General features: G+C 54.3%; 7 protein-coding genes across 14 annotated transcripts; 4 read left to right on the top strand and 3 right to left on the bottom strand.

The window, feature by feature from the left end:
* Positions 1 to 12371: 12371 nt before the first annotated feature.
* On the bottom strand, positions 12372 to 27143 carry LOC111148996 (iduronidase, alpha-L-). Its single transcript, XM_022505864.1, has 14 exons — positions 26967 to 27143; positions 26051 to 26191; positions 15931 to 16016; positions 15676 to 15783; positions 15298 to 15393; positions 15003 to 15205; positions 14716 to 14895; positions 14402 to 14618; positions 13843 to 14055; positions 13640 to 13761; positions 13434 to 13559; positions 13285 to 13361; positions 12784 to 12884; positions 12372 to 12631 (listed from the first exon to the last, which is right to left on the bottom strand). Exons 1-14 carry the CDS (start codon positions 27119 to 27121, stop codon positions 12525 to 12527), a joined length of 1932 nt encoding a protein of 643 aa, XP_022361572.1. The 5' UTR covers positions 27122 to 27143; the 3' UTR covers positions 12372 to 12524.
* Positions 22468 to 25267, top strand: LOC111148995 (solute carrier family 26 member 1). Its single transcript, XM_022505863.1, has 2 exons — positions 22468 to 23058; positions 23738 to 25267. The coding sequence occupies exons 1-2, from the start codon at positions 22468 to 22470 to the stop codon at positions 25265 to 25267; spliced, it is 2121 nt and encodes a 706-aa protein (XP_022361571.1).
* A 9592-nt stretch (positions 27144 to 36735) lies between the features above and the next one.
* On the top strand, positions 36736 to 48701 carry LOC111149289 (diacylglycerol kinase theta). Its single transcript, XM_022506272.1, has 23 exons — positions 36736 to 37027; positions 39666 to 39745; positions 40360 to 40459; positions 40843 to 40928; positions 41037 to 41162; positions 41616 to 41769; positions 41851 to 41922; positions 42044 to 42144; positions 42227 to 42465; positions 42560 to 42650; positions 42743 to 42797; positions 42923 to 42984; positions 43350 to 43500; positions 43865 to 43903; positions 44475 to 44590; positions 45886 to 46037; positions 46212 to 46360; positions 46451 to 46629; positions 46965 to 47065; positions 47262 to 47408; positions 47503 to 47614; positions 47694 to 47846; positions 48035 to 48701. Exons 1-23 carry the CDS (start codon positions 36736 to 36738, stop codon positions 48134 to 48136), a joined length of 2859 nt encoding a protein of 952 aa, XP_022361980.1. The 3' UTR covers positions 48137 to 48701.
* A 72-nt stretch (positions 48702 to 48773) lies between these two features.
* Positions 48774 to 72832, bottom strand: LOC111149290 (transmembrane protein 175). 5 transcript variants are annotated; one of them, XM_022506274.1, is made up of 11 exons: positions 72628 to 72832; positions 61000 to 61160; positions 60696 to 60734; positions 58687 to 58781; positions 56891 to 56942; positions 56520 to 56555; positions 55797 to 55880; positions 55213 to 55377; positions 51771 to 51849; positions 51511 to 51690; positions 48774 to 50256 (listed from the first exon to the last, which is right to left on the bottom strand). In XM_022506274.1, exons 2-11 carry the CDS (start codon positions 61150 to 61152, stop codon positions 49499 to 49501), a joined length of 1641 nt encoding a protein of 546 aa, XP_022361982.1. In that variant the 5' UTR covers positions 61153 to 61160; positions 72628 to 72832; the 3' UTR covers positions 48774 to 49498. The 5 variants fall into 5 exon arrangements, with proteins under 5 accessions (XP_022361982.1, XP_022361981.1, XP_022361983.1 ...); XM_022506273.1 differs by having other exon boundaries at positions 60663 to 60734; XM_022506277.1 differs by having other exon boundaries at positions 49495 to 50227; positions 51511 to 51646.
* Positions 72833 to 73001: 169 nt separating this feature from the next.
* LOC111148815 (cyclin G associated kinase) lies at positions 73002 to 128525 on the top strand. Of its 4 annotated transcripts, XM_022505633.1 has the most exons (28): positions 73002 to 73235; positions 84685 to 84746; positions 85446 to 85505; positions 86400 to 86514; positions 89944 to 90086; positions 93137 to 93262; positions 96840 to 96929; positions 98360 to 98495; positions 98816 to 98928; positions 100694 to 100784; positions 102606 to 102729; positions 109569 to 109618; positions 110145 to 110293; positions 110837 to 110959; positions 111839 to 111972; positions 114592 to 114786; positions 115213 to 115330; positions 115673 to 115752; positions 118713 to 118906; positions 119625 to 119771; positions 119959 to 120429; positions 120828 to 121001; positions 121497 to 121607; positions 122767 to 122883; positions 126278 to 126505; positions 126986 to 127134; positions 127716 to 127892; positions 127992 to 128525. In XM_022505633.1, the coding sequence occupies exons 1-28, from the start codon at positions 73091 to 73093 to the stop codon at positions 128091 to 128093; spliced, it is 3924 nt and encodes a 1307-aa protein (XP_022361341.1). In that variant the 5' UTR covers positions 73002 to 73090; the 3' UTR covers positions 128094 to 128525. The 4 variants fall into 4 exon arrangements, with proteins under 4 accessions (XP_022361341.1, XP_022361342.1, XP_022361343.1 ...); XM_022505634.1 differs by lacking the exons at positions 84685 to 84746; positions 85446 to 85505; positions 86400 to 86514; XM_022505635.1 differs by lacking the exons at positions 126986 to 127134; positions 127716 to 127892; positions 127992 to 128525 and having other exon boundaries at positions 125241 to 126331.
* A 13044-nt stretch (positions 128526 to 141569) lies between these two features.
* LOC111149187 (complexin 1) lies at positions 141570 to 175375 on the top strand. Its single transcript, XM_022506132.1, has 4 exons — positions 141570 to 141669; positions 143047 to 143152; positions 167594 to 167769; positions 174163 to 175375. Exons 2-4 carry the CDS (start codon positions 143122 to 143124, stop codon positions 174358 to 174360), a joined length of 405 nt encoding a protein of 134 aa, XP_022361840.1. The 5' UTR covers positions 141570 to 141669; positions 143047 to 143121; the 3' UTR covers positions 174361 to 175375.
* An 18856-nt stretch (positions 175376 to 194231) lies between these two features.
* Positions 194232 to 246485, bottom strand: LOC111148941 (polycomb group ring finger 3). The gene is made up of 11 exons (XM_022505770.1): positions 246419 to 246485; positions 230295 to 230335; positions 229806 to 229958; positions 225281 to 225398; positions 223821 to 223917; positions 220530 to 220585; positions 211639 to 211749; positions 210767 to 210855; positions 205300 to 205437; positions 198509 to 198589; positions 194232 to 198127 (listed from the first exon to the last, which is right to left on the bottom strand). The coding sequence occupies exons 4-11, from the start codon at positions 225387 to 225389 to the stop codon at positions 198080 to 198082; spliced, it is 729 nt and encodes a 242-aa protein (XP_022361478.1). The 5' UTR covers positions 225390 to 225398; positions 229806 to 229958; positions 230295 to 230335; positions 246419 to 246485; the 3' UTR covers positions 194232 to 198079.
* Between the last annotated feature and the right edge of the window lie 8193 nt (positions 246486 to 254678).

The following is a 254678-nucleotide window of genomic DNA, read 5'->3' on the forward strand; positions in this document are numbered from 1 at the left end:
CTGCCCCCAGCCCTGTGCCAGGTTCTGTCAGTGGGGCAGAGATGTGGGGTTCTGCCAGCAGGACAAGGCCCACATCCCCACATCTACTAAGGCATCTTAGTAGAATGTGTCCTGACTGAGAAATGCGCCAGGTGACGGAAAGTGCGGCAGGAATAGAAACCAGCTGATGTGCAGGCTTCTGCTCCAGCTGAAGGAAAAGGGACCAGGTTCACATGCTCTTGCCTGAAGCAGGAAAAAGAAAAAGGGGGGCAACAATAAATATATATGAAAAACAGCACTCAAAACACAGAAAATTACACAGCAAAGGACAGTGATCCTTGAGCGAAGGGAAACAAATGGCCATCCCTACTCCCTGCCTGGAGACAGTCTCCAGGGCCGGTGGAGGCAGTGGGGATCCAGGCAGACCTCAGGGTTCTCCCTCGGGTTAGGGGTAGAGCAGGGAGTCCCATGAGGGCAAGGTGGCCAGAGTTCACAGGGCAGAATCCTGGAGAGGAGGTAGACAGGGGACCCCAGGGATCTACAGGGGTGTCAGCTGGTTACAAGCTGCTACCCCCAACTTAGGGGAAGAGCCACCCAGAAAGGTTAGCCCAGAGAGGGTGGGAACAGTGCCTGCATTGGACAGCCAGGTTTGAGAACCCCTAAGTTAAGGGGCATCGGTTAGAGTAGAAAGAAGAGTTTTGCCTCAGTAGCAGGGAAAAATCAACTTTAGGCTACATGTAGTTCCAGTCCAGCCCAACACAGCTTAAGAACAAGACCCAAGAAGGGAGGGAAAAATGAAACAAGACGAAACCAGAGAGGGAGACAGAACCATAAGAGACTCTTAATCTCAGGAAACAAACTGAGGGCTGTTGAAGGGGAGAGGGTGGGAGGGATGGGATAGCTGGGGGATGGATATTGGGGAGGGTATGTGCTATGGTGAGCCATGTGAGTTGTGTAAGACTGATGAATCACAGACCTGGAGCCCTGAAACAAATAATACATTATATGTTAATTAAAAAAAAAAAAGAACAAGACCCAAAAGGGTCACACAAGTTCCAAGTAACTTAACTACATCCCAGAAAGAAATTATAAGGATGTTTACAGAAATGGAAAGCCATCCAGCCCCCCCAAAATGTAGAATACAAATGTTTTACAACCAAAAATCATTAGGCATGAAGAAAGGCCGTAAATTATAACTAGTATGGGAGGGGATAAATCAAAATTAACTCAGATGTGACAAAGGTGAGAGTTAGTAGGCACACCTACTGTGACTACACTCCTGTGTTCAAGATGCTAGAGGAAAGACTGAATATGTTAAGTAGAGACATGGAAGATTTTTTAAAGCCTCAAATGAGCTTCTAGGAATGAAATTTAAAACATCTGAGATAAAGAATTACATTGAATGTGATTGATAGAATATTGCACAAGAAAAAATTGTGAACTTGAAGTCATAGCAATAAAGACTATCCAAATGAAACACAGAGACAAAAATGACAGAAAAGAAAATGAACAGTGTTAGTGAGCCATTGGACAATCCCACACGGTAAATTATAGGTGGATTGGAGTCCCCAGAGGATAGGACATGGAGGTGAGAAAGAAAAGTATCTTAAGAAAATGGCCAGAATTTTTATAAATGTAATAAAAACCATAAACCCATAATTGCCAAAAGTTCAACAAAACTTAAGCACAAGAAGCATGAAGAAAACTACACTAAAGCATGTACATTATTCTCAAAATGCTGAAGAACAGTGATAAAGAGAATAGCTTAAAAGTATCTAAGAGATGGGGCGTCTGGGTGGCTCAGTCGTTCAACCATCCAATTCTTGGTTTCGCTTGGGTCCTGACGTCAGGGTTGTGGGATCGAGCCCCATGTCAGGCTCTGTGCTCAGTGGGGAGTCTGCTTGGGATTCTCTCTCCATCTTTCTCTGCCCCTCTTCCTATACTCTCTCTCTCAAATCCATAAATCTCAAAAAAAAAAAAAAAAAAAAAAAGTATCCCGGGGAAAAATTTGTACACAGGAGCAAAGGAAAGGATGTTCTGTTGACGTCCTGTTGGATGAAAACAATGCATGCCAGACAGTGGAGCAATCTCTTTACAATACTGAGAAAAGAAAACCTGCCAACCTGCATTCTTTATGAGTAAAAATGTCATTTGGAGACAAAGATAAAATTAGAAATTTTTCAGACATAAGGAGATTGAAGAATTAATCATGAGCAAATCTATATTATAAGAAATGTTAAAGGGCATCCTCTGGGCACCCGATGGAAACCTGAAACCACACACACATACACACACACACTCATACATACATACAAATCAGAAAGTCGGGGAGAATAAAGGGCAGAGAAACAGTAGCTGCATGAATAACAATAAGAGATGTTTTTCTTATTATTTAAATCTCTTTAAAAGACAATCAGCCATTTATTTTTAAAAATTTTTTAGGGTCCGCACCCAATGTGGGGCTTGAACTCACAACCCTGAGAGCCTGCCAACCAGGAGCCCTGACAATCAGCTATTTTTTTTTTATTTTTTTTAAGATTTTATTTATTTATTCATTCGTCTGAGAGAGAGGCATAGCGAGAGAGGGAACACAAGCAGGGGGAGTGAGAGGGAGAAGCAGGCTTCCCGCTGAGCAAGCAGCCCGATGTGGGGCTCGATCCCAGGACGCTGGGATCAAGACCTGAGCTGAAGGGAGATGCTTAACAACTGAGCCACCCAGGTGCCCCGACAATCAGCTATTTAAAACAAAAAATAACAACAGTGTATTGTGGGGGCTCATATCATATGAAAAAGTAAGAAGTATGACCATAAGAGCACAAAGACTGGGAGGGGAAAGTGTCAATGCAGTGTGGCAGGGCTCTTTTACTACATAAAGATGGCATCATATTACTGGACAGGAGACATTGCCTATATAAATCTGAAAGAAATGCCTAAAATTGCCTAAGAATGGGGCACCTGAGTGGCTCAGTGGGTTGGCTTCTGCCTTTGGCTCAGGTCATGATCTCGGAGTCCTGGGGTCAAGCCCTATATCAGGATTTCTGCTCATCGGGGAGCCTGCTTCCCCCTCTCTCTGCCTACCTCTCTGCCTACTTGTGATCTCTCTCTCTGTGTCAAATAAAAAAAATAAAAAATAAAAAATCTTTAAAATCGCCTAAGAAAGCATTACACCTAGTAAGGCAACAAAGCAGACAGATGGGATAATTATTATAAAAAAAGAAAGAAACCAGAAAAAGAGGAGAAATAACAGACCAGGCAAATAAAAAATAAATAGCTTGATGGTAGAGTAAGTCCAACCACATCCATAATCACACTAAACATAAAGAGTGTAAATATCCCAGTTAAAAAGCAGAGGTTGTTGGGACTCCTGGGAGGCTCAGTCCATGAAACGTCAGCCTTTAACTCAGGTCAGGGACCCAGGATCCTGGGATCGAGCCCCTCATCGGGCTCCCTGCTCAGTGGGGAGCCTACTTCTCCCTCTCCCTCTCCCTGCTGCTCTGCTTATTTGTGCCCTCTCTGTATCTCTCTGTCAAAGAAATAAATATAAATATAAAATAAATATATAAAACATATATAATATAAAAATATATAACACGAATATTATTATAATATAAAATATATTATATATACAATATAAATATATAATATATAATATAAATATTAAAAATTAATTAATTAAAATTAATTTAATTTATAGTTTAATTAATTTAATAAAAATTAAATTAGTTAAAAATTTAAAAAAAATTTTTTTAAAAGAACAGAAAAAAAAGAAAGAAGACTGCCAACTAACTTGGCCTAAATAAATAACATATTTATAGAAGAGTCTTTCATCTTCTGGGCCCAAGTCTCAACATATGCAAAATAATTCAAGTCATCAAAAACAACGTTCTCTGACCATATTACAATTATATTAGAGATTGTTAACAGAAAACTATCTGGAAAATTCTCAAATACTTGCAAACTAAATAATCTACTTCTCAATGTTCCATGATTGAAGAAAAAAAAAACAAAAAGAAAATTAAAAATTATTTTGAACTAAATGGAAGTGAAAAGACAACATGTAAAAAAAAAAACAAAACCAATAACAATCTTTATTTGGAATACAGTTAAAGCAGTCCTTAGAGAAACTGGCAGCACTAAACACCTATTTAAGAAAAGACAGGCCTCAAACCAATGATCTTAGCTTCCAGGTAAAGAAGCTAGAAAGGATGAGAACCAATGAAACCCAAAGTAGACAGAGAAGAAAAATAATAATGGGTACATTAGAAATCACTGAAATTAAAAAAAAAAAAAAAAAACAGAAAAAAATAATGACCCCAAACCTGTTTCTTTAAGATCGATCTGGAATCAAAGAGGGATTGATTAGTGGAATGAGCAAGGCCACACAACTACAAATTTTACACATGTGAAAATATTAATAGGAAATGTTATGAATAATTTTAATGCCAACAAATCTGACACATTAGATGAAATGTACAAATTCACTGGAAATTACAAACTGCCAGAGCACACTCAGAGAGAGATAGAGAGCCTGAATATGCCTATTAAATTATGTGAACTTTTCATTAAAAACCTTTCCACAAAGAGAACATCATCCCCAGAGGACTTCACTGAGAATTCTACAAAACATTTAGTTGGGGGCACCTGGCTGGCTCAGTCGGTGAAGCGTGTGACTCTTAATCTCAGGGTGGTGAGTTCGAGCCCCACACTGGGTGTAGAGATGACTAAAAAAACATTTAGGGAGGAAATAAATCCCATTCTTCACAAATACTACCAGAAAAGGGAAGAGAAGGGAATGTCTCCCAACTCATTCCATGAAGCCAGCAACAATATAAACAATATAAAAACAATATAAATATATATCATGATCAACTAGAGTTTATCCCAGGGATGCAAGGGTTGGTTTAACATTTGAAAATCAATTAATGTAACTTACCATATATTTTTAATATTATATTTACTTATTTATTTGAGAGAGAGAGAGAGCTCGGGGGAAGGGAAAGAGGAAGAGAGAGAGAGAACCCGAAACACAGAGCCCGATGTTGGGGCTCAATCTCATAACCCCGAGATCACAACCTGAGTTGAAACCAAGTGTTGGATTCTTAAACCAACGGAGCCAGCCAGGTGTCTCTGTAACTTAATGTATTAACAGAAAGAAAAATCGTAGAGATTATCTCAACAGAGGCAGAAAAAGCATTGGACAGAACCCAACACCTATTCCTGGTTTTAAAAAAGTCTCAGCAAACTAGGCATAGAAAAGGCTTCTCCAAGCTGACGAGCCTTATGGGTGACATCATACTTAATGGCTAAAGACTGAGACTAAAGCTTCCCCTAAAACCGGGACTGGGCATTGGGTTTGCTCTTTTCACTGCGATCCAACATTATGCTGGAGTGAAGACTGGAAAGAAAGAAGTAAAATGGTCTTGATTGTAGATGACACAATCATCTATGTAGAAAATCTATGTGATCTGTAAAAGCAAAGCCACTAGAACTAATCGTCTTAGCGAGCTCAGCGAGATGCGAGGTCAACGTGGAGAAGAGGGTCACGTGAGTGTGTACAGCAAACAGGGCTCTCGTACACTGCCAGTGTGTACAACTGCCTTGGAAAATAGTTTAGCAAGTTTTTTCAGAGTGAAGCACACATTGAATCTGGTCTTATGATACGGTCTTCCGCCGCTAGGTATTTACCCACCAGAAAAGAAGGCACGTGTCCACACAGATCTTTGTGCACAAATGTTCATGGCAGCTTTATTTGTAAGAGCCCCAAACTGGAAACTACCCAAATGTCTGACAAGTGAGTGGGTCACCAGACAGATCCGCATCCATACAATGCGTTAGCGACAGACACTCACAATAACACAGACGAATCTCCAAATAGACTAAGTGAAAGAAACACGAAAAGTCATAAGATTGCACATTCTGTGATGGCATCTGTGTAACATTCTAGAAAAGCCAGGGGAGCTGTAGTGACAGAAAGCAGATCTGGGGCTGCTGGGGGCAGGGCGGGGTCCCGGGACAGGCGAGCTGTGGTGACTTCTGGGGGTCATTGATGTGCGTGATCTAGATTGTGCCACGGATGTAAACATGTCAAAACTCGTCAAGTTGTATCCTTTAAATAGTGCAGGTTATTGCACTCAATAAAGGTATTATTTTTAAAAAGACAAATGGGATTGATGTGTCAGAAAGACAGAGGGGGCCTTAATGGAGGGTCCGGGGAGGTGCTGAGACAACAGGTGTCCAGGCACACAGACCCTCCCTCGGTGTCTGTTGAGTGAGTGCTGTCTGTTGAGTGAGTGCATGAACACCTGAGTTGGGGTTGTAGATCGATTTGGATTTTTCATGCACAAACCTTTTTGGTTGCACTTTCCCTCCTGTGACCTGTCATTTCAACTTGAGATCCTCATGGGATCTTTTCCTTAAAAGAGCACAGGGCTGGCCTTGTCCCTGGATCTGCTCTAGAACCACGATCTGGAGGGATCTGGACCCACTTCTTCCTGCCTTTGAGGGACACTTGGGGTGACTCTTGGCCCCTGTGACTCTCCGCCACAGACACAGTAGGGTGGGCAGCCCCACGTGCAGCCCTCTGAGAGGTGAGCTCAGAAGAGCAGCCCCCAGGGTAAGCCTTGGCCCCTTCCTAGGGTCAGCTGTCCGCACAGGTGCTGTCCTGCGGTCTGGCTCTGTGGCCGGATCTCACGAGTGGGGCAAGTTCTGCAGGGGCTGACCAGCACTCTGAGACTGAGCCTCGATCCCTGAATCTCTGAGGGGATCCCTGCCTGAGGCCCAGCCATCCTGACCAGGGCTGATCGTGGACGAGTGTCCCTGATGGAGAAGCCCACTCACCACTGTCACTGGCCCAGGGTGGTCCCGGTTGGGGTTCTCTGTAGCTCTCCCCAAATGCAGCGGCCTGGAGTGGGGGGCAGGCACTGGACACGGGGCTGGCATCCACAGCCTCCTCCCACATGGTGTCTGCTACACAAGCCCTCCCCCAGAGGAACCGCCACTCCACAGGCTGGCCCCAGGGCCCCAGGAGGAGGGGCTCGGCCACGTGTGGAGGGCAGTGGGGGCTCCGGGCCCTCCTGCTGCTGAGTTGGGGTGTCTGCAGCTCACCCTGGCTTGGGCAGGGAGGGGCCGCTTACAGCATCCTATGGGCAGCCCATCTCTGCTGCCACCCCCGTGGAGACCCTTGACCAGGAGGGTGCAGGAAGATTTTTGGCCTGGTATCGGGACGCTTGGGCTGCACTCCAGAGGGCTGAGCAGGTGGTGTTGCCCTGCACGGTGATTCAAAGTGTTGGCAGGGAGAGGGGCTTGCACGATCCCCGGCAGTGGCACCCAGGGCCTCTCTCAGTCTGGGAAGGGTCTGCGTTCATGAAGTTCCATCATGCGAAGGGCTGAACTCAATCCACGTCCCCCACTGCCCCAGCGGACCCGGTGCCCACTCCAGGCTGTGGGCAAGGGCACCAGGCCCAGGATGGCCTTCATCAGTAGCACACACCCCCCCAATCCTGCTGGGGCCCTGAATAGGGCCCGACTCCTTCCCTCCCTTCTCTAGCCCCCCACTATCCCTCCCTCACCAGGCCCATGGCCATCCCCTCCCCATTCTGGAGGCCAGGTCATGCCCAGGTGTTTGGTGGCACCTGGCTTCTCTGACTTTGGATTCCACTTGGGTTTGGTCTATGCACGATCTGGAAGGAGTCCAAGGCAAGGCCAGAGGTCTATGGGGCATCCCTCTCTTCCTCCCTCACATCTGTGAAGGGTACCACCCGTGCCTGCTGGCCTGGTCCCAGCAGGCACCTCCCTTGGGCTCTCTGGTCCCTGACCCCCTCTGTGACTATCCTGCATCAAAGCCGAGCTGGAGCATGTGTGTCCTCCCTGCGAGGGCCCTGACTGGTGGGGCCAACAGCACCCATGGTGGCCCCAGGACACAGACCTTCCACAAGGGCTCCTGGCATCAGGTGACTCCAATCTGACCCTGTGGATGGGAAATGGCGTTACTGGGATTCAAATTCCCCAGGGGGCGGTGCAGCAGTGGGTGGAGTGCAGGTGGCTGCAGGGGCTGGTTGCTATGGCAACAGTGGAGCCTGTATTGACTGGAGACCTCTCCCTCTCCGGAGAAAGGGAGAAAGGAAAGTGAGTTGAGGGCCCATGGGGCCGGGGTCTCTCTGGCCACAGGGCGGGCACACAGTCCCACAAAAAGCTGGAGCAGCTGAAGTGTTCATGTGCTAAAAAAATGGCCACTCTCAAGAAGAGGGACATCCTGACACCTGAGAAGGCCTCGGGCAGGATGAGCAGGAGACCAAGGCCACCGGGTCCTCTAGCTGGGGCCGTCACACCCCCCGTGTGACCACGTCTGTGCCTGGGCCACCCCTCTGCCTCCAGAACCCAACAGAGGTTGGACCCTGATATAGCTTCCAGGAAGAGGGAGCATGCCTCAGTCCCTGCGTGGTGTGGGCCACGAAGCTGCTGGGCTGGGCAGCCTGAGCCCCCAAGGGGCCTGACTCTGAGCTGTAGCTACTTCTCAACACACCGAGGGACCTGCACGCTCCTGGGACCCGCAGCAGCCTGAGGCTCCTGGAAATGCCCTTCTGGCCTGGACTGGCTCATGACTCAGAGTGAAGTTTCAAGAACACACAGGTGACACACACATGGGTGTTTCCGAAGTGGGGGGCCCTCAGGGCTCTTCTGCAAACAGGAGGGCATGGTGGCCTGTTCTCGACACAACCCATCACCGCAAGCCTTCGGGGCCTCATGTCCAGGCCCAGAGCCTTTGATGGAGGAGAGAGGTTGCGTCCCCTGAAAAAAAAAACTCAGAATCCAGTTACTGTTAGTGTCCCCAAGTATGTAAGGGGGCCCTGTGGCCATTTTCAGGAGATTGCCCTCCAACCTCTGGGATTACTGGACGGCCCTGAACCAATGCTAATGCTTGGAAACCATCAGTCGCCCCCAGGGGCTTGGAGAGGTCTGACAGAGCCTGTGAGCCAAGGGCTTTGCAGACCCCTCCTGCCAGAGTTTCTGTAGTCCCCCGAAAGCAGGGAGTGGGGTGACGTGTCCCACATTGGTTCCCTGTACAGGGAGGGCCAGCACGGAAGTCCCTGGGCCCAAACCACCATGTTTCCAGGGAAGCCTCAGAGACCTGTTCCCGTATCAGACTCCGGGAAGCTGCCAGGAGCAGACTCAGGGTCCTTCTGTGCTGTCAGCAGGACAGGTGGTCACCTTGCCCGCTCTGGCCACGGCTGACACAGCTGACAGTATGTTTCCTGCACAAAACCACACAGTGTGTCTCCTGACATGCAGCTGACCTGACAAACGCCTCCTTCTCTACCCTCACTGAAGAGCAGAATCTGGAGCAGTGGCCTTCACATGACAGGGATGTCAGCATACTCCCACCGTTTGCCCTGATGGCACCCCCTTCTCCCAGGCTTAGTAGGGTCCCGGGGCTCTTGTTTCCTTGAGGACATTACGCTGACTGGACTGGGTGTGTGCGAGTTGATGAGTGCCTGGGGTGCCTTAGTCCAGCCCATGTTGACCACAGGCCGGAAGATAAGCTGTCAAAGGCCAGGAGCTTCCAGGGAAGTTCTTGGGATCTGATGGAAACATTGGGATGTCCTGTAAAGTAACATCATGCCACCCGGGAGGATGGCCGGTCGGGCCCATGGTGCCTGACGCAGCTGCAGCAGAGATGCCTCTGGGACGTACCAACAGGAGGAACATCTCTGACCCAGACTCCTAGCCTCCCAGAGTAGGGCTATTTCCTCCTCCATCCAAATCCCTCATCCACTCAACAACGGCTCTGGGCTGGCCGCTGAGCTCTTGATAAGCTCTAAGCTGACCGACCCACGTGCCCAGCGAGAAGCATGTACGTGCAGTGTTCTGCCCTCAAGAGTGAATACTGGGGAAGGGGTCCAGCTCCCCTCTCCCCCAACCAACCCTGGCTTCACAAGGACGCTGGCTGCTAAGAAACGAGAAGCATGCAGACACGGCTTGGGGCAAATGTGTACATAGACCAGTGTCTCTCAGTGGCCCAAGCTGAGGGGACACCAAGCCCAAGCGTGGTTCTACCAAAGGTAGTATCCAGGAAGGTGACCAGGTGGCCCAACTCCCGAAGACCGGGACTGGAAGCTTGAGGCTAAGGTGTGCGGAGAAGCACAGAATGAGAGTGCTATCCCACAGAAACACCTCCTTGGACGTGTGGGGCATCCCTTACATCTGAGACCAGTAAACAGGCCTCCCTGCCATCCTGGTGACAACTCCCGGAGACCAGGTACAGAGAGGCCGGCAGCAGGGGCAGAGGCTGTGTGTGGGCCAATCACATGGACACCCCAGCTCCCAGAAAGCCCAGCCACAAATCAGCAAAGACCAAAGCTAAGCCGTCCACATGGTCAGAGAACGGGGACGCACCAGCAATCTGGTGACAAGCTGATGACGTGGACATCACAAGCATGGCGGAGACGGTGCCTTAGCTCCTGGGGGTCTAGGGCTACAGCACAGATGCGTCTCTGTCGTCCTGACTCCCTGCTGACCATCCCAGAGCCACACTCGCCTCCAGAGGGGTACCCGTCCTCCCACCAGGACAACAGCTGTGCACCTGTGCCAGGAATTCGTGGCCGAGGGGCAAACGGGGCGGGAGCTGCAGCTTTGCCAAATGCCAGAACACACTGGGCAGAGAGGGGAGCAGCCTCACGGCCTGAAGGACCTCTGCTCAGCGGGTTGGAAGGTCTTGGCATCCATGGAAAGACTTAGTCCACCACGGAACCCAGGCCCCCTCCCGGAAGCTGAAACAGCCCCTTCCACCGTCAGAGTCCCAACGACCACAGAACCAGCAGGTAGGGAAGAGGCTGCTTTACTGCTGGAATGATGGATCCCCATCACCATGGAGAAATGGAGTCCGTATTAGGAGCTGAACTGTAACCCCCCCAACCCCGCAAATTCTTGTGTTGAAGTTCTAACTTCTAGTGCCTCCGCACAGGATTGTATTTGGAGAAGGAGCTTTTAAGGCGAGGAAAATGAGGTCCTGAGAGTGGGCAGTACTCCCGCAGGACTGGCATCCCCAGGAAAGGGCAACAGGACATAGAAGGTGGGGAGAAGGCCGTCGTGGGTGAGCCTGAGCCCGGGAGAGAGGCCTTGGAAGGATCCAACTGAGCCCACGCCTTGATCGCAGACTTCTGGCCTCTGGGCCTCAGAGAGAACACACTTCTGTAGCTGGAGCTTTGGGGTCGGTGGTTTGCTCTACTTTGTTATGACAGCCCGAGCTGGCTGAGACAGGGCTGCGTGACAGGGCAGGAGGAACACACCTGGAAGCGAGGGACCCACCCGGCACCCCCTCTGCCCCCTGTAAACTAATGGCGGCCTGCAGGGAACATAAGGGCTGGGCCCCCTGGCACTGAGCTCCATGGTACCCACACCGGCAAAGAGGAAAAGGAACAGGAGCTGACTATGGGGTTCAGATGAAGAGTGATCAAGGTGACTTCTCCCACCCGCAATAAGGCACTTGGTGAGACCTGGCAGTCCTTGAGTTTTTCACGTGGATGGGCAGCTGGCAGGTTGGGGGAAGCCAGGGAGGGTGAGCAGGCCTGGTCTTCCATCTGCCCTTTCAGACTCACATCGCCTCCCCCTGACCAAAGCCCAGGTAAGCCCCAGAGGGCAGTAGAGGAGGAGAGTGGGATCAGGGCCTCCACACCTCAACTCTTGCTCACAGGGCACCCCAGATTGCTGCACCCCTGGGCTAAAGGTCTCTGCTCCTCACCAGGTGGCCTCTCCATACCTCTCTGTGTGGACCGGTGAGTGCTCCTTCACCTGCTCTGTGGCCCTGGGGTGGGAGGTAGGAGGCGGAGGGATCCTGGGTCCTGCACTTCCCCGTGCAGCATCCCTGCCCACTGTCACATCTCTGTGAACAGCCCCCAGTGTTCTTCATCTCAACATGCCATCTGTCTCCTTCTGGGCTCAGATGTGGAACCAGGATGGCCCCAGGAGCAGGCACAGCTTGCAGCTAACATTGTGGGCCTTTTTTCCTGCTGGCCGTGGTTGGGGCCCGACAACCTGGAAGCCCCACCCCACCTCCCACCAGGTGGAGTGCAGGGGTCAGCCTGCCTGGGCCTCAAGGAGTGGGTCCTCATCTGGGCTCCAAGCTGACCCCGGCCGGCCCCCTCTCGCTCAGCAGAATGGGCACGGGACAGCAATGGAGCCCACTGCACCCAGCAATGAGGCCAAAGGCCCCAGGGAAACAGGAGAGCCATCCTAATGGCAGCTGGACCTCAGTCTCCACGTGCCCGGCCAGCGCCCTGTCCTAGCTCCCTCGGTGGGAGAACACTCTGAAGAGGAGGGACTTGGGGAAGGCCCTGCTCTAGCCAGGTTCCAAGTCTACCCTGGGCCCGGCCACAAAGGGTAACCCCAAGACTGACCAGTGGAAAGGCACTTTAAGTGGATGAGCAAAAGGACAGGAGAGGACAGATACAGCCGATGGATGGGCCACTGGTGGTCCAACCCATCTCAGTTCCTGGCCCCCCCAGGCTGCCGGGTCAGCACAGGTTCACAGTCACCGGGTGGGGAGGGCTTCATAGGGCAGGGACCTCCACGTAGCGCACAGGGTTTGAGAAAGGGCCTGGTCGGGCCCAGTAGTCCACGGCTCGAACCCGGTAGAAGCCAGAGGTGATGGCGGCGTCTGAGGGCGCAAACACATCCGTGTGCTCTTGAGTGATAGCCCCCAGGACCCGCCCCAAACTCCCAGAGCTCCCTGGAGCCCACCCCACGGGACACTGTGCCAAGGCCCAGAAGTGGGGCAGCTAAGGCCAGGGCACAGGGCCGCAGGCACACCTGGGCTGAACACGAAGAGGTTGAAGGTCGACGGCTTGCTGCTGACAGGGGCGTACACCTCACCATCCGTGGAGAACTGGATCTCATAGGTCCACAGGCACCTGAGGGGACCAGTCAGGACCAGGGCTGGTGTCCCAGTGCAGTGGAGTATAGGGCAGACTCACAGCCCCTTCTCTGACCCCTCCCCGGGTCCCTGGCCCTCCTCCTGCAATGAGGACAGGCCACACTTGATGAAGAGAGGGAACTGGAGCCCAGATGCCACCTGCCAATGTTCCCTGCAGGGCCCCCACCCCAATCAAGCAGGGTGGGATGTCTTGGCCATTTCTGCGGCTGTGAAAACAGCGGGAGCAGTGGTATGACAGGCAGAGGTGGGGATGAGTTGGAGAACCAGAGTGGAGTGACCACGTGGGCACTGCAGCCTCAAGAAACTGGGCATAGACAGGGACAAGCAGCTCCTACAGGGTGGGGATTAGGGGAGTGGGAGTGAGTGCACTCACGCACTTGGAGCCCACGCGCTCATCCGACCAGACCAAAAGCACCTGCCCACTGGTCAAAGGCAGAGCACGGAGCCGGGTCACCTGCAGGGAGAGAGGCTCCGTGACTGGGGGGTTGGAGGGGCTTGCGCGGCGGGGCAGGAAGCGGCTACTTGCCTGGCCTGGTGGCTTCTCGGGGCGCGCGCACACGTGCACCAGCAGGAGCGAGGGCAGCTGGAGCTCCCGGCGAAGGGTCAGGCGGCCGCTGGCAGGGAAGAGTTGTGGCGCCACAGCCACCGGGTCCTGGGGACAGGAACTGGTGGTACTCTGGGCCTTGGGATCGCAACAGCCGCCCTGCCCCATCCTCCAACCTGCCCGCGGACCTCAGCTGCGCGCATGCGCCGGAACTCCTCTGTGGAGGGGAAGACCGGCTGGCCCAGACGCTGCCATTCGCCATGTGGGCTGCAGAGCTCGTTGTCCAAGTACAGCGTGACGTAGACAAGCCCTGCGGAGCCAGATGCTGGAGCCACGCCCCACCGGGCCCGCCCACCAGGGCCACGCCCCCTCCCCGAGGACCTCAGCTCACCTGGGCCGGGGGGCACCCCACTCAGGCGCAGGGTCAAGGCGACGCTGCGGTTGGCGTGGGTGCGCGTGTCGTCACTCGCGTAGACCAGCACCGTGGCGCGCCAGGCGTCAAGGGGGCCACTGGGGCTGTGGGCACTGGCTAGCACGCCCACCGTGTGGTTGCTGTCCAGCACGGTCCCGGCTTGCGACACCTCAGCCCAGAGCTGCTCGCGGTCTACAGGGCCGGGGTGGGGTGGTCGCTAGGCAGAAGTCGCGGCCTCCCAGGGCTGCCCTCCAGGGCCTGGCTTCCCACCATTCATTGCTCGCCAGTAAGGGTCCAGCACCAGGAGGGCCACAGTGACCCACTAAACTGGGGAAGCGGGGTGGCGAGGGGCAGGAAACTCTCCCATCCTCCCCCATCCCCAGCAGGGCACATACATCCGTGCTTCCCCTGCCTGAGGGCCTTTGCACAAGCCACTAGGGCCCTACGGAGGCCTGGGTCCTGGCCCCACCCAGGGTGCCCCCGGTGGCCTCCACTGTCCCCAGTCTGGGCTGGCGCCGGGTAAGGGAAGGGACGATACCCAGTAGGGCCAGCAGCGCCATGGCGGTGAGCACCGGCTTGCGCAGGAGCTGCACGTGCGGCGGCCGCGTGTTGTTGACCTGGAAGCGCGCAGTGAGCGTGCGCTGCGTGAAGTAGTGCGGGTGGTAACTCAAGAAGGCGTTGTCGTTGCTCAAGAGCTCATAGTGCATGGCCGAGCTGGTGTTGGCCAGCAGCAGGTTCTGGTGCTGCGCGATGACCTGCGGGCGTCCAGGTGGCAGCGCTCTTCCAGGCGCCCAAACCCCGGTTCCCCCGAAGGAACGCGGCCCAGGGGGTAGGTCCTGGGGGCTGACCTACCTTCACCACCATGGCCGCGTAGGTCACGTCCGCCCTCCAAGGCTGCGGCAGGGACCAGCCCACCAGCGGGTCTGCTTCATCGTTGTAAATGGGGGTGTCGGCAAACTTGGGGAAGAGCTGTTTTATCTGTTGCACCGTGGCCTTCTCCTGCTCCAGGATGTAGATGGAACTGCCCGCGCCCTGCGGCAATCAGCCTCAGGACCACTGGGCTGAAGACCAGGTGGGGCTTCAGCTGGCCGGGGTCCCCGGGGTCCCCCGCTAGCGGACGGGTGGGGACGGTACTGTACCTTTTTGTGGAGGGAGATGTAGTCCAGCCGCACGCCCGACTCACCCGTGAAGAAGTTGGTGCCGTTGTGACAGTGCCCCAGGAGGCCCCAGCAGAGCGGGGATCGGGGCCAGGGGTGGAAGGAGTCCCCGGGGCCTCCGAGGCGCAGAGCCGGGCTGGCAGCCCGCAGACCCTCGGAGCAGGCGTCGTAGTAGTTCAGGAAGCCTGAGCCGGAGGGAACTCGAGTCCATCCCCTGGTGCCTGAGGGGCTGCTCCCGCCCCTTCTCCACTTACAGGACCTCAGAGCCACCACCCACCTTGCATGGTCATGGACACGTTGTCAAAGTCATGGTGGTCTGGCTCATTCCATGTCTCGAAATTCCACTTGGAAACATGTGAGAGTCCATACCGATCTGCAGAGTGTCCCCACTGTCACACATGCTCCCCCCTGCCCTGCGTGGGGAATGCCAAGCCTATCCCAACTCACAGTAAGTCTGCCTATGGCTGGACACTTGGCTATAACAAGGCTATCCAAACCCATATGAGCCCACTCCACCCTGCCTGGCCTCCTTTCCCATCAGGAGACCCTGGCTCAGGGCTCATGAGAGAGAAGACCAAGGAGGTGGCCCAGGTGGTATGGGAGAGCCTGCCCAGGAACGCCCACCCTGTCCCTCCACGGCCTGTGCCCTGCCCACCAATGTATCTCCTGGCCAAAAGAGAGACCAGCTCCTTCCACTCAAACACCTGCTCCTTGTCCTCGAAGTTGGTGAAGCGTTTGGAGGGGCTGCCCATCAGCTCAAAGCCTGCAACACAGAAGGTGGCTGTCCGGCCAGGGGCCCCAGCTGCCCGCACAGAGGCCAGTCCTCCGCATATAACGAGCGAGGACTCAGAGGGGTCAGGTCATGGGGAGGGGACAGGACTAGAGTGCCGAGGGCGGGGCTGCTGCTTACCTGGGAGGAGATGGTTCTCCCTGAGGAGATCCAGGTACCGATCCAGATGGGTGAAGTTGTAGCTCAGACCTTGCCCAGCTGATACCCTGTGGAAGGACAGTGAATGTCAGGCCAGAGGACAGTGGGCCCCGGGCTGAAACTGTCGCCACATTTAAGCATGTAGAGAGCCTGCAAGGTGACACACAGGTCTCAGATCCAGACTCCTCAGTCAGTCCCACCCCTTGGAAAACACCAATGATGGCAGCCTAGCAGTCATTCACAGCCTAGTATGAACCAGTGTGCCTGTACTGGAAGCCTACCCCCAAGCCTTCAGGAGCTCAGAACAGCTTTTGGCTCAGGTGTGGCATGGGGCAGGCAGGCCTTTTGGGAAGGGTACAATAGAATGGAGTAGGGGAAAACAAGTCACCCTACAGACAGCTGACTATGGAGTGGGGAGCCATGAAACAGGGCAGGACCTGGGGGACGCCACACCCTGCTTCTTGGCATCTCCTGGAAGCCAGGGCTCCAGATTTGTCTCAAGAGTATTCCTCTTCCCTCCCACACTCAGAAAAGGGAGAAGGGCAGCCTCCCCACCCTACTTCATTCATCCCAGACTGTGGCCCAAATTCTTCCAGGTTCACATTCTGGGAGGAGACAGAAATCATCAGGCAACTATTTGAATCTTCAAGAGCACATCAGATATACCCCGAAGGGGAAGGGCCAGGGAGCAAAGGATCAGGCAGGGAGGGCCTCTCTGAGGTCACGTCTAAGACCTACCAAGTAGTGAGACAAAGCGAGCAATGAGAATGCTGGGGGAACAGCCAGGGCAGCATGTGCAATGGCCCTGAGGTTGGAGCAAACTCGTAGTGATCGAACAGCAGAAAACATGGCGTGGACCTGGGGCACAATAGGGTGCAGGCTGTGACAGGGTCACAGAAGATCTTGTTCCCAAGGTGAGGATGGGCCCCTGACTCAGAGTGAAATGGGGAGCCCTGTCAGAGATCCAGGGAGAAAAGTGCCATGGCTTTGTTTTGAAAACTTTTTTTTTTTTAAGATTTTATTTATTTATTTATTTGACAGACAGAGATCACAAGTAGGCAGAGAAGCAGGCAGAGAGAGAGGGGGAAGCAGGCTCCCTGCTGAGCAGAGAGCCCGATGCGGGGCTCAATCCCAGGACCCTGAGATCATGACCTGAGCTGAAGGCAGAGGGTTTAACCCGCTGAGCCACTCAGGCGCCCCTGAAAACTTTTTTTCAACAGTTTTAGGTTTATAGCAAAACTGAGAGGAGGCAGAGAGACTTCCCATTTTCCCTCTGCTTGCACGTGGGCTCAGCCTTCCCCGTGAGCCATGTCCGCACCGGAGTGGGATATCCCTTATGATGGACCAGCCTCCACGGACACACCACCATCACCCAGAGTCCACAGATGACATCGGGATGCTCCCCTGGGGGGCACGTTCTGTGGGTCTGGATGAGGGCATCAGGACAGGCGCCCACCACCACAGTATCACCTAGAGTTGCTTCCCAGCCCCCACATGACCCGTGCTCCCCGTTTGCCTCCTCCTCCCAGCCCCTGACAACCGCAGATCTACCAACTGGCCCCATAGTTTTCCCTTTTGCCATGATGTCTGGAAAGGTCCCCGGAGAGCAGTGCAGCACCAGTACTGGGTGGTGGCCACACAGCAGCAGAAAGGAGCTGGAGCAGATGGGCTTACAAGGTAGAAGGGACAACCTGCGGGTGGGTGGAGTGGGTCTCACACAGCCCCTCACACTTCGCCTGAGCAGCTCGGCCAGTAGGGGTACGGGTGGTCTCTGAGGGTGAACCTGGCATTGGGGGCTGAGGGAGGAAACTGGTGGCCTTGCAGTCAGGCACAGGCAAGGCGCCAGGGCGGAAGGAGTCGTGCAGGGGTACGTGGCCCAGGCTGAGGGGCACTGCCTCGGGAGGAGCATAGGCAGGTGGTCCGGCAGGCCTCTCAGGGCTCCCCCTGAGAACATGCCTGGTCCCTTCACGGTCTGTCCCAGGAAAGAAGGTGGCTGGGGGTGGGAGGGCCTGCAGTGCGCCCTCTTGTGGCCATTGGGGAGGAGAAGGGTGAGGTCACCTCAGAAAACAGGCCCTGAACAGCCTTCGTCTGTCGACCTCTCCATCCCACACCACAGTCTGGCCCACAGTCATCTCCCTGGGCACAGTGAGGACAAGGATAAGTCAACACCTCTCCGCTACGTCCTTCTCTCCCCCACGCCTCGCTTTGTACAGGGTCAAGGCTGAGCCTGGGCCGGGCCTTCAAAGCCCACACCGGGACCAGGGCAAGCCACCACACATGTGGGCCTCCTGCTCCTCCCAGGCCCGGTACTCTGCTTTCCCTGGCTGGCCCTTCTGTGCAGGGCTGCGTCCTCCCATTCCTGAGGCCCAGCAGGACAAGCCTGTGGGCAGTGGGGCTCACCTCCCTCACCTGTTCCCCTCCCATCCAAAGGTCACGACTGGCAGCAAAGAAAACTAACAAGCACTGGGTAAAAATTAAATGTGCATAGCAGACGGTTCCAAAGTCCCACTGCTGTGGGGGGTGGGTGGGCAGAGGTGATGGAGTGACCAAAGGGAAAGTTAGGACATGTGCAGGGGCTCCAGGCACATGGAGCCTCCCTCTAGCCCCTGGAGGCAATGACCCCAGCCTGCACACACTGGGCGCCCAGCAGGTCTCAGACATGTGCTGCCATGTGTGGTGTCCTGGGCCAATGAGGTACCACGGGGGAGCCCCAACACAGAGGCATCTGCAGTCTGTCACCCTGGGTGGGTAGGAGCGTACCCTGGCCCAGCCAGCCCTCACAGCTAAGGATACCCAGGGCCAAAAAGCCCACCTCAGAGTGACCCCCAGCCAAGGAATCCCAGGGAGCAGTCCTTGGGCTCCACCGTGGGTGTCTGGGTCCCCCCTCTGCCTGGCCCCTTCAGAGTGAGGAGCTGAGACCTCAGTCAGGGAGGGGGCTGAGCGGTGAGGTGAAGTGCACACAGGCCTGGGTCTCCACCGACCAGCCTGCATTCTGCGGCCCGGGTCCGCACCTGGACGGGAGGCCTCGGGCTCCTGGCACGTGGGCCACGGCTGCCGCAGCCACACAAAGGGCTCATTCACGCGCCCCGGCGGAGGTCGGGCTGCACCGAGCGCGCACGCACACACACACACACACACACACACACACACACACCCGCAAACCACTGCGCGGGCCTGAGTGCCTGCGCCAGAGGACAGCGCGGCGACCCGCCCGGTGAGTGCTCGGGTGACAGCGGACCGGCCGCGGCCGCGCGTGCTATACGGTGGGGGTCGCGCACGGAGAGGACGTGGGCGAAGACGTGGGGCGCGGGCTCCCGGAGCAGGAGGGCGGGGCCGCGCGCGCTCAGAACGGGAGTGATGCAGGGGCGCGCGGCGGGCTGATGGACCCGCCCCCTGAGGGAGCCCGCAGCCTGTCTGAGCGTGGGGCTAGGAGGGTGTCTTAGGGCCGGCTGGCGGGAGAGGCCGGTGCTCTCCATCTTCCCAGCCAGCACCGGGGGAAACGCGGGTCTGGTCCTCAGGGCCCTGGAAGCAAAACGCGCCGCAGACCCAGCCCCTTTGCACTCAGGGTCGGGATCAATGTCTTCCTTTCCAAATAAGTGTACTTGACAATTTAAAACCGAGATTTAAAGACAAATACTAAGGAAATAACCATGTGGCTTAGGGCTGGGCAGACACCCCCAGAGGGGGGTTCCAGGAGGGCGAACCCCAAGGCCCCTGTCCGGGGGAAGTCTGCAGCTCCGTGGGCCGGTGGAGTGAGGGGGTGTGGGCCTCAGGAGCCCCTCTGACAAGCAAGCGCCCAGGACTAGGTACCTGTGTGCGGGGCCAGACCACAGGCGCCCATCACCAGCCTCAATGCAGAGAAGCCAGGAAGGGCATGTCGGGGGCAGGGGCAGGAGGAGGGGGTCCTGCAAACCTCTAAAAGATCAGATGTGACCTCGACTGCTACTCCTTCACCTGATTTAGACACCCAGCTCCAGCAGAATGTGAGCCCAATCCCTGCCAGCGGGGGGCAAGGCTGGCTCCCTGCTGCAGCTGACAGGGTGGAGGCTCTGGGTGGGCCCACTGCCCACTGAGCCCCTCCCGGAAGCAGCTTCGCCTGCCCTGCATCTCACCCCTGGTGCTTTCCCACCCAGAGCTTCCAGAAACCCTGACCATCCCCTTCCTAACTCAGGAAGGGCCCCTTCCCATGCTAGGTCCCCACCCCGAGGAACCCCTCTCCTCCAGCAGCACCCAGGCCCCCTCGCCCAGCACGCACACGCTAACCATGGCTGCCACTGCTCTGGGCACCAAGGAGTCCTTTGGGTCACACAACCCCAAGGAGTTCTCTCACTGCCCCCCTGCCAGTACTGGGGCAGGAGATAAGGTAGATGCCCCCTCAGAGCTACCCTCCCCTCTGAACCCCAAGGTGTGCCTGATGACCCCAGGGAGGGGCCTGAGGCTCTCCTGCTCTGGGCAAAGCAGGAGGTTTGCAGGACCCCCTCCTCCTGCCCCTGCTCCCCACCAGAGGTCACGTGGGTCCTGGGCTGGACGTTGGGGGGGAGACCCTAGGTGTGTCCTGGGGGGACGGGAGAGCACTAGGGGCTATGGGGCCAGGGCAGCCCCGTGGGATGGGCCCCTTTGCACACATAATCCTTCAAGATCCTGGCGATGGAATTTCACCTCAGTTATTTGGTATAAAGGTGGGGGACCTGAGATCGCAACAGTCCTCTTATGGTTTCTGGAGCACGAGGGTAACCATCTAAAGCCATCACGTGCCTTCCCCCCAGCCCCAGCCCATGCCGGGCACCTGTCAGTCATGCAGGTGCTCAGACCACCCCACCCCCTCCCAGCAAGAGGGCACCCCTCCTGGGTAGCGTATCTTGGTGCCTGCTGGCCCTCCAGCAATCTACATGTGTGCATGCACAAAAACCTCACACCCGCCTTCCACACAAGGACATGGAACAGAGGCTGAAGATACAGCTGCCCAGGGCCACCCTGGCCAGCGCACTGGCTTGGACTAGATCTGTCCCTCCTTACAACAGGAAGGGTGACCAGGGACAGGATGAAGAGCTCGCCCCTCCCCCAGGGTCCCTCCCCCTCCTCGCCTACCCCTGGGTAGTTGTGGCGACGACGACAGTAAAAGGCCCCAGAGCGGAAGGGTCCCTTGCGGCCTGTGTCCCGGGGGACTTCTGCCTCCCCCAAGGACCCCAGCATCCAAGCACCCTGCCCCAGCCACTAGGCACCCTCGCCCACCCTGTCTCGCACCTGGGGCAGCGCGGGGAGGCTGGGAGCTTATCAGGAGGCCCCGAACAATTGTTTGTGAACCTCTGATTACAGTGCAAGTCCCTGGATCAGCCGACAGGTAACACCAGTCTGGGGGAAACCCATGACTCAGCAAATTTTGGGGGTAAATAATTTAACTGCAAACCCAGCTGCCCAGGCAGTCAGATGGTCACCACGGAGCACTGCCCCTGGCGGGCACCACATCTGCCACGGCTGGGCTCCTGGCTCCAGCTCTGCACTCGAACCCTGTTGCCCACCCCCCACCCCCCCACACTGGCCAACAGAAGCCAGAGGGCTCTGGAGGCCTAGCCGGCCGGCTCACTCCAGCCCCAGAGGACCCACAGGCCAGCTGCCTCGCTACCCTCCAGTCCCCCAAGCCTGTGAGGGGCTCCTCAGGTAAGACCATCCAGCGCCCTGCTGCGGGACTGTGAAATCCCTGAGGCGACCAAAGAAGCCAGCTCCCTGGGGGAAGGGAAGTGCGGGACCGGTTGCAGGTCTCCTTTGTGGACCCGCAGGCACAAGGCAGATACCACTGAAGCAGTCCCCTCCAACACACCCAGACTCTGGGGCCGTATGCTGAGGTCTTCCCAGGAAGGAAACCCACTCAGCGTCCCTCTGGAGTTCAGGGGGCTCTGACTGCCCGCACCTCCTGCCATACGGTCCTCCACACTCCGGGGAGATGCCAGGCCCTGTGTTGTGGGCCAGGGGTGGGAAGGCAAGAGCAGGCCGGGCCCTGGAAGGCCCACTGTCCTTGGGACACAAGGGACAGTCCCACACTTTTGTTCACGGTGCACCTGTGTGGTCTGAAGAGTATTATCACACCCTGGGCAAGGAGACCCCACAATTCTGGGGGATGAGGCAGAGGACAGAGACCAGTCACCCCAACCTCCCTACCCCCTGGCCCCCACTGAGATCACCCTCCCAAAGCCATCCCAGGAGTTCTGGCACAGAGACTGGGGTGGCCAGCGCTGCTGGCCCAGCACAGATTAGGGGTCCCAGGATCTCCAAGGTTCAACAGGGCCTTGGGAGGTCTCCCTCCTCCGAGCCCATGGTACAGAGGTGATGGAAGGGCTGCCAAAGGGGACCATGGTGGTTTGGATGGGTGACAGAGGGGCCACTGCCTGCCCGGGGAAGTGGACAGGGAACAGGGGAGCTGGGTTTGGCCACGCATAGGTCTGGGGCTCTGTGCTGCCCTCTGACCCCAGCAGTGACACACGCGTCCGTTGCAGGTTCCCCTGAGGAGTGTGGCGGGCCAGGATGGAAGTGTCTGCTGAGGGCGCGCCGCAGGGCACGGGACCGGTGCTGGTGCGCCGGCGGTCCCCAGGGTCCCTGGGGCTGCATGAGATGCTCAAAGCCAGGCTGTGGCACAGCTGCACGTGCAGCACACAGAGGGCCTGGACGCTGGTGCAGGACCTGCTCCCCGCCACCCACTGGCTGCGCCAGTACCGCCCGCGGGAGGCCCTGGTGGGTGATGTTATGTCCGGGCTGGTCATTGGCATCATCCTGGTGCCCCAGGCCATCGCCTACTCGCTGTTGGCAGGGCTACAGCCCATCTACAGCCTGTACACGTCCTTCTTCGCGAACCTCATCTATTTCCTCATGGGCACCTCGCACCACGTCTCCGTGGGCATCTTCAGCTTGCTCTGCCTCATGGTGGGCCAGGTGGTGGACCGCGAGCTCCTGCTGGCTGGCTTCGGGCCTGCCCAGGAGGGGCCCGGGCCTGGGGACAACAGCAGCACCATCAACGCCTCGGCTGCTGTGGCGGGGCTCAGGCCGCAGGACTGTGACCAGGACTGCTACGCCATCCGCGTCGCCACTGCCCTTACGCTGGTGGCCGGCATCTACCAGGTGAGGGGCTGCCAGGGTGGGGGTTCTGCAGAGCGAGGTGCAAGCCCCTCGGGTGCTTACCACCCACTCAGAGGGCCAAGCCCAGGGCAGTGTAGGGTCGGGGCCTCGGAGGACGGTGGGTTTAACCAGCAAGGACAGGACAGAGCCAGCAGAGGTGGGCACGGGATGGCACCCCAGGATGGGGGCACCCAAGGCTCTGAGGATGCCCAGGAATAGGGACCCTGTCCAGCGAGCTGTGGCCTAGACAGGAAGGGTCGGCTTGAGCTGCGGACTGGCCTGACTGGCTCACATAGCCCCCTGGGTTTCCTGTCCCTGGTAGGACCCCGAGGGACTGCCTCTCTTCCCGCAGCTTCCCCATGTCCTCGGCTCTCCTGGACCAGGCCTGTCCTGTCCACCCCCAATGTCACACCCTGCCAGGGGCCCCAGGTCTCCCGGGATGGGGGCAGTGCCCCGCGTGGGACAGGGGAAAGGAGCTGCTTGCCGCTGCCCGGAGCCCGCACACAGAAGAGGACCGGCAATGAGCACACGAGGCTGCGTGTGCTCCTCCAGCGTCTGCTGTGCTTGTGTGCACACGCACGTGCAGGGAACTCCACACACAGTCCGCTCGGGAGACAGGCAGCGGCGGTGAAGGGGTGAGGGGTTCTGGGCTTCCACCACACTCACCCCACCCTGTCCGCAGGTGCTCCTGGGCATGCTCCGGCTAGGCTTCGTGTCCGCCTACCTGTCTCAGCCGCTGCTTGATGGCTTTGCCATGGGGGCCTCGGTGACGATCCTGACCTCCCAGCTGAAGCACCTGCTAGGCGTGCGGATCCCACGGCACCAAGGGCCGGGCATGGTGGTCAGCACGTGGCTGAGCCTGGTACGCGGTGCTGGGCAGGCCAACCTGTGCGATGTGGTCACCAGTGCCACATGCCTGGCCGTGCTGCTGGCCGGCAAGGAGCTCTCTGAGCGCTGCCAGCGCCGCCTGAAGGTGCCCCTGCCCACGGAGCTAGTGGTCATCGTGGCGGCCACGATGGTGTCCCATTTTGGGCAGCTCCATGAACGCTTTGGCTCCAGCGTGGCTGGCGACATCCCCACGGGCTTCGTGGCCCCCCGGGTGCCAGACCTGGGGCTGATGTGGCGCGTGGTGCTGGACGCAGTGCCACTGGCCCTCGTGGGCTCCGCCTTCTCCATCTCTCTGGCGGAGATGTTTGCCCGGAGCCATGGCTACTCTGTGAGGGCCAACCAGGAGCTGCTGGCCGTGGGCTGCTGCAACGTGCTGCCAGCCTTCTTCCACTGCTACGTCACCAGCGCCGCGCTGTCCAAGACCCTGGTGAAGACGGCCACTGGCTGCCGCACGCAGCTGTCCAGCGTGGTCAGTGCCGCCGTGGTGCTGCTGGTGCTGCTGGCGCTGGCGCCGCTCTTCCGGGACCTGCAGCGGTGCGTGCTGGCCTGTGTCATCGTTGTCAGCCTGCGTGGCGCCTTGCGCAAGGTCAGGGACGTCCCGCAGCTGTGGCGGCTCAGCCCAGCCGACGCACTGGTCTGGGTGGCCACCGCGGCCACCTGTGCGCTGGTCACCGTCGAGGTGGGGCTGCTGGCGGGCATCCTCCTGTCCCTGCTCAGCCTGGCTGGCCGTACCCAGCGCCCGCGCGCTGCCCTGCTCGCTCAGATTGGGGACTCTGGCTTCTACGAGGACACGGCGGAGTTCGAGGGCCTGGTCCCCGAGCCTGGGGTGCGGATATTCCGCTTTGCAGGGCCGCTCTACTACGCTAACAAGGACTTCTTTCTGCGGTCCCTCTCCAGCCTCACGGGGCTGGACGCAGGGCGTGCAGCCACCAGGAAGAAGGAGCGGGGCCTGGAGGCCAGGGTCAGTGAGGGAGACCCTGTCGAGGGCATGGACCTGGGCCCAGGGACCAGCACGGCGGCCCTGGTGTCCACGGCAGCCGGCTTCCATGCCGTGGTCATCGACTGTGCACCCCTGCTCTTCCTGGATGCAGCCGGTGTGGCCACGCTACGGGACCTACGCCGAGACTATGCAGCCCTGGGAGTCACGCTGCTCCTGGCCTGCTGCAGCCCCTTGGTGCGGGACACCCTGAGGAGAGGCAGCTTCCTTGGGGAGGACCAGGGTGACCTGACTGAGGACGGGCAGCTCTTCCACAGCGTGCATAGTGCCGTGCAGAGGGCCCGAGCCCGCCACAGGGTGCCAGCAGCCACGGACACCGCCCTCTAGCAGAGCCTCCATTCTGCCCCAGGAGCCCTCAGCAGATACGCGCATACCATTGGTCACTGACATCAGTTCCCACAACTCCTCCAAGACCGATGCTGTGCCCCTCTGCCCTGCAGGGAACACACAGAGGCCCCTGACACTTAAACATCCAAGAGTGACTCCCTAGAAACAAACCACCCCAGTGCCACCCCGGGCCACAGGCTGAGCATATGTGGTCCTGCAGGGTCGATTTGACGCTGGATGTCACCGTCTTATTTGAACAAGGTCCCCGAGGCAATCATGACGCCTCCAAGGTGCCAACAGGATACTGGTCCCTTGCCCCGCCCAGTCCCAGTCCCACTGGGTAAGAGGTGGCAGCTCTGGCCAGGGGCAAGACGGTCCCTATATCTCTCGAAGTCTTCCAAACACACACCCAAGTGTTCCTTACGTCCCACGCCTTGGCTGGGCGGAGCCTTGAAGGGCCAAAGGAGAGGGGGTGTGACCAACACAACTTCAGCCCAGCCCCTGGGCATTCTTCCTGCAAAGCCTGACCAGCCAGCACACTGCACGAGGTCTGTGGGTGCATGGGCGCTGGGCCAGCCACAAAGCTGGTGCAGTGGGACACCCACCTGCCCCCAAGCCTCTAAGTGATGTCCTGCAGGCTGCCAGCTGTGCCCAACCCAGGGGCCGCCCAGCGCCCACCACAGCCCCCAGACTGCACGGCCCGCACACCCGGACAGAGTCTTCCTCTTGGCCTCAGTCTTCACCTCCATAAAGGGGGCTCTGCCAGCTGCCCCCATCACTCACCGGGCTGTGATGAGCTCCAGCAGCCAGTGGGTCCGGACCTGCTCAATGCCACCATGAGGGACAGCACCCACATAGGCCAGGTTAAGCTGCTGGTCCCAGCTGAGGTCATACTGGTCAGCCTGGCTGTGAGGCAGTGGGGGGCTGGGGACAGAAAAAGGGGGATGTGGCATGAGTCCCATGGACAGGCCCAGGCTTGCCCAGGACACCCGTCTCCAGCAGCTGGACAGAAAGTGCCTACCAGTGAATGTTACTGTCCCTGATGTAATAAAATGACCCCTCACACCAGGAATGTCAGGAAGTCTCATGTTTATGGAAAGCAGGGGCTCCCTGAGGGGAGAGGACCACATCCCAGTACCCTGCTCCTTCCCCTTCAGCCAGGTGCTCTCAGCCAGAAGCAGGCCACAGAGGGGGTGGGAGCCACAAGGAGGTGGGAGACAGGGGCAGTCTGAGACACAGGGGGGTGAGAGACAGATCTCCTGGTAGGGATGTGTGACGTCACTGTGGCTGCCCCCTCAGGAGGGTCCTGGTCTGCTGCCTCTCCTGCGCTTGGCCTGCCCCAGGTGGCCGGCAGGCAAACTCAGGGCCCGTCCAGAGGCCTCTGGCACCCACTCAGAAAACCCTTCTTGGCACCCAAAACACTGCCTGGAGCCCGCGGACAGAGAAAACTCCGGATCTGACTGACGGGGGTCCCTGAGGGTAAGGAGTAAACCAGCCAGCGACGGGTTACGACCCAGGCAGCCGTCCTCCCAGTCCTCCCATCAGAGCGCCTAAGGTGGGCCCTGGGCGCGAGAGGGGAAGGGTCTCTCCAATGCAACCAGGGGGACCCAGAGCGTGTCCCGGGTTCAGGAGGAGCGCGCGGCGGGATGGAGGCGAGATGGGCCTCTCGGGCCTCAGTTTCCTCGCACGGAGCGCTCACCAGAAGCCGGTGCTCCTCCAGAAGGGCCGCAGGGGCCGCAGAGCGCGGGCCGCGTCCACAAGCACGAGGTGCGGGGCCTCTGCCAGGGCCCGGGGCGTGGCCAGCAGCGCGGCCAGCAGCGTGAGCAGCGGGGTGCGGGAGCGCGGTGCCCACATGGTCGGGTGGGCGCGGGGGCGCGGGGGCGCACAGTCGCCGCAGGTCCGGCGGGTCGTCTGTGTTCCAGGAGCCGAGGGCTGCGCGGCGCCGACCCGTTCCACCTCCGGGTCGCACGCCACGTGACTGCCGTGACTGCCGCGCCGGGTTCTCGGAACCCGGGCGGGACTGGCCTGGCGAGGGGCGGGGCCGGCGAGGGGGCGGGGATTGGGGGTGGTCCCCGCTGGGCTCTAGCCTGCGGGTCGTGGGTCGCGGCCCTTTCCCAGCAGTGGGGCCACCTCTGCTGAAGTGCGGCTGTGCGCCGACGCGTCCCGCAGGAGTGCTGCGCTGTCCCGGGGCCTGAGCGAGCTCTTTTCTGGTTCGCGCTTCAGAGGGTCGCCCCGGAGACCAGCCGGGAAGTAGCCGAATGCGCGGGTCAGGCGGCCACTTGATGGCTCTGACCTGCGATGGCTGGATGGTGTGCACAGGTGGTCAGACGGGGGCACGTTCGGAAGATGAGCGCTAGGACCTCCAGTGGATGGGATGCAGGGGGTGGGAGAGTCAAAGGAGAGCCCGTGCAGGGTGGACTTGGCTCGGGGAAGGGACAAGGAGCAGGTGCGGTCAGTGCGCAGGCCGGCTGGGAGAAACCGAGTGGACCTTGCTGACAGCTGGGTGGCCCGGCCTGGCTGTGCTCATCCTTACACTCCACGTGCAGGCGCTCGCGTGGCGGAGCACCGTGGCTTCCACAGTTGGACGTGTCCCCACACTGTGACTGGCTCCGGCCGCCCTCCTGTGGGAAGCCCCAGAACCCCTCCCTGGAGGCCGCCGACCGACCAGCCCCTCAGGTTGGCGACAGAGCAGTGTCTGCAGAGGTAAGAGCGTGGGGCTGGCTAGCACTACTGGAAGATCCCAGCCATGGATCTGGGGGGCCTGAAAGCCACAGGGAAGGCACAAAGACCGCTGCCCAGGCACATGGCTGTGAAAGGCTGAAGCCAAAGGCCAAGGAAGCATTTTCAGAGCTCACTGACTTTTCAACAGAAGCAACAGAAACCAGTACACAGTGAGAGGAATGCTTCAAAGTCCTGGAAACACACAACAGGGGAGCTAGAATTCTGAACCCAGCAAGAAGTTTACTTCAAAAGAAAAGGTCAGATAAAGACTTTGTGGAGAAATGGACTCTGGAGACACTGGTCGCCACTGGCCCTCACCTGAGGAGATGGTAACTGGGGCCCTTGAAGCAGAATGACCCCCACAGCCCAGAGCTTCAGGAACAGTGTGTTGTATATAAACCTAATGAAGAGTGCTTTCTAAAACCAGAACAGAATGTCTTCTGGGACTTAAATACCCCAGGGAATTGAAAGGCATGACAATAGCACAGAAGTTGTGAGCAGAATAATTGCAGTGTGATTGGCTGGCCCACAGCCAGACCCTGGGCCTCATCCCAGGACCTCTGAGTGTGACCTTTCATGGTGAAGGGACTTGCAGGTGAGATTAAGTGAAGGATCTTGAGATGGGGAGATAATCCTGGATGATCCCAGCGGGGCCTGTATCTCGTCACTGCATCCTTGTAGGGGGAGGCAGAGGGAGACTTGACAGGGGAGTGGCTGCATAAAGACCTCAGAAGAGAGGTGTACTGTGTACTCAGGCTTTGTTCAGACCAGGTACAGTAAGACACACACACAGGGAGATGATTGCAATGAACGAAGAAGTTCATATTCAGGATACGAGGAGACAGAAGGCTGGGCACTTGGGCCATGGCCACACAGGAACACCAGGAGTGGGGAGAGATCAGCAGAGAGCCTCGTGGGAAGTTTGCATCACACAGAGGCTGAACACATCTCCCCTTCAGGACAGGGAAGGACAGAGAAATCTTTTCAGGTTGGTGTAGGTGAGAGTTGGGCTAAGGGCCCTTAATTAGGGGAGCTTAAGGCCTGGGGCAAGATAAACACTCATCTTGGGGTCCATTCATTGAAATGGGATATGATGAGGAATTGTTTAACAGGATCATTATGTCCCGCAGTGAAACGGGTTCTGTGGAACCTCTCAGAAACATGGCGGTTTCAAGTGACGTGTGTCTTGGTTACGGTGTTGGTAATGTTTCTAACTCCAAAAGGTAAGGATGTCTTGGTCACAACTCGTACTGTGGTCTTCGTGTATCTGGACGCATGTGTGATTTCAAGTTACATTTTTGGCATCTGTGAGTCAAGAGAGTCCCAGTGTTCTCTACTCTGAAGGGGACAGTTCTTACGCAGTGGTCTGACAGTGTGTCATCAGTGTGAAGATGGGCCATTGTTGCCCAGAGCACCCACTGCTCAGGCACCTGTATGAAGTTGGCTAAAGTGCTGGCCTTGGGTCCTGTCCATGTTCAGGGATGTCCTGGCAGTAGGACTCCAGTGGGGTTGGTCACACATGGTGGCTGGTGGTGATGTTTACATGGCCTGCCTGCTCCTGAGCCTCCAAGTCCCAAGGGGCTCCCAGGCAGCCAGCAGCCTGGGGAGGAATGTGTTGCTAGTGGGACCCAATAGGACTCCAAGCTGTTGGACCTCTGTGTCCTAATGAGTGTGTCCTAGGAATCCCCTTGGAGGAGGGCACCATGTTGGAGAGAGGTGGCTGCGTCAGGATCTTGTATGGGGGTTGGTGCTGTGGTGCAGCTCTGGGCAGCCGGGAGGGCTGCACTGTGTCCCCTCAGGTGTGGAAGTAGCCGCTGCAGATAGGCTGTCGAAACAAGCCAGAATCGGACATTTCAGCCCATCAGTACGAGCAAATGTTTACTGGTTGGGTGGGTACAATCCGAATGGTGTTGGGTACTAGGTGTGCGGCCCCTGATGGGCAGGACCACATCATGGAGGGGGCGGGGGAGGGGTTCTGGTAATCCACCACTAGTTGCTCCTAATTTTTCCAGGTGAAAGAACACACAAGATCAGGCCTGTATCTTCTCTCCTCTTTTTCTTTTTTTTTTTTTTTCTTTCTGGTTTTAGGGTTTTCACTCCTGCCTCTGGCTGATAGGAGGAAACTAGGAGGGAAGGGCCTGCAGGAGCCTCCCTGGGATGGCTCCAACCCAGCAGCATCCCTTTCCCTTGTTTCTTCTCTTAGGGCAAGATCTTCTTTTTTCCCTCTTAAACAAAATCAGGACTGTATCTTCTCCCCTCTTTTTTTTTCCCCCTCCCCTGCCTGTATTTGCTTATTTTCTTCCTTCCTGATGCTCTGGCATCTGGAGCCGTGGTCCAGGAGAAAGTGCTTCTCCAAGGGCTACACGGTTCCTAGAGAGAGCCCACACCCCCAAGCCACCCTTCATTTCTCTCACATGCCAAGCCAATACCCCCTTTCCCCAGATCATGCCAAGGCCAGATATTGGACAACTAGGGATGGCCACTATAGCCCAGGCCTGCCAAAATTATTCAAACTGCCCGATCCTAAACTTACTCCTTGTGCCTGCTGCTCACCCTTTCCTTCCTATGAAAACCCCAATAAAGGCTCTGGGCTACATTCCCTTTGCTCCCCTTCTGCCTTCTGACTCCAACTGGTGCTTCCTCTTGTGCCCCTGCGTGGTATGGGGTACCTGATTCTCTTGAGAAATGTAAGTAATAAATTATTCTTCCAAAGGCAGGTGTTTGCATTACCTTAGCCTATCTGATTAAAACAAATCCCAGGGATGGGGGCCCTGGGTGGCTCAGTCGGTGAAGCGTCTACCTTGGCCTCAGGTCATGAACTCCGGGTCCCGGAACTGAATCCCGTGTCAGGGTCCCTGCTCGGTGGGGAGTCTGCTTCTCCCTCTGCCCCAACTCATGCTCACTCCCTCAAATAAACAAAATCTTTTTTTTAATAAGATTTTATTTATTTATTTGACAAAGAGAGAGAGATCACAAGCAGGCAGAGAGGCAGGCAGAGAGAGAAGAAGGGAAGCAGGCTCCCTGTTGAGCAGAGAGCCTGATGTGGGGCTCGATCCCAGGACCCTGAGACCATGACCTGAGCCGAAGGCAGAGGCTTAACCCACTGAGCCACCCAGGCACCCCCAAATAAGCAAAATCTTTTTTTTTTTTTTAAATCCTGGGTACACAGTTTAGAGTAGAGATGCTGTGCTTTGATGGTGGAAGAAGGGGTCATGAGCACCAGACTGCAAAGAACACAGCTCCAGAAGGTAGAGAAAGCCAGCAGGAGGCCTCTAAAGGGAGCGTGTCCTGCCCACACCTTGAGCACATGGAAGGCCTTCTGCTCTTGGATCAGGGCTGTTGAGCCCAGTGGAGAAGAGACCCTATGGCCCTGGCCAAAGATGGACACGGATTCCTTAGTCATATGATCAGATGGCTTTGTCAACTTTGCTAAAGGAAGATGCTAGGACCACAGCAGTTCCCACACTGCCTCGGGCTCCCTCTGTCACACTTCCCCTCTTCTGGGTGGTTCTGGGGAGGTGGGGAAGCCTTTTCTGGATCTGCCCAAGGGGAATCTGAGTGGTGGAAACATCGGCTTGGGTTTACTGGACTGTATGCACATTGTTCCTGGTCACTTCTTTGCGAACTTTATGCCAGACACCCTGGCACAGAGGACAGCTTCCAGGAACAGCCGTGGCAACTAACCAAAAGGAGTGAATCACATGAACTTTTGGAACAGGATTAAACATTCTGCCGATTTAACAGGAAATGCTGACATCAGCAAGATAATGGAGAACCCTGAGAGCCAATGTGACAAGGACATGACGTAAGAAGGTTCATGAGATCCGTAAGGGCATTTGAGATTAGTCATAGCACGAGAATATGAAGTGCCCCAGACTTTCCAGCTTATAAACGAAATGAATTTGTCAAAGTTCTCTCCAAATCTGACAGCAGTCTTAGCTAGATAGGAGTTATGAGTAATGAGTGCCCAAGTGAGGACTTTGGTGACCTAGCAGCCATGAAGGGGGTTGAAGCCATGAAAGGTTGTTTTTAATCAACCTTGTTAGAGACGCTAAGTTCTTCTTCTCTTTTCTCCCTGGAAAACAATATTGAAAAATTGTTATAAGAAGAGACAATAAGGGGCATTGGGTGGCTCAGTGGGTTAAAGCCTCTGCCTTCAGCTCGGGTCATGGTCTCAGGATCCTGGGATCGAGCCCCACATCAGGCTCTCTGCTCATCAGGGAGCCTGCTTCCTCCTCTCTCTCTGCCTGCTTCTCTGCCTACTTGTGATCTCCGTCTGTCAAATAAATAAATAAAATCTTTAAAAAAAAAAAAAGAGAAGAGACAATAAAAACATGTAGATGAAAAATTTATTCTAGTGGCGTACCATGCAGCTATGAATAAAAATTATGGTATTTTCTGGAATTTGTGGTGTTTCTGGTATTGGTCAGTTTTTAAGAATATTATGATTTCCTTTCTCCTTTTGAATACATTTGTATCTAATTCTATGATGACTTGCATTCTTTCTTAAAGAGAGAGGCTGTGGGTTGCCAAGATGGGATGCTGCATCACCCACACTGCCAAGATAGGCCTGGCGGCTTCGGGAGATGGAACTGTGAACCCAGCAGCATCTCTGTGGCCTCAGGGCCTACAGGCTCTTGAACAGGACTCAAAGGCCCTCCCTAGCAAGGAAAGGCTGATCAGTTGGATGAGATGAAGGCTTAAGAAGGCCTGTTCACCCAGAGCCACAGGAGAGTGACAGGACTGTGCTGGTGTGGAGGAGGCAGTGCTGACCCAGGAAACTTCAGTATTCACAGATCCTGGAATCGCGAATTCATCTGCTCGCTAAACCCTTTGTAAGCCCACAGTGTCCATGGTCATTCGGGGATGTGGCCAGAGCAGCGAGGATAGAGCGGGACCTGACGTCCCTGGTGGAGACAGGAGGAGGCAGCGCCCTACCTTCTCGGTTCGGCTCGTCCTGGAAACCAGTGTCCTGTCTGTTGTCTGTCTAGTACCCCATGTCCTGCATTTTCGTGCTTTTGGTAGTGACTCCGTGGCTGAAAATGCGCCCCCCAACCCCCACGTGGTGCTGGAGTCCCACCCAGGGCTCTACATGCCAGAGGCTGCGATGGGCCCATGGAGGAAACCGTGGTGGGACGGGTTTTGTTCAGGCTTGAGGCATGGCGATGCTGGCCACTGGTTCCTTGATGAGCCAACAGCAGAGTCAGTAAGGGGACTTCAGACAGAAGCCACATGACACACGGTTCTGTTGTGACCAGTGGCTTCCAGGAAGCTGACCCTGTCTTCCCCCTCAGGAGCCCGGGCTGTGTATTCATGGCTCCAGAGTGCAGCAGCCATGGACGGTGAGAATGGACTGTTGTTGACAAATCAATCATCTCTAGAGCTTGAAAACTACAAATCAATAAAGACAAGATGCTCACTAGAAAAATGATGGAGTCACAAACAAACGCAGCCTTACGAGCTGAGCTGCGGGTGGCAGGTGGATCTGCGATAACGGTCTGGTGACTGCCTTGCCCCCAAGGGACAGAAGTGGAAACCACACCACAGCCTCCCAGAAAGGCTGCAACTCTGAGACCATTAGCTGTCACACGAATGCACGGAGAGAAATTTCCTACGTTGCCAGTGGACATACACATTTTTATTTTTGTGTGTGGGTCTATTTTTCTTTGGGATTATCTTCTAGAGGTGGTCACAGCATGTCCTATGGCCCAGCAAGGTTTCTCCAGTGGACGTGTGCACACACAGACCAGAGCTCCTGGAAGCGTGTTTCCTAACAACCGAAGTCTGGCTCCAGCACACAAGCATGTCCACAGCAGAGAGAAGCCGTGGTGCGGCTGCTAATGTGCACTGAGCGTGCTCCAGGAGCAAAGGGACCCACCCACGGCACTCAGAGCAGAGCGCGGGCGTCAGAGGCCCCCAGCAAACAATGCCCAGCTGGACGGTTTCCGTGCGAGTCTGCCAGGCTCCCTGTAACCGAGTACCACGAGCCGAGGGACTTGGACAACAGGCGAGGATTCTGTCACTAATTCATGTATTGAAACTCTACCCCTGTGGATGGCGTTTGGAGGTAGGGCCTTTGGGGGTCAAGAGCACGGGATGGGGTTAGTGCCCTTGTGAAAAGGGACACCAGATAGCTTGTTCTCTCTGTCTCTCTGCTGCCGTGTGAGGAGCCAAGCGAGAAGGCCCATCTGCAAATGAAGATGAGTCCCCCACCAGAACGTGACTGAGAGCCACCCTGACCTCAGACTTGCAGCCTCCAGAACTTTGAGAAGTACACATTGTTCAAGGCCCCCAGCCTGTGGCTGGCTTGTGTTGTGTTGGGGCGCCTGAGCTTACTGAGACTTCGAGGGGAGAGAAGGGGAGGGTACGGCCTGTAGACCCAAAGCTTTCTGTGGGAGCATGGGCATGAAGTGGGCCACCCAGATCCTCGAGCAGCGCCATGCTCCAGGCACAGATGTTTTCAGCCATCAGCTAGAAGCTGCTAGCTATTCTGGTAGGGGTCCCAAGAAGTTCGTGGAAGGTTTGACAGCAGTGTGTCTGCCATTTCCGTTGGCACACTGCATCAGAGAGCAGAGTTAGGTTTCTGCAGAAATGGACATGCGGTAACCCTTCTCCAGGTGTTTCCCCTGCTCCCCACTTTCTCACACATGGAGAGATATGTCCGTGGTCCTGTTTCCTAAGAAGTCAGCTATAGTTTGTATGGTGCCAAGTGGTCTTCCATAGAAACCTGCCCCTTCTCAGGCACCATGGCTAAATTATAACCCTCCCAGGGCCAGGAGGCACATTGGTCCTGGGGCCTGGTCCTCACCTGTGACTTGTGGCCTGGCTGAGGGCAGGTTCAGGTAGCTGGGTGGGTTGAAGCCAGAATGAGGGTGCTGAGAAGACAAGGAGAAAGGAGTGGCCCCAGGGCCTTTGCACTCTCTCTGTTTCCCCATGCTTGAATGTTTTCCTGCTGCCCACAGCCCAGCTCCTCCTGGGCACTCAGGCCTGGCTCCCTCCATCCATGCCTGGTACTAAGACATTAAGTGGCTTGCTTCTTTATTTTTCAGTTTGTTGTCTGTCAACCCCAGAACTCAGCTCCAGGAGGGCAGACATGCCAGCCCAATCAATGCTCTGGGTGCGCAGTGAGTGGTTTCCAGACAATGAAGAACCGTCCTGGGAATGAGGGTGAGAGTCCTCCCGCCTTCTCAGGACCCTGTCTCCCGCAGAGACAGCTTGTCTCTCTCCCTCTGCTGTCCACACCTGGAATCCCCCTCAGCAAAACAAGGCACTGCAACTGTCTCTCACTCCACAGGCCCTCCCAGCAGGCCCAACACACTTCCAGGGCATTGCCTTCCTGGCCTTTTGGTCATCGCCCCCCACCCCCACTCTGGACATTATTCTCCCCTGGTTGCATCCCCCACCCGGTTTTTCTCCTCTGGGACCCTGGGACTCTACCCTTCTCCACCCCTGCAGGAGCCAACCTCTCCCTGCAGCCCTGCTTTTCGCTTCTGGGTCCCCCAAGAACACTCTTGGCCCATGATGCCCATTTTGGCCACATGCATGGCAATTTGCGCTCAGGCCTACAGAAGGAGGGACCCTGGAGTGATTTCTGGCAGGCAACGGGGTCAGGGTGACCTTTGTGAGCACGTCCCCCACACGTCCCCAGCACCACCTGGACAAAACAAAGCTGTGTGCGCTGTGGTTGTCCCTTCCTGAAGCCAGACATCTCTGCAGGGCTGGCTGGCAGAACTCACTGCCTTCCCCAGGAATGGGTGGTGGTGGGTTTTCCTAGCGGGGGGGGGGGGGGGGGGGGGGGGGGGGGGGGGGGGGGGGGTGTCGAGGAGTGGGGGAGCGACGTTGGACAGGCCAGGCCCTGATGGGAACACTAGGCCATGACCTGGAGGGAGGGATGCTGGCCCCTCTAGCTTCCCAAGAGAGAGCTGATGGGAGGGAGCACCATCAGTTAACAGGTGGGGCAGCAACGTTGGCGTGGGGAGGGGGAAATGCAGGCCCTGGCTACTGCTGAGCAAGACCCTCATGACGTCCCCATCTGTGGTGAGGACAGGGGCCGGGCCTGAGGGTACTCGGGGTAAGGCAGGGCCCACGCTTGCGAAAACACAGAGCACCCGGCTGTCACACACGACTGGTTGGGGCATGCAGGGGAGGCGGGCCTTGGTTCCCGACCCCACCCTCGGCCCCTGGGATGTGCCCTGCGTTCGCAGGGCCTCCCAGTGCAACCGCGAACCACCCGTGGGATCCAGTGTCGCGTGGGAGGTGTCTGTCTGCGCAGGCGCGGGTCTGGGCGCCGCAGGTGCAAACGCCCGGTGCCAGAGTCGTCGGGAGGCTGCGTGCGGGGAACCCGGTCCCGATTCCGGGCGCAGTCTGTCGGCCGAAGGCCAGGCCCATCCCCCTGCCCTCCAGGCCTCCCCAAGCTGTCCCTCACTAGGCCGCGGCTCAGACCCCGGGTCCGCAGGCACGCCCGCAGGTTTTCCACCTCCGGTAGGTCCCACCCCAGGCCCCGCCCCGTCGCCCCAGGCCCCGCCCCGCCGCCCCAGGCCCCGCCCCAGAAGGCCCACCGCCCCAGCCAAGGCCCCGCCCCCCAGCTCCAAGGCCCCCGCCCCTGAGCATGCGCCTGCGCAGTGGCGGCGGGCGCAGTCGGAAGCCCGGCGCAGACGGCGGGGTCGGTGGGGAGGCGGCACCCCCCTCTCACCCGCTGCGCGGACCCGGCTCTCGCCAGCCGCTGCGGTCGGGCCGCCCGGGCAGGGATGGCGGCGGCGGCCGAGCCCCGGGCCCGTGCCTGGCTTGGCGGTAGCTCGCCGCGCCCGGGCAGCCCGGCCTCCAGCCCCGAGCTAGGCGGCAGAGGCCGTGCGCGCCCGGGACCGGGGCCGGGGCCGGGGCCGGGGCCGGGGTCGGGGTCTGGCCCGGAGCGGGCGGGCGCCAGGACCCCAGACCCCGCCGCGTCTGGCCACAGCTTCCGGAAGGTGACGCTCACTAAGCCCACCTTCTGCCACCTCTGCTCCGACTTCATCTGGGGGTTGGCCGGCTTCCTCTGCGACGGTGAGCGCCTGCGACCCCATCACAGACCCCAGCCCTTGGCCCAGAATGGGCTCCTCCCCTCTGACCTCTGCATTCCCAGCAGTGGGCTCCTCAGGACAGAGCCGCTTGCCCCCCGGGGCAGGAGTGTGCTGTCCTCAGACCCTCTCCGGGGAGGCGATAAGCACTGGCTCTTTCAGGGGGTTGGGGGTACCAGGTGTCTTCCCCCAGGACTGTGGGCCTCAGGAAAAAACTGCTCCCTGGGCTCCTTCAGTGGGCTTGGGATTCAGTGAGGGAAGAGTACTGTGGGCGTTGTGGAGCAGGTGTAGTGACTGGGGGATGAGTTCAGGGTCCCCTAAGCAGGTGGGACTCCTCACTTACTCTAGGCTCCTCACTCCCCGTAGCTGGGGCAGCAAGGAGGCAGCACTGTGGTCAGGCAGGGCTGGTCGGGGCCGCTGGTAGGATCCTGTGCCCTAGTGCTGGGCCTTTTCTTGCCCTGCGTGCACACTGCTACCCACAAGGGCCAAGTGCGGCATGCCCCAACAGGGCTGGCACCTAGCTGCCAAGCTGGCTGCCTGGGCCAGGAGGCCCTTCCTCCGCTGGCTCATTGGACATCGAGGGCACAAGCTTCACAGGTCTGCTTTCTTGTAATCCTGCTTCCTCTGTCAGGACAGGTGGGTAGGCCCTGAGGACCACAGCTGCGCAGGCATGTGGGGACCCTTTGCTCCACTGATGGAGACAGGCTTTTGGCTCTGGGGATAGAGGGACCACTTAGACCAAAGTTTACAGAGAAGGCTTAACCAGGTCTGGATGGAGGAGGCTGGGTCTCTCAGGCGGGATGCCTTCTGCCCAAGAAAATGACATGGTTGAGCTGACTCCCTAGTGCAGCACCAGGTGGTCTGGGCAGCTGGCATGGGGCAAGTCACCCCTAGATCTTCAGAAACACTGCACTGTCTTATCTTGTCCCATGCCAACTGGCTCACCTGAGGGAGGAGCAGTGCTTGTGCAGGCTGAGTCAGCTTTAGGTCTGAGGCTAGACGCAGGACCTCTGCACAGGTGAGAGGTGAGAGATGGTAAGTGCAGGACTCCAGGTCTGAGGTTGAACCCAGGACTCCTGCACAGGTGAGGGGTGGTGAAGGCAGGGCTCCAAGTCTAAGGCTAGACTCCAGGTCCTCCTCAGTGCTATGACCTCCTGCAGGTGGGGCTCTGGGTCTAAAGGGCAAAGCAGCTCATGGAAAGGGGCTGGGCTTGGGGGATGATGTGGAGGCCATCCCTGGGCAGCTGTGTGGACGTGCTCCCCACCTCTGGAGAAGGGGCTCGTAATCTTGGCCGGCAGAGGGGCCTGACAAGGGTGTGGGAGGAAGAGCCTCCTTCCCTGCCAGGGAGTACCCAGGATGTGGGATGTGGGGTGATCAGGCACTATCTCCGTGGGCCAGAGGAGCTGGGCGCCACCTGCCTGCAGCTGCTGCCTTCCGGGACAGAGCTAGTCTGGGTGCCTTGGAGGGGAAGCTAGCCAGAGTGCTCACCCTTCCTCTGTGCCTCCCCACTTACTCCATCTGACCCCAGCCTACTGTAGTTTTTTCGAAAGCAAGGCTTCAGGGCTGTCCTTGTTAGCCTGTGGAGGACCTATCTGTATCCTCCTCCTAGGGACGGGTGGGTAGGGCTTCAGTGGGTAGGATGGGGCTGCCTCAAGGCCCCTTGCTCATACTTTTTACCAAGCGCTATGTTGGAGAGTGAGTCCTTCTGCTACCTGCCCACTTCCCAGCCTCCAGCTGCCTTGTCCAACCCATCCCACCCCAGAGGGGCCCAGCCCAGGTCCCCTGCCCCTCCCTAGGCCTCTTGCACCCCTCCCCCCAATCTTGTCTCTGGGCCTCAGTGTGGCTGGACTCTCCAGGCCTCCCTTCTTAGAGGCCTGCATCCCAGGATAGGAGGCCCTTGGAAACACAGCCTATGTCAGAGTACTCACTGTCTTTAGAACCTCTGGGCTGTCTATCCCTCTGGGTGGGGGCAGGTGCGGCCATCCCTGGGCTGGCCACCCCCTACGCTGCCAGCCTCGTGAGGTCCTGGACCATCACAGACTGGCTCTGGTCTCAACAGGCACACAGCACATGAGAGGGGTGGTCAGAGGGTCTTCAGAGTTGTGGGGGAGAGGGGGAAGGATGTTCTTGGTGCTGCTGGTCTGGGGGGAGATGTCCACTTACCTGCCTGCACCTCAGGGCCAACAGATAGGAGTGGGCCCCCTTGTGCAAGGGGCAGGGGCCACTCTCAATACCCTGGGACACAGCAGCATCCCCACTCTGGGCTTTCTGCGGATGAGAGGTGGGGTGACGCAGTGGATCAGGGTGTCCATGTGGGGGGATGCTGTGGCCATGTCCTCCCTCTGCCCCCACGATAGTGGGGATGGCAGGAGTCACTTTCCCCATCACTCACTGCTGGGTCGGAGTGGGGCGGGGGATGCAGGGATTCACCCCACACTGACTCCCCCTCAGCTCTGGCAGAGTGGGCCCACTGTGAGAGGTGCACTGCCCCCGCAGAATGTGGGCAGCTGGCCGTGGCCCCTGGTGCTCATTCTGGCCACGGCCTCCCTTCTGCATGCCAAAGCCTGGGGTCTCCTGATGCTTGGGTCGGACAGGGGCCAACTCATGCTGCTCTCATTCCGTAGTCTGCAACTTCATGTCCCACGAGAAGTGCCTGAAGCACGTGAAGACACCCTGTACGGGTGTGGCGCCCAGCCTGGTCCGAGTGCGTATGGTGGGATGGGGCGGGGGGTGGGGTGGGGGGGGCTTGGGGGAGCGAGCTCTCATGGCAGGTGTTGGGCTGAGTCAGCCTGTCTGGGTGGATGGTGCAGGAGTGCTCCTATGTGCTGCCTTGGGTCTCCAGGATGCTGACCATGTCCCAAGTCCCTGTGTGTGAGCCCCTCCCAGGACAGTAGCCAGGCCTCACCTCCTGCTGATTTTGATCCCTCCTCCTCTGGGGTCCCTGACATCCAGCACTCCTGCTCTTGCCTATTGGTGGGCCTCTGCCCATGAGTGTTTCGTCCAGCTTGCCCCGGATGTATCACGGGGGCAGGGAAGAGGCCTGGAGGAAGCAGCCAGCGCCCAGGCTTCCTGGACCCGCACAGCTGAATCAGGCCCTGGGAAGAACCAGCAGGGGGCTCCCTGCAGGAGGGGCAGCCCAGCCTGGGGGACTCGGAGGAGAGTGGGCAGTTCCAGCAGGGCCCCCAGGGACACAGAGGGGCAGGGGAGGATTTGGGGGACACTGCAGGGCTCTCTGGGCTGCAGAGGACGAGGCCTGCTGGCGCTGGCTGGGTGCTATCAGGTGGGCCCCAGGCTGAGGGGGAGCTCTGCTCCCTGCAGGTCCCTGTGGCCCACTGCTTCGGCCCGCGGGGCTTCTACAAGCGCAAGTTCTGCGCCGTGTGCCGCAAGGCCCTGGAGGCCCCCGCGCTCCGCTGTGAAGGTACTGCCCAGCCCGCCTGGCCGCCCCGCGGTCTGCGCCCTCACCAGGGTCCTGGTCTCTGCTGCCCAGGGGGCCCACACCCTGCTGTGGCCAGGCGGCTGGGCAGGAGGTGGGGTGGTGCCCTGGGCGCCCATGAGGGGGGATGTATTTGTGGACTCTCAAGCTGCCCTCATGGGGAAGCAGGTGCAGGGGGCCAGAAGACGGGGAGCAATGGGTAGCCGGCTCCTGTCCCCTGAGGGGAGGGGCCCCTACTGTGCGCTCGAGGAAGGGTCCAGGAAGTGTGGCTGGGATGTGCAGGGAACCGGCCTTGGCAGCGCTGCCCAAGAGAAGGGGGCAGGGCTGTGGGGAGAGGCGAGAGGCCCTTAACCCTGCCCGCCCCCCAGTGTGTGAGCTGCACGTTCACCCCGACTGTGTGCCCTTCGCCTGCAGCGACTGCCGCCAGTGCCACTGGGATGGGCACCGGGACCACGTGAGTGCACAGGGCCAGAGGCCTGAGCCTTGAGGGTGGGCGGGGGGCGGGGAGGGGAGAGGTGGTGTTGCTGGGGGCTGGCTGAGCCAGGATGGGCCCCCTCCACAGGACACGCACCACCACCACTGGCGGGAGGGGAACCTGCCCTCTGGTGCGCGCTGTGAGGTCTGCAGGAAGACATGCGGCTCCTCGGATGTGCTGGCGGGCCTGCGCTGCGAGTGGTGTGGCGTGCAGGTGGGGCTTTGCGCTTTGCCAGCAGGTGGGAGGGTTGTGCAGGTGGGGCTTTGTGGGGGAGGGGGTGCGGCATGCAGGTGGGGCTTTGCAAGGTGGGGGTGTCCTGAGGGGCGGAATGGGATGGTGGAGTTCCTGGTGGGCAGGGAGGGGATGGGCAGTTCCTGGGGGTGGGGTGTCATAGTCCTGGGGGGTGGGGCAGAATGGATATATTATCCCTTTGGAAAGTAGGTTGGAGGTCCCGAGAGCAGGTGCCGCGCGTCCTTCCGTGCTCACCCGTCTGCATCGCAGTGTGTCGGGGCTGGGGAAGGTCCCCATTGTACAGAGTCAGGGATCCTTCTGGTCTGAGGGTAGCGCCACCCGCCTGTGCGCCCCGCCATGGCCTGGTCAGGGGCCATCAGCCCAGCGTGGGCCCCTGCAGAGTGGCTGACAGCCCGCCCATGCTCCCATCTGCAGGCCCACTCGGTCTGCTCCGCGGTGCTTGCCCCGGAGTGCACGTTTGGGCGCTTGCGCACCTTGGTCCTCCCGCCCGTGTGCGTGCGCCTGCTGTCCCGAAACTTCAGTAAGATGCACTGTTTCCGCATCTCTGAGAGCGCGGCCCCAGAGCAAGGTGAGTGAGGGGCTGTGCTGGGGCTGGGTGTGTGGGCTGGGGGTTGGCTTGGGTAGGAGGTCAGCTGTGCCCCTCCGGCAGGTGAGGGGGACGATGGTGTGGATGGAAGCGCCCCCGCTGGGCTGGGCAGAGAGGTGCTGGCCCCGGAGTCCAGTGAGTGCCTCCTAGCCATTGTGGCCCGCAACCTGGTCCCCTCATCCCTCACCCTATCCCCTGTCCTGTCCCCAGCCCAGACCCCACTCCGTGGACCCACATTCACTTCTCTCTGGCCCAGGCAAACAGACCCTGAAGATCTTTGATGGCAACGATACTCTGCAGAGAAACCACTTTCGTGTTATCTCTGTCCCCCGCCAGGCCAGGAGTCAGGAGATGCTGGTAAGAGGGAGCTTCTGCAGGGCGCCTTCCTGGGGAGCTTTGTGGCTGGTGTCTACATCTGCCCTCCTCCGCCCCACTGCAGGAGGCAGCACTTCGGGCTTACTATGTCATGGAGGACCCTTGCGACTTCGAGCTGCAGGCCCTCCCCGCATCTGTCCCCACCATGGACATGGGGACCCGGGGCAGGACCTGGGCTGGAGGGAGTGCAGAGGAGGAGGGCAGCAGAGGCCCCGGATCCCGAGAGGCCGCCCCCGAGGCCTGGATCCTCCGTGCTCTGCCCCACACCCAGGAAGACCTGAAGATCTACCCTGCCTGGCTCAAGTGAGACCCAGGCCCCAGGCCCAGGGTCTGCCGGCGGGAGCTGGGGGTAGGGGTGGGGGCATGTTACCTGAGCTCCTGAGATTGTTCCCTGCAGGGTGGGTGTGGCCTACGTGTCCATCCGTGTGACCCCACGGAGCACAGCCCGGACCGTGGTGCTGGAGGCTCTCCTGCTGCTCGGCCGTCAGGTGTGTATGCCACTGTGGTCCTGGCTGGCCTGGTGGAAGACCTGGAGGAGCTGGAGCTCCAGGCCTGACGCTGTGACCTCCGCCCCCCACAGGCTGAGGGTCCAGAGAGCTTCCAGCTGGAGGAGGTACTCATGGGCAGCAGGCAAGGTGAGCGGTAGCCTGTGGTCGAGGGTCCCGATCTGCCCCGGGGTGCCCTGAGGTCTTTGGGGCAGCTGCCTGCAGATGTGGGAGTGGCACCTGGTGCCCACGGGCCTTGCCTGTCATTCTTGCAGTCCAGCGGACGGTACTGGAGGATGAGGAGCCCTTGCTCGCCCGGCTTCGTGACATCCGGCAGGTCATTTGGTGTGAATGCTGGTCCCCACAGAGTCACCAGCCTTTGGCCATGGCTGCTGCCTCCCAGCGAGGGAGCCTGTCCCCAGGACCCTATGTGCCAGTGCCAGCCCTCCTGGGCCTGGCGGGTCTGTCTGCTTGCTCATGTCACTGTTCTCTCGAAGGTGGCGTTTTGAGTCCCAGACCCCACTCCCTGGGGCTCCCTGAGGAGAGTTGAGGGGCTTGTCCCAAGGGAGGAAGCCTGTGTTTCCTTTTCTGTCTCGTCTCAGTGTGGTTCAGTCTGGGAAGTCTTTCTAGACGGAGGGTGGAGGGGCCAGGAACCGTGGTGCCCTCCCTGAGTGCTCTGCTCCGGGTCCTACCTCCCCACAGACGTCCCTGCGACAGATGACCCAGACGCGGTTCTATGTGGCTGAGAGCAGAGCTGTGGCCCCCCGTGTCTCCCTGTATGTTGCTGGCCTGCCTTTCGGGCTGTCTGCCCAGGAGTATGGCAGCCTGCTGGATGAGGCTGTGGCCACCAAAGGTGTGACTGCCTGGGCTGACCGGGGAGCAGTGGGAGGAGGGGACGGGTTCTGAGAGCAGAACGTGGGGGCTGGTTCTCCTCTGCTCCTCCCCCGCCACACGGTATCTGAGCCTTTGCCAGGCTGGTTCCCACTCGTTGGGTCTCTTTTCTCGCCTCCAGGGCCCACAGTGCTCACCTCCTCCAAGGGACTTCTGAGACCCCAGAGGTCCAGCCTCTGCCTTTTGCTCTGAGTTGGGGAGGGACATGCTGGGGGAGCTCCTGGGTTGTGGGAACCACCTGCAAACAGGAGCAGCAGGGTTGGCCTCCAAGGCTGGGCAGGGCCTGGGGACCGCGCACCTCCCCTGACCGCAGCCTATCTTCGCAGCTGGCCTGGTGTCCGTGAGTCACGTCTACTCCTCCCAAGGTGAGCCGCTGCTGTAGGGCATGGTCAGATTGGGCTCTGGAGTTAGGTGGAAAGGCTTGCCCTTCTTACCTCCGTATTCAGTGTTTCCATTTTGTTTAGGACCTGACCTTTTTCTGGGGGAACCCTGTGGGAGGGACCCATTTGTGGTTTTTTCCCCTGGCTCCCAGCTATCATGCTTTTGCTAAAATGTGATTGAGTTGCAGAGGACTTTTCTCAAAAACCTGTTCTGCCCTTGGGTTTGCATCTTTCTTTTCTTGGGAGACTGCAAATCTGCCCAGAAGCGGGAGGCTATTCCCATGAGCCCCAAATGCCTTCTGGGGCTCCCCAGCAATCAGTATCCTCCATTCTTGTGGGGGTGTTCCTCCCAGGCCCTGGGGTGAGGGTGTGCTCTGCCACGCTGCCCTCTTTTGTCCATCTCTGTGTCCTGTCTCTGAGCTTGGTCACCCTCAAAGGCTCCACGGGGCTGGTGGTCCTGCATCACATGGCTGCCATTGGATGGCCAGACCCAGGGTCCCTTCTGGCAGCAGGATGAGGGAGGCCACAGTCTGAGCTCACAGTCCCCGTGCTGCAGGTGCCGTGGTGCTGGACGTGGCCTGCTTCGCGGAGGCCGAGCGGCTCTACATGCTGGTCAGGGACACAGCTGTGCACGGCCGGCCGCTCACTGCCCTGGTGCTCCCAGACGTGCTGGTGAGTGGGTGCCATCAGGGACACTGGTTTGTCTAACACACGGTTCATAGCCTGGGAGGATTCTGAGATCTGGGGGCAACAGGTCTGTACCATGGCTGACGGGCGGAGGACTGCAAGCTGCAGTTCCCATCCTGCCATGGCTGCCTCCTAGGGGCTGTGTGTATGCACACATCCTGGGAGGCCCTTGCCTTTTCGAGGGTCACTGGGACCCCTGCTTGGGAGGCCTGGGCCACCTCTGGCCCAGAGGTGGGGCTCCCTGACTTTGGACCACATCTGGAAGAGTGAAGTGGGATAAGCCCAGGCCCGGGGTGGACACTATGTGGTTTGGGGCAGGGTGAGGGGCTGGAGCCCCAGGTACTACCCTACGCTCTGTGCCTTTGCCAGAGTGTGGTCTTCACCCCTGCTGGCCCCCAAGGTTTCCCCTGAGGTGTTGGTGGCTGCTCCAGCCCTGACCCCGGAGCCCTGTCTGGGTGCAGCAGAATTAAGAGTAGGTGAGGTCACTGTTGGGGACTGGGGGGTAGGTGAGGTCACTGTTGGGGACTGGGGGGGCATCTCCTGGGCCTTGCTGCCCTCTCCCACCTGAGCCAGGCGTCACCGTGCTGTCTGATGAGGATGCAGCCCCTGCAGGTTGGGGTCCCTGATAGGCAGAGCCTGGTGGGCGGTGCCAATGTGTACTTTCTCCTGGTAGCTCCCTGCTGTGGGGTGAGCGGGTGTGGGAGGACTGCAGGCAGCTCTGCCCCACGAGTCACACATCACCCTGAGTGTGTCCTTGGCTTTGAGGTGTTGCTGAGTCATGCCTGTTACCCAGCATCTCCCACCAATGGATGCTGGTACCCCACACCACCCTCACTATTGCTGGGACCTCAGCCTCCTACCTGCTGTCTCTGGGCCCCACGTTTTGGGGGTTGTTCATTGGGAGATGAACTTCTGCCTATGGGAGGCAGGGGCCCCTCTGTGAGCCTGGCTGCTCCTGCTGGCTGTGCTGGGGGTGGGCAGGGTCCCGGAGAGCTGCAGGAGGGGCATGTGGACTCCCACGTGGGTGTCCAGCCTCAGCTGTGTGGATCAGGCAGTTGGCACAGTCTGGCCACAAGGGTCTTGGTGGGTGGTGGCGTGGCCTGTATGCTCAGAGCTCCAGGCCGGCCAGCCTCATCTCCTCCTGGGGCACATATGTGCCTTCCTCGGGCGGGGGACTAGGTGGGCTCAGGTTATGTGGGCTCAGGGTTGGAGCACTTGTCATTGCCCCCATGGGGTGGCCTTGAGAACCTGCACTAACCCAGCACCCCCCCATCTGTCAGCACACGAAGCTGCCCCCAGACTCCTGTCCCCTCCTTGTGTTTGTGAACCCCAAGAGTGGAGGCCTCAAGGGCCGTGACCTGCTCTGTAGTTTCCGGAAGCTGCTGAACCCTCACCAGGTCTTTGAACTGACCAACGGGGGGCCTCTTCCTGGGTGAGTGTGGGGGTTCCCGCCACGCTGCTCACAGCCTCACGAGCCTTTGGAGGGGTGCTTGCACACGGCTGTGGAGAGGCCTGAGGGAACGGAACCATCCAGGCTGTTCTGCGTTGGCTTGGGTGCTCCTGTCGGCCTGCGTGCACCAAGTGCTTCCTGTTTGCCTCTTGCCAGGTTCCACGTGTTCTCTCAGGTGCCCTGCTTCCGGGTGCTGGTGTGTGGTGGGGACGGCACTGTGGGCTGGGTGCTCGCCGCCCTGGAGGAGATGCGGCACCGTCTGGCGTGCCCGGAGCCTTCCGTGGCCATCCTGCCGCTCGGCACAGGTGGGGTCGGCCAGCAGATCGGGGGACAGGCCTGGGAGGGTGGGAGGGGGGTGGGTGTAGAGAGTCCGTCTTCTCTTGTCCCCATCCCAGGGAATGACCTCGGCCGGGTCCTCCGCTGGGGGGCGGGCTATAGTGGGGAGGACCCATTCTCCGTGCTGGTGTCAGTGGATGAGGCTGATGCCGTGCTCATGGACCGCTGGACCATTCTGCTGGATGCTCACGAGGCTGGCGCTGCAGAGGACAGCATGGCAGACGTTGAGCCCCCCAAGGTACCAGGGTGGCACCTGTCGGGCCCCCCACAGGCAACTCTCTGCTTCTGTCCAGGGTTTCATGTGGATCCCAGCCACCACCTCGTGTAGGCACCAGGGCCACCCCATTTACGGGGAAGCTGAGGCATGGTCAGCAGCGGCTTGCTGGGGACATCCCGGGCTGGCTGGCTCAGATGGTTGCCTCCCCTGAGTGCACATCAATCAGAGGATGGAAGCAGCTGTGACAACAGCGGAGGGTTGGATTGGAGACGAGGAGGCTGGACCCAGCTTAGGGGAGGTGGGGAGCACGTGGTGAAAACTGACCAGGGTCATGGGAGAATGTATCTTATCTCCAGATTGTGCAGATGAGTAACTACTGCGGGATAGGCATTGATGCAGAGCTGAGCCTGGACTTCCACCAGGCACGGGAGGAGGAGCCTGGCAAGTTCACAAGCAGGTGCCAGAACATCAAGGATGGGGGTTGGGACTGCTGTAGATCACAGGGCTGCCCCCTGGTGACAGCGTACTTCCTGGGATTCACCAGCAGGTCTTGGTGGATAGGGCTGGAACCTGGGGCTGTGGAGCTGTGGAGGGGGGTGTCATAGGTAGGGCAAGGGCTCCACCTTGACTGTAGGCATACACCTCCTCCGCAGGTTCCACAATAAAGGCGTGTACGTGCGGGTTGGGCTGCAGAAGATCAGCCACTCCCGTGGCTTACACAAGGAGATCCGGCTGCAGGTGGAGCAGCAGGAAGTGGAGTTGCCAAGCATTGAGGGTCTCATCTTCATCAACATCCCCAGGTGCCAGTGGGTGGGGCTCCAAGGGCTCCTCTGGTGGGGCTTGAGGCCCTCGTCCAGCCTGTCCACTCACCTGTGCGCCCCTCCCTCGGTACAGCTGGGGCTCGGGGGCCGATCTATGGGGCTCCGACAGTGACTCAAGGTTCGAGAAGCCACGCATGGATGATGGGCTGCTAGAGGTGGTGGGGGTGACGGGCGTCATGCATATGGTGAGTGTGGACAGCCGGGGCGGGCCCTGGCGTGGGACCGTAGCCCGCTGAGCCCCACCGGCCTTCTCTCCACTATCAGGGCCAGGTCCAGGGCGGGCTGCGCTCCGGCATCCGCATTGCCCAGGGCTCCTACTTCCGCGTCACCCTTCTCAAGGCCACGCCCGTGCAAGTGGATGGTGAGCCCTGGGTCCAGGCTCCTGGGCACATGATCATCTCGGCTGTGGGCCCCAAGGTACCACATGCAGTGAGCTGGGCGGGCCCTGAGGGCTGGCTGGGCGGTGCACCGTTACTCCCCAGTGGACCCCTGGGTACAGGGAGGGGAGGGGCCCGCAGGCTGAAACCCACCCCCTTTCTGTAAAGTGGGCTGAGACCGTGCCTGCAGTATCTTCCAGCACTTTGACCTGACCTGTTGTGGGACAGGTCCACATGCTCAGGAAAACCAAGCAGAAACCCAGGAAGGCGGGAACCCCGAAGGATGCCCGAGCAGACGGGGTGCCCATCCCTGAAGGGGACTCCAAATAGAGGGACCCTGCAGCAGCTTGCCTGTCCAGCAGCAGCAGGCACCAGCCAGTGGTGGATGGACTTGCCTATGGCTTTGACTGGGGGCATCTCCTCCTCACCCCTATGCACCTGGAAGCTGCGTGGGGTAGCAGCTGTTTCCCCCCCGGCCTCCGATCCAGTGACAGGCTGGGTGCGGGGCTTTGGCTGGCCAGTCGTCCCGCCCCCTGGGGTCCAGGCCACCATCCTGGGTGGAAGGCATTTCTCATGTTGCATCCCCCCACCATCTGTGAGCCCACTGAGCTGGGCAGCACCGAATCTTGGGCCATCCCCCCGGATGTTCCTAACAGAGTGGGCCCAGTACAGACCCCGAATGCCCCAACCACCAGGGCCTGCGGCCTATCTTCCCACTGAGGGCTGGGTGGAGACACCTGCCACTTGTCTTGGGGAAGCTGCCTTCTTTCCCGGCCCTGCCACTGTGGAGGAGCTGCTTGGGCTGCATGTGGGGGGCGGAGGGCCCTGAGGCCCGTGGGCTTGGTTGACATCCTGGAGATGCAGCAGGAGGGAAGCTGGGCCCTCATGGGCTGGGGCAGAGTATGCAGAAGGGACCAAAAGCAAACCTGCGGCGGGGAGGCCCAGAGGAAGTTTACAAAGTGTGACATTGGGGAGGAGCCAGCTTTAATCACCTGTTTGTCAACGATCAACATGCCCTTCCCAGCGCCGTCCAGCTGACCGGGTGCCTGGGCCTCCCCTACCCTGGGTCCAGACAAGCCCCAGGATCAGTCTGGGGAGGCTCCAGGGGCCCCAAAGAAAGGCCCAGGAATCCTGTTTCTCCACTCATCCTGGCTGTTTGCTGCCAGCACCATGTGACCGAGCTCTGCCCACTAGCCCCATGTCCCCCGAGCTTCTGCCAAATCCGCACAAATGTACTGTAGTGGCCATTTGTGGTGGGACATCCCTATCATGTGCCTCCAGCACACACACGTGTGTCTGCCTTGACGTCCCTGGTGGCATCACTTGTGTCCGCTTTGCAGGCCTCGGCTCTCGTTCTGGTCTGTAGTCGTCTGTCCTTTGTATTTAAGTGCGTCTGTGCGCCCAGAGGAGTGGTGTGGGCTTGCACCCAGGCCCTTGTGTACCTTGTCACTACCTGAATGTAAGCATAATTTATATCCAGGACAATACAGTGTGGCCATTGCTGTGCTGCTGCCGTGTCCTTTGTACCTGGGGACCCACGCCCCACTCAGGGCTGGCACAATGGGCTCCCAGCAAGAGCGCGAGCACCCCGGTGGTTTAGCTTCACAAAGAGCAAGAATGTGGGCCTAGGACAGAGACCGGGACACAAGCTCCTGTCGCACTGTCTGCAGAAGCAGAAATCTACCGAAGGCTCTAGAGAAGAAGGTTGAAGATACAAACCAAAAGCAGGCTGAGTGCAGGTGGGGGCAGCCAGGCCCCAGGAGCTAGCAGGCAGCAGGGAGGAGCGGGGCGTGTGCGTCCTCCTCGGCCTGGGTTGCTGGCTGAGTGAGGCCCCGCATGGCACACAGAAGGGCCAGGCCCAGGCGGACGAGGAGGCGCAGCAGCAGGAAGGCGAAGGGCACAGCGATCTGCATGAGGTGGAAGATGGCCGTGCTGAACCGGCTGAGGAAGCAGGTGGACGCGAAGGCCAGCAGGCTGGCACAGGGGTACAGCGCAAGCTTGGCAAACATGAACGCATGCTCCCGGCCCCCGAAGCGGGCCGAGGGCTGCAGCGTCTCCCCCTCGTGCAGCAGGGCCGTGGTCCAGATGGCGAACTGGAAGATGCTGGCAAGGAAGATGATGGCGCAGCTGACGCGCACGCTCTCCAGCTCGTCGTGCGGCTGTCGCGCGAAGGCTGAGGTCTGCTGGTAGGCCAGCGGGAGGCCGCCCACGAAGGCCAGTGACAGTGTGTTGAGCAGCCCCATGGACTGCGTGGCCTTGCGGATGTGCAGGAAGAGCGAGTGGTGGGCAAACCAGAGCAGGCCCACCGTGGCGAAGGAGCCGAAGTAGGCCAGGAAGTGCGGCCCGTACACGCTCAGTGCTGCCACCAGGCTCCCATGGAACTTCTCCTTCACGTCCCTGGGGTCCGGCACGTTGTCCTCGCTGAGGGCGGCCAACACACAGCATTGGTCCTGGCCCCGCCGTGGGCAGTCAGGTTGGGGCTGCGGCTCCCAGCCTGAGCCCACAGCCCCCTGGCCTCCACGGGGCTCCCATGGAGCCCTGTCCATACCCCGGCACCTGCTGGGCCACTTGGGTGGTGGTCCCCCTGATCTGGGGGCGGGGGCAGCCTCTGTGGTTCTCAGATCACTGGGCTGAGTGCTGCTGGAAGGAGCAACTCTAAGGCACATCTCAGATTCTCCCCCTTGTGGGCGGCCCCAACTGTGTGGCCCCAAGAACTGTCCTATTCCCAGGCTGGGGGGCAAGCACCCGGAGATGCCTCTACACTCACAATGGGGGGCTGCACATGTGTCTGGGGGGTGGAGCTGCAGGAGTCTGAAGGTGGGGGCTGTGGCTCTGGGGGCAGAATGGGGGCCTGTCCTCCTCTGCTCCTCGCAGCTGCTCACCAGGGAACTGGGGCTGGCTGGGCCTCACCGGTGGAAGCAAAGCCACACCATCCTGCAACCTTGGGTCAAGGCTCAGGGGTAGACACCAATGAGCACTTGGACCCCAATTTTAAAAATTCACAAATTACAGTAGGAACAAGCTATCAAGAGACTTAGGAGAACTAATACTTTAGGCCTTCAGATATAAAATGTAAAATCAAGATGGTGTAACCTATCCAACAAAATAAGAATGTTTTGAAATAGGACCAAAGGAACAAGAGGCTCTAAAAAAGAATGGAAAATAAGAAAAAAAAAGCAGATGAAACACTTAAAAATGCATTAACTGAGAACTTTGACAGAGGGAAACAGTAGATTAGATGGGGCAAAAGAGCACCCAGTGAAGGCAAAACGGAGCAGGAGGGAGGACGCAGGAGATGGGAGGTGGGAAGCCCTGGAAGGGGGAGCCCTGGGGGAGGGACCTAGGGGAGACAGGGATTGGGGGAGCTGGCAGGGGGATGAGGAGTTGGGGGGAGACTTGGGTGGGGAATGGGGGGAAGAGGGGAGGGTTGGTCTGGGGGCGAGGCCTAAAGGAGAAGAAAAGCATAGGCTGGGGAAGCCCAACCACACCCATCGACCCAGCCTGGGGAAGGGAGAAGCGACAGGAGGAGTCCTGTGTGTCCCCCACCCTTAGCACAGCAGAGCCTGAACTCTCCGGAGCTCGGTCCAGGGTGGGACTCCTCCTCAAGCGGAGGGCTAGCATCAGGAGACCTCAGCCCCTGCCTCTGTGGGGTTGGATGATGACAGACAGGCCATGGACCCCCTCCCTCAGGGCTGGGTCCTTACCAGATGTCCAGAATGAGGAGTGTGGCGACGATGGCGTAGACCCCATCACTGAAGGCCTCCACCCGCTCCTTGCTGAGAGGTTCGTGCAGGTCAAAAGTGAAGAACTCCACGCTGTGAGCTGGGGGCTCCTGGGGGCCTGTGGGTGTGCCAGGAAGGAGGAGCTGGCCAGGGGAGGAGACTCTGCAGGGACACCTGGCCGTTATGGCTGCCTGGGCCCTTCCCATGCTCACAGGCCTTGGGGAGCAGTGCCGAGCACCTACCCACAAGCCTGCCCTTGCACCAGCTGGAGACCTTGCTGACGTAGGGGAGGAAGATGACCATCGCCATCAGCAGGTACGACTGCGTGAGACACACCACACGGCAGACACCATCCGCCCCAAAGGGATGGCAGCACGAGCAACAGAAGAAAACACAAATGAATTCTATCTCATCAAGCTGGAAAACTTTTGTGCATCAGAGTACTTCCAGAAGAAGGAAAAGGTAGCTCCCAGAATGTGGGAAAGTACCAGCAGACCGCACCACTGACGAGGGTCTGGCACCTGGGGCAGGTGGAGAGCTCAGGCTCCAGAGCAAAGGCACGAACCCCCAACCCCAGGTGGGCAGAGGAGCTGAGTGGACAGCTCTCCGAAGGACCTGTGCAGTGGCCGAGCCGCAAAGAGCAGGATGCTGAGTGTCACCAGGGATCAGGGTAATGCGGGTCAGAACCACGGGTGACCCTGCATCACAGCCCACAGGACAGCTGCTCTTGGAGGAGCAGACACTGACAAGCTATGGCAAGGTCGTGGGCCGAGGGAGACCTGTGCACCGTGGTGGAGACAGGGAGGCACCCGAGTCCATGGACTGATCAACAGGTAAGCAAGCTGGGTCCTTCCCGTGAACTTCCAGTGAGAGGGTGGGTATCTGACACCTGCTACCACAGGAACAAACTGGAAAACATTTTTCTGAGAAAAGCCAGATGTAAAAGCCTCATGTTTTATGATTCCATTTAACATGAATTACCCAGAATTGGCAAAGCTCTAGAGACAGGGGGGTTCTGGGGGAGCAGGGCATGGTGGGGGGTGCAGACTGCTCAGGGGTGCTGGGTTTCTGTTGTGGCCATGGGAGCAGTCTAGAAGTAGATGGAGTGGTGGCTGTGGGCTGGGGCCCCTGGACTGGGCAGGTGGCAGTGGACGCGGGAGTATGAAGTTTACGTTGTATGTCCGCCATGTTACTCCAGGAAGGGTGCAGGGCCGGGTCGAGGTGGCCCAGCAAATCCAGTCCTGGGCCCTGGCAGCAGGAGTCCTTCAGGCCCCATACCACCCAGCCGGCAGCCCTGCAGGGAAGGCCTTTCTCCTGCCGCCCCTGCCCCATCCCATGCCTGCCCTCAATGAGGGGCTCCCACCCCCTCTGTCCTGCACACCCGGTTCTTCAAGGTCACCTGACATGGGGAGACGATGATGCACATGCTGCCATCAGGGAGACTGTGGGACACTTCAGATGCACCCTACCTCTGTCTCTAACCCGGTTTCCACACTCCAAGAGACCACATCCCACGCGGAATTCAACAGAGACCCTGCGGGCGGCTGGGAGGCAGGAGGGAGGTGCCATCCACTGCAGGATCGGGGGAGGAACGGGAGTCTGGTGGGGGTGGGGGAACATGACACAAGAGGCACTACACAGATGCTGGCAGGCAAGGCCCTGGGCCCTGCGGGTGTCCTCATCAGAGGAAGGCAGTCCATAGGGAGGACAGGATGACCTAGACCAGGGTGGTGAGAAGGGGCTGGACCTCAGAGGTGGACCCAGCAAGGCATCTGGCTGAGGGAATGCCTGTGAGGATGGAGGCCACGGGGTTGCCAAGGAGGCTCCAAGGGACCTGCCCAGGGGTCAGGAAGCTTGGACATGCTGTCTCCCAGGCGGTGGTGGGCTCCAGGCAAGGAGGTGAGGGGGTGGGTGCAAGGGGTCAGAGCCGCATTGCAGGGAAGGAGGGAGGAAGGCTGATGGACAGGTGAGTGGGGCTGGACAGAGCGCTGACTACTCTGTCACTGAGGGTCAGGGCCTGAGTGACCCCATCCTCTTGAGGCCCCTGAACCTACTGACCACTTGGGCCCTCTCAGCCCTCCCCTCCCCCAGTCTGGTGGCTCAGGTGTCCCCTCCCCCACTGCTGTCATCCCACCAGGGTGTGGTCACTGTCCAGTTCCCCATAGCCCCAGTGCCGTGGCACCTGCTATCCCCCAGGACACACCGGACAACTACCCACGCACCCAGCCTACCCTGGCCCTCTGTTCAGCTCACCCAGGCCACCCACCGCAGACCCCAGCTGTCCCTTCCATCCTCCAAGCAGTGACCCTTGGCGTTCCTCAAGCGCTGACCTTGTCTAACCGATGCCTGCTGTGGGCTACCCTGAGTGCACAGCCTGGAGAGACTGTCCCACCTGGAGCCAGGACATGTATGTGGCCTCAGACCATATGCCCCTTACTCCTGGCCCCCTTCTGGCCCTGCCCTGTGCACTGGGAGCTACCGTGCTAGAGGCCACAGCCAAGGATGCCCTGCATGACCCCAAGCACCCCTGCAACATCCCTCCCGCCAGCGCCCCTGCACCTCCAACATGTTCAGGACAGAAGAAACCAAGCAGCAGCCCGAGCCTGCCTTCCACCTGGTGTGCCATCCTACGCCTTACCCTGCTCTGCCTGCCTGGGCCTGACCTCTGATACCTCAGCCACTCAGCCCCCAGCACGCAGCTCCATCCTCGAGGAAATGATGCTCAGCCTTGCCAGCCTATCTGTTTCAAACTTGGAATCTCCTGGGATGTTTACTAGACATTTAAAACATCATCAACCATTTGTTCCCAGGTATGATGCTCTGGGCCCAACGCTTCCCTGTACTTGGTGAGGGCTCGGATCCAAGCAGGAGCCATGCCTACAGCCCCCGAAACCCACTGGGACGGCTGCTGGTTTGTACTTCTCTGCATTCCCAGATGGCAAGAGTGTTCTAGAACATTCCTATTCCATTAGCTAAGGGCTAAAAGGGCACTAGCCGACCTTGACTTCTACGACCTGGCTGACACAGCTCCAAGTTCTGGCATCCCTGCACAGAGGCAGCACAGACTGAGTCAGGGCTATCTGCAGGAGGCATCCTGACCTCTGACCTCAGCTGGGTGTTCCTGAGAGCTGGCCATTCCCCGGGCAGGGGGGGCTTCCTCCCCTCCTTCCTGCGCTCTCTCTGGGCGGCCCACACCCTCCACGTGGGTCTTTAGGACCTTTCTGCAAGTGCTCCCTACTGCGCCTCTTGCTTGCTGTGACAGCAAGGCTGCTGGGACCCCTCCACCCAGAGGCCCTCTAGTGCTGGCTGCATGGTGGCTTCACATGGACCCCTTACTCGCCCAGAGAACAAGCACAGCCCAGACTCTGGGCATCCGTCTCTCTCTCTCTTCTCGTCCTAAGGATTCGCCCACTTGGGGAAAACGTGGGTGGTCACGGCCCACTGGCTGCCCCCACTGGACGGCGTGTCTCTTCACGCAGGCCTGGCTCTGTGGCGCCTGTTTGCCTGCACAGCAGGTCCCGGTGGGGAGAGTTTCCCTCCAGCTGTGCTCCCTGGCACCCTGGATGCGAGGCCGTGTGCCGGTGATCCCCGAGACCTTTGCACGGCTGTACCCCCCCCAGCCCACCCTCCTGGGGGCATCTCCTCCATAAGACAGTCACCCCACCCCCTGCTCCCCTCACTCACCAAGGGGTAAAAGAACAAGGAGAAGCCGGCGGCCACGAAGCACAGCGCTGGGCCCCTAAGGACGATGCCCAGGATATGCTGCCTGTAGAGGGCCCTGTGGGCGGAGCTCTCTATCTGGGGGTTCAGGAGGTGGGGGAAGTGGAACGCATACACAACGATCAGCGCCTGTGGGAGAGGAAGGCTGCAGGGCATAGGCAGAGGCCTCTGGCCAGTAATCCCCAGCCACCCACATCCACGGACAGAGCCGCATGGGTGTGAGGCTCAGCACGCAATGACCTAGGGATGCAGAGGGGACAGGAGCCTCTGCTCTGCTCCCAGGGCCACATGGGGGTCCCAGAGAGTCTCGCCCCACCAGGCACCGCAGGGCTCTGACCCTCTGTAGCCAGCACAGGAAGCCCAGGCTCTAGCAATCTCTGGATCTTCTGCCGCAACATGGCAGAGGGCCCGGGCGGTCACCCTACAGCATGCCCCACAAGCATGACCCTTGCTATGGCTGACACGCCACATCCACACGTGTGGAAGACGTGTGTACCAGGATGACAAGCGTGTGTGTGTGTGGAGGAGGCAGGCTGGGGGGGTCCTACCTGCACGGCCCCGATGGTGATCACACACATACAGAACAAGAAGATGCCCAGAGGCACCTCAGGGAAGGTCACCATTAAGGAAAACTGCAGACAAAAACACAAGACAAGAAACAACCAGGTTCGGCAGGTCCCCGCCACCCCACGAGTCCCCTGCTCCCGGCCAGGTGCACACACTGGGCTCAGACCCGGAGGGTGTCCCTTGCAACCACAGCCAATTCCACAGAATGCTTCCAGCCTTTCAAGTTGAAACATCATCAAATTCATGAAGAATTCTCTGTGACACACAGCCCTGCACACCCAGACCACAGTTCTATCAGAACTGAGAGTCGGGGCAGGTGGGAAGGAGCTGCCGGGGAGGGGCCCAGGACGGCCCATGGCAGAGGGATGCAGGCCAGGCAGGAGCCGGGAGTGCCGCTGAGCACGGATGGGATGCCCCTCGTCGGGCCCTTAAGAGGCCAAGCTGGCATCTCTGCCATTGCAGGCCCCTTCTGGGGAGGCTTTCCCCTCCTTCGACCAGCCTTGGAACCCGAGGTATGCCCACCCCCAAAGCAGCGGAGACTGCTGTCAGCTCCCTTGGGGCTTTTCTCTTCTTCGTAGCACGGCACTTGGGCCCTAGACCACCCCGCCAGTCTGAGTGTTTCCGAGGCGGAGGCATCCTGGGTCTTGAGTCCTCTTGCCCAGGGGAGGGCAGGCTGGCCCCAGGGAGGAAATGCAGGTACTCACAGTGAACGGTAGGAAGGTGATGGTCATCATGCAGGCCTAGAAAGGAGGAGGAAGGGCAGGAGGGGAAGACAGGCAGGTGGCTCCAGGCCCTGCTGCCCAGGGCAACCTTTGGCAGTGCCCCACCTGCAGGCTGTCATAGTCTACCTCCTAGACTCCCAGGAAGCTCACACCCTCGCCACCCGACAAGGAGGGGAGGGGCCTCATCTTCTCAGGGGCATCCCCAGGGAGGACATGTGAGGAGCCCAGGAGTGGGTGCTGGTGGATTCCAGGCTCTGTACCCCAGAGGCACCAGAAAGGTCAAGACCCTGCTTGCCTTCCTTAGAGGACAGGCCTACAAACATAATCGTTTCTCAAGAAATGAAAGGACTCACCAGGTTGAGCAAAGCAAGCGTGTCGTCTGTTTTCCCAACAACCTGGAACAGTCTAAACCGTGTAAGAAAATGAGGAAGGCATGCTGTCAGTAAAGGGGCTCTTAACAGCATCTACACGGGGCCCAGCATTTGCTGATTAAAGTATCAGTAAAAGATGTCATTTTGGGGGGAGGGGCAGAGGGAGAGAAAGAATCTCAAGCAGTCTCCTTGTCCAGGACGGAGCGCGACGAGGGGCTCAATCTCAGGACCCTGAGACTGTGACCTGAGCCCAACTCAAGAGCTAGGTGTTTAACGGACTGAGCCCCCCAGGCGCCCCACATATGTCATCTTTAACCAAATTTGGAATACTACCTACTGTACAAACTTTGGAAGACACTGAAAATACAAACAGGAGACCCTAAGTCCCTAGAAACTGCACTGCTCCCATTCGCATGGACTCTTGTAACTTGGGGCGTGTGGTTTCCAAGAGAGCCAAGAGAGGTGGGTGTGCAGAAGCCACAGAGGGAGCTGTGGAAGGAGGGTGTGCCCTCGGGAGGCACCCCAAGGGCTCTGGGACATCCCCTGGCAACCCTGGGAGACTGGAACCCTGAGGAGGACAAGTCAAACCCCCAGGAAACTTGTTCTTCAGGTCTTGTGTCCGAAGACCATTCTTAAAAAAGGAAGTCCTTCTGGGGTTGCCATACACTAAGCACGCTGAAACACCCTATCGAACAGGGAGGTGGCTGGATATGAAGGCAGGAAGGTGAGACAGAAAACTAAACACAGGGCCAGGGACTACGAGCGACTGAGGAACTCCCCCAGCCCCTCCATGGAGACCCCTCAGGACTCTGAACCCTCTGAGGACAGGACCTTCTCCTGGGCAGGGCTCAGTGGGCCTCAGTACCCCCATCCCCACCCAGATCCAGTCAGGGGCCAAAAGGAGCTCGAGGGGGCCAGTACTCAGGGCTACATCCCCTTGGGACAGCAGCCCCACTGGCGACCCATGGCGCACAGCCGTGAGGGCCCCAGGTGGGATCTGTGCCGCTCTGGGTACTGCAGCCCCAAGTGTGGCCGTGGATGACTCAGCACACACACGAGGTGCTGCGTGGCTCTGTCCATGCCATTGGAGTGACAGGGGCTCAGGTACATCAGGTGCTGGCAGGGCCACCAGCAGTACCAGGCAGAGGGTGGCTGTGGCCCTCCTCACTCTCTACGGACAAGCGAGGTGGGAGAGAAAAGCCCTCCCCTAAGCCCTTACGGAGGGCCACTTGTCCCTGCCAGAAACGGTCCTCTTGCTGAAAATAAGTTTGTAATGTACGCGGCCAAGACACCGTCAATGCGAGCGCCCGTGTCTGAGGGGCACCCGGTTTCCCTGTGCGCCCGGCACCCCCACCTGTAAGTGTTGCTTCTGCGGGGGCAGAGAGCTGAGGGCATCAGTGCACATCCTGCCCCAACGCTCTTCTGAGAGCCTGCCTGCCCGCCACCCCGCCTGGGGCTCCGGGCTCCCCTGCAGCTCTGGTAGATCCCCAGGAACCTCTCCTCCCGGAGAGAAAGCTCTGGCTTGAGAGTGGGCCTAAGTCCCTAGAAGCCGCTCTGCTCACAACGCAGCCTCCTACTCCTTGCCCAGAGTCCCATGTGGCATGACATGCCCTCGCCCTGCCCTATCTCGAGGCCTGGCATCTGCACCCGTGAGAACGGGTGACCCTGTGTCACGGGACTGCGGGGAGGCAGAGGACTGCAGCCATGGGGTACACACACCGAGTGAGCCGCAACATGTGGACCTCAGCCTGGAAAAAGCCCCCAGCCTCGTTCCGTACCTTGTGTGTGCCGCCCAGGCCACAGTCACGATGAGAAACGTCATCAGATAAACAGCAATCCTGGTTGCCAGAAGTTTCTGTATACTTTTGTCAAACTGGTGGAACAGAAGAGCGTCACCGTCAGAAACTGCTTCGCTCCATGGCTGCTGGTGGCCCCGTCCGGGGTTCTTGGCTCAGCTTGGAGCCCAGCCCCTCCCTGAGGCTCCTCCTCAGGGCAGCCTCCCCAGCTCCCTGCCCCTTGCCCCAAAACACTGACGCCCCAAGTCCCATAGGTGTGTGTTCAGGGATCTCGTGTGCAGCTTCCCGCTGAAACGCCGGCTCCTGAGGCACAGACCCCCTCGTCCAGAGCAGGGAGCCCATTGAGCTGCCAGGCACCTGAATGTGACGGAGCTCCGAAGCCCGGTGAGGTTGTGGCGGTGCCTCCCCTAGGTGGGAAGGCACTCGGACAGACAAAGCTTGGACTTTATCAGCAAAACTCCAAGTGGATAACTGATTGCTTTACCACTTTCATTGGTTCTTTACCCGCAACCGGTGGGTGTGTCACCCAACACGCCAGTACTGCACTGAGGACTCAGAGTTTCTGAATTCCTAGATTTTCTGGGCCTTGACTAGTCTTTCCCTTCAAGTTGGGAGGAGCGCCCACTGGCTGACACCTTCCAGCACTGTCCTCTCTGAAGGCATCCCCAGATCGCTGCACAACTTTCTGGCTCAGAGCTTCTCCATGCACCCGCCAACACATACAAAATTTCACAACAAGCAACAAGTACTGCTCTCCAAACGAGTGGCCCCAGCTGCAGACAAGTGGGGCTCACTGCAAACTCCTTCCTGTGTCACCTCCTGGCATCTCCGGTCACACATCCACGCCCATCCTTTTTCTTTGTTAAAACATTTTATTTATTTTAGAGGTAGAGCATGTGTGGAATGGGGAAGGGCAGAAGAGGGAGAATCTGTAGCCAACTCCCCACTGGGTGCAGAGCCCAACGTGGGGCTCGAGCTGACCATCCGGGAGATCAGAACCTGAGCTGAAACCAAGAGTCAGACGTCCAACCAACTGAGCCCCCCAGGTGCCCCTCACCCATACCCCATTCTGACCTGGCCCAGGCCCAAGCCCTCCCCAGAGAAGATTCTGGCGCAGACACAGCTAGGCAAGCAGCAGGGCCCCAGTGGGTACCAGGCCTCCTCTGAGGAGGGTGGCTAAGAGCAGAGCAGCACCAGGCCTGCCACACTCCTGTGGCCACTCCCCGGCGACACCGGCATTGTTACCGAATTCTCTTCAAAACCCCACCAGAGGTACAGCCCTCTTGGCAGAGATGCAGAAGGCAAATTCTGAGCAGCTCCCGTGATTCCCAGTGTGTCCAGGCTGAGCATGCTCGCTGGGGCTGAAGGCCTGACGGCAGCTGTGCCAGTGGGCCCTGCAGACCCAGCCCCTCGCACCCTCACTCCTCTGGGCCCCAACTACACCCCTGTTCAGAGGGGCTGGGCGAGGCACGCTCACACAGGCATGCCCGGGGACTTTCAAGAGTCTTCTGAGGTCATGTTCAGCTTTTGAGGTGCCTAGTATCATGACTTAACTTAGAAAACAGAAATATTCTGTCAATACAAATGGAAACTCTGCTTTAGAAAAGTTTCCCACTCACTTCCATGACAAAACCCACATGTCCCTGTGCACCAAGGAGGCTCCTGCCCCGCAGCTGCAAGCTGCCCTCAGCCCCTCAACACCCACCGTGACGGACACTCTGCGGGCACCAGGAACCGGCTTCCAGACCCACAGCCGGATGGGCTTCTGCACTGTCTGTCCTCAGCCCACCCTGAAGGCTCACTTTCAGAGCACTGCCCCTATCTGCAGGCCAGGACTGCAGCCGACAAGGGTGGCCGAGAGAGCAGAAGACAACCTTGCCCCAGTGCTCCCAGCCAGGCACAGCCCGGGGGGGCCTAAAATTGGGCTCGTGGATGGAGTGAGTCTCTGGAACCCTCACCCGGGATACTGCAGACTGTGGTTCCCCAAGTACCTGTTCTGGGGAGATCTCCGTGTGGGTCACAGGCAGGATCTATGAGAGCAAAGACACAAAAAGAACGAGGGACATTTCTTGGGCTGTGCAGACCACTCCTTGGATGTCAGGGTGTGTCGGGGACTCGGGCCAGTGCTGGACTGCTCTCCCCACCCATCCAGCTGCTTGGGTGGCCAGGGGACCCTAGGACATTGCTGAGACAGGGCAGGGTCTATGCTGGGCCAAGGTCTACCAGAAGGCCTCTCGAGAGGGGGTGGCCGGGGTCCCAAGGTGAGGGGGGGGGGCGTCTGGGAGGCCCACAGACCATTACAGTGGCGATGATGGACAGGAGAGCATCACTGAAGCTGAGCATGCGGTGTGAGTGCTGGATCCCGTCAGCAGCGTCCTCGTCCCTTGCGCCCGTGGGGGCATCTCCCTGTATCCGGAGGGCTGGTTCTGGGGTCTGGGGCCCGGACATGGTGGGGCCTGGGAAGAAGCACAGGTCTGAGCAGGCCCGAGTGCTAATGAGGCCCACCCCTCCTGGCTTCAGCTGCGACAAAGGGCGGGTTGGTGCCTGAGAGCAGGACGCCCTTCCCGACCAGGCCTTAGTGGTGGCTGGGAGGACCTACTGTGGTACTGGTCCTCTCTCAGAAGGCCCCTGTACTCCCAGCCTCAAGAAGAGCACTGTCACCTGGGAGTCACGCTCAGTGCCTGCCTCTCCTCTAGAAATGGGAGAAATGAGAGAAAGCGCATAGACACAAGGTAGGCACTCCACACACTGTGTCACTAGCCTGAAACCCCTGACCCCAACACCAGACCCTGCGCTGTTAGACACTTTCATCCTAACCGTGGGATGTTCTTGCATCCAAGTACAAGGGGGGCCTCCATTTCTAGGTGCAACCTCAGGCGTGCAGACACGGAAATAGAGACCCATGGGATGTGCACTGGTGTAGTTTATTTTAACAGATGTCAAAAACGCTCTATTATTAAACACTCAATGAATTGTTAGAAAGTGCTAACAACTGAATGTTTGTGTCCCCCAAACACCTCCGCAGAAGCCCTAACCTCAGTGGGATGGCATGAGGAGAGGGACCACAGGCGGGGGTGAGGAGAGGGCAGAGAGGAGAAAGGAGAGGCCCTGAGTGAGGCCATCGCAAGAAGGTCTGCGGGCCACCACAGCGTGCTCAGACTTCAGCCTCCAGAACCGGGAGACCTAGCAGGCTGTCGCCGAAGGCTGGGCCCGTGGGGTCTTGTGAGGGCGGCCCCGCTACTGAGACAGGAATTGAAGATAAAAGAAACAGATGTGGGCATGTATAAAACTCAGAAACACAATGTCAAGAGAAATAAATCATGTTGCAAAGAAAATACACATACAATTATACCACTTATATACATGTTTAAAACACAGTGACCATCTGTCCTCCCGTGATTATACAAACGTGCACAGTAAGGATATGGGACCAAGCGAGGCCGGCACTCACCAACTTCATGATGGCAACATGATGACCTCGGCAGGGTGGGGTGGGAGCTGTGGTGGGAAGGGGACTTTAGCTTTCAGATGTATCCAGAACTTCTCACTTTGTTCACTTTTTTTTTTAAGATTTTATTTATGTATTTGACAGACAGAAATCACAAGTAGGCAGAGAGACAGGCAGAGAGAGGGGGAAGCAGACTCCCTGCTGAGCAGAGAGCCCAATGTGGGGCTCGATCCCAGGACCCCAATATCATGACCTGAGCCGAAGGCAGAGGCTTAACCCACTGAGCCACCCAGGTGCCCCTCAACTTTGTTCACTTTTTAAAGCTTACATAATGATCACTCCTCCTGGTGTTCAGGTCTATAAATGTTTGACACATGCACACAGGTGTGTAACCATGACCACAGTCACAATGTGGTTCAGAAGTCCCTGAGCACACCGTCTGTGCTCAAGCCTTCCACTACCCCAAATCCTGGCCACCATTCATGTTTTCTGTTACCATGAAGAATGTCCCATAAATGGGTTCATAACCCACGAGCGCTTCTGAGTCTGGCTTCTTTCAGTCAGCATGACACGCCCAAGAGTCACCTGTGTTTTGGGAGTAGCAATAATAAATTTTTTACTGCCATGTACTTAATTCTACTGTATGGATGGACCCCTTTGTTCATCCACTCACTACCTGGAAAACGTGGCTTGTTTCTAGTTCTTGGTGGTTTTAAATAAAGCCACTATACATATCTGCTCACAAGTATTTGTGGAAACATGTTTTTATTTCCCTTGGGTAAATACCTCAGAATGCATCTGCTGGGCAAATGCATGTTTCACTTTGCGAGAAACCGCCAAACCACTCACCCAAGGAGCTGTGCCGCTGTGTTCCTGCTGGCAGTGTCTGGAAACTACAGCTGCTCCTCATCCTCCCCAGCACTTGGTTTGATAGGATTTTTAAAGTTACCTTTTAATTGTAGCTATGCTAATAGATGTGGAGTGTATCCTGTGTAGCATTTCCCTACTGACTGGGTATTTTCATGTGCCTTTTGTCTGTGTACCTTTCGTAGCAAAGTGTCTGTTAGAATCTTTTGGTTTATTCTGGGGGGAGTTCTTTGTGTCATTATTGAGTTTTGAGATTTCTTTATATATTCTGGTTAGAAGTCCTTTGTTAGGGATGTAATTTGCAAATATTTGCTTGCAGTCTGTGGCTTGTCTTTCATTCTCTTAACAGTGGAGGAGCACAGAAGGGTTAAATTTTGATGTAGTTCAACTCAACTTTTCTCTTTTTTTAAAAGATTTTATTTATTTGTCAGAGAGAGAGAGAGCACACAAGCAGGGGGAGCAGCAAGCAGAGGAAAAGGGAGAAGCAGACTCCCCGCTGACCAGGGAGCCTGATGCAGGACTCCATCCCAGGACCCCGGGATCGTGACCTGAGCCAAAGGCAGACGCTTCACCAACTGAGCCACCCTGGAGTCCCTCAACTTTTCTTTCACAGACCATTTTTTTGGTGTCATATCTAACAAGGCTTTGCTTAACTCAAGATGACAAAGATTTCCTGTTTTCTCCTAGAAGTTTTAAAGTTTTAGGTTTTACTTTCAGTGGATGATAGATTTCTATCTATTTTGTAATTTTTATAAATTACTTAGTATTATTATATAATTTTTATATAACATGCAAGGTGTATTTGAGCTTTCTTTTTTTGTAGATGGACGTTTGATTATTCCAATACCACCTGCTGAAAGACTATCCTTTCTCCACTCAACTGCCTTTACATTTGGGTCAAAACTTGCCACATCTGTGTAGGTCTATCTTGGGAGCATCTATTCTGTCCAGTAGGTTATTACGTACCTATCCCTTTGCCGGTATCAGTCTTGATTATAGCTTCATAGTAAGTCTTGGTATCTGACAGACCAAGTCCTCCAACTTTGTTCTTTTTCAAAATTGTTCTGAGTATTCTAGTTCTTTTGCCTTTCCCTCACATGCTTCTGCTTACAGGGGCCCCTTTCCTCAGTTCTTCTAGGCAGAAAGAGGGGGGTTTCTCTTAAGGGTTTTTGCTGTCTGTGCAACTCACAGCACAGCCCCACAGTGGATACCTGGCCTATGGTCAAAGCTGTGGGAAAAAGAGATTTTAAAAAATGGAAAACACAAACATATGTGGGTCACTACTCCAAGTTTCAACTACCCTTCCCAATCTATTGGCTTTGCATTGTTTTCAGTATTTTATCCCGAGCTTTTACCTGTCATCAGCAAGAGAGAAAGGTGGCTTATGCCATGATGGCCAGCACTGAACTCTAACACTTTATTTCTCAAAAGGGAGAGACTAGGGGAAAGGGGGTGAGCAAGGAGGGTGAAAAATTTCATACCAAAAAATAAGACAAAAAGTTACATGTGTTTTTTAGGCACTGACTAATTTTGGGAAACATTATCTGCTATATATATATATTTTTTTAAGATTTTGTTTATTTATTTGTCAGAGAGAGAGAGAGAGCAAGCACAGGCAGACAGAGTGGCAGGCAGAGGCAGAGGGAGAAGCAGGCTCCCTGTATCTGCTATATTTTTTTAGATTTTTTTTTTTGTTTAAACTTTCTCAAATATTATTTTTAAATAATCAGAACATGTTAAATATAGACACAAAAATCCTCAATAAAATGTTAACAAATGGAATCCAGCAATGTATAAAAAGGGCTGTATACCATGACCAAGTGGGATTTATTCCAAGAATACAAGGTTGGTTTAAAATAAAAAATTAGTGACTGTAATATACCACACCAAAGGAACAAAAAAAACAAAACTACACAATCATCTCGACAGATGCAGAAAAAGCATCTGACAAAATCCAGTACTTCTCCATGATAAAAACATTCAACAAATTAGGAATGGAAGTCAGCTCTGTCAATCTGATAGATGGTATGCACAAAAATCTCACAGCTAACATCACACTCAGTCGTGAAAGACAGACCACCTCCCCACCCCTGCCCCAGATCAGCAACACCATTCAACACCATACTGTTAAGGTTATACCCAAAGCACTCAGGCAAGAAAATAAAATATAAGGCATATATATTGGAAAAGAAGTGAAACTATCTCTGTTTGCAGGGGGTGTGATTTTACACAAAGACAATCCTAAGGAATCCACACAAGAAAACTATTACATCTAATAAATGAGTTCACTAAGGCTGCAGGAAACGAGATCAATATAGAAAAATCAACTGCATTTGTATACACTCGCGAACACCAATCTGAGAAAAACTTCTGAAAACCATCACATTTATAAGAACATTAAAAATATTAACAAATTAACAAAGGAAGTGCAAAACATTGTTGAAAGAGATTGAAAAAGACTGATGTAAATGGAAAGACATCCAATGGAAGGACTTAATATCATTATAATGGCAATACTTCCCAAACTGACTGACAGACTGAATGCAATCTCTAGCAAAATTCCAACTGCCTTCTATGCAGAATAAGCTGACCCTAAAATTCATATGGAATTTAAGGAACCTTTGACTATTTACAGAATACCCAAAACAATCTTGAAAAAGAAGAATAAAGCTGGACAACTACCACTTCTTTATTTCAAAACTTACTATAAAGCTTTGGTAATCAAAAGTGCAGTGCCAGCACAGGCCATATGGATCAACAGAGGAGAACTGAGAATTCAGAAACAGACCACTATATTCATGGTCAACTAGTTTCTGATAAGACTGCCAAAACCACTCAACGGGGAAAGAACAGTCTTTTCCACAAATAGTGATGAGACAACTGGATATTCACATGTAAAAGAATGAATGTGGGGGTGCCTGGGTGGCTCAGTGGGTTAAAGCCTCTGCCTTTGGCTCGGGTCATGATCCCAGGGTCCTGGGATGGAGCCCTGCATCAGGCTCTCTGCTCAGCCGCGAGCCTGCTTCCCTTCCTCTCTCTCTGCCTGCCTCTCTGCCTACTTGTGATCTCTGTCTGTCAAGTAAATAATAAATAAAATCTTAAAAAAAAAAAAGAATGAATTTGGATCCTACCTCATACCATATACAGAAATTAATTAAAAATGGATCAAAGACCTAAATGTAAGAGCTAAAGCACCGGGAGGAAATCTTCATGGCCTTGCATATGGCAAAGGACTCTTAAATATGACACCAAAAGCACAAATAATAACAAAAACAGGAACTGGAGTTCATAAAAATTTGAATTTTTTTTGCCTCAAAGGACATTATTAATAAACTGAAAAAAATGATCCACAGAATGAGAGAAAATATTTGCATATCATATATGAGAAAAGTTTAGCATCCAAAATATATGAAGAGCCCTTACAGTTCAACGGTAAAAAGACAACCCAATTCAAAAATAGGCAAAGGATATGAATATACATTTCTTCGAAGAAGATGTATTATTAGCCAACACGCACATGAAAAGATGCACATCATCACTAGATTACATTAGAGAAAAGTAAATCAAAGTGATAAGATAATCATCCTCCAGGACAGCTATAATAAGAATAATGAAAAATATTGGGGCACCTGGATGGCTTAGCGGGTTAAGCCTCTGCCTTCAGCCCAGGTCTTGATCTCAGGTTCCTGGGATTGAGCCCTGCATCAGGCTTTCTGCTCAGCAGGGAGCCTGTTTCCCCCTCTCTCCCTGCCTGCCTCTCTGCCTACTAGTGATCTCTGTCGAATAAATTAAATCTTTTTTAAAAATTATAGGCTATTTTAAAATAAATTTATGTATTTTTAAAAAAATATTTATTTATTTGACCAAGAGATAGAGAGCACAAGTAGGCAGAGTGGCAGAGAGAGGGAGAGGGAGAGGGAGAAGCAGGCTCTCCACTGAGCAGGGAGCCTGATGCAGGACTCGATCCCAGGACACTGGGATCATGACCTGAGCTGAAGGCAGCCATTTAACCGACTGAGCCACCCAGGTGTCCCAATTTATGTGCTTTTAGTAGGCCCCCATACCCAATGTGGAGCTTGAACTCACAACCCGGAGATCAAGAGTCTTAGACTCTACTGACTGAGGCACCCAGGCACCCCTCATGGGCTATTTTTTAAAGCAGTTTTAGGAGGGAAACTGAGCAAAAGTAGAGTTTCCATATATCTTTTCAGCACTCCCCCTCCAATTTCCCATTAACATCTCACATTAGTGGTGCAATTGATGAGCCATACTGATAACATCATTAAGTCCATAGTTTACATTAGAGTTCTACAGGTTCTGACAAATACAAAGGTTCTGACAAATACATGACTTGTATCCACCATTACACTATCATCCAGAAATTTAACTGCCCTAAAAATCCAGTGTTCCCCCTATTTACCCCACCCTCCCCCAGAAACCCCTGGCAACCATTCATCTTTTTACCATCCCCAGAGTTTGTCCTTTTCCAGAATGTCATGTAATTGGAATCATACAGTATGTGGCCTTTTCAGACTGACTTCTTTCACTAAGTAATATACATTCAAGGTTCTTCCACGTCTTTTCATGGCTTGGCAGCTCATTTCTTTTTACTGCTAATAATCCATTTTATAGATGTACCAGTTTATCCATTCCAAGGTACTCTGAAGTACATTTTGATTAAATCCAGGTTAACTGTTTCTTTTATTGGTTGTGCTTTAGTGTCATAACAAAATATGTCACTTTTCCTAAGTTTTATGGTTTCAGGTTTCACATTTAGATTTATAATTTTTTGGTATATAATACAAGGTATGAATCAACATTTTTAAACATAAGGATATCCAATTTTTCCAGCATCATTTTTTGAAAAGACTACCTATCTTTTCAATTACTTTTATTCCTTTGTCAAAAATCAACTGAACTTGTATGTACTTGTGAGCCAATTTCTGACTATTCTGCTGCAGATTTACTTATGTACCTCTAATCAGTACCATACTACTTTGATTACTGTGGTTTTATAATTAGCACTGTGGTCAATTAGGCAAAGTAAGTCATATAACCTGCCCTTGTTCAAACTCATTTGGAGGATTCTACTTCCTCTGCAGTTCCAAATTAATTTTAGAATCAGTGTGTCCATTTTTACAAAAAGTCTGCTTGGATTTTGCCAGGAACTGCACTGGATCTATAGATCAACTTGAGAAGAATCAGTCTGACTGAATCTCCCAATTTATGAATATGGTGTATTCTCTCCATTTATAAATGTCTTTAATTTCTCCCAGCTACATTTTTTAGTTTTCAGTGTATAAATCTTGCATATCTTTTTTCAGATTTATCCCAAGCACTTAATATTTTTTGATGCTGTTGTAAATGGCATCTCCCCTTCATTTCAACTTCTACTATCTCGCTGGTTATCGAGAAATAATGGGACTTATTTTTTGCATATGGATCTCATACTCTTCAATCTTGCTCAATTCACTTATTAGTACTAGTAGGTCTTTCTGCAGATCCCATTTGTGTGTGTGTTGTGGTTTTTTGTTTTTTACATAGAGCAGTGAGTGTCAACTGAGGGTGGTAATGTCCCTTGAGGGATATTTGGCAATATCTGAAGAGATTTCTGGTTGTGACAAATGACATATGTTAATAGTATCCTGGGGATAGAGGTACAGGTACTGCTTAACATCCAACAACACACTAGACGACAATGCCACCCCTTTAGTTCAATAAGGAATTATCTGGCCCCAAATATCAATGGTACCAAGACTGGGAAAGTAATATAAAGAATTATGTCATCTTCATAAACAATTTTACTTGTTATTTTCAATCTGGGAGATTTTTTTTCTTGCCCCATTACACACTGGCTAGAATTTCTTCAACAATGATGAGCAGAAGAGGTAAGATCTGACAACTCTGGCTTGTTACTGATCCAGTTTTTTATCATTCTATATGTCAGCTATAGCCTTTTCATAAATGCCCTTATTATTTTATTTATTTTTTTAAAAATTTATTTTTTACTTGAGAGAAAGAGAGAAATGAGAGAGAGAGAGAAAGTGTGTGTGAGAGGGAAGAAGTCAGAGGGAGAAACAGACTCCCCACTGAGCAGGGAGCCCAATGTGGAACTCGATTCCGAGACTCCAGGATCATGACCTGAGCCAAAGACAGTTGCCCAACCAACTGAGCCCCCAGGCGCCCCAAATTATTTTATTTACTTTTAGAGGGAGAGAGAGAGAATGAGCATGCACATGGCAGGGAGGGGCAAAGGGAGAGGGAGAGAATCTCAAGCAGGCTCCATGCTCAGTGCAGAGCCAGATATGGCCCGACTTTATGACCCTGAGATCATAAACCTGAATCTGAGATCACCCTGAACTGAAATCAAGAGTTGGATAACTGAGCCCCCAGGAGTGCCATAAATGCCCTTAATATGCTGGTGAAGCTTCATTTCATTCCCAGTTTGTTGGCAGTTATTTTTATTTTTTTTTAATTAGGAATGGATGTTGGGTCTCATCATGTTTTTTCTGTCTAGTAAGATGATCCATTTGGTTTTCTTTTTCACTCTGTTAATAGTGTAAATTACAATGACCAATCTTCAAATGCAAAGCCAACTTTGGATTCCTGGGATAAACCTCATTTTGTCATATTGTACTGTCCTTTCTGTGGTGTTGGATTTAACTTGCTAAAACATGTTTTAAAAAATTTTTTTGTATCTATGTCCACGAGAGATATTAGTCTTTTTCTCTTCTTGTAATGTCTTTGTCAAATTTCAGTGTCAGAATTGTGTTGTCCTTATAGAATGGGCTGTGTTGGTTAATACCTCCTTCCTTCAATTTTCAGTTTATGCAGAATTAAAATATTTCTAGTTTTTAACTATAAATTCAATGCTTTAAGAGATATGAAGCTATTCAAGTTATCTATTGTTTTTTCCTTGAGTGACAGAGCCATGGTAGTGTCTTCCAAGGAATTTGTTCCTTTAGTCTAAGCTGCTGAATTTGTTGGCATAAAATGTTCATGTTCTCTGATTATCCTTTTAGCACTGACATCATCACTCTTATTCATGATGTTATTAATTTGTCTTTCTTTTTTTTTTCTCCTGGTTCAATATGGCCAGGGATTTCTGTATTTTACTGGTCTTCTCAAAGAATCAGCTTTTGTTGTCACAGATTTTGTTTTTGTTTTCTATTTCATTGGTTTCCACTCTGACACTTATTATTTCCCTTTTTGTACTCACTTTGGGTTTCATCTGCTCTTGTTTTTCTTGTTTCTTAAGATGAATGACTGAAATTACTGGTTTGAAACTATCTTCTAGTATTGTTTTGGCTACATTCCACAAATTTTAAAATGTTCCATGTTTATTTTCATTCACTTCAAAATTTAATTTTCCTTCTGACTTCTCCTTTGGCCCATTGGTAATTTACAAGTGAGTCATTCAGTTTCCAAGTATTTAAATTTTCCAGATACCTATCACTGATTTTTAACTTAATTGCATTGTGGTCAGAGAACATATATTTGTTTCATAGCCCAGAATATGATCCATCTTGGTAAATGTTCTTTACATACTTGAAAACGTGTATTTTGCTGGTATTGGGTAAAGTGTTCCATAAATGTCCACTAGGTCAAGCTGGTTGATGGTATCATTCAATTAGATCCTTGGTGAACTTCTCCGTGCTTGTTCTATCATATACTGTGAAAGGGTTATTGAAATCTCCAACTACAATCTACAACACCCATTTATAATTGGGTTTTGATTTTTAAAAAATCTGGTTTTGCTTCATGTATTTTAAAGCTTTATTATTAGGTGCAAAACTAGAATTGTTACAACTTTTGATGAATGTACTGTTTCATCCTTAGGAAATGACCCTCTTAATTTCTGGCAATATTCTTTGCTGTGGAATCTACAGAGGAAGAGGCTTTCAGATGAAGACCGTAAATTCAGTTTTAAACATGTATACAAATGAGATGTCTAACAGAGGTCTAAGAGTTTGGAAGAGAAGTGTGGTGTGGAGATTGAGCTAACATGGTCTCTGCCGTGCCAGGATATAAATATTTATGAAATAAAAACGTGAGTAAACTCTGGTCTCTAAAGTAATTACACTATTTAAAACTCTTTCTACCTGATCTTAGGTCATACGAGGATAAACTCATGGCCTCCAAATTCAAAGGAACCTGCAAACTCTACCATGCTTTCTACTGAATTATGCATTAAGTTTTTTACATCAGCTATTTTGTATCTTTTCCACACTGCTTAAACCTTAGCTTTCTTACCCCCCTTCTTGTTTTCAGTAGATGTTTTGTTTCACTCATTCATAGTGAAAATAGAAGGTTTTAGAGAATTCCTTCCCTTTCATTCCAATAAACACACAAGGTTACCTGCAACTGCAACCTATCTTCCCTCCCTCCCTTTGGTATGAAAAGTGTTTGCTTTGCGCCCAAAGTGAATGTTACTCTCACTATGCTCTGGATGTCATTCCCCTCCTATCTTCCGGGGACTTTTAGTCACTGTTCCTCTTTCTGCTGTAACCACAAACTTTCTCTCTGCACGGACTCCCTCCCATCAGCTTCAAGCTGCTCAAAAACTTCCTATCTTGAAGTATCTCAACCCCACACCACCCTTCTAGCTCCCACACTTCCTTCTCCATAGCCAAACCTCTCGAGTCACTGCCAACTCTTCATTTCTTTATGCTTCTTCTCCCCTAACCACTCCAATGAGACTAGTCTTGAACGGTCACAAGACAATCTCCTTGTTGCTAAACCCAAGGTACATCTTTTCTTTCTTCCTCTACTTCACTCTTACAGAGCTTCTTGCCTCTGGGAGTGGGGAGCATCGCTCCCTGGCTAGGGCCACGATGCTCCCTTGGTTTTCTCCCTGTGTCCCTAGGCCGCTCCTTCTCCACACGCTTGTCTAACACCATTTAGAATGTTCTAACAGCCTTCTGTCTGTTTCTGTCTTTTCTCTTCAGCTTGAGACAGTCAGCTGCCGTGCACATGCTGAGGACGTCAAAGACCAATCTGTAGCTTGGCCTCTTTCCTGAGCCCCTATCCTCACCGACCCCAGATGAGGGCACTGCTTGGAGACACCACGACCCGGGGAGCATCCAGCGGCCGCGCTTGCTGGCGCCGGCCGAGTCGGGACACTGCTAAGCACGCTTTCTTGCCCCCGAAAAAGGCAGCGGGGTGGGGGCAGGGGCATTGTGCCTTAACTCCGAGGTACCCGTGAAAGGCCGTCCTAAACTAGCACGGTGCGAACGAGGCTACTGTTACCGTAAGGACAGTAACACACGTTTGTCCAAAAGCTCTTTAATAACGTGAAATTCCAGGCGAACTAGGGCGCTGGTTGGGGCTTTCAGACCCGGTTTCAGTCTGAGGACGAATCCGGGGGATGCTGGCGCGAACCAGGCTGACCGCGTCGCTGCGCAGAGGGGGACCCGCATCTCGCTGAGGCGCACCTGCCGGGCAGCGGGGACGCCCGTGATTCTGGGGCCGATGCGGCCAGTCTGACTTTTCTACACAAGCTGGAAACCTGGGGTTCCTTTAACTTAACTTAAGCTTTTCAGGCCTTTGGTAGGAACCAACTCGCCAGGAGCACAAGCCCTTCCCGCGGCGCGCCCGGCGCTACCGACCTTACTCAACAAGTCGCGGGGATGTCCCTGGCTGGGCGGCCGCACGGCACGCTCCTCCAGAGCGGCTCCCCGCGCCGCTCCCGCAGGTCCGAGCACCCTGACAAGTGGCCTCCGCAGACACGGCCGCGCGGGGAGCGGCTAGACGCTGGGCCCGAAGCCCCACCGCTTGCCCAGACGTCCACGCTCGGACCCGCGGGGCACCAGCAGCTCGGCGGCCGGAAGCTCGTCACGAGGCCGGCGGCGCCGCGCAGGCGCAATCCGCGACCGGGAGTCCGCGCACGCGCACCCTCCTGGCGCGGCGGAACTGAGGCGCGGCGTTTTCCCAGCTGCGGCGCGCCCCCGCGGCTACGTCACGGCGTCGGGGCGGAAGATGGTGCAGCTCGGGGCCGGCGGTTACTGAGCGAACCCGGACGCTGCTGGACCCTGAGCTCCCCGCTCCCGCGCCCGCTGCGGGGCCGCGGCCATGTCGCTGCTGCAGTCTGCGCTGGATTTCCTGGCAGGCCCGGGCTCTTTGGGCGGCGCTGCCGGCCGCGACCAGACGGACTTCGTGGGGCAGACGGTGGAGCTGGGCGAGCTGCGGCTGCGGGTGCGGCGGGTCCTGGCCGAGGGTGAGGCCCGGGCCGGGGGCGCGGGGGCCATCGCGGAGCGGCCAGGCGCGGGGCCGACCGGGAGGGGGCGGGGTCGGACCCGGCCAGGTGCGGGGCCGGACCCGGCCAGGTGCGGGGCGGCCCCGCTGGGCGGGGGTGGGGGAGGGTCGCCGCGGCGGGCGAAGGTGAGGCCGACCCGGCGTGACTGCCGTGGGTGAGTGAGGCGGGGTGCGGGGCTGGGCACTTCCTTGCGGGAGGTGTGGTAGTCGTGGCAGGTGCGGGGCCGACCTGTGGCCGGAGGAGAGGCAGTGGCGGTGGTGGGGAGGAGGTGGTGGGCAGGTGAGAGGCCACGGCGGGGCTGGAAGGAAGGGGACCCATAAGGCTGAGCAGTGCGCTGGGCGGGGGTGAGTCATGGCCCTTGTGGGGCTGGCGGGACAGCAGTGCGTCTCCGGACATCGCGCTGACTGTCCTCAGTTCTCAGGGTCCGGAGCGCGGGTGCGTGCGCCCCTTGGGGAGGGTGGTTGTCCTTGGACTTTGGGGTAGACCGTGCTGTGACCTATAGCCCAGCTTCCAACTGTCGCCACCTGTTTCCCTTGCTCTGATCTTTGTGATTTAGGTTAGGGCATGCCAACAGTCGTGACCTGTGCACAGCCTTGCAGGTTGGACTCGCCAGTCATGGAGGAATTTCCTGGTCATTTTTAGTCATCTTTGTTTCTGCGTGCTGTCTCCAGCTTCCTGATGTCCTTTCTCTTCCTCACACAGAGTTTATTGCCATCGTCGGTGTGATCCGTTCTCTCCTCTGGATTTTCCTTACATTTTGTCGGTGGCGCCCACAGGGGTATGTCACATTTTGCTAGCTTGATGCTTACTGGCTGAACACAGTTGGCTCTGAGGCTGGTGCTGGAGCAGAACGGTATTTCCCTGAGTTAGCATCGGGCGCTGGAGTGGTGCAAGGTGGGACCACAGACCTGTCTGGGGTAGCTCTCAGGACTACAGGCGTAGGCTGTCACGATCCCCAACCTACTGCCATGTCTGCTCAGTCTGAGGCAGGAAACTAGCGGACCCTTCTGATGTCCTAATTCCTAAAGGCCTGAAGGGATGTTCTGGCTGCAGCATTACCATATGCTTTTTCTCCACTTGGGTAAAAAACGAACAGATTTTGGATGTGATTTGGTAGGAAAACCTCAGGCTTTTCTTGCAGAGGTGGGGGCCAGAATCTCTGCTAACATTAACAAGTGTGGTATCTGTTACAATGAGAGTTCCCTCGGATCAGTTCCTTTATTCTGAAAATACCAGGCAACTATCTTGGTTTTTTAAGAGATTCATAGGGCACAGTAGGTGATTTTTGCCTTCCGGAATTTAAAATTAGACACACTCCAATGACAGAAGGACAGTGCAGTACTGGGGGGATCCTTGGGGCAGGACAGGCAGTGTCCAGGGTTCCAGCAGGCCAAAATGAGGTCAGAGCATTCAGAATGCTCCTATCAGGGCAGGGGCGGGGCCAGGCTGGAGGACGGGAATTAAAGATGGGAGGTGGGTCCTGTGGAGCAGGAAGCTTACCAGTCACTTAAAACCCAGGATGAAGAATGAGGAAATGGGACTAGCTGATAGGGTTGTGCAATAGAACCCACTCCCTTTGCTATCTAGGCACGTCAGGAGATAAAAATACCCAGCACGGTCTTGGTCTTTAGAAACATAACAGGAACCTCATAGCTTGAAAGCTTGTGAACCCTCTTCCTGAACTGAAATGGTTAGAAAGCCATATGAAGTGTCAGGAAAAACAGCAGCTCTGGAACCTAGGCTGGGGGAATTCATGCTGTGTTGTATAAATGTGGGGAAGGTTCCAAACCCTAAACTCTGGGGTGGAGAGAGATGTTGACAACTTCACAGTTTTCCAGGTTTTGGAAAGATAATAGGCATCCTGTATATCCTATGATATTCCTACAAGAGTTGGGAAAGTCTTTAATAATCGAATAAACCATATATCCATAATTAAATGAGTATCCTCTCTGTGGGATAATTAAGACTTTAAATAGCCCCACCTTATTTCATGTCGGGTGTTGCCCCAGATGAATTGAGGATGGATCACATTTTGCTGTGAGAGGGCTTAGGAAAAAACACGTTGTTTTCATAGCTTTTTGGAATTTGCATTTGTACCATGAAGTGGTTTGTGGGGCAGAACTGTGGAGCCAAATAGCTTCCTAATCTTTTGAAAATTGGTTTAAGTGTTCATTTAAAAAAAAAGTCAGGTTACTGGGAGTAACCCCAATGTCAGAGGGGCTGAGTCCAAGCAGATTCCAGAATACACTCTTTAAGTTCTCTTGTTTTGGATTTTGCACATTCTTGCTTGTTTCCTACTGTCCAGAGAGGTGACAGAGGTGATCGCTCTGCCAGGATGGGTTTTTCCCTGTGAGGTGAGTCCACCTCTCCAATGACTGTCTGACTTTGGCTGCACTGCTAACGATGTGGACGAGGTGGTATGGGGGCAGCTCTTCAGAAAAAGAAACAAGTCCACAGAGCTGTCCCGTAACGTGTGTGTAACTAGTTGTGTGTGTTTGTGGGGACACCATGTGCCATGTGTATTATCAATGGCCTTGGATGAATGTGGGTCCCTTGTGTTCTGTCTGGGGCCTGTACTGGCCTGAGAAGCTGTGAGGGCATGCGCCACACTAACTCCGGGCTGGCTGTTGTCCTAACCCTCCACCCCTCTGCCTCCTGGTCCCTGCTTTTAGAGGGCTTCTGCCTTGTCTGTGTTAAGTGTCGGGATTGGGGAGGGCACAGGGGTTATTTGGTACAGGCTGGCAGTTGCTAGGTTGTACGATAGGACTCTTGGCTAGAGGTTTCAGAAACCACTGGGGTTGGTGTGACGGAAGGAGAGGGTTGGAGGTTGAGTCAGGACATCCTCTACGGGGATACACAGCGTAGCATGTTTAAAGCTGATTTGAAAAGATGGGGCGATCATCGCTCACTGACATTCTAGCACACGGCTCTTCCAACTCAGGAAGTGTGCCTGAACCCTGAGGCCTGTGGGTGATCTTGTTCAAGTGTCTTTTCCCTCAACTGCTGTGGCTGCTTCACCCAGGGAGGGGTGCTGAGTGGATCTTTTCTGCAGACACCCTAGAGCACAGATAACCAAGGTCTTTGCAGGAAGCACCTGCGCCTTGGGCAACTGGTTCTAGTATTCATACTGGTATGGTTCAGTCTTGTGTCGGGTTAATTGCTCTCTCAATTCTCCTAACCCCATTCTCTTCACTCGCACCTTGGCGACTGTACCATCAGCCCCTTAACTTGTCGTAACTAACACCTAGTGTGGAACAGTCATGGTCACCAGCACAACATTTATGGAGTTGTCTGGCGGGCGGAGTCCCTGGTGCTTCCTGTGGTCTGTCGTCCGTAAGGACCATCAGCAGCTTGCCAGGGCCACCAGCCAGGGAGCAGAGGAGTTGGGACTGGTGGTGCGTCTTCGGTCACCCATATGGTGGCACAGGTCCGCCTGTGGAGTGTGTCCTGCAGGGAGAAGTGTCCAGAGGATGTCACAGTGGAAGAAGCAGGTGGCAGTGCACCTGTTGGGGAGCCACCGGAGGTGGGCGTTGCTGGGGGGCAAGATGGGAGCTGCGTGCCAGGGTTCCCGCGCCTTTTTGGTCTGTGCCTCAGGTGACTGCAGGTGCAGGTGGTATGCAGGTGCCCGGAGTGGGACATCATGGCGAGGTCACCATGGTGGGGAGATTATTGTGGGAGGAAGTCACCCTGTGGGGAGGTCACTGTTGTGGGGCAGGGGAAAGGCTGCCCTCTGTCTTTCCATTGGCCCGGTCTGTTCCTCTCTGTGGCCTCCTGCTGTTGCAAGGGCACATATCCCTGAAAGGTCTGTGGAGATCATGTGAGGATAGGAGGTGGAGGTAACGCGGTGCCTGTTCCTAAGAAACACTGTCGATTGATAACATAAAGTAAGATCTCCCGGATTGCTCCTTGTGCTGCTGAGCCACATTTCTTGGTGCTCACTGTCCCCTGCCCCGCCCCCGTGACCTTGTGTAGAGCCCTACCAGACCCCACTGTCCCCACACCATCCTCGCTGCAATGGGCAAACACTGTGTGGGCTTGTGTTGATTTGTGTTTCTCTGACTCATGAATTTGAGCATTTTCCGTGCTTATTAGCTTATTCAGACCACTGTTTAGAATCATGCATGGATGTCCTGTGCCTGTTTTTCTTTTAAGTAAAAACAATTTAAAGTGAGTTATTGGCATACAGTAAAATGTACAGAGTTTAGATGCTCTGATAAGGGTTTATGCCATGTAGCCAACCAGTCGTCGAGCTAGAGAACTGTTGAGTGACCCTACAAACCCTCCCGTGGCTCCCAGCCCCCTTCCCCACCACCAGCCGCCCCAGCTAGGAGTTTCCCTCTCCCAGAGTATCCTGCACACAGCCCCGCACCCCAAGTGCTCTGTCCGGTTCTGAAGTTTGTTCCCTCCCTTGTAGTGGCTTGTCTGTCCACTCGCTTGTTGGTGGACACTTGGTGTTTCCAGTTTGGACCATGATGAGTAAAGCTGCCAAGAACATTCTTCCACAGTATTTTTTGTTGCCATGTGTTTTGACTCAGGTAAAATACCCAGGAGTGGTATTTTGGGGTCTGGGTTGGATACAGGTCTCTTTGTGTGCAGCAGGCGGCACTGGTTTGCACTCCCGGCAGCCGCGCAAGGGCTCCTGTCCTCGGCTGGCACCTGCATCAGTATTGCCTGTCATCCTGATTCTCTCTGCTCTTGTGTGTGCATGGGGGTCGCTCTCTGGCGTGGGATTTCCACGTGCCTGATGATACTATGCGGGACGCTGTTTCTCCTGCTTATGAGACGGTTATGTGTCTTGTTTTAGTGTGCAAAATGCCCTTTCGAGTCTTCTGTTGTGAATTGGGCTGGAGTTGTGGGAGTTTCTTATCGCAGATACAAGTCATGTATTTTTATATGATATGCACAAATGCAGGTATGTGAGGAGGAGGAAGAAAGCCGTAGATGGGGTCACTGCTGTCCCCAGCCAGGCTGCCCTGGGGAGTGGGAGGCCGGTCTGGCCAGCTGAGGTGTCTTTGCCTGTGTCCAAATTCCAGAATGTGCACGGGGTCTTAGCAGTGCCTCCCCTGTCGTTTCTTTATGTGTCAGCAGTAATACTGTTTCTGTTGAGGGTTTGTTTGATAGAGAGCAAGAGCAAGCAGGGGGAGCAGCAGAGGGAGAAGGAGAAGCAGACTCCCCGTGGAGCAGGGAGCCAGACGCAGGACTCGATCCCAGGATCCTGGGGCCATGACCCGAGCCGAAGGCAGAGGCTTGACTGACTGAGCCCCAGGCCCAGCAGTATTACTGTTTTTATTTAAACTTTGATTTTGAGATAATTATAGATACTTACTTGTAGTTTTAAGAAATGACACTGGTATACTTTGCCCATTTCCCTCAGTGGTAACATCTTGAGAAGCTAGAGTCAGCATCTTGACATTGATGTCATCAAGACGCAGAAGTTTCATCTCCACAAGGACCCCTCCTGCCCCTTCACAGCCATGCCGACATTCTTAACCCTGGAAACCACTGATTTGGTCTCTCTCTCCATTTGTATATCCTTTTGGAATTGGCTTTTTTCACTCTGGAGTTCCAACCAGGTGGTTGTGTCCATAACGTATTTGTGTTTATTGGTGACGAGCGTCCCATGGTATGGATGGACCGCAGTTTAAGTGATCATTCACGGAGTGACAGACTTGTGGGTTGTTTCCAGATGTTTTAGGCTATTAGAACTAGAATTGCCCTAAGCACTTGTGGGCAAGGTTTGTGTGAGTGTCATTTCTTACTTTTCTGGGATCGGTGCCCAGGACTGCAGGTTTAGTTCTAGGAAACTGCCACCTATTCTTCAGATTGGCTGTGCCATCTCCCATTTCTCAACCAGCAGTGGCTGAGTATCTTAGGCCTCTCAGGCTCCCATAAAAAATGCCACAGACTGGGGCATAAACAACAGGAATTTCTTTTTCCGCCCTGGAGGCTCCTTATCCCAGAGCCAGTTACTGGCAGTGGTGGTTCCTGGTGAGGCCTCTCCCTGCGGCTGGCAGGTAGTGTTGTCTCTGTCCCATAGGGGAGAGAGACCCCAGTCCTATCGAGTCAGAGCCCCACTATGAAGACCTGATTTCTGTAACTGCCTCCCTAAACCCCCCGTGTGCTCATACAGTCACACTGAGAGACCTCAGCGTGTGTGGTCTGTGCCCACGCAGCTGAGCTCTTAACCAAGAGTGACCCAGTGTCCCTGGTCCTTGCCAGCATTTTGTGAAGCGTTTTTATTTTTTATTTTACTATTTTTTTAAAGGTTTTGTTTTTATTTATTTGACAAACAGAGAGCACAAGTAGGCAGAGAGGCAGGCAGAGAGAAAGGAGGAAGCAGGCTCCCTGCTGAGCAGAGAGCCTGATGCGGGGCTCGATCCCAAGACCCTGGGATCATGACCCGCGCCGAAGGCAGAGGCTTTAACCCACTGAGCCACCCAGGTGCCCCTGTGCAGCATTTTTATTTGATCATTCTAGCAGGTGTGTAGGGATCCTGTATTGTGGCTTCAGTCTGTACGTCTCTGGAGGCTGACCACACACCTTTGTGGGCAGTATGTCTCTGCCTGTCATGTTGTTTGCCTATTTTAGAATTGAGTTTTCAATTATCCCTGAGTTTTGAGAGTCCTTTATGTATTCTGGAGAGAAGTTCTCCATCAGACATGTGGTTTGCAAGAATTTTCTCTTTGTCAGCAGCTTTTCTTTTCATCTTAAACAGGGTCGTCTGCAGACCCACAGTTTTAATTTGATGAGGTCACATTATCAGCTCTTCCTCATGTGACTTCTGCTTTTACTGTCACATCTGGGAGCCCTTATGCCCAGCTCTGGATCGTGAGGGTTTTTCTCCTATGTTTTGTCTAGGAGTTTCCTGCATTTACATTTGTACCTTCTGAATTGATTGTCATAGAAAGCATAAAGTTTAGATCAAAGTTGCTTTTTTTTTTTTAAAGATTTTATTTATTTATTTGACAGACAAAGATCACAAGTAGACAGGCAGGCAGAGAGAGGGGGGGAAGAAGCAGGCTCCCGGATGAGCAGAAAGCCTGATACGGGGCTCGATCCCAGTACCCTGGGATCGTGACCTGAGCTGAAGGCAGAGGCTTTAACCCACTGAGCCACCCAGGCACCCCTTTTGTTTTGGTTTTTTGCACTGGTCATTGCACATGCTTCCACCAAGTTGATTTTGTGCCATTGTGAACCATCACTTGGCACATTTACGTGACTGTTTTGGGACTTTCCAGTTTTGTTGCATTGGGATCTTTGAATTTGTTCCTCCCCGGCACCACACAGTCTTGGTTAATGCAGCTACAGAATAGGTCCTGAAACTGGGAATTCTCTTTCAGGAAAAATTTCAAAAACAAAGAAAAGTAGAGTAACAGAACAAATATCTATGTTCTTACTATCCAGAATTAATGGACGTTGGTTTTTCAAAGATCATTTCTGATTCCAGACCTTTACAAAGTAATTAACCATCACAGACACTGTGAATGGCTCTGTTGACCTTCAGCCCCCTGACTGTGTCTCCCTCTCCTCAGAGGCACCACCACCGTGGACTTCCTGTTTGTTGTCTTTACTTTCTCTGCAAGTGTGTGTCCAGCGGCGGTACGTAACGCTGCTGCCGGGACGTTGAATGTTGCAGAGGTAATGTGCTTCAACAATGGAAGATGCTTTTCACTTAGGGTTTTGTTGTCTGATCTGTGATTGCCCGCTGTGTGTCAGATGCTGTTCTGGGTGCTGGTGGGAGAGCAGTAACCAGATCTCCAAATGGAACATGTGGCACAGCATCAGGAGTCAGAAAGCATTAGGAAGAGGGAACAAAATTGGCTGTGGGTGGTTGGAGTGGGGTGAGTCAGAGAAGGCCCCCGGGGAGGAGTGGAGAGCAGAGCCTGAGAGTGTGTGTGTGTGTGTGTGTGTGTGTGGCCAGTGACCAGGGCCAGGGTGCCCCAGGTGGGGTTGCAGGGCTCCAGGGGAAGGCCCTGTGAATGGGCTAGGGGGAGCATCCCGAGAACCTTTGTAGTCTTGCTGAGGCTCCTCTTTGGTTCTAGAGGCTTTTGGTCAAGCCCTTGGAACTGTCTGCCTATAGTCATGCTGTCTGTCAATAACAGATTTAGCTCTTTCTTTCTGATCTTTATGCTGTTTGTCTGTCTGTCTAGCTTTCTGGTGCTGGTGACAGTCCGCAGTGGGAGGTATCACAGTGCTCCACAGAGAGACCCGCCTTGGTCCCGAGATCAGAAAGCACCATTAGGGCTCCCATAAGTGCAGGGTTTTGTAGTTGCCACTTGTCAGATTGAAGACATTCCCTCTCTTTGCCGAGAATGTTTCATGTTACTATTTTGAAAAGTTAGGGGCGCCTGGGTGGCTCAGCTGGTGAAACGTCTGCTTCAGCTCAGGTCATGATCCCTTGGTCCTGGGATCGAGTCCCACATCAGGCTCCTTGCTCAGTGGGGAGACTGGTTCCTCTCCCTCTGTCTCCCGGCTTGTGCTCTCACACTCTTTCTGTCAAATAAATTCATAAAATAAAATCTTTAAAAAAAAAAAAAAGGAAAAGTCATGAGTGTTTTTGCATGTTGACAGATGCTTTCCATGTGTCTGTTGAGTGACAGATGAGTTCCGTGTGTCTGAGGAGTCTGCCTTCCCTGTCCTTTGTGTCCTTTGCTACAGGGACTGTTTTTTGGTGTCAACCACTATTGGTCATAGCAGGGTGTTGCCAGACTCGCTCTGCTGGTATTTTCCCGGTGGTTCTGACATCTGTGTTAACAAGTGCTTTCTAGTTATCTGTGATTGTGTCTGTGGCCTCACATGATGGGTTGGCATGTGTTTTCTCCTGTCACTTAGGAAGGACTTTGTGCAAGATTGCTGTGCTGGTTCTTTCTTAAATGTTTCAGAGAATTCACCAGTGAATCCATCTGTTTTCTATTTTTGTTACACAGATTTTCACTTATTTCCTTTTATTTGTTTTCTTATATGGACTCGTTTTATTTTTTTTAGCAGGTCTGTTGAGATAAAAATGAGACACGAAGTGCACATATAGGTGTCAGACACATTAAATGTGTCCAGTACGTATACACCTGTGTGCCCGTCGCTGTAGCCAAGGCAGTGAACACATCCCTCACCTCCACAGTGTCCGTCCTTCCCCATTACAGCCCTTCCCTTCCTGCACCCTCCTTCCCTGGGCAGTCCCGATGTGCTTTCTGTTGCTGCAGATGAGTTAGTACTTTGTACAGTTCTCTGTAAGGGAGATCATGTGTCCCCTCTGCCTCCATGTTGCTGTGGGAACAGTAGTCCGTCCTGGTTATTGCTGGGTCGTGTTCTACGGAGGGATGGTTGGTTTGTCTATTCACCGCTAATGGGGACATGGTTTGGGCAATTACACATGAAGCTGCCGGGGCCCTGTGTGTACAAGTCATTGTGTGGATGTGGCCTCCATTTTTTGTAGATAAATGCCTAGCGGCGTGATGACAGACAGGGCTGTTGAGCTAGCTTACCTTTACCCACGGAAGAAACTACCAAGCTGTGTTCCCACAAGCGGGGTAGAAGCCTCACTACTAGGATGTGGGTGGAACCACATCCTAGTAACACTGAGTATGATCTGTTTAAAACACTGAGGGCTTCTAATTAGATGCACACAGGTGTGTTTCCCTAAAGTGTGTGTTTCCCTAATGGGTGATGACGTTGAGCATCTTTTCACGTGCTAACTCACCACTCATGTATCTTTGGTGACTTTTTACATAGTGCACCCATTCAAAATTTTGTTACTCCATTCTGGATTTTCTTTATATTTTCTAGATAGAGCCCTTTATTGGGCCTGTAATTGAAAATGCAGCTAGGCCACCTGTGTGACTCAGTCTGTTAAGCATCTGACTTCTCACCCTCTCAAATGGTGTATCTAAAAAACCAGAAGTTCTTTACTTTGATGAAGTCTGCTTGTCATTGTTCTCATTTGTGGATCATACTTCCGTTCTTAAGTCTAAGAAATCTCTAGGGCGTATAGAAATATAATTGTTTTGAGAGTGCGCGTGCGCATGGTCCTGCCTGGGGGTGGAGGGGGGAGGATGGCGCAGAGGCAGAGGGAGAGAATCTTAAGCAGGCTCCATGCAGAGCACTACATGGGGCTTGATCTCATGACCCTGAGATCATGACCTGAGTGGAAATCAAGAGTCAGACACTCAACCGACTGAGCCATCCAGGCGCCCCTGAAATACAGTTGATTTTTGAATTGTGCATATAACCCATGATTGCCCTAAACTCTTTTATTAGTTATAGTAGCTTTTTGGGGGGATAGATGTCACAATATTATCAACACAATCACTTTGTGTGCAAAGAAAACCATTTTTACTTCTTCCTTTTCCATCTCGATGCCTTTTATCTGTCTTCTTGCCTGATGGCACTGGCCAGGCTTCCAGTGCGATATTGAGTGGCAGTGGTGAGAGCATCTGTCCTCACCCTGTTCCTGCTGTGAGGAGAAGCATGGGGTCTTCTACCACTGGCATAAGGCTGACGGTGAGTCTCTTGTAGACACCTGTTATCAGGTTAGCGAGCAGCCTCATGTTCCTAGTCTACTGAGAGGTCTTTGTTTCAAGATATAATTTTCCACCGTGCAAAACTAGTAAAAGCTAAGCAAGTTAATTCTGAAAACAAGAGAATTACATTATTTTCAAATTTTTAACCAGCTCTATTCAGTCATGATATATGATGTTTTGTATATATTGTTGGGTTTGTTATGCCGACATTTTATTGTACTCAGAATTAAGAATTTGTGAAGAGGGGCGCCTGGGTAGTTCAGTCATTAGGCAGCTGCCTTTGGCTCGGGTCATGATCCCAGGGTCCTGGGATTGAGTCCCACATGGGGCTCCCTGCTCAGTGGAGAGCCTACTTCTCCCTCTCCCCTCTGCTCCTGCCTGTGTTCCCTCTCTGGTTGTCTCTCTGTCAAATAAATAAGTAAAATATTAAAAAAAAAGAATTTGTGAAGAATTCTTTGTATTTATGTAGGGTACTAGATGTACTTTAAAGTTTTTTGGGGCTTTGGGCACTGCTAGCCTCTTTTATTCTAGATGCTGGTAATTTGTCCTCTCTTTTCTTTCTTGCTCTTTCTCCCTCTGTGATCAGTCTGTCTAGAATTTATCAGTTTCATTTTCTTGTTTTCAGAGAATTTTGGCTTTCAGAGGCTCTGGTATTATTGATTTTCTCTATTCTTTTCCTCATTGATCTCTGTTTCTACATTGATTTCCTTCCTGTCTCTGAGGCAGGATATTTAAAAGACAGGATCATATCAATTAGGGCCATTATGTTTGAAAACAAAATTGTCTGCAACAAGTCCAGTTTGTGTTTCACTGCTTAATGAAGATATTTGTAAAGCTTATTATCAAATAAAGTCATAGCACTGAACTGATATGTCTGCCTTTCTAATTTTCAGGAGGGTTTGCATTTGTATATGAAGCTCAAGACCTGGGAAGTGGCAGAGAGTATGCCTTAAAGGTAATAAAGGATGACATTTACGTGGGTTTTTGGATCACTTTAAGGAAATCTCTAAGTGGCACTGTTTCCAGAGATTTATTCCCATTATGTAGTATATGTTTCTTTTTTACAGTCGGTCCGTTTGTTCCTTCTGAGGGGAAGCCGTCAGCAGCTCTAGAGGACTCAGAGCTGTGGCTTCCAACTTTGGGCACAGGGTGACCTCAAGGCCAAGTGCCAAAATGAGGGGTCCACAGATAGCGGGGTTTTGAAAGCCACTGGTGTGAAATGTGAAACAAAGCATAGCTTGTGTGAACGCAGGGATTACGGGGTGGGGGAGCCCCCTGGGGTGCACAGCAGGCCTCACAGGAGTGAGGGGTGCATGTGGGGTTTGTGGGCTGCTGTTGAGGCGTGACTGACTTTGGAGATCGGGAGCGTAAGCCCACATCTCTGTGAATGTCTTCTCCCATTTTCCTTGGTTGTTTCACTTTGCTCTAGCCTATTTGGAGAAAAGCGTCCTATTTTTAGTTTTTGTTGTGTCCTTGGATTGTAAAGGACCATGTTCAGGGGTCTCTAACCTTCTGTCAGGTTTTTACACAGGCCAGATATTAAATACGGGTAAGCAGGTTGTGCTTGTAGGTGGCACTGTGTTTCTTCTCTTGGGTGTAGACTAGAAAGATAAACACTCCTTAATCTCTTCTTGTTTGTTATTTCCTGATACAGAGATTATTGTCTAACGAAGAGGAAAAGAACAGAGCCATCATCCAGGAAGTGTGTTTCATGGTATCCTTTTCCTGGGACTGCACGCACACGCGGGCACCTAGGGAGGCCTGCTTCATGCTGTGGGTGCTGGCTGCTGCAAGGCTGCTCTGGTGCCCTTCGGGGTTTACTAAAATTGGCCTTCTGCTTTCACTGGACCTGTCTGTGGGGTGTTCTCAATAGACGGGAGTTTTCTGCCTTGCTCCTCACTCCCAGGGTAATAGCAGGAGGCTCGGTAGCTTTGGGCATGGAAGTGTTCCGACCCAAGAGGTCTCTGTGCCCACAGAGGGACCGGTTCCCTGCCCTCTGCCCCACAAGGAACCTGACATGGCCCATGGCGCCCGGCCACCAGCTGCACTCCGGCGATCGCCAGGGCCCTTGCGAGGCCTGGTTCCTCTGGGCCTCTGTGTCCCTTCTGGCCGGCTACCCTGCCCTGAGCACGGATGCTGGACGTGTGGGGCTTTTCTTGCTGGCTCTCCACTCTGGCGCACGTTCTCCCTCTGCGGGGGTCTTGGCCTCTGCTGTCAGAATGTGTTCTCTTTTCTCTTTTGAAGCTCTGTCACCGTGAGCCCGCTGGCTGCCTGAGCCACGGGTCCTTGCCTTGCAGAGACTGGGTGGATTCGTTCAGTGCTCGTGGCCTCCCACACGCTGCCCGTACCCTCTGCCTGCTGTCCTGCCTGGCCCGTGGTCAGGTGTGTGCTGCCAGCATGGCGGAGGTCTTCATCCCACCTCCCCCCCACCCCACCCCACCACCTGCCTTTCTAGTCGCCCCCACTGGCTCTCCATCTTTCTGCCCCAACATGCTGGGATTGTAAGGTAATTTCATTCAACGTTTTGACTCTAGTGTCTTAATATCGTATGTATATTTGTTTTTAAATGTGCAGACTTACGCATTCTCCTTTAACAAGACACCTGCAGAAAAAACTTTCTGGCCATCCCAATATTGTCCAGTTTTGTTCTGCAGCGTCCGTAGGGAAAGAGGAGTCAGACACTGGGCAGGCTGAGTTCCTGCTGCTCACCGAGCTCTGCAAAGGTAACATTTTGTTAGGGTCAGAACCGCAGCAGCGTCACGGGTTCGAGGGCTCAGCTGTAGTAGTCAGGGCGGGCTTGCTGCTGTGGCCCTTGAGGGCACACAACCCAGTGGCATTAGATACTCCCTGTGTTCTTAGGGGTCGGAGGGACCCAGAGGCCTTCCAGAGAGTTCCAGGGGCAGAGTAGTCGTGTGAATGTCTGTGGATGGTACCAAGAGAGCAGAGGCGTGGAACATGCCTGGTCCCTGTGGTAGGGGCATGGTCCATCTGTTTCACTGAGGATTAGGGTTTACCCACGTGGGGAGAGTGCCCTGCTGGAGCTCACAGTCTCTGTGGGTGACTAGAGTGCACATTGTCGGAGAAGCGTGGGGCGGGTACAGAGGCTTTGCCAGGAGGGCCTGGAGCCAGAGGCAGGAGCCACCGGGTGCCATGAGCAGAGTGCATGTGGCCCTCGGTCACCAGGAGTGAGTGCTGGGAGAGAGGAAGCCTACGGCCGACAGCCACCCGGCCAAGAGTTGTGCCGGCGGGAGGCACACTCACAGAAGGAGAGGGTGGGGGCCATGAGCCCAGGCACCCAGGAGGAGTCATGCCTAAGCAGGCAGGGGGCAGAAGTGTTGAGCATGAGGTGGGCGGCTGGCAGTGGCAAAGCTAGGGCAAGGAATCCCTCGGTGGTAGGGATCCTTGTCTAAGCACAGGGGAGTGAGGTGCTCCTCCAAATGGGGCTTCCTTTCTGAGAAAGGCCTGCCACCTGAGGCATCTTCTCATGCCCACATGCTCACCTGTTCTCTCTTCAGGGCTCCGCAGGGTCCCTTAGGTCCCCACCACAAGATGTTCCGCCAGCACCCCCTTCGTGACGCGTACTTGTCCTTGACCACAAATGCTGGTGCACGGAACTGCCGCATGTCTGGCGTGTGAGCCCGGCGAGCCTGTGGACAGGGCTGCCAGGGGCCTGTTGGCGGGGGTGCCACGTAGAGACCCCAGTGGCATGTGTTGGGCAGCACGTGTGAGGCTGCACATGGCTTCCCATCTGCCCCGGGGGCTCTGCTGCTGGCGCAGCACATGCCTCGCCCCGCTTTCCACAGCTCACGTCTCTGGTTCATTTATCATGCCATCCATTCCCCTGCGGGGCACTTAGCATGCTTCTGGATTGCTTTCATTCTGGTTTTTCGAAGGCTTTGGGTTCACTGGGGCCCCAGGGTTGGGGCCTGACAGGGGCAGCTCACAGCACTCGCACTGCGGGGCGGCACGGTGCTCTGTGTGGAGCAGACCCACCGAGCACACCCTTCAGGCTGGCGCTGGCCTGGGACTGCTTGTCCGGGAGCAGCACAAGACGCTCGGGGTGCTCGCAGGGCAGGTGCTGAGGGCTGTGGGGCATGGGGGTGGAGGGTGGAGGGAATCTTAGGGAGGGATGTAGATGCCAGTCCCCGAAGGAGGGCCTGGATGTGTGCACACAGTCCCCCACCCTTCCCTGGCCCTTACCCCCCAATCTTGCCCTCCACCATGCCCTCTCCAGGAGCATTGCCACTGTTAGGGTTGTTACTTTTTTTTTTTTTTTTTTTTTAAGATTTTATTTATTCATTTGACAGACAGAGATCACAAGTAGGCTGAGAGGCAGGCAGAGAGAGAGGAGGAAGCAGGCTCCCCGCTGAGCAGAGAGTCCGATGCGGGACTCGATCCCAGGACTCTGAGATCATGACCTGAGCCGAAGGCAGAGGCTTTAACCCACTGAGCCACCCAGGCACCCCAGGGTTGTTACTTTTAAAAAGCTAGCTCTTAATTCTCAGTGGACACCAGAGGCCACTGAAGCACTGGCATTGTGATGCCCAGCCATGGCCTGGTTCATTTCCATTACCCCAGGCAGCATGGCCGTCCGTGTGTCACCCCTGCTCTGGACCCGTCAGCAATGCCTTGTGGGGCCTGTGCCTTGCCTGCATCAGGGGGAGGAGCAGGTTGTTATTTCCTGAGGGCGCCTGTCCTGCCTGAGCGTGGGGTGCAAGGCTGGGATGTAGGTGTGGCTGGGAGAGGGCAACAATGGCTTGATCCAGTGGAGTGAGGGACAGGCGGGCTGGTGGGCAGAGTTGGATGGACCATCAGAGTGAAGACTCCACGGCAGATAGGTCACTGGGCAGGAGTGTGCAGGTCCTGAGCCACCACTGTGCCATCTGCAGAACAGTTAGAATCCACTTCACATTTGGAAGCCGCGTCCCTTGGCATGGCTGCATGCAGGCATGGGGCTTCAGTGCCTCACCCAGACAAAGCAGACAGACCCCAAGCAAAATCCACAGTGAGGGCTCAGTAGTCCCATGTGTCACAGAGAAGAGTCTGGGGAAAGGGTGTGTACATTTTTAGGCTGAGCAGAGATGGCTCCCTCGAAGCTGATGTATGAGCCAGGAGCTGAAGGCAGGGAGAGAGGAAAACCATTCTAGCTGAGAGTACGGCATGTGCAAAGGTCTTGGGGCCTGTGGCTGGAGGGGAGTCTGTTGGGCGAGTGGCAGGAGATGAGACTGTATGGGTGGTAACAACCTTGGTTCTGCATGGAGGGGATGGGTCCCCATGGTGCAATGTGCCCAGCAGACAGAAGGAGCTGGGGCCTGGAGCCAGGAGGGAGCAGTGCAGACCCAGGAGAGGGTGGGCTCTGGGAAGAGGCTCTGGGCAGCGGGCCAGAGGTAGGAACAGGGCTATAGGGTTAGGGTTAGGGTACTGAGACATGTGGTGTGTAGGCAGCCCGTAGAGGCAGGCACTAGGGGCATGAACATGGCATTCCCAGTGGAGAGGTGGCACATGGTCACGGAGGAAGCCATCACCCTGCCTATGGCAGAGTTAGCGGGCCCCATACCGAAGTCTCCTGCCTTCCCTGCTCTGGGTCCAAGGATGGCAGGTCCCTGGGCTGGAGTGACAAGGAAAAGTGGCTGCAGGGAAGCGGCCCCCAGGTGATAGCCCCAAGGGAGGGCAGGGTCCGTGGCCCCCAGCCCCTTGGGCAGGTCTGTGCCCCCAGCACACTTGCCAGGCCACACTCTGTCCGCGGGCAGTCTGCACCTTCAGTGAGGGATGTGTGGTAACCGAGGTCTACCACTCACGGGCGTGGAAAGGTAGCGCTCTGAGAGGGTGTCTGTGTCCAGGGTTGTGTGCTTGGAGCTGCCATGTTGTGCCTGACCGCGCAAGGCCCAAGGTCTGCCGTGAACACCGCGTGCACTGTTGGCCGGCGCTCATATGCTGCGTGGGTGTCGTTCTTGGGGAGGAGGCTCTGGAACTTCCTTGTAATCCTGGTGGTGGTCCCTCCGCGGGGTTTTCTGGATGTGTGGCTTCGGCCTCAGGGCCCCAGAGGCGGCTGCAGCAAGCTGGAGGGGTGGTGGGGGGCCGCCCAGCTTGCTGCCAGGCTGGGGGCAGCGTTTCTAGCTCCGTGGTGATGTAAATCTGATTGTGTCTTCCAGGGCAGCTGGTGGAATTTTTAAAGAAAATGGAATCTAGAGGGCCGCTTTCGTGCGATACCGTTCTGAAGATCTTCTACCAGACATGCAGAGCGGTACAGCACATGCACAGACAGAAGCCACCCATCATCCATAGAGACCTCAAGGTACTGCGTTCTGCCCGTCCTGCAGGCCTGCACCCCTGCCCCTGGTCAGGGTGTCCAGCTGGCTGGCATTCTGTGGTGGCTTTTCCAGAGAAGAGGGATGTAGTAGTTTTAGAACAGGTTTCCGGAAGCTTCTCCATTGAAGCAGGGCCGAGCCCTCTTTCTGTGTCAGCTTTGTGGTGTCCTGGGCCTGGGGCTTCCTGCCTCCTGTGTGCCCGTCACCCCACCCACCTGCCCTCCAGCTCGCTCTGGGGTGCTCACGGCCAAGGCTCCTTTCCTTCTGCCTGCTGGAGTCAGGAGGAGAATTGCTTCCCCTCTGGGTTGTCCATGCCCTTACCCCTTGACAATCCGTCCCCAGGCAAAGGCTCTGCAGGATCCCGCCGTGGGCTCAGAGGTTGCTTTCCCTCGGGGAACCGTGCTTCTGAGAAGCCCCAGCAGGGTGCCCGCTGCGGGGAGTGGCAGTGTGCTGTGATTTTCCCTTTTCCGGACTGTTAATGAAATGGAGTGGTTTTTTCTGTGTATGGAGTCAATACTTTTTTCAGTCAACTTGTTTTTTCCTTTTTTCTTTCTTGTTTGTTGTCCATCAGGTTGTTTTTGAGTAGCAGGAGTTCTCTGTTCTTCTGGTAGCCTTTCCACATTTTATGTGCTGCAGGGGCCTTCTCTGGCCTTCTTTTTATTTACCCTGTTGTGTCTTTGGCGAAGTCCAGACTTGGGGAAACTTGCCGGACATCCACGCAGCTCCTATCCTAACTCTGCCCACATCTCGAAGGGACCAGGTTGTATTTGCTAAAGAACCTCACGATCCCTTAGTATCATCTCTTGTCTGGTCTATGGCCAGCTCTCCCAGATTTTTCTTCAGGTGTGATGAGTCTCTCACCTAGCGGGCCTGGAACGGCGCCCTCCTCCTTGGCTCTGGCAGGGGGCTCTTCCCGTGCGTCCGGCGAGGCACTGGCCCCTGTGTGTGGGGCAGCGTCTTTGTTTAGACTTGAACCTTGGACAACCCTGAACTTTTCCTTTTGTCCCTTGAACCTGAGAGGTTGGCAGGTGCCCCCCCAACCCGTTATAGAAGACTGGGGTCAGGAATGACTGTCCTGAAGGTGCCTGGGTGGCTGCAGGCTCACATGCCAGCCATCCCTTCCCTGCTGCCTGGACGGGCCTTCCTCATTCGACCAGGTAGCTGTGGATTTTCATGTGGCATGAAGATTCCTGGTTTGTATATTAATGCATGTGCTGGTGGGCGGGAACTCTAGGAGGGTAAAACTAGTAAAGACTCCGTGTTGAAGCTGGCCTGCCTTGGACATCCCTTGTCTTCTCAGTGCCCTGTGTTCGCCAGAGGCCCACAGTCTCCGTGGCTTGTCTGTGGGAGTCGTCACGTGCCGCTCTGCAGAGGGGCAGGTGTGACATGGGGGATGGCAGAGGCCGTGGGGACACGTGTCTTTCTTCCTATCTTGCTCCTTTGCATGGCTCCGTCCAACACTGCAGGCCCCAGAGTGTAGCGCTGGTGTCTGGCTGTTGGCTCAGCCTTATGGCTCCGAGGTCTGGCCATCTGGTGAGGCCCTCGCTCAGTGCGTGTGTCGTGAGAGCCGGCTCACTTGCTTGACGCCTGCTTCCTGAGTTGCTCTTGTCTGTGCTCTGGCTGTGGAAGGTGCTTGCACCCTCATGGGATGTTGCCTCCAGCAACGCGTCGAGGCCCCTGTGCCCGAGCTTTGCTGACGACCCTTGGTGTTGGCACACGGTGTGGGTGTGGCTTATGGACTTCAGCTGGATTTTCCTTCCATTAATGAGCATCTTTTCAAGGGTGTCGGGGTTTGGATTTCCTCTTTGGGGAGGCAGAATTTGTGGAAGAATTTGCCTGATTTTCCCCTGAGGTGTCACTTCCTGTTGGGTTTCTTGGAGCCCTGTGTGGTCACACCATAGCTGGCATCATCGCCATGAGTGGCAAGTGTCTTTGATGGAGTGCTCCTTGTTTCATGGGGAGCTTCTGTGACTTGCTGAGGAGTTGACACCCCCCAGGCATGTTGTCCTGGAGACACCTGGAGTCCACTGTTGCGTGTCAGGGCAGGTCTTCCTCAGTCCATTGTAGGTGGCCATTCAGCACCTTGCCTGGATGGCTGTCCTATGCCTGTGTCCTTTGGTGCGGCCTCACGTGGGCCTGGCGCCCAGCGGATGTCCTGTGGGGCTGTCGGTCCTGCTCCCTGTGCTCCTCTGCCTTCTCTAATGGGGCTTCTCGGGGACCACATGGCTCTTTCGGGCTATTTGTGTCTCCATGTGAATCTTTGAATTAGTTTGTCAGGTTCCGCCCCAAAACCTTTCCAGACTCTGATTGAAATTGCTTGACTGTCTCCCAGAGTGTGAGCTTGACAGGCTTTTCCTATAAAAGGCCCGACTTGAAACATGTCAACTTTGCATGCTGGCCCTGCTGGATAGTGCACCAGGCTGCAGGAGCAGGCTGGCGTGGCCATGCAGGTCATGCTGCGGAAGCACCCATGTCACAGAAGGGAAGTTTCCTCAACCACCTAGGTGTGCAGGCCATGCAGAAGCCGGTAGTGGCCAGAGCTGATCCTGGCCCATAGACTGGGGCCTGCCTTGGGGCGACCGCAGCCAATCTGTGCCTGTCATGTTAAGAATATGGTCCAATTCCTTGTCGCTTTTAGATTTGAAGAGTTTATCTCAATTATAGGTTTCTGAGTAGAGGTGTTTTGTGTATCTTTTGTTTGATTTCTTCCTGGGTTCTTGATATGTTGGGTGATTTTAAAATGGCGTGTTAATTTTTGATGTTCTAACTGTTAAGCTTTTTTTGTGTATATTATTGATTGGGGTTATCTTTGATTTGCGGTTGATTTTAACTTTTTTCCTTTTATTTTTCTGAGTTATGTGTTTTTAAAAGGTACACATACTGATTTGGATCAGAAAGAAGTTACAAAGCTGTGTTTTTCTGTTTGTGGAAGGCTCCTCACTGTGCTCTGGGGAGCCCCGTCCCGTCTTTCCAGCACCCCCCAAGCCTGGCTCTCTGTAGCCCAAGTTCATAAGGAATGTCTTCTGGGATTCTGCAGGTGGAAAATTTGTTGCTCAGTAACCAAGGGACCATCAAGCTCTGTGACTTTGGCAGTGCCACGACCATATCGCATTACCCCGACTACAGCTGGAGCGCCCAGCGGCGGGCCCTTGTAGAGGATGAGGTGAGCGGGGGGGCTGGGGGAGGCATGGCCTGCATCCTGGTCTGCTCCACCTGCGTCTCCTTCCTGTGACGCTGTGCCCTGTGAAGACAGGTGAGTCACACCCTGGTGTTCACCTCCCAGGCCTGTCTTTGGACCGGGAAACACCGAATTTGAGGGTTATCTCATGTCTCCATCACTTATCTCATCCCAAAAGTGCCTCTTACGGCTTTTTTTTTTAAGATTTGTATTTATTTATTTGACAGAGATCACAAGCAGGCAGAGAGGCAGGCAGAGAGAGAGGAGGAAGCAGGCTCCCTGCTGAGCAGAGGACCCAATGTGGGGCTCGATCCCAGGACCCTGAGATCATGACCCCAGCCGAAGGCAGAGGCTTAACCCACTGAGCCACCCAGGCACCCACAGCTTTTTTTTTTTAACTGTATTTTTTTCGTAATGTGGTAAAAGACATGTGGTGTAGAACTTGTGGTCTTAACCTTTGTTAAGTTGTGTTCCAGCGGCCTGAGGCACATTCATGGTTGCTCGGCTGACGCTGCCATCCATTCATAGAACCTTGTCACCAGCCCAAATCTGGCTACTTAAAATATATATATATATATCAGTTAAAGTTAAACCTCAGAGGCTCCTGCAGGAGACCCTAGAGGGGATTGGTGAGTGTGCCCTGAGCACGCGTGGCTGTAGGGAGGGGTGGGAGGGCTCCATGGTGTGCCCTCATTTGGAAACCCCGGCACTGCACACTCCTGGCGGCTTCTACTGTGACGAGCAGCTCACAGAAACCACACATGCGGACAGAACACAGGACACCCAGAGCCACAAGGACTGATGGGGTCAGGGAGGTGCTGAGGCCGCACTCTGAGGGGACATCAAGGCAAGCCTGCTGGGAAAGAGCCTGAGGCAGAGGCCTTAAGCCAACAAGCCACCCACTCAGCCCATCAGGACCTGTCCTACCAGAAGCTCGCCTGGGGTCAGATCTGCACAGAGCAGCTGTTACTTCTCCTGGAGTCCATCACTGTCTACTTCAGGCCTCAGACTAGGTTGTCAGGGGTCAGAGCACAGGTTCCTAGATGGACTATGCTCATCGAGGGAAGGGGGTCTGTCCTCCCACACTCCATTACTCAGTCGGGAGATGGGTCCAATCACTCCAAAGTAGCACGTTCCCACTTCTGTGTGACAATATTTATAAGACAGTTGTTCCCAGCAAAGTGCAAATGTGTGACTGTTCTCGTTAAGCCTCTTGGCAGGGCACAGTGACTCAGAGACGTGGGAAGGGGTCCCTTGGTCCCATGTGGTGGGGGTTGGTTTAGTAACCACCTCGTGGGCTCTGAGTCCTGCCCCATTCACGGACTTGAGTAGACCCTCAGAAGTGTGCGACCACCTCCCAAGTCTCGTGCACCCCTATTTTGGGTCGTGGTTCCTTCCATCTTCCATCCGCGGGGCAGGGTGTCTGCTTGCTGTGAGTCTAAGCCTGTGTCCCCTCCTGACCCCACTGTGTGCCGCAGTGGCCACACACCCCACCCCGCTAGAGCAGGAGCCCCCGCCCCTCATGTGCTGACCGTTCGTAGGGACTTGGGGCTCCCGTTTTTCCCATGGTTCATGGGGAATCCTCAGTTATTTTGGTGCCAAAATGCCCCAGATTTGCTTCACACTCGGCCCTGTGTTCTTTGACATTCTCCCATCATTTTGGAGCCCTTGTCTACTTTCTAGAGCAGCAGGATATTCTGAGCTCGGCAGGTGCCGATCCCGTCTAGCCTGGGCATCTGTGTTCCTCAGAGGAGGGCTGTCACCTCGGAGTGGGAGATGGTGTCATAGACCAAGCTCCGGGTGTGTGGGCGCGTGTATGCAGACCTATACATGTGTCTTTCTGTTAGAAGTCATGCCTCTGAGTCGGCACCTCCACTCTGGCCTGTCCGGTGGGTTCCCTGCCCCACCCCACATCCGTGTGTCCCTCTTTCCCAGTGAGTGGCCCAGTATCATCCCTTATGCATCCACTTGTTGTTCTGCCGCACATGCGAGAGTCCCAGTGTTGCTAGAGAAGACACGTATCCTGGCGAGAATGCCGGCTCCATGTGTGCTTCTTGCATGCCCCTCCCCCCAGTCTGCACCCCAGACCAAGGGCCTTGGATTTGGTCTCTCTCCTTCCAAGTGCTTTTGTTACTCATTTGAAATACATTTGGATGTGTCTTTTTAAATTTTTCTTTTTTTTAACTGATAGAGTTGACCTTTTGAGCAGTTACAGGTTTGTAGAACTGAGCTGAGAGCAGGGTGCTCCCCCATTGCCCACACACTTCCCTCTTTGTCCTCCTGCAGGGATGAGCACATGGGTGTGCATCCCCAGGTCCCTGGTCCCCTTGTGCCCCACATGCTCTTCTGGCTTCTGTCTGCTGTTTCTCCTTCGTGGTCTCTCCTGGGTCCGTGCACCTGTGTCCCTCGACACTGAGACCCTGTGCCCTTTGGCCAGAACCTTGTGCTCACTGTCAGGCTGTGTCTGATGTCCTGCCGTCTGCAGACTTAGAGACAGCAGCACACTGAGCGGCCCGTGTGTGGGTTCTCATGTGGGTGTCCCTGGAGGTGAGCCCAGACTCACAGTGGCTGGGTCTGTGACTAAATCCAGATGTTGAAATCAGGGTTTTAACGGAAGCTTATCAGACACGCATACCAGCCCAGAACTGTAAGTGTGCCACTGTGTGACATGTCCTGTGTGGGTGCCTCTGTCACCCCTCATCTGGACTGGACGGTGCCCCCAGCTTCGCCTGCCTCGTGGTGTTCTGAGTGAATCCTGCCTGAGTGCAGGAGCATGGTTTTCAGGAATGGCCTGCTCGAGGCCCTCAGTGCTTTGATCACGTTCTCGTTTATCCCTGAGGAGTTGCAGGAGTTACAGGCCATGTGCATGGCCCCATATTTGCCGCGGGCTCACGCGCCCTCAACCCACCTGAGGCCGGCCTCTGCAGGGCCTTGCTCTTGAGGAGCAGACCTGAGGGTGGAGAGCAGTTTATCAGCCTTTCCGTGTGTCTGTGGAGGTCTTGGAGTCTGTGGCCTTGTGGTTGGTGTTTGTGCGTACTGTGCACGGAGACCCCGTCCTCGCCGGATGTGTGGGCCTCCGCTGTGCTGTGCCGCCAGCCTCCCTCTCATTCATCCCACGTCCCACCCTATGTACTCGGGTCTCAGCGTTCCTGACATAAACACCTGGCCAACTGGGTGGATTTGGTTTAGTTCTCTATCCCGTTAAAGTGTTTCCATAAGAACGTGTCAGGAAGCTTCTTTTGGAATAGCACTTCCTCTCACAGACACATGTGACCCAACCCACGGCCCTGGACCAGACTCCCCCCGGGCCAGGCGGCTGGGATACCGACAGTGAGGGCTTGGTGTGGCCGCTCCAGTGAGCACCAAGGCACCACAGAACAGGCGGCAGCGGGGTGAGGAGGGAGGCGAGCGGCCAGCCATTGCGGTGGAGCACAGTGGTGTGTCAGGAATGTCATTTGCGAACGTCCTGCGGTGTGTTCTGGAAGGCATCATAGCAGCCATGCAGAGTAAGGAGCCGTCCTCGCGTATGGCCTTTTCTCTGAAGCATATATGTCTGTTTCAGATCACCAGGAACACCACACCCATGTATAGGACGCCGGAGATGGTGGACTTGTACTCGAACTTCCCAATTGGCGAGAAGCAGGACATCTGGGTGAGGCTGCGCCGCGGTGGTGCCCGGGCCACCCTGCCTGTGGGTGCGCAGGGGGCCCTCGGGCACAGAGTCCAGCCTGCTCTTCTGCTCATGTTCCTGCCGGTGTCCCTTTTTCCTTCATTTTCTTCTCCCGTTGCTTTCATAAGAGTCACTTGTGAGTGCCGTCAGCAGAGACACACTGAGTAAAGTTGGGGGGGTGTCCGCGTGCAGCGGCGTCCCACAGGGCCCTCTGGGATGCTGTGTCTGGGACACTGCTCCTGTGGCAGATCTGCTGCTTGCAGGCTGGGACCTGAACCCTCCGGATGCAAGGACTTCTGCTGTCCTGGCCAGAGCCTCTTTGGAGAGGCCGTTCATGCCACTGGACTGCCCATCCCAGTCGGAGTGCTAGGCCGGTCGGGCGCTGGCCAGAGTCAGTGCCAGACCCTGATGCCTAGGTGACCCTGCTCCCTTCACCTTTCTGAAACCCTGTGGCAGTCCCTTCATGGTGGGGGCATTATGCCTGGCTGTGTCCCTCCTGGGGTCCAGCATCAGGGTGCAGAACTTGGGGAGTGCTGCCCTGAGTGGCCTGGGGCTGCCCCGCCTTGCTCTCTAAGACCAGGGACAGCAGCACCTCAGGCCCAGGCTGCCCCTGAGGGCCCAGAGTTTGGGCCCTGCTGTGGATGTGAGCATCTGCACCCTGAGTGGTGCTGAGAGCCCTTGAAGCATGGGAGTCGGTAGGATGTGTGTGTGAGAGCCGTTTCTCATGATAGCGCCAGCCCGTGGTGTCTTCTTTCCAATCGGTGTTGATCCCAGACAGGTGCCCTCGGCACATCTGGACTAGAGGACTCGCCCGTGCGCACACGGAGCTGGATAGGGAAACGGCGTGGGTGCTGAGGGCTTGGCCTCTCCTGGGCCTCAGAGCGCGGCTTGTTCTCAGTGAGAGCAGGATGTGTGTGGGGGCTGCGCTGCCCCATTGGTCTGCCGCCGCCCTGTCATCCGTCGCTCCAGGGAGAAGCAGCAGGAGGAAGGGACAGCCCCCACGGCCCCGCACATTTGCTTCCTGTGTTCCTGCTGCTGTAGCTTGTGCACTTGCACGGCCAGTCCTTCCCGCAGCTGCCCTGCCAGCCCCAGATGCTGGTGTGTAGGACTTTCTGTTTTGATGTGAAAATAAGACATGGTTGTTTGTTCATGACTCAGACCTTGGTAGGTCGCGCCTGAGGAGGGTGGAAAGGGGGCTGCAGCCGCCCGTAACTCAGATCAGGGTGTGACTCCATCTTCCACAGGTCAGCTGGGTCTTGACTGTCCTGGGCTGTGGATCCAGACCCCAGAACAGGCTGTAACCCCCCCCCCCCATCCCCCCCCCACCCCCACCACTTGTGCGCTCCTCCCCTCCACCCTGTCCCCCTCCACCCCAACCACCTGCACACCCCTCACCTCCGCTCTCCCCACAGGCCCTGGGCTGCATCTTGTATTTGCTGTGCTTCCGGCAGCATCCTTTTGAGGATGGAGCAAAACTTCGAATAGTCAACGGGAAGTTCTCAATCCCCCCTAATGACACCCGGTATTCCGTGTTCCACGACCTCATCCGTAAGTCCCATGGGCAGGGACCTTGAGGGGCATGCCTTCTGTCACTTCTCAGGACTGCCTGTCCCCTGTCTCTCGTGGCTGTGTGGCGGCCCCCCTGATGGGGCTTTTCCCCAGGCTCACCCACCTTGTGAATTCTCGGTGCTTTGAATGTTCCATTCTGGTAACCTTGTGCCATTTTGGGGCTTTCTGTCTGTGTTCTAGTTCGCTCACTTGTGAAATTTAGTGTGAGTGAACCAAGGGGCTTCCAGGGTCCGTGACCTCTGGGAGAGCAGACACTGCTGTCCCCAGCCCTGGCCCGAGCTCCCCTGTCTGTGCCCTAGGTGCCACGCTGAAGGTCAACCCCGAGGAGCGGCTCTCCATCACAGAACTGGTCAACCAGCTGCAGGAGATTGCGGCAGCCAGGAATGTCAACCCCAAGTCTCCCATCACTGAGGTAGGGGCCTTGCCAGGTGTGGCCCGCGATGGTGTGCTCCGGATGGTCTTGTGAGTGGCCCCGTCTGCTCTGGGGCAGGAGACATGGCTCCTGATGGGGCTCATGAGTGCCAGGGAGCTTCCGCAGCCTGGGGTGATCTGAGTTCCCTGAGGGAGCTTCGTACCTGATGAGAGGTGGGCTGCTCTGTGAGGTCACAGGGATGGGGGCAGCAAACTGGGGGATGCTGGGGGTTGATGCTCAGCCTATATCTCATGGGCTTGTTCCCAGGCCTGGGGGCCCAGGCAGGAGGTGGAGATGAGGACCTGCCTTGTCAGGGAGGGTCATCACACTGGGCTGAGGAAGAGAAAGCCAGTGGGTCCACTTTAGAGAGAACCCCTCCCGCGCCCCCCCCCCCCCGAAGATGTGTGCTTCCCCGAGAGTTAGCAGAGGGTTGGCTGGTGGTGTGGGGAGCTGTCTGATCGGTGGGCGAGCTGGCCTCCGTTTGCACCCCTGGGACCTCACCACAGGCTGGACAGAGGTGCTGCCGGACAGACACAGCCCCTGGTGGGCCGCTGCACATCTTCTGATCTCAGTGCTTCTGGGACCTGGGATCTGCTTGTGCAAACATTGAACCACTTTTGGAGGGTTCTTCTCTGGGCCATGCGGGCCTGATCATGCAATGAGCCAGTCCTCCCCATGATAAGGCAGCCTGCCACAGTGCAACAGACACAGCCCCCGCAGAGAGCGAGAACAGGAGCAGAGTCTGAAACCCAGGAGGAGGGCTGTAGGCAGAGGTGCACCGTGTCATTAAGTAGGGGGTGTGGAAACAGAATTTTGAAAAACCAAGTAGCATCTGCATGTTCTTCATGACACTGCCTCAGCAATACTGAGCACCACTCATTAGGGTTTACAGGGCGTCCTAGGAAGTGGAGGGTCCCGGTAGGGGACGTTCTTTTTCTTCCAGAGATCGGTGAAGCAGATAGAGATTCAGCGAGGAGAAGACCTGGCCCGTCTAACAGGCGTGGGCTACCTCACACTTGGTGGGCGTGTGCATGGTTTGTAGGGGTCTGTAGGGGATCAGCATCGACTACCTACCAGGTCACAGAGAAAGATGTTTTGTCACGCTCAGGAGAAGTGATGGCAAATATATCTTATTTCTTGAGCTTGCTGTAGTAAAGCTTGACCTTGGTAATATCTTGTAAAACCCCACCAGAAATTCTGAAGTGTGCTGCCAAGTACTTGTGAATAAGTGTGGAAGCTGAGGGGGGCTGAGGATTGCCCCCAGTGGGGCTTCGGGGCCTGTCCCGTGGTCACACGTTTGGGCTGCGCACCTTGCCCAGGGGCTCCGAGCATCCAGTGGGCTTGGGGTCGAAGCCCCAGCCAGCACTGGCATTGGGCTCTGCTCGTGACAGACACAGCCCCCCACCCTTCTTCTGTGGCAGCCACACTGCTGATGGAGGCCACAGGTGTGTCATCCCAAGGGTCTGCCATCCCGTGTCACTGCAGAGCCTGGCCTGCGGTGGGCAAGCGGGGAGCACCTGCAGAGTGGGGCAGACTCTCAGCCGCTCCCTCCGTGCTCTGAGGCGCATGTGCAGCCCCCTTGTCTGTGTGGTCTTTGGTTCAAGTGTGCTGCTCAGAGTTGGGAGGTCCTCCCCTTGGCTGTTCAGCACATCAGGCAGAGTTGGGTGGACATGGTAGCGGACGCACCTGGGGCTTACAGGTGCCCCCGTCCATGAGTTTCGCTGCATCTGGGGAGGTTGACTGTTTGCACTTTGAATCACTGCAGCTCCTCGAGCAGAATGGAGGCTATGGGAACGCTGTCGTGTCCCGAGGGCCACCCCTTCCTGGGGGCTCCAGCAGTGGCGGATACAGCGGAGGTGAGTAACCCCTGCCTCGTGCCCACCATTTGTCCTCTGGGGTTACCGCGTCCCTGCTATGCATAGGGCACCCAGATCCTGCTCTCACAGGGCTTTTGGCCTGACAGCAGGAGATGGGCTACACGTTTGGGGTCCCCAGGATTCTCTTCAGGCTTGGATTGTCTCGGACTGCCAGAACTCAGTGGAACTGGCACACTGACGGTCCAGGTAGCTGGGGAAGAATGTGAGTGTCCTCTCTCTTTGCCGTCAGGACAGCACTGGTCCTCTGCAACATGGAAGGACAGCTGCGGGTGGCCACACAGGCATCGCCACCCATTGTGTGGATGGCTCAGTTTCCAGCCCTGTGGAGGCCTGTGGCCCCTCTGTCACTCACTTGTTGGTGTGGCCCATGGCCCCGGTGGATGAGGGCATGCCTCGAAGGGCAGTGAGCTGGAGGGCAAGCCCATTAGGAGGAGAGTATGTGGGGAATAGGGCAGCCATGATGGGAGCCGTGGAGCTGGAGGGGACTGGAGGGCTCCGAGTGGGGGCTTTGGCTGGGAGGCACAGACACAGCTCTGGTGGGAGGAGAGGTGGGGCCGGTCGTTTTCCTTACAGCTCTGCTCACGTTTGGTGAACGAGCCATGCTCCTCTCCTTGGCCTGAGCTCTGTGTGGCCATGCCTGGGAAAGTTCTGGAAGGCTGTGCCAGGATGTGCCCCAGTGCTCGTTCCCCAGCTCTTCAGTGTTTGGGCTGTGGAATCCAGGTCCTGGCTCCTTCAGCTCTCCCGTGCCCTGGACACTCTGTGTCCGTGCCCTGTGGGCCCTGGATGCCTCCCTGAACATCCCATATGTGGGGCTGCCTCAGCTGCCATGGAGGGAGGTTCTCAGGGCACCTAGATAAGAGCCTGCCCCACACCTGCTCGCTGCACACGGAGGGGTGCTGGTGCCTGGCCAGGGCTGGGCTGCAGACTGCCTGGTGAAGGGCCAGTGTAAACGTGGGCCATGTTGGCCACATCTCGGGGGCAGTCCCCACGGTCTGAGAGCTGCCGGCACCTTGTCCCAGTGGGGACCAGGCCATCTGGCAGCTAGTGCTGCCACGTCAGTTCTAGGCTGCTGGGGATAGAGGGTGGAGGTCCTGGCAGATGACCCTCAAGGCCCACATGCGGCCTGGTCATGCTGATCTCCTTTTAAGCCAACTTCTTCCACCAGAACCCCCTTTGACGACTTTAGGGACCCTGCATCTGTTGCTACTCTGTTCACGGCCAGGCAGCTGTGTCTGCAGGTGCCTCTTTGTGGTCTGGCTCCGTCCTGGCCGCCCTGCCTCTGCAAACGATCGATTTCTGCCCCAGGTGTTTGCGAGGCCCAGCCGTGTGGCCTTCCGGCTGCATGGCCTGCTCTGTGTTCTCCCAGCATGTTCTTCCCCACTCTTCCCTCCTCCAAGTGTCTGCGGCTTCCGTGTCCCCTGACTTGTGCCCCTGCCTTTGAGCTGGAGGCTGCCTCCCCTTTGTTGGTTCCCTCAGCGTGAGGTAGTGTGATGGGGGCCTTCCAGCTGGTGTCCAGTACATGCTACAAGTGGGTTGGGGGGACGTCATGGAAGCGGGAATGGGGGGCTGTGTGTGCCCAGAGGGTCCAGCTCTTCACGTTGCCCAGGTTCTGCCCTCGAGTGAACAGGTGGCCCGGTTGCTGGTCTCATAACTGCTTCTGGACGTGGTGTGCTGACGGTTGGGGTTGCCAGGAGGCGGGGCTCCTCGCTGGTCCTGCTTCTCAGATCGCATCCCTGTGGGAGCCGGCATGGTAGCCAGGCCTAGGCCGTGCCCCGATTGGAGACTTGTCTCTGCTTCCAGGCCTGGCACTTGCCGAGTACGACCAGCCCTATGGTGGGCTCCTGGACATCCTGCGGGGGGGCACTGAGCGCCTCTTCACAAACATCAAGGATACCTCCTCCAAGGTCATCCAGTCCGTTGCCAAGTAAGTGAGGGCGCAGCAGGTGGGCTCTCTGTAGTGGGAATTTCCCGTCCTTGGGGTTCTGTCCCGACTCCAGACCTGGCAGGACCCGGCCCTAAGGCAGTTGGTGAGCCTGCGATGCGCCGTCTGCACGGGCTCTACCGCTGGGTAGACCCAGGGGATGGGCTCTACGCTATGTGGTGGCGGCAGCCGCTCGTTGCACCGCTGCCATGGCTGGCACGGGGGTCCATGGGAGTGCCTCACATGTGGGACTACTACCCTCTCTCCCCTGGGGGGGCGTTTTCCATGGAGACAGTGAGCCGCCTCCGTGTCCCCGTTGCACTGTGACAGCACACCTCAACGTTTGTGCGGTTTCTGCTCCGTGGTGTGGAGTGAGCGGGGCAGTGGGGGGGCCCGGGGATGCCTCACGGTGCAGCCCTGCTTAGTTACAGTGCTGACTTACTGGGGCTGGATAGAGTGTGTGGGTGAACAGGGTCTCTTTATGAGCGGGTTGTTCCGGGGACTACGCGTGTGCCTGGCCAGAGGCTGTCCTGTCATGCTGGATGCTGGCCTGTGGCCCCTCGGCTCTGACTCGGGAGCTCCACGGGAGCAGCAGGCTGGGTGCTGCCTAGCGCTTATGGGCACAGGTCTCCAGCTCAGGGATGTCCCCGCCCGAGGAGGCACCCCCTTGCTGTGCCAACAGTTTCGGAGGTCTGTGGATGCTGGGCCGTGCATCTCAGCCGAGGGATCAGGTGGTGTGTTCCTGTGGGGTCACCTCTTTGATAGAAGGGGGACGGCTTGGTCTCGTTACCCTTGTTCTTTTATTTTGTGCGATGGTCATTGTCTGGTGTGCACACTGTTGATAACACAGGTGAAGTCATGCACACGTGGCATGAACGTGTGCACCCTTGCATATGGTGTGTGTGTGTGGGCACGCACGTGTGTGAGTCTTGTGCTGTGTTGGGCTGTGTAGCACGGTGTTCTCATAGCTGACGTGACCTTGTGGAATGAGAAAATACTTGGCTGGATGTCTCACCAGACAGGGCATCCGTTCGCACTTCTGTGACCCTCTGTGATGTCCAAGGCGGCAGGACGAGTCTGCGCTTCTGTTGTGGGCTCTCCAGTGTCTGGTCCCTGGAGTCTCAAGTCATCGGACGGGTGTGGCTCGTGTTCTGGTTACGGAGGCAGAAGGGTTGGGCTGGGAGCCTGGATAGGAGGGGCTGCCAGCAGCTGTCGGACTTAGCTGCCTTCTGCATATGCTTTTCAGTGGCGCTTCCGATGACAGGAGGCCTCACTTGGCGGTGCTGTGTCGTGGGCTGGGCTGCTGTCCCCTGCACTGTGTGCCAACTGCAGCGCGTCCTGCCTCTCGTTCTAGTGAGGGGTGTTGCCGGGGTCTCAGGGTGGCATCCTGGGACTGGAGGGCTCGGGAGTTGCAGCTCCCTGGGGATGACGAGCAGGGGACGGTGGGATGTGCAGGAAGCTACTCAGCCCTGCTGTCAGAAACACACATGGACTGGGGCAGACCCCCTTCCTGCTGGGTCTGTCAGGCAGGCCCAGCATTTCACGGTTTCTCAGTGAGACTTGGGGGGAGAGCAAATGCCAGGCCGTGGCCACACGGACATTGCCCGTGGCCTCCTGTGTGGCTGAGGTGCTGGAGCCCCCATGAGGCTGGAGGGGAGGGCTGGATGCTGGGGAACTGTCTGAGCTCTTGAACGCAGTTTCGACCAACAAAGGAATATGATGTTGTCTTTCGTGAAGGGTAGAGACAATGGTGGTGTGCTCCTGGATGGAGCCGATGTCCTGACTCATTCTAGATTTGTGCAACTGTCTTACACCGGAAATGGGATATTAATGTGAGGAAATAACCCTGACAGCGCACATCAGGCTGGCCATGCAGGCAGAATCCCGTGGGTGACTCGGGCGTGGTGGCCTGCAGACCCCAGCAGATGCACCTTGGGCAGGGACGACACTTGGCATCGTCCTTGGGTCCCGTCAAGATCAAAGCGTAGACAAGGGTAGACCAAGACATCGCCTGGCATTGTCAATATCAAAGGTTTCTTGAACAAGAGAAAAAGGATATGTTTCAGGGTCCCAAGACCACCCCCTGGGTTGGAGGTTTGCTGGAGGACACCCAGGACTTGGCACAGAGTTTTCCTCAGACTGCTGGGAAAAGATATGTGGGGCAGAGTCCGGGGGAGCCTGGCACGGCTTTCTGAGTCCTCCCAACTCTGGAGTCACATGGGACTCCTGATTCCAGCCCGAACCACTATAGCATGTATGACGTGTGGTCGTCCATCTGGAAATCCTCCAGAGACCCAGCACCAGGGCCTGCGTTCGGCTGGTCCCAGGCATCCTCTGGCTGGCATGCACCAGGCTCCAGACTCTTGGGGGAAAGTAGGTCTGAGCATAGACCACATCTTGGTACAAGTAGTCTGGGCCCAGGGGTCCCCTCTCAGCAGTTCTGGGAACAGTAAGGGCCTCCCAAAATCGCTGGGCCATAGCCAAGGACCAGCCTGTCAAGCAGTCTTCTCTATGGGTACATGGTTAGGCCCGTACCCGTCTTTTGTCCAGGGTTCACACTCTGAGGGTGACTTAGAGAGCGTGTCTGAGAGTCAGAAGCATCCAGGCTGGAGGGGAAACATCTTAGGGACCGATGGACTCAGGTTTGCAGGGGGTCTACCCAGAAGCCTCGCTGGTGCTTTGTTTTGCCAGCCCACGAGCAGAAGCAGAGCCGTGGACAGGGAAAAGCAGAAGGCACCGGTCCTAGCCCTTGTCTCAGCCATGACGTTCTTGCCCGTGACTACGAGTGCCCGGCAGCCGTGGTGTGGATGGCAGGCACACCTCTGCCCCTTGTCGGGCCTGCTGGCTGTGATCACGGAAGGAGCCCTCCAGATGCAGTCCTGTGTGGTGAGCTCCAGGCCCTCAGAGGGTCTGGGGCCAACTCCAGGGCTCTAATGTGCCACTGGAGGGCCCATTGGAGGATGGCCTTGGTCACTGTTAGCCAGGGCCACTGAACAGCCCTCTCTGGTGCGGGCAGAGCCCTCACAGTGGGATGTGTGGGCCCAGAGTCCTGGGAGGCCTGTCCACGGAGGAGGCCTGCCTGGGTGGCCTATGTGTGCGAGCCCGTGTCCTGGAAGCATTGGTCTCAGGGGCCTGAGCCTGAGCCTGTGGGTGTGGTCTTGCATTGTTTCTTCCTGCGTGTGGACACATCCTAGACCCAGAAGGACCAGGTGCCCCAAGTCCCTGACTCTGTTCTCGTTCCCCACCCCCAACCCACCCACTCAGGTAGAGAGGCCAGGGCCCGTGGACGTGCACCTCTGGCCACAGGTGTTTCTCTCCTTCTGGCCTCCCTCTTCTAATCCTTTGCTCTTTTTCTGAGATTTTGTTTTTGTTTTACCAACGTCATTCTGTGTTGTGTGTTCCATGTACTAATTCTTTTTGTGAGAAAAGTAAATATTGGCCAAAACTTTCTCTTTGTCTGTTGCTCCTCTCATTTGTTTTGTCCTCCAGTGGGTGCTTTCCATTTTATTAGCGAGCATGTGCAAGGGAGCGGGAGGCTGGGAGGGACAGGGAGAGAGAGAACCTCAGGCTGACTCCCCATGAGCACCAAGCCCAGTCAGTGCAGGGCTCGGTCCCGCAACCCTGAGATTGTGACCTGAGCGGAAGGCAAGAGTCAGACCCTCATCCGACTGAGCCCCCAGGTGCCCCTGTGCTGCAGTTAAAGGATGGCAAGTCCATGCTTGCCTTTAGGTCTGTCAGCCTAGCCCAGGGTTTGAGCATATTTTAAGTATGTTATAGAACAGTTACTTAAATCTGTTGTAAATAAATTTTTGATGGTTTTATTGTTGTACATTTGGGTCTTTAACCAATTTGGATCTTACTTTGGGGATTTTTCTTGTCCCATTCTTCTCTGGCAAGAGCAGCCGCTCCACTGATGCCCCAGCTGGGCGGCATTCCAGTCTTTTCTCTGGGCCCCCTTCCGCCCTCCCCAGAATATCGGCTGTCCTTACATATCAGTTTCTTGGAATGGATTCTGGAATCCACTTGTCAAGGTGCCTGAATGGTCACTTAGGAAGCTGTTGCATATTACCCACTTCATGATCATTTCAGATGCAGTTGGTCTGCACGGGGCTGACTGTCGCCTCCAGCAGAGAGGCATCCCCAGGTCCAAGGGCTCCTTTCCTGCCCTCCTGGATGCCTGCTGGCTGCTGTCAGAGAGAGGGTGGGAGGGGCAGCAGGTGTGTGGGGCAGCGAGTCTGTGCCAGCTGTTCGGGGTGCCTCTGGCCCCTGCTGTGTGCGAAGCCAGTGGGACGGACTCTGCGGCTCACGCTGCCTTGTGCAGAAGGCATCCCCCACTGCTTAGCTGCGTCTGACAAAAGCTGTAACATTAGACTTAAGTGAGTGCAGAAATACACCATGTTTATGTTTGGGAGAGTAAATTTTTGAAGGTGGTGTCACTCAGTCTGTAAATTTATTGCAGTATAAATAAAAATACTGATATTTTTACAGATTTTGATCTTAAGGTTTGTATGTAAGTTACCCAGAATTGCCAGGAGTGTATTAAAAAAATAAGAATGGGGGTGAACCCATTGTGTGTCACTTTTCCTCAAACATGAGCGCTGTCCTCATGTTGGTGAAGTGGTTGGTTATGTGGGACTCGTATAAAACCAATGAAACCTAGGAGTCTGGTTAATGAGCAGTGCTGTGACCATGGGCGTCTGTGTGGTGAAGGAAAACTTGAGTCTTCATCCAATAATGGCCAAGAACATATATCCAATCAGTTAAAAGATCTCATTGTCAACAGCAATTTTTTTTAAAGAATTTATTTATTTGTCAGAGAGAGAGACAGAGACAGAGAGCTCACAAGCAGTGGGGAGCGGCAGGCCGAGGGAGAAGCAAGCTCCCCGCAGAGCAGGGAGTCTGATTCGGAACTCAATCCCAGGACCCTGGGATCATGACCAGAGCCGAATGCAGACCCCAACCCACTAAGCCACCCTACCATCCCACCAACAGCAGTTTTTTAGAGAAAATTAAAATAGGGGCAGTAGATTTTTTACATGTAATAAAACTACAGCAGCCATGGGAACAGTTGGTTAGTGAACGTAATTTAGAAAACCCTCTATCCATCAAAACACACTTCTTGCAAGTTTCCAGAAAGGTACAACACTGATCGGGAGCACGTGTATTTGAGGGACGGTGTCTATTAGGTGCAGTGGGTTCAGAGACCAGAAGCGGGCACAGAGGCTGCTAATGGGACAGATTGTGAATGAACTATGAGAAGATGCTCAGCTTTGGTACTGTTTGTAGATGCTGGAGAGCTGAGTCTTATAATGGGCGGATGCAGACCATAGACACATGTCACTGGGTGGGTGCCTGGCATGTCTGTCCCCGCTTCCTACGCTCTGCCCGGCCTCCTGTGGTCGTGATTGAGCCTTTCACTGGAGCCCCGGACTCTTCTTTCCTGTTACGTTTCTTTTTTTAAACTTCTTTTGCTGACTGCTTCAGAGTTCGTGGCCCACACTTCCAGCTGCTCCAGCTCTGCTCTTCCCGCAGCACCGGCTCCAACCCTCCATGCCGCCACAGGCACTCGTCGCCGGCCTTCAGCAGTGTGTGTGCATGGCCTGCTTGCCAGATGCCCTGTGGCCGTTGTTATTCAGAGCAAACTGGCATCTATTAAATCAGCTAAGAACAAGAAAAGTGAAAGGTTTTTTTTACCCGGTCTTCCTCTTTGACGTTTTTCCATTCTTTATGTAGATCCAAGTTTCCCGACCAAAGTGTTTTCCTTCTCTCCGGGAAACTTCTTTTAAAGAGTCTTCAAGGCAGGTCTACTGGCAACACATGCCCTCAGTGTTTGCCTGACAGAGTCTTTATTGCTCCTCACTTTGGGAGGGTAATTCACAGCGTGCAGGATTCTAGGTTTTTCTGGTGGGTTTTTTTCTCTCCACACTACATGTTTTACTCTCTTCTTGCTGGCATGGTTTCTGAACAGATTGCTCCTGCATGGTGTTCTTGGAGCGTCCGGGGTCTGGGCTTTGGTGTCTGACGTTAGTTTGGGGAAATTCTCAGTCGTTCCCAGCTCACATATTTCTGCCGTTTCTTCTCTTCTCTGAGTCTTGCGTTCCATCGCGTGCGTGGTGCACCTTTGTGGCTGTCCCCCATCCCTGGAGACTCGGTTCTGGATTTTGTCGGTCTTTATTCTCTTTGCTTTTCATTTTTCAAGGATTCTGTGGCTAGATCTTCCAACTCGGAGATCTTTCCTCTGCTGCCTTTGGGCTAATCAGCCCCTCAGAGGCATTCTTTATTTCTGCCACAGTTTTTCACTTGGTCTTAGCCAAAAGGCTGAGAAGCGATTCTGCCACAGTTTTTATCTCCAGCATTTCTTTTTGATCCTTTCTTGGAACCTTTATCTCTGATCACACTGCCCCTCTGTTCTTGTCTGCCATTCACTTTTCAGTTAAAGCCCTTACATGTTAATCATAGCTTCTTTAGTTCCTGCTCCTGTCCTGGCAACGCCTCTGCCATGTCTGGTTCTGATGCCTTCTCTGTCTCTTGGAACTCAGTTTTTGCCAGACATGATGTGCTGTCTTGTGTTTTTGTTACCAGCTCCCACTGCCATATGTCTTTAGAGGAGACTGGCAGTCAGTTTGCACTGGGTCTTGGCCTGTCCGTCACTTGCAGTTTCTAACTTCTTGTCCACCTCTACTCTGGACACACGGGCCCAACGCTGACAGGTGCACACTTGGACACACGATGTTCCCGTGAGCCGCAGCCTGAGCCCCCTGCAGGACTCCCTCTGGTTAGGGTTTCATGACCTAACTCTAGAAATTTCCTGTAATAACCAAGGCTCTTCTTGTTAATTCCAGTTATGCAAAGGGAGACTTGGACATCTCTTACATCACATCCAGAATTGCTGGTATGTTTGCCTCCGTTAACTGTAAGGACACGCTTCTGCTTCTTCCCTAACTATGGCTCATGGGAGGCAGGGTGTGAGTGGTGGGGAAGGAGAGGGTGCCTGTTGGGCAGCCACTCACTTACCCAAGATGGGGCCTGGGGCACTTGTCCCTCTGTCCATGTATCCCCAGGCCCTGCCATGGACAGTCCCAGCGTTGACCCACCTTCTCCCCTGATCTGGAACTTTCTAGAACTCGGAGATGGTGAGGGGCATGATGCAGAGCACATTTAAAACTTGGATCTCCAAATACCCAAATCAGAATCCAGATACTTGGAGACCCTGTTGTGCCTCAGGCTGTCCAGCCAAGCTCCCCATCCCAGAGGCACTGTCTGGAGATCCCAAGGGGTGGGCGGGGTGGCAAGGTCTGTGTTCTGTCCATTCCTGGCAGTCATTGGACTGATCAGTCAGCAGCTGTGGGGAGGTGAGGAGCAGGGGCCCCAGTGGCCAACTGTCCTGCCTGTGGCTGACACGGGCTTTTCTCTTTCAGTGATGTCATTCCCAGCGGAAGGCGTGGAGTCAGCTATAAAGAATAACATAGAAGACGTACGGTTGTTTCTGGACTCCAAGCACCCGGGACACTATGCAGTCTACAACCTGTCCCCGAGAACATACCGGTCCTCTAAGTTTCATAACCGGGTGGGTGGCCTGGACATTTGCCTCTCACTCCTTGCCGTTTTCTTCGTCGGCCCTCAGACTCACGTGTGGCATTCCCCAGCAGCAGCAGTGGCAGCAGGCGGGGCCCAGGGTTCTGGTGTGGGGGGCTTGAGTGTGGTAACATGGGGACATGGCAGGAGACGGTGGGGACAGGGGCTTTCTCTGGACGACTCCAGTCATATGGGCTTTGTTATGTCCCCTAAAATTGCCCCAATCTAGGGGGCCTTGTTGGTCCTCACCAGTGAGGCTGTGGGAGGCCACATGGTTTTCTTAATGAATGACCACAGGGGATGCAGACTCTTTCACGGTATTTAGAGCGAGCCAAGCATGGGAAAGGGCAGGCTCTCCAGTTTTTTTGCCAAGTTTGTATAGCTTGGTGCACATCATGGAGCAATAGCGCTCGGGAGCAGGGGCCCTGGTGGCATCTGTCCAGAGCCCGTGCCCATGATGGGGCTCCCCCCTACCCTGTGTCTGCACCCCCAGCTGGTATGGGGAAACAGGCAGAGCCAGGACCTCTGCCCGCAGGTCTCCGAGTGTGGCTGGGCGGCCAGGCGGGCCCCAAACCTTCGCAGCCTGTACAGCGTTTGCAGGAACATGCATTCGTGGCTCCGGCAAGACCACAAGAACGTCTGCGTTGTGCACTGCATGGTGAGTGTGAGGCTGCCCCATCCCTGCCTTTCACCTTGGGGGTGGGGTGCTTGAGAAGAACACATAAATCAGAGGAAATAACCCATGCTCCAGGGAAACTCACGATTGGCTGAGGGGGCGAGAGCGGAAGTGAGATCCAGGGCACTGAGGAGGGAGGCTGGCGGGGCAGCTGGGGTCCTCCGCATAATCAGAGGCCTTGTCTGATAGCGGGGGAGAACCCTGGCGAGACTTGGGACACCTGCAGTGACTGCTCTCAGAGAGGCCACTGAATGTGGCCTGCTGGCTTCTGGAGGGCCAGGGTCTGTTTGGGACATGCTGGGCCAGCCCGTGGACTCGTGGCAGGTCCTGTGAGGAGCAGTTTCTGCCCTGGTGTCTGCAACCGGTGACCCCAGGCCTAGCTGCCCTGGCATGGCCCCTGTCATTTCAAGGTCACAGACCCCGGAGGGAGCAGTGGCTGCTTGTGCCTTGTGGGACCCACACCTTCTGTGGGTCCCTGCCACTTCTTGGGGAGGACTGCCCACATAGGCAGTCCCCTTCCTCCTCTTTATAGCACACGAGGGGTCCCCACGGGTTATCCTCTCCTTTCCCCGCAAGGCAGCACCCACGGGAGCCTCAGCAGCCTGGCACTGAGACCACTCTGCTTCATGGGACCCCCGTCTCTGCCCTCCTCACTGTGGCTGAGGACAAGCCTTATTTCCAATTTCCCACCTGCATGGGGAGGGACCTAGGTTCCTTCTGGACTCTGAGTTCCCCACTCCCCAGTCAGGTGTGGTTCCCTGTATGTTCTGAGATGGGGGAAGCCCCTGTGGCTCTTGTCTAGGGAGGCATATGACTCAGATGCTGCGGCTGTGCAAGCCTGGCCTGTGCTGTCTGTCCTAGGACGGGAGAGCCGCGTCTGCTGTCGCTGTCTGCTCCTTCCTGTGCTTCTGCCGGCTCTTCACTACCGCGGAGGCTGCCGTGTACATGTTCAGTATGAAGCGCTGCCCGCCGGGCATCTGGCCGTCCCACAAGAGGTACCATGCGCCCCGCTCTGGAGGGCCGTCTGCGACATCACCCTCGGCCGAGTCGTCGCTGACGGTGCTGGGGGTGGGCAGATTCTGGGGCCCGTGTGCAGAAGTGGGTGAGGCAACACCTGCAGGGGGAGTCTGTGCCCTCCTGAATCCTAGCTGGCCACCAGAGGGACACCCACAGTGTCCCCCTGTGGGACAGACAGGAATCCAAGTGGCTTCAGAACAAGACCCCAATGTATCTGACGGGATATGTAAGGTGACTGGTGAATGTGTGGAAGGCGCTAATGAAGAAGGTGGGCAAGATGTAAGAGCCTGTGGTCACTTCCGCAAAGGCAGGAACTGTGAGTCTCACACACAGACGCCAGATGGGGAAAAGGGCAGGGTTAGTGGAGACTGCTCTCCAGGAGTTGAGGGAAGGGTCTCAGCCTCTTGAGGGCAGGGCCGGAGGCGTCACCCAATCGAAGCTCAGAGAGCGGTCATGGGAAGGGGGCTGGGCAGCCAGGCCTGCCGGGCCATTGCAGGAGGCAGAACGATGGGGAGGGCAACATGAGCAGACACGGTTGCTGAGGAAGTCCCAAAATTAACAAGATGCCAAACCTCCAAAGTTCAGAGGACACAAAACAGGGTGAAACCCTCAACAAACAGGCAGAAGACCCACTCAGATGCACCGGACTTCATCTGCCGGAGACCCCACATGGAGATCCCCTTATGGAGACCCCCCACGGAGAGACATCAGAGGCATTGTCCGAACCCAAGCAACCAGTAAAGGTTCTGAGTCTGAGAGTTAGTAAGTCAGCAGGGGAGATCAGCGGAGTCATAAAAAGTGCTCACTTATTCGAGGAAAAGGCCAAAGAAAAAGAAGAAATGAGAAACAGAAAATAGGAGAACCCAGCCTTCACAGTCGAGCTCTAGACGTGCCTGTTAGGAGGGGGATTGTCAGACTGGACAAGAGAGCAGTAGCACCCAGTGATGACCTGTTGGGAGGAGCCCTGCATCCCATGCAGAAAGAAGAAGACGGAGGGTGGGGGCACAGGTGCTCCGTGACTGGTCACTGCAGACTTAGTGGCTCAGAGAACCCACACGTGCTTCTCTGCCTCTGTGGGTCAGGTGGCCAGGCTTTGTTGCAGGGTGAACCTCGCTGAGAAAGTCTGCTGCTCCCTCTCTGGTGCACTTCCGTGCTCACTCAGTGTGTTGGTGGGTTGCACGGGTGTGGATGGGTTGTGGGCATCCTGGCTTCGTGGCGTGAGTGAGACGAGTGCAGGTATCCTGTCACGTGGGGGAAGAGCTCCCCGAGCAAGTCTCCTAGCGCGATGCCATGTGAGACCCACGCTCAGAAGTGGCCACCCTTGCCTCCTGCTTGGAAGCCACTCCCCACTCCTTCCCTGTCTCTTCGAGACAGATGCCTGGTGTGTGCACCCCACAGGTGCCGAGAAAACCAACCAGGTGAGCTGGAGGAGTGACAGACATGAGAGCGGATTCCAGATTTTTAGAGCAGAAAACAACTGGAAGGAGAAATGGGCAGTCACAGTTATAGTGTAGGCATCAACATTCCTGCCTTGGCAGTGAACGAAACAAGAACTTGGATGGTCAGTTCTAGGCAGCCATCTGGATGACATCTGTAGGCCCTTCCACCCAGCAACCAAAACAGACACGTTCCTCTTGAGTGCTCATAGACCATTCAGTAAGAAGGATCATATTCTGGGCCATTAAGCTGCAGTCATGGGAGGATAGCAGTCCCACGAGGTGTGTTTATAATAAAGCTACACCAGGAATTGGTAACCAACAAGGGCACCTGGCTAGCTCAATCAGGAGCATCGGATGGTAAGTATGAGCCCCATGTGGGCTGTGGAGATTGCTTTATAATATATTTTTTTAAGATTTTATTTATTTATTTGAGAGAGAGACAGTGAGAGAGAGCATGAGAAAGGAGAGGGTCAGAGGGAGAAGCAGACTCCCCGTGGAGCCAGGAGCCCAATGCGGAACTCGATCCCGGGACTCCGGGACCATGACCTGAGCTGAAGGCAGCTGCCTAACCAACTGAGCCACCCAGGTGCCCCTGCTTTATAATATTTTTTAAAAAGAAATTAATAACTGATAGTTGGAAAATTTTCTAAATTTTTCAAAATTAATCTACTCCTGTATTACCCATGAGTCAAAGAAAAAGTTTCAAGGGAAGCTTAAAGATATTTTAAACCAAATGAAAATTACATCATAAATTGTGCAATGAAACTAGAGCACACTGCTCCAAGGAAAGTTAGTCACACTGAGTACCCATATCTGTTGGGAACCAGATGCACTGAGTACTCGTGTCTATGGAAACCAGGTGCGGTGAGCCGACTGTCTCACTGAGTACTCGTGTCTGTGGGAACCAGATGTGGTGAGCTGTGTGTCACACTGAGTACTCGTGCCTCTGGAAACCAGGTGTGGTGAGCTGCGTGTCACACTGAGTACTTGCGTCTGTGGAAACCAGGTGCGGTGAGCTGTGTGTCACTGAGAACTCGCGTCTGTGGAAGCCAGGTGCAGTGAGCTGTTTGGTGCATTGAGTACTCGTGTCAGAAACCAGGTGTGGGGTGCTGAGGGACATGGCAGGCAGGTGACGTGGAGTGCCTCTGGCCCCTGCAGGTACATTGAGTACATGTGTGACATGGTGGCAGAGGAGCCCATCACGCCCCACAGCAAGCCAATCTTGGTGAAAGCCGTGGTCATGACACCCGTGCCGCTGTTCAGCAAGCAGAGGAATGGCTGCCGGCCCTTCTGCGAGGTCTATGTGGGGGACGAGCGTGTGACCACCACATCTCAGGAGTATGACAAGATGAGGTGAGCTCTGAGCTCGGGGCCTCTGTGTCCCATGGCCTTCAGATTCATTCACTTTCCCTCCTCCGGGAGACTTGTAAGGAGAAAATCTGGCCGAGCTGTGGAAAGGTGCTGAGACCCTATCTGGGGTCAAGGTGCAGAGCAGGAACAGGCTCCATGATCCTGTCCTAGCCGGTGGGCGACAGGTGTGAGAGGTTCCCTGACTGGTGTGCTGAGGAGTAGCTTCTTAGAAGTCCATTCCCAGAGTAACACCCCCTCCCAGAATAATTTGGCAGGAAGCCCAGCAAAATGAGAGCATGTGGATCTCAGTGTTGGTGCATTAGGGGAGCTCGAGGTTCTTGCCAGAGAGCCGCAGCCTTCCAGGACCACTGCTCTCTGGAAAGCTGTGTGTGTGACTTGTGAACCTGTTTTTATTCTTCCGCTTTTCAGGGATTTCAAAATTGAGGATGGCAAGGCAGTCATCCCCCTGGGCATAACCGTGCAAGGAGATGTGCTTATTATAATCTACCATGCCAGGTCCACGCTGGGAGGAAGACTGCAGGCTAAGGTACGTGGGCACTCACGCCATCCTGGGCTGTCAGTCCGTGGGTTCTCGCTGAGGGTTCTCGGGCCCAGTGTTCAGTGAGAAGTGCCTTGTGTGGTGCAAAGCAGAGGGGATTTTAGCCCAAAACACCTGGAGTTCCCTGTGCTGCGGGATGCTGTCTGCGTGGGGCCTGCTGAGTTACGGCTCTGAGGCTGCCCTACCTCAGACCCTGAGAAGCTGCTTGTCAGGAGGGCGCTGTGCATCAGGCTTCTGAGCCCGTCAGCCGGGAAGCGTGTGTGTGTGTGGTGTGAGCACGTGATGTGCCCTCCCCAGCTCGAGCATCTCCTGTCTGCACCCTCTCTGCAGGTGGCGTCCATGAAGATGTTCCAGGTCCAGTTCCACACGGGCTTTGTGCCTCGGAATGCAACGATTGTGAAATTTGCCAAGTATGTGGATGTCACACGTGGGAGAGGTCAGGAGGGTCAGGGGCACAGTGTCCGCCTGCTGTGCACCCCATGGAAATGAGTGCCGTGCGCTGGATGCTGGCGGGCGATGTGGTTCCTGCACGGCTGGGTTGCCACACTGTACTCCAGTCCTGGGTCTCTCCCCGCCTCTGAGCGTGCTTACTATCCAGCAGGTGACGCCTCCAGTGGGCTGTGGCAGCTGCCACCGTGTACCTCGGGGACCTGGGGACTGACCTGGTGAATTTCTTGTTAGAATGTAGCCATTGACACACTGGATATAGAATGAACAGCTGAATGGGTGTTCATTGGTTTTTGACACAGAGAGCACCTAGGACGTGGGAGTGCTCTGCTAGGCACTGAGGTTGGAGGTGATTGGGGGAAGTCCATCGTCTGGGGTTAGAGATAAAAACCAAAATACACGCAGTTGGGGATAATCCTCTTGACTCACCCAGTGCTCTTTAGTTTCTTGTGTTCCCAGATTCGTTACCTTGTTAGAGTCCCGCGTAAGGGCCTCTGACACCTGGCTCCTAGTCCGTGGTGGGTATACACACCTTATATTTGAGGCGGAGGGGCTCAGGTAGTGGGACAGATCGGCACAATGGGCATTTGGGAGAGAGAGAGCACGTGCGAGTGGGAGAGAGAATCCCAGGCAGACTCCCCACCTAGCACGAGCCCAGTGTAGGGCTCGGTCTCATGACCCTGAGATCACAACCTAAGCTGAAACCAAGTCAGACACTTAACTGACAGTACCCCCCAGACGCCCCAGGGGGCATTTTGATTCCAGCTGGCCATTTTTCCCCTTCGTCTCACACGCATGCACACATACCACCCACCTTTCTCCCCTGGAAGCGTCCTTCCAGGGATGAAAGGAGAGCTGGGGAGGAGCTCTGGGAACCACTGCTTGTGGCTGCCCAGGTCCCGCACTCTCCAGACCTGAGCCCCTCTCTGCCCAGTGAATAGAAGGAGTGTTAGAGGACTCACCCCTGCAGTCTTGGGAGGACTCAGCTCTGACCCTCTGGGTGCCAGAGGACCAGGGAGTGGTTGCCTCTGACATGGGGACTTCTGTGGGGGCTGAAAAGGGCATTTCTCCCGCAAACGTCCCAGTACGCAAGCACAGAACTTGACTGAGTTGTGCTCTCAGGCCCATGTGTTACTGCCTGTGTGGTGCTTCCAAAGATGGATTACTTAAATTAGGAGAAAGTTGTTGCATTGCCTGATGGATGGAGGAAAGTGCATGTCTCCTGTGGGCAGGATCCATTTTGCGGAGAGGCGGTGGGAACAGGACAGCTTGAAAGAAGAACTTAGAACAGTGTTCATGGGTCCATCCTCAATGAGCTCTCCTGTCACTGAGGGAGGGTCCCCAGTGTGTTCAAGTGGGCAGAATTGAATTCATGACACAGGAAGCATTTTTGTTTCTGAGCCAAGCATGTTGGCCCCTGGGGCCATCTAGTGAGGCCTGGGCCTTATGGCCTCCTGCTGTGTGGGGCGGGGTCATGGGGGTAGTGGCCCTGCTCACAGACCCTCATTGTTCCCTCACTGGCCTGTGGGGTGAGCTGGGTAGGCTGAGCCCCAGAGGCCATCCTCAGGGATGAGGCAGGGTGGGGGGGGGGGGGGGGGGGGGGGGCCCCCGGGGGGCCCCCAGGGGGGGGGGGGGGGGGGGGGGGGGGGGGGGGGGGGGGTTCACCAGCGTGGTGCCCAGAGCTGCCCCCAAAGCCCTGTGGCCCCCAGAGCTGAGCCTGCATTGGTCATGTGCTCCTTTGTGTGGACCCCTGCCTCGCTCCTTCCTTGTGGATGGGGGTCTAGGCCTCCCCTGGCCCCTGCTGGCTGCTGGACTCCCCCTTGACTGACATCGCTGCCTTGGGTCTTACCCCTGCGGTTCCCCTGGGAGCCGCTCCTGCCTGGTGGTGCGGTGACCCACGTCGTCTCCTTGTTATGGGTGCCCGGTGGAGAGAGGGAGGAAGTGCACGGTGGCCTGAGAGCCTGAGGAGCTCTGCTCCTGCCCTTGTTGCCCCAGCAAGAGGAGCTCGGCTTTGGGCTGTTGTTGCCCACGTAGCTGCCCTGTTGGGTGTCCTCCCCTCGCACAAAGGTGGTTTTGTCTCTGGAGGAGTGGGAAGGATTGAAACCAGTGACGTTCCACGTTAGGGTCATGCCTGTTCACTTATTTTATTTGAGTCCCTGGAAGTAAGACTTGAAGTCTGCCAGGCTTTTCCACCCAGACTGACCACCCAGTCTGCCTCCATGTCCGTAGCCCCACTGCCCGGTGGCTGTGTTTCGTTTTGGGCTATGGGTGCCTCGCAGATGTCACAGAGGACCAAGGGCGGCTCCCTCCACAGCTTGGGTCACTAAGGAACCTGCTGCCCCTTTTGCAATAAGTAATGCCCAGAGACGTCAGGTGACTTAAAAGAACATGGAGGCTGGGAGCCTGCTGCCCTGCTGAGGAATGGGCCTCAGCATCATGGTCTGTGAGCACATTGTCCGAGATGACCTGAGGGAACACGGGGGAAATGCTGGACTCCCCTAGATCTTCGGAGCCCCCCAAACTCAAATTCAGTGATCTGACGGTGACCCTGCAGTGACGCCCCTACACCCGGTCTTGGTGTAACTTGTCTCTCCTCTCCCGCCAGCTGTGTGTTCTGCCTCCCATTGCCCTGCCACCCTCCCCAGAGCTCTTGGTTTTACGGGCACCTGTGAGCAGTTGGGGATTTTTGGCAGGGTGGACAGTGTTGTTTGATGGAAACGCACATGTAAGGTCCCTGAGTGCCCGATCTGGATCACGGGGCTGGGGGTGAGGGCCGCCCACACTCCCACAGCAGAGGGGCCGTGTCCTGCCGGCGCACCTGCCCCAGCAAGCACACGTGCCACTTCATGCTCACTTTCTGGTTAACGTGGGCTGACTGACCATGAAAAGTCCTTCCTAACTGGCGTCTGGCCTCCCCTTGTAGGTATGACCTAGATGCGTGTGACATTCAGGAGAAATACCCGGATTTATTCCAAGTGAACCTGGAGGTGGAGGTGGAGCCCAGAGACAGGCCCAGCCGGGAGGCTCCACCCTGGGAGAGCACCAGCATGAGGGGACTGAACCCCAAAATCCTGTTTTCCAGCCGGGAGGAGCAGCAAGACATTCTCTCTAAATTTGGTGAGATTCTTGTGTTCCAGACATGTAGGTGGTGGTGCTGCTGCCACTGGAGACTCCTGGGGGCTGAGCTCATCCCCATCCTGGGGTCCGGCTGTGCATGGGCAGAAGGCGGCCCGGAGCCCCGACTTGGGACCTTCCCCGACACCAGCTTTCATGCCCAATGTGCTCGCATTTCCCGGGTTCACGCCTCTGTGGTTGCTCCCAGAACCCCAGGATGCTGGGCACCACCTGACCTTCGGGGTCATCGTGGGTCAGGCTGGAGTTGCATGCTGTTTTCAGCATACCTGGAAGAAGTCAAGGCTTTGTTTGGACCCGCAGGGCACAGCGGGGCAGGCGGTCGCTCGCCGGGTTGGCTGTTTCGAAAGCATTTAGAAGGGCTACACGCATCCATCAGCGGGCAGGGCGTGTGATCTCACTTCCTTATGACGACATGGTCGTCTTCACGTTCTCGGTTTGCTCATCTTACGGTCTCTTCCTTGGGAAGTGTCTGTGTCCACATGAGTGGCATGGGGCCATGTCTGGGCGAACTGGGAGCTGCTCACGGACTGGACCCTGTCTGGTGGTCAGTGCAGGTTCCCCAGGGCTTCGGCCGTGTGGCCTGGCCACTCCATGAGACGCTTGGCAACCCGGGGCCTTGGCCCTGAAGCCACCTGGCTGGCCACAGCAGGCGGTGGTGGCATTGTGGGCTGGGTCCTTGACGTGGTCTTCTCCCTGGCAGGGAAGCCAGAGCTCCCCAGGCAGCCTGGCTCCACCGCCCAGTACGACGCTGATGCCGGCTCTCTGGAAGCCGAGCCCACAGAGTCCGATTCACCGCAGAGCAGCAGCACGGACAGCAGCCGCTTCCTCCACACGCTAGATTGGCACGGTGGGTGCGGGCCCCCTCCAGGGACCCTGTGCCCCCAAGCCATCGGATCCAGCCTGCCGTGCAGGCGACATCTTCTCCCCTCAGGCCTGAGCGCTTTCTCTGGGGTCAGCTGTTCCCAGACCCTCCGCTTTGCGGCTTCCGGCAAGGCCTCACCCTGCCGTCCTGTCTACTGTGCTTCTCTTCTCAGAGGAGAAGGACCCCGAAACGGGCCCCGAAGGTCGCTTTGCCAAGGAGAGTGCGTCAGCCCCGGCCGAGGATGCAGCGGGCAGTGAGCCTTCTGATGAGGAAGCAGCGACGCTCTCAGCAGAGAGCAGGGACGCAGCTGACGAGGACACACCAGGCCCGGCAGCGAGGGTGCAGGAGCGAGAGTTGATTTTTGACGGGGTCACACCGGCCACGCCGCAGGAGCCCACGCTGCAGGAGGACAGTGTCGACCTCCTGGGGCTGAACTCCGAGGCGGGGTTGGCACCTCCCTCTCAGGCCTGTGGGGCAGCCCCCAGTACTGCCGACCTGCTCAGCTGCCTCCTGGGGGCCCCTGACACAGCTCCAGAAGTCCCCTCAGGCGATTTGCTGGGTGGAGAGGCCCCCCTGCTCTTCGCAAGCCCGGCCCCTTCCTTGAGCGCACAGAGCCCGCCCCGGGAAGGGCAGGCTGCAGCTGGTACGTTACTCCATCTGGTGGGGAAATAGAGGAGAGGGTCTTCATCCTTTGGCCATACTGTCAGGGTTCCCTGGGAGGGGCTCCTGACAGTGGACGGGGAGGGTCAGCGCCTGGCCCCTCGGCCACCTGCTGGAGGAGCCAGCTGCTCTGCGGGCAGACTCCCAGGGCCCCTGTGGCACTCCCTCTCCCTCCCTCTCACAGTCTGCCTCTCCTGGGAGAGTCTAGGGTGAGGCCCTTCTGGCGTCCAGCGCCGCTTTGGAGCGGATGGTGCGGCCTCAGCCTGGGTCTGAGGGGCCGTCGCGCTGGCTGGGACCCGCTTGACCTTGAGGCTGATACTTGGGGCCGAAGGCACCACACAGAGCCTCCCATCCGCCCACTTTCTGGGTGTTTTTCTGCAGCCGACCCATTTGATCCTCTCCTACTGCCATCTGGTTCAGGCAGCCAGCCCTGCTCCAAGCCTGACCTCTTCGGTGAACTTCTTAATTCGGAATCTGCTGCCACGGCCCCCACATCCTTCCCGTCCACCCACAGCGCCCCACCCCCAGCCTGCAGCACTGACTTCCTGCACCTGGGTAAGCACTGAAGTCGGGGCCTGCCGAGGTGGGTGGTGGCATGGTCACCTCCTGCAGGCCCTGGGCCAACGAAGGGGTGCTCTGGGTTCCCCCTCCCCTGGCAAGGTGACCAGCCTGTAGCTGTCCTCCCCATGCGGGGCTTCAGAGGAGGGCAAAAGGCAGTTCTGGGGGCACCAGCACCTAGCCGTGAGTCCATGCGGCTGGCCACAGGGTGGAGAGGGGTCTTTGAAGATGTGTGGACGCTTGTTGCTCTGTGAATGGCGGCTCTGCTTGCTGACCTCCTTATGCACTTGGTTAGTTCAGGGACCACGTGACATGTCGTTGGGCCTCCGAGGAAAAAGAAAGCGGGTTGGTGTGGGCCAAGCCCAGAGCAGCTCTCTCGGGACCCTGGTGAGGTGTGAGCCCAGCCCTGCTCACACATGAAGGGGGACAGAGGAGGCTGTTGCTGCCTGCCCCCACCAGGGGTTACCCTGGGTAGCACTGTTGTCTTTCCAGGGGACCTACCGGCGGAGCCCGGCAAGATGACAGCCTCGACCAGCCACCCAGATCTGCTGGGAGGCTGGGAGGCCTGGGCCGAGGCACCGACCCCCTCGACCACTGCAGAAGGTACGAGCCCAGCCCCATGGAGGCTGGTTCTCAGGTGGGAGCCCACTCCCAGAGGAGTGTGTGAGCCAGGAGGCCTCAGTGGGAGGTGATGCAAAGGGTCCCCATAGCACTCCTTGGTGTTGTCCTGTGTCCCGTGGCTCCTCTGCCTCCTGGAGGCCCCTGGGGGTCTGTGCCATATCTGGCATCATGGGGCCATGCCCTGTCCTCTCAGGAATGCTCCAGTAGTGAGCTTTTGGGGCAGGCCTGTGACCTGCGTCCCCTCCTAGTACCATTCACTGCTGTGTTTGCCCAGGAGCAACCCCGAGCCTGAGGCTCTCCCCAGGGCCAGATGGGGACTTTGGAGATACTGTCTCTTGATTTGCGTTTTTTCATTAGGAAGGAAGTCAGCTATTATTTTGCATGTTTTAAGTTATTTGTATTTCTTTTTTCACAGAGGGAATTCAGCTTTTTAAAATGTTACTCATTTAGAGAGAGGGAGAGAGGGCATGAACAGGAAGGGCAGAGGGAGAAAGAATCCTGACTTGGGTCTCAATCTCATGACCTGAACCAAAACCAAAAGTCACACTCAACCAACTATGGCACGCAGGCATCTCTGAAATTCAACTTCTTTTTTTTAAAGATTTTATTCATTTATTTGACAGAGACACAGAGAGAGGGAACACAAGCAGGGGGAGGTGAGAGAGGGAGAAGCAGGCTTCCTGCCGAGCAGGGAGCAACCCGGGGGATTATGACCTGAGCGGAAGGCAGATGCTTAACAATTGAGCCACCCAGGCAGGCATCCTTGAAATTCAACTAATTTTTAATCGATTTGTAAGAACTCTTTATGTAGGAACAGCGATTACTTGTAACAACTGTATAATGTTCCGTCATGAGGTGCACAGTGGTAACTCGTTCAGACCCCACCGTGTCTCACAGTTAGAATACTGACTAGCTTACGCCCTTGTGAGGAACAGCACAAAGCACGTTCACACTTGACGTGGGTTCTGGGAAGTGGGACTTGGGATCAGAGCCACGTGACGTGGAGGCTAGCTCCTGTGAGGAGGCAGCTCTGGCTGCATGTACAGCTGTGTCTGGGGTTGGTGGGGCGCAGACAGTAACCGAGCGTGGCCTCAGGAGTGTTCTGGGGGTGCACCTTCTCATGCTCTCTGCCCTTCTCCAGGTCCCTTCTTCTCTTCAGGAGGCCAGCCTGCCGCCCCTGGGCCCCCGGCCAGCTGGACCAAGTCTCAGAGCCTGGACCCATTTGCAGACCTCGGTGACCTCAGTTCTGGCCTCCAAGGTGACGTGTGGGGCCCAGAGTACCGGCCCCTAGCAGGAGGGTGCATTCGGGGGCCCTGCTCCCCTCATAGGGGCTTGTGAGCCAAGCTAACACCAGGAGGCATGAGGCACATGTGGGACACAGGCACTTGGAGTCATGGAGGAATGGATGAACCACCCGCACCCAGTGCCCGTGCCTGCTGCCTGTGGCCTTGAATCTCCTGGGGACATGTCCTCAGGGTCCCTCTGTTATCTCCAGATGCATGTGGGGCATTGAGTATCGAGACCGAGAGTCCCCAAGCAGGTTCCTTATTCCTTGGCAGTCAGGTAGCAGGTAGAACTCCAGGCTGGAAAAATGTCTGCTGGGAAGGCTCGTTACTCAGGGCGTCTGGCCTCAGGCCACAGAGCTCTCCTTCCATCGGAGCTTCGTGGCCGCTCCCTGCTGCCCCTCGCGGTGCCTAGTCAGCCTTCAGTTTGGTTTGGAGACGATGTTCCTTGGTGCTGGGAAGACTCCTGGCACCTTGTACTCTTGTTCCCCTCTTGAGACGCGCATTGGGCCTGCAGGATCGCCTGCCCTCCCCCGCCTGTCTCTGCTACGTCAGGGCTCGCCCCGTGTCTGTCTGGTTGAGCCCTGTGGCTTTCCTTCTTGGAGTAGCTGTTGGTGCTTCAGGTTGCACCATGTCTCTGAGGGCATTCCTGGGAGTGTGGTTTTGCCCTTGGCCTTTTGTGCCTGTGCAGTCTCTCTGGCCACTCACACTGGTTGGGCTGCCCAGAGCCTCCTGCTGCGGGGGTCAGACCTTTCAGGTCCTGAGTGACCCATCCTTAGGCTGGAGCCTGGCCCTCAGGGCTGCAACATGGCCCCAGGCCTCACATGCCCTCAGGAAACAAGTGATCCTGGTGAAAACTGATGGAAGGAAAGTAGAAATAGACAAAGTCAGACTCTGGTTGTAGATGTCAGACTCCTCGAGTGATCAAGCCACTGGACGAGGGGTTGGATGTGAGGATTGCACAGTGATGGAGTTGCTGGGGGCGCCCCTGCTGGCAGGGCCCTGCACCCTATAGTGGCCCCAGCCGGTGAGCGCGGACCACACCCACTCCCAGGCACTCCTGAGCCTTTGTCAAGACTGCAGAGGTCCCCTGACCACATGGACTGGAAACCAGGGACGGCAGGATAACGGTCAGTCTTCATGTGCTTCAGTGCTGAGCAGTAAGTGAGGTATTTAGGAAACAGGAGGGTGCACTAAACCGGGCAAACGACACTGAGCGGGTGCTTGCGGTCTTCTTATCAGCCTGGGGGTGTCTGAAAAGATAGCAGAATAAGCCCAAACAGATGGAAGGAAATAATAAAGAGCCAAAATCCGTGAAGTAGAAAACTAATGAAACAGAATCTGATTTTTTTTAAATATCAAGAGAGCTCAAAAATCAGTAAAATCACAGACAAAGCTCTACGAGGGACAGAGTGAAAGGATGATCAAGCTAGGACACAGGAACATCCCCACAGACCTTGAGGATGGCGAGGGTACGAGGGCCGTGGGCAGTGACATTGGTCGTGTCCTCAGAGCCGGTCTCCAGGAGAACCCGCGAGCACTGAGCACATTGTGGGAATATCCCCGTAACTGGGAGGGAAACGAATTCACACTTGGAAGTCTCCCAAAAGGGAATCTCCGGTGCTACGTGGACGGTTTCCCTGGAGAATTTTACCAAATGTTTCAAGAATTCATACTGATTCTCCAGTGTGTTCCAGGAAATAGAAAGAGGAGGAAATGTTTTCCGGTCGATTTTAGGAAGCTTGTGATACCCTGATGACCAAAACCAGAGTCTGTGCAAAAAAACCCCTGCAGGGCTATGTCCCTCATGAATGTAGACAGAGACTCTGAACAAAACAACTGGCAGAGGGAACTGTCCTCACACAGTTGTGCACCGCAGCCAAGGAGGGTTTATTCCAGGAATGTTCCGCGACCGGGGAACAGGGTCAGCCCCGTCATGGGCCTGGCAAGAGCACTTGGCGCCCCTGTCAACAGCGCAGGGAAGGCTGTTCACAGCAAGCAAGATGGGCTTGTGTGCTGGGGCTGCAGGTGAGGAGCTGATGCGGGCAGCCGAGGACGTGGACCAGCTCATAGGGACATTTACTTGGGATGTCAGGACCATGAGTGGCTAGAGTATTTCTGTAACGGAAAGGAGCATGGGAGTGTCACCCACCCCACGCCCAGCTTCGGGCTTACACTAGGTGCTGAACCCAGCACCGCATGGTATCAGAGCCGAATGGACCCGGGACCCATGAGTGGACCCACACATGCAAGGCCAGCGGATTTTTGACGGAGGGGCAAAGCCACTGCGACAGACAAGTGACATCACGCTAACCCTCACGCCTCACAACAGGTGGCTGGGCATGAGTCCTGGATTGAAACATGAACAAGAGACACTTCAGCTCCTGGAGGAGGAGAACATGGAGGAGGTCATCTCTGGAACCCAGGCATGGTTTGCGTGTCACCACAAACCGCAGCGGAGGGAATGACACAGGGCATGTCGTCATCCTGGAGTGTGCTGACTGAGGGGTGGGGAGGACAAGCTGTGGATGCGGAAAACACATTTTTGAGCCAGGCGTCTGCTCTCGGACAGATGCCTCGGATACGTGAGCACCGCAACAACCAGAGCCGTCAGCTTAGAATGTGGGAGGGGGTGTGGGTGCCCAGCACGGGGCCACCTGGCTGGGGCCGCCCCAGGGTGCGGCCACAGTAGAAGCAGTGTGGCCCCAGGTGCTGGTGGGGGTCTGAGATGGCTCGCTGGTTTCCCACAAAAGTGCAACGACCATTTATCCCAGAGACACAGCAAAATTTTGCACACCGTGTTGATCGTGGCTTCGCGATGCCCAAAACGGGAGTAGCCATGACACCCTCCCGGGGGTCAGGGAGTGAACACACCATGTTGCATCTCTGCCCAAAATAGCTGCTCACAGTGAGAAGGAGCAGGTCCTGCGTGAGAAGCACCAGCTGCAAAGCCTGTGCTCTGATCCCGACTCTGAAGCAGTCTCGGAATGATGGCCCCCGGGGAGGGGCATAGAGGAGTGTCTGACCTCGCTTACACGCGTCCCTGCATGTGGTCGCCGACACGCATGCACGCACGCATGCACGCTGGTGTCGCTGTGTTTGCTGCCGCAGGTCAGCCGTGGAGCCAGGACCTGGGGGCCTGGTGCTGGTTGTGCAGCTCGCTGGGCGTCTGTTCCAAGAAGCAGCCGTGCCTTCTGAGGGCGAGTGGGGAGGCAGGCCCAGCGCTTGTCTCTGAGTGTCCCCGCTGTCCCCAGCCCCCGTGGACATGAAGTCCTGGAGACGGCAGTGCCCCTGTCTATAGCAACTTCTCCAGGATGCGGCAGCCATCACGCGTTTGGACACTCACCCTGTTGTGACCTGTCTCCCCAGGCGCACCTGCTGGATTTGCCCCTGGGGGTTTCGGGCCCAAAACGGTCCCCGCTCCCACCAGCAGCAGCTCCTGGCAGCAGACAAGTCGGCCCCCAGCCCAGGGCACCCCACGGCCCCCCCAGGCCAAGCCACCCCTAAAAGCCAGTGCACAGCCGAGGCCTAACTATGCCGCCAACCTGAGTGTGATCGGCAGCCGAGAGGAGAGGGGGGTCCGCGCCCCCAGCTTCGGTAAGTCTTCCTCATGTCCTGTGGGTGGTTTCTTCATGGTTCCTAGGAAGTAGTGTTCTGCCCGGTTCTCCACCTCGTGGCCCAACCTAGGGGAGAGTATTCACGGGGCCCAGGTCTGTTCCCTCAGCGGGGGCTCCTGTGGACTGGAAGAAGTTGCTGGGGCCTGGCCATGGCCACCAGACCCACGCTTTCCAGGAGCCTGCAGCCCTGTCTGTCATGGGGACGGCACACCTGGGTTAACCCCAGGAGGTGACGGGCGTGGCTGTCCTTCAATCTCAAAGTGTCATTGACCTCCAAACAGTCTTGCAGGCTGTGGGCTGTGGTGTGTGCCACACAGAGATAGGCCGCCCGTTTCTGAACAGCTTTTCCTCTGAGGTGTCCCGACAGCACCCTGTCCTCCGGGTGGGCCTCACCCAGCCTGCACCCATGGGCGGGACCCCCAGAGCATTGTCTGCTGGCCAAGCCTCCGTTTGCCCATAGGTCAGAAGCCAAGAGTATCCGAGAGCGACTTTGAGGACCTGCTGTCCGACCAGGGCTTCTCCTCCAAGGCTGACAGGAAGGGGCCGAGGACCATGGCCGAGATGCGGAGGCAGGAGCAGGCGCGGGACACCGACCCGCTCAAGCTGAAGGTGAGGGGGTGCTGGCCCCCCCCAGGTCTGCAGAGAGGGGGTTCCTGCGGGCAGGATTGGCCTGCACCCCGAGCCAGCCAGCAGCCACTGTGGGAGGCTCCTGACTCTCAGACATGAAAGGGTTGTGGTCAACATGTTTGCGGAGACAGCAGCAGCTTCCCTTGACATTTAACCTGCGTTTATTTAACCTTGACATTTAACCTTGACATTTAACCTGCGGGGTGATTAAGGGCCTCGCTGCTCTGGAGACCTGACCAGATGGAACCCCAGACGGCACAGGGGTGATGAGGGCGATCTGCTGTCCGGGCTGGCCTGAGATATGGCACTGCCAAGGGGTCGGGGTGCCCTATCCCCAGGACGGCTTCGCCTTGCAGCTCTGCGGGGCCGTCTAGTCCTGTGTGGTATGTGGCTGGGCCCAGGGAGTGGTGTGAACCATGCCGGGGGTGGACAGTCAGGTCTGTGTCCAGGCTGAGCGTCTCACAGTCAGAGCCTTGTTCCGTGTGGTGGATGCTGTGTGGAGCAGCTTGGGGGGCAGGGGGGCGGTTGCCCCGATCTCTCTGTAGCACCTGTGCACCCTGCAGCTCCTGGAGTGGACGGAGGGTAAGGAGAGGAATATCCGTGCACTGCTGTCCACCCTGCACACCGTGCTGTGGGATGGTGAGAGCCGCTGGACGCCTGTGGGCATGGCTGACCTGGTGAGCCCGGGGCAGGTGAAGAAACATTACCGCCGGGCTGTGCTGGTGGTCCATCCGGACAAGGTGAGCACTGAGCCGGGGTGTGGGGGCAGGATCGGGGGTGGGAGGATCGGGGTGCTGGCAGCAGGCCTAAGGCCTCCTCCCCACTGGTCTGGCCCCCAGGCCGCAGGGCAGCCCTACGAGCAGTATGCCAAGATGATCTTCATGGAGCTGAATGACGCATGGGCCGAGTTCGAGAGCCAGGGCTCCCGGCCCCTCTTCTAAGCCCATTGTGGTCGAGGCTGTGCGTGTGGCTCACGGAGCCAGAAGCTGCTGAGCTCAGCCTCCAAGGTCCTGTCCGTGGCTGTCATGGCGTGGGCTGGTGTGGCCACCCCGGCTTGCTGTGCCCACCGTCCTCAGTGGACTGGAACAGACGCCGCTCCCCGGCATGAGAAGAAAAAGCATTCCAAAGCCTCTGAATTTCCTTTTCTTTTTTGGTCCCAAAGGAAATGTTGATTACGCTACCCCCATAACTGTCACGGTTTGTGATTCATTTCGTTTTGTCCTGTGGCCATTGCCTCGAGGGCGCCTCTGCTTGTGGTAGAGTGCGCCGCTCAGCTCTCCCCCCGCCCCCCACAAGCCCGTGCGTGACACCCGCTATGTGTGGTCAGCCTGGCCGCCACCTGTACAGAATTAAACTATTTTCTGATGACGTTTGTTTTGGCACCGTGTGACCTTCTCTGGGGTGATCTCGGCCCCCACCACAGAGAGGAGCACAGGAACCCCAGCCAGCGAGCAGCGGATTCAGGCCTCGGGGCTTCCGGGCAGCCTGGGTCTGGGGGTCCGGCCCTCACCGTGAGCTCTGGACAGGCCCCACAGTCACTGCACGTGGCCAGAGCAGAATGATACTGGCCCATGTCCACGTCCCGCTGGGTCCCTCCTCCACAGAGAGGGGCAGACATGGGCCTTTCAGATGCTGAAATTCAAAACAAGAGCTTTCCTTTATGAGAAGCCTGTTGAGGAAGCACCAGGTGTCTGGTCCCATGTGGTCGCTGCATGTGTGGGCTTAGGGGAGCATCTGTCAGCACAGAGCTTTCTTTGGTCAGAAGTGGCTTTACGAGCTCCTGGGGTCGTCCTACTCCTGCCCTGGGCTGCCTGGGCCACAGCTGCCCTGCAGGCCTCCGGGAGCCTGTGTCTGGTCCCTCTTTTCGGAGTCCGGTGTGATGCCAGAGAGAAGGAAGACTCCATGGACTGGAGAGGGTCAGCCTCCATCCCTCGGCCTGTTGCGTGGGTGGGATGCAGGCATTGGTATGGACTTAAATCAGGGGTCAGTGAGGTCTGAGTGTCCGCCTATAAACAGCGGAGGGCTCATGTCCAGCTGCTGCGAGCCCAGCACCGATGCCCCCCACATAGAGGCCGCACCTAGAGTTGGATGCTCTGACTGGACGCCGAGACCCCACCTTCCCCACCAGGGACCACATTGGCCTGAGACTCACCAGACCTGTGGTTGTGCGGCGCGGCGCGCGAGGCCCGGGGCTCAGAGGAGGGAGAGGCTCCGGCTTTTTGCCCTGCGGTCCTATGGCGGGTCTTGTGGCAGCAGGACCAGATCGGGGGCTGGGACCCTGCTTGCCTTCTGGCCCTGGGGCTTGGCCCCCTCCGCACCCCCTGGCACCCCCACAACTCAGTCTGGACAGAGGGCCGGGGACAAGGTGCGTCTGGGCCTCAGCACCGTCCAGGTGCAGAGGTGATGGGTTCCCAGGGTGCGCTGAGTGACTCAGGCTGGTGCGGGCAGGCTCCCTGTGTGTGTTATGCATTCGAGGCTATTTTTAGTGTCTAGCTTTTTTAACAAATAACGAGCGGCCTAAATAGATGTAGAGATTTCACATCCAAGCCACTCTGGATCCAGTGCCGGGGCCAGGCCCTCCAGGAGCCCCTCCCCAGCCTATGCTGCCCTCTTGGGGGGCTGCAGCAGCCCACACACCCCCTTAGGTTCTGCCCTTGGCTGCGGCCCTAACTTACTGTCTAAGAGTGATATTCCAGAGGTTTCTACCTGCCTGGCCCACAGAGCTCAGCCTACAGGCCACGGACCCAGTGTGGGGGCTGCTCCAGTGCCCAGGCCTATCCCCTGACCGTGGGGCTGTAGTGATAAGGACAACTAGACCTTCGTGGGCCCTGGGGGGGGGGGGGGGGACGAGTCTGATGGGGGCCACAGGGTTCCCGGTCTGGAAATGGACCCAGAGAAGGGACCCAGCATAGGAACTGCCTCCCCAGGCTACCCCCATCTATAAACCCAGGATGCCACGCCCACCCCAGATCTGCAGAGGGTGCCCCCACCCCCAGGGACTGGTGTCCTTGGGGCCACAGAGGGACATCGCTCTGCTGGATGTGTAGCCCACACAGTACGCCCCCACGCCCCCCTCCCTGCCTGCTCCGAGACTGCAGGCATCACCCTGCACCCAGCAGCCTTTCGGCCCCGTGTCTGGGGTCCTGGCCGCAGTGTTTGTGGATTTGTCTTCGTGCCTAGTGACTCGTCCTGTCCTTGTTCCTGCCAACTCCTACTGTGTGTTTCCTGGGGCTCCTTGGGCGTGGTCTTTGGTTCCCCTACAGGGTGGGTCTGAGAAGTCTTCCGTGTCTTCCTGCCAAGGGGGCCCCTTCCAAGGCTGGGCACACGCTCGGGCACTGTGGCCTGTGTTCTTGGCTCCAGTGCAGAAACAGCCTTGAGGAGGGCCTGGTCGGCTCAGTTGGTGCAGCGTGTGACTTTTCATCTCAGGGTTGTGAGTTTGAGTCCCACATTGGGGGTAGAGATGACTTTGAAAAAATAAAATGTTTAAAAAGGAAAAAGGATTTGGGATGCCTGGGTGGCTCAGTTGGTTAGGCCGCTGCCTTCAGCTCAGGTCATGATCGCAGGGTCCGAGGATCGAGTCCCGCATCAGGCTCCTTGCTCGGCAGGGAGTTTGCTTCTTTCTCTGCCTCTGCCTGCCTCTCTGCCTGCTTGTGCGCTCTGTGTGTGTGTCTCTCTCTCTTTGACAAATAAGTAAATAAAATCTTTAAAAAAAAGAAGAAGAAGAAAAAGGAAAAAGGGGCACCTGGGTGGCTCAGTGGGTTAAACCTCTGCCTTTGGCTCGGGTCATGATCTCAGGGTCCTGGGATTGAGCCCCACGTTGGGCTCTCTGCTCAGCCGGGAGCCTGCTTCCCCCTGCGCTCTCTGCCTGCCTCTCTCTCTACTTGTGGTCTCTCTCTCTTGTCAAATAAATAAAATATTTTTTTAAAATTAAAAAAATAAAAAGAAAAAAAAAGGAAAAGAAAACAGGCTTGAATTCTATTTCTGCCTCATTTCTGGCAGATGCTCATTTGTGGGAAATAAATACTCACTCAGAAAATAATGACCGAGCTCCCATTCCTGCCGGGGCCTATGGCCTGAGTCTGGGGCCTTTCACAGGGGCGGGGTCCAGCTCAGCTGCCCTGGCCTCCTGCCTAGTCATTCTGCCTGGGGCCCCTGAAATAAAGGCCCTGTTCTGGGTCCCCCCAGGGCAGATCCATCAGGATATACAGGGCACTGGAGTGACGGGGGTGTCCCTCCTCAGCCTGCCCTTCCTGGCCCAGGTGCCATGAAGCCAAGTCTACTCACTCCAGGGCCTCCCTCAGAGACTTCTGGGACCCCACCCCATTCCCTGCAGCCTGTAGGGTGACCACTGGGACCTCAGGCCTATGTCCCCAGATTTGCAGAAGGTCCTGGGAGATGCACCCCACGCCGGACTGTGGGGCTGAGAATTCTGGGCCAAGAGGGACCCTCTGTTCCATCACTAAAGCTAGCTCGGACCCCTAGCAGATGTGGGCAGACTCCGAAAGTACCATGGGTCCTGCCAGGAACAACCTGGGCCGGGCCTCCTGGTCTTGGTGATGGTGGCTGGCTGAGCTGTGACAGGGCAGCTGGTGGGGCAGGCCGGCCGGAAGGGGTGTACCTTGGCCACCAGAAGGGCAGAAAGAAGGCATGCACACACAGGTCTGGTGCTGGCGTCCAGCTGAGCCCTGTGGCTCTCTCACTTAGCCTGGGAGCCTGTCCTGGGCAGTGAGGACGGCCTGGACAGGGTCTCGTCCCACGCAAATCCTGCTGCCTGGCACCTGCCCTGCCCACTCCTGCTGGGTGGGGTCCCTCCAGGAGGAAGACCCCTCCCCACAGCTGGAGCAGCGGGAGGCTTCATTCTGCTTGGCTGGGACGGGGCAGGATGGAGGGGCCGGCATGGGGACCCCCAGAGGTGGCCAGAGGTGTGGCCATAGCTCAGGTCAACCCAGCTGCGCAGAAGCACCGAGAGCGTCCGCCGGCTCGTAGTGGCCGGCCTCGCCCAGGGTTGTTGATGGCAAACAGTCAGGGTGGAACAGGGGTGTCCCCAGGTCAGACCCAGTTTCCTTGGAGGTCGAGAGGCAGAGCTATCTCCGGGAGGAACCAAGCCCAGTTGTCCAGACCCAGCTCCCTGGTGGCACCTGGGGCAGGGGCCTCCATGCAGGGAGGGGACACTTGGGGGCAGATCCACGTTGTACACGTGTCCTCAGGGCTGACGATATCCACTGTCTGGACACCTTTATCTGTCCCCTTACTGGGGGAGTTGGGCTGTTTGGCTCTGCGTCCCATGGAATTCTGTGTCCCCACTGAGGAGCTGCCAGTCTCTCCACAGGCCTTCTTATCCTGCCAGTTTGGACAGGGGCTTCCTGTTGGGGCGCACAATGGCTCACACCTGCGACTGTGTGCCATCCGCTCGCTGGGCACAGGCATGAGGGCAGGGCGGAGGCCCTTCCTTGAGGCTTAAGCCGTTGGGTCCTGGTCACGCCCTGCAGGGATGGGGTTGGCCTGGGTGCTGTGAGTCCTCCCAGAGAAGCAGCCAGCCGGCAGAGCCAGGCTGGTGAGCATTCACTGCCAGAGAAGGCCTGGGAAGGACGGGAAGGCCTGCGTCACGCCGGTGCCAGTGACACTTGGCCAGCAGGAGGGCCAGGGTGCCCAGCCCCCAGGCTCCACTGCAGCCTTAGCACACACAGGACCTCGGGGCACCGTCAGAGCAGAGAGCATGGGCCACGCCCAGCTCTTCTCCAGCTCAGGTGCAGCCCAAACACGGGTCTCAGAAGCAGAGGGACCGTCCACCCTTGCCCACCATGGTCCCAAGGACTTCTACCAGGAAGCTCTCCACCCAGCTCTCAGCAAGCTGTGCCCTGGGGCTGAGGGCTGTCCTGAGCCCTGGTCTGGTGGGGAGAGTAGTGTTGGGGACGGGTGTGTCCAGCTGTGGCCAGCCCGCTGCTCCCACAGCCCCACCGCTCTTGGCCTCTTTCCCCAGGGTGGCTGCTCCACACCTCTGGCCTCAACAGGCCTGCCTCCCCGCTGGGGCACCTGTGCCCTTGCCCATAGGGGTTTCTGCAAACTTGGTCCCTTGGCTGGGTCCCCCGGCCCTGAGCTGTACCCTCAACACTGGTTCTGCCTGACCCCACAGCCAGCCCTCATATCCAGGCGCTCACACCCACGTCCAGGTGGGTCCACCCTAGTGGACAGTCCTCCAGCCACAGCCCCTGTGCTGTTTGCCCTGGGGAATATGTGTGGGCTGGTAATGGGCCTCTGGGATGTTGAGGCCACAGGGTCGGGGTGGGGACTGGCTGAGCAGATGACTGCCCCTCAGCTGCCCACAAGGGCTGAGGTCAGCGTGGGAGTCTGGCCTTCCAGTTCTCGTCCCCCACTTCCCACCCTTCGAGAGCCACATGTCCCAGCTCTAGGCTCACCTGCCAAGAACCAAAGCTGCTGGGGGCATGAGGCCAGTGCTGGCCAGGGGCTGACGGATCCGTGCAAAGGGGACACCTGTCCTATAGGACAGAGCTCTGCTGTGAGTTGTCATGGCTGGAAGCTGAGCCAGGGGCTGCCGCCCAGCCACAGCTCAGTGTCAGGCAGGGAATCCGCTGTCGTCTGTGTGAAATCTTTACCAGCTGCCCTTTGAAGCAGCAAAATCTGCCTGACAGACGGTTCCCAGACCAGCAGCCTCCCGGCTGCCCCAGGGGGATGCAGTGGGGGGAGCTCCCTCACAGCAAGCTGAGGACACACATGGCCCCAGAGGTCACAGAAGGAGCCCTGGAGCCTGGGGGGCTGCGTCCCCACCACACCCAGCTCCTGGCCAGCCCTGTCCAGGTGTCTTTGAGGACAGGCGGATGGTATGGCTGCCACCCAGCCTCTGACCTTTTGGGCACTGCTCACCTGTTCCCAGGAGCTGGAGAGAAGGGGGCAAAGATGTATGGCAGGAGCTGTTTGGGGAGACTCTGGCTCGAGGGGAAGACACCGTGACGCACCAGTGGCCGTGTTACAAGTGGGTGAGGGTTGGGCGGGCTGGGGGCGTCTAGCCTCACCTTGGGGAGAGGCTATGAATTGGCGGTGTGCAGAGTTTGGAGAGGAAGTGGCACAGCCAGGGCCACTAAGGGGCCACTGGAGGTCACCTGCTCTGGCTCCAGGCCCTGATTTAGGATTGCCTCCACTGGCCACCTGGGGCAGGGCCTGGATTGGATCTTCTTCCTGGACACAGGCCCCTGGGACAGGTAGGAGGTGGTTCCAGATGCTCAGGCCCTTGGCAGACTGAGGCCAGGACTCCAGGCCCCGGGCGGTAGGTGAGTGCCCCCCTGCCAGCGGCAGAGCTGGCTCCAAGGCTTCCCTGTGGCCTGTTGGCTAGGGCAAGCTACCGTCTGCGGTGTGGCCTGGTTGCCTCTTCCCCGGGGTCCCAGCGGTCCACCCCGTGCCCTGTGCTGGCTTGGAGTGCTGGTCCCTGGGTGGCTGAGGGGGATGTTTTGTCTCTAAAGGAAGTTTCTGCCTGCTTCCTGTGGCTTGGGATGCCTTCTGTGCTCATTGTCCTGTCTTCTTCTGGAGGCAGTCCTGCTAGTGCCTCCCTCCCCAGGGCTGAAGTCCTCCTCATTCTGGAGAGGGAGCATTGGGTCCTCTAGGATTCCCACAGAAGCCCTCGCTTTAGGGCCAGTGCAGTGAGGTTGGGGGGGTCTCCCTCTCTAGAGCCCTGGGTGGGGTCACAGCTTCCACATGCATCCCTGGGGCTGGACAGGTGGTGTGTGGTCCCCACGGGCACGACGTAGACCCTCCCCCGTGGTGGTCTCGGGATTTGTTTTCATTCTGCTTGGAATGCAGTTCCTCCAGTTTGGGGGACACTGGGTCATTCTACCTGAAGCCCAAATGTCCCCCGAGGGAGGCTAATGAAACCTCCCGTCTCCATCCCCCCAGGTCTCCGTCCCCCCCAGTTCCCATCCCCCCAAGTCTCAAGACCCTGGTTTCCATCCCCCACCCCTTCTCCATTCTCCACCTTCCCCCCACCCCCAGTCTCTGGTTTATGTCCACTTCACCCCCATCCCCATCCCCCGGTTTCTGTGCCCCCCAGTCTCCTGTCTCCATCTTCCCAGTGTCCATTCCCCCCATTTCTGTACCCCCCGGTTCCCACCCACCCCGAGGCTCTGTCTCTCCCGTCCAGTCTCTGGTCTCTGTCCGCCCCCAAGTCTCTGGTCTCCATCCCCATGGTCTCCATTACCCCCTCCCAGTCTCCATTCCTCCTGCCCCCCCTCCTCTGCCCCCCGCCCCCGGTCAACAGTGTCTGTCACTTGGCTGTGTGGTGAACGCTGCATGGTCCTTCTACCCGCGACTGCTGTGTCTCAGGCATCTGCTCTTCCTGGAGAAGCTGGGCCAGCAGCAGCCTCTGCCTGCCTAACTCACAGCAAGTGCCCCAGAACAGTGCCGGGAAAGAAAGGCAGTTAGTGCAAAGGGGGTGAAGGTGGGCAGAGCGGGAGGGAACCCCTGTCTCAGGCTGGCCCTAGGGGTAGACAGAGGAACATAGGGTGTCTTGAACTCTGTCACTGGGGAGCAGTCCTGGTCCATCGCCCCCTTGGGGGTGAACCCAAGGTTCCTGCAGGCCTGGGACCCTGAGAGGGCTCCACTTTCCTGGGTGGGTGCAGGCCCGACTGTCCACTGCAAAGGGCTCCCCGTCCAACCCCAGATCACGCAGGAGCTCTTGAAGCAGGGGTGTGTTGACAGGGTAGAGACAGGGAGGAAAGACTGGCTGTGGGGCTTGCTGTGGTGTGAGTGTTCCCACAGAGGTGGACTACAGGCTGCTGACCCCTCTCTCCAGCTTGGTGCCCTTGCTGGGCACAGGCCTGGCCACAGAGACCTCAGACTCCCGCTGAGAAGGAGCCGCCCCACAGTCAGGCTGAAGGGCAGTCACGCAGGCACAGAGCGACCCACCCGACCTTCCCAGCCAGAAGGTTAAGGCCCAGGAGGCAGGAAGGTCCAGCTAAGACCTGCACCTTCTTCCCAGAGTGAGCCAGTGGGTGTCCCTGCAGGCACTCCGGCTGTCCCTGAACAGGGGACCTGGGTCTCTTGACCCCTGGGCAGCCTCAGCCAGCAGGGCCGTGCCTCTGTCTGGCGCTTGTGTTCCCAAGAGGGGTTTCTCTCGCCTGAAGCTCACCTACAAGGGCCAGCTCAGTTGGTGGCTGGCCGAGTCCTGGCTGGACCAGGGTCACTGGCTGAAGCCACCCACCAAGCCTGTAGGGACCCTATGCCCACACCCCCTGCCCCCATGGGCCTGAGGCCCTCCCAGCACCCCTGCTGGCCCCCATTCATTGGGCCTCATGCCTGTGCCTGCGTGGGCAGGGGTCCTCTCAGGTCAGGGCTGGGAAGTACAGTGTGGAAGAAGGTTCTGTTACAGAGACCTATGGGGCTTGGTCCCTGAGACAGGTGCGGTGGCTTCTTGGAGGGTAGAGGAGGCCTCTGGGGTGGTGCAGAGTAACTAGATGGGAGTGGAGGGTAGGCAGGAGAGCGTGAGGGGCCATTTGTGGAGAAAGAACATCTGGTCTGCAGCTCAAGGAGGTCGTCCGGTGGGGGTCACATGACAGGTTCCAGGGAGGGACCATTGGTCAGAGAGAGAGTCTAGCTCAGAGCCCCCGAGGGGATGTCACCCCCAAACAGTGGAGGTGACCAGATGTCCCCCACAGCTTCGAGATGACCCAGGGCATTCACCCAGCCTGGACATTTGTCCTGGTGACTGGAAGAGACCCAGGTGTGACAGGCATAGACTTGGCCAGGGCCACTGGAGAGCTGGCCCAGCCCACGGGGCTCTGGAGCTGCAGCGAGGGATACGAGGGGTCCCCACCGTGAGACCTGTGCTTCCAGGGGCCAGAGGTCTTCAGAAGCATGGCCTCTCTGGGAGCAGACTCATCCCTGCCCCATCGTCCTCCAAGCCTCCTGGCCCTCACCCAGGCTGCCCATGTCCCCTTGGGGTTGCCTCGGCGCAGCCCCTGCCCCCCAGCCGCCAGTGAGAGGCTACATTCTGAATCCAAGCCCACACTAGGGGTTTTGTGTCGGAGCTCGGGGGGGGGCTGCTACAGCCAAGCAGCCCGTGGTGGGAGGCGGGGGGCCCTCACCGGCCCTGTTGACTTTCCCTCGAGCCCCACACTGCCCCCTTCTCCGAGCCCCTTGGAAAGGCCTGCCTCCCCGTTCTGATAGGATATCCTGCGGGTGACTCAGGGACTCCACCGTTTCTGCCTCCTCGCGGGGCTGTGTGCGAGGTGGCTGTGATGGCTGTGACTGGAGCCTGGGGAGACGGAGGCGCTGGCTGATGGCGACATGGGCATGGAGCTGGGGAGGGACGTGACCTTGGGCTGGGGAGGGGGCCCTGCGAGGGAAGGCGGACTGCGCCCGGTAGTCTGGAATCTGAGGCAGACGATGCTGGAGTCATCACTGTGCTCCGAGCCCAGATCCTGAACCAGCTCCTCAGGAAAGCGGGCCCACGGGGGTCCTGGTGGGACCTAGGGGCCCCCTTTTCTGTTGGGGATGGGGGCAGGGCCTCTGCGGAACCAGGTGGTTGGGAAGAGAGTGCATTTCATCCCAAGACCCTGACCAGGCACATGTGCCCCAGCACAGGATGGGACAGGGGTCTGAGGAATGAGCTGGCGCCCCAGGCTGGGCAGCACCTCCAGCTTCATTCCCAGGAGCCCAAAGGGATGAGCTCCAGGTGCTGACCCCATGGCCAGCTGGGTCCTAGAGGCTAGGTGTCTCTTGCCTATGGTGGCAAGCGAAGGGTCATGGGACCAGGCAGGGACACAAGGGTCCCTGCTCTCAGAGCCATGGTTCTAGCCTAGCTCTGATGAAAGACAACCGTGGTCTCATTTTGCCTCTGCGTTTCCTGTGTCATTACCTTTTAAGTAGTAATGAAATCTGGCAGGAAGACGGCAGCATGGGGACCGAAGGGTTCAGTGGGTTACATCATTAAGCTTGCATCTGAGGTTTCTGGGCAAGCCCATGTGTGCTAAAATCCCTCCCAGCCGCTCCTGAGGGCCTGAACCCCCTGCCAGACCCCAACCCCAAATGGAACAACACCAGCAATTCCTGAAGGTGCTTCCAGGGCCCTCTCTGAGCCTGAGCAGGCTGGTGCCCTGGGGTGCAGGAGCCACGGCCGGCCCTCCATGGGACAGATGGGCCTGGCAGGTGCAGGCCTCCCTGGAGGGAGCAGAGGGGCTCCTGGGGAGGGTTGGGGCAGGGTGCCCGGCTCCTCTCTTCGGCCATCTGGAGTGACTCAGTGGGGGCTACAAAGGGGACTCTGAATGGCAGGGGGTCCAAACCCAGCATCCTGTGGCCTTTGGCACAACCTTGCTTTGGATCAGGTGTTCTGGCCTTGAAGGGCCCATCTGGAGGGCAATGCATTTCCTGAGCTTGCAGAGGGCCGGCCTCAGGGCTGTTTACCTGGGAGGCCAGCTGGCCAGGGTCCCACCGCCAGACCTTGGCTGTGGCCAAACACACATGTCCCAAATGCTAACCTCGTAGTGGGATACCCTTCCCCACCTGCTGGCTCCTCGAAATCCACCCCGCCCCCAGTGGCATCACTATTCACCTCCTCTGTGCCCTGACCCCGTCATGGATGGCGCCCACATCCAGGTGCCTTCTGAACTCACTCCGGGTCTTCCTTGGCTATCTGGAAGTTTCCTGCTAAGCTCCTGCCTCGAGGCAGGACCTCTTCTGGGCCCTCACAGGGCCACAAATTCTACCACAGGACCAGACCAGGCAAGGGGGGGGGCATTTGCAGCCGGTTCGCCTCACGTCCTCACCACCTGCCCAGAGCTGGTCCTTCCTGGGCCTCGCAGCTGCCCAGCCTCCCTCTCCTGGAGTGGGGCACCAGTCCCTCTGATCCCGGACTATTTCCTCCAGGGTGGCCTGAGTCGTTATTGGGCCATGCACCCCCAGGTCAGGGCCTGGGCACCTGTGAGACATGAGGAGGATCACTGTGTGGTGGGAGGTGTAGGAGGGGGAATGACAGAGACAGGTGGTGACCCCACAGGGAGGACGGGGACAAACTGGGAGGGCCAGACAGCATCTTTGGGCCCCTGGCTCAGGGCTGTGTGTGGCGCTCAGCTAGGTCCCGATCATGGAGTCAGTGGGGCTGTGGAGCCCCCACTGAGATGAGGACCTCTGTGCTCCTTTGTCCTATGAGCCTCACTGCCCTGTCACGGCACACGCAGGACCCTCCCCAACCTGGCTGTACTGAGGTCAACAGGGGTCTCCTGCAGGTGGCTCATGAGGGTACCAGGGGCCACTGGTTGGGGGGCCTGCTGTGGATTCCACGGAGGTCACCTCTGGGGTCACAGGAGATCAGCTGTGGTTCACCCTCCAGGTCCATCTGGTGGCAGGGGTGGAGGGAAGACGCTCCAGAGGGCAGAAGGGACTTCTCTCCCTCTAGCATCCACATTCAGGTTCTGAGAACACTGGAAAGGCCAGGCTGGGCAGATCCTGAGTGGGGGCTCAAGGCACACCCTCAAGACTCTCATGCACCTGGGGACAGCAGACCCCAGAATGCCTGTCCCCAGACCTGCTTAAGGCCTGGAGCTATAAGCCACCTCTCAAGAAGGGTCAGGGTAGAGATGAGATGTGACGGTACCTCTCACATTCTGGGCGGGCAGCCAGGGCAGTTAGTCCTGCAGCCCTGGCTTGAGTCTTATGTCCTCTCCCCAGTCTCCCCCTCTGGGCAGCAACCCCCACCCTCCCCTACCTCCTGGCCCAGATCTGAGTGACAGGACCTGTCGGCAGGAGAAGGTGAGAATGTACCCAGGGCCTCGGGATCCAGAGAGGCTGTGCATGTCCTGAGGGCTATGTCTTGGGACGTGGGCCTCCTCCAGGGTCGCTAGGAACCTCACTAACCAAAGTGGCGGCTGAGTGGAGTCTGACCCCTTACTCCCAGGGAGAAGGGCTGACTTCCTCCCATACCCTCCCCTTGGGCCCCTACCAGGCCACTGCCAGGCACAGTAGGGCCTGGAGATGGTTAGCGAGGGGTGGGAGCTGGTAGCAGGGTGCCCAACAGGATAGGCCTGCAACTCTTCCAGAGTTGAGTCTGAGCTTCCGGGGGTGCTGAGGGGAGGGGCGGAGAGGACCAGGGGGTGTGGTCTCCCTGGGGTTGGGGCAGGGGCAGAAGCAGCTCCTGGGGCCTCCCCTTCCACCACAGGTCCAGCAAGTCCTGACGACTCAGTCGGGAGGGGTCGGCGGCAAGTTTTAGTGCAGTGGCCACCAACGTTATCTGCCCACCAACCCGGAGGTCAGCCCTGGGCCAGCAGCCGGAGCAACATTTCAGACCCTCTGTTTTTTGAGACCCGGCACGCGGCGAAGCCGCACCCCTCCCCACAGCACCCGCCGCAATTCTCGCCTGCCCTGGCTGGGAGCCGGGGGGGTCTCTCGACTCCCGGGAGGGGCGGCGGGACTGGAGGCTTAGCGTCCGACCTTGCGGCGACCCGGCTCTCCCCGCAGTGCGGCTTCTGCCGCCGGGAAATCCCGGAGGCCCGGGGGAGGGGGCGGCCGCAGCGGGGGCGGGGCTGCGGGGACAGCCGGGGCGGAGCGGCCCTTGTCTGCAGTGACCTTCACGCGTCCCTGCCCTGCGAGGGGCCGCCCGCTCTGCGCCGCGGGCGCCAGCCGCGCTCTGCGCCGGTCTCCTCCCCCACCGCAGCCTCGCGGGCCGCCCGAGGGGGCGGGGGTCTCCCTCCTGCGTCCCACTGAGATGAAACTCAGGGTGGCGTCCTCCCTTTCTCGGACGCTCTTACACTGAAAAATAGGTCCGGGCAGGTCTGCAGTTCTCTCTCGGCCAGGGGTGGGTGGGTTTTCAGAGTCTGGGGGCTCCCTTCTCCCGCCCTGGGATTCGGAGGGGCCGGAAAGCGGCGGGGTCGGGGTCTCGGGTAGCGCTCAGGGGCACTCGTCCGGGTTCGGTTCACTGTTGCTGATGCGACGGGAGCCCCTTCCTCCGCGCGCCCCGGCGGAGTGGAATGGGGAGGGGAGCCGCGACCCCCAACCGCCAGGCCTCTCCGGAAGAGAAAGAGCTTTTGAGGGTTGCGCACGTATGGGTCCCACCTGCGCTCGCGAGGTACCCCGCACGGCAGGGGGCGTGAGGGTGCGGGACCCTGTCTGCAGGAGGGCGACCCCCGGCCGGGTCCACACCGAGGAGGTCGGATGGTGGGCGGGGGGGGGGGGGCGTATCGGGGATTCTAAACCGCTGGGCGGGCGGGGGTCGCAGGCGAGGCTCTGAGACCCCACCGCATCTGGCGAGGGGGCAGCGCTTGGGAGAGGACAGGGGGGCGCGACTCCGTCGCCCCCGCCCCCGGCCCCCGCCGGCGCCCGCCTCGCCGCTGCGGCCCCGCCCTCGTCGTCACGCTCGGACGCGGGCGGGGGGCGGGGTGCGCCTCCATGTGACGCGCCCTCCTCGCGGTGCCCTTCAGCCGCCGCTGCAGTTCCCGGGGCGCCACATGGACCGGGCCAGTCCGAGCGCGCTCCGCCACTGACTGCCCGCCCGCCCGCCAGCACCCCGGCCCGGGGAAGGTAACCCACGCTCCCGCGCTCACCCCACTCCAGGCCGCCCCCTGCCCAGCCCGCCCCTCCCCGGCCCCCGCGGGGCGCGCTCGCGGCCCGGGCGGGCGCTGTCCGCCGGCGCGGTGCTGAAGCGGGCCCCACCGTCCCGGCCCGCGCCCTCCCTCCTTGTCGCTTCTGCCTTGCGCGTCTCCCCTTCCCCTCCCCGGTCCTCTGTCTCTCTCTCCTGGCGCTCTCCCGCCTGAGGGCCGCTCAGCAGAGCTGGGGCACTCGCCCGCCCGCTAAGCCGAGGGGTGCGGCGGCAGTGGGAGCCCCGGCCCGCACGGGGAGGCAGTGGGAAGCCTGGGGGAGTTCCAGGAGCACCCCGAGCTTCACCGTGGCTGGGCCCTGAGTTCCCCACCCCCTCAGGAGCCAAGGGAGAAGTTTGGAAGAGAATCTGCTTTGCGGCAAGGGCGCCCCTGCGCGCCAGCGCTTTGCGGTGAGGCGGGGGCACTCCCACCCGGTCAGCTTTCCCCAGGCCCCGCAAACGCTGGTCTCCTTCGTCTGCAGAGGAAAACATCGTAAAACACTGGGTCCCAGAGCCCTGGGCTTCCCTGCCTGGAGTGACCCCACAAGTGGGGAGGGAGGAGCCTTGCAGCCGCTGAACCTACAGGCAGCGCTGCCCCACCAGAGTTCAGCTGACCTGAACCCTGGAATGCCCCACCCATGCAGATGCAGGTGGGAGGGGTCTGACCTCCCATTTTCATTTGTTCCCTGAAGGCTGGGTTCCTTGCAGTCTTTACCTTCCACCCCAGTCTCTGCGCAGGGCAGCAACAGTGGGCCCTGGAATTTCCCCCCGGTAGAGTCTGGTCTGTGGACCCCTGAGACTCTGTCAGAAGCCAAGGAGGCCTCTCCCAAGTCGCATCCACTCAGGCCTCAGCCCACCACACCCTTCCTGTCCCTTAGACGGATCCCCCACGCCCCTGTGGCCCAGGGCCCACAAGGCTGCAGAAGAGCTAGTCACCTTCAAACATCCTATGGCTCTGCCCCAGCCCCGCACAGCCTGGCCCCTTCTGAGCCGCGCTCTCCAGCCCCCATCCCTGCAGTAGCCACCGTAAGCTGTTTTCAGAAAACCAGGGGCCAGGAGAGACCACTTTTCAGGTCCAGCTGGGGTCTCAGGACCTACCTGCCATGGTCAGCATGTAGGGTGGAAACTCTCCTCCACAGAGACCCTCCCAGACCCTCTCAGGTGTCCCTGTCAGTGTCGGGGTCTAGCCTTGGGAGGGGGAATGGACAAAGGATGCTCTCTTCAGACCACAGACCCATGCTCAGGGACGTCAGGTCCGGATGAGGAAAAAGGCCACCCCCAGGCCCGGTCAGGGTGACCTGTGACCACTTCCTTTCCCCCAGGCAGAGAACTCCTGGCCACACTTGCATGTGAGTTCTGACCCTTGGAGGAGCCACTGAGGAATCAAAGCCATCGTCATGGAGTTCGTGATGAAACAGGCCCTGGGAGGTAGGAAGTTGAGGGCGTGGGGGCCCAAGGCATGGGGCTGGGGCTGGGCCCTACATGGGAGCTCCAGTTGCACGGGGGCACGTTCAGCACATGGTCACCTTCAGACTTCACACATGCCTTCACCACACATTCCCGGAAAACAGCCCGCTCCCCCTCAGGACAGAGCCAGAGGGCAAGAAAGGGACCAAAGCCAGTGCCTCCCAAATTGCTTTGGCCATCACAGGGGTGGGGGAGGGCACACACTGGCATGCCGTGGTCAGGGCAGAGCCCACCATACAGTGCTGAGGCTGGGGTCAAGGGTTAGGGAGCAGCATCATAGCTTTTGGGAGAATAGGCCAGGGTGGGTTTCGTGGGCACCAAGGGCCAACCTGATTGGCAGGGTGTGGCAAGCAGCTGTGGGGAGGCTGCAGAGGGGGGTGGAGGCCAGACCTGGACCTGTGGTGTCCAGCAAGGACCCCATGGGTTTCACCTATGCATAGGGAACCAGGGTTGGCTGAGCAGGGGGACAAGAGAAGAGGCTAAGATAGCTGGTGTGTCCCTGGCCCACTTCCACAGAGACCGTGCTAGGGGTGTGTGTGTGTGTGTGTGTGTGTGTGTGCATGTGTGTGTGTAGGGGACCGTCCTTCTGACCCTGCTGACTCTTACCTGAAGAGAATCCTGTGCCTCTGGTGCAAGTGCCATCACTGAGGCCAGAGACACTGGCCTAGGAGGTGGGCAGGCACTGGGCTGAAGTCCACACTCGGATAGGTGCGTCCTGGGAGAGCAGTTTGGCCAGCTGGGGCCCGGGGGACCCATCCTATGTGCTCCAGCCCCCCTGCTTGCAACACCAGCTCCCCAGAGCTCCCTGGGAGGGGAACCTGTGGCCAGCCCCTGACTCTGCCATTCAGGATGTTTTCCTTTGGTGGCCTCCATGGGCCACACCCTGACCTGGTGCTGGGCCCAGCATGGCGTGAGTCAGGTGCTGCGTGACAAGGCCATCTTCATGGGGCTGCTGCAGGGCAGGAGGAATCGGGACCTAGCTGCCAGAGGTGGGGAGCAGATGGGGCTGTTGTGCCGTGATGGAGGGCGGGCTGGAGGGCACGATGGTGGGGCCGGGGCCACCAAACCCAGGACAGGGGCCCTATGGGTGGGCTTGTCTCTTGCAGAATGACTGCATTTCTGCTGTCACAAATTAAATGGAAAGACATTTGGGCCTGGCCCGGGGCCACATTTCCTGAGATGCTGTGGTCAAGGATAGGCTGCAGGTTGGGTCTAATTATAATGATTACGTCACCAGGACGTGATTCAGGGACAAGCATCCTGGCACTGGGAGCAATTCATGTTCCCACCCAGCCAGTCCCCGGCTGTTACAGATAATTAATTAGGTGGCTAATTCAGGCCCTGAGGTGGGTTTGTAAGAAACCTGAAATATCTGATTTGGCTGTCTACATGGCTGAAATTAGCTGGGTAATTGCCAGCCTGGATTCCCTTTGTTCCATGTCAGCCCAAAGTTTCTCCTGTGGCAGCGACAGGGCGGGCTTCTTGGGGCCACGGGGGAGCTGCAGAGGGGCAGTGGGCCGAGGCACCTCAGAGCAGCCCCCCCAGCAGGTGCCCGCAGGGCCTCTGCCAGGGGCTGCCCCCCAGGATTTGTCATCCCCCGAGGCTGGGGCTGGGCCCTACATCGGAGCTCCAGGGCGAGCCCTTGTGTTTTTCTCCTGTGTTTTCTCTCCCACCCGACAGGCGTCATATTGGCCTCTTGAGATGAGTGGGTACAGACAGAGGAACAGAGACAGACCCGGACCCAGACCCAGAGAGATGGATCCGAGAAATAGAGAGCAGGTGTGGGGTTGGAGAGAAGGAGAGAAGGTGCCCCGAACACATAAGACAGATGTGGGGAGGTACAGGCCTGAGGGAGAGGGACAGTGGGGCACAGGCTATTTGAAAATCTGTGGAGGATGGAGGATCAGAACAGAACAGCCAGGAGAAGAAAACAGGGTCCTGAGACCAAGACTGAGGAACACAAGGAAACAGGACAGGAGACTGAAATGTAGGGTGCATGACAGAGAAAGACACTGAGACAGAGAGACACAGAGACAGAGACAGATGTATGAGAAATAGACTGAGAAATAGAGTCTCGACTGGAAACACAGAGATCTCCTGTGCAGCAGGAGGAAGGAAAGAGGTGAGGGCCTGGAGGGAGCCCCGTGTGTGCAGGCCTCACTCAGCCCTACTGGGGACAGGACTCGTTGGAGCCTAGATGAGTCATGGCCATTTGAGACTGTCCCTAGCTTGCTGGGCTGCTGTGTTGTCCTGAGCATATGTCTTATGGTCCACCTCCCAGCCCCCAGCCCCTGCCAGAAGCCCATGGCTGTTTCCATAGGGCCTGCCTGCTCCACTCTGGGGCTCGGGATATGATGGACTGAGTGAGAGCCTGAATTCAGGGGATGCCAGTCCAGAAGGAGTTCAGATGCTGTTTGGACAGTGGTGAAATCCCAGACAAGCCCAGGCCTTTCCTATAAGCCTCTGGCAATGGCTGGTGCTGCCCAGTCCTGGTGGACCAACCCCTCTTGAACTCACGCCTGGCCAGCAGGCTTCTGGCTGTCTGCCACTGTGGCTGCCGTGTGACCTGGGCTGAGGGCTGTCTCCTCCATGGGGTCTGGGGACCATGAGGCCACCTGGGAGCAGGGCACAGACCTCTGGGTACCTGCTACTGGAAGAAAGGGAAGGAGGAGGGAGGTGGCTAGCAGTAGCTGTGGTGACAAGGGGCTGCCCTAGGCAGTGAGGGAGGACAGGACCCAGCAGGCCAGGAGGGGGCCTGGCAGGTGGGAGTGGGACTCAATGCCCCAGGAAGGCTGCCAGCACTAACTGGTGGCCTCACAGAGCAGGTAGGCAGCCATGGGCCACAAAGGAAGGGACAGATGGCTCCCAGGTCTCCTCTTCCTGCGATGGCAGGATCTGCCCAGACGCTCCAGTCCCTGGGCCCCTGGAGTGGACATGGGAGGGCTTTGCACGTTTGCAGTCTCTCTCTCAAGATGCAGCCTGGGAAGGACCATGTGGGGCCCCAGGCATGTCTGCTCTTAGGGCCCGAGTTCTCTGTGGGATGACGAGGGGGTATCTTTGGTTCCTTCACAGTCAGCCGTGATCCCTTTGGACACTGTTCTGCACCAGGGAGCGTTGGGGGCCGTGGGCACACAGGGCTGGCTGACAACAATTCTCCTGGGGCCAAATTATTGAAGAAAGTGTCCCACTGTTGACAAGTTTGTTCTCACTGAGGGAATATCCTGGAGGCCTTCACGTGCTTGGGCCACCCCAAGATCCACCCCAAGATCCACCCCAGATGTAATGCTCAATCCCTCGAAGAAGAGAGCACTTGCACAGTCTGTGGAAGCAGCTTGAGTGGTGGCCTGGGGATGACAGCAAGGTGGCCTTGAACGGGGGCCACGTGTGCAGATCTAAGGTTCAGGGTCCTCAGGGGCGCAATTTGAAAAAACGGTTTTCCCCCAAGGCTGGGAAGTGGCAAGCAAACCTGGAGCCAATGGACGAGGGTGTGGGCAGCTGTCAGGGCCGGCAACTGGGCAGCTGGTGTAGACTCTTGTCAGGCCAAAGCAGGGGGAGTGTGGCTCTTCTGACCCTAACAACTGGTTCGTGGCCTGCTGTCCTGTCAGTCTGCCTTGGTGTGACATGTCCCTTGTCTAAAGCATGCTTGGGGCCTCGGGGGTGGTGTGGGGGCAGGGGAGGGCTTCACGGAGGAGGGGGCATCTGAGGTGGGATTCAAGGGCGGGCGGGCAGATGACCCTGGGACCCAGCATGTGAAAAGGCCCCAGGGCTGCAGTGCTGGGCCAGGTGTGGAAGGCAGCAGGAAATGGGAAGGAGGACATTACAGGACAACCGTGACTGAGCCCACAGCGGGAAGGGGGGGTCTTCTGGCCAAACAAAGGCCAGCGGCTCCCTGACACCTTGTCATTGTGTCATGCGTCCTGTGTCATGCGAACTGTCGAGTTTGCCTGGGGCATCCTGGGAGTGGGAAGGCTATCCTCTCTTGGGGAGGAGGGGGCCAGTGGGGCCTGTGCCTGGTGTCTGGGGAGGATGGAGGGGGGTGAACAGCCACCATCCCAAGGCGGGCATGTCTGAGCAGGGACAGAAGCTGCGCTGAGCCAGACTATGGGCTTAGGGGAGGGAGATGGATCACTGTCTCCCAGACCTACACGGATGGACAAAGAGCATTTCATGGACACATGGCCCAGGGAAAGTGTCCGGGGCTGCTGTGGTTGGGGACCCTCTGCACCCGGGGGTGGTAAGGGATATGCTCTCTGCTGGGGGCTCCTCGGCATCAGTCCCCAGAGGTGTCAAGGTTGCCAGGGTCAGATACTGGGAGAGAAGGCAGTATCCACCTCATCGTTCACACAAGATGGGGTGGGCTGGGGTTGCAGCTGGAAGCCCTGGGCAGAGAAGCATTTCCCTCAGCGCTGCTGCCCTCCCCCAACAAAGGGCATATTGGGGTGTGGGGGGCTCCTTCCTCTTCTGGCACCTGCTTCTGTTGAGCGTCCCAAGCCCCCTCTCCTGCGGCTGGGTCTCTGACTCCTGGCTGAGTTCTGTGTGTCTGCAGCTGCTCTGGGGACGTAGCGTCAGGGATCCCAAGGTCTTTGTAGATCAGAGGGAGCTCTTTCCAGACCCTCCGTACCTTGCCCTCTAGGCCCTCTGGTCAGAACTGCAGAGACAGCCTGAGATCCCAGGGGGTCCTGTCTGGACCCCCCGGTGTCCTCCATGGGCCTCTACACTGATGGTGAGGCCAGGCAGCCCCATCCTGTCCCAAACCCAGGTCTCACTGTCTCCCCACCCTATCTGTCTGTTTTGGAGTTAGCTCTGCTTGTCTGGAGCCTCCTGTGGACCTGAGGCTGCCCAGCTGGGACACTCCCAGGTGCAGTCAGGTTCTCTGGGGGGTTGGTGGGCCCACGGGCTGGGCTGGGCTGCAGAAGGAGCAGACTGGGAGGGGAAGCACCAGAATTCTGCACTAGGGAAGATGCTTTTGGCTCAAATTAGAGAAACAGAGAGGGGCTTGACTTGGAGGTGGCTCAGCTGTCCCGTGGTGCTACCCAGGACATGGCTTTAGCTCTCGCTGTGCCCCTGTTGCCCCACGAGCTTCCCTGGGCTTTCATGCTCAGGCTGCTTCTCACAGCAGCAAAGTGGTTGCCACTGTTCCGGTGTCACAGGCACAGGGCAGGAGGAAGGTGAGGGCCCAAGGGACAACCCCTCCTTCAGTTTAGCAAATGTGTTTACGGGATGGCACTGAGGATTTCCACTTGTGTGTCACGGAAGTTGAGGCCAAGGCGGTCACATCGCCCTCCAAACAAAGTGGGCGCTGTTGGGCAGCTCACAGTACAGGGCTCACGTCAACGTGGGAAATCTTGGTTTTCAGATGCAAGACCCCCAGACCAGGAACCGTCCCAGGGCAGGAGTGCCTCCTCCTTCCCCTGTTCACCCTTGAGAGCCGGGCTTCTCCACAGGTGGCCAGCAAAAAGTCAGTGAGAAAACACCAACATGTGCTCAGAATGGGCACTGGCTCACTTCCCTGGGCTCAGGAGAGACAGCACGTATCCCATGGCTCTCGGAGGTTGGAAAGACGCATCATAGAAACTGCCTTTTCTCCCTAAAACAAGGAAGGACGGGCCTTCCCTCAGGAGACCGTATTTCTAGTTGATTGAGCCACAGTTCAGTTGCAAAGCTTTAGCCCCAGTGTGGAAATAGAACGGATATATCGCACTTTGGCCAATAAAGTCGTTTGTTTTCTGCCTTGTTGGTTGACAAGAGACTCTTGTTGGGATTAAAGCATTTGTGTTAAGGGCTCCTGTGTGACGGGGCTCACAGTGACCTTCACTAACCCCAGGGACTACTTGGTTGGCTTGGGAACATTGCACACTTAATACTGGGGCATTAAACTGGCAGAATGAGCATCAAGTCTTGGTGGACCATCACGCCAACAAGCTTCAAAGATCTGCAGAGATCTGCAGGGTAAACCCAAGCCCAGGTCATAACAGATCAGGCACAGGGTCATTCTGAGACTCCTGCTGCTGGTGGAGGCTGACCAGAGCCCTGGTTCTGTCTGCAGGAGGGGGAGGGGAAAGCTTCAGAGGGGCACGGCACAGTCCTTCCTCCTGGCCTGCCTGGTCTTGGGCTTCGTGTGAATCTTTTTTTATAAAATTTCTTTTCATTTAAAAAAAATATTTTATTTATTTATTTGAGAGAGAGAGAACACGAGAGTGGGGAGGGTCAGAGGCAGAAGCAAACTCCCATGTTGAGCAAGGAGCCCAATGCGGGGCTCGATCCTGGGACCCTGGTATCATGACCTGAGCCGAAGGCAGATGCTTAACCAGCTGAGCCACCCGGGCGCCCTTTCTTTCTTTCTTTCTTTCTTTTTTTTTTTTTTTTAAGATTTTATTTATTTATTTGACAGAGAGAGAGATCACAAGTAGGTAGAGAGGCAGGCAGAGAGAGAGGGGGAAGCAGGCTCCCTGCTGAGCTGAGAACCCAATGCAGGGCTGGATCCCAGGACCCTGAGATCATGACCTGAGCCGAAGGCAGAGGCTTAACCCACTGAGCCACCCAGGTGCCCATCTTTTTTTTTTTTTTTTTTTAAGATTTTCTTCTTCTTTTTTAAGATTTTATTTATTTGAGAGAGAGAGAGAGAGAGCATGAGCTGGGGGATGAACAGAGGGAGAGGGAGAAGCAGATGCCCGCTGAGGGCAGAGCCCACAACCCATGAGACCATGACCTGAGCCGAAATCAAGACTTAGATCCTTAACCAACTGAGCCACCCAGGTGCCCCCAAATCTCTCTTTTCCAGGATTGTTCTCACTTTTCTCATCTCCCAAACAGAGGAGAACATGGTTTCTCTACCTTTGCAGGGATCAGTCAGGAGCTCTGGCTTCCTTTTCTTAGGGGCAGCCTGGCAGGGTTGGGGGAGAGTCCCTGTTCCACCAGTAGGTTCCTTTTGGTCCCATGGACCTGACTGTGAACTCTGGCATCCAAGCTGCTCAGGGTCCAGCAAAAGGCCTAGGGTTCTGAGTGCTGGGTGCTGGGTGCTAGGTGCTGACAGTACTGGGTAATGTGTGTTGAGTGCTAGGTACTAAGTGCTATGTACTGAGTTCTGATGGTGCTGGGTTCTGTATGCTAGGTGCTGAGGATATTGAGATCTGGATTCTGGGTGTTGAGTGCTGGTTCTGAGTGCTGGGTGCTGAGGGTATTGGTTCTGGGTGCTGGCAATGCTACATGCTCAGTGTTGGGGTGCTATGTACTAGGTGCTGCGTGCTGGGTGCCAGTGCTCAGTGCTGTGTGTCGAGTGCTGGGTCTGGGTGTTGAGTGAGCTGCATGCTGGGTGCTGGGTGCCAGTGCTCAGTGCTGGGTATCGAGTGCTGAGTCTTGGTGTTGAGCGAGCTGCATGCTGGATGCTGGGTGCCAGTGCTCAGTGCTGCGTGTTGAGTGCTGGATCTGGGTGTTGACGAGTTGCATGCTGGATGCTAGGTGCTGGGTGCCAGTGAAGACTGGGACTCAGGAGGTTGGGGCCCAGGCCAGGCAGCTGGCTAAGAGCAGCTCTGACCGAACCTATAGGCGGGCTGGTGTCCACATCTGTGACTTCTGGCACCATTGGCTGTCCCTGACCCCACCGCAGGATGTGGCAGTGGGTCCTGGCAGAAAGGACCAAGCCCATTCGGAACTTTGTTTCCTACGTGGGGAGGGAAGCTTCATCAGGGCAAGGTGCTGTCCACTGTATGCCCCCCAGGCTGTCTTGGCCCCAGGCCTCTGCCTTCACTCTGCCTCCCGATGGTCTGAGATTCGCCCAGCAAGGCCCACGGGCCTGGGGGCTCCTGGGAGAGGCCGGAAGAGCGGTGCTGTGTGCTTGTGGTGGGAGGAGGCATCAGGGACAAGCAGAAGCTCCTTTATCAGAAGACGTGGGGTGGTCTTGGAGTACCTTCAGCACACGGCTGGCCTGGGGCCCTCAAGGCTCCTCAAGGCTGCTGGCACCGTCCTGCACTTAGCTTTCCTTCAGAAGGAGGGTTCTGGAAATATAGATGACCACCCCAGGCTTGTGCCTGGCCCACGGGGGTGAGAGAGAGCAGCCCTCTTTGCCCAAGACCCGTGTTGGCGTCAGTTCCCCGGTGCTGTCTGTCCAAGTAGATGTCCTGCCCAGCAGGGCCCACCCTGTACTTGGGGTTCCTGTCAAGGCGGGGACATCATGAGGGGTCCCTGAGGCTCAGGGCCAGGCGGTGTGGGGCCGTCCCTGGCCCTTGTCCCTGGCAGCAGGTGAGGGGTCGAGGGCAGTGACCCCAGGGCCCATGGCTGTGGTGTCCTGCATCACGGCAACACCGGTGAGTGGGTGGCCGTGAGCGGCAGAGCGGCTGAATGGAAGGATGGCCCCGTGACAATGACAGCCGTCCTGGAGCTGGGTGGCCATGCCATCTACCCCAGGTGTGGCTCTGTGTGGGCTCACTGTGGGGCGTTTTCATCTTGCCCTTGTCTCCTTTGGGCTCCCAAGACCAGACGTTCTCACCTGGCACCTGGCTCCACAGGCCCTGGGCCCTGGGTACCCCACCCCCACCCCCAGGAGGCATGGAGCCTCTGGTGGTTACTGAGGCTGAGGAGAGGGGGACTTTGTTCATGGCAGGAGGAAAATCTCCAGACAGCTAATAAAGGCTTACAAAAACCACAGAAGGCATGGACAGGCAGAGAAGAGGAGATCTGGGTCCTTCCAAGCACGCACAGAAGCCCGAGGGGCCTCGCAGACCATCACGGGTGTGCGTTCAGTGCAGCCGCTCCGGTTGGAGGCTAGCAGGCTGCATCTGTGGGTCACCCTCCAGCCATTAGGTCCAGGCTCTGAGCTCCATGGCAGCAGGGTGAGATGGGGCCCCCGGTGTCTGGTGCCGCCCTTCCTAAGGGCTTGGTGGGGGGTACCCATGCTTTGCACCCAGTGCTCAGGAGAGGCTCAGCTCTGGGCCAGCAAGGACCGTGAGTTTTGACCTTGAGCAGCGGGCTGAGGGCAGGAGATGCAGTGGCCCCGTGGCCCATGGCAGGCTTCATTTCTCCCCAAAAGCTCATTCGTTCCTTGACCAGGTTGGCTAGGAGAGTCCAAGCTCGCCCCTCCTCTCTGGGGCAGGGGGTGGGCATCCGGTGAGGGGGGCCCTGCCACAGCAGGTAGGCGCCATGGCGGTCACGGATCCGACCTCTGCCAGCTTCACTCACACCTTCCTAAAATGCTTTCGTGTTGTTTAACTTATTTTATCTTAATGGATGGACTAAGTTTTCTTTTTAAAAGCCTGCTGCAGGTTTTGGAAACTATGGGCACTTCCAAAATGTTATTTAAGCTCTAATGACCGTGGGCCAGAATGATACGGTGTGCCGGCAGCCCTCGCCCATGCTGTTCCTGGAGTTCTGGGCCCCCCTGAGCCCTCCCTATGTCCATGACCACCTTTAGGCCTTGGGATGTGGATCCAGGGGACTAAGGTTGCAGTAGGTCCTGTTAATATAGAAAGGATATTTTGATCTTTGCATTCAACTTTGTAAGAGATAGTTACACGTATTTATTTTTTAACATGAAAGTGTGTGCTTATTGTGGGGAATTGAAATAACACAAGAATATGAAAAAGTGGTAGGGAAATTTTAGATGGCACCTGTTAGAATCGCTCATTACTTAAAAGTACTTTTTCAAGGAGGGATGCCTTCGGATCTATTTCTAATTTTAAAAGACTCTGCAAAGTCCTTTATGCTGTTGGTTATTAGAACTCGTTCAAGGGGGTCAGCAGGTTAACCCCAGCAGGGTACTAACCTGGCGAGGTGACTGGTTTCGAGTGGGGTTCAGTGGGAAACACTGGCATGGTGTCACTCTCTTGCCCCCGGAAGGGGGGTGAAACCTGTCCCTTCAGCTGGAGGGCTGCGGGGTCGGCCTGGACTTCACTCTGAGTTCAAGGCACCGTCTTCAGATAGTTCCAGGGCTCCCCCATCCTCCTGACAGAGGCGTGGGGTGAGGGTGTAATTTCATCCCGACTGAACGGGATAATACGGAGTCAGCCCACGGGTGCTGTTCCTGCGTGCATGCCTCCCTCTCTGCTCCTCATCGTGTGCTCACTGGGATCAGCTCAGACGTTATTGGACCGGGGAGGGGGGGGGACACCTAGCTCTCGCAAACTTCCTGCCCCGTGCTCCTTATGTGGCTGTATCAGCTGCGGGGCTGGTACCATCGTGAGCACGTAAACAGTGTCCCTGATGAGCCAGGCCGGGCAGTGCAAATACACTTCTTTCTTAGAAAGTCTTTGGTCTGCCCCATTGCTAACATAGGGCTCATTTTCCGTTTGCCTAATTTTCTGTGGACTGTTTCTCAGGCTTTCCACACCAGCAAAACAGCCCTCCCCACAACACTTGGGTGCAGTCAACAGTCCCAGATGGACTGGTTGCTGTGTTTCCTCTGGAGAAGCTGCCCCAGGACCCTGGCACCTCCCACTTGCTCACACAGGCCCTGGTTGCTGCCCAGGCAGTCAGTGGACCCCGGCTGGGTCCTTGGGAGCTTTCTGTGACGGTGCAGACAGGGAGTCTCTGTCTTGTGCCTTCACGCGTGGTTGGTTGCAAATAACATTTTAGATTCAAAGAGTTTTGCCCCTCGAATTGTGAAGTTATTTTCCTGTTGTCTCCAGATTCTCAAGTTGCTGTTGAATCATCAATGCTATTCTTATTCCCGGTGCCCTTTATGTGACCTGCATTTATCTCTTCTCTTGGGAGGCTTGTACGGTTTTTCTCTCCAACCCTGGCATCCCGACGTTTTGGGATTCTCAGGCCCTTCACCTACCCTGGACCTTGATCTCTGTTGCCCCCATGGCTGCCCCACCGAGGGCTCATCCTCCCTGCCTTGGGGACTCTCCTGCGTGGGTTCTCTGCCTTCTTCTGTGCTCTCTCTTATCTTTCATCTCTGTGTCTCTTATTCTACTCTCTGGGATGTCTCCTCAATTTTATTTCCTAACTCTTCAACTGAATTTTTTCTCTCTACATTTATATTTTTAACCTCCAAGAGCTCTTTTGTGTGTTCTAAACTACCCTGTTTAAAGAGTGTCCTGGTCCTCGGTCCTCTCTCCTCTCTGGGGCCCTCCAGCCCCTGATTTGGGAGCTGCCTTCACGGTGGAGGCTTTTCTTGGCTGTGTGTTTGTCTTTCCGAGTGTGCTACAAATGCCTGTCTGCCTGTCTCATGTGCTGCAGGGGACCCTGGGCTGCCCCGTGGGACACACACGTGTGTATGATGGGATACCTTGGGGTCCCCAGGTATTGGGGTCTTTAGGTCTTGTGCAGACGTGTAGTTCCACTTCTCTAGAAGTGGACCGTGTGTGGCGGGACATCAGGGTCTGCAGCAGGGCAGTGGACGGGGGCCTGGGGGGGGTCTTCTCTTTCTGAAAGCAGAAGTCCACTGAACCCGCTTTGGAGCTGGACCGTCACCTCTGTCCCTGGTGCCTGCATCTGTGGGGCCTGGTTTGGCTTTCCCAGGGACATGACTCCTTGATTCCCCCCTGTGGCTTGGGCAGTGGACTCTGGAGCAGGGAGCCCAGGTCCTCCGTGCAGACCCCAGCCCAGCCTGTGCCCCCCCGCCCTGCGACCCCACAGGCACCTTGGGCTCCGTGGGCGGATCTGCGTCCCAGTGGCTCCCTCTGCTCAGGGGGCTGCCGCGTCGGCCATCCCCCCTGTCGGACCTCAATCTCTCATCTCCTCTGCTGTCAGACCTCGTGTGGTTATACTTGTAAATGTCTTTACTCTCGTTTCTGGAGGTGCAGAGAGGGGTGTTCCATCATCACGTTTAACCAGCCTCGGTGCACTGTCCTCACATGGGCACGTGTATGGACCTGGGCACGCCGTCCTGGGTGATCGGAATCAGCCTGGTGTCGGGTCGCCTGGTTTGAGCTTGGTTCTCAGCTGTCGACTTGACCGACACTGACCCGTCATCACGGGATCTACCGTCGGATTTACTGCCTTCCTCCCATGAACCGGACCTGCAGATGGGATCTGTCTTGATGAAGCACACACTCGAGTCTGGGGACTGATCAGCAAACATGAAGTCGGGTGCCGTGGCTGGCAGGGACAGGTGCCTGGCAGCTGTAACTCCCAGCAGGCGACCGGTCTTCAGGGCAGCCTGGCAGACAGATGGATGTGTGGGTGCTGGGATTGCAGGAGGGGTGACCTTTTGGAAGACTGTTGCATCCTCGCTGAGGGGAGTACAGACGGTAGAAAGGTGTGCAGAGCTGAAATCCTTCTGACACACCTTCCCCGCCTGCTCTCTGCAGAGACCCCACAGATCTGTGTCCCTGACGAGCTCGGTAATGCTCCCCACCTGGGATTTCCTCAGCTAGTGCAGGTTGACCAAATAAAATGCTCTCGTTTTAAATTAATTTTTAATTTTAATTTTAGTTCATCTTTCATTTACTCAGTGCAATTTTTGATATCTTGTAGTTGCCATATTTATGATCTGTACATCTGAGGTGAATGTCCTGTTATTTACTAACCCTTTCTGTGCTCTTAGCTTTGCCATTTAACTCTGCGGCGTCTGGGTGTCTCTGCCGCGTGTTCCTGTAGGCTGGGCAGGGCTTGGGGGGTGGAGTTTCCTCGTCGTGGGCTGGGGCTTCCCTCTTCCTGGCGCGTCTGGTACTTTTTCACTGGGTGCCAGACATTCTGAGTTTCACACTGTTGGGTGCTATATATTTTTGTTTTCCTAAATATATTCATAAGCTTTTTTCCAGATGTGGTCAGGCTGCTTAGATACTCAGATTCTTTCCTGTCTGATTTTGGGGCTTCATTGGGCAGGACCAGATCCACCCTTAGTGTGCGGGTGCTTCCCCCATAGCCCGGCTGTCTGTTTTTCCTGTGCTGACACGCAGGTGCGCCGGCATCCATGGCCTTTTCTGCTCTGGCTATTGGAGCTCTCTCATTAAGGGGCAGAGATTGTCAAATTGGGTAGAAAGTCAAGACCCAACTTTATGCTACCTAAAAGAAACTCACTTTAAATATAAAGGTGTAAAAAGTAAAAAGATGGACGAGATAAGCCATGCTAATTTTGATCAAAAGAATGCTGGAGTGTACATTGTTAATATCATACAAAGTCAATTTCAGAGCAGAGACTATTACCAGGGATGAAGAAGTTCCTCTCCTGTGACAGAGATGCCGACGGATCAGGAGGGCCTAACAGCCTCAACCGTTTCTACCCCGAATTTGAGCTTCAAGGTGCGTTCGTGAAAACAGACATGTAGTTTACGTGGCAAACAGACAAATTCCCAGGTCGAGGTGGGGATACTCAGTAGTTGCTGGAACAGACAGAAAAGTGGCAAGGACGTATGGGACTGAACAGCACCATCCACGGCCCCAAGCTGATGGATTTCGGGGGACAGTCCCAGCGAGGCTGGAATATGCATTCTCCTCAGACACACAGAGCAGGTACGAGCCTGGACCGTGTTCAGGACCATAAAACAAGTCATAGTGAATGTGGAAGATCTCAGTCACGCAGTCAGTTCTCTGACTGCAGCGGGTGGAACAAGAAACAGATAACACAAAGATATCTGGAAAGTCCCTGGAAAGTCCCCCCAAATACTTGGAAATGAAACACCACACTTCTAAACAACCCATGGGTCTGAGAAGCAATCTAAAGGGAAATTAGAAAGTATTTTAAACTGAGGGGCTCTGTTGGTACAATGTCTATCTTTGGCTCTGGTCATGATCCGGGGTCCTGGGATCGAGCCCCGAATCAGGCTCCCTGCTCAGTGGGGAGCCTGCTTCTCCCTCTGCCTCTGCTGCTCTCCCTGCTTCGGCACATACATGCATGCGCACTCTCTCTCTCTCTCTGACAAATGAATAGATAAAATCTTTTTAAAAAAGGATTGTAAACTGAATGGAAATAAAATAAAAATTTCTGGGATTCACTAAAGCTGTGTTTAGAGGGGACTGGGGGGAAAAGAAAATCAAAAACTACCTCTTTAAGATAAAGTCAAACTTGTATTTAAAATCTATAAAGAACTCTTGCTGTCCAGTAAGAAGACCAGCAACCCAATTAAGAGACAGACAGAAGCTCAAGGCCATGGACATTAGCGCTTGCCTTGCAAGTGGACCAGGCTGGGAAGTCAGGGTCAGCTCAGAGGTGAGGAGTCATGCTGCTTCCAGCTGCCCTAGACATGATGTGTTGAGACAGGCACCCAGCACTGGGGTCCTCCTCCCCAAACCCAGAACCTCAGTCCAGTCTTAAGAAGAACATCAGACAGGGGCACCTGGGTGGCTCAGTGGGTTAAAGCCTCTGCCTTCGGCTCAGGTCATGATCCCAGGGTCCTGGGATCGAGCTCCGCATCGGGGTCTCTGCTCAGTGGGGAGCCTGCTTCCTCCTCTCTCTCTCTGCCTGCCTCTCGGCCTACTTGTGATCTATCTGGCAAATAAATAAATAAAAATCTTAAAAAAAAAAAAAAAGAAGAAGAACATCAGACAAATCCTAATTGTGAGACAGAAAATTCCCGAGGTCCTCAGAGCTGTCGAGGTTATCAAATGCAAGGAAAGCCTGGGAAACTGTCAGCCAAGAGGAGCCTAAGGAGATGTCATGTGTGTCCTGGACGCTGGAGCAGAAGGGACATCAGGTAAAAACTAAGGAAGTCTGAGCGCAGCACGGACTTCAGTTAGTAATATCATTATCAACGTGGCTCATTAATTGTGACAAATATATCACATTACTGTAATGTGTTAACAGGGCAAACTGGGTGCTGGATGTGTGGGAACTCTCTGTACTTTCTCCAAAATTTTTCTGTAGATTCAAAATAAAAAGTTAATTTTTGAAAGTGTGCAAAAGCTTTGAATAGCTATTCCATCAAGAAAGATATAAAAATAGCAACTAAGCACATACAGAGACACGTCACAGCCCGCTGGACAGTTGAAGCCATGAAGAAAGACAACAGTGCATGTGGGCAAGGTCACGGAGAAGTGCAAACCCTTGCTTGGCGCTGCTGGGGCTTTAATATGGTGCAACCACTTTGGAAAACAGTGTGGCGGTTTCCTAAGGAGAGAGCCCTAAGATACCATACAGCTCAGCAATTCCCTGCCAGGCCTCTGCCCAGGGGAACAGGAAGAACACATCCACACATGGGCAGAGCAATTCAGTCACCAAAAACCCAAACTGGAAGCAACCCAGATGTCCCTCAACAGGGGAAGGGAGATGCTGATCGTGTCCATCCGTATGACAGGCCCCCCCTCCATGGTAAGAAGGGACCAGCTGTTGGCACACATGATGGCACGGGTGGCTCTCCCAGGTACTATGCTCAGGGATGGAAGCAGACCCTGCCTCCCCAGTTACTACCTGTTCTGTGATTCCATTTATACAAAATTCTGGAGAACACACATGAATCTGTAAGAACAGAAAGTAGGTCAGCAGTTGTCTGGGGTGGTTTGGTGGGAGGGATTACAATTATGCCTCCAGAAAGCTGTTTTAAAAATGGGTTGTGTTCATGAGGACACCTGTCTGCAGTGGCGATGCGGTGAGGGCATGTGGGAACCGCCTGCCTGAGGTCCCCACAGCCCCACCCATGTCGGAGGTAGGACGGGCCTGGGTCAGGTGGCGATGGACAGGCAGGCCAGGGCTCTCAGAAGCCACAGGGCCTTCTCCTGGAGGAGAGCATCAGTGTGCCCTGCTGGCCCCTAGCCTAGAGGGTGGAGGGACAGGGCTGGCTGCCCAGTGTCAGTCCATCCGTCTGTCCATCCGTGGGAGACGAAGGCAACGTCAGGTGCCAGGCTACCCGAGGGGCCTCAGAACTGCTGTCACAGCTGTGGCACGGACGGCATCAGGAGCCTCCCTGTTTTCTAATATAGAACCAACTTTACTTCCCTACAAGGGACCCCACAGAGAACAGATTCTGTTTTCCTGTAGAATTCTGCAAGAAAGGCCAGCTTCCCTTCCCTAAGCCCGCCTCTGGTTTAGCATTTCCCACTGTTGCAGGGGGAGCTGGCCCACTGCTCTCTCTCCGTGCCAATTTTTGGCATGACTCTTATGTGGATTTCACAAAAATAACCTGGGGAATTTCCTTCTTTTTTCTCCTTTCCAAGAACATTTTAAATATCATTGGAATTATCTTTCTTGAATGTTTGAAAGACTCCATCTGTGAATTCTTAGACACAGTTCTCCGTTTTTGACATTTTTTAGAAAATCTGCTTCATTCACGTTTTCGAACGTATTAGGATATAATCTATTATTTGGTCGTATTAATGTCCTTTCAATCTGCAGCAATTTCCCTTGCGTTTTTCCTAATTCTGGATGTCTTTATGCTTTCCCTCTTTTTGCCCTGAGCAGGCTGCCCTGCGCGTGCTGCTGCAGATCCACACCTTGGATCCAGCCCGCCCACCCTCCTCAGTCCCTCCCACCTCCCCGCTCTCCTAGGTTCTCTCCCTGGAGGCTCCAAGCCGAGATATGATTTGCTTTGTGTTCCTGCTGCCGTGAGGACGCAGGTGTGAGGACACAGGTGTTCGCGATCTACAGCATTGGCTGCCCTGCCCCCAGGTTTTGCTGGGTCAAGGCCTCCCGGCTCTGCTTCCCAGACTTGGAGTAATCCCGGCAGGCAGAGAGAGAGAGAGGAGGAAGCAGACTCCCCACAGAGCAGAGAGCCCGATGTGGGGCTTGATCCCAGGACCCTGGGATCATGACCTGAGCTGAAGACAGAGGCCTTAACACACTGAGCCACCCAGGCGCCCCCCTATTTCTTAACTCATTTGTCGTTAGGGAGGTTTACAATGGCCCAGGAGGTGGGGTTGTTCCCCAGGCCGCCTACTGGCCGCCGTGGGAGGTGTGGCCTTAATCCTTCTTTGCTAACACATTGAGGTTATTTGCGCAGCCTGGCGGTTTTTTTCAGACATAAGATGATATGTTGTTTTAAATTTATGCTTCTCTTTTTTATTGTCGTAAAATATTCATAGAATAAAATGTGAAACTTTGACCGTTTTTAAGTGCCCGGTCCGTGGCACATTGTTCAGCAACCGTCCCCACGGTCCACCTCCAGAACGTCCTCGTCTTCCCAGACGGTGCTTATCAAACGCTGTCCACGCCCCTACCCCAGCCCCCGACTCTCACCGTCCCTTCTGTCGCTGTGATTTGGCCTACTTGGGGGACCTCCTAGGTGTGGCCCGACTGTCCTGGTCCCCTTGTGTCTGGCAAATTCCACCCCCATGATACTTTGAGGGTTCGTCCCGGTGGTGGCGAGTGTCATAATGTCCTTCCTATCAAAGGCTGAGTGCTGTCCCCTCATGTGGCCGGGCCACATGTGGCCGTGCGTCTGTCCATCCATGGACAGCTTGTTATTGTGACTCGTGTTGTCTTCTGTTCTTTTGGGCACGTGCCTGGGAGAACACGTGGTGATTCTGTGTTTGGTTCTGAGGACCTGTCACCCTTGGCGGCTGCACCGGTCTACACACGGGCTTCCAGTTTCCACACATCCTCGCCAAGGCTTGTTTCCTACTTTTTTTTTTTTTTAAAGATTTATTTATTTTAGAGACAAAGAGCATGAGGGGGAAGGGGTAGAGCCCGACATGGGGCTTGATCCCACAACCCTGAGATGGTGACTGGATCGAGACCAAGTAAGGGTCAGAAGCTTGACTGACCGAGCCACCCAGGCACCCTTCTGTTTCTTTTAAACTGTTATTATTATTATTTTTCAGTAGTCATGGGTGCAAAGTGAGGTCTCACTGTGGCGTAGAACAACATTTGGTGGCTTTTTGTAAACATTCTGTGAATCTGAAAAGGACTCGTGCTATTTTGTTCAAGGTTTAGGTTTGGTGTGAACCTGGTTTGTAACCTGCTGATCATTTTCTGTCTTTAAAGAATCGAGAGACACAGGTGTGTTCGTCTGTAGGCCTTCCTTTGCTGGCTTTCCAAACAAGGCAGCTTGACATTCATTAGCTGGCACCCAGCTCTCAGAGCGCACGGTGGTCCCTCACGCTCATGACCACCTGGGGCTCCCTGACCTGGGTGCAGCGTGGCCACGTGCCTATGTGGCCGAGACATTTGCTGAGGCCGCTGCGAAACAGCCTGCGGACGTGTGTTCTACAGGGAGGAGTGTTTGTTTTAATAGGAGTGTTGTGGAGGGAGAGGGTGGCAGGGTTGAGGCTGGGGTGCTCTCAATGTGCTGAGAACTGTCACATTGTTTGCACAAACCTCTGGGATGCTGTGACGGCTGGCCTGTCCCCAGAGGGAGAGAGGGCGCGCATCCCCAGCACGCCCAGCAGCGCACACGGCAGGTTCAGAAGGTCTGCGGTCTGGTGACCCCGGTGCGGTCCGCAGCTCTCTGTTCCTGGGACTCCCGGGGAGCGGGCATTTTCCCTGTGGCACGCGGGTCAGGTCAACTGCCAGAGGAATCATGATTTGGTCTAAACCCAAACAAAGGAGGAAGGAAGAGTTGGCGTTTTGGCGGGAGGTTCCTAGAGTACGCAGGCGGGCGGCAGCTTGGCGTGGTCAAGCAGCCTCGTTGCGGTAAGCCTACCCTTCAGGAACCCGCAGTCCGCAGAGCCTGACACTTAGGAGAGGTTCGCTGTCTCTGTTAAATATATTCCTGATCATTTGCCGTCTCTGTAATTACCGTGGGTAGAACATTGTCCCATTTGTGTCCCAGCCTGTTATTGACTGGATGGTGCTAACAAAGAATTCGTTATCTACAAATACCTCGTCTAGCCATTCTGCCGTATTCCGTGATGAGCTGTGGTAGGTTTTCCCTGGATGCTGTGAGTTCTTTAGCAAAGTGACCGTGTCACCAACAAAGGAGGTGGGCGGGGTGTAGGGAGAGGACTTGGTAACTTCATGACACTCATTTTATTTTCTTAGGACATTCAGTGGAACTCCAAGGCCCTCTCCTACAGAGGGGGCGAGGCTGCCTGTGTCCTCGCACCATCCCTGCAGCTGGAGGCAGGGCAGAGGGACCCAGTGGCAGCTGAGACCCATGTCCTGTCTATCCCACAGGGGTGGGGGTGGTGAGACCTCAGGGGGTGTGGTTTTAGTGTCGATGGAGCCCGGCTGATTAATATTTCCTTTAATTTAAGGCTGATTAAATTAATATTTCCTATTTATGCTTTTCGTCACCTACGTAAAAGATCTCTGTGTAAGTCAGGCTCGTTCACAGAGACTATTCCCTTATGCCTTCTTCTAGAATTTTTGTAATTTTAGCTTTTACAGTTAGGTCTATGGTGGAGCTTTGTGTAAGGAGTGAGGTAAGGGAAGAAATTTACTCATGTACTTATTTGCTTGGGGTTATCTAGTTGTTGTCGTGCTCCCTGTGAGAAAACTGGCCTTTTCTCATTGAGTTATTTTTGCATCTTTGTCAAAAAAAATCAGCTGAACATATATGGGTGGGTCCATCTCTGGGCTCTGTTCCATCCCATCGACCCATATGTCCACTCTGTTGTCCATACTGCACTGTCTTGATTCTAGGAAGTCTTGAAATCAAGCACGTAAGTTCTCTAGAACTGTTCACCTTTTGCAAAGATGTTTTGCTATTCTAGGTCTTCTTCCATTTCCACATGAATTTAGAATCAGCTGGCAAATTTGTGTGAAAAAGCTTGCTTGCATTTCCTTGGGATTGCACTGTACATACAGACCAGCCCAGGGAAGGCTGACGTCCCAGCAGCCCTGTGTCCTCGAACGTGGTACACCCCTCCATTCACTCTGGTCTTCTTTAATTCCTCTCAGCAGTTCTGTGGCTTTAGGTAAAGCAGACTTGCACATCTATTAAGAACAGAGGCACAGATATTTTATGTTTTTGTCAGTATTTTTAATGGGATTATTTTAAAATTTCATTTTCTGGTTGTTGGCTGTTCGTATATAAAAATCCATTTATTGCTTATTAATCTTGTATCTGGTGACCATGCTAAGATCACGTATTGGTTCTAGCAGAGGTTTTTTGGACAGTCATGTCGTTTATTAATAAGGGCAATTTCTTCCCTATCAACCTTCATGCCTTCTCTTTCTTTTCTTGCCTTAGTGCAGGGACTAGGTCCTTTAGTGCAAAGGCGAGTGGGATCGGTGAAAGGGAGTTTCCTTTGCTCACTGCTGAGCCAAGAGAACAGTGTTTTAGTATTTCATCACGGACTAGGACATGAGCAGTAGAGTTTGCTGAGATTTTATCTGTGGTTGAGTGCATGATACATTTCCTTTACAATTTTAGTTTGTTATTTGCCCCATATCTATTGAGCATGCAGACATGCTAGACACAGCTCTAGATCGAGGGGTCGCAGCCACAAGCTGGTCGGTCCCTGCTCTCGTCGAGCTCACTTTCTATTGGTGGAGACTGACAAGAAAAAGCAAGTGAACGAATTTAAATATCATTTCAAGTAATGGTACCTGTGGGGACACAAAGCTGGCCAATTGAGGGCTGTTTTCTCTTCCCTCATTTTTATTTTTGGTTCATATTCAGATCTGTAATTGTGGTGTCACCTCAGAATTTGTGGTGTCACCTGAGAGTCCTGGGTCATGCTTCCTCACCAAAAACTTACCCCAGCCCCGTTTAGGGAAAGCTGGTTCTTTCTCCAGGCTTCTGAGGCCCCGCCTCTGTCACCGGTCATGTGTCCAAGTCCTGGGTGGGTGTGTTTGTGGGGCGGTGGATGGGCTGTCCCCTCTGATCCCAATTTCTGTCTACCCCCAGCCCAGCGAGAGACTGCATCACAGCGCAGCTCACAAGGGCTGTGTGCTTGGGCCATTTTCTTCCTGGTTCTTTTCCTGGTGTCTGTCCTGGCCTTTAGGGCATCTTTAGATTTTCTGTATGCAAAACTCTTAGCTTGTCACATTTCACAGAATTTCCTTTTTAACTCTTGGGGCTGTGACTGAGACTCACTCTGGGGAGAAACGACAGCTTCATTATGCAATCTCCCCAGCCACGAACGTGACAAGTATCTGTATTTATTTAGAAATAGTTTAGTTTTCCACTAAATTTTGTAATTTTCCCATAGATTTATTTCAAGGTAAAAAGTACTTTCCACTTTTAAAAAATTGACTTTAATGTAAATATAACATGGTATCCTGGAATGGGAAAGGGCATTAGTGGGGACAGCAGTGACATTAAATAGTCTGTAGGTTGCTTCCCAGTGTTGCCCCTGTGACGATTTCATTAGCTGTGATGAATGTATCATAGCAAACCTTAGAAGACGCTGGCCAGGGGCGTGTAGGAGCCCTTGTACCTGTGTGACATCTGTAAATCTAAAACTATTTCCAGATGAAGTTTTAAAAGTCAACAGTAACTTAAATGTTACTTAAATACACATAATTTGAAGTATGTGTAACGTACCACAAGTGAACGCATCCATGGTAGTGACCACTCTTATAGGGGTGACCAGTGCGTACGAGCGGCCCCAGAAAAGCCTGTCTGGGTTAGGATGAGGGGGTCCCCCTCCCCGCGCTCCTGCCCCCGCGGAGCCAGCATGGGGCCCGGCTGTGGGACCCCGAGCAGAGTCCACCTCCCTTTTGCAGTCAGAGACCTGGACCTTGGAGTTGGGGGAGAATGGCTCCGTGTCTGTTTTTTCATCTGTTAGCATGGTGGGCCGCTAAGGGGCCGGGCACCCCGCCCCTCCCCGCCAGCTCCCATTCTGGGACCAAGCTTGCTGCAGTTTCTGCTCTGGTGCTGGGCACTCTTCTAATTCCCAGCCCACTGGGTCTTCCAGAGGCATGTTCTGCGCAGCAGCGGAGACCATGCAGGGGAGACTGGGGGCCAGGGAAGCTCGCCACATGGCCCTGTGGATGCCCCCAGGCCGGGTGCCATGCCAGCAATGAGGGCTTTGCAGCCAGCTGGTGTGGCACAAATCCATTCCACTGTGGAGTGACCTCGGGTCCCCTCACCCCTGGCCTTGGGGAGGCCAAACAGCCCCCCAGAGTTGCCCCTCCATCCGATGGGCCAGGGCCTCCCTTGCCTTTCCCTAAGCCTCAGGCCAAATGGACCAGCCCAGAGCTCAACTGAGGGCCAGACAAGGACACCAGGAACCCTGAGGAGTCCCTGAAACTCAGAGCCAGAAGGGCCCTGGACAAGCCCCCACTCCACTACCACCAGGCCCACCCTAGCGTGGCAGAGCTCAGCACACAGCTGGCTCTCAGTAGATGCCTATTTGATCACTAGCTCTGTAGCTCATGTGCTGTGTTGGAGAAGCAATCGCACCCCACCCCCCGCCCTCCCCCAGCTGTCCCACACCTTCCTTCCCAGGAGGGAAAGGGGGGACACCAGGTCACCAGCTCGGCTTTGGGGATTGTTTTTAAAGGATTTTATTTGTTTGTTTATTTCAGAGAATGTGAGTAGGGGAAAGACGGGGGTGGGGGGACGGGAGGGGGAAGGCATCTCAAGCAGACTCTGTGCTGAGATCATGACCTGAGCCGAAACCAAGAGTCAGATGCTTGACTGACCGAGCCCCCCAGGCACCTCCCTCAATTCTGCTTGAGTACACCAGACACTCTCAGGAAGGAGGAAGAGCAGTTGGTCACTCTCACTTTAGTGTGAATTAGCGTGTTCAAGAGGGAGGATTACAGAAAAGTGGGACTTGGCACTGTTCGGAAAACTGTAGCTGCTCCCTGGACTGTGGGGTACGCTCCTGCCTCCTCCACACCTGCCAGAGCCGACTGCCACGCAGGAGGCAGAGAGATCCTGCTTGCTCCTCTGGGCAACTACTAGCAGAGTGTAGAAGTGACTCTCCTCTATGACCTGCTTCTCCTTGAGTCACTGGCTTCATATCGGCTTTATCAAACTGGGCAGGTGTTTCTGAAAACAGACCCTGAGGTTTTAGTTTTCTGTTAGTCCGGATCTGTGCCAAATGCCCAGTACAGGAGGGCTCCCTGACCTCACAGTGACATGGTGGCCTTGGCGCCCCACACTCCAAGACGCTGTGGGAGTGTCTAGCAGCTAGGAAAGCCCACAGGGGGTGGGCATGGCCCGGCCTGATGGACGTCTAGTTCTCAGCCCAGAATACTCAACCAAAGAGTTGTTCTTTCTCTTTCTCTCTCTTTTTAAAGATTATTTATTTATTTATTCATTTATTTATTTATTTAATAGAGAAAGAGAGAGAGCGCGCATTAGCAGGGGCAGCGGCAGGCAGAGGGAGAAGCAGACTGCTGCTGAGCAGGGAGCCTGAGGTGGGACTCCATCCGAGGACCCTGGGATCAGGACCCAAGCCAAAGGCAGGTGCTTAACAACTAAGCTGCCCAGGCGCCCCCCAAGAGTTGTTCTCTTGCCATCAACAGCTAGTGGTCTTGCAAACGACTTCCTCCGCTCACACGGTTGGGGTCAGTCCTGAGTAACCGGTGGGGACAGTGTATGCCCCAGACAGCTGTCGGAAAGGGAGTGTCTCCAGGCTCAGGACTACACAGACCTGTGCGGGAGCCGAGGAGGATGACCGTCTGGGAGAGCTAAGACGTGGAGGTGGGGACTCAGAACCCAGAGTCACTGAATTTAGGGAAAAGGGAGCAGTACGGAGTTGGGAGGGGACCCTGCTGGAGGTGGGCAGTGACATTCGTGCCCACCTGCACGGACTTGACTGAGGGGGTTCTGTGCATTTCCACCTCACGGTTTATGGCCAAGGCATGGGCGCCGCTGGCTGCGCAGCTGTGGGTCATCACGGGGTGGGAGGCCAGAGGCCGACAAAAGGGTGTCTATGGGGTGGAGATAGGTGGTCACTGGTCCCCGCTCAAGATGGCAGGCACAGGGGAGCCCTGGGAGGGGGGGCTTGCGGAGGAAGCATGCAGGCGTGATGGGGACGCTGCCTCGCTCCTACTGGCCAGGCAGGGGCGCCCCAAGGAGCTGACCGCCCCCGGCTGAGGTTGCCCCCTTGCTCCCGACAATGCCTTCAATGTGGGACGGCTCTGCTCCCAGGAGCCATGGAAGGGCCGGGCTCGCCGCCATGCCCGCTAAGCTGGAGCGGTAATTACATGTCTCTGTCCTGTGGGCCGAGTCCCAGAGGGCGTCTGGGGGTGTTTGTTGTTGCCTGTGAATCAGGAGCTCATGAGAAAAGTGGTGGCTGGTGCGGCAGAGAAATTAGGGCCTTGGTGCTTTGACACACAGCCTCCAGCCGAACCCCTGCCCATGAGCCTCTGGACACCTCGGCCCCGGGCTGCTCCCCAGCCAGGTGTTCATGCCTTCAGACCAGCCTTCCACCACCTTCTGGAGGCCGAGCTTCTGGACACAAGACCTGGAGCAGACATGCCAGCCCCGGCCACACAGACATGGCCACACATAGACGGGCAGACTCACGCACATGTAATCACACTTCCCTGCAGGCACAGACCTCCTCTCTCCCCCGACGCGCACAGGCCAGGCTTCCCTCTGGGTGGAAGCCACCAGAACCGGCAGGAGCCAGCACCAGGAGGGAAGGAGCAGAGATGGAGGGGACCTGAGCCTGGGGCCTGGACTCTCGGTAGGCAGCAGCAGCTGACAGGGGAAGCTGGCCTGACTCACCACCCTCTGTCCCCAGGGGCCACAAAGGACATGGGGAAGATGCTTGGAGGCGATGAGGAGAAGGACCCTGACGCAGCCAAGAAGGAGGAGGAGCGCCAGGAGGCCCTGCGTCAGGAGGAGGAGGAGCGCAAGGCCAAGTACGCCAAGATGGAGGCCGAGCGTGAGGCCATGCGACAGGGCATCCGAGACAAGGTGGGTGCGGGGCACAGGGATGACGGGGCTCCAGACGGGGCACCCCACACCTCACCCCCCTGGACCAGGCCTCTCTCCACCCACTCCTTGGCCTGGTTCCTTGAAACAGACCTTTGCTTGGTCCGCTCCCAAGCTCCAGGAGGTGGTGCGAGGGGACGGGAGCAGGGCAGAAAGGTCCGCACACCCCCAGGAGTCCATGTCTGCTGCACAGGCCCGCCAGCGTTAGGGCTAACCCTGTGGGACACCAAGTCTTTCCTGCTCTCCACAGTGGGCCTGGGTCCCCTCCTCATGACAGGGTCTCCCAGACTCTCTGGGCCCGACGGTGGTTTCTGCAGGAGAAAGCCTCCCATCTGGCTCTTCCTGGAGCTGTGCCCTCAAAGCCCCTCCCAAGGCCTCTAGGGAGACACCCCCACCCAGAGTGGGTAGGTGCCGGGCTGCCCAGGGACAGGGGCTCTCAGGCTGGCCCTGGGTGGGGCAGCCATCAGGATTAGGGGAACGCACCTGAGCAACCCCAGAGGGTCCTCATAGCTTCGGAGGTTTGCAACAGAGCGCTGGGGGAAACGGGCCTGCAGACTGAGGTCTGGCTTGGGGGCCTTGGGCTGGCAACCACAGTCTTTCTGGGGATCATCTGGGCTACCTTCCCCAGCAAGTGCGGCAGTGAGGGAAAGCATTGCGCCAGGCAAAGACGGGGCAATCGAGGCCTGGGGCAGCGGGTCACACACTCAGCACAGTGCTGGAGCACAGGGGGTCCGTGCCCCCAAGGGCATGTCCACGGCCCACCCTCTGTGGCCCATCCAGCAGCTGGGTTGGAAGTGTGGGGGAGAGGGCATGTGCTGGGGGAACTGATCCAACCCCACCTGGGGGAGCCAGGCTGGGGGCCGGGTGAGGAGATGGGGCCTTCCCCTGGGGACCTGGGAGTTCCATGAGCCTTCAGCAACCCCCAAACCATATGGCCACCCAAGGTCTTCAAGGCCACTCTGTCCCCAAGCCCCCACCTCCATGAGAGATGCCTACAGCCCGGCGGTCGCTGGGTCCAGGTGCCTGGGTGGGGGGTGTTGCCTTGCTGGTTCCTTCCTGCCCCTCACCCCAATGACCCTGGCTCTGGGTTCTGAGGGAGGCATTCCCAGACGCTGCAGATAAAACTTGCTGGTAGGGGGCTGGGTCTCCTCAGGAGATGTCTGTGGTCCCTGGCCCTGGACCATCTGAGATGCCCAGGCCGCTGGGTCTAGAGCCTAGACCCCGGTATCTTCCTGCCTGCCGAGTGCTGCCTCAGTGTACCCAGGGAGGGCCGTCCCCACTCATGAGGTAGGAGCCAGGCCTCCCAAGGTGGGGCAGCACAGCCGGGGTGCCTGCACATCTCTAGGAAACACGGGGCCCCCACATTGACGGGGTTGGGGGACCGCAGACCTCAACATCCCACCATTGATCACGGGACACCTCTTCTGGGGAGCCCCAGAGAGCTCCAGCTGGTTTTGCTGTGAGAACCCCTGACAAGCACCTGCTGCGTTCTGGGTCAGGCAGCCCGGGCTGGGAGGGGTCATCCCTGTAGGGGTCAGGAACAGGGGGATGCTGCAGAAGGGGAGGGATCAAGAGACAGAGACAGATAGATGCCCAGGCAGAGAGGGCTGGAGCAGCTGTGCTCTGAAGCCTGTCTGTCTCTCTGTCTGTCTATTTGTGCACTTGGTGATGGGTCCTGGGGGATCTGCCCTTGAGCCTCACAAAGAGGTCACAGTGTTTGGACAGGGCTTGGAGCCCTGGGGGTGTGCAGTGGGGGCGTCTCCCCCATCAGGAGGCAGATGCCAAGTGAGCCCCTTCCCCTGAGCCCCCACCTGGCCTGCTCAAGTGCTGTTGGTGAGAGATCATGAGCTCAACAGACTCCAACTCATTTTATCTTTAACATGGAAACCCCTTCTGTCGCTCCTCGCTTCAGACTGCCCCTGGGCTCCCGTTTCATCCAGGGCCCCAGCCCCAGGCTTGTGCTGACTTGCGCCCATTGCGCCTGGGCCTCCTTGGGTCCATGTTGCCAGTGCCCCAGGGCCTTTGCTTGGTTGATTCTCCCTGGACGTCTCCCGAGGCTCCTCCCTCCCCACTCCACCCTCCACACAATCCTCCCCATCTCCTGCTTTCTTTTGCTCCCCAAACCTACTTTGATCTGACCCACTCCTGTTTTTCACTTGTTTGCTGTCCATTGCCCACCCCCACATGGCTGGTGGCAGCTTTGGCTGTTTGTGTCTGGCTCTGTACCTGTCGGCTAAAACAGAGCCCGGCCCAATAGGTGCCCTGCCATAGAGTGAGTGAGGGAGTGGGTGCTCGAGTGAGCATGAGCTCAGGGTCCTCTTCCTCCTCCTGGGGATCTGGTGGGAACCATCATGGAAAGAGGCCTGGGGGAAGTGGGAGGTGCCTCCTCCATGAGAGCAGCAGGTGTCCCGCTGCTCCATGGACAAGCAACACTCAGGGAGCTCTCCCAAGGATGGACCCTGTCCTCCAGACCCCAGGCTCGGGGTGGCTCTGTGGAGAGCCACACCCCTTGGAAGAGCCTCAGGACCCCCTCTGTCCCCACATGAGCACCCCTACCCGGGATCCCCTTGGCTGGGTGCCTTCAGCTTCTCTGCCACCCCTGGGAGCTGGGTCTCGCCCCTGCCCAGTGGAGGACTCCTTCCTGTGCACATCTGAGTTCTGTTCCCATGGGCCCAGTGGGGCACGGTGGCATTGGCTGATCCCAGGGGCCGGGGTCAGAGCACCAGGGGCTCTGACCTTACCTGGCCAGCCTGATCGTTCTTCCAGCTATTGTGGGATTAGATAGGATGAGTGGGACAGGACCTGTCCCCAGAGGGTCCACCTGCAGGGAAGGCATGGGTGTGTCGGGGACACCTGTTGGGGACCACCTGGACATCACAAACTCAGTCTGCAAGGCAGGGGCCTTTCCTGTGTGGCTACAGAGCTAAATGAGACAGTGGTCACCTGGCCAGGAACTGGGTAGGGGGTGGTGCTGGTGCTGGGCAGATGGGGACGATGGTCAGTCCCTCCATACATGGGTGAGAGGCAGCTCAGGAAGGGGTCTGACATGTTTTGGATGCTGGAGCCCCAGAAGGCCCAGGCTGTCCCAGTGCCACCATTCCAACCTCCAGAATGTGGCCCCTCCTATGAGCTCCAGGGCCCCGTGAAAATGGAGGAAGCTCAGAGTCCGAGTGGAGGCTGTGTGCTGATGGTGTGGGGTGCAGGGCTGGAGCTGACCCCCTTGCTGAGTGAGTGAGGGCTTGGCACCTGCCTGCGTGGGGGGAATCCCCTGTTCCCCTCTGTACCTATAGCACCATTGAGTCACCCAGCCCCCAGGTCCTGCCCCTGAGAGGTCTGCCTGCCACTCATGTCCCCTGGGTTCTCTGCAGAGCCCTCTTCCACTGGCCCATGTAACCACTTTTTTCCTCTTCCCCACAGGTGGGAACCCTGAACCCTCTTCAGGTGTGGCTCCCCCAGGTTACCCTCTCTGACCCCCAGGCACCAGACCTGGCTTCCTCCAGTCCTCCCCTGGCGCCATGTACCCCTAGGCTTCCTGGGGTACTGCTGCTCAGTCCAGGGTGGCCCCCAGATGGGTGGGGGGCCATCAGATGGCAGACATAGGGGCCAGGGTCACGTATCCTCTGGGGCACCCAGGTCCCTTGGCGACCTCATCCAAGGAAAGCAGAAGCAGCCTTTTAGGATGTCTCACCTTAGGGTTGGTGGGCAGTGCCTCCTTCTCCCTACCCCATCGCCGTGTACCTGTGAGACTGACTCACCTGTGCTTATTTGCCTATGTGCTGCCTGGTTTGCATATGCATTTCCTGATTTGCATACTTGCCTGGTTTGCATGCCCATCACCAGGTTTGGAGACCCTCAGCTTTGAGCCACAACCACCCTCCTCCCAGCACCATGCAGGTGGATCCCAGACCACCAGGTCCCCCACATTCCCTTGGGATCACTCAAGGCTTAGTCTGAGGTTTGTGGTGAAAGTAACAAGCAAATATGTGATTGCAGTTTGTTTGTTGTTTGGGAATGTTACAGATCCTCACTTAATTAGCACCAGGCTCCTCCCAGCCACTGGGTGTGCAGTGGGACCCTGCCATCTCCGTAGTTGGTGTGGAGGCTGGGCACCGCCAGTGGGTGCCTGGACTGGCTGTAGCTGGACATTTGTCTCTGGAGCAGCTCCCAGCCAGGTCCCACTGGAGCCCAACTCAGGAGTCCCTCCCCTAACATGGTGACCTTTAGGTGGAACCCAGGGACCTAATCCTTGGAATGACTTTGAGTTTTACTGGAGTGGCTGGGCTGGGGTCCGGGGTCTCCTTTGGAGGCACAAGAGGGGACAGCCCCAACACAGTGCTGGGCCGGAGCCTGCCTCTCAGGTCGGGGAGATTCCTCTGCTCAGCTACACTGTGTTCTCTTGCCATAGCATGCGTGTCCCCTGAGCACAGGTGGTGAGCGTGAGTGCAGGCTCCTGGGCCCGGCCCCAAGACCGACCCCCCAGCGCATGAATGTTCCTGCTCTGTGCATAGCCGTCTGTGGCTGGAGAAGTCTGCTGGAGTCTGTGTTCCTGGCTGGAGGGAAGCTCTCTCTGGTCTGACCTAGTTTCTGGCAGTGTCTCTCTCCCCCGCCCACGTTCCACCCCACAGGCCTCCAAGCCACATGTCCCTTCCTTCCCCTTCCAAGCCTAGGGGCCACTCCCTCCACCAGGACTTTGTCCCAGAGTGGTGACCCAGGGAGAGGGCATGAGGTCCTTGTGCAAGGAAGTGCCTAGTGTCTGGCCAGTTTGTCACGCTCTGTGCCTTTGTCTGACCTGACATCAGGGCTCAGTAGGAAGGGCCCTCTGGTCCATGTGCCCACTGCCCAAGGTGTTCTCTGGGTGCCCCCAACAGCCCGCATTCCTCTCTCTGTCTGGCAGGTGCCCAATGAGGCTCTGGGCTGTGCTGTGGTCACAGGGGGCCAGAGAGCATGGCTTCCTCCTCTGACCTCTGCTGAAGGTGGCCATCGACTCCCCCATGCCTGAAGCCACCAGCAGGCTTAGGGAGCAGACAGGGGCAGAGGTTGCCGTCCGTGTCTTCAGCAGGCTGGGGGTAGGACACAGCCAGTTCCCCTGAAATCTGGAAGCAGAGGGAAGGTCCTTCTTGGAGAGTGGGGCACTCCCCTCCTCCCCACCAGCCCCAAAGCAGAAGATGGGCTGGCAAAGAGAGATGAGTGAGCAGTGGGGTCAGTCCTCCCCCTGGGCAGAAACACCTTCTCCCCAAGGCCGGTGATCATGCCTGTGTGTTCCCCAGTAGAAATCTGGAGTCTGTGGATAAACCCTGCCCCCACACACTGTCCCCAGTTGTCCCTCTTTACCCATATTAATGCTTCTGCTCCTGTGTGCTCATGTGTGACTCAGAACCTCAGACCTGCCTAAGGGGTGCCCTCTTTCCAGCTTGAGTGGGTCCCAAGCTTGGCCCATCAGAGAGACCTGAGTCCAGCATGACCCCACCCAGTTCCCACCAGCCTTGAGGCAGGAGGCCTCTTGGTGACCAGAGACTCATCTTCCTCAATCCTGTGGGACTAGGATGGTTCAGTGCTGGTTCCTGCAGGGCTAGTGGTGGGCCTGGGGGTAGGGAACATGTTTGGTCTCTTTGAAACTTACTGTCTCAGTTCTAGAGGCCAGAAGTCCACAATCAGGATGTGGGCGGGGCTCCCTCCTTCTGAAACCTGCAGGGGAGAACCCTTCCTTGTCTCCTGTAGCCGCTCCGGGCAGTGCTCAGGGTCCTTGGCTTGTAATCAGCCTTTCTCCACTTTCTTGTGGCTTTCTCTGTCCTTGTTTTTCTTCCACAAGGAAACTCTCCCTGAATTTAGGGCCCAGGAAGATCTCCTTACCTTAATAACATCTGCAACGGCCCTATTTCCAAATAAGGCTGCATTCTAAGGTTCCAGGTGACATGAATTTTGGGGGGACACCATTCTACCCACTACAGAGGGGAAACTGGAAATGGGGGCTCAGGGGTGCCCAGGACAAGCCTGGGTGGGGCTCCAGAGCTGCCATCTAGAGCTGCCACTGCGCCCAGTCTGCTGGCTGTCCAGGCCATCTGGGGAGATGGGCCAGGCCTGAGGTGTGAGCACCCCTCACCTGACTGGGGACCTGGGCTGAGTGGGCCCGCCAGCCACGGAGCAGTGGGCTCTTCACCAGCCAGCTCCTGGACCACAGCTCCTGCCTCCTGGGAAGGCGAGGCAGGATGGCAGTGGGGAGGGCTGGGGGTGGGGCAGGGGCACCGATAGGGACCGCCCCCCTGCTTCCGCCACACCCCTACAACAAGGCCCCCCAAGCCCGGCTTCCTTTGTCTCCGCACACTCCGTGGGGGGCTGGGACACCTGCTGACCCCGCTGCCCCCTCTCCCCACCCAGTACGGCATCAAGAAGAAGGAGGAGCGCGAGGCGGAGGCCCAGGCCGCCATGGAGGCCAATTCGGAGGGCAGCCTGACAAGGCCCAAGAAGGCCATCCCGCCGGGCTGTGGGGACGAGCCAGAGGAGGAGGACGAGAGCATCCTGGACACGGTCATCAAGTACCTGCCCGGGCCACTGCAGGACATGTTCAAGAAGTAGCGACCCTGCGCTGGACGGCAGCCCGCCCGCGCCGGGAGCCCCCAACCCCATCGCCCCGATCTCCCACTTAGCCCCTGCCCGTGCCCTCCGGAGGCCCCTGAAGGGATGTCGGGAGCAGAGTGCAGCCCCCCCAACGCCAATATAAGCCATAGTCCTAGATCTGTCAGCCCCTGTCCCCCTCACACCTCGGGAGCCTACGCACCTCTCACTTCCACCCTCTCCCAGCACCGCCATCGCCACCGCCCCCGGGGGCAGGGGCGGCCGCCCCTCCCCTCGGCCCCTGCGGTCTGTGCTGCCGGCACCCCCGGGGGCCGGCCCACGTGCTCCTCTGGGTTGGACCCTCCCCCAGAGCCTGGGACGTCCCTTACTGCTCCCGCCCTTCACACCCACCCTGCAGTGCCCAAGGCCAGGGCCACCGAAAGGGCCAGCATCTCGACCACCCCTGGGTGCGCCGTCCCTGCGTTGGTGGGCGCTTGTCCGGTCCCAAACTCAGGAGCACAGCCATAGTGGGGGGAAGGCGGGCGTGCAGGCTGGGAGAGGAGCTGGGAGGGGCGAGCAGCCTCACCCTTGGGACAGGGGTGGGAAGACCCCCATCCCTGCGGTTACACCTGGGCTGCAGGATCTCTAATCTTCCTGTCTGAAGGTTGCCCACCTCCACCGGCCACCCCCCTCACATTCATTGTCCATCTGTCTCTCCATGTCCTTCACTCTCCCTTCTCGGCCCACTCCTCTGGAAGGCTTTGCTTCTTATCAATACCAAGACCCGTTTCTCTTCTAAACTGAGGGAAACAAAGCAATAGGCCTAGGGGGAAATTTCTCAGACCCGCCCCCCACCTGCCCTCCCCGCCCAGTGCGGAATACACACTGACCCTCACACACCCCTGTAACTCTGCCCCGGAGTCCGAGGGCCCGGCCACCCCCCTCCCTGGCTGGCACCTCTGGTCTAACCCCTGGAGGCTGCTCTGAATGGGGGGATCCCCTGCCGCCTCCCTCTGCACCCCGCCGTCCCCCTCCCCCTCCCCAGCGCTGGGAGGAGACGCAGAGCCCTTGCAGGAGTGCGTGCATCTGGAGAGGAGTGTGGAGGAGACAAAGGCCGCCCCTGGCCTCTTCCGCAGGGTGCAGGCCCCCCGAGGTGGGGCCTGCCAGGAGGCCTTACGATCGGTGGAGGCGGAGTCTGACGGGGACCAACGCGGGCCTCCCAAACCTTCCTTGTTCCTTCATCCTTGTTTTCCTTTGCATCACGATCTGTTGAATCTCAGGTAAATGAGGTCTTACGTGTTTGGGGAGTTTCATCGTGACAGAGCCCGTTGCCTCGGTGCTCGGGCCCCTTTCTGTCCCGATCACTAATTCATGGTGTCCACGTGTTGCGGGCCCGGGGCACGGCCCCCGTCGCTCTTTAGAGAAGCCATATCAATAGACCGCAATACTAACCGCGCGCCCCTGCTCCGCGACGGGAGAGCGTGTGCCCGCGCCCCCGCGCCGCCCCGCTGCGCCCCGCGCCTCCGGCGCCCTCCTTGACTCCTCCTGGTCCCACGTCTTTTTTAAAATGCCTGTTTTCACACTTTGAAAATCCAGCTCTGAGCAGACAGGGCGTTGTCTCGTAGAAACCCCGCATCCCGTTCCCAGCGCATGGGGCGCCCGGAGCAGCCGAGCTTAGCGTAGACTGTGGGTGTCGTCCGTCCTTCTGTCTTTGCGCCTGCGCCTCCTCCTGCATGTCGGGGGCCGTCGCGTGTGTAGTCTCTGGGTGGAATCACAGCCAATAAAACACCACAGTGATTTCATTCGGTGTGGCCCTTCTCTCCGGAGTCCTGATCCCGCCTGGGCAGCCTGGGGTCCCCACTGGCCGGGCTGGACCCTGCTGGACAGATCTACTTCCTCATCCTGCCAGATAGGAAGCACCTTCCCCTGTCACTGGGACAATGGCAGGGTCTCCCCACCACCCTGACCCAGATCACCCCCTGCTCTCTAAGGCAGCCCTAGGGTAACCGTCTAAGAGGCAGACCCACCCCTTTGGGCTCCCTTCCTTCCTCTTCCCTGCCCCCTCCTTCCATGAATCTCCCACCTTCACAGACAGTCCTTGCCTTCCCCACAGATATGCCAGGCCCTTGAGGGTCCAGCTCCCACTGTGCTGGGCACACTTTCGGCCAACCCCCACCACCCTAAACTCCTTCACAGCCTCTAATCTGTCCTGTGGTGGCCGTTGCCTCCCTGTGTCCTTACGGAGGCCTCTGTGCCCTGCGGGGGCTCTGGGTCCCACACCCCACCAGGGAAGCCTGCCTGTCTGAGCCAGGCTGGGTGAGGTGCCCATGGAACCCTGGGCACCCTGACCCAGCCCAGAGAACGGCCTGGCTCTCTCCCTCCTGGGCCTCCACCCATGTCCTTCCCATCCCCCAAGCCTACCCCAAGGCACCATAACCACGGTTCTGCTTGCAACCCCAGAAAGGACGTGTGTGGTCTCTGCCCCCCCCCCCCCGGCCTCTCTCCAGGGAGCAAGTCTGGGTCATCTGTCTTCTGTGATTCTCCTCATACTGTTGGCCAGAAATACTTTCAGTAAAACCCGTAGTCTTGGCAAGTAGAAAGAGTGCCCTCACCCCCTACCCCTGCCTCCTGCACCCCTCCCCACACAGCTGTGCTCTGTGGGTAGCTCCAGAGCAGCAGGCCTTTGCTTCTGCCTCAGGGGCGGGTGGTGTCAGCAGAGGGGGTATATGAAGACCTGCCTCTGGGGAGATGTTGGCCCTCAGCCCCGTGTACTGCCCCGTGTGCCTTTTGGCTCCTGAGGAAGGAGCAGCTGTCTGTCCTCCCTCCCTGGATCCAAAGCACTGACAGAAGTCTTTGCAGCCAGCTCTGTGGCTTTCAGCTTTGCATTCCCACCCCAGGATGGCCACTCGTAGAAGGGCACTGAAAACGGCACCCACCATTCAGCCTCCACTCCCCCCACCACCCTGGCCTGGCGGGGATGAGGCTCAGTCCTGAGCAGCAACCTGGATCTGCTGGGTGACCTGGCACACCTTCCCTCTGGCCAGCCCCTCCCAGCAACCTCAAGTGATGGAGTCTCAGGACTCCAGGTAAAGCACTTGCTCAACTGATGTTTACTCAGTCCCTATGATGGGCCCACCTCAGCTTTATGCACCAGGGATAACTGAGGTCCCTCCCTCCTGGAAGTGATTTTTTCCAGTGGCAGGAGACAGATGATAAACAAAAGCATAAATCAAGTGGTGATTTCTTCTGTGGAGGAAACTGAGTGGATTAAGGGGGCAGAGAGGATGGTGAGGACCAGTATTTCACCTCTGAGGAGGTACAGAGAAGCCCCAGGGAGAGGAAGAGGGAGCTCTGTGGGACTCCCATGGGAGAGCACTACAGACAGAGGAACAGCCATGCCCAGGGCCCTGAGGCAGGAGGTGCCCTGGGCCCTTCAGAACAGTGACCATAACTGCAGCTGACCATGGCCTTGCTCCAGAAGTCAGTTCTAGATCCACACTGACTCTTAGCAGAGTCTCCTTTCCTTCTGAATGTTTAACTCTTGACAAAGCAGAGCACACATGGATAGGTGGCACCCTGCAGAGACGTTCTCCCGCTCTGGCTCTGCCCGCACGCAGGTCCAGCCAGCTCCTGGCTCTGATGACTTCCTCTCCCTGCTCCCTGCCAGCAACCAGAGATTTCCTGCTTCCTCTCCTCTTCAAGGACCTGCTTGACTCACAAGCCACTTAACTATCAAGGCTGTCAGTACACAATTTTAAAGGTCTGGCAATTAAGGACCGTTTTGTCTAGTTCTGCTAATCCGCAGCTAGACAAGTCCTGCTGGCCACGGTCGCGGCCAGCGGGGCTCAGCGAACCCTGAGTCCGGGCCACCTGTCCACACAGTTTGGAACCGTCTCCACTCCATCTCAGCAGGTCCCCTCAGGTCTAGGGAAAGGAGGGGTCCTGTCGCGGAGGGGCGGGGGGCGGGGTGGTTAACAGCCTAGCTTGGGCTGGTCCCAGGGGCGGGACCGGGAATTGGGCGGGGGTGGGGCTGGGCTGGGGGCGGGATTGAGGGACAACGGCGGGGGTGGGATTGAGGGATTGCAGCGGGGGTGGGGCTGGGCTGGGCGGGATTGAGGGACGGGCTGAGGGCGGGATTGAGGGGCTGGGGCGGGGGGTAGGGCTGGGCTGGGGTCGGGATTGGGGGGCTGCGTCTGGGGTGGGTCTGGGCTGGGGGCGGGATTGAGGGGCGGGGGTGGGGCTGGGCTAGGGGCGGGATTGCAGCCGATCTTGGGGGTAGGCTGTTGTTGCGCTGGTGGTAGGCGCCCGGGCTGTCTCAATGCGAGGCCAGTGTCGGCCACATGTCTGCATGGTATTAAGCGTGGAAGGGCCTCAGGGCAGTCCCCCGGCCCAGAGCCACTTGAGGTGTGCACTGAGACCAAGAGATACGGGAGCCAAAGCCCCGCCTGCGGAGCGTGGCCGCGCCCCCGCACGCCAGGGCTCTGTCCCCGCCCACCTAGTCGGCCTGAGCCAATAGCGCGTGCAGATCGACCCTCCGCAATTGGCTCCGGGATGGTCACGTGCCAGGAACCTGGCCAATCAGAACCGGGGAGACGCCACCGCGCTGAAGGCGACAAGTCCCGGGACGGCCTTGGGGCTCAGTCCCCGCACGGCCTTTCCGGATCCTCCGCAGTTCCTTCCCCAAGTCTTTCCGGAGTTGTCCCGGTGTCCTCCGCAGGCTAAGTTGGGGCAAGGAGTTGACGGCCTGGGTCCCGTGAGCTGCCGGCGAGGAGGCAGCCCCTGGTTCTGAGCTGGGCGCTGACTGGCAACTGGGAGGCCGCCCACCGGACAGGGGACACTGGACAGACCCTAGACAGGGGACACGTCCGGGCTGCCACGTGCGGCGCATCTTCGGCCGCGACAGCAGAGTATCTGCCCCTCGCCTAGGGAGCCGAAGCCAGGCGGGGTGGGCTCATCCTTCCCGCTGTCCCCGCTCGGCCCCCAGACCAGGCAGGGCCAGGCTGCAGCCCGTGCGGGCGAGGCCCAGGTGGCCCCAGCTGGCCAAGCAGAGGCCCACACCTGTCTGAGGGCAGAGCCTAGGAGTAAGGGGCTCCAGTGGCCAGTGCTGACTGGCGGGCTTCGCTCTGCAGCCTGAGGCTCAGAGAAGATCCTTCAGCAGGAGAGTGGGCTCAGCCCGCACGCACCCAGAGTGCCGCACTGGTCACGGTGCTTTTCCTGGAGGTGCAGCTGGCCGCGTGTCCCTGCTGCTGGGCCCTGCCCAGGGCTGCGCATCGTTCCCAGTGGTGCCCAGTGTGATTTCTCCCAGCCTTCGAGGTTGAGTTGATTTTTATAAAACAAAGCGCTTTCTGGCACCTCAATTGAGTGAGTCCCCAGGGATTTATGCTGCGCAGGGGCAAGAAAGGGCTTTGGCAGGAGAGAGGGAAGTGGTCTGGCCTGGCCAGGGAGAGGCCTGAAGGGAGGGAGGGGATTGGGGGACAGTATAGTAGAAGCCGTGGGTGTTGCCTTCTGGCAGCAGGAGACCCAGGAACTGAGAAGCTGGTGGGCAGAGAGGGCAATCCCAGGGTCACAGCTCCTGCTTCTACTAATTGCCAACTCTCTGAAGTTTCCTATGCAAAGACAGTTCTCAGAAAGGCAAACGTTAACGTGTTACTTCAAGGCCAACACAAGCACTGACCTTTGATTTGCTTTCGGAATAAACCTTTAGTGCAGCAGCCAAGAGAGGAGGGCCTCGTGCTCTGTGTCCAGTTGGCCAAAACTTTGATTCTCTCAAAGGAGTCCATCAGTCAGAACTTCTGTCCACACATGTTCACTAGGCCCTGACCACCAGTCTCAAGGAGGGGGGCCAGCCCATTACACCTCCTGGCTCCCACCTCACCCACCCAGGACCGGGCCCAGCTGCAACTTCCCAGCCAACATGGACCATTGACTCTCTGCATGGGTTCTCCTGCAGTTGACTCTTTATACATGGGGCAGAAATAAAGTTAAGTAGATAATAAGAATTCCTCAGTAGGAGAAATTCATCTATGATTGGGGCTGGAAATATCCAAAATAAGCCTGATAGCAAGGAAATGCTAATTAGCAGACATGAACCCACAACGGTGCGGCATGTTAAAGGGACACAGCAGCAGCTGACCAAGCTCCCAGTGACCGAAGGCTGATCATTTGGAACAACAAGTAAGAGAGTGTTGGGTTATAACTCAACTACAGAATAAAGATTCATTTGTCCATACAGATATAAGTGAATGAGTAAACACCATGGGGAGGAGAGCTAAGTCTGCCATGTGGGATTCCAACCACATTAGGTAGACACTGCCTTCAAGGAGATGGAACAAACCCTCAGAGTGTGGGCTGCACATGGCGACTTCCCTCCGAAGAACACAGTATGGAGATGGGGTGAAAACAGCAGCTGATGGTGGAGAAGGCCTACGGGAACACCACCCCCAGGTCAAGGGCAACAGTACAGTGATCCATCTTGTTGAGAGTGCCCTCGAGGAGATGTGATGAGAAGGGCACTTTGGCTCTGTGCTCTTCCTCTCCCATACCCATTACCCCAATCTAACCATGAGAAGAACATCAGACTAACTGCAGTTAAAGGATGTTCTACAAATTAACTGACACAGCACTCCTTAAAAATGTCAAGGCCATAAAAAACAAGGAATGTCTGAGAAAATGTCACAGCCAAGAGGAGCCTAAGGAGACATGACACCTAAAAAATACGGTATCCTCAATGAGATCTTGGAACAGAGAAAGGACACCAAGTAAAATCTAGGGAGATCTGAATAAAGAATGGACCTTAGTTAACAAAAATGTATCCGTGTTGGTTCATCCACTGTGGCAAATGTACCCACCATTCTCATGAAAGATGTTGGTAATAGGAGAAATCGAGTGCAAGAATATGGGGATACTGCACTACCTTCATAACTTTTTGTAAAATTTATTTTAGTTTAAGATTTTATTTATTTATTTGACACAGAGAGAGAGAGAGAGAGCAAGTGCACAACGAGGGGGAGTGGCAGGCAAAGGGAGAGGGAGAAGCAGGCTTCCCACTGAGCAGGGAGCCTGATGTGGGGCTCGATCCCAGGGTCCTGGGATCATGATCTGAACCTAAAGCAGACACTTTACCGACTGATATACCCAGTTGCTCCGTAACTTTTTTTTTTTTTTAGAAATTTAAAACTTCTAAAATTATAAGTTTACTTACAAAATTAATCTGGAAAGGGCAGAATCCAATTCAAACACCATTAAAACCAGCAGCTAATGAAAGACACAGAAGAGAAGGAAGTGCAGGTTCAACCCCTAACAGCTCACCTGCCTGTAGAGTGGAAAAACCAGGGCCGGACAGTCCCAGGCTTCCTTCTGAGTATTCTCACTGTTCCCGCACAGGCAAGGGGGAAGCTGCTGCATGGAGGCAGGTGACAGGGAAACAGTGAAGAGCAGGCGGATCCCTAATGGGAAGGAGGGGTCCAGAGCTCTGTCCTCCTGGGGACGATTCGATGCTTTGCTGCCCCAGGCCTGCTGGGTGGGGTAAACACTGCCAGTGTGCCTGACTCAGCGTGCCGTCTCAGCCAAGCGCAGGTGACTGACCTGGCCCACCTGGATTCTCTCAGCCACTTCCAGACTCGCAGTCCACAGAGGCACAAAGAGTCACCAAAGCCCCACAACAATCCGATGTGGATGAAAGAGCAAGTCATTTTCAGAAATGGGGGGGGGGAAGAGTGTGAAACCTCACTGTGCTATAGCTAAGCTGGAAATGTATTCTGGATGGGGCTGTCCTAGCACAAGCAAAATGGAAAGAACCAGCAAGGCAACCAACCAGACACAGTGCAGAGAAACAAGCAAACAAATAAATATTGAGTGCAAACATGGCCAAGAGCCCCTAGTAGGAAAAATAACTCAAGAAATGCTTAACTGACTGAGCCAGTATTCCAGGCGCCCAAAAGTTGTCTTTTTTTTTTTTTTTAATGGTTAATAGACTTTATTCTTCTGAGCAGGTATAGGTTTATAGAGAAACTGAGTGGAAAGTACAGAGCATTCTCATACATCCCCTCCCCCCGTTTCCCTCATTGTTAGCATCTTGCATAAGTGTGATACATTTTTTACAATTGTGAACCAACATTGATGTACTGTTGTTAACTAAAGTCTTAATAGTTTCCGTTAGATTTAATTTTTTGTGTTGTACATTCTGTGTGTTTTGATGAACGTGCAGAGACACGGATCCACAGAGTATGTTATGGTTTCAGGATTTTATACTGCCTGTGATCCACAGATTCATCGCCCTCTTCCAGATCCATTCACCTACTGAAAAACAGCTTCATTGTTTTCGGATTTTGGTAATTACAAATAAAGCTGTTATAAACGTTTGTGAAAACTTTGTGTGGAGGTACATTTTCTTCCTTTTTCTTTTTAAGATTTTATTTATTTATTTGACACACAGAAACAGAGAGGGCACAAGCAGGGAGAATGGCAGGCTGAGGGAGAGAGAAATGGCAATGGCAAGGATCGCAATGTGGGGCTCGATCCCAGGACCTTGAGATCATGACTTCACACGAAGACAGATGCTTCACCAACTGAGCCATCTTTTTCTCTTTCAAATAAGCTTTACACCCAGTGTGGGCCTTGAACTCACGACCCTGAGATCAAGAGTTGCATGCTCTGTCAACTGAGCCAGCCAGGAGCCCCTGGATGTAAGTTTTCAACACATTTGGGTAAATACCAAGAAGTGGGACTGCTGGATCATGTGTTGAGTGTGTTTGGTTCTGGAAAAAACCACCGTACTGTCTTCCAAAGTGGCTGCAGCAGCTTCCATTCCCGTAGCAGTGTGGAGGGTCCCTGTGGCTCCATGCCCACACCAGTACTTGAAGTTGTCAATATTCCAGGTTTTGGTCATTCAGATAGATGTTTCTTATTATTTTAATTTGCAATCCTCTACTGAGATGATTTTGAGCATCTTTTCATATGCTATTTGCTATCTGAATATCTTCTTTGGTGAGGTGTCTGTTCAGATCTTTTGCCCATTTTTTAACTGAGTTGTTTGTTTTCTTATTGTTGACTTTTTAAAAAAAATTATTTATTTATTTGAGCAAGAGACTGAGCAAGAGAGAACACAACCAGGGAAGGGCAGAGGGAGAGGAAGAAGCAGACTCTGGTGAGGAGGGAGCCTGATGTGGGTCAATCTCAGGAACCCGAGACCATGACTTGAGCTGAAGGCAGACACTCAATGACTGAGCCACCAGGTGCCCTGAGTCTTCCTATTCAAGAACATGGACTATCTCTCCATTTATTTAGAGCTTCTTTGATTTATTTCATCAGAGTTTTATAGTTTCCTCATGTAGATCTTCTACATATTTTGTTAGATTTATACCTGTATTTTTTTTTTTTTTTGGTATTAGTGTACATAGCATTGTGTCTTTTATTTCAAAATTCAATTGTTCTTTACTGGTACTTATTGTATTTAATTTCTTTTTGTAAAAAACTTATTATACACTGAAACTTTTTTCTTTTAGTGTACAGTTTTATGAGTTTTAGCGTATAGACTTATGTAACTGTGTAATACTTAATGGTGAAATGCTGAATGCTTTCCCCCTAAGATCAGAAACAAGGTAAAAACATCCTCTCTCCCCACACCTATTCAATGTTGGAAGTCCAGCCAGTGCAAAGGGCAAGTAAAAGAAATAAAAATAATGTGGATTGGAAAGGGAGACGCACAGACTATATGATCATCTATGTAGAAAATCGCAGGCTATTCTAAAACAACCACAACATATTTTATCCCATGTTAAATGTGTGGTCACAGGATAACACACAAAAATCAATCTTAGTACTATATAAAACAATACAAAATTGGAAACTGAAATTGAACACAATGGCCTCCTAGAAAGAAAAGAAAGAATGAATGAAAGAAAGAAAGCTTTGAAACTGGAAATCGATCACAAGAGGAAAGTTGGAAAGAACTCAAACACATGGAGACTAAAGAGCATCCTACAAAGATTGAATGGATCAATGAGGAAATTAAAGAAGAATTTAAAAAATTCATGGAATTAAATGAAAATGGAAACAACTGTTCAAAACCTTTGGGATACAGCAAAGGCAGTTCTAAGAGGAAAGTATATAGCAATACAAGCCTTTCTCAAGAAACAAGAAAGGTCTCAAATACACAGCTAAACCCTACACCTACACCTAAAGGAGCTGGAGAAAGAGTATCAAATAAAGCCTAAATCCAGAAAGAGAAGAGATATAATAAAATCAGAGCAGAAATAAATGGAATAGAAACCACAAGAACAGTAGAACAGATCAATGAAACTAGGAGCTGGTTCTTTGAAAGAATCAATAAGATCAATAAACCCCTGGTCAGACTTATCAAAAAGAAAACAGAAAGGACCCAAATTTAAAAAATCATGAATGAAAGAGGAGAGATCACAACCAACACTGAAGAAATACAAACAATTCTAAGAACATATTATGAGCAATCAGATGCCAACAAATTAGACAACCTGGAAGAATTAGATGCATTCCCAGAGACATAAACTACCAAAACTGAACCAGGAAGAAGTAGAAAACCTGAAGAGATCCATAACCGGTAAGGAAATTGAAGCAGTCATCAAAAATCTCCCAAAACACAAGAGTCCAGAGTAGAATGGCTTCCCAGGGGAATTCTAACAAACATTTAAAGAAGAATTAATACCCATTCTTGTAAAGCTATTAAAAAAATAGAAATGGAAGGAAAACATTCAAACTCTAAGAGGCCAGCATTCCCTTGATCCCAAAACCAAAGACCCCACCTTTTAAAATGAATTACAGACCAATATCCCTGATGAACACGGAAGCAAAAATTCTCACTAAAATACTAGCCAATAGGATCCAACAGTACATTAAAAAGATTATTCACCACGACCAAGTGGGATTTATTCCTGGGCTGAAAGTTTGGTTCAACAGTCACAAAGCAATCAATCAATGTGATACAATACATTAATAAAAGAAAGAACAAGAGCCATATGGTTCTCTCAACAGATGCAGAAAAAGTATTTGACAAAGTACATCAACCTTTCTTGATTAAAACTCTCCACAGTGTAGGGATAAAGGGAACATACCTCAATACCATCAAAGCCATCTATGAAAAGCCCACAGTGAATATCATTGTCAATGGGGGAAAAACTGAGAGCTTTTCCCCTAAGGTCGGGTCCACTATCACTCCTGCTGTTCAACATAGTACTAGAAGTCCTAGCCTCAGCAATCAGACAACTAAAAGAAAGAAAAGGCATCCAGATCAGCAAAGAAGAAGTCAAACTCTCACTCTTCACAGATGACATAATACTCTATGTGGAAAACCCAAAAGACTCCACTCCAAAATTGCTAGAACTCACACAGGAATTTAGGAAAGTAGCAGGATGTAAAAGCAATGCACAGAAGTCAGTTGCATTTCTATACATTAACAATGAGACAGAAAAAAGACAGATTAAGGAGTTGATCCAACTTAGAATTGCACCCAAAACCATAAGATACCTAGGAATAAACCTAACCAAAGAGGCAAAGGATCTGCACTCTGAAAACTATGGAACACTCTTGAAAGAAACTGAGGAAGACACAAAGAAATGGAAAAAGTTTCCATGTTCATGGATTGGAAGAACAAATATTGTTAAAATGTCTGCTACTGGGGCAACTGGGCGGCTCAGTGGGTTAAAGCCTCTGCCTTCGGCTCAGGTCATGATCCCAGAGTCCTGGGATTGAGCCCCGCATTGGACTCTCTGCTCAGTAGAGAGCCTGCCTCCCCACCCCCTGCCTGCCTCTCTGCCTACTTGTGATCTCTGTCTGTCAAATAAATAAATAAATAAATAATCTTTTAAAAAATGTCTGCTACCTAGAGCAATTTACACATTCAATGCAATCCTTATCAAAATACCATCAACATTCTTCACAGAGCTGGAACAAATAATCCTAAAATTTGTATGGAACCAGAAAAGACCCTGGATAGCCAAAGAAATGTTGAAAAAGAAAACCAAAACTGGGAGCATCACAATTCTGGACTTCAAGCCCTATTACAAAGCTGTGATCATCAAGACAGTATGGTACTGGCACAAAAACAGACACACAGATCAATGGAACAGAATAGAGAACCAAGAAATGGACCCTCAATTCTACCGTCAACTAATCTTCTACAAAGCAGGAAAGAATGTCCAGTGGGAAAAAGACAGTCTCTTCAACAAATAGTGTTGGGGAAATTGGACAGCCACATGCAGAAGAATGAAACTGGACCATTTCCTTACACCACATGCACAAATAGACTCAAAATGGATGAAAGACCTCATTGTGAGACAGGAATCCATCAAAATCCTTGAGGACAACACAGGCACCAACGTCTTGCAAGACATGTCTCCAAAGGCAAGGGAAACAAAAGCAAAAATGAACTATTGGGACTTCATCAAATTGAAAAGCTTTTGCACAGCAAAGGAAACAGTGGACAAAACCAAAAGACAGCTGACAGAATGGGAGAAGATATTTGCAAATGTTTTACTAGCTAAAGGGCTAGTATCCAAAATCTTTAAAGAACTTATCAGACTCAACACCCAAAGAACAAACTATCCCAAGAAATGGGCAGAAGACATGAACAGACATTTTTCCATAGAAGACATACAAATGGCAAAAGACACATGAAAAAATGCTCAACATCACTTGGCATCAAGGAAATACAAATCAAAACCACAATGAGATACCACCTCACACCAGTCAGAATGGCTAAAATTAACAAGTCAGGAAATGACAGATGTTGGAGAGGATGTGGAAAAAGGGGAACCCTCCTACACTGTTGGTGGGAATGCAAGCTGGTGCAGCCAGTCTGGAAAACAGTATGAAGTATCCTCAAAAAGTTGAAAATAGAGCTACCCTACCACCCAGTGATTGCGCTAATGGATTTTACCCCAAAGATACAAATGTAGTGATATGAAGGGGCATGTGCACCCCAGTGTTTACAACAGTAATGTCCACCATAGCCCAACTATAGAAAGAGCCCAGGTGTCCATCGACAGATGAATGGATAAAGAAGACGTGGTAGGGTTCAGTGGGTTGGGCTTCTGCCTTTGGCTCAGGTCATGATCTCAGGGTCCTGGGATCGAGCCCCACATCGGGTTCTCTGCTCAGCGGGAAGCCTGCTCCGCCCCCCATCTACTTGTGATCTCTCTCTGTCAAATAAATAAATAAAATCTTAAAAAAAAAATGTCGTACACACACACACACACACACACACACACACACACACACACACACACTGGAATATAATGCAGCTGTAAAAATGAAATTTTGCTATTTGCAACAATGTGGATGGAACTAGACGGTATCATGCTAAGCAAGATAAGTTGACCTGAGAAAGACAACTATCGTACGATCTCACTCATATGTAGAATTTAGGAAACAAAACAGAGGATCATAGGGGAAGAGAGGAAAAATGAAATAAGATGAAACCAGAGAGGGAGACAAACCATAAGAGACTTTTAGTCATATGGAACAAACTGAGGGTTGCTGGAGGGGAAGGAGGTGGAGGGTTGGGGTAACTGAGTGATGGACATTATGGAAGGCATGTGACATAGCGAGCACTGAGTGTTATATAAGGCTAATGAATCACTGACCTGTACCTCTGAAACCAGTAATACATTATACGTAATTATTTGAATTAAAATTTTAAAAATGTTAGGGAAGGAAGGAAGGGAGGAAGGGTGAGTGATAGATAAAAAGGCAGACTGAAAGATTTAGGTATACAGCTAACCAAACCATGTACAGAATTCATATGCTGAAAACTATAAAATGCTATTTAAGAAGACCTCATAAATGAGTGATAACTCATGTTGGGAAGACTCAATATGGGATATAAATCTCCCCCAGAGTGATCTGTAGAATTAACATAATTCCAAAAATCTCAGGGGGACATTTTCATAGATATAATGATTCTAAACTTTATATGAAAGGGTAATGGAGCCAGGACAGCTCAAGTAACTTTTTATAAAGAAGAACAGGGGCGCCTGGGTGGCTCGGTGGGTTAAAGCCTCTGCCTTCGGCTCAGGTCATGATCCCAGGGTTCTGGGATCGAGCCCCGCATCGGGCTCTCTGCTCAGCGGGGAGCCTGCTTCCTCCTCTCTCTCTGCCTGCCTCTCTGCCTACTTGTGATCTCTGTCTGTCAAATAAATAAATAAGATCTTAAAAAAAAAAAAAAAAAAGAAGGAGAACAAAGGTGGAGGAATCAGACTACCCGATTTCAATGCTTTCCCTAAAGCAACAAGAGTCAAGACAGTGTGGCGTTGGTGGGGACAAGACACACAGGTGAATGATCAGAATAGAGACCAGGAATAGACCCAAATACATATGATCAGTTGATCTTTGACAAGTTGCAAAATCAATTCAGTGGGGAAAGGACAATCTTTTTGACAAATGGTAATGCAATGATTACTCATCCCTATGTAAAACATTGAACTGTGACATACACCTTATGTCTTACAGCTAACTCAAAATGGATCACATGTAAATAAGCATAAAATTATAAAATATTGGGGCACCTGGGTGGCTCAGTGGGTTAAAGACTTTTTGGCTCAGGTCACGGTCCCGGGGTCCTGGGATTGGAGCCCTGCATCGGGCTCTCCGCTCAGTGGGAAGCCTGACTACCCCCGATCCCTGGCCTGCCTCTCTGTCTACTTGTGATCTCTGTCTGTCAAATAAATAAATAAAATCTTAAAAAAAAAAGTATAAAATGTTTGCAAGAAAACAGAAAAATATATTCATGACCTGGGATCTAGCAGAGTTTTAGAAATGACAGTAAAAGTATAATCCATGAAATAATCCATAAAGGAAAAAATAGCAATAAATTGGACCTCATGAAAATTAAAAACATTTGCCCTGCCAAAGACAGTGTCAAGAGAACAAAAACACTAGCTAAAGACTGGGAGAAATACTTATAAACCACATATCCAACTTAGGACTTGTATCCAGGGTATATAAAGAACGGTCAAAACTCAACGAGGGAAAAAATCCTCAATTAGAAAGTGGGCAAAAGGCACACTGTAGATGATATAATGGCCAACAAGCCACCGAGATGCTCAACATCCGTGGCCACCAGGGAAAGGCAGACTCAAACCACAGTGAGACCCTCCTGCATGCCTGTAACCGGGCTACACTCAGGGAGACACCGGCAGTGGAGCAGCTGGGACTCTCACACCTCGAAGTCAGAAATGCAGATGAGAGCAGCTTACCAAGTGAAGTGCACGCTCAGCAGATGACCCAGCAATTCTACTTTCAGAGAACAGTCTTATGGTCCCCGTGCAAACCCGTGTGGGAATGTTCACAGCTGCTCTGTTCACAGTCAGTGAATACTGCAAGCACAGAAGGTCTGCGTGCGCGGGGGATCTGGTAACTGTGGCTTGCCCAGAGCATAGGGAAGGGGGAGTACGGACCTAGGCAGCGCTGTGGGGCTCATGGTATGTGCTTACCACGCTCTCGAGAAGGCAGGGTGGTGCTGAAGGTCAGTGGTGGCCTGGGGCCATTGGTGGGGCAGGTGCTCAGCAACAAAGGATTGGCACTAAGAAGGAGTCTTTTCTTTGGCTGAGGACCCACTCTGTGTCCTCACTGTAGTGGCTGCACGAATTCATGTGTAAGAACTCCAAAACCAAAAGGGTAATTTAAAAATTTTAATTTTAGGGGCACCTGGGTGGCTCAGTAGGTTAAGCCTCTGCCTTCAGCTCAGGTCATGGTCTCAGGGTCCTGGGATCGAGCCCCGCATCGGGCTCTCTGCTCAGCGGGGAGCCTGCTTCCCCTTCTCCCTCTGCCTGCCTCTCTGCCTACTTGTGATCTCTCTCGCTCTGTCAAATAAATAAATAAAATCTTAAAAATAAAATAAAATAAAAATTTCAATTTTAAAAAATAAAATAAATAATTAACACATATTCCTGATTAAAATATTAAGTAAGCTGTCATGGAAGGAAATTTCTCCACTTAGGAGAAGGTGTTTATCAAAACCCCACAACCATTATGCTAAAAAGCAGACGTTAAGAATATCCCCATCAGGGGCGCCTGGGTGGCTCAGTGGGTTAAGCCTCTGCCTTCGGCTCGGGTCATGGTCTCAGGGTCCTGGGATCGAGCCCCGCGTCGGGCTCTCTGCTCAGCAGGGTGCCTGCTTCCCTTCCTCTCTCTCTCTGCCTGCCTCTCTGCCTACTTGTGATCTCTGTCTGTCAAATAAATAAAATCTTTAAAAAAAAAAAAAAGAAAAAAAAGAATATCCCCATCAGGGTGGCGCCTCGGTGGCTCCATCATTAAGCATCTGCCTTCGGCTCAGGTCCTGATCCCAGGGTTCTGGGATTCAGGCCCACATCCGGCTCCCAGCTCAGCAGGAAGCCTGCTTCTCCCTCTCCCACTCCCCATGCTTGTGTTCTCTCTCTCTCACTGTGTCTCTGTCAAATAAGTAAATAAAATCTTAAAAAAAGAAAAGAAAAGAATGTCCCTGTCAGGGCGCCTGGGTGGCGCAGTTGGGGAAGCATCCGACTCTTGGTTTCAGATCAAGTCAGTCTCAGGGTCCTCAGATGGAGACCCACGTCGGGGTCCACGCTCAGTGGGAGTCTGCTGGAGTGTCTCTCTCCCTCTGCCCACCTCCCCAACTCAAGCGCATGCTCTCTCTCCAAAATAAATAAATAAACCCATTAAAGTCTCGGACTTTTTTTAAAAAAAGATTTTGTTAATTTACTTGAGAGACAGCGAGAGTGAGAGAGCATGAGGGGAGGAGCAGAGGGAGAGGGAGAAGCAGACCCTGTGTTGAGCAGGGAGTCTGACGCTGGGCTCGATCCCACGACCCCGAGATTACGACCTGATCTGAAACTAAGAGTTGGGAACTTCACTGACTGAGCCCCCCAGATGCCCCTTGACTAAAAATGTTCTTAGGGTACCAGGATTGAGTCCTACATCAGGCTACCTGCTCAGTGGGGAGTCTGCTTCTCCTTCTGCCCTTCTCCCTGCTCATGCTCTTTCAAATGAATACAATCTTTTTTTTAAATAAATAAAATCTTTAAAAAAATGTTCTTAAAGCAGAAAATTTGTTTTCATAGTACCCCAATACGCTTGAAAAACAGTAGGAATAAAGGTAACATTGTTAATTTTTCATACCAAAATAAATCAAGCTTAATAAAAATGAAGCTGACAAGGGTCCTACTGCAGAGTCCGCACGTGGTTAAGACAGCCCTGTCCCTTTCCTCAGGACCTGGGAAAGCATCTCACTGCCACGTAAATAAGAGAAGGTACAAAATGTAACCAGTGGTCTTTTTCTTTTAAGTAGGCTCCAGGCCCAATGTAGGGCTTGAATTTACGACCCTAAGGCTGAGCGTTGCAGGCTCTTACCTGCTGAGCCAGCCAGGTGCTCTCCACTATTGGTCTTTGATGGAGGGAGTGAACTGTATGCCCTACAGGAGACTTACTGGGTCAGCACAGGTGTATTTCAGTGTAACTGGGAGATGGACATATGATTTCATTGTTTCAGGCAAAGGGTGCATTACAATGCAGTGGGGACAGTGAGGCAGCCCCAGCCCCACACCCCATAGTCTGGCCGCAGCTGCCCCTTAGGGGGGGTCTTGTTGCACCCACTGGGGGTTTCATCCTTAAGAACCAAAAATCTAAGGGAGACATTCAAGCTGTGCCATGTGCGCCTGTTACATTTTAGGGCTGCACAATCACATTCGTAATAGTTCTTCCAGTTAAAACGGGACTCACATTTTCACGCACATGCATTCACACTGAAGGAGCAAAACCGCCAGTAAGACCTCAGGGGAGAGGAGCAGACAGGCACACACAGTCCCTCCAGGCCTACAGAGAGGGCTCCCTGGTCCCAGGAGGAGCCAGGAGGATTGCAGAGCCCTGGATCCCACCAGCCTCACCTGGTGCCAGTGGAGACTTGGACCAGCAAGGGGGGCCTAACCCCGAAGATGCCCCCTCCCTGCTGCTCCCGGCCGCCAACTCCGGGATCCAGGTGAACATCTGGTAACCTGACATTCTAGACTACTTACTGAAAGAAAGCAGGTAGAACAGGCAAAATGCTTTTTTCCTCCCTCCCTACCTTCTTTTTTTAAGATTTTACTTATTTATTTGGGAGAGACAGAGATAGCAAGAGAGAGCATGAGCAGGGAGGAGAGGGAGAAGCAGGCTCCCTGCTGAGCAGGAAGCCTGATGAGGGGCTCCATCCCAGGATCCCAGGATCCCAGGATCATGACCGGAGTTGAAGGCAGATGCTTCACCAATAGAGCCCCCCAGGTGGCCTGGCAAAGTCCGTTTCTTAACACTCAACTTTTCTTTCATGTTAACTGATCTGAAACCCACGAGGGAATATAATTTTGGTCATCATATTCTGTTTTTTCAGCTCCAGTTTTCTCAGACTTTCAAGATTGCTGTCAATTACATAACCTTTAAAAAACAAAGTTTTGGGCATAGCTCCCTCCGCCATTCTCTCTCGTGGTAATATCACGCATCTGCTTGAACGGGCCTTGGCGTGCCCAGACCGAAGTGACTCTGAAGGTGCCTGTGAGGGTGTTTCTGGAGGAGAAGAGCATCCGGTTTGGCGGGCTGAGTCCTCCCCAAAACCGGTGGGCGTCAGGCAAGCCCTGGAAGGCCTGACTGGAGAGAAAGGTGGAGGAAGAGGGACCGCCTCCCGCCTGACACCTGAGCTGGGACATGGTCCTCTCCTGCCCTTCACAGCACTGCACACGCCCTCCCCAGTTTGCAGTTGACAGACAGCCTCCACAGAGCAAACTCCTGGAACATGCATGCAGACAGCAAATGGAGTCAGTCCTCTTGAGCAGAGATGCGACCCTCCAGGAGCAGGGACCATCGAGACCAGCACAGGCCAGCAGCGCCGGGAACTGATAACCAGGAGAACCAGGAGAGACCGGCAAAGGCCCACCATCAATTCAACTCCTTTAAAAGGCAGGACCTTTGTAGCAAGTGTTGACTCTCCAGATGACGACACTTTCACGTCTGACTGGATCAGACGGCAACTGCCACCAAGTTCTGTCCAATTGATCTCTGAACAGGGAGAGCTCCCGCCCCACCCCGCCACCATCCACCACGGCCCGGACACAACGAATACTTTATCCTCATCTCAACTGCTCGCTCACAGGCCGACTTTACATTTGGTTTGTTAACAACTTATCCCCTTGTATCTTGTCTGTTGTGTGATTTTCTTACGCGCTTTGGTTTGTGTGAGATAGATGAAGCCAAAATGACATGTGCAATGAAACGTCATTGAGTTTGGGACCCTAAACCTGCTTTAACCTTGCTTTACAACTGAATAAGGCTGACATTCCGGGAAAACACAACCCGTGTGTGCTCTTAGTGCGCTCACGACAACAGACACAGATCCCTGAACATGAGTCTTTGCAGCTTCTGCTCCTCTGAGAACTCCGACTGACACCCTAACAGGGAAGTAAAATATTGTCAGCCCACCCACCACAGGGACTAGCAGGTTCTTTTTTTAACAGTATTTTCATTGGCACATGGCGCTCTCCACCAAAGTAAGTTCTCACTCCAAGCAGACAGATGAGCGCAGACGGTACACACATTCCCGCCAAACCTGTGGTACCGAACCCCAGGCCAGCTCCACTGGAGTTGTGCAGCTACAGGGGCCGCGTGAAGCGGGAAAAGGGAGTTAATCTGTGCGGGTTCAGGACAGGGTGAAGCAGAGAATGGTGTGAGGGGTGTGTCCTTCAGACACTACCAACGTCTGTGGTGTTTTCATCATACCGTAGTAGACAACAGATCATCCACCGTATGCTCTTACAAATATTTGACATTATCTACAAAAAAGCCCCACAAAACCCCCAAAAAACCAAAAGCCAAGTATTTTAGATTATAAATTTCCAGTCTGAAAGAATTTTAGGTAAGTTTTTCTTTTGCTTTTATTACAAGCATATAATATTAATTGGCAAAACACTGAGTACAAGCTTCACTATCATAAAATCAAAACATTTAAGCAATATTCCAAAAAAGATTTTAGACAAAAACTAGCCACCAATAGTACAAAAATTACACACCAACACAAAGCATAAAAAATGTAAACTTTCAAATTAAACAGTCAAAAATATGTATCTGCATTGACATCTCAGTAAACCGCAACACATGTGACGGTCAGGCTAACGGTGGCTCACACCCCTGGACCCTTCATCATTTGGGGAAAAATGGTTTCCTTAGACCCAATTAAATTGTCGGAATAGACATTCACACTAATGCTACACACATTTTAGGGGACACTCAAACGTCAGTCCATCCTTCAGATGTGCTCATGGATGTGGTGACCCACATGCAATGCAAGTGGAGGGTGGGGGGGGTGGGTTGCGCAGGCAGAGCCTCCTTAGTGGGCTGGTGGCTGGCCGTGCCACCTGGGTCCCTGCCTGGCAGGGACAGAACCTTTGCAAAATTATGGTTAGTGTGAATAATGGTTTTCTAATCTACTTATCCCAATTTCTGTAGTTTGTTGAAATACCAAGGCAGAGAAACCCACTGGCTTATCACGCAAAGGTCACACGTGATGTGCTGGAGTGTTAATGATTTCCTGAGGAAACAGAGAAACTGGGTATTTTCTGATTTGGCTACCTGCGCTGTTTACTTTCAACATCTTGCGAGCGTATCTAATATTCACGTATAAAGTAGAAATCAGCTGGCTCGTTCCTAGAACAATCGATCCAATGACACATTTTAAATTGCTCTAAAATGCCCGCCTGTGAGCTCTGAGGAAAAAATGAAACGAATTTCTAAAGACTTCACCACAAGGAGGCATCAGAGGCCGCACGACCCAGAGGGCTTGGGCCGCAGGGGGAGTAGCACCGTCCCATGTATGGTCGATACGCGGTGGCATATCCAGGGCTGTGAGCATGCAGGGTCTGAAGACGGGGGACCTGGGGCGGCCACACAGTGCTTGGCAGCTGCCTGCCCGGTCATGCGCCCTCAGATGTTGTGGACAGGTGTTTTCGCACGGGGCACACACACAAACCATCCCCAAACAGTGTTCTTGGAACAACAGTGAGAAGGAAAAACCAAATAGCTGAATGCACATATTTTGAAATTCCACCGACATTCCCTTTCGATTTAGCAGAAGAGATGCGACATTACAATTTAAACAGATATCTAATAAATGCATCTTGGAACCTATCGCACAAAAGCATGAACGATGCTCTTCATCTATATGAAACAAAAACGTACAAATTAAAAGCTACTCAAAGTAAAAAGAAGAAGCTTGCAAAACATGTCACAATTTCATTTTATATGCCTGTAAATAAAGCTGGACCACGGAAACCAAACAATTGGATGGGAAAATATGATAGAAGGCTTAAAATAGAATAAATAATTTTATAAAGTTAAGTTTTCTTTTTTTTAACCCCCCAAATCTTAAATTCAATATTATATATTCTATCTGAATTTTCTATCTTCATGAGAACTGCACGTAGTGAGCCCGCATGCTGGGGAGCGGGTCCCACTGCCGTTGATGGTGACGCAGGAAGGTGACTGAATAGCATGTGTGTTATTACCAGCGTCAACAGTCGTGAAGACCACTTCACAGGAACTCCGTCTGTTACAAAAGAAACTGATCCTGGCTTGCATGCTGGAAAAAACAAAACTCAACCTTTCGAGGTGAAATGAAAGTGTGCCAGTGGGGAGGGGACCACAGAAGTCGCCCTGGGACACGGGCTCTGGGCTCCCGTCTGCCGAGGGCTGCGGGTCCCTGGGGCCGCCCTGCAGTGAAGACAGTCTGCATGAGGAATCTTAGAAAAATAGTAGGTCTGCAGCTGAGGTTTTGTCAGGGTAACACGATTACAAAAGGGGGTCACGGGTGGGTCAGCAGCCAGCCGGCGGTGTGAGCGCTGGCCCTGACCACCTCCACCTGTGTATCGAAATACATCCACTTAGCACCATAGCAAATTCAAGTGATTCCAAAGATAGCTACAAAGTCACAAATATCTATTAGGAGATTCTGACAGCGACACTCAGTCTGACCTGAACTGTGAGTTGATATCGTTTGAATTTGGATGCTTACACTGTGGGACCCTCCCCTCCACCGCCGCCCAGGAGAACAGCCGAGTTCCAACGCCAGAGCCCAGACCGCACCATGCTTAGTGTGGCTTCAGCAACAATGTGTATGTTGAGGTAGACAGGTCATATGCACTCATACACACCTACTCAGTGACCCTCGTGGAGCGATCTGCAGACGTGATTCGGACGGACAGCAAGCTAGCGAACTGAACACGGCAAACAGCACCGGGGGTGAAGGGGCTTCAGGGAGGGGTGACTGGTGACCAATTCCTAACAGAACCTGCTTCGAGGCTTCTAAAAGGCCTTATGTTAGAATCACTTGGATTGAATTAATTTGAATGGTTTTCTTGTCACCAAGATTAGGTCTCACGTATATAACAGAAAAGGAAACAGAAAAAACCCCACCATAACATTCAAAGCAAATGTGAGAAGAAATTCCAGACAGGATGGTGACACATTCTATGAACAAAGGAGGTGGGTGGCTGCGGCTGCCTGGGGGTGACTGAGGACGAGGGGGAGGAACCCAGAGCTCACAGACAAATGGACGGTGCGGGCAGACGGAGAGGACAAGGATGGCCACAGAACCCCAGAACACTTTCACGACCCCGGAAAATGGCTGCTTTCTCCTCCTGCCTTTCCATGTTCCCAGTTACTGTTTTAAAGGGACAAATACTTAATGTGCCATCAGAGTTTATTCACTAATCCCACAAAAATGTTAACACCTGGGAGGAGAAAGGGGTAGACAAAGTGTGTGCTGCCTGTGACTGGCATTTCAGGTCACCAAGGAACTAAAAGAGCAGCCAGCAGGCTGCTCCGAAGCTCGCTGGAGGGTACCCCCCCCCAACACCCCCGTCCACGGGGCAGCATGGGGTGGACATGGCGGGAACCTCAGTCTGCACGCCCCGGGTGCCAGCCCTCCTCTGACTGACGGCACCTTCTCAGGGAGACCCTATACAATGCCACCACCTCTCTCTTCAGCACGATGAACCCGGGAAAGAATTAAGTGGGGAAGTTAAGTTCCTGAAGGGTCAGAGCCCTATTGAACACCAGTCCCGTCTGAGAACAAGAACGGCTCTGCAAACCAGCATTAAGCTGGCCAAGCCACCTCTGATCTGCCCTGTGGGGAGCGCCCATGTCTGGGGAGCAGCAGGTGGAGCCCCCCACCTCACCTCGGGGCCTCAGAGCCCAGAGCCCCAGGCCAGGCAGGGGAGCTATGGGCTTGTCACGGTTCCTAACGTGGTGGATGATGAAATACCGCGCCGAACTCATAGAATTAATGGAATGGTTTTAAATTAACCCTTTATATACCTTCTGAGTCTTCAGGAAGCTAAAGGCAACATAAATATTGTCATTCACCATGGAGAGAGATTTTTCAATAACTTAGGAAGGGTTCAGTAAATGTACAAGGATTTTTGAGGCTAGCATGAACCCTAATTCATAAACGCAACGGAAATGACCGGATTTCCAAGGCCCGGGAAGCAAGCACAGGTCGCCTGGCCACCATGTTTACCATCTGGTCTGTGAGAGGCGCTCCTTCTGCCGCTGAGACTGTGAAGTGTTTCGTTGTCTTGTAACCGTGGTGCTGGTAGTGTCTTGCTGAGTGTGAATTCTCTCATACAAAAGTTATAAATACTCTCTATTCAGAAGTCTGGTCCCCACGACACCCGCAGGTGGCACGGAGGGCAGCAGAGCCGGCCCAGGGCTAGGCTCAGAGCAGGTCCATCTTGGGTCTGTAGTGGAGCAGGAGCGGCGCCTTCTGTAAGACAAAGTTAAGAGAGTCAGCCACCAGCCACGCGGATGGCCCCCCTTCCTGGGGCCCAGGCGACCTGGGGCCTGTGCACACCTGCTGCCCCACCTGGTCCCGCTAGCTGTCACCCCCGCTCCAGGCTGCCCCTCAAGTCAGGGTCCTGCCATCTGCTTCCTGCATCGGTGAGGGTCCCCCGCACCCTCTGAATGCAGCAGCCCACCACAGGGTGGTCAGGGGATGGAGCCACCCGTGTGGCTGCAGCATGGATGGCAGCACAATGATTGTCTTTCACAATGCTGTGACAGTTACTTCTAAGCTCTTAGTTGAAAAATATGCACAGAAAAGTAGTTGCCATTTGCAGCCAACAACCCAACCTTTCCAAAGTCTCACCTTGAATCTCCATCTTGTGACAACCACAAATTTGAGTGTGTGGTCCTTGCCCAGGATTTCCTCGTTGCATAAAATGTCCAGCTGGTGGGAGAAGAAGGCTTCAGTCAGGGTGCCAAGGGCACGGCGCTTGGCACATCTGCCCCCTCGGCCACGCTGGTTATGCCAGTTGGGCCACACGATGTCAGTTGCCTGTGGGGGGGGGCGTGTCCTGTCTCCAGGTGGCACAGGTGGGGACTGCTCAGAAGGCTCCACCCCAACCCACCTGAGGGCCAGGAGCATCTGGCGCCTGGGGAGGTCCACACTCACCATGGCCCCCCCAGGGCCCTCAGCTGTGGTTACCACACTGCATCTGTCTCCCTACCTTGGTCCATTCTTGGCCAAGTTTGTCCCTCTTATCTCAGTGGAAAAAGTAAATGGGCTCTTCAGATAGTCTTTTTCCTTTTTTTTTTTTTTTTTTGTAAGATCGTATTTATTTATTTAAGAGAAGCATGCAGATGGTGGGGAGGGCCAGAGGGAAGGAGAGAGGAGAGAGAGAGAAAGAGAGGGAAAAGCAGACTCCCCACTGAGTAGACAGCCTGATGTGGGATTTAATCCCAGGATGATGGGATCATTACCTGAGCTAAAGGCAGATGCTTAATGAGTGAGCCACCCAGGCACTCCTTTCCTTTCTTTTAAAAAAAGACTATTTTTAGAGCAGTTTGAGGGTGAGAGCACCAAGGAGGGCAGAGAGAGATGTCCCATGCACCCCAGTCCCCCGTGAGCCACATCCGCACCGGAGCGGACATCCCTTATGGTGGACCAGTCTCCACAGACACGACACCATCACCCAGAGTCCACAGATGACATCGGGGTTCCCCCTAGGGGGGGACGTTCTATGGGTCTGGATGAGGGCATCAGGACAGGCCCCCACTGCAGTATCATCGAGTTGCTTCCCGGCCCCCCCATGCCCCGTGCTCCCCGTTCACCCTCCTCTCCCCAGCCCCGACAACTGTAGGTCTTGTCACTGTCCCCGTGGTTCTGCCCTTCCCAGGATGTCCCACAGCTGGAATCCTGCTGCGTCTTTCCTTAGTGACGTGCATTTAAGGCTCCTCCGTGTCTCTTCACGCCTTGGGTGCTCGTTTCTCATGAAAATGAGTAATAGGTCTGCGTGGAGCACAGCTAATTCACCCACTCACACATGGAAGGACGTCTTGGTGGTTCTCAGGTTTTGGCGATTGTGAAGAAAGCTGCTGTAAACAATGGTGTGCAGGTTTTCGTGTGGACGTAAGGTTTCAGTTAATTCGGGGGAACCCCACGGAGTGGGACTGCTGGGCCACATGGTGAAAGTATTTAGTTTTATAAGAAACGGCTAAATTGTCTCCACCAGCCGTGGACAGGAGTCCCTGTTGCTCCACACCCTTGCCAGCATGTGGTGGTCAGAGTTCTGGATTTTGGCCGTTCTGACAGGTGTGAAGTGGTGTCTCATTGTTTGAATTTGTTTCCCTGATGACAAATGATGCTGACTCAGATGGTCTTTTAAACTGCTCCCTCAGGGCAAGGGGAAGAAGGCTCTTGCGTTTGCAGGAGGGCTGGGCTGGGGAGAACACTTGGGGAGGCCGGGGGCTGGCTCTGAACCCCACCTCCCCCAGGCAGGCCCCTCCCACACGCCGACCCTCTGGATGACCTCATCATGACCCTGGGCTCCAAATGGCTCCACATGCCAAGGACCCCAACCTTAACCAGGGGCCCTGACACTCACCTCTTTGTTCACTTTCCACTGTGCAGGGGCAGTAGCCACAGCAGCCTGTCCCCAGAGGCCGTCCACCCAGGAGCACAGCCCGAATTTGCTCCCCACTTGCAGCCCCACCGGAGAGACCAGCAAATCATTTTGGCTATCTCAGTATCAGTCTCCACGGCTGCCCTGAAACCCCACTGCTGGGGGGTTGAAAACTACAGACTGAACCTCTCAGAGTCCCGCCTGAAGCCAGTGGGCCACATCCCTCCAGCTCTGCTCCATCCGCTCAGCTTTGCGCTAGCTCCGGGCCTCAGACCGCCTTCCGCCTCTCTTTGTGTGTTATCAAGAGTTCATTCCTTTTTTTTTTTAATGTGGTAAAATACACGTAAAATTTACCATTTTATCATCCAAAATGTTGCAAACAGCCCCACCCTCTACCTCCAGAACTTTTCTTCCCAAACTGCCCCCAAGAAACACTAGCTCCCCATCTCTCCCTGTCCCCCAGCCCGACATCCACCAAGCACACTCTGTCTCTATGATCTGACTCCTCTGGGGACTCACAGAAGTGGGGTCACACAGTGTCGTTCCTTTGTGGTTGCTCATGTCACTGAGCACAGTGTCCTTGGGGTCCATCCTGGTGGGGGCAGGTGTCAGAATGTCATTCCTGTTTAAGGCTGGAGAATGTTCCATTGTGTGGATTGTATGTCCATTTTGTTTATCCGCTCATCCATCCATCCATCCATCCTTCTATCTCTCCATCAGCCTATCCTGTCTATCCTCTTATCCATCCATCATCTGTCCCTCTATCCATCCGTCTGTCCATCATCCCTCAATCCACCCATTCATCCATCCATCCTTCTATCTCTCTATCCATCCACCCATCCGTCCATCCATTTGTCTGTCCATCCATCCTCCCATCTGTCAATCATCTATCCATCCATCCGACCGTCTGTCCATCCACCCGTCCGCAGACACTAGGGTGCCTCCCTGTCTCAGCTGTGGTGCATAACGCTGCCATGATCATGGTGGTGCCAGCATCTCATTAAGACCCCGCTTTCCATTCTCCGGGGAACACACCCAGATGTGGAATTGCTGGATGATACAGTGATTGTACGTTTAATTTTTTGAGGACCGTCCACACTGTTTTCCAGAGTGGTTGCACCATTTTACACTCCATCACCTCCCCCCCGCGAATGGTGCACAGGGTCCTGTTTCCCCATATCCTCGCCATCTTTTACTTTCTTGTTATTCACTCATTTTTTTACAGTAGCCATCCTAATAGGTATGAGGAGGTTCTCACTGTAGTTTTGATTTGCATTTTCCCTAACAGTGATACTGAGCACCCTTTCATGGCTATTGGCTGTTTGTGTCTTCTTTGGAGAAATGTCTAATCTCTTTGCCCATTTTAAAATCAGGTTGTACGATTCTTTTATGCTATGTTTTAAGAGTTCTCTGTATATTCAGGATAGTAATCCATTATCAGATGTATGGCTTGCAAATAATTTCTCACATTCTGTATAAAATTTTTTCATTTTCAGAAAGTCCAATTTGTCTATTTTTTAAATTTTGTGACTGTGCCTTTACTGCCCCATCTAAGAAATCATTGCCAAATCCACTGTCATGAAGCTTTTGTCCTATGTGTTCTTCTAAGAGCTTTACTGTTTTAGGTCTGACATTTAGGTCCTTGATCTACTTTAAGTTAACTTTTGCATATGGTGTGAGGTAGGGATCCAACACCATTCTTTTGCATGGTGATGTTTTTTTAGCACCATTTGTTGAAATGACTATCCTTTCCCCACTAAGTGGTCTTGGTACCTTTGTTGAACATCACTTGACCACATACAGAAGGGTTCATTTCTGGACTCTCTATTCAATTCCATTGATCTAGATGTCTGTCTTTATGCCAGTATCACACTTTTTTACTAATGTAGCTTTATAGTAAAAGTTTTGAAATTAGGAAGCGTGGTTCCTCCAGTTATGTTCTTTTTCAGGATTGTTTTGGGTACTCAGGGTCCACAGATATTTAATAAAATTTAGGATTGGTTTTTAAGTTTTTGCAAAAAGATCATTGGGATTTTGATAGGGATTACTCTAACTATAGACTGTTTAGGTAGTATTAACATTTTAACAACATCAAGTCTTCCAATCCATCAACTTGGGATACGTTTCCATTTATTTATGCCTTCTTTAATTCCTTGCAGCAATTTTTGTAGTTTTTATTGTATAAGTCTTTCACTTCCTTGATTAATTCCTAAGTATTTTATTCTTTTTGATGCAATTATAAATTAAATTTTCTTTTATAATTTCCTTTTCAGATTATTCATGGCTAATGTGCAGAAATCCAGCTGATTTTTGTGTTGATTTTGTGTCTTGCCACCTTACTGAATGAATTTATTAGTTCTAACGTGTGTGTGTGTGTGTGTGTGTGTGTGTGTGTGTGTGTAATCTTTGGCATTTTCTACATGTAAGATCATATCATCTGCAGACAGAAATAATTTTAATTCTTCCTTTTCAATTTGGATGTGTTTTATATATTCTTCCTCCCTAACTGCTCTGGCTAGAACATCCAGTCCCATGTTGGATAGAAGTGGTGAAAGCAGCATCCCTACTTTGGTCCTGATCTTAAAGAAAACACTGTAAGTCTTTCATCAGTGAGTCTGATGCTTGTAGTGGGTTTTCATATATGGCTTTTATTTTCATGTGTCTTCCATTCCTAGTTTGTTGAGTTTTTTTTTTTTTTTTTTTTTTTTTTTTTTTTTTAAATCATGAAGGGTATTGAATTTTGTCAAATGCTTTGCAGACCTACATCAGTTGAGATGATCATGTGGTTTCCCTCTCCATCCTGTTGCTGGGACATATTACCCTGATCAGTTTTTGTATGTTGAACCACAGTTTCATTTCAGAAATACCCACTTTGTCGTGCTATATAGTCCTTGTAACATGCTGCTGAATTCTGTTTGCTAGTATTTCATGGAGGATTTTTGCATCTGTGCTCATCATGGATGTTGGTCTATAGTTTTCTGTTCCTACAGTGTCTCTGTCCAACTTTGATATCAGGGTAAGGCTGGCCCCATAGAATGAGCTGGGAAGTTTCTCTCCCCTTCAGTTTTTGGGAAAAGTTGGGGAAGGATTGGTGTTAATTCTTCTTTAAGTAGAAGTCACCTATGAAGCCATCCGGTCCTGAGCTTTGCTCTCTTGGGGATTTCTGATTACTGGTTCAGTCTTCTTACCAGTCGTAGGTCTGTTCAGACTTTCTGCATCTCTGTGATGCAGTCTTGGTAGGTTCTGTGTTTCCAGGAATTTGTCAACTTATCTAGGTTTTCCTATTTGCTGGTATACAATGGTTCACAGTGTTCTCTGACAATCCCTTTTATTTCTGTAGAATTGGTAATAATGCCTCTGCTTTCATTTTAGATTTTAATAATTTGTCTTTATTCTTAATTCATTAGTCCAAAGTTTGTCAAAAATTTTTTAAAATATGGTTTTTAAAGATTTTATTTATTTGAGAGAGAGAGAGAGAGAGAACATAGAGGGGTGGGGGCAAGGGACAAGCAGACTCTGTGCTAAGCACAGAGCCTAATCCAGGGTTCAGTTCCACGACCCGGAGATCATACCCCAAGCTGAAATCAAGGCTTAACCAACTGAGCCACCCAGGCGCCCTGTCAATTTTATTGACCTTTTCAAAGAACTGCTGAATTTCTCTATTGTTTTTCTGTTTTCTATTCCATTTATTTTTGCTTTAATCTTTAGTATTTCTTTCTTTCTGCTAGATTTGGGTTTAGTTTGTTCTTTTTCTAGTTTTTCAAGTTGTAAATTTAGGTTGTTGATGAGATCTTTCTTGTTTTTAATGTAAGTATTGATAGCATCAATTTCCCCCTTCGCACTGCTTTTGCTATATTCCACAGATTTTGGTAAGTTATGTTTTCACTTTCATTTGTCTCTAAGTATTTTGCAATTTCTCTTGGATCCATCAGTTGTTTAAGTGTGTTAATTAGGGGTGCCTGGGTGGCTCAGTTGGCTAAGTGTTTGCCTTTGGCTCAGGTCATGATCGTGGGGTCCTGGGATCGAGTCCTGTGGGGGGCTCCCTGCTTGAAGGGGAGTCTGCTTCTCCCTCTCCCTCTGCTGCTCCCCATGCTTGTGTTCTTTCTTTCTCTCAAATAAATAAATACAATCTCTTTTAAAAAGTGTGCTGTTTAATTTCCACAGTTTTGTGAACTTTCCAGTTTTCCTTCTGTTACTGATTTCTAACTTAATGCTGCTGTAGTCAGAGAAGACAGTTTGTAAGATATCTTCCTTTTAAAATTGACTGAGGCAATTTGTGTCTGCTCTCCTCTTATAACGACCTTTGTCACTGAATTTAGGGCCCAGCTGGATATCTAGGATGATCTCTTCATCTCAGGATTCTCGACACACTGACGAAGACCTTTTTTCTAATAAAGTCATGTTCACATGTGCTGGGGGTTAGGAAATGGACACATCTTTCGGTGGGGGTCACCATTTAACCAAGTATGGTCTGCCTTCTGGTTCCTCAAATCCACATCTGTCCCATATGCAAAATATATTCACCCCATCCCAACATCTTAGCGTAAGTGCTGCTGCCTCAGGAATGCTCCCCAAGAATCTGAGCCAAGGTACTCACCCCAGCTGCCAGCCACCAACCCCTGTGCATACCAGAGGTGCGGACTTTCCTTCAATTCCTGTCATTTACCACAAAATACCTGAAAGTATTTTACCTTATCGACCTTCCCAACCATTTCACCCCCTACCCAGCCAATAACCCATTTGTGAAATTACAACGGTGTTTCTCTTCGAGAGCAAGGCCTTTCATACATCTCAGCCTCTCCCTGCCATCCCCAGTGCTGTCTCTCCTGTTAGGGGGCTCCCCATGCCCTCGTCTGGCCACACTGTGTCCCATCACACTATCTGGGAGCCCGCAAAACAAACCAAGATTTTTTTTTTTTCTGATTTAAAATCTCCAAAGATGTAAAAACAAAAAACCCCCGAAGACCTTTAGAAGTATCACTTCCACAAATGAGGAAAGATTTGCTACAGTTTCTGTTTGCGGTACAACTATTACCTCGTTGAAAGACGAAAGGTTAAGTTTTTTGGCGATGAACTTCTTCAAGTGCAGGACTGTTGCTTGGGCCGAGCAGCGGATCCACTTCCGTTTCAAGCCCCGCAGTTTGCTGCTGTTGCACTCCAGACAGATGCTCACCTGGGAGAGAAAGACAGGCTGGCAGGCCTCCCGGGGGGGTGGGGGGGCGTGCTGTGTGGCTCAGAGGCTCTCGGAGAAGCTACTCATTCCAGTAAATGTGACAACACTGGCTTTGTAAAATCAGAAATCTGTTTTGACCTCAACACTGGAAGAGGGCTTTACTTTAATTGTTGTATACACATTATCTTAAAATCTCTATTTACCGTTTTGTGAAATATAATCTAACACTTTTAATTCTGTTTTATGAACATAGTACTTCAAAGTGAATCTGAGAATTATTTATTCATTGTACACACGGCGCTGGTCTCAGAGGGAAATGGACACAGACTGCAGCCCCGTCCTGAGCTTCTCCCCGAGCCCCATCCCATGGGCTATGCAGAGCGCTCTGTTGGCGTGATGAGGAAGAACATGCAGCCAGTAGGGACAGGTACGCCTGACTCTGCATGAATGTGCCCAGGAAAGCTTTGTAAGGAAGCAGTAGGATGCCTGGCCTTGCCACAGGATGGCAAAGTCACTAGAGAAGAAAGGACTCTGGGCTCAGGAAAAAAACCAGAAGCAAAGGCACAAAGTTTGATAGTTCAGTTACCTCTTAGACAATCAACAGTTCAGTGGGGTCACAGTACAGGGCGTGTGACAAGGGAATGCAATGTAACTAAGTAAAAGGGATTCTGGGACCAGGGGGTACCCGACAGATGCAAAAGGAAGGATCCCCAGGCCACGCAGGACTGCTGAGAAGGCCCGCTCAATACAGCACTCATGAATGAATCCTTTTCCAGTAGCAGCCACAAAAAATGGCACTGTCAGACCCCCCAAAATTCTGATAAAAGAATTAACAAAGGAGGGGTGCCTGGGTGGCTTAGATGGCTGAGCAGCCAACTCTTGATTTCAGCTCAGGTCATGATCTCAGTGTTGTGACACTGAGCCCTGAGTCGGGCTCTGCACTGGCCGTGGAGACTGCTTGAGATTCTGTCTCTCCCTCTGCCCCTCCCCCCTTGCCTCACGATCTCTCTCAAAAGAAAAAAAAAAAAAAAAGAATGGAGGAATTAACTGAAATACATATGTCTAAAAATTATTAGAGATAAAAAGAAGGAATTAAAAACATAATACACTCTGAATAAAAAACCAGGCAGGTATAAAAAAGATAACCAAATACAACCGGTAAAAACTCAGTGGGTGACTGAACCACAGATGAGTCTCAGCAGAACACAGACCAAGTTCATGAAAGATCAACTTGAGGAGATTACCTAAAAGAAGTAGAGAGCAAGATATCCATTAAAATAACAAAACAAAGAAAGGGTGAGGGGGGAAGAGACTGAGGGGGTCTAACACACACATAACAGAAATTCTGAAGGAAGAAGGGAGAACAAGGGAAAGGCAAAATTTAAGTTATGACTAAGGATCAAAACGATGGAGCACAAAAACTCTCAATTTAGGAAGCAAAGACACCAAAACAAGAGACATGAAGGAAAGCTACACCGGCAGGGATGGATGTGGGGAAGGGGCCAGGAAGGCGCAGTAGGTGGGCCTCCAGACGCAGCCGCTGTGCCTGGAAAGTGCAGCAGGAAGCAGAGAAGTGACGACTCAAGAGTGAGGATGAAATGAAACAGATGAGGAGAGGGGACCCTGGTCTGGGAGGGAGATTGGAGCAGCCGTGGGCAGGTGAGCAGGTGGGCAGGCAGGCCCCCTCTAGTTCTATCCGGATTGTTCAGTGAGTGTGGCCGGCTGCTTTCTAGTTTTTATTTGGAAGAGCGAAGGGGCGTGATTAGTCAAGATAATTTTGAGAAAGAAAAATAAGGGGTATATGCCCCATCAGAAGCCACAGCTTCACAGGTAAAATAATTAAATAATTGCAACTCGGTAAATTCCTTGGGGTTTAGGCACAAGGGGAGACAGGAGCAGTGGCACAGAACACAACTGACCCCAGCACGGATGGAAGGCTCTTATCAGACAGGTGAGGAGGGCCTATTAGCCAATGCTGATGAGCCAGCTAGTCAACCTGGAGGAAAAGAGACTTAACCTCCTCTCCAGCTGCACTCAAATCACCTGCTGGTGGCTTATAACCTCACTGTAAAAAGTAAAACTTTAAAATATTTTACAAGAAAACGTAGGAGAACATATTTATGACCTTGGGGTGGGGAAATTTCTTGAGATAACGGTAAGAAACACTAATGAATTTCATTACTTTGAGACTGCAAAGTTCTAAATACTGATGAGTCCATGCCAGAGCCTCAAGGCTGAGCACAGTTACCGGGGGCAAGCAGCGGCGGCAAGCAGGCCCCAGAAAACTCAAGGAGGCATGTCAGACTGCCCAGTATACACAGTCCATGACAGAATAAGTAACTTGATAAAAAGTGGAGGTCCCAAGAGAACCAGGAGACATTTGAAAAGACGCTCAACACCACTGGTACACACACGAAGACAGCAGTGAGGACAACCAGGCGTCATGTCCGGGAGCAGCGAGTCCAGTCTGGGACAGGTGCAAGGAGACCTGGCTGGCCATGCCAGTCGGCCCCTCAGGTGTCTGAGCACCAGAGGGACCAGGACACCGGACAGAAAGGTGAGTGAGCAATGACACAGCGTCGCCCTGCATACCATGGCCTGTGCACAGAGTACATAGCAACACTATGTGGCAACATCATGCATCCCCAAATTCTCGGAAATATAATTGCAACTGAAAGAAGTCAGCTGTAGAAAGACACACGTTCTCGTTTCCTATGGTTTACGGCTACACACACAGATGTACACACAAACCTAGTGACACAGCCCAGCACACAGTTCTCTGTTCACTGGGCACAGGAGCCCCAAGCCCTGTGTCCTTCTCCCCAGTTGACCAGCGTGTCCCACAGGCTCCCTTTCTCACGTGTCCCCAGTCACCCCACTGCTCGAGCCACAGATGCTGCCTGGTCGCCTTCCCATCTGGGGAGCCCTGGCCTCCCCGAGTCTTCTGCTCTGCTGAGGGTTCCACACTCACTGACTCCTCCCTCCTCAGCCGGCCCTGCTGCAAGGCCCTGCTCCACCCCACCCTCCCTCCCTCTTGACATCCCTGCGCTGACCTGCACATCTTCCCTCGCAGATGCTGCCTGCCTCCCCCTGCTCACCAGCTGGGAGCAGGGTAGGGCCCAGACAGGGTGGGTGCTCAGGGTTTGTGGGGTGGTGCCCAGTCTCCCCACTCCACTGTCCCACAGGGCTGAGGCCACCCCCTCGGCCACCAGCACAGCACAGGTGCACACCGCACTCGGCATCCCCCAAACCTGGGGGGGGGGCGCGCAGGCATCTCCAGACTGGCCCTGGCTCCTCCTCTCTGGGGCCTGGACATCATACCCAGCCATGCTGGGCTCAGCGTGTGCTTCCCAAGTGAGCAGGGAGTGGGGCTGTGGCCATGCTGCCCGATGGTTCGAAGCTCTCACAACCCTCCTGTGGCTGTTTGTGCAGGGACCCCACAGGTCAACGGCACCTCTGGGGATGGACAGCCCATTTGCTCAAAAGCAGGCAAATGTGGGCCTTATAGGAGGGCCAAATTCTTCCTAAAAGTAGGTGTATATTCTAATTTTCTTATGTTTACTCTAGTGACTCACCAGTGTACCAGAATCTGTGCTTTCCTCCAGGCCCACCTGGGAGCAGCCCAGGGTGGGTGCCGTCCTGTCCCATGGGCAGAGAGAAACGTGCTCTGGACAAGGGTGGGAACAGGGACAAAGGCAGAGGGCAGAAGGGGCAGCGAGAGGGTTAGGGCACTGAGCCATCAAGGTGTCTGAGCAACACTTCCAGCGGATAGAAACACCACAGGTGCTCTATAAGGAATAAATTCAGAATCGCGCCAGGCATTAGGATTCTCTGCTGAACAAATACCTAGGACTGCAGCCCAGCCACAGTTCAAGAGCAGTAAACCCTGAGGAGCACCGAGTGTCAGCGTTGGGCCTGAGGACTCCGGCCTGCTAATGTCTCAGACTTGGGGCTCGCACTTCTCTTAGCTGTTTTTCTTTTTCTTTTGCTCATGCTTAGTGTGAAAAGTGCACAATTCAGTCAAGTCATCTGAGTGACAGAAGAAGGAAGTGTTTGTCTTCAAAGTTATTCCGAATTTTGAATCTGACACCCAGCCACAGTATCATGCAGCCCCGTGTGGGAAACACGGAGGGACTCAGAGTTCATTATGCACACACCCTCTCTGAAAAGACGTGAAGAGGGATGCTCGGCCCCTCCAGAAGAAACATAGACTCCACAAAACAGGAAGATGGGATAAACCCAACAGTATGAGCAAAAGCGCACACAAACCCATACTACCTTTTGTTAAATCTGAATAATTATTGGGGCACCTGGTGGCTCAGTCACTGAGCATCCAACTCTTGGTTTTGGCTCCGGTTGTGAGAAGCACGGAGGGGAGTCTGTCTGAGCTTTTCCCTGTCCCTCTGGCCTTCCCTGCACCCCCGCAGGCGCTCTCTCTCCAGTACATAAATAAATCTTTCTAAAATAACCTAATACCTGATTATTCAGGTTTTTTTTCTTATGTTTTTCCATAACGTTTCAGTGGCTTCATTTAGCCTCACACAATTTCTTACTAGAATATTCTTAAGTTTTTCTCAGTCCCGTGATGAGGCCCCCCCACACCTGCTGAGACTGAGATGACCTCATCCCCTGACATGCGACAACAAGTTCTACCACTGCCCCCGCTGACAGTCTTAGGTTATGTGAGACAACAGGGTGACGCGAGAGGGACAGCGTTCTGCTGTGTCACACACATCTCGGTCTGTCTCAGTGAGTGCCCGGAGTCCTCCGAGCCATGCTGAGTAACAGCTGAGACTGTGCACTTTCCTGTCTTTCATGTTAACAAGATGATTCTAATTTCGGTATGATGACTGTGAGAGCTTCTCAGGCAGGGTATCCTATGGAAAGGCCCAGTACCGTGTGTATGAGATTGGATCAGAAGCTTTTACAGCATCTCTGTGACTGTTTCCTTCTCCTTTTTGCGTGGCGGATGCACAGATCCCTCAATGCCGCGTTGTTTCCTTTCCTCTAACACAGGCAGGACTGCAGCTCTTGATACTGTATGTGCAGGTGCACAGAACGCCTGACATGGGATTAGCCCACCTGGCAGTAGTGTGCAGACGGTGAACTTCAATTGTTTTATATTTAAAATGTTTTATAGTGAGCACTTACCACTTTGGCAATTAAAAAGAAAAGATAAAGAAGGACAATGTAAGGAAACATGTTGACATTTGAACGTGTCGACTTTCTTGGCTACTTGGCCTTTACTCTGTAAACGGAGGAAACACCCCCTGGGGCAGTTGGGGTTGTCTGAAGCCCACCACAGTGCACACACAGCGGCAGCACCCACCTGCTCGTCACTTCTGTGGTAGTCATTGTCCTCCTCCTGCTTCTCTTCTGCTGCTTCTTTGTTCGAACTGTCATCTGCTTTGGTTTCACCTTTCAGCAATAACAGGAGATATTATATTACGAAACCCAGAATGTCAAACCATTTTTTTTTTAACTGTACACTATACTCAAAATGCTATAAAAATTCATTCAAATAAGACAGTTGCACCTTCAAAAGGATATGAAATTGGGGAGAGCTGGACAGGGCACCTGTTAAAACACGGTGTCTCTTCAAGTGTGTCTACAAGGACAGAGCAGGCAAAGGCTGGTGGGGGCAGTGAAAGGGGCAGAGAAACCGTCGTACCCAATACTACTCAATGCTTAATACACCAACTACCGACTAGAAGCACAGGGCCCCTACAGTCTTTATCATTCCAACACTGCTTTTACAAGTAAGTGGCTGGGACAAGACCCCTGGCTTCCCAAACAGCCCCCGACTGCCTCCCTCTGCCTCCACAGGGGTACAGCATGCAGACCCTGCCTTTCCTCGGGACCAGACAGGACCTCTCCTTTCTTCTAACATTGTTAGACATACACAGGGTGGTCTAGAAACTTCTCAGGAACCCCTGTGGGTCACTAGAAAAACACCCTGGCATGAAATACTTGAATAATTTGTTTTAATATGTACCAACTTGAAAATACCACTAATTTTACACTGAAGCAGGACAAACTGAAGGGAAGTCTCAGGAGGCCCCCCTCTGTCTTCTGTTTCTCAGCTGGGCCCCAGAAACTCCCAGGTTGTACCACAAACTACGGAGGGGGCACAGGGCATCCTGAGAAAGGGGTCCATACCAAAGCCCGCCCTTGGCTGCAGGCACGCCGGAGCCCACTCACCGTTCCGATGGGGATCTAGGTGCTGTTTTGCAGAACAGGTCTCCCCCTTGATATCTCCAGGCACTTCCATGCCTAACTTGTGGTAGAATTCCCTCTGTTTCCTCATTTCCGCTATTGAAAATGAATACATACTCTTAATCTTAAGAAGGCAGTGAATCACATGAAAATTCTGCTCACAAATGTCATGTGAAGCGAACAACAGATCTGGATCTGGGGGGTTTTGACGGCTGCCACTAACGAGAAGACAACTCTGGACTGTCACCCTCTGAACCTCAGAGCCGTGGGGCCCTGACTGGAGGACGCACCGGGCACCAGGCTGAAACTGCCAGCACAAGGGCATGGGGACACACAGACCCCTGACCGCAAGCTGCAGGCCACTCCCCACCCTCAGACCCAAGACTGCCATTCTCAGCACAGGGCGTCTGCTCAATGTTCTGGGACTCCTCAGTGGCCCACACACAGGACCCGCGGACCGCTGGGCGGCTCAGTGACAGACTCGGGCTTTCTGGCACTGCCCGCATCCGAGTGCTGCTGACATGCAGTGTCCTCTCCCAGCTACAGAGGGCCACCCCGGGGTGCCAGGCACGGGGTAAAGAGTGGCCCCTGGTGTCTGTGGCACGCCATCACAGCTCACAGAATCCTGGGGAGGCAGTGGAGCTGCCCCTCAACCCGCAGGAAGGTTCCTTTGGGGGCAGAAGCCACGCCACCACACTGCCTTCCAGTCCCCTCCTCAGAAGTGATGTCAGCCAGCACCCCCACTCCCTGGGTTTGGCAGGCCAGTTGCTGCCGGCTGCACCAGAGGAAGCCCCCCCCCCGTGTAGAGTGGCGGCCAGGCCAGGAGAGGGCAGGGGCAGCAGGCTGAAAGGCCGACTCTGAGCAGAAAAGGATTGTAAACCATACACCCAGACAACGAAGCAATTAGTCATTGCTTGGGGCCCCACGGCAGGCAGCAAACAAACTTTAAACCCAAGCAGCTCAAACTAATAGCCTGTAATTCACTCTATGAAAAACACTTCTGTATACTTAACCCCGTAACACTCTGTTGCACTTTTTACCTGCACCTGTGTCCTCCCCATAGCATGAGCTCCATGGGGCCAGGAATACGTCTTGGTCACAACCTGGACCTGCACGATGCTCCGCATGACCGATCCTGCAGGAGCACATGGGTGCAGGGGGACAACAGGCTCAGGCACAAAGTGGCCGCCCCTCAGAACTAAAGGGATGGCTCTACTGCCTAGAGGGGACATGGGGTGCTGGAACCATATACGGCAAAGTGCCAAACCAGAAGACTGGTCTGGAAAATTTGGGATTAGCTCAGAAAGAAATGAAATAGACATATCCAAGCTAGTTCAGCAATAAAGGTGTGAAGAGTAGGGCTTGACGGCGTGAGGCCACTCCCACCAGCTTCTCCAAGTACAGCGCGGTCCCGCCCACAGCGCGCAAGAGTTCTCGCCTAACGCGCAAATGACGCTGTTTCCAATACCTTGTTTTAATTGTCATTAAAATTTTTTCACCTCTCAGAGTGAAGGGGATATTGAAATTAATACTCCATGTCAGGAACAGATCAGCACACAAATGTCCCTTGGGGTAAATTTTCAGCAAGGTAACTTGCTATTTAAAGCTATTTAAAAACTTAACCGCTGGCCCCCAAAATTCTGCCGGTAATCTGTCCTAAAGAATAACCACCCTAGTGCATAAGGACAGGGGGAGGCACACAGTCCCTGGGGCCTTATTCACAACACTGAAGGGCCAGAAACAAGTCTGAACGGGGGCTGGGCCAGCCAGAAGGGCGAGGCCAAGAAAGCCTCAGAATCCTTCTCACCACTCCATCCGAGATGCCACCCACTACGGACAGTCAACATGTGAGATAAACCTAATGTATCTGCTACCCTGGGATAAGGCCTTCTGCTTAGTAGAATACCATGTAGCCACTAAAAATGATACATATTGGGGGCATCTGGGGGCCTCAATTGGTTAAGTGACCGACTCTTGATCTCAGCTCAGGTCTTGATCTCAGGGTTGTGAGTTGAAACCCCACATTGGGCTCCATGCTGGGTGTGGAGCCCACTTAAAAAAAAAAAAAAGATACAAGTCACATATTTTTTTAAAGATTTAGTTATTTATTTTAGGGAGAGAGTGAGCGTGAGAGGAAGCAAGCACATGTGTGAGTGAGGGGAGGGGCAGAGAGAGAGGGAAAGGGAAAGAATTTTAAGTAGACTCTCCACTGAGCACAGAGCCTGGTGCAGGGTTCGATCCCACAACCCTGAGATTATGACCTGAGCCTAAGTCATGAGTCTAACACACAACCGAATGAGCCACCAGGCGCCCCAAGGTCCTATTATTGGTGTGGAACAAGCACAGTAGGTCATCATGGAAAAGACTATGTAGCATGATCTTGTTTTTTATAAAAATTACAATTTTATAATTTATAAAATAATACATTTTATAAAATAAATTTATAAATAAAAATAAATAAACTTATAAAATAATAAATTTTATAAAATAGTTTTATAAAATTTTATAAAAATTACAGATCCTGGTGTAACTAGGATCTAGGAGAATCCAGGGCAGTGATAAACGCAGGCCATACTGGGCCCGAGTCCATGTCCTTCCCTGGCGCTCTCAGTGCCTCCTCAATGACGTGGGCACGTATGGGGTCCCATGGCCGACTTCACACTCAGGTTGAAACCCACTCCCCCTGCCCCCGGATCCGGCCTGAGACGAGGACATTCACGTGCACCACTCAGACCGAACACCCCATGTGGAGGACTAGCCCGGGGGCTGGCAAGCATCCCGTCGTTGGACGCAGCAGACACTGGGGCTGCATGAGCTATGCAGCAACACCGAGGTACGACATAGGCAGGTCTGGAACCGGGGAGAAGGCAAATGTTTTATGTAAGTATGAGTACATTCTGGCTCTTATTTTGAATAAACTGTCATCTGTCAGATGAAGAAAAAAGCTCCACTTTACCTTCACGATCCCTTCTTTGATGCTCTTCCTTCTTTCATGTGGGTCAAAGTTTCCAACCTCTGGCACCTCCTCATCTTGGAAGAACTTCTTACGCAGTCCGACAAGTTCCCGAGACCTCTGGCTCCCAGAGAAGCTATTTTTCCTTGCCTTCTGCAGAACACACAACTCTGGCCAGTGGTTTCTTCTCTCAACACCAAACACTGTACTTTCCGGTCTCCTTGCTGGCGTGGCTTTGGAGAAGCCAGGTGGATTTTTACCTTTGCTCCTCTGTAATAAGGTGTTTTCTCCCTCTGCCTCATTTAGTTTGATTACTCTGTAGCTGGAAAATGATATGCATAGGTCTCGCGTTTCTGGCACTGATCCTGACTGGTGTTCTCTGAGCGTCCGGGGTCCAGGGTTTGGTGCCCGATGTTAGTTTGGGGAAAATCTCAGTCATGATCAGCTCACGCGTTTCTGCTGTTCCTTCTCTCTCTCCTCTGCTTCTTGTGTTCCTGTCCCATGTACGGTACACCTTTGCGGCAGTCGCTCACCCTTGAAGACTCTGATTTTGGTTAGCTTTTGTTGACAGAACCCTAAACAAGTCGTGTTACTAATTAGCCCAAGGCTTTCTTTATTTCTGCTACTACGGTTTTATGTCTGGCATTTCTTTTTGTGTCTTCCTTAGGGTTTCCGTCCTTCTGCTTACACTGCCCAGCTATTCTGGTCCACGTTACCCATTGGAGCCTTTAGCATATTTGTTGCGTTTGTTTTCAATTCCAGTCTGACAATTCCCACATCCCTGCCATGCCTGGTTCTGGTACTTGTTCTGTGTCCTGAAACTCCACTTCTGTCTTTCAGTGAGCCTTGTCATGTTTTCTGGTGAGCCAGCTGCGATGTGCCAGGGAGAGGCCTTCAGAGACATAGTGGGGGTGGGGAAGGGGAAGGGCTCTGTGATCCTCAGCCAGGGCCTCCACTCTGGGCTTGGTCAGCGTGTCCCAGCTGTGTTCTCGCGCTGTGGGTGGGAAGACCAGCTCCCCTCACTCAGCTAGTTTCCCCGGTGGGCAGGCCCTGGTAGAAGTGCTGCTGAATGGCTCCTCTTCTTCCCCTGCCGGAAGCACTGAGGGACCATGGCTGAGATCCTGGGGGCGAAGCTCATGATACCGGATCCTCCTGCAGGTTTCTCTCTCTGACTTGTCTGCATGGAGCCTCCAGCAATTCCTCAAGTACAGGCTTCTGGCCCTGTGCCAGTTCCCAGGGAGGGTTCCGCTCCCAAGTCTCTGCCCTGGGAAGCCGGGGCCCCCATATCCAGTTTCTCCAATCTTGGGGCAGCAGTTTCCCCTGTGTCCACCCTTTTTACAATCTAAGAAAAGTGGCTGATTTCTCAGTCTGTTCAGCTTATTTGTTAGGACAGAGTGGTGACTTCCAAGCTCTTTATGTGAGGAACTGGAAACCAGCAGTCATGAAACTTCAAAGTATGGTAAAACTATAATTGAGGACGGTTTTTTGTATCATAGGCTACTAACAAGAGAAACGGACTTCTTTTAGGGGGATGATATTTAATCGGGGTTAAAAGTTAGTGTTCCTTATCATCAAAACTGATTATACATGTTCATCTCAAATGAGATTTTACAAATTTTCATTTCTGAAAATGTCTTTTCATAGAAATGCTGGCATCAGTCCACAAGCACACGACCTCTTGGGCTCATGCATCAGTGAGGGGGTGCTCCCAGAACCCTGGGGGGCCTTTTCTCCCGGTGTCGTCCCTTGTGGCGCCATCACACTGAGGGCTCGTCGCTCCTCCTGGAGGGTGGACGGAAGCAGCACAGTCAGTGGACTCTGACATGTGGACTGAGGTCGAGGTCCTGGGCCTGTAGCCAGAGCTGAGAAAGCAAGGCTGCTCCCAGTCCATATGAGCTCGGAGATCTCCTGCCTCCTCTTGCTTCTGACAGCACCACGTCCAGAGGGCAGTGCCTCACCGCAGGGAGTCTGTGCCCAAGTCGCGCTGCCTGACTTCATTAGGAGCATTGTCAAGTCTTTGGAAAAAGGTACTTTCTGAAGTCCTTCAACATTAAAGGTGCTTCTTTCCACTCTGAAAATTTCTTCCCCCCACAGCTCCAAACCCCACCACACACACACTTTGCCAGCCTGAAGCCTTAAAAGGCTGAGTGGGAGGGAAAGTCGGGACGTTCAGCCTCCGCTTTGGACAGGACCTCCAATGCCGGGGGATGGTGACAACTGAAAGTGAATGAAGTCTACTGCGGACACCACGGGCCCAGTGACACAGGAAAGAGTCATCTCAGCAGTATTCCTGTTGATGAATACGACGTCCCCCAGATACCTTCCATTTACACATGTGCAGTTCGTCCATCCAACTGAGCATCTTCCTGCCCCACACACGTTCCCGCCCCTGCTGGCTGGAACACAGCTGAGCGGATGCCACTTCTGGTTGTACTGGACTGGAAGTTTCTCAACCCCTTGAAGATTCCCGGTGGCAGCTGCTCCGTGCGCACCGCTCAGAGAGACGTTTTCTCTGGTCACTGCAAGTTCCCCATGCGAACGGCTAAGCGGACTGGACACTCAGCACCACCAGCTTGGCTTCCTCCGCGACGACTGATGCAGCTCCCAGAAGCTCCCTCCAAAGCCAGTCTGTCCTCTGGCTGCTGGTGTCAAACAAGACTGGACTGAGGGTAAATGGCTCCCCTGTTTGGCTAACACACCAGCCAGTCAGAAACCTACTCCACTGCAGCCGTATCGTCACTTTTTATTTTTGTGAAGAAATTCTGCTGTGATGAGCTACTCTATTTTAGATTTTTTTTTTCCTTCCTGCGTATTCAGTCTGGTTCTGCTCCTTTACCCCAGCACGGTGGCTTAGCATGGCACCATTGGTTCGCGAGGATAGCTCCATCGACGCATCCCTGTGGCTTAAACAGGCAGCATCTGGAGCCCACACTTTCTTTCCTTCGGGTTCTGACGTGATGGGTAGGCGCGGACAACAGAGTCAGCAGAGGCACACGGCTCTCGAAAAGCTGGCAAGCTATGCCTGTGTTTCTGGATCCATGGTGCGCGAAACGGCGAGGCCTCCCCCACCCCGCACCCGGTCTGCCACCAGTGCCTGCTCGGGGCGCGACGCTAGCACAAACGATACAAAGAGGAGTAAGCACGCTGTGCTCCAATAACACTACTTAAGAGACAATGGAATTTCAATTAATGTAACTTTCACATCACAAATGTTATTCTTTTGACTTTTCCCAACCTTACAAAAGTGTAAAAAACATTCTTGGCTCACGAGCCCCGTGAAGACAGGCACCAAGCCAGATCTGGCCTGCAGCTTGCCGACACCTACTCCGGGTAGGGCCAAGAGGCAAGAGAAAGAAAGAAAAATGCAGAACCCTTGGCCTAGTGATTCTACTTCCAGAATAAAGCCCAATATATTCACCCACTCCCATAAAAGTATGTAAAAGGGTGATCGGCACACCCCCTTCCCTTCGGTTAAAGCCAACCATGGGAACATCCTAAGTATCTGTCAGGAGGAGTCCAGGAGCGAAAGGACCCCCACAGCCATTGTCAGACGGGCAGAGCCCCACATCCCGGCGAGTGCCTCTGTGGCATCCAGGCAGAAGGAGCAAGCTACAGGCTGTGCAAAGCAGGGAGGGGTAGCCGACATAAAACATAGATCATTTGATTAAATTTTATAAAATGTGGCCTCTTCAAAGGCAGATTTTCAAAAAATTATTAAAAAAGGAAACAAAAGACAACTGAAAAACAAATTCTCCACCATGAAGACCTTGTCTACGGGGAACAGAGAAACAGCTGGCAAGAGGGCGGCAGCGGAGGTGGAACCCGAGGAGGCGCAGCTCCGAGGCCCGGGCAGCAGCATGTGCAGCCTCCAGAATGGGGCCTCCACCTGAGAAATCAGGTGTGCAGCTGTGGGCACAGCTGACATGACAAAGGGGCTGCAGACAGCCTGCAGCGTGACAGTGGCCACACTGTTGAGGGTTTCAAAGCCGTGCTGTTCTTGTGAAGAGCAACATAGGGCTGCAAGTCTGAGGGCCAGAGAAGCCGAGCATCTGGTCTGCCAGAAGAGAGACCCGGCCCAAGGGGGAGAGAGGGCGACTGGCTCAGTCAGCCAGCATCATTGCACTTGCACATGGTCTCCACCAATGAGACCTCCGTTACAACTGTGTTGCCGGGCATCTCACCCATGGACGGCACCCGGACTCTGTGGGGAGGGGACAGGGAGTCACCAAGAGGAGCCCAAAACCTGCCTGCCGAGCGAGCAGGGCCACCCCAGACTCCTGGGGTGCTGTCGGAGGCCACGGATGGGAGCACCCGGGCTTCAGAAAGGACAAGGACCCCTACATGCTGTGAACACGTGCATGCATTTCCATCCACTGACGGTGGCTGGAGGGGCCTGAAGGCCCGGCTGGCTGTATACAAAGGAAAGACAAACTCAGTTCTGCCTGTTGATGTGAATGGGCCTCAGGAACCCTGCAGTGATGCACGGCTCTGCGCACGTGGTCTACCCGGTACACGGCCCAGTCGGGCCTGGAAGAGGCAGATCGGAAGAGGCAGATCGGACTGCTCCTAACGAGTCCCAGACTGACGCTCTGCGTGCAGGATGGCTGCAGCTACAGGACACACAGGCCAAATGCACCTGTTCAGGCAGAATAACCACTGGAGTGGGACTTGCCAGAAACACGAGCCAGAATCAGGTCAGGCCTGCAGAGGCCACCAGTTCAGGAACTGGGGTGCCCTCGGCAAGTCCAGACTTGGGAGACAGGAGAGGCCGGGAGGGCACAGAGCAGTCAGCCTGGGGGCGACCTAACCCGGATCCTGACTGAAACAAGCTAAAACAAACTCAGAAAATGTGGCATTCTCAAGGCGGTTAGAAATGTTGGCACTGACTGGCTGTTTGATACCAAGGGGTTACTATTATTTTCTTAGATTGATAAAGGTTTTGTGGTTACGTGTATTAAGAAGAACCTTATCTTCTGGCAGAAGATGGGCGGGAGCAGTCAATGAAACAGGACTGACTGTGAGCTGGGAAACTGCGCATGCTGGGTAATAAACACATGGGATTCCGTACGTGTTTCTGCCTGCTTTTGTGGTTAAAATACTCTGTAATAATTTTTAAGGTACTGGTGTTTTATTTTGATGTATTCTTTGCTTTAGGACTAAAAACTTCGGGATATCAAAAGATGACTGTCTCCATCTACATTTTACTCAGGAAACTTAAAATCTTCTTATATAAATGACCTTGTGAATGGTGAAGAAAAGACTAATAGCACTGTTATGTTGGAAAAGCTAGATGAGTATCTTCTAAGCTTACACAGTGAGCTGTATATTCAATTACAACCCTCCTTTGAAATATTACAAGGAGAAAACAGCCAAAAGGAATCCCTAACATATTTTATCTCTGAAGGACAGCGTACGGAGTTTCATCAGCAAGCACAGCACCCTCGGATCCTGAGTGGGACCCTGAGGCCAACGTCCCTCCCCATCGCCCCCTCACCATCCCCACGAAGAGGGGCAGCAACACTCTCTGTGTTCAGGACTGCAGGAAAGTTTAAAACAAGAACTGCTATTTCTACTTTCAGGATACTTATACTACATAGTATTTCTTTTTAATTCTCAATGAGATTGGACTTTAGATGCAGGTAAACTTTATCCACACCCCGGCTACTGGTGGTGTGTCTGCAATTAGGGAGGCTGCCCCAGTGAGGCTGCATGCTCAGCTCGGCCCCTCTGAACGCAGGAGCTGGCAAGGCGGACAGCGGAAGAAGCCAGCACCATGGTACTCGTGAGTTCAGCGTGGGGACAAGACAGGCGGTGCTGCTGCCACAGAAGGGGCCTCCCTCCAGGTCCAGGACCCCCATGAGGAAAGCCTCCCAGAGGCCGTGCTACAGACTCCACAGTCTGAGAGAGACACTCTGACACTCACCTTCCTGGAGGCCTGGAACCAGTTTGTAAACAATGTCCTGCATGGTTCTGTCATGACTGGCAAAAAGAACACAACAGGTCAGGTCAGCCAAAACACCCGGGCACATCTTCCCTTTACAACAGCAAAATTCACAATCGCAAATTCTAAATCTTGGTTGAATTTTGCTTCTAGTTTGCACTTAAAAAAATGTGCTAGCAGAAGTTATATATGATCTGAATTAATGCATCATTTAATTCAGGTTCTAGAAGCTTAAGAACATTTCAAGCAGCGGTGGCACAAAGATCCTCTAGGGGATGAGTGCCCTCTGCCTGCCGAATGTGGAGCCAACACAGAGCTGCGGCCTGGTGTGGTCTGTCCAGCCGCACACCGCCAACCCTGCCTTGTCCACTGGTGCTTCCTGGGGCCTCCACTAGACAGGAAGTTTTCTTTAACATTCTCAAAAATGCAGAGAAAAGGTGCTAAGATCAGGCCCTTCTGGTGGTCTTTATGATCTACCTATGAAGGTTTTCTGAAAAGGTTACATGAGCACAGTATCTGAAGTACACTACTCCAGTTTGTTATTTTTGAACATAAATTATTAATACATTGAAGTAACCGTTTTCAAACATCGTCCATTAAAATGAAAACCTTAAGAACACAGATAGGTACCTTGTAACCAATTGACAAACAGCTCTGCTCCACAGTCAGATATTTAGCTGCAAGAGCTAGGACAGGACTGGGCACACAGCAGCCGCTCACCAGGCTCACAATTCTGCCAGAAATGCTGGGGGACCAGGTCCTGCAGAGACCACTGCTCACTGCTTCCAACAACTCTAAAGTTCTACTAGACACTGGGCTGACAACTCAGCCCGTGGCAGATGGACGCAGGGTTTCTCAACCCTTCTGATCGTGCTGCACACTAAGAAATGCATTTCACGTCCCAACGCTCACATTCACGTGTGTGTACGGGTGACAGACACATGTACCTGGATAAGCATTCGGAACCACCACTGGCCTGGAGCACACACGACTCCCTTGCTCACTGACTCCACCCTCACCAGCTTCGCGGAAAGCTCACCCGATCCCTAAGGAGAGGATGCTGGACGGAACCCTGCCAAAGAGCTCTACCCTGGGTCCGCCGAATGACTGGGCTAGACCCTGCCTGCATGGCCAGAGACCCACAGCGCTGAGTGGAGGGCTCAGCGGACTCTCCTCGGGGAGGGTGCCAGGAGGCACAACAGCACAAGGCCTTCTTCCTGGTGTTAGCTACATTCAGGGCAAACCCTTGAAACGGAGCCAATTCCTTTGCAGGGTTCATGTTCACACGCCATGCTACAGGCCACACACCCTCTTAGCTCCTCTCTTGACATGGCCCACATGGCTAAGGTCCTTGGCTTGAAGTTGAAGCCTGGAAGGGCAGAGCTGCCTCATAGATCCTCCAGACCCTAGAAGCTCAGACTCAACACCTTTCTGTGGCCAGCACCCCATGGCATCATCTTACCTCCTAAGGCCTGAGCCACTGCCTGGGGCCCAGCATGGGGCCACCAGGCCCCGTTGCCCCACCCTAAGTGCCCTCTTCCCACTCTGCCCCAGCCCAAAGGTGAAGGCCCTTCCTTTGGGGCAACCTCACGGTCAAAGTGTAGCAGAATCAGAGCAAGAAGGCTGGGCCAAGTGTGTAAGACAAAGGTATGTCAGGAAGAAGGCTCTGAGCCAACAGCAGAGCTGGCATTAGGATGGGTAAAACAGTATAGTTCCAGACAGAGCACAGAGGGCAAGGAGTAAGGGACAAGATTAGCAGGAAAGAGCCACTGTGGAGCGCAGAGACCATGGCAGGCCTCAGGGCTGCGCATCTCCCCCCAGCTCTGCACCTCAACCCCCTGGCCCTGGTCACCACATCGTCACTACACAGAGAGAAGGCAGGCCCTGGCCTGTGCACCCGGCTAGCTCCGCTCCACTGGCCCCCTTCCTTGTATTACAGGTTAGGCTATGCCTAGAACACCACGGTCTGGGACTGCTAAAGTGTTTCTGTTCTCCAGAACACCCTGCCTATCCCAGAGCACAGGAGAGGGGCCCTGGAACTCTGGGAGGGAGGGCCAGAGTCTCTACAGCTTTCCACCGGCGTGAAGCTCCTACCACCACCTGCCTTCTACAGTTCACATCAGGAAAGCCCCCCTGTGCTCTACAAAGCTACACCCCCCCCAAGACAGGAAACACATACATAGACACTGCCAACAATTAGTGCCCAGAATATATAAAGCATTTCTTTAAAGCAGAACAAATAAAACAAAGAACCCAGTAGAAAAATGAAATGAGATATGAAGAGACACTTCCCAGAAACCCGAATGGCCAGGTAACATTTGGGAGGAGGCTGGTGCTCACTGATAATCAGGGCCAAGAGCACACCACACGGCAAGAATGCAGTCCACAATAGCCCAGGAGAGCATGGGAAGGTACGAGAGTTCTACATCCCAACACCCTGCCCAGAGGGATGGCAAAGAAGAGACACCTATATGACAAACCCCAGAGCAGCACTGAGCGCCCGCTGTGGACACCCCAATGTGCCCTGGCCACCGGGTCCCACATTAACTAACTGGTCTGGAGAACAGGATGGGTCAAGGGCAAGGCGCACAAACACACCACTGGTCCCCCTTGTAGTGAGCTGGACAAAGGAGACTAAGGTATGTTGTCCAGGAACAGTGGGCTATTGGGCAGGGTCTTCTGGGCCTGGTGATTTCTACCTCTTGATCTGGGAGCAGCTTCTCGCTGCACCGACGCCAGCTGCTCACATGTTTTTAAACTCTCCTGTGCACACCCTTGTGAGTGGTCCAGAACAGATCTCCAGACCTACCTCTGCTGCTCCCACATGGTGGAGGAGTGCTTTCATTTCCTTTAGGACAGCCCCTCAAATCTGGAAGCCATTTAAAACTTCACATAAGAGCCACAAGCCAACCCGGACGCCCCCCTCTCCCAAGAAGGTGGCCGTGGCCAACAGGGCCACCAGCCGTGAGAAGATGCAGGCCACAAGCAAGGGGCCTAGGACCACTCGTTCCATAACAGAAAGGCGGGCCGAGGGCTGCTACCCGCTTTAGAGCAAACTTCAGCCAGTTCAGTGTAAAACCAGTGAAATCCATGTGGGTCCTGAGGTTCCTCAGATTATTCAATTTGAGCAAATATTCCTGGAAACTTGTGGGAGCGGCCCCGGTGCTCCCTGGTCTGACTTGGCCGGCAGGGTGGCCAAGCACACAGGCCAGGGCAAGGCCCTGACAGGGAACGAGGCCGGAAGCTGTGCCTGGGGGCCCTGGAGGCACTTACCCAATGTACTGCAGTGGGTGACTCTGGTGGATCACGATCCTACACGTGGGGCAGGTGTTGTTCTCTTCCAAGTACTTGACCAGGCAACTCCGACAGACTGTTTGCGAAAGCACACGCATGTCAGAAAGTGAGAGCAGAATGCCGGTGCCTCCTTGGGCTTGGCTCGCACATGGGCCATGCACAGACCTACTGACCACCGCGCATGTGGCTGCTTCGATGGGACACCTGCCTCTCGGGTCTCACCAACCACGGTGAAGTCTCATGTGCTCACTCAGCAGGTCTGAGGGGTAAGGGTAGGAGGGACTCAGGAAGAACCTTAGTGAGGAGGGGTTGCCCAGAGGTCAAGAGCGGAGACATCACTAGAATGCACGTCAGGGTCTCATCCCAATATTCTCACCACAGGGGCTAACACTTAAAATTTTCATGTTTGTCTAAAGAAAAATCACGAGATTTTCTGTGTACAACAAAATTCGAGAAAATTCAACAGAGAATAACAATTTAAAGCTATAATTACCTTTAAAATAAAAGTTCTATCAAAACTGGCAAATATTTTATTTTCTAAAGCGGAAAATACAGGATCCAAAGTCACCTGCATTCCAGGTACTGGTCTTACGGCAAAGACCCTGTCTCCACAGGGGGTTCCTGCCTGGCCCCCTCAGCCCCCGTCATGGAGGCTAGCTTCGGGTAAACTGCACCTGCTAAATGTTCACTCAAGATGGGGCTTAAAACACCCAAGTCCAGCACAAGCTAAGAGTCTTCTAAATAGCACAACACAAGCCCATCAGCCTCAAGGAGCCAAACCACATTTCCTCGTTCAGAAAGTTTAAGAAATTCATTTGGAAATTTTAAAAAGTAAGCATTTCTGTCCACTAAAAATGAATATTGTCATAACACAGTTACACTGGTTTTGATGTTACATGGAAATAACTAAATTTTTCCTATTTTTAGCTTTCTTAAATGATATTTCTACTGAAACTACCCATAATATTTTTTTTTAAATTTGAACTAATTTTTTTGATTTAAGATAATCTTTTTTCCTGCTTCTGTGTCTTGCTTTCTGCTTGAGCTAAAAGGTTTTGGTGAAAGAAAGAAGAGAAAAGAAAAGAAAGAAAAGGAAAAGAGAAGAGAAGAAAAGGAAGGAAAGAAAGAAAAAAAGAAAGGAAGGAAGGAAGGAAAGCAAGCCCAGGGATCAAGAAACCCCAAGGCTAGAAGCTGTCAAAGGCCACATTCTAAGACACTCCGCCCACGAGTATGCAGAGAGTCACATCCCACCACGGCTGTCAAAGACCATGTTCTAGAATATTCCCCACATACACGTATACAGACCTTGGTCACATTCCCCCGCCACGGCTGTCAAAGACCATGTTCTAGAATATTCCCCACATACACGTGTGCAGACACTCAGTCCCATCCCCCCCAATGGCTGCCAAAGACCATGTTCTAGAATATTCCCCACATACACGTGTGCAGACACTCGGTCACCGTAGTCGCGTCGATGAGATATCCGCTGCATAGGCGGCAGGTGATGTGGGCGTTTATGTCCCAGAGTTTAATCTTTCTGGTCAACATCTTTGGCTTCTGCAAGAGAAAACCACTTATTAACTAATATCTGAAATAGTCCCATGTGTTTCTTTCTTTCTTTTTTTTTCCCCCCAGATTTATTTTTTCCCCCCAGATTTATTTTTAGAGAGAGAGGGAGAAAGACAGCATGAGTCGGGGGAGGGGCAGAGGGGGAGAGAAATCTTCAGCAGACTCCCCACTGAGCAAGGAGCCCGATGCAGGGCTTGATCTCACGACCCTGAGATCACGACGTGAGCCAAAACCAAGAGTAGGATGCCCAACTGACTGCGCCCTCCAGATGCCCCCAAAATACTCCCATGTGCTCCATCAAAGTTTCAGGCCCAATGTAAATCAAGTTCCAGCACAGAAGGGCTCAGCGTGATGGAGGGCCAGGTCCATGCCATAGAAACTGTGTGGCCCGGCTTCCCGTCTATAAAAGGGAGTGCTGTAGGTCTTCTCACAGAGAACCGGGACTGTCCCAATGGGCAGCGCTCTGCAAACGTGTGGCCACTTCCCCTTAACCACTGCGACACTGCCCCCCTCAGGGCTCTCCCAACCCTCTCCTGCTTGGGACTGAGCTAAGGCCATCTAGGGAGCCATGTGGGGGGTGTGAGTCAGGAGATGCATGGAGCCGCAGGAAGAGAGGCTGGGGGAGCAGGCCACCTGTGCTGGGGAAGGGACAGGAGGCTGCAGGGTCACTGCTAGAGCCTCTGGCTCCTCTGGCAAGCTCGGGGAAGAATGACCCTGAGGGATGTCAGTGACCCTGAGGGACTCTGGCCCAACCTGAAAGAGAAGCAAAGTCCCTCGACGAGGCCTCAGTGTGGACACACAGAAACAGCTGATAAGCACAAGCAAAGGCGCCCAGCCCACGGACACATCCAAATGCAGGTGATACCACATGTCAGTCCAGCATCAGAAGGCAGTATTTCCAATATTCAGTTGACATTCAGTCCTGACCCGTCCCAGGGAAGCAGATGGTCAGAAGGGCTGCCAGTCAGATGTCCCCAAATAGGACAAGAGCCGTCTCATTTCTAGAGATTTATCTTAATAATGGGACAAGTTCAAAAGATGTTTGCTGCAATTGTTTAAAATGGCAAATGACAGAAAACTGCCACTGAGAATTGGCTACAAAAGCAATTTTACTTAGCCAGCAGGTGCTCCAGATCCTCCTCCCCTACTCTCTGCCCTGTCCAAGGGAAATCCAACCAGCCCCTGGACCTCACCCTTTCTGGGGCCTCAGTAGCCTCTTGGCCCAGCACAACCGAGTCCCAGAACTGGGGGTTCCTAAGGCCACCTGCCGATTCCCGTCACTGTCCCACAGGACATCAGTGTTGCACACACATCATCAAAGCCCAAACATCTGTGTGCCAAAGTGCTGACGTGTTGTCTCTGTCTCGGGGTGGGGGGGGGTAACGCCACTGTACCTGGCTCTGCCCTCAGGTCACCTGTCTCCCCCTAGACCACAGGCTCTATGAGGGGGGGTTTTGTCACTGCATTGCCTGAGCTGTGCCAGGAGTTACAGCAGCTCTTGGGAATGTCCACATCCTACCCCCAAACCTGTATGTCACCTCATGCGGGAGATGGTCCCAGATGACCCCGTAGACCCCATGTCATCACAGAGCCCTGAAATGGGGAGATGGGAGGGTCAGAGGCAGAGAGACTGGGAGATACGAGGGTGCTGGCTTGAAGGTGCAGCCAAAGGTGCAGGTGCCCCAGAAGCGGGCAAAGACAAAGCACGATTCTCGCCTGGAGCCAGGAGTCAGGCCTGTGGGCACCTTGACTTCTGACCTTTGGGACTGTCAGATGACGCACTCGTGCTGCTGGTCCTTTGTTAGAGCAGCAGCAGGAACCCGACACGGAATGCTGCTCCGGCGGATACTCACGGAGTGAATGTTCTCCAAGTGAGCGTCACTAACAGAGCTCTGCATGAAGACCAGAAACAGACACATCAGAGTCAAGGGCATCTCTGAGGCTGGCTGGCCGCACAGTGCACATGGCTCCTAGGCCACCGGGCGAGGGCCCTTGTGGCTCAGTGCTGTTCATGAAAAGGGAAAAGCAAGCAAACCACGCAGAGGACTTGAGACCCACTTCCCTCTGTGTGATGCCCGAGGGCAAGTGCTGGCCGTGCCTGCACAGTGAGTGTGGCTGGGGGCCCGGCCAGAGCTTTGCGGCTGGATGAGGAGGCGAAGGCCCCAGAGGAAGCAGCAGTCTGGAGGGGCACTGTTGGAACCAACAAACTACCAGAGCAAGTGACTGCCATTGGCCGGCCTGCCAGGCTAGCATCACCTACAGAATGGAGTGTGTCTACACCGCAGTCCTGCTCCAGGACTTGTGTGGAACATGAGACAAAAGCAGATACTTCTGGCTGTTCACCCACATCTCTCCTCCCTTCAAAAGACACGCGGTCCCCATGGGAGAGGGCCCTTCCCACCTCCCTCGCAGCCAGCTGTGTCTGTGGGTCGGGGCTCGCTGATGTTACTAGGAATCTAGTAAAGATAAAACGGAGCTTGGGGGAACATTCTCATAGGGGTTTCTAAAGGCCAACCAGCCTCAGCTGGGGAAGATGGACTCGCTCTCAACCGATGTGGATTTGTACTCTGTTCTTGGCAAGTGTGTGCACTGAGGCCCAGTCAAGTAGCTGGCCTTCGGGGAACCCAGAACCACCTTGTGGAGTAGGAAATAAAAGGAGAGAAGGAAACCCAAGCAAAGCAGAGCAGAAAACAGAGGCCTGCCTGTTGACATGGAAATCTTGCGTGAGGCCCCACTCTGGCCCCAGCTGAGCACTCTTCTCATGTCCTCAACCTTCTACTGAGCAGTTTATATGCCAGCCACTAAGGATACAGGACACACAAATGTTCCCATCCCACTGTAACATGCTCAGCAATGACATATCTTCCCAAACGCCAAGTAACCGAGCTGCCAAACAAAAGACAAAACAGGGCTCACTTTGGCCTCACATACACTAAAGTCAGAATGATACAGAGCAGATTAGCACAGCCCCAGCTCAAGGGCAACACACAAACTTGTAAAGCCAAAGCAAAGTCCCAGGTCACTCTGGCACAGACAGGGCCTCTGGCCCCTTTGAGGAATGGGGTCAGTGTGAGCTCATGCTTAGTGAGCAGGTGGGTATGGAGATGAAGACGTGTGTGTGCCTATGTGTGTGGACTCGCATACCTACCTCCCAGCTCTGTCCACTGGGAGGGCCTGGGAGTAAGTGCTCCTTGGTGGCCCAGGTCCCAGTTTGGACACGCTGCCGTCTGCCATGAGGTTCATGGGGGCACAGGCACATGACTCACATAAGGCCAGGCTGGGAATGTAACAGAACTGGGCCCAAGTGGACCTGGCCCTGGCTCCAAGGGCTCCACCGGCTACACTGGGAACAACTGGGGCTTCAAGATAAGGAGTCATTCTCATCAGGCGAGCAGAATAAATCAGATCATTATCAACAGAATAACATCAAATGAAGTTCATGAGACATTCTTCCTTCCAGAAGGTGAGCTGATCACATGGAAGTAGAAGTCACCAGCCACCACAGAAACCGCAGCAACAGTTTCCTCAGGAATCATCAATGGAGGTTTTGTTGAGGAAGGGAAGATTCAAAGAGTCTCAAAGACACCCCCCCCACCCCCCCGCCAAACGAACACTTCTCAGGCACAGAGAGCAGGGCCTCCAGGTAGAAACACTGTGTAGACATTACTTCCTGAGTGACCAGCTGATACCCAGGTGGACATCAGATGAGAGAGAGATAGCTGTGCCTCCTGGAGTCATGCCACGAAGGACACAGCACCCCTCACGAGACTCCTGCTAAAAGAGCACACACGAGTCTCACCTACAGGAAACCCCAAAGGAGGTGACCCCCGAGGGAGGGAGGTCACAAGAGACAAGGGAAGACAAGAGGGGGCAGGCTGCCTGAGCACAGTGCCTGGCTGAGGGGACAGCCCTGACAGCCTGGAAAAGGGACCCTCTACCTGCTGACCACCCACATTAGGAGATAAGAGGACCCTGAGAGTCCCCCTGGCCCAGCTGCCAGCTCTGCCCAAGCTGGGCCCCAAGGTCAACCACCCTCCTGTCCTCAGGCCCACGAGGAGCTGCACTCAGAGGGGACATGTCTACTGTTGTCATCAGGCGGACGTCCTGCCTATAGACCTCCCACACTTGGCAGCCCCTGTGTAGCCCTGGACACTGGACACCACGTGGGCATGAGCCAAAGGAGGAAAAGTGCTACAAGACTGTCAGTCCTGTACCATTTGCACACACACCTGCCTGCAGACCCTGAGATGCCTCGATGGATGCATCTCAGAGCCTCTCGCAGGAAAGGTCAGCAGTGAACGTGAACAGTAGGCTTTTCACAGCTGTTGCTCCTCCCCATGCCACAACACAGGCTGCTGAAAGGCTGCCTGGAGGCCGGGGGAGACCGCACCTCACCTCTTCTAGATGTCTTCAGTCCCCTCCTCCTGCCTTTGCATTGGGCGCTCAGGCTGCGGCTCTGAGGCTGTAGGTCCTCGTCAGCGGCTTCACTCTGCCTTGTGGGTCTTCACGTCGGCACCTCCCTTCTGTCCCTTGCTCTCTGTCCATTTTCTGGCACAGAAACAGCCCTGTTATTTCACGTCAGCTCATTCACAGAGGACGCACAAAGTCCTGTAATGATGTTCTTTCCAGAATTCTTGGGTGAGTCCCACATAGTAAACAATAGAACAGAGTTGACCAGAAGGGTTAATTAAGGGACGGTTTGGGTATACATGAGTGGTTGCTCCCTAATTGCCCCTAGAACTGTCAGAGACTACATTTTAGAGAAGTTACAGAAGACGACTTTTTCTGTGGCTGTAGCATACTCACACAGTCTAATCCAAGGTAAATTTAAGCAATTCACATGCACTGAAAGAAGAGAAAAATCCATGATCAAACTGCATTTACCTGTACATGGCAGCCTGGGACGCTCTGCTACATTTTGAAGCCTGTGGAGACACACAACATAGGGGCGTCACCCACACACACTGTCCACACGGAGCCCACATCCGCTGCTGGACCTGCAGCCTTGGCTTTGCCCATTTACTTGTTTCAAACAACCAAATGGAAAACAAGAATTGATGACAGTGAAGAACCAGAACCCGCCACAAAGACACGGGCAGATGTCCGTGGCAGTCTGGTGGCACCAAGACCCAGGGGCTGTTGGGATGGGAGGGCACCCGGGAGGCAGGCAGGGGGCTCTGTCACGTGACGTGAGGCCAGAGGAGCGGGGAGATCTCGGGGGTGACCCGATGGAAGGCCCCAGAGACTAGTGCACAGTTGTACTTAGTGTCTGTGATTTTTGTGTGTTTTGCACCCTTACATCCCTCCTCATATCCCATAAGGTGAGCACACAGGCTGCATGATGGGTTCTGGGCCCCATCGGGGGGTCACGGAGTTCTGGGTGGAGACAGGCACAGACACCAACCAGCACAGGGCTGAGGTCGGGGTCCAGAGAGGGCTGTGTGAGTCCTCTGGGAAGATCTGGGCTCCCACTCTGGGTGACAGGGAGCCAAGAGATGCTCTCAAATCTGCGGGGGTGGGGTCTGCACTCCAGCCTGGAGGCCCCAGGGGGGTCAGGCTGTTGGCCATGGTGCCATGTGGGGGCTCCGTCTGAGACTTCTCTGGGACCCCCCATGGGCCTCTCCCTCCTCCCCTGAGGTCTTCCCACCCTCCAGGTGGGATGGTGGACAGGCAGGGCTGGAGGTGCCATGCCTGCTCCCTTCTGAAGCTGGGACGCACCTGAGAAAGCACCGGGCCCTGGTGGTTAACAATGTGGCTAAATATAACCTCGGAATGGTGGGCCTAGTAATACTTAAATGATGTTCACATTATACGCAGTTTATGTGATTTTTACTCTTCAAGATTTCCACGCTGCAGTTTTTATTAATTAATCTTTGAAGCTCAATTAACTTCTACAGAAAAAGGAAAAGAGGACGGAGGGGAAGGAGGAAGAGAGTTAGTTGGCTGGTTAGGAAGACTAACAGGTGTGTCTAAGGCACAGACAAGAGAACAAAGACAAAACACAGGGCCTGGCTCTGGACCAGGGCTGACCAGAATGCTCTGGGATGGTGGGACTCCTAAGAAATCCCCTCTGCCCAGCACGGTGGCTGCTGAGCCCCTGACATCTGGTGAGTGTGAATGAGGAAACTTCCGGTGGATTTTATTTTATTTAAGTAGTACTGTGGCTAGACACACAGTTACAGATACCTGAGCTAAGGTCTTAGACCTCAGTGAAGGAGAAAGACGCAAAGAAAAGGCTCCCTGGAGCCTACACCCTACTGGCGGAAGAGAGACAATAAGTAATGAATGCAATACACGGGTAAATTACTTAGTATGTTAACAGATGATAAATGCTATCAGTAAGACCAGAGTAGGGGAAGTAGGGGCACTGGTTTGAGGACTGGGTGTCAATGAGTCCCTCCTTTAGAAAGTTACATTTGAGCAATAATAGAATTAAGCTATTAGTATGAATTATGAACAATTTTATGCTGATAAAGTTGAAAATTTATATGAAGTTGATAAATTCCCAGAAAAAAAACTCACCGGAATTGAGGTAAGTAGAAATAGAAAACCCAGAAGTTCTGTAACGATTAAGGAAGTGGACATGGTCATCAGGAAAACCCCAGGTCCACCGTCTGAAAGGTTCTACCAAGTATTCAAAAAGCCAAAACCAACCTCCTCAGACAAATCCACTCTGAGAATCAAAAAGACGGTATTTTCCAACTCATTTTATGAAGGCAACACACACACCAGACCAGAACTGAAGGAAAATCACAGACTGAACTCACTGGTGGCCATCAGTGTCAAAGCTGTGAGCACACGGAGTCACCTGACCCAGGAATGTCTGAGCAGGAGGGGCATGCTTGACAATGAGGGTTGGCCCTACAATACAAGGGGGCTTACTATGAGGTAAAAAAGTAACCTGACAAAAGACAAAAGGAGAAAAATGATAAAAATCTTCCCAAAGATGCACAGAAATCATCTGATAAGATTCATTATCCATTCATGATTAAAAAAAAAAAATTCTTAGCAAATTTAGAAGCTAATAAAGGTTCTCTGTTTAAAAGAGACACAGGGCTGCGGGGTGGCTCTGTCAGTTGAGCGTCTGATTCTCGATAGCGGCTCAGGTCATGATCTCAGGGTCATGAGATTAAGCCTCACATCGGGCTCCACGCTGGACATGGAGCCTGCTTAAGATTCTCGATCCCTCTGCCTCTGCGCTTCCCCACTCTAAAAATAAATAAAAGAGACACAAACACAAATATCCACTCAAAGGGTTTCGCCTGAATGTTCAAGGCAGCTTTCTTCATAGTAGTCCCACAATGGAAAAAAGCCACAGTGCTTGTCAGCGGTGGTGGGAACAGAAAGTGGTCCGTCCACACAATGGATACTGCTCAGCAACCAAAATGAACAAAGGACAGAAACCAGGCACAAGAATTTCGCAGTGCATGTCCCACTGGACATACAGTTCTAGAAAAGGCAGATCTGGGAGCCCATGGGATGGCCAGTGGCAGGGACTGGTGGCTGGAAGTCTGAGGAGATGGCAGAGTTCTGGGTCAGGAGTGGGGTGTGGTCACAGATGCACCAGAAGACACCAACCACACAGCATGAAAGCTGCGGTGAACTTCAGTGTGTGTAAACTGTACCTCCATTAAAAAGTGCATTCTAAAATTTAAAAAAAAAACAACAAACATCATTCCTGGTGGTGAAACTGGAAAAACAAAATAAAAACAAACTCCTAGTTTATACCAGGCATCTCCCCTACCCTTATCCCCAAATAATCAGTTCCAGGTGGACGAAGACCAAATGTGAGAGCAAAATTTAAACCTTTGGAAGATACTAGGGCAAACATCCTCCTGACCTCAGGGGAGGAAAAGATTACAAACAGAATCAAAAAGCACTAACCACAAAGGGAACGACTAATAAAATCAACTACGTTAAAAATAAGTACATCAGATAATCACAAAACATAAGAGTGGAAACAGTCACACCTGAGACGACGGTCCAGACAGGGCTCCACGAGGCTGCTCCAAGAACAGAGACTGAGCGGGACCCACCACGCCCACACACCTGTGTCCTGTCTGTCCCTGCTTTGGGATGGAGGAGTTTTGACACCATATGGCCCAAAAAGCTACATTATTTGCTCAAAAACATTTGCCAATTCCTTTTCCAAGCAACAAAAGGAACCACAGGCACTTTACAGAAGAGAAAATCCAAATAAGCGTATTTTCAAACATTCAGCTTCATTAGTAACCCCGGAAATGCAAGTTAAAATGCCAATGAGGGTCTGCCACAGCTGTGCCTCATTGGTGAACACCTCCCTTGTGTCTGCTGGCCCTCCACCCCGTCAGACTGCTCTCAGTGAGATCCCGGTGATGAGGACATTACCAACATAAACTATCTGCAGGATCTCCGGTCACTGCCCCGACCGTGGCCAGGCGGACCCCTCCCACGTGGCTCCCTGCTGTGTGGTTCACGGGGCTGGCTCCACCATGCACTGCACCGGTGCTGGAGCCTTCCAGAAGGGCGGGGTGGCATGTCTCTCTGCCACAAATTTCAGGTCCACCGCAGGCCCGCAGGCAGTCATCCTGTGCAAAAAGGCCCAGGCTCCCTGTGCACTCCTGTGTACATCCCTCCAGTTAGCCCCTCCACCACTCACAGCTATGCACCAGCACCCCTAGCCGGGCCCCTCAGCCGCAAGCGCCCGGCTGGGTCACGCCCTCCCTCTGACTCCTGTGAGCGCCCATCGGGGGATGCTTCCCCAGCCCTCCATTCCTGTGGTGCACCAGCACCTCCGTCAGCCAGGACTATCTGTTAGGTAAATACACCAGGCTTTTTGCAGTGTGGACGTAATATGCACCTTTACTCAACATGATTTGGAAAGTAAAGAATAACACTAAGGAAAATCCCTACAACCCCAGTCCCCCCAAACTAATTGCTGTCCTTAATGTAATTGTGTATTTCCCTCTGTGGGTATGTCCTTAAATACTTGGAACATGTACATACACACCCTCATTTTTACTGGAAAATGGAAAGCCGCCCTCAGACAACGGATGATGCAATGACATGGGGCTTTCAGAACCACGAAGCTACCCCAGCTGTCTTCCCATGCCAACACACACAGCTCGGGCTCCCCGGCCACCGACGAGCTGTGCACCCTGGCCCAGGGATGCAGCGTGATGGCGGTGCCCCTACTGGTGGGCCCCCCCGGAAGCACCTTCCTCGGGGCCAGCCCCACCTGCCCTTCCCTCCGTTCCAGCGGCAGCCCAGACCCCCCTCAGGCCCGCTTGCCCGGGGACCCCGGAGAAAGAACCTGCCTCCTCCCGCAAATCCACAGCCAGCTCGTGTGCTTCGTCTCACGAGATCCTTCAAGTCTCCCGCTCTGTTTCCAGGAACATCTTAATCAGAATCATCAGCCCCTGGGGTGCCCGGTGGGCTCTGCTGCTAAGCCTCTGCCTTTGGCCCAGGTCATGATCCTGGGTCCTGGGATTGAGTCCTGCACTGGGCTCCCTGCTCAGCGGGAAGCCTCCTTCTCCCTCTCCCGCTCCCCTTGCCTGTGTTCCCTCTCTCGCTGTCTCTCTCTCTCTGTCAAATAAATAAAAACAATCTTCTAAAAAAAAAATCATTAACACAAAGTTGATCATAATACCTTAACCTTCACCAAACAGCTTTACTGAGAAATACTTGACAAAACATAAACTACACGTATTTTAGAAAGACGACTCAGCTTTGACGTTCGCCTGGGAAAGGACCAGCCCAGTGGAGATACGGACCCTCACCCCAGAGACCCCGATCTGCCGGGGAACTGCACTGAGGCGGCGTGTTCCGGGGGCTGTGTCCGTGACGTCATACGACTCGGCTCCCCTCACTTGTCCTATGCTGGGGCTCGCTCACGCGGCACCCACAGCTCGTTCTCATTCCGAGCAGCGTCCACTGCCCTGTTGTTAGCCTGCTCAGCAGCAGACAGAGACCTGGGCTGTTTCCTGTGGGGCAGTCAGGGACTCATGGCCACAACGTCGTGTGGACGGATGCTCTGGAGTAAACGCCAACCAGGGGGCCACATGAGGCTGCTTGACAACTTTTTAAGAAACTGTCAACCTGCTTCCCCTCCCACCCCCAACCACATCCAAGCACCAGCTGCCTGTGCAGGGGTCATGCTTTCCTCTCCTCCCTCACCCCAGTCCTGCCCGTTTCTTCCTGAATGCCATGCTCTCTGTCCGCCTTCCGTGGCCACAGCCGTCCCCTGGACACACCATGGCTCCCATAGAGATGGCAGAAGCACCCAGGACAGGCCTCCCTATGCCCACTCTCACCACAAATTCAATCTCGTGGACAAGTCTGAGCAACACATAGAAAAGCAAATCAGACATGTCCTTCCTGCATGAAAGCCTTGAAAAGATCCAGCCGTGCCCTCCTGCCATGCTCCAGTCCCATAAGCCCCATCCACATCAGGACTCCATCCACGATCAGTATCCACGTCAGGGCACATCCATGCCCCTTGGCCTCGCCTGCCTCTGGCTGTGTGCGCACCATTCCCACCAGCCCGGCCCTCCATCCTCAGGGCATCAGGCTGGCTCCCTGAGCCCTCTGGTCGGGTGACCACAGCACCAAATCTAACGCCGCTGCTATCCTGTCCCCACACTGTCAGCCTCTTCAGGGTGCTGTGCCCAGCCTGCCCCCCGTGGCACTGTGAACCCCCACAGCAGGGCTCAGGCTGCCCCCTCACTGCTGGCCATGATGTCTGGCAGAGCACCCACCCCAGAGCTGCCCAATCAACCAGAGAGATTTCTGTCTTCATCCATTTCCACAAGAAAATCACCAAACTGCTGAACTCTGCCCCATGCCCAGTGCCCTCTCCTCCCAAACCAGCCTGCTCCGATTTTGGATGCTTATGTGTCTCCACACCTGCTGTCCCATCTGATGGGCCTTCCTCTTCCTCTCTCTCTCCCCCAACTAGAGCACCTGTGTTGGCACACAGTGTGTGCTTAAGAAAGAGCCCTACTTTCTGGTGTCTGGTCACTGCAGCTTCTTCTCTATGGCCTCCCTGACCCCACGATCCTGCCTCCCAGGAATCCGGTGCCTCACTAGTCTCCCTGTGGTACCCAGCTAACCCATTCCCTGCATGGTCCTGCTCCCCAGCAGGGCTCTGGCACGTAGTGGGGCTCATGCGCTCGAGGACAGAATCACCAGGTCCTCAGGCAAGGCCTGCAGGAATGGACACTCCACATGCGGGCCAAATACCCAGAATTCACTGCCGTCTCAAGATGAACAGAACCGTATCATGAATGTGCCTTGCTGGGACACTGAAGTCAAGTTAAGATGATGAAAGAAAGTGAAACTTCAGATGTGTTTCTATGTGACGACATACTGTCACAAAAGCTTTGTAAAAATATGAATAACAAAAAAGTGCTTTGAATTCAGACTCTCAAAAGTGTTCATGACTCAAAGGACAGTGAAGTCCCTGCTCCATCTTCTCCCCTAACTTGGACCTGACACCCCACCCCCACCCCCAGGTCACCAAGGTCTCAGCCTTGCAAAAAGCTGAGGACTGCCTCCCCAGGCCTTGTCCTCGCTTCCCCACTCAGGGATGTCACAGGCCATCACCCACAGCTGCTCTTCCCGTCACTGGGTGTTCTGAGGACAACAGGATGCCTAATGTGTTAAATGAGTGACTAGGAATTCACTGATATGGCAGACTGATGACCATGTCCCTTGCTGAATTTACTCCCAATCTTCACTTCTTAAATTAAGGGTTTATATACATTTGGAAGTCAGTGATCTGAGATACAGTCCCCAGGTTGGGCTCCCAGGCGCCTGTCCCTTGAGCCCAGCCCACCCACTTCCAGTCACGTCCCACTGGCCTCTCACTTCCATGCTTACGCCGCTCAATGCTCCCTTACCCCAAATTCAGACGCTAACCACCTGTGGTCCACTTGGAAAGCTGGCATCTCCAAGTGTATAGTCCGGATTTCCTGTCCCCACCGGCTCATCCCATCTGTGGCTTCTCACTTACTTGGCACCCATGTGCAAGAGGTAAGGACAACTATACCCCTCACACTTACCCTACTGGACTGTGTTCAGGCACACCAAGCCACACTCACCCCCGACGCAGCTCCCAGGAATCCCAAGGAAATGCGAGTCTGAGTAGGTGGCTTTGTGGTATAAAACTCTCCAAGGGCTCAGGGAAAGCCAGAGCCTTCCAGTGGCCACTGAGGCCCCAAGCCACCCCTCTCACTCCACTCTGGCCATGGTGGACTCCTTGCTAGTTCTAGAACATTCTAGGTGTACTCCCACCTCATGGCCCTTGCACCTACTGTAGCTGGAACATCGTCTCTCAGGTGGATACACGGGAACTACCCTACTACCTCCATCAAGCCTTTTATCAAATGTCATCTACCCAGCAACGCCTTTAGGGACCATCTTGTTGACAATTACATGCCCAGTGTGCACACACCACAAATTTAAGATATTACCCTTGAATTTATAATACACCTATTTATGTTACTACCCATCTCCCTATACTACAATGCCAGCCACGTGACCGGAGCTATTAAAATTTCAATAAAAAGGTTATATGATAAAGTTGAGAAAATCTTCTCAAAGAGTAGATTAAGATAGGAAATGGAAAAGATCCAACATCCAACCAACAGGTGTTTTAGAAAAAACAGAAAACCGAGATAAGGAGCTTTCAAATATACTTTAATATTTTATTTCTTAAGCTGGGTAATAAGTACACAGGTGTTCATTGTATCTTTCTCTATGCTCATTTGTAGGCAGTATTTCATGATTTGGGAAAAATTATTCAAGTATTTCCCCAGCTGGAAGAACCATCAGACCACAAAGGCCTGAGTGCCTGGCACAGTGAGGGAAAATCCCCACATCTAACCAAGTCCTGGAAGCGGAAGACATCATGGGTACAAGAAAGGGTCCTACAGGTTCTGTGAGGAAAGGGGCTCACAGTGGAGTGGGACTCAGCACCAGACTTTTCATCAGCAACAGTGAATCCTACCAGCAAAAGAAGTAATTCTTTCCAAGTTCTGAGGAAAAGAGACTTTCATGTGGAATTCTACATCCAGCCAAACTATCAATCAAGTATGGTTGGAAGCCATGGTGTTTTCCGACGTCTCAGAAAAGGTGCTCAAATACTCATCCCAGGCATGCCTATGGAGACAATAAGTGTGCTCACATGTTATCACAGGCCTTGTGCTCAGGGAGCTCCCATTCCAGCTGGTGACGAGACATGACAAACTCATCAGCAAAGAGTGATGAGCACCGTGAAGAAAGCAGAGGAAGGCAGCGAAGCAGAGGAAACAGGTGGAGGGGCTGCTTTAGACAGTGACCAGAGGAGAGCCGGTGCAGAGGAACGTCTGACCTTGGACCCGGAGGGAGGGGTCAGAGCAGCAGGCACCCCACCGACGGGGCAAGGGGCCGCCGAAGTGCAAGAGGATCACTTTGTGGCCGGCTGGCCTGGAGGACGAGGCATCCACACGGGACAGGGGGACGAGGACAGAGGGCCAAGGAGGGCACGAGCTCAGACACGATCCTTGAGAATTTGGAACAGGAGACAGCAATGTCAGATAATGTCAGGAAAGAGGGAAGGTGAGATTAGAACTCAACCGTAAAACAGATCATTATATAATCATACCCATTTTAACTCCCAGATCCAACCCCTGGAGAAGATGAAAAACCTGTTAAGAAAAGGGGCTGCAGGACCCCAGGACTCTTCCAGTAGCGGCCAACTGATGAGTTGGCTCTGCTGCAGACATGCAACCCCCTTCATGAAAAAGGCCAACTCAGGGTAGAAACAAGAGCCCAGAGGGCGAAGCACAGAACGAGCAGGCTCACTCTGAGCTCAAAACCCAATCAAGAATCCCAATGGGGGGGGCGCCTGGGTGGCTCAGTGGGTTAAAGCCTCTGCCTTCGGCTCAGGTCATGATCCCAGCGTCCTGGGATCGAGCCCCGCATCGGGCTTTCTGCTCCGCAGGGAGCCTGCTTCCTCCTCTCTCTCTGCCTGCCTCTCTGTCCACTTGTGATCTCTGCCTGTCAAATAAATAAATAAAAACTCTTTAAAGAAAAAAAAAAAAAAAAAAAAAGAATCCCAATGGGGCATCCCCACCGGGTTTCAGAACTGCGTTGGGCCTGTGACTCCCTGCTATGTCCACTCCTCCGTTTTCAACTGGTAATCTACACCTGTCTTGCTGGGGGGTGGGGGTGGGGTACTGGGAAGGCGGTCTGTCTCACTTGGTTCGCAAGTGTCCAGGAGTAGCAGCCAGTGGACTGCACCAAGTGGGTGATTCAGGGGATGAGATTCCAGAACTCTGTGGTTCACGCAAGGTCTGGGACTCTGAGTGGGTGCTACCGTGGGACGAGACCCTGGGGAACCTCAGAAGAGGGACAGGTGTATCTGGCATTTGGCAGGATATGAATTTTGGGGCAGCAGGACTGTGGCAGGCAGAATCCTGAGATGGCCATGAGATTCTGGGCCCTGGCATACTTCAGTCTCCCACCTTACTAACCCTCGGTACTGCTGCAAAGGGATTTTTGAGGACGTAATTAGGGTTCCAAATCAGCTGACCTTAAAATAGGGTAAGCCAAAGAGCACGGTCATTCAAAGCAGAGTTTTCTCCAGCTCACAGCAGAAGAGCAGGACAGAGGGGCGAGTCCTACCAGCCCGGCAGAAAGCAACTTGCTGTCAACTACCCACAGTCCTTGGACGAGGAAGTGTGGGGCCACTAGGAGCTGAGGGCAGCCCCCAACTGACGGCCTGCAACAAAGCAGAACCTCAGTCCAACAACCACAGGAGGTGGTAGAGTGAGCTCAGAAGATGACCCGAGTCCCAGATGAGAGCCTCAGCCCAGCACGTGGATTTCAGCCTCTGAGGCCCTGAGCAGAAGAGCAGCCACACTGTGCTAGACTTCCAACCCATGGAACTGGGACTAGTAAGTCAGTGTCCTTTTAAGCCACTAATTTTGAGGCAAGTTGTTACGCAGTGTTAGAAAATTAATGTAACTGTATTTAAAGACATGGAGTTAAATAGCCGAAGAAAGGGCCAATTTCCCAAGCATGTAAAACAGAGTGACCACAAGTCCTGGGGACATTTTCATTTGGCAACTATTCTCCCAATTCTAGAGACAAGGAACAGGTTAATAAACAAGTAGCAGAAGGTGCAGCCCCTTGGTCTGGACTGAACTGTGCCCACCTCAAATTCCTGTGTTGGCGCCCTAAGCCATGTCCAAAGATGGAGCATCTGGGGCAACATGGTCAGATGTGTAAGGATGGGCCCGGATGTGATTAGCGTCCGTGCAAGAGGTGCTGGAAGAGGGCTTCCACCGCCAGGAGGCAGCCAGCCCGCACCCCAAGCCACATCGACTGGCACCTTGGCCTTGGGCTTCAGCCCCCAGGACAGTGAGAAATAAATGCCTGCTGCTTAAACCACTCCATCTGTGATGTTCTGCTGTGGCAGCTGACTAAGACACCTCCCTTGTGGTTTCTGATTCTGTCTTTGTCTCCAGACTGCCTTTAACAAAAGGCTGGGGGAAACCAACTGCCTCTAGCCATTTCTGTCTCTACAGTAAGAAAGGCACTTACTTTAGGGTAAAGAAATGTTACTTGTCAGCAAAAGTCCTATTTCCATTAGCAATTTCAAACCCTTTCCAAGCACTGAACCCTCTACAAAGTCTGCTTAAAGCATTGGCACGGAGGATCAGGGCTCGCTCCTCCATGAAATGGCCAGAGGCTGCGTCCCCATCAGAAATGGGACAGGGAGGGCCTGGCTGACTTTCCCATGGCAGGACACTGGGAACTGTGGCCCCAGAAGCGTGGCTGGCAGGACTGACCCAAGTAACAGGACCTGACTGGGTGTCCCCGATGGTGCAACATAAAGCACTCACTGGCCCCTGCGAAGGCATCTCCCAGGCCTGCAGCCTGACTTGGCCTCTCCCCCATTCCTTCAGTTCAGAGTACACAGGGACAACAAAGGTGGATGACATCTTAAGTGGAGAATCGGAAAAATCCAGGTGTGACACATAGCCTGCAAAAGTCAACCCTGTGGGGGGCAAGAGGGAAACCTGAGAAGACACAGGGGCCATGACCCCCAGTGCCACCCAGGGAACCCACCTATGCCTCGTCCAGGAGGCGCAGGACACCCTGTGCCATCCCAGGACCCTGCCTGGATCTGGTTGGGGAAAATGCCACAGAAGACATTCCTGAGACAAGTCGGGAGATTGGAAAATGAACAGAAAATGAGCTAGTATGTGAACCGAGTGCCCATTCCTCAGGCGTGAGAATGACACTGTGGTTGTGTGGAGACCATCCTGATCCCATGACCTATGTGCTCAGAATTACTGAAGGAATTGGGAGGTTGTCTGTAGCTACTTTCAGATGATTCAGTGACAATAAATATGTATTTAGAAAAAAGAGATAAAGCAAACATGGCAAAGCATAAATAATTGCTAGATCAGGGTGGGGTATAGAATCCTTTCCGTTTTCCTCCACTGTGTTTTTTTCTGAAATAAAAATGGAAAGGCTGACCCTTCTCTGCTCCTCACATTCCAGCCATGGCCTGCATCTGTTTCCTCCCAGGCACACAGGGGTGATCAGAGAGCAGACGTGGAGTGGCTTTAAGAACCAGATGAGCTGACACACAGAGTATCTCCAAGACAGGGCCACACAAGGTGTGAATGAAGATCAGACTTCAATTCTTTGTTGCGCATCTAACACCGGCCAGGCCCTGCTGAGCATCACCACTTTCTGCCCCCATAAAACCCACAGTTAGCAGGGGCTTCAAAGAAGAATGCAGACAGCTTTCTACTGTTGGCATATTTCTTGCTAAACATCTGGAACAGGTTAACAGCATGTTAATGTAGCAAAGTCCAGTGAATACTGATTCATTTGCAAAATAATCCAATTAACTTCCACTCCCCATGTTCACCTGAATATTAGAAGTTCTCTTCAAAAAAGCATTCAACCCCACAACTAGTTTTTAAGGATATATTTTCTAGCGCGTTTTATTTCTTATCAATGAGTTTTGCTTAATTTAACAGACAATTCTGAAGATGTGCCTAAGCAAGGCTCACACCTTAACTCTCTCATCATGTGTTAAGTGTTTCATTATTGTTGTCCTTTGGCCTTCAGAGAATTCAGTTCTGTAGGGAGGAACATGGCAGATCAGAAAAGATACGCTTATTATTTTTAGAGGTCTTACTTCTTAAAATTTAATGATAAACTATCAACTTGTAGAGCAGTATAGTTCCATTTTTTGAAGCACAATGAGAATTGGGCAGCATTTCTGTACTACAAACAGCAAATATCAGAAGGGTAGTAAGAAACTGTCCCCAAACCTCAACATATTTCAATAGTAAAATTACATTTTCAATTTCAAATTCGATTCTGACCAATAAGCAAACAGCTTCAAATGAAATAATAAATCCTGGCATTCGAGAAAGCACAAGTATAAACCAAAATAAACCTTCCTTTATAATTCAATCTAACAACTCAAATAAGTAATTCCAATCACTGGCAAGAGGCCCCTTCCTCCCACTAGCAAGACCTGGACCCCAGCAGGTCCAGAAAGAACTGGGCAGCAGGAGGGGACACATCCCTCTGCAGAGGGCTTCCACAGTGCGCTTTACAGCCCTCACTCCAGCCCCCGCCCGGGGTGCCAGAGAGAGGCATGGCACCAGAGTCCATGAGCTCCAAGGAGCCACAGGCCCTGAGCACTGAGGCCCTTACATTCTGGCTCCTGGAGCATGACTTCCTTACAAGGGTCAAATATCTAAAATGTCTCAGGATCTTACTCCTGAAAAACTTTTTACAAAGGTCAGTTTATAATTCCTGGAGCAAAATCTCGGGCAGGACTAAAATGATGCTCTGGAAACACTGAAATCATTGAACTTGAAGCTATCCAAGAATTCTACAGCACTCAATTTAATTTGCAGGGTTGGCAGGGGAGTTGCTTATGGTTTGCTCCAGGTGTAATTCCCAAGCATCTTCCCTATTTATAATTTATCTTCCCTCCTGTGTAAGTTCCAGTGGCTGTGGTCATTATGGTGACATCAGAGGAACCTATACAATCAAAGAGAGCTGAGTTGTTGCAACCTTCTACTGAACGCACTGTTCTCTATCCAATTCTGCTAATTGACTTGCGGGTATTTCTCAAGTACAGGCCCTATATTAGCTGAAATCTGCTAAGTGACAGGCATTAAGATGACCACAGTGACCATCACCCCCACGCCCAGTACACATACCCTAAGCCTAACCCTAACCCAGTGACGAGGTTCTAACAAAGAGAATATGGCAAAAGGGATGGGATGTCCCTGCCACAATTAGGTCTCGAAGACTGTGGCCTTCTCGCTTGCTCTCTTTTCTGCACTGGCTCCCTCTGACTTGCCCTATGAAGAGCCCCAGTGGCCGAGCAAGCAGGCCTGGAAGCACAGTCAAACACACAGTCAAACCTTCAGATGAGACCACAGCTCCAGCCAGCACTCTGAAGGCAGCCTTATGAGACTCTGAGTCAGAGGACTCAGCTAAGCAGTGCCTGGATTCCTGACCCACAGAAACGGTAAAATAATTAACTGATGTTTTAAGACACTAAGTTTTGGGGTAATTTGTTGGGCAGCAATATATAAATAATGCAACCATGCAGGACTATCACACCTTTAAAAATGCAAAAATAGGAAATTAAAGAACCTAACCAAAGCTGAATGCCCAATTTGGCAAGTCTTCTCCAAAACTTCAGAAAACAAATTAAGTTTTAAAAAAGGTACAAAAGTACAACAACAACAACAAAAAAATCAGAAGTAAGTGTTGAGTAAGAAGGTCCCAAGTGTGGTTACATTTGGCGAATAAAAGTTCCTAAGCTGGACTATTTGGGGACTCCATTTGCTTAGGAGTTGGTCTTATAAAATGCCAATCTGAAAACCTAAACGGGTCTTCTCCCAAGTAACCAAGCAGTAAAGTTGTGGCACAAAGTGAAATACTGAACTGACCAGTTCAAGTGTCTCTTTCGGGAGTTCATAGAGCTCAGAGTGTTAGATTTTTATCTCATCCTACTGCCCAATCTCTGGATCAGTTTGCAAGCCTAACACATGCTGATCTTTCTACAAGTATTCCTGCCTTTCACTCATTCATTCACAGTCACTTCTTCATTTAATAGTTGTGTGCTACCTGCTGACCTCACGCCAGGCAGCCAGTTCTGGGAGCTGAGCTGGACAATGCCCTTGCCCTCCTGGGCTTTTCATTCTCTCAAACTCCTCCAGCATCATCTTACTGGATGCACTCTGGAGCCAGTCCCCAGTCAAAGAGTAGCACATACCACACCCTACTTTTTCATCAGCACTTTCAAATTAAAGGAGAACACGGGCTAGTTTTAGATGAAAGTGTCATTCAAAGGTTTCAGAGAAGCAAAGACCCCCATTGTTAGGTCCTTTAATATTTTCCTTTCCTGGAGTGGAGAGGGTGCCTAATCCACTCACCTGATATATATGCATATCTGCTCCAACTTTCCTGCCCTGGGCCAGTGCCCCCAAAACACTTTCCTAGGCTTCCAACACTCCTGGTTGGACCCACCCCTCCTGGACCTTCCTGGACACCTGTGAGAGGACATCCTGAGACCCCAGTCTCAGGATGGAGGGCACACCTACACAACCATATGACCTCCACCAACGGAGGGAGAGAAGGGCTGGAGTGGTTGAAGGTGATGAACACTGACCACAAGGCCAAGGCAAAAGACAGTAGCCCTGGTGTAGGGGCTGAAGAATAGAGTAGGGGACAGCTTTCTGGATCTGGGGAGTGAGCACAGTGCTGGCCTGAGGCATGGAGCCAGTGCGGACTAGGAGCTCCACTTGAATCCCTATAGGCATGAGGATGGGTCCCCACCCTGCTTCACATGTGCCCCTGGGGCCCAGCCAGGAGGCATCTGCTGAAGGCCAGAAGGTCTGTAGGCCTGGCCCAGGTGCTCCTAACATCAGGGTGCTCGGGGGCCTCAGAGGGACTTGCACTATAGGGCTCAGGTGACCAGGATCCCCAATGCTCCCAAGCCTTCATAGCAGGTGGATCCAGTTGCGTAGAAAGGACACATTAAGGGCCCCTGCCCTAGGGGTCCAACCTTCTGGAGGGCTGGCTTGGGGTTCCAGCATCCCATATAGTCCACTCTTGGGGTCTGGGTGATTCCTATCTACTTGTTCAGGAGTTCAGGCCTTCCGAGTGACCTATCTCCAAGTTCCAGCTCTTGTCAGGGTCCTGGCCCTCCTGGAGAGCCTAGCTTCTTCACGGTCCTGCACCAGCATCCAGATGTTCCCAAATGACCTACCTGGGGCCCTGGTCATCCCCGGAGCCTGTAGCATGGGATGAACCCTCCTTAAGGCACGGTCCCAGGGTCCTGGCCTCCCACTTGGAAGGGGCTGTATCAGGGCCTCAGAAGTGCTCACAGGACTGTTCCAGGATCCCAGCCCTCTTTGGGGCCAGTCTTGGTGTCCTGGCCCTCCTCAGTGACCCAGCCCTCCTTGGGTCCTGCCAGATCTTGGGGTCTGGCCCTCCTCAGTGACCTATCTCAGAGTCCAGCCCTCTCTGACTCCTGTCCGGTCTCAAGGTCCCAGTCCTCCTCGGTGACCCGTACTGGGGTTGGACCCTCCTGGATGACCCATCCCAGGACTGGACTCTCCTCGGTGACCTATGTCAGGGTCCAGCGCTTCCTGTCTGGTGGGTTTGGGGTCTAGCCCACCTCCGTGAACCGTTTCAGGGTCTGGCCTTCCCAGCTGGCCCGTCCCGGGGTCCGGTTCTCTCCGGTCCCTCCCCGATGACCCGTCCCGGGGTCCGGCCCTTCCCCGTGACCTATCCCGGGTCCCGGCCCCGTGGGTCCGGCCCGTGCCCGGAGCGTGCCGAGCCGTGTCGGGGCTCCGCGGGCCGGGCCGACGAGGGGCGCAGGGGCGCGGACCGGGGTTCCGAGCCTTCCGGGCCCGCACACCGGCCGAGGCCGCGGCCTGAGGAGCGGGCGCCGCGGGCCAGGCCAGGCGGGGCGCGGACTCACTGACCTGCCGTCTCGGCTGCGGGCGAGCGGGGCGCACGCGGGGGCAGCGTCGGGAGTGGGGGAGGCGCCGCTCCCTCCGGGTCCCCCCCAAGAGCAGGAGAAAAAAACCCGTCCGGAGTTTAAAACAAAGAGGCGGAAATGCCCGAACGGAGCCGAGCGGCGAGTCGGGGGCGCCGCGCATGGAGCATGCGCGTTGCGCGGCCCGGCTCCCACCCCGCAGCAGGGAGGGGGCGGGGCCAGTAGGGGGCGGGGCCCGAAGGCGCGGCCGGGGCGTGGTCACAAGGCGCAGGCGCTTTTGGGCAAGGCTCCACCGAGGGAGCTGGAGCTGGAGCGGGGAAGGTGCCGGGGGCGGGGCTCGCAGAGGAGGCGGGGGATTGCGGGGGCGTGGCCGGAGGGGGCGTGGCCCGCGGGTGCTGCGCTGGAGTTGGGGGAGCGTCCTCCTGGACACAGGACCCAGTAAGCAGCCGGCTCTGAGGCCAGCGCCCGGGTCGGGGCGTTCTTGTGGCAGAGTCGGTCTTGTTCTTGCGATCCAGTCCTTTCTGGGACCTAGCACCGAGCGCTCCCCGTGCACCAGGCAGGACAATGGGCATCAGGGCTGGCCCCGCAACTGCGTGAGTCCACCCTTGCACCGGTTCTGCCCTGGAACTGTAAGTAGTGACTGTGACGTCCCTCCCTCTGTGGGTTCCACACCTTGGCCCGGGGGGAGGCAATAACATAGGGAAAAATAAATCAGGTGTCATGTGGGAGCCAGATAAACTGGGTGGGGGAGGCAGTGGATGTGTGGAGTGTTACAATAGGGTGGATGGGCACGTAAGGGACATAGAAGGAGCTAGCCAGAGAGGCACAGAGTAGGAACACAGAGGGAACGAGCCCTGCAAATATCTGGAGGTGGCGTTCACAGGCAAGCTGTCCTGCCAGCACCAAGCTGCAAAGTGGGGGGACTGAAGGATGCTTGCCAGGGGCCAGCATGGAAGTCAGAGGGCATGAGGCGTGGAGAGGGAGGAGATGAGGTCAGATGGAGAGGTCCCTGGGCATTCTGGGCAGAGCAGTGATGGCATGGCTCTGGCACGGTAAAACCTTCCTCTGTTTGTTTGTCTTGCTCGTCTGGCAGGAGCGGCACAGAAGGCAGTGCAGGGGTGAAGTCGTGGTGCTGCCTGGGTGGTGCCCAGGAGGGGAGGAAGTGTAGACTGCTGGGGCTCAGCTTGAGAATAGGCAGGATGGGTGAGGAACAACAGGAAGGGTGGACAGCCTCTGAGAATCTGGGGATGGTGATGGAGTGCAGGAGAGTGGGGTCAGGAATGCAACTGTCATATCCATTGAACTCCCCGTGGTGCTGCTGTGAGGCTGTGGGCTTCGGGAGTATAGTCTGAGTTTGCAATGTTTGGAGATGGATGAGTGAGTTCAAGCGGTGAGTGAGGAATGAGGGTACTGAGCCTCTGCCCACATGGAGAAATCAGCGAGTCCAGGAGGATCCAGCAAGAAAGACCCTGATTGAGCAGACTGGGGAGGAGGATCCCCAGGGGTGAGTGATGTCTGGTCAGCTGCTGAGAGGGGTATGGGGAGTGGGACTCTTCTGGGACTTTGACCAGCGCAGTGTGGATGAATTGCCTAGGTAAAAACCGAATTATTGTGGGCTCAAGGGAGGAGAGTAAATACAGACAACTTTCCAGGTGTTTTGCTTTGGAGGGGCTTCTGGGACTAGAAGGCTGTTTTCTGTCTGGGTCATAGCCTCAGTGGTGTTGGTGGGGTACAGGGAGAGATGACCACATTGGAGAGAGGGAAGGCTGCCTAATCTGAAGTCCTCACCTGGGACTGGGGACTGGATCTGGGGTGGGGGGCTCTGGGAGCCCTTTGCACTTGGGGAGGAAGGCCCTGATGCAGAGAGTGGGGCCTGGGCAGCATCTCGACCAGCTGTTTCTCTTTTCCAGTGAGATGGCAGCTAAATTGAACTAGTCTGCAGTGGAGGTCTGGGTAGCAGAGGTGGGGATAAAAGGCCAGGAACAACCCTGGGCACAGGGCAGTGACCCCAGGAATCTGATGGCCCTCTGACACTGTAGCCATCTGTCTGCAAATGGGGGAGAGCCAGGGTGTGTGCATGAGGCATGGCTACAAGTCTCTCTCAAAGAGCAGAGACAGGACATCTGCCCTGCCTGCTCTCTCCAGGGACTTCGTCAGCAACAACACCCCAGACCTGAACCCTGGGCTCCTGTATCCAACTGTCTGGCCACTTCTCTGCTGGGCTATCTTTAGGGAGCTCAGGCTCTGGTATCGTGTGTCCACTCCTGATCTCCCCTCAAGCCTGCTACTCACTCCAGCCCCCACTGCAGAGGATAGCACTCCATCCTGCCTGCTAAGCTAAGACACTGGGGTCCTTTCTTCCAAGCCCATACCCGTCATCAGCTCCTCTCCTGGCCAGTGCTCACTCTGCCCATGGTTTCAAGCCCAGTCCAGATGCTGGCTATGTTCCAGTGCTTATGCATCATGTGTCCCTCCAGTGAACAGCAGACATCATTCTCACCAGGTTCAGGACACAACTCGGGGCTACACAGGTGACCTGCTTCCTTCCATCTTCCTCATCTCAACCAATAGCCACTCCATCTTTTCTGTTACTGGGGCACAAATTCTCGGACTCATTCCTGATTCTTCTCTTTCTCTGTTTCCTCATGTTCAATTCCTGGGGAAGTCATGGGGGCTCTATCTTCAAATATGCCTTCACCCAACCATGGCTCTTGGACTCTGCCATGCTGCCTTGACCTACCTAAGCCCACCTGTTCTGTCTGGGTTGTTTCTGCAGCCTCTGGCCCACTTCTGGTCTATGCTGAACAGAGCAGTTAGTGAGCTGACCCTTCAACACCTAAGGCAGAGGGTACCAGGCCTCTGCTTACCAGCCCAGGGGCTGCTCTAGGTCTCCAAGGTCCTGCTTTGACTCTGGCCTGGCCTTGGATACTCTTCCCAGCTCACTTCTTCCAGTAGCATGGCTCTCCTGGACATGCCTGCTCTCACATTCAAGGCCTAGCAGAGCCGCTTCTAGACCTGGGTGGTCCGTCCTCACTGCTCATGAGGTTCCTCCCTCCCTCAGGTCCACCGAGCCCTCTCCTGACCAGTCTGGTGCTGGCAAAACACTGGCAAAAATGTAAAAAAAAAAAAAAAAAAAAAGGCTTGGACAAGGCTGCTAATTGAAACATCATCTGTAAAAGAAACAACTGGAGCTGGCCAGCAAGGCCTCTGGAGTGAATGTGCTCTGTGCATCTGACGGCAGCTGCGGCAGGAGTAGCAGACACCTGCCTGCTCCACCACAGGCCACCCACCACCAGGGAGGAGAGACAGGGTGTGCTGCTGAGAGAGGCAGGGTGCAGGGGCGTCTGGGGGGCTCCATTGGTGAAGCCTCTGCCTTCCGCTGGGGCTGTGATCTGTGGGTCCTGTGATGGAGACCCTACAAGGCTTCCTGCTTCAGGGGGAGTCTGCTTCTCCCTCTGCCTCTGCCTCTCTCTCCTGCTTGCATACTCTCTTGCTCTCTCGGTCTCAAATAAATAAATAAAATCTTTAAAAAAAAAAAGGTAAGCAGGATGGAGACAAGTGTGTGCAGACTGCTGTGAGTCATCCCATAAGTGAGGGTTACTGTGCGCTCCACGTGCCTGCCTGGGTGAGAGTCCCTGTGGGCTGCAGCTGGCCAGCGGCAGCAGCAAGACATGTCAGAAAACAGAGAGAGGCAAAAACAGCAATCAGGTGAGCTGCGCTGATCTCACACACACACGAATACACGTCTGTCTACACAACAAATGGGTACCCATTTCCAAGGGACACCAGAAAAATGTGGTAAGTATGTCATTCCGCACACAGAATGTCATCCTGTACAATGCACAGAAGAATCAGATACTAATTTCAACCACGCAGGGGAAAAACTTAGACACCCATATCATTCACACAGAGAAATTAGACACTCACATCTCCCCCTCTCTCTCACACACACAACACTTACCTTCCACCTCAGAAGACCATGCTAAAAGATCCATCATGCCATATCCACAAAGAAAAAATTAGGTACCTGTTGAAGTGTTTTTATTTTTTAAGATTGATTGATTGATTTTAGAAAGAGAGAGAAAGAGAGAGAGAGCAAGCATGGGGGAGGAGCAGAGGGAGATGGAGAGAGACTGTCCACCGTGCACAGAGAGCCTGACACTGGACTTGATCTCACAGCCCCTGTGGAGGTATTTTTTAGAAAGTAGATCCTGTTGAGAGGTGGTTCTCCATGAATTTCTCAGGTTTCTGTTTCTGCCTGGTCCAGGTAGGTCCTCAGAGCAAAATCACTTATAGCCTAGTTAAGGATGTTTGTCTCAGAGACATTCCGGGGAGTCAGGAACAATGTCCATCCCTTCTTTTCCCTGGAGATGTACTCACATTCCAGCATGAAGGTTGCTCTCTCTGGGAAGCAGGGTGGTATGAGATAAGAGTGTCAGGCTTCTTCTCTGGAAGTGCACCCCAGGGCAGGTGCATGCCATCTGCCCGCCCATGGAGATGAGAACTGGAGGAATCAACACAAGGTGTTACTGTAGCTGCAAGGAACAGGTGCTGCTCACCCCTGACCCAGGTCCCGGAGTTCCTGCATACACATACTTGTGACCTGGGTAGGCTGGCTTCTGAGCTCACAAGTAGAGCAAAATCTCAGACCCAGCACAGCTTCTGATGTAACACAGGCATATCACACACACACACACACACACACACACACACACACACACACACACACACAGTAGGAGCACTTCACAAACTACACACCAAAGAATTAGATGCCTGTTTTCCCATTTCACCCTGCTACGCATACACAGGAGACAGAGACCCATCTTGCACCACACATATCAAAACCCACACGGTCTTACATAACACAACATGAACACACACTAGGTACCATCTGGTATTTCACACACACACACACACACACACACACACACACACACAGGTGAACGTCAGCCCATGCACAGTAACACTAGATGGCCACCTCTCTCTCTCATATACATACTAGATACTACTCTACACCATGCACATACAAAAAACTGTCCACCTCACTATGAACAAACAGAAAAGTGAGAACTCAGATCCTTTCTCTTTTTTAGCAGACAGAACAGGTCTGAGTAACAAGAAAAGAGTTGGACCCCAGAGTTCTTTGTGAGATGGGCTAGCCAGCTGGGGCTGCAGATACTCGTCTTGACTTTGTGATGGAATGAGCCTCCAAGGCTGGCTTCCCTCCACTGTGGGAGAGGCAGAACAGATCAGGAGGAGGCAACCCCAAGGGGCTTCTCTCTGGTGGGGACCAACTGGAGCGCAGACCACAGGGACCAGAGACTTTCTTCCTCTAATGAAACAGGTTCACATTCCAGTGCAGACTCCCTGATGGGCCGCCCATATGGATAAGGATGAAGTCACAGCATCCTTTTTGAGGCAGCCTGAGAGTCTAGACTCAGATTTGCTTACTCGGTTCCCTGCTGTGGTGCAGCATTAGTGTGTGGGGGCTTTCAGCAGCCGTGAACTTGGGGAAAGCAGCATGGGGTAGACATGAGTAAAGATGTGGGTGGGAGGGTGTGTCTGGAATCTGAAGGCTCAGAGGCTCCTGTCCAGGATGCACATTGCAGGGCGGGGTGGGCGGAGTGGGCCGCCCTGTGGAGAACCTGCTGGACAGGACAGGGGCAAGGCAGAGAGGTCACCCATCCCACACACTTGTCTCTTCTTCCACTGGTGTGTGCTGGCCCCAGCCTGTTCCAGGGATTCAGGAATGGACAGACTGGCTCCTGCCCTCAAACAGCTGACATACTCTTGAGAGGAGCAGATAAAAGCCGAGTAAAAACCAAACAAGCAGGATGGACTGTGAGCATCTCATCATCTGAGGTGAGATTTCTTCCCCAATATCCTCAGCGAAGAAGGTGTTCCTGGGCTCCATTCTTGGCAAAGGGACTGCTTTCAGTTGCTTAATTTTGAACAAAATATTGTTTGGGGAAGACACAGTGACCTGAAAAAGCCTTGATTAATGCTACTTTGGGATGCTAATGGGAGTCTGTACTTGCTTAAGAAAAAAGGAGATATAAAAAAATTTTTTTAAAAAAGAAAAAGAAAAAAGGAGATAAAAAATTGGAACAAAGATTTAGTCATAATTGTGTGTCAGATGTTATTTTAAACAAACCTTTATTTAAAAAAAATTTTTTTTAAACAAACCTTTAAAGATCATTTTTAAAGGAAGACCCTGGGTGGAGATCACTGAAGGGTTTCTTCAAGATATGGTGGTCCCAGCGGTGTGCCGATGGATTCTGGGTGCGGAATGGTCCTTCATGGATGGTGTTTTACCTCGATTCAAAACTTGAACAGCTTAAATGCTTATGCTGAAGATACTCGCCCAAATTTTTAAATAAAGTGTGAGAGTGGAGAAAGTTGTTTCCAAATGAGTGTACTTTCCATGTTATGTGAGTTTTTAAAATCAAACTTATTTTGAGATAATTATAGATTCAAAAGCAGTTGTAAGATGTAAAACAGAGATTCCTTGTACACTTTGCCCAGTTTCCCCCAAAGGTAACATCTTCAAAACACAACCGCATGATATCACAGCCATGACACCAACACGGATGAATGGCCATCTTAGATTTCTCCAGTTTCGCTTACACGGACGTCACAAGGCTGTGTCACATGTAGACTCCTAGACTCCTTCCCACTGCCACAGTCAAGACAGTATTTCGATCACCAGGAGGACCCCATCTCCCTCCCGCTCCCTATTCAAACCACTGATCTGCTCTCCACTTCTAAAATTTTATCTTTTCAAAAGTGTCAACAAGTGGAATCTGTGCATATTAATAAAGGGGACCCTCACTAAAATGGAATAGGGAGTCTCTACAGGTGAAGACACAGCAAAAAGAGAGGGACTTTGAAAGTAAACCAGTACCACTGTAGCTACTACTTTATCCCAGCGGGAGGCAAGCTTCCACCTCCCCCAGCAACAGCCTAGCCAATGAGAAGCCAGTACACTTCCACCTCCCAGTTTTACCCCAATGGACTTTCTGTTTTCCTCCCAACTTCCTCTTTCCTCTTTCTTTTCCCAGACTAGCCTTTGGTTTTGTTGTAGGTTGCTTGCCCTGGACTGTGATTCTCTGCTATTCCCAAATAAACCCATTTTTTGCTGGTAAAATAACTGGCAGTTTCCCTTTGAGGTTGATAGATTATATAGTATGTAACTTTCTGAACTTGGATTTTTTTCCCCACTCAGCATAATTACCCTGAGATTCTGCAGACCTCTTTGTGTATGAACAGGGCATTCTCCCTGAGTCCCAGTCCATGCTGTGGATGCAGTATGGTTGGCTTAATCATGTGCTCACTAAAAAGCAAGTGAGTTGTTTTCAGTTTTGGAGTGTCACAAATAAAGCTGCTGTAAACATTTGGGTATGGATTTTTGTTGAAAATAAGTTTTTAGTTTTCTGGGATAAATGCCTCAGAGTGCAACTGTTGAGTTGTATGATAATTGCATGTTAGTTTTATAAGAAACTGTTGACCTGTTGTCTGCAGTGGCTGTACCATTTAAATTCTTAACAGCAGTGGATAGGTAACTGAGTTACCCATAACTTCACCAGCATGATGTCATTGATTTTTCTTTCTGCCATTCTGAAAGGTATGTAGTGGTACCTCACTGTGGTTTTAATGTGTATTTTCCTAATAGCTAGTGATGTTAGTCATTCATCATCACTTGTCATTTGTATATTCTTTTTTTTTTTTTTTTCATTTGTATATTCTTTTCAGTGAGATGTCTCTTCCTGTCTTTTGCTAATTGGACTTTTGTTTTGTTTTTCTTTTTTTTTTTTACAGTTGGGTTTTGAGGACTTTTTATATATCCTATATACCAGTCCTTTGTTGGATATGTGACTTGGAAATATTTTTTCCCAGTCTATGTTTACAAAACCCTTTTGATAGGAGCTGTATTAGATCTGTAGATCAATCTGGGGAGAACTGACATTTTTACTGTGTTGAATCTTCCAATCCATGAACATGGTAAATCTCTCCCTTTTTTTAAGGTCTTCATTGATTTCTTTCGATATGTTGTATAATTTTTAGCATACAAGTCCTGTGTAGAGTTTGCTAAGTTTATACCTGTTGACCTTAAAAATAAAGGTCAGTTATTTTACCAGAAAAAGAAAAAAGTTTACTCAGGAATAGCAAAGAATTGCAACGCAGGACAAGAAAGGTACAGCCAAAATCACAGGCTAGTCCAACACACAAAGGAAAGGAAATGTTTT

This window comes from Enhydra lutris, unplaced genomic scaffold (genome assembly GCF_002288905.1).
Source record: "Enhydra lutris kenyoni isolate GAN:26980312 unplaced genomic scaffold, ASM228890v2 scaffoldscaffold21, whole genome shotgun sequence".
Classification (NCBI taxonomy): domain Eukaryota; kingdom Metazoa; phylum Chordata; class Mammalia; order Carnivora; family Mustelidae; genus Enhydra; species Enhydra lutris.

Bases quoted from the DNA above. Each gene is read 5' to 3' on its own strand.
- LOC111149187 (XM_022506132.1), top strand. From the start codon at position 143,122: ATGGAGTTCGTGATGAAACAGGCCCTGGGAG. The intron at 143,153-167,593 runs GTAGGAAGTTGA...CTCTGTCCCCAG, and splicing joins GATGAAACAGGCCCTGGGAG to GGGCCACAAAGGACATGGGG. The intron at 167,770-174,162 runs GTGGGTGCGGGG...CTCCCCACCCAG, and splicing joins GACAGGGCATCCGAGACAAG to TACGGCATCAAGAAGAAGGA.
- LOC111149290 (XM_022506273.1), bottom strand. From the start codon at position 61,152: ATGTCCGGGCCCCAGACCCCAGAACCAGCCCTCCGGATACAGGGAGAT. The intron at 55,881-56,519 runs GTGAGTACCTGC...TTTTGTCTGCAG, and splicing joins TCACCTTCCTACCGTTCACT to TTTTCCTTAATGGTGACCTT. The intron at 51,850-55,212 runs GTGAGTGAGGGG...TGTCTCACGCAG, and splicing joins CCTTGTTCTTTTACCCCTTG to TCGTACCTGCTGATGGCGAT.
- LOC111149289 (XM_022506272.1), top strand. From the start codon at position 36,736: ATGGCGGCGGCGGCCGAGCCCCGGGCCCGTGCCTGGCTTGGCGGTAGC. The intron at 39,746-40,359 runs GTGCGTATGGTG...TGCTCCCTGCAG, and splicing joins TGGCGCCCAGCCTGGTCCGA to GTCCCTGTGGCCCACTGCTT. The intron at 42,985-43,349 runs GTCATTTGGTGT...ACCTCCCCACAG, and splicing joins GGCTTCGTGACATCCGGCAG to ACGTCCCTGCGACAGATGAC.
- LOC111148996 (XM_022505864.1), bottom strand. From the start codon at position 27,121: ATGTGGGCACCGCGCTCCCGCACCCCGCTGCTCACGCTGCTGGCCGCG. The intron at 16,017-26,050 runs GTGAGTGATGGG...GTCCTTCCACAG, and splicing joins CTGGAGCTCATCACAGCCCG to GGTATCAGCTGGGCAAGGTC. The intron at 15,394-15,675 runs GTGGGCAGGGCA...GACACTCTGCAG, and splicing joins TTTGGCCAGGAGATACATTG to ATCGGTATGGACTCTCACAT.
- LOC111148995 (XM_022505863.1), top strand. From the start codon at position 22,468: ATGGAAGTGTCTGCTGAGGGCGCGCCGCAGGGCACGGGACCGGTGCTG. The intron at 23,059-23,737 runs GTGAGGGGCTGC...CCCTGTCCGCAG, and splicing joins TGGTGGCCGGCATCTACCAG to GTGCTCCTGGGCATGCTCCG.
- LOC111148815 (XM_022505633.1), top strand. From the start codon at position 73,091: ATGTCGCTGCTGCAGTCTGCGCTGGATTTCCTGGCAGGCCCGGGCTCT. The intron at 102,730-109,568 runs GTAAGTGAGGGC...TGTTAATTCCAG, and splicing joins GTCATCCAGTCCGTTGCCAA to TTATGCAAAGGGAGACTTGG. The intron at 127,893-127,991 runs GTGAGCACTGAG...TCTGGCCCCCAG, and splicing joins TGGTGGTCCATCCGGACAAG to GCCGCAGGGCAGCCCTACGA.
- LOC111148941 (XM_022505770.1), bottom strand. From the start codon at position 225,389: ATGTTGACCAGAAAGATTAAACTCTGGGACATAAACGCCCACATCACC. The intron at 205,438-210,766 runs GTGGGTGCTGCC...TTTCTCTCCCAG, and splicing joins ACCACAGAAGTGACGAGCAG to GTGAGCATCTGTCTGGAGTG. The intron at 198,128-198,508 runs GTGAGACTTTGG...TTTGTCTTACAG, and splicing joins TCACAAGATGGAGATTCAAG to AAGGCGCCGCTCCTGCTCCA.